Source organism: Erinaceus europaeus, chromosome 16 (genome assembly GCF_950295315.1).
Source record: "Erinaceus europaeus chromosome 16, mEriEur2.1, whole genome shotgun sequence".
NCBI classification, from domain to species: Eukaryota; Metazoa; Chordata; class Mammalia; order Eulipotyphla; family Erinaceidae; genus Erinaceus; species Erinaceus europaeus.
In genome coordinates, this window is record NC_080177.1 from 23292490 (window position 1) to 23580847 (window position 288358).

At 44.6% G+C, this 288358-nt stretch overlaps 2 protein-coding genes and 1 pseudogene across 10 annotated transcripts; 1 reads left to right on the top strand and 2 right to left on the bottom strand.

Moving 5' to 3' along the window:
* Positions 1-40614: 40614 nt before the first annotated feature.
* On the bottom strand, positions 40615-172843 carry GALNT16 (polypeptide N-acetylgalactosaminyltransferase 16). Of its 3 annotated transcripts, none has more exons than XM_007535322.3 (17): positions 172516-172843; positions 171928-172205; positions 83582-83739; positions 79859-79957; positions 78083-78150; positions 77335-77400; positions 75859-75980; positions 73630-73717; positions 66569-66653; positions 66192-66295; positions 59826-59952; positions 57887-57979; positions 54893-54976; positions 46627-46768; positions 45430-45558; positions 42399-42538; positions 40615-41108 (listed from the first exon to the last, which is right to left on the bottom strand). In XM_007535322.3, the coding sequence occupies exons 2-16, from the start codon at positions 172102-172104 to the stop codon at positions 42401-42403; spliced, it is 1680 nt and encodes a 559-aa protein (XP_007535384.1). In that variant the 5' UTR covers positions 172105-172205; positions 172516-172843; the 3' UTR covers positions 40615-41108; positions 42399-42400. The 3 variants fall into 3 exon arrangements, with proteins under 3 accessions (XP_007535384.1, XP_060030736.1, XP_060030737.1); XM_060174753.1 differs by having other exon boundaries at positions 40615-41265; XM_060174754.1 differs by lacking the exon at positions 172516-172843 and having other exon boundaries at positions 171928-172468.
* A 16443-nt stretch (positions 172844-189286) lies between these two features.
* On the bottom strand, positions 189287-255748 carry EXD2 (exonuclease 3'-5' domain containing 2). 7 transcript variants are annotated; one of them, XR_009545287.1, is made up of 12 exons: positions 255237-255408; positions 237590-237678; positions 231062-231441; positions 221419-221675; positions 212706-212832; positions 207037-207368; positions 205581-205687; positions 205040-205175; positions 203381-203737; positions 199755-199997; positions 192337-192429; positions 189287-189604 (listed from the first exon to the last, which is right to left on the bottom strand). XR_009545287.1 is itself a non-coding variant. In XM_060174750.1 (11 exons), the coding sequence occupies exons 3-10, from the start codon at positions 231389-231391 to the stop codon at positions 199781-199783; spliced, it is 1863 nt and encodes a 620-aa protein (XP_060030733.1). In that variant the 5' UTR covers positions 231392-231441; positions 237590-237678; positions 255237-255408; the 3' UTR covers positions 189287-189604; positions 199755-199780. The 7 variants fall into 7 exon arrangements, 6 of the variants coding, with proteins under 6 accessions (XP_060030733.1, XP_060030730.1, XP_060030731.1 ...); XM_060174750.1 differs by lacking the exon at positions 192337-192429; XM_060174747.1 differs by lacking the exons at positions 189287-189604; positions 192337-192429 and adding an exon at positions 255618-255704 and having other exon boundaries at positions 199668-199997; positions 255237-255305.
* A 22156-nt stretch (positions 255749-277904) lies between these two features.
* LOC103124593 (aldo-keto reductase family 1 member B10-like) lies at positions 277905-279411 on the top strand (annotated as a pseudogene).
* Positions 279412-288358: the final 8947 nt, after the last annotated feature.

Consider the following 288358-nt stretch of genomic DNA (forward strand, 5'->3'; position numbering starts at 1 on the left):
TTGGCATAACCATTATGCTAGCTCCCCAGCCCAATTCTGAAATATTTTCTATTTGGTATGGTGTTTGTATATCAAATGCCACCTTTTAGCATTTGATCTAATAGCCAGGATTATTGAAAACTAATAATAACTATCTTACCTACAGTTTTCTGACAAAATATAGTAACTCATTAAATCCCAAAACAAGTCATACATATATATAATTTGTTTACCCAAAGCACTGATCAGCTCTGGCTTGTGATGAGGGTTGAATTTGGGACATTTGATGCCTCAGGCATGAGCGTCTTTCTGCATAACCAGTATGCTATGCCCAGCCCGTATCTTCTGTTTAAAGTGGAAATGGTAAGCTCTTTTGCTCTTAGAAAAGGATGAGCTGAACTTTTTTATTATTATTATTGCCTTGAAAGCAAGCAGACTCTAAGATGGTGAAAAGAGGACAAGCAGTTCATAATATGGCATCTTATTAGAGGATGACCCACCCCCTCCTTTATCAATTATTTACCACCAGAGCCCTGCTTGACCCTGACTTATCGGTGGGGAGATAAGGAGAAGATTGAAGTTGGGGCCTCAAGCTTGAAAGTCTTGCATAACCATTATGCTATCTCCCCATTAGAATGAGAGCCAGAGTTTAAGCCACCAAGACCTGTGAGTATCTTGCCTTATCACAGCTCAGGCTAAAGCCCAGGCACCATGTAAGAGGTCCCCTGGTATAAGAAGCAGCTCGGGTGCTGTATTAATCTCATTCTCCGTCTCTAAATAAAAAAAGGTGTATATGTAAGGCCCTGACTATGCAAAACAAAAATATTTTTGGGGAGTCGGGCGCAAAGCGCAAGGACCGACATAAGGATCCCGGTTTGAACCCCCGGCACCCCACCTGTACAGGAGTCGCGTCACAAGTGGTGAAGCAGGTCTGCAGGTGTCTATCTTCCTCTCCCCCTCTCTGTCTTCCTCTCCTCTCTCCCTTTCTCTCTGTCCTATCTGACAACGATGACATCAAAAACAATAATAACTACAACAATAAAACAAGGGCAACAAAAGGGAATAAATAAATATTTTAAAAAAAGAAAAATATTTTTTAAAGTATATATAGAAGACTAATGGTAAAGAGGCCAGTAAGCTAGATTGGAGTGCTTTGAATATTAAGCTACAGTTTAATTTCATAGCCTGCAGAGATTTTTAGGGCATGTCAAACCTTCACATTTAGCAAGATTAAACTCACTGCTCCATGAAATTTGCATTTGAAAGCCAGAGAATATCCTAGAAGCCAAGTCGGAGGGTTTTTTTTTTTTTTTATCTTTGTTTTTATTGGATAGAGACAGCCAGAAATTGAGAGGAATGGGGAGATAGGGAGAGAGACACCTGCAGTCCTGCTTCACCACTCATGAAGCTTTCCCTCTGCAGGTGGGAGCTGGGGCCTCGAACCTGGATCCTTGCACACTGTAACATGTGCTCAACCAGGTGCACCACCACCCAGCCCCTCAGAAGGTTTTTCAGTCAAACAGGTATGAGGAATTATAAAAAAGCTTTGCATGTGGGATGTTTAGCAATCTTTTCCAGTAATGTACTATGAAGACAAAAAACGAATTTATGGAAAAAGTAAACAAAGTTGTGAAATCGGCAGGGAAAGCAGCTTGTGAAAACTGAAAAGAATAGTAATAAATAATAAATTGAAAGGACGGGTTTTTATTCTTAGTAAAGACAATTCATGTATGTATGTGCCCATAGTATAAAGTGCAAGGACCCACGCAAGGATCCCAGTTCAAGCCCCTGGTTTCCCACCTGTGGGGGGGGGGGGTGGCTTCATAAGCGGTGAAGCAGGTCTGCAGGTGTCTATCTTTCTCTCCCCGTCTGTCTCCCCCTCCTCTCAATTTTTATCCTATCCTATTAAAAAAAAATAAAGAAAAAAAAAAAAAACGGAGAAAAACAGCCTCTAGGAACAGTGGATTCATAGTGCAGGCACCAAGCCCCAGCAATAACTGGTGGCAAAAAACAACTTCAGGGACACGTGAGGAAATAACAGTTGTCTAATATATATAGTTGGAGTCTCAGGAAAAATATGAGAAGGTAGAACAAAAAAGAATGTTGAAGAGATAACGCCCAAGAATTTTCATTGCGCATTCCAGGACTTGAACCCAGGGCCTTATACATGAGAAGCACCCTATCACTGAGCCTCAGTGTGGCTCAGTACTTCAAGGTGAGCTACCACTTGGTCCCTAAAAAGTTTCTCTTTAGCCCTAGCAACATTCCTTATTACAAGGGAAAGTCTGTTGTGCCTGATACTAAGTATAACCACTTGAGCATCTTGTGCTTAGTGTTTGCCTGACTTATCTTTTTCCCCATTTCTTTTACTTCAGCCCCTGTCTCTGTGTCAAAAGTTGGTTTACAATATATGGTTGTGCCTTGCTTTATTGATCCAGTCGGAGAAATCTGTCTTCTAATGGTAGTGTTTAGACCATTACTATTTAATGCAGTTATCAACACGACTGTCTAAATATGTCACCTTGCTATTTGTTATCTACTTACCTGATGATTCTTCATTCTGAGGAGTCTTAAAACAGAGTAGGCATTAGTCGGGCAGTAGCACAGCGAGTTAAGCGCACGTGGCGCGTGGTGCAAAGCGTAAGGACCGGCTGGAGCCCTCGGCTCCCCACCTGCAGGGGAGTTGCTTCACAAGTGGTGAAGCAGGTCTGCAGGTGTCTGTCTTTCTCTCCCCCTCTATCTTCCCCTCCTCTCTCCATTTCTGTCTGTCCTATCCAAAACAACGACATCAATAACTGCAACAATAAAACAACAAGGGCAACAAAAGGAAATAAATAAATAAAAATAAATAAATGTTAAAAAAAAAAAAAACAGAGCAGGCACTTCTTAACAAACACCTGTAGGAGAAGCCAGGAGAGGGAGCATGTTACCAGCAACCTCTCTAACCTTGAGGCTGTAAATTATCTTGCCTTCTTTTGAATTGAGTTTTTGCATATATATATATATATAAATTTTTATTTTATTTTGTCTGTCAGAACTTCTCCACTCTGGGCTGGCCTTTCAGCCAATGACAGATAGGGGAGAGAGAGACACTGCAGCACTGAAGCTGGAATCGTAAGCTGCATTAATAGCAAAGCAGGCACCCTCCTGAGTGAGCTATCTTGCTGGCCCAAGTGGGTTTTTTGTTTTTTTTTCACTACATGCCACTAGTCTAAGGTTTATAAATAGCTATCTTTAGCTTTAAAAAGTATTTATTTAGGGCTAGAGAGATATCCTGTGGACATCCAATTAAAAGACAAGCAGCTGTGCAAGAGATTTTCATGCCTGAGGCTCTGGGGTCCCAGGTTCAATCTCCAGCACTACCATAAACTAGAGTTAAGCAGTGCTCTGATGTCTCTTATCTTTATCTTTCATTAAAGGCAAATAAAATAGGGCTGGGTGGTGGTGCGCCTGGTTGAGTGCACACGTTACTATGCCCAAGGACCCAGGTTCGAGCTCCTGGTCCCCACCTGCAGGGGCAAAGCTTTGCAAATGGTGAAAGCAGTGTTGCAGGTGTCTCTGGCTCTCTTCTCTATCTCCCCGTTCTCAATTTCTGGCTGTCTGTCCAAAAAAAATTAAATAAAGATAATTTTTAAATAAATAAAATATTTAAAAAATAGATTTTTATAAGAAGAGAGAACCAAAAGATCACTCTGGCGTGTGTTCCCGGGGATTGAACATAGGACCTCATGACTCAGGGTCCAACTCTTTATTTATTTATTTATTGCATAGAGACAGCCAGAAATTGAGAGGAAAGGGGGTGATAGAGAGGGAGAGAGACACTTACAAACCTGCTTTACCACTCATGAAGCTTTCCCCCTACAAGTGGGGATCAGGGCTCGAACCTGGGTCCTTGCACATTATAATGTGTGTACTCAACCAGGTGAACCACCGCCCAACCCCAGGGTCCAACTCTTTATCCATTATACCATCTCTCAGATCACTGAATCTTTAACTTAAAAAAAAAAAAATCTATAATGAGAGAAATCTATATTGTTCAACTCTGGCATAAGGTGATAGCACTTTAATGGTAGCCATTGAGACCTCACACATGAAAGTTCTGTTTGTTTTTGTTTGCTTGTTTAAAAGTCCTGGTTTTTTTTTAATATTTTATTTTATTAATGAGGAAGATAGGAGGAGAGACAGAAAAGTTCTGTTTTTCATAGGTTGACTTGTCTCCCCAACTTGCTATCTAGCTTTTTGCAGTCGATCTTCAAATGATATGGATACTACTTCATGTCAGTATTAAAAATGCTTCAGCTGGGACTGGGAGACAGCATAGTGGTTCTGCAAGAGACGTCCGTGCTTGTGGCTTTGAGTTCCCGGATTCAATCCCCAGCACCACTTTATCAAGCTGGACCTGAGCAGTGCTCTGGTGTGTGTCTCTCTCTCTCTCATTAATAAAAATGCTTCAGCCTTGCATTTCCATTTCCTCCACTGTCCTTTGCAGAGCCGTCATACATTCTAGATATTATACAAATCCCACAGTACATTTTTTATTTCAAACAGCAAATTATTTGTTAAAGAAATTTTAAACTGAGAAAAAAAAAAGTCTTGTATTTGCCCACATATTTTCCTTCTTTCTTTCTTTCTTTTTTTTTTTTTTTTTTTTGTGATTTTCATGTATTTGTGTAGCTTCAAGCTTCCATCTGTTTTTATTTTTCTTTTACCAGTGGAATTTAACATTTCTTGGAGTCAAGATTTATAGCAACCAATTTTCTCAGCTTGTTTGTCTGAAGAATCTTTTGTTTTTATTCTAAAATATTGCTCAGTGGATAAAGTTTAGGCTGACAGGTTTTTTTTCTTCGGCATTTAAAATGCCCTCCTATTATTTTGCTTTTTATAATTTTGGATTAGAAGTTTGCTACCATTCTTATATTTGTTCTCTGTACTAAAATGTGAATTTTCTGGCTATGTTATGCTATGTGTGTTTGTTTGTTTTTAATGCTGTATTTATCACATTTTGGAGGTAGTTTAGTTTCACCGATCTGAGTTTATACTTTTCATCATTGGAAAACATGAGGACTGGGGCTATACCTCAGTGATAGCATACATTATATGTAGGAGGCCCTGTGTTTAAGTCTCAGGACCCCCAGTGAAAAATTGGGGCAGTATCTCCTCAACATTCTTTTTTGTTCTCTTCCTTATCTCATTTTTTTTCCCCTGAGACTCCAATTACACATAGTAGGTAACTGCTATTTTCCTGCATGTCACTGAAGTTTTTGTTTGTTTGTTTTCCTCATCATTCTATGTCTTAGCTTCCTTCCTCCCTCCTTCCTAAGCTGTGGCCTTTCAAAGGATGATTTTACTGCTCCTGGGAGGCTTTTTTTTCATTCAGGCAGAGAAGTGACAATCAGTATCAGAGCTGACCACCTGGCACCCCCTGTGGGTCTGGGGTTCAGACCTGGGTTGTGTGCATGGCAAGGGCTGTGCCCCACCCAGGCAGCGGGTTTTGGCCACTCATACATTTCTTCTGCAGTTTCTACCAGTCTCATTTTGCCTGTCACTGTCTTGCCTTCATGTCTAGCTCAGGGCTCCCTTGGTCAACCTTTAACTGTTATGTGTTTACATATGATTCCTTGCCATTTTTTTAAGGTCTCTGAACTTTCCCTTTATTATTATTTTTTAATATTTATTTATTCCCTTTTGTTGCCCTTGTTTTATTGTTGTAGTTATTATTGTTGTTATTGATGTCGTCATTGTTGGATAGGGCAGAGAGAAATGGAGAGAGAAGGGGAAGACAGAGGGGGGAAGAGAAAGACAGACACCTGCAGACCTGCTTCACCACTTGTGAAGTGACTCCCCTGCAGGTGGGGAGCCGGGGGCTCAAACTGGGATCCTTGCTCCGGTCCTTGTGCTTTGCTCCACCTGCGCTTAACCCGCTGCGCTACTGCCCGACTCCCTCCCATAATTATTTTTTAATTAATTTATTTATAAAATGGAAACACTGACAAGACCATAGGATAAGAGGGTAGGAGTCCCACCACCAAAACTCCATATCCATTTTTAACACTCCTCACCCCTGGCATGTTCTCCCGTGACAAGTCTGTATTGCTCCTTGCACTGAAGCAGTGCTCTTCTCCACTCTCTACTAGATCCTGAGATCCTTCATGCTTGAGGTCAGACTTGGTTCATTTTTAATTTAGTTTAATTTAATTTAATTTTGGTGGTACTGGGGTCTCGCGAAGGCTCAATCTCACTGCTCTGGACGACTTTTTTTCATTCAGAGGCAGTGATGGTGGAGTTGTGAGTGTTAATGAGGGTCTGACACTCATGAGAACTTTTGGTAGATGGAGAAAGTAGAAGGCAGCAGTTTAAGGGGAGGAGTGACAACAATAAAAATGTTAGAGTAGGAGACTTTAATATTTTATTTATTTGTTATCGGATAGAGACAAAGAAATTGAGAAAGGAGTGGGAGATAGAAAGGGGAAGAGACAGAGAGACACCTGCAGCCCTGCTTCACCACTTGTGAAGCTTCCCACATACAGGTGAGGACCAGGGGCTTGAACCTGGGTCCTTGTGTACGCTAATATGTGTGTTTAACCGGGTGCACTACTGTCTGGCCCCTGAGAGGGAGGCTTTTTTTCTTTTTCATAGAGTTCCATAGTCATTTTATTAAGATTGATTCATTAATGAGAAAGAACCAGGACATCAGTCTGGCATATTAATTTTACTTATGTTTATTTTTCTTATATATGATAGGATAGAGAGAAATTGGGAGGGGGAGGGGAAGATGAGGAAAGAGACACACTCGAGCACTGCCTGACTGCTCACGAAGCTTGGCCCCATCATGTTAGGACCAGGGGCTTGAACCCAGGTCCTTGCACATGGTAGCCACTACCTGGTGCCTCACTCTAGCCATTGTATACCAGGGTCAAACTCAAGCCCTATGTTTGCAAGTCCAGAGGTCTACTACAAGTTTCCAGGCCACAAGAGGATACAATTTCTGTTTCCTTCTTTAATTTGGATAGAGACAGAAAAATTGAGAGGGAAGAGGAAGGCAGAAAGGGAGGGCTAGATGGTAGCACAGTGGGTTAACCGCACATAGGGAAAAGCACAGGGACTGTGCAAGGATCCTGGTTCGGGCCCCCAGCTCCCCACCTGCAGGGGGTTCACCTCAAAAGCAGTGAAGCTGGTCTGCAGGTGTCTATCTTTCTCCTTTATTTCCCCTCCTCTCAATTTCTTTCTGTTCTACCCAGTAATATATTTTTTTAGAAAAATGGAAGGAAACTGGCCTCCAGGAGCAGTGGACTTGTAGTGCTGGCACTGAGCCCCAGCAACAACCCTGAAGGCAAAAAAAAAAAAAAAAAGAAGAAGATTCCTATTAGTACTGTTTCACCACTAGTGAGTGACGTATTCCCCCCTGCAAGTGGGGACCGGGGACTTGAACCTGGGCCCTTGGACACTATAATGTGTTCATTCCATCAGATGCACCACCACCCAACCCCCCTCCCTTTCTCTCTCTCTCTCTCTGTTTCTTCCTTTTATACTACATATGAGAGATTCATATGAAGCAAAGATTAGGAGAAAGAGAAACCAGAGCGTCACTCCAGAGCATGGAGTACCAGGAACCTGAGGCATGAAAGCCCAGTGCTCTACCAGTTGTGCTATTTCCCAGCCTCTCTAGGAAGACACTCTGACAAGTGAAGACAGTGATTTCCTTTCCTGTCCCTTCCACACAGTTTAATTTGTAAGCCTGATCTAAGAAAGGCATTTCAGTTTGAAAGACAATCATAATCCCTCCAGCTACTCTGTCAATTTATCTAGTACATGCCTTTATTTTTGGTAATTACATGCTTCGACTGGAAGTTCAATTTGAGGCATATTGTGAAGACGTTGGTTTCAAAGCCTCTGCTGTGCCAAAGGTAATTTTCTTTATACTTTTCAAGAGAGTAGGGAAAAGGCTAACGAGGACTGATTACATCACTTAACTGAGACAGGCCCTGTGTCCTTGTCAGCAGATGTTTGGATTTAAGAGCCCTGGACTATAATTTAAGTGAAATGGGATAGATCATGATATCTTGCTGGGAAGTCTGAGGTTGGAGCAGTTGCCATAGTGATGCTCACTCCTACCTTCACCTCCAGGCATTTGTACCAACTCTATTTCAGGACTTCCCAGGCCTTAGCAACTATATTGACCCTCTAGTCTTTGCGGAGGAAAAAGTACAATGAGTTCTTTACCTACACCACGAACAGTTTAAAGAGTCCTTGACAAGGCTGGGCCCTTTCTCCCCAATGACCCTCACTCTTGTAAAGATTGATTGGCCTTTCATGCAGTCACTGAGCCCCCGTGCCTGCTAGAAGCACAATCCCTCATTCCATCTACCCCTGACTCAGTTCCAGAAGGGATTGCCTGACCAGCCTAACCATCTTCCGAGCTGAGGAAGTCGAGGTTGGAGTGACAGAGCAGGAGCCAGTGTCAGACTCCCTTTAGAGAAGTGCTGCGAAAGAACTTAAAGACAAAGGTATCTAAAGACTGTTGAGGGTGCAGGTTCACTCACTGGCATGAAGTGCTGTAACAGCTGGAAGGGACTGAAGCCTGGAGAGCCTGGTGCTCCAGTATTTGGTGGCTTCTCTGAGCCAGGCTCTCTGCGTCTATTCAGGCATTTTGATTGAGAGAACATATCTCTCTTCTTCTTGTGAAAAGTTAATGATCACAATTTAGATGTTGGATACTATCGAAATTGAATACTAGAGGCTTATGTGACTTGTATATAAACAATGAACATCTCTGTGATTTCTGCAACTGGGCAGCCCAAACACTGGGAGAAAATCCTACATAGCAGCCCAAGATGTAGTGTAGTGGATTAAGCACTGGACTAGCAAGTATGTGGTCCATCCTAAATTTGATACCCAGCACTGAAAATGCCAGAGGGAGAAGTTGAAAAACAAGATCAGAAGAGAAAACATAAGTAGAACCTGAACTGGAGTCGGTGTAGTACACCAAAGTAAAAGACCCTGGGATGGGTGAGGAAGAGAGTACAGGTCCTGGAAAAGGATGACAGAGGACCTAGTGGGGGTTGTATTGTTATGTGGAAAACTGAGAAATGTTATGCATGTACAAACTATTGTATTTACTGTCGAATGTAAAACAGTAATCCCCCAATAAAGAAATAAAAAAAGAAAGAAGGAAAATGCCAGAGGGATACTCTGGTTCTTTCTTCCTCTCTCCCTCTCATTAATAACAAGTTGTAGGAGTCGGGCGATAGAGCAGCGGGTTAAGCGCATGTGGCGCAAAGCACAAGGACCGGCATAAGGATCCCAGTTTGAGCCCCCAGCTCCCCACTTGCACAAGTGGTGAAGCAGGTCTGCAGGTGTCTGTCTTTCTCTCCCCTCTCTGTCTTCCCCTCCTCTTTCCATTTCTCTCTGTCCTATCTAACAACGATGACATCAATAATAACAACAATAATAACTACAACAATAAAAAACAACAAGGGCAACAAAAGGGGAAATAAATAAATATAAAAATTAATAATAATAATAAGTTGCTTATTTCTCCCGTCCCCCTCCTCCTTTTCCTCCCCCCTTCTTCTTCTCCTTCTTCTTCAAAGATCATGGGCTAGGGAGATAGCATAATGGTTATACAAAAAAGACTTCCATGCCTGAGGCACCAAAGATTCAAAGTTTTTTTGTTTTTAAATATTTTACTTATACCAAATCAAATAGATGGGTTTTACAGTCAACAATATTTATATCCCTTTCCCATATTTGGGAGCTACTCTCTTCCCTGATCCAGCTTTCTGTTCCTTTTCCAGCCATGACATCATCTCCCCAGGCAATAACTTGGATCCACCTGCATAGCAGATTTCAGGCTCAGGGAAAAACAAAACTAAAACAAACAAAACCAGCATAGCCACAAGCCCTTTGGAATATAACTAAAACATGCCTACTAGCTATCTACACAATGGAGGACCCCCCAACTCTTCATCTGCACTATTCCAGCCTTTAGGTCCATGATTGGTCAACAATTTGTTTGGCTTTGTATGTTAACTCTCTTTTCAGCCACCAGGTTCCAGATGCTAGCATGATGCTGACCAGACTTCCCTGGACAGACAGCCCCACCATTGTGTCCTGGTGCTCTGCTTCCCCAGAGCCCCACCCTCCTAGGGAAAGAGAGAGGCAGGCTGAGAGAATGGATTGACTTGTCAATGCCCATGTTCAGCGGGGAAGCAATTACAGAAGCCAGACCTTCCACCTTCTGCATCCCACAATGACCCTGGGTCCATACTCCCAGAGTGATAAAGAATAGGAAAGCTATCAGGGGAGGGGATGGGATACGGAGTTCTGGTGGTAGGAATTGTGTGGAGTTGTACCTCTCTTATCTTATGGTTTTGTCAATGTTTCCTTTTTATAAATAAAAAATAAATAAAATAAGAATATTTTATTTATTTATGGAAAAGATAGGCAGAGAGAGAAAGAGAACCAGACATCACTTTGGTACATGTGCTGCCTGGGATTGAATTTGGGACCTCATGCTTGAGAGTCCAGTGCTTTATCCACTGCACCACCTCCCAGACTACAAGATTCAAGGTGTAGTCATCATCACCACCATAAGCCAAAGCTGAGTGATATTCTAGAAAAAAAAAATTCTGTATAACTACTTGGATGGACTAATAGTATTGGTGCTCAAAATGGTACATGCTGTCCAGAGGCAGGGCCATGAGTGTGGCCCAGGGTTTCTAACTGCCAGGCTTTGCCACGTGGACTTGACACCTCCATTTTCTGATAGGCATCTCTCCTCTCTTTACTTGGTCCTCTGGTTCCCCACCCCAAGCCACTCATGAAGACACTCTTCTCATTCATAAAAATGATCTCACATAACTAAAAGAAAAAGCATACGTGACCAGATGTCCTAATAGTAGCTGTGCTGTTTATATCATTGTTTTAGTGTTTTGAGTTAATCCTTAAGAGAAATATAGGGACACCTCTGCACTAGACCAGAAAATCTACATTACTTGGGCCCCAGCGTGCCCAGGCTCAATCCCTAATGCTACCATATGCTAGAGAAGAGCATTGTCCTGGTGTGTGTGTAACTTTTTAATGTTACAAAAAAAAGAAAAGAAAAAGAAAAAAAGGTGATGAGCAAGGATTGCTGATCCAGAAATGGCTCAGTGTGTGATATGACTAATGTATAAGGATGAGGCCCTCGTCTGATTCCCCAGCACTGCATATGCCAGAGCAATGTTCTGGTTCTCTCTCCCTCCATCCTCTCTCTCTTATTAATGAGTAAGTCTTTAAAAAATAGAGAAATGTAGAGCTCAGAAAGTGATGCCTGTTATAACTACATTATGACTATTATTACCAGATAATTAAATCCCCATAGCTTTATGTACTTTATTTAAAAAAATTTTTTTTTTTTATTAATGAGAAAGGTAGGAGAGTGAGAAAGAGCCAGACATCACTCTGGCACATGTGCTGCCAGGGATTGAACTGAGGACCTCAGGTTTGAGAGTCCAATGCTTTATCCACTGCGCCATCTCCCGGACCACATGTACTTTCTTTTTAAAGTTTGTTTTATTACAGTGGCCCAGAAGGTGGGCACAGTGGATGAAGCTCTGGATTGTCAGCATAAGCTCTCTCAACTTAATCCCTAGTTTCTAAATATTCCAGAGTAGGGGAAGTCAGGTGGTATCGCAGTGGGTTAAGCGCAGGTGGCTTAAAGCACAAGGACCAGCATAAGTATCCCGGTTCGAGCCCCCAGCTCCCCACCTGCAGGGGAGTTGCTTCTATCTTTCTCTCCTCCTCTCTGTCTTACCCTCTTCTCTCCATTTCTATCCAACAATGACAACATCAATAACAACAGTAATAACTACAACAATAAAACAAGGGCAACAAAAGGGAATAAATATTAATATATATATATATATGTACATATATATATATATATTCCAGAGTGATGTTCTGCTGTCATCTCTCTCAAACAAAAATAAATATTTTTAAATAAGAAATTTATTTTTAAAAAATATTGATTTTTATGACATATGAGAGAAAGCATTTCACATGAAGCAGAGAGAGAGAGAGAGAGATGCCAGAGCTCCCCTCTGGCATAAGTGACATCAGGCTAAGCTATTTCCCCAGTCGCTGTGCTTTTCAATATATGAGCTATACTTGAATACAGTGAATTCCCCCTAAAATACTTAGCAGTTATTAAAACAGCACTGCCAGAAAGGCATCTAAAAAGTCATGTGACCATGAAGTTGTCCCCTATCTTGGCAGAGGCCTGGGTCCCTGAGACAGTGCAGCCATAGCTGACGAAATAAGGATTCTTAGTCACTTTCTTGATCTCTGCTGGACACACCATTATGAGGGAGTGTCAGAAGTCTGACAAAAACTGAGGCTTACTGACTTAAAAAACAAAAACAAAAACGGGGGTGTCAAGTGATGGCACACCCAGTAGCATGCACAGTAGTGTGTATTACAGTATGCAAAGACCTGGGTTCAAGCCCCTGATTCCCACCTACAGGGGACAAGGGGAGCTACACAATTGATGAAGCACTGCAGCAGGCATCTATCCCCCCCGCCTTCTCAATTTCTCTGTTCAGCCATAAAGAAATACTTTTTAGGGAGTCGGGCAACAGCACAGCGAGTTAAGTGCATGTGGCGCGAAGCAAGGACCGGCGTAAGGATCCCGGTTCAAGCCCCCAGCTCCCCACCTGCAGGGGAGTCACTTCACAGGCGGTGAAGCAGGTCTGCAGGTGTCTGTCTTTCTCTCCTCCTCTCTGTCTTCCCCTCCTCTATCCATTTCTCTCTGTCCTATCCAACAACAATGATATCAGTAATAACAACAGTAATAACTACAACAATAAAACAACAAGGGCAACAAAAGGGAATAAATAAGTATTAAAAAAAAAAACAAGGATTGGTGGGCTGGTGAAATAGCTCACGTGGATAGTGTGCTACTTTGCCACATGTGCCATCCAGGTTCAAGCCCAGCCCCCACTGTATTGAAGGAAGTTTTGGTGCCATGGCCTTTTTCACTCTCTGCCATCTGAAAGAGAGGAAAAAGGAAAAAAAGGAGGGGGGCAGGTGGGCATTGACACATTGACATATGAACGTGACCAGGAAGTTATGGGGGGGTTAGGGATCATCTTAGAAGCTGCTATCACAGAGATCCCGATGTTGCTTCCTTAGGGCTGATAACCTAAGCTGGACCTGTCAGAACTTCACCTGGGGATTGGTGACTTCAACTAGAGAAAAAGAATCCTTCTAATGTGGTGAAGCCTGCAATCTCTCTGTACTCCAATGTTCCCCACTTAGGTGGAAGAAGCAGGCCCATGGGAAGAATGACGCTGAGCAGGAAAGAATAGCAGGGACATGGGTTGACAACGTGCCTGACTCCTACGTTTCTGGTGCCATTGGATCCTGAGATTCACCTGTGCTCGGGTCACTCCTGTGTTTTGGTGATATGAGTCAACAAACAACATGCCTCCTGTTAAGCTAAGTCAAGGTGTCATTTGTAAGAGGAGGATGAGAATCCCCTTAAGGCAGACAAGTCAGCCAGTCAGGAGAGTGTTGGCAGTCCTTTAAACGAAAATGGATGAGGGCCTGAACTACAGCGCTGGTCATGGCTACAGGGAGACCATCTTAGACTTGAAGGCAGGTGTCACTGTGTCTCCAGAGATAAATATTGTGTTTTGCCTATACTCTGTACTTAGTACATATCTGTGGAAATAAATGAAGGCAGGCAGACAAAAGTGAAAAAGAGGGAGGCTGAGAAAGAGGGAAAAATAAAAACCCTAGCTGGGTCTCAGGCTTGATCCATGGCTGACTGGCTGGCCTATCCAAGATGACAAGCGCTACTTTAAGTGGAGTTGTTACTGGGGAGGGTAATGAGCTTGGTTTGGAACTGCAGGTATGTTTTCTTGTCTTTCTCTCTCTTAAAAAAAAATATTTATTGGGAGTCAGGCGGTAGCGCAGCAGGTTGAGCGCACGTGGCGCAAGGCCCAGAATAAGGATCTAGGTTTGAGCTTGGCTTCCCACCTGCATGGGAGTCACTTCACAAGCGGTGAAGCAGGTCTGCAGGTGTCTATCTTTCTCCCCCTCCTCTCTCCATTTCTCTCTGTCCTATCCAATAGCAATGACATCAATAACAACAATAATGACTACAGCAATAAAAAAAAAAAACCCAACAAGGGCAACAAAAGGGAATATATAAATAAAAAAATATTTATTTAATGAGAGAGATACATACAGAAAGCTAAAGAAAGAAAAAGAGAGACCAGAGCACTGCTCAGCTCTGGCTTATGGTGGTGCTGGTGATTGAACCTAAGGCCTCAGAGCCTCAGGCATGAATGTGCTTTGCATAACCATCAAGTTGTCTTTCCAGCCCACTTCTTTCTTTTCCCTCTTTCTTTCTTTCTTTCTTTCTTTCTTTCTTTCTTTCTTTCTTTCTCTTCTCTTCCTTCCTTTTTTTCTTTCTTTCTTCTTTAAAGATAGGTTTAAAAAGGCAGAGAGAGAAACAGAGAGTGAAAAAGACCACAGCACCAAAGCTTTTTTCAATGCAGTGGGAGCTGGACTCAAACCCAGATCATGCACATGGCAAAGTTGTGTACTAAGTGAACTATTTTACCAGCCCAAAAATGTTTTCACTGGTTGGTCTTTTTTTTTTTTTTTTGCCTCCAGGGTTATTGCTGGGGCTCAGTGCCTGCACCATGAATCCACTGCTCCTGGAGGCCATTCCCCCCAACCTTTGTTGCCCTTGTTGTTGTAGCCTTGTTGTGGTTATTATTGTTGTTGGTGATGTCATTCGTTGTTGGATAAGAAAGAGAGAAATGGAGAGAGGAGGGGAAGACAGAGAGGGGGAGAGAAAGATAACCTTCTTCACCGCCTGTGAAGCGACCTCCCCTCCTTGTGCTTTGAGCTATATGCAGGTAACCTGCTGCGCTCCACTTGACCCCTCACTGGTTGGTCTTAAGGAGCAGCATGTCACTGGCTTCCTTGGCTCTGATCAAGTAGCCAGATGACACAAACGCAGGGACTCAGTATCTTTACTCACTAGAGAAAGACCTATAGCTGCCAGTGATCACAGCTACTACCTAGGGAAGTGGTGGTCCTTGATTAAACACAGTTCAATGTTAGCATGACAAAGTCAGCTGTCAAGTGCCAGCCTAAGAGTCTTCCTGTCCTCCAGTACAGTTCTCTGGGAAAATAGCTCACTTCCCAGCCAGAAAAGGGAAGATTATGGAGACGAGCTGAGACTTTGAAACAGAGTATTCAGGAAACCAGTCTGTTCTTCTCCTTTGGGGATGGCTGAGGCTTGGCATAGCTGGCAGCATTATGAAAACTGACATTGTAAAGCTGTCAGAGGTGGGAAGTGGCTCCCCCCACACACACACCCTTTGTACTGGCACTCTGTGTCCAGACAGAAGCAGTCTAGGGAGATGGTTAAGCAACGGTTGTTAAATTCCACCAGAATTTAATTTGGAACTAGGGCTGTGTTGGCATCCCTGGGGGCAGCTCATTAGCATGTGTCATAAATGCAGATATAGTGGCTCCAAAGCATCCCCTGCTGCTCCCAGGCTCCCAGAATGCTGGCCTGACACAGCACAATCAACTTAGCTTCCTTGCAAAGTTCCTCCAATCCCCAGTGGCCAAGCAGTCCAGAGCACAGGCTTATTTTGTGACCCAAATATGTCTGTTTTTAGAATTGGTATTCTTCTTACTGAGCTCAAGTTGAGGAGAGGGAGCTGGGCAGGGGAACCCAGCTGGCATGGAAGAATAAACATGAAGGGCGTACAGTATAAAGCACAAAGACCTGCACAAGGATCTGGGTTCAAGGCCCGGCTCCCCGACTGCAGGGGGAAAGCCTCACAAGTGGTAAAGCAGGTCTGCAGGTGTCTTTCTCTCTCCCTCTGTTTTCCTCTCCCCTCTCAATTTCTCTCTGTTTTAGCTAATAAAATGGTAGGAAAAAAATGGCTACCAGAAGCAGTGGATTCATAGTGCAGGCACCAAGCCCCAGCAATAACCCTGAAGGCAAATAAATAAACATAAGCATGAAGGTACTATGAAGAACCAAGTACTTTGAGAGATAAGAGATCCGTATCCCTCTATGAATCAACCTGCCAATGTCCTTTGTCTAGAAGAAAAGCAATTATGGGGAGTCGGGCTGTAGCACAGCAGGTTAAGCGCAGGTGGTGCAAAGTGCAAGGACTGGTGTAAGGATCCCGGTTCAAGCCCCCGGTCCCCCACCTGCAGGGGAGTCGCTTCACAAGCGGTGAAGCAGGTCTGCAGGTGTCTATCTTTCTCTCCCCTTCTCTGTCTTCCCATCCTCTCTCCATTTCTCTCTGTCCTATCCAACAATGATGATATCAATAATAACTACAATAATAAAACAACAAGGGCAACAAAAGGGACGAAATAAATATTAAAAAAAAAGAAAGAAAAGCAATTACGAAAGCCAGACCTTCCACCTTCTGCACCCTTAAACAGCTTTGGTCCATACTCCCAGAAGGATAAAGAATAGGGAATATTCCAATGGAGGGGATGGGACACAGAACTCTGGTGGTGGGAACTGTAGGGAATTGTGCCTCTGTTATCTTGCAATTTTGTCAATCACTATTAAATCACTAATAAAAATAATCATAAAGAGATGAGTACCCTTCATCAGTGTCAGAAGCAATCACTTTAGTGCTGCAGCCATGCAGTACTCAAAACAGGCTTGCAGCTGTGTTATTGTTATCATTACATTTTTATTTATTTTATTTTATTTCCCTTACATTTAATAAGACAGAAAAAGAAATTGAGATGGGTGGGGGAGATAAAGATGGAGAGATTCTGAAAGATACCTGCAGCACTGTTTTTACCACTTGTGAAGCTTCCTCCTTTACAAGTGGAGAGTTGGGGCTTGACCCTGGGTCTTTCCTTGCACATAGTAATGTGTGTGTTCAACCAGCTGTACCACTGCCTGGCCCCTTAAGCTTTTCAGTGTGGAAAATTCAACCATGCAAAAAAGCAAAGAGTAATACTCACCACCTAGTCTCAACATCATCAATTTATGGCAAATCTTATTTCATTTACTTATTAGATTTTTAAAACTTATGGACTCATTTATTTCATTTACTGGATTATGTATTGATTGGCTCACCAGGATTTTGTGCCTGTGTGAATCCACTGTCCTGACAGATTTTTTTTTTCTTTTATTTTTCTTTCTTCTAATTTAAGATGGGGGGGAGGGGTTGGGTTAAGCACTCACAGTGTGAAGCATAAGGACTGGTGCAAAGATTCTGGTTGGAGCTCTGGGCTCCCCACCTGCAGTGGAGCTGCTTCACAAGTGGTCTATCTTTCTCTCCCCCTCTCTACTCCACTTCTTTCATTTCTCTCTGTTCTATCCAACAACAGCAGCAGCAACAACAACAACAACAACAATGGAAAAAGACCTCCAGAACCAGTGGATGTGTAGTGCAGGCACTGAGCCCCAGCGATAACCCTGGAAGGAGAGAGAGAGAGGGAGAGAGAGAGAGAGAGAAGAGCTGTCATGGCACCTGTCATGCATGCTGCTCCCATGTGGTGCTGGAGGGAGCTCAGACCCATTTCCTTGAGTATGGAAAGTGTGTGCTCCACAGGGAGAGCTATCTTCAGGCCCACATCTATTATCTTTTAAACAAACCCCAATTATCATGCCACTTTATCTGTAAACATTTCAGTACCTACTCTAACAGATAACACCTTTAAAAAAAAATAACCGCAATGCCACTGTCAAACCTGAAAAGTATAATGGTTCTTTCACACTGACGGAATCTTAACTCCTGGTACTGCCTTTACCCTCTTTCTTTAGTGCAGGCTGATAAGCAAGGCAGAGGGTGAAGGCAAGAGCATGCCTGGTCGTTGCTAATGTGCCTAGCAACTGTAGTCATTTAAAAACATTTCTCAAAATAACTTCATTGAGAAGTTCGGACAATCTTGGGAGCTGGGTGGTGGTGTACCCAGGCGAGTACACACATCACTATGCAGGTTCAAGCCCCCTGCCCCCACTTGCAGAGGGGAAGCTTTACAAATTATAGAGCTGGTGAAGCAGTGCTGCAGATGTCTCTCTCTTTCCTTCTCTCTCGCTTTTTTTTTTAATATTTATTTATTCCTTTTTGTTGCCCTTGTTGTTTTTATCATTGTAGTTATTATTGTTGTCATTGTTGTTGGATAGGACAGAGAGAAATGGAGAGAGATGGGGAAGACAGAGAGGGGAAGAGAAAGATAGATACCTGCAGACCTGCTCCTGCAGACCTGCTTCACCGCTTGTGAAGTGACTCCCCTGCAGGTGGTGAGCCGGGGCCTTGAACCTGGATCCTTACGCCGGTCCTTGCCCTTTGTGCCACCTGCGCTTAACCCACTGCGCTACCATCTGACTCCTGACAAGTAATTTTAATTGGATGTCATTTACAGCAATCTTTATTTTTTCTTTTTGCCTCCAACGTTATTGCTGGGGCTCAGTGCCTGCACCATGAATCCACTGCTCCTGGAGCCCTTCCCCCCCACTTTTGTTGCCCTTGTTGTTGCAGCCTTGTTGTGGATATTATTATTGTTGGTGATGTCGTTCACTATTGGATAGGACAGAGAGAAATGGAGGGAGGAGGGGAAGACAGAGAGGGGGAGAGAAAGACACCTGCAGACCGGCTTCACTGCCTGTGAAGTGACTCCCCTGCAGGTGGGGAATGGGGGGGGGGCTCGAACGGGGTTCTTTACACCGGTCCTTGCCCTTTGCGCCAGTGCGCCTTAACCCGCTGCACTACCGCCTGACTCACTTGAAAAAAAATTTTTTACATTTATATTAGGTGTCTTTCTCTCTTCCTCTCTGTCTTCCACTCCTCTCTCCATTTCTATCTGTCCTATCCAACAACAATGACAACAATAATAACTACAACAATAAAACAACAAAGGCAACAAAAGGGAATAAATGAATAAGTGTCTTTTAAAATAATAAAATTACTTGTCAAGGCAAAAAATAAGGAGTTATGCAGGGCATGTATTCTTTTGCAAAAGGGCGTGCCACCTGCAGTGGTTCTCAGGAAGCAGCGGGCACCCTCAGCCTTTTCCGATCGTTTATACATAGTGCAGAACTATCTCCTCTACCCCTCGCCTCTACCCCTGGGCTGGGCTTCAGAGCTCCCAACCCCCCCCCCCCATTGCCTAATTAAGGAAAGGAGGAAGAGAGCCTGAGGGTCTTTGCTGGAGCAAGTACTGCAATTAGCTGACCTAAAAAATACAAAACTACTGGCCACAGGTGGTCATAGATAACAATTTATAAAAAGAATTTTTGTACTAAACAGTTGTTCTGCTCCATGTTCTTTTGAAGAGAAGACCTAACCACCTCTCACAAGATAATTGCAAACTTGTGAAAGTTCCTGAGCCAGAGCCACCCAGCTAGCCTATTCCTGAGTCCCTTGCCCACAGAAACTATGAGATAAGAAACAAGTGTTTCCAGCCACAATGAGAAACAAGTGTTTCTCATTTCAACAGGTATGCCATGTTGTCTTTAAACAAAATCTTTGCTATCTTTTTATACATGTGCTAAATTTAGTCCATGCTGTGAAGACAGTGGTGGGATTCTTCATTTTTAAGATCCATTCATGGAGTACTACATTCATGGAGTAGTTTGTTAACAAGTTTGTTACACGGCAACAGATCATTAATATAGTGTGTAACAAAAGAGCATTTCTATTTCAAACCACCAAACAAAGCATTTTTTAGGAAGAGGAGGAGATAGGTCTATTGGTGAAAAATTAGGTAACCACTGCTATTCTCTTGCAGTTTATTCTCTTCCTTGCTTTGGAAGACTTTTTTTTCCCACCGGAGCACTTTCAGTTCAGGTTTATGGTAGGGCGGGAGATTGAACCTGGGACTTTGGAGCCTCAGGCGTAAGAGTCTCGTTGCATAAACTTTATGCTACCTACTCCCACCCTTGAAGACATTTTTTCTTTTTTTTTAATGATGTTTTTATTTTATTTTTTATTATTTCATTTATTTTTATTGATGAGCAGGAGAGGAGGGGAGGGAAAGAACCAGATATTATTCTGGTATATGTGCTGCCAGGGATAGAACTCAGGTCTCATGCTTGTGAGTCCAGCACCTTATCCACTGCACCACCTTACGCATCACAAGACATTTTTCTATAATGAGAGCTCTGTCACTTTTGGGTTTAAGTAACATAATTTGGTAATTTTTATTGTTAGTACTTTAACAATGATTTGCAAAACTCTTAAGATTTTAGGGTTGCGGCCCAGGAGATGGTGCAGTGGATAAAGGTTTAGACTCTCAAGCAGGAGGTCCTGAGTTTGATCCTCTGGCATAACATGTGCCAGAGTGATGCCCTAGTTCTCTCCCCCACTACTGTTAATTAATTAATAAATTATTTTTATTTATTTTTACCAGAGCACTGCTCAGTTCTGGCTTATGGTGATGCTGGGGATTGAACCTGGGAGCTCAGATCCTCAGGCATAGAGGTCATTTGCATAACCAGTGTGCTAGCTCCCCAGCACCTAAATATATATATATATATGGCTGGGTGGTGGTGCACCTGGTTGAATACACTCATTACTGTGCACGAGGATCTGGGTTGAAGCTCACAGTCCCCACCTTCGAGAAGGAGTAGTGAAGCATGTCTATAGGTGTTGCTATTTCTCTCTCCTCTACCTTCCCTTCCCCTCTCAGCTTCTCTCTGTCCTATCAAATAAAGTAAATGTATTTTTTTAAATAGTGGAACTGAAAAAAAATATTTAGAGTTATATTTTCACACCTGTGTGTAAGTCACACACTTTAAAAAATGTGTATTTTTAATGTGAGAAAGATAAAGAGAGGGGGTCGGGCGGTGGCGCAGTGGGTTAAGCGCATGTGGTGCAAAGCGCAGGGACCGGCGTAAGGATCCCGGTTCGAGCCCCCGGCTCCCCACCTGCAGGGGAGTCTCTTCACAGGCGGTGAAGCAGGTCTGCAGGTGTCTATCTTTCTCTCCCCTTCTCTGTCTTCCTCTCCTCTCTCCATTTCTCTCTGTCCTATCCAACAACGAATTGCGTCAACAAGGGCAATAATAATAGCCACAACGAAGCTACAACAAGGGCAACAAAAGGGGGGGGAAAATGGCCTCCAGGAGCGGTGGATTCATGGTGCAGGCACCGAGCCCAGCAATAACCCTGGAGGAGGAAAAAAAAAAAAAGATAAAGAGAGACTATAAAAGCCCTCTTTAGCTCTGACTTATGGTGGTGCCAGGGATTGAATCTGAGACCTCTGGCCTCAATATGAAAGTCCAGTCCACAACCATTTTCCTATCTTCTCAGCCACTTAAATTTATTCTTCTCCTCTCCCCGCCTCTTTTTTTTTAACCAGATCATTGTTCAGCTTAGTCTTATAGTAGGGCTGGAAATTGAACCTGGAACCTTGGGTATGAATGTTTGGCCTAACTGGTTCTCTATCACTCTCTTGCCTTAATTTTTTATTATCTTTATTTTGGATAGACAGTCAGAAATTGAGAGGGAAGGGTGAAAGAGAGAGCGAGAGAGAAAGAGAGACACCTGCACCCTTGATTCACCGCTCATGAAGCTTTCTCCCTTCAGGTGGGGACCAGGAGACTGACCCTTGGTCCTTGCACACTGTAATGTGTAATGTGTGTGCTTAACCAGGTGCGCCACCACCCGGCACCCTCTCTATCACTCTCAAAAGAACTTTACCTTGATACTCAAGGCCCTTCATGACTAGCACCTGCCCACAAGTCAACCCCAGCTCCCATCGACTTGCTCCCTTCCAGCACACTTCTAACAGTTCCACAAGTCTGATGCTATACGGTCTCTGTGCATTTGCACAGGCCCTTCTTGCTATAAGCATGTCTAGTTCTTCAAGTTCATACACTCTGACCTTTAATCATGGGCTGAGGTTCAACTCAGGCATCACCACCTCCAGGAATCCTTCCCTCACCCTCTGACCCCCACATTTCGAGAGAGAGAGAGAGAGAGAGAGAGAGAGAGAGAGAGAGAGGATCAATCTGGCACAAGGGAAGCCTGGGATCAAAGTCAAGACCCTTAACACTTCCAAGTCCTACTCACTGTGCCACCTTCTGGGCCTCTGATTTTTACTGTTTGTTTTTATTGACACCAGGGTTATTGCTAGGGCTTGGTGCCAGCACTATGAATCCACCACTCCTGGTGGTTATTCTTTCCTTTATTTTTATTTTTTATTTCATAGGACAGAGAAATGTTGAGAGAGGAGGGAGAGATAGGGAGAGAAAAAGACAGACACCTGCAGACCTGCTTCATCACTTGTGAAGCTTCCATCCTGCAGGTGGGGAGAGGAGGCTTTAACCCAGGTCTTTGCTCAGTTGGGTACACCACCACCCAACTCCCTGAGCCCCTAGTTTTTAGTTCTGACTAAAAGCACTATACGGGTATTTTGGATGGAAGGCAATATCTTCTATTATGGCTTTTACTATGGGTGTGGTGTGATTATTTACTTCCCTCATCTCTGATTTTTGAAGGAAGAATTAAATACTTCACATTGGTATCCTTAGTACACTCAAAATGATAAAAAATGTCTCAATATGTGTTTTTGGTCACTCAATAAATTCATTAACTTTGAGTTACTGTGTCGAGAAGTTCTCCTCATCTGTTTTAGTCTGTCAATATTGGTCCTATTATAGTGTTGGTGAGGGAAACCTCAGTTTTTATTACCTCAATTTAAGCTCATAAATGAATGAGACAGGCATGACCTCACATCCAAGATACCATTATGGTGCTTTTAGTCAAAACTAAAAACTAGGGGTTCGGGAGTCAGGTGGTAGTGCAGCAAGATAAGCGCACACTGGTCCTTGCCTGCAGGGGAAAAGCTTTGCAAGTGGTAAAGAAGTGTTACAGGTGTCTCTCTGTCTCTCTCTGTCTCACCCCCTTCCTTCTGGATTTCTGTCTCTATCCAATAAAGATGATACAAAAATTTTAAAAAAGAAAAAAATTACCACCAGGAAGGGTGGATTCATAGTGTTGGCACCAAACCCTAGCAATAACCCTGGTGTCAATAAACACAAGCAAACAAACAATAAAAACCAGGGGCCCAGAAGGTGACACAGTGAGTCATGGTTATGCAAACAGACTCTCATGTCTGGGCTCCAAAGTCCCAGGTTCAATCCCCCACACCACCATAAGCCAGAACTTAGCAATGCTCTGGTAAAAGCAAACAAACAAACAAAAACAACAACAACAAATAAAGGTTGCTGCAACTGACAGGCACAGTGACTGAAAGAAAGAGGAATACAGGGAGTCGGGCGGTGGCACAGTGGGTTAAGCGCACGTGGCACAAAGCGCAGGGACCGGCGTAAGGATCCCGGTTCGAGCCCCCGGCTCCCCACCTGCAGGGGAGTCGCTTCACGGGCGGTGAAGCAGGTCTGCAGGTGTCTATCTTTCTCTCCCCTCTCTCTCTGTCTTCCCCTCCTCTCTCCATTTCTCTCTGTCCTATCCAACAACAAAGCAACGTCAACAATGGCAATAATAACCGCAACGAGGCTGCAACAACTAGGGCAACAAAAAGGGGAAAAAATGGCCTCCAGGAGCGGTGGATTCATGGTGCAGGCACCGAGCCCAGCAATAACCCTGGAGGAAAAAAAAAAAAAGAGGAACACAAAATGAGATTGGACAGGTAGGCAGGAGGGCATTATGGATGCTATGGTGTCTCTCCTTCTCTTTCTTTCTCTGTGTCTATTTGAAAGAAAAAAAAAATCCCAGAACTATGAAACCCCATAGATAAACAAAGAGTGAGAAGAGAAGAAAAACAAACAAACAAAAGACACTTAGCTCAGGTGCTGTCTTCAAAAATGAGTTTGATTACCCTAACAGCACCTCCCTTTTTTGCTCTCCCTTCCGTTGTCTCCTTCCAGTCTCCCAAACTCTGCTGACTTGGAAAATCTGGGTCAATGTGAGTGACTGCTAAGTGAGAAGAATATTGAGGAGGAAAACCAAGGAATTGTAGCCTTCAGGGAAGTAATAACATTTTAGTTAAAAATTGCTTGAGCGTAGACTTTGTAGATGGTTGCAATTTGTATGCAAATTATCGGAAGATTCCTCTGGTTGGAGCTGAGACATGGCCTTGGGTGAAAGCTTCAAGAACTCAGTCCAGACCAGAGAAGCCTCTGCTGATTTCTGTTGGCTGCCTGATTAAACTAAACTTGCATACTCCCCAGCCTCCTGGTTCTTCTGACTTTCTCCTCTAATGAGATCATTAATATGGGAGGCTGTAGCCTGACAAGTGGGTGCATCCCCATCTGTATTTGTGGCATTGTCTCTGTTCTATGAATCTCCTTGTTCTATTTGTCTGTTTAGTCAGGTGCTGGTTTGATATTAACTTGCAAATGCTGGCTCTCCTGATAGCTGATGAGAAGGCATTTATACTGGTCAGACCTTTCTGGATTCCTTGAAAGCCCAAACCAATGGCCAAATTAGAAGAGAAAGGTGAGGAGGACAGTCTCTTGCTCCCCCACCCACTCACCCACCCATTCCCAAACCTTGCCTTCCAGACAGACATTCTTTACACAGGGGGAGGACAGTGATCTAGTGTTCTTATTCATTCATTCAACAAACGTTTCGTCTATCATCTACCAGGTACTGGGCACAGTCTTGGGTTTTGTGGACAAGTCCTTTATTTTAAATTTTGTGTTATCTTTATTTATTTATTAGATAGAGACAGTTAGAAATTGAGATGGAAGGGGGCAATAGAGAGGGAAAGAGGGGGCCAGGCAGTGGCACAGTGGGTTAAGTGCACATAGTACGAAGTGTAAGGACTCATGCAAGGATCCTGGTTCAAGCCTCCGGCTCCACCCCCCCTTGCAGAGGGATCAACTACCAAGCGGTGAAACAGGTCTGCAGGTGTCTGTCTGTCTTTCTCTCTCCCTTGCTATCTCCTCATACCTCTCAACTTCTCTATTTTATCCAATAAAATGGGGAAAAATGGATTCGTAGTGTAGGCACTGAGCCCCAGCAATAACCCTGGAAGCAATAATAATAATAATAATGAGAGAGACACCTGCAACACTGCTTTACACTAGCAAAGATTTCTCCCTGCAGGTGGGGACCCAGATCCTTGCACACTGTGCACTCAACCAGGTGCACCACCACCTGGCCCCAACAAATTCTTTTCTTCATGCAGATTGCAACTGAGTGGGGATATAGGATAATGCAAACAGGGACTGGGATGGGGCACACCCTGTTGAGCACGAACATCACCATGAACAAGCACCCTGGTTCAAGTCCCTAGCCCCCACCTGCAGGAAGCTTCATAAGTGGTGAAACAGTGCTGCAGGTCTCTCTCTATCTATCTATCTATCTCTCCCTTTCTATGCTCACCTTCCCTCTCATTTTTTCTCTGTCGTATCAAATAAAATAAGGGGGGCAGGGAGAAAAAAATGCAAGCAATGTCAATATAACTCTGCCTCCAGGAAGAAATGGGACCCTCAGGGAACTTCTAGGAAGGCCTTCCACCAGTGAGTAATATGGAGGTAAAGCTCAGGGAAGCGCCCAGCTTTCTTACTCACGAGCTGTCTAGTTTGTCCATCTCTCATGTCCACTGGCACCTTACACAGTGGCCCCAAAGGGAGTTTGGTACAATTAGCATATGAATGACATCAGCCTGAGGTGGGGATACACAAGGGAATGTATAAAAGCATAGACTTGGAGCAGGTCGGGCGTTGGGGCTGCTGCTGCTTCTCCTTCTCCTCGGTGGTGGCTGTTCCAGGTGTCCACCATGGCTACTTCTCCTGGGAACTCAACACATGTGACTCTGCTAGCCTGTAAACTCTCAAGACTCCCCTACAGCCATGAGCAACCTATACCTCAGCTGATAATTGTTTATCTTATGGGACTGAACTTTTGATAACTATTCAGACTTTATGGACCTAGCATACTCTTAACTCCTGATGATAATTGCTTATTTTGCGTATCTAAAATATATGTCCCATACTTTTGTACTGTCCTAATAAACCTCTCTTTTGTTTTACCTTAAATGGAGCCACTTATTTACAGCATCTTGATATTAGCCCAAATAAAGCCTCTATTGTTTAAACCTGTCCTCAGCTCCCCGCTGTGAATCATTTTACCTGCCCCAAAGCCCCTTTTAAGTTAAAGTTCCAACACCTTCTGTAAAGATAATAGGTCAGCCAGGTCTGAAGACTTGCCTCCTTTGGAAGTTTTGAGGATCTTGAGCCAGGGTTGGGCTTGGGGGTGGAGCCAGAATCAAGCTCTTACCAGGGCTGAGGAGAAAGCATAATAGTTGCAAAAAGACTTTCATGCCTGAGCCTTCAATGTCCCCAGTACCACCATAAGCCAGAGCTGAGAAGTTCTCTGGGAAAATAAAATAAAATAAAGTCTTCCTGGAGAGGTGTGCTTACCTCACATGGAACTAAAGCCGTTTATTTAGACCCTAGCAAACAGCTACTGCCCACACTCTCTCTGTCCAACTCTGCTAATCTAACTGCTGACAGTACAAATACTTACCCCTCAAGAGTTGGGGTACTCCTTTGGGAAACCACACCTCCTTTATTTATCCCAGCCTATTTTTAAATTTTTAAAAATATATATATTTGTTTATTTATTTTCCCTTTTGTTGCCTTTGTTGTTTTTCATTGTTGTTGTAGTTATTGATGTCGTTCTTAGATAGGACAGAGAGAAATGGAGAGACGAGGGGAGGACATAGAGGAAGAGAGAAAGACAGACACCTGTAGACTTGCTTCATTGCCTGTGAAGCAACTCCCCTGCAGGTGGGGAGCCTGGGGCTTGATCTAGGATCCTTGCGCTTTGCGCCACATGTGCGTAACTCACTGTGCTACCACCCAACACCCTATCCCAGCCTATTTAAGTGTGGCACCTGATTGAATTTTTTATTATTATTTTAAAACAAAAATTTAAGATTTATTTACCTATAAACATGTTAGAGAAAAGGAGAGAGGGGGCTTTGAGGTGGCACACCAGGTTGAATGCACATGTTACAGTGTTCAAGGACTTGGGTTTGAGCTCCCAGTTCTCAACTACAGGGAGAAAGCTTTTTTAAAAAATTATTTATTTATTTATTTACTTCCTTTTGTTGCCCTTATTTTATTGTTTTTTTTAAAAATTATTTTCTTTTGTTGCCCTTGTTTTATTATTGTTGTAGTTATTGTTGTCATTGATGTCATCGTTATTGGATAGGACAGAGAGAAGTGGAGAGAGGAGGGGAAGACAGAGATGGAGAAAGATAGACACCTACAGACCTGCTTCACAGCCTGTGAAGTGACTCTCCTGAAGGTGGGGAGCTGGGGGAGGGGGCTCGAACTGGGATCCTTACGCCGGTCCTTGCACTTGTTTTACTGTTGTAGTTATTATTGTTGTTATTGATGTCGTTGTTGTTGGATAGGACAGAGAGAAATGGAGAGAGGAGGGGAAGACAGAGGGGGAGAGAAAGATAGACACCTGCAGACCTGCTTCACCGCTTGTGAAGCGACTCCCCTGCAGGTGTGGAGCCAGGGGCTCGGACTGAGAACCTTACACCGGTCCTTGCATTTTGCGCCATGTACACTTAACCCGCTGTGCTACTGCCTGACTCCCTGGGGGAAAGCTTTGTGAGTGGTGAAGCAGGTCTGTGGGTATCTCTCATTCGATCTCTATCTCTATCTTTCCCTTCCCTCTTGATTTCTGGTTGTCTCTATCCAATAAATAAAGATAATAAAAGATTAAAGAGAGAGAGAGAACCAGAGCACCAATCTGGCAATGTGATGCTGGGGGAGTCTAACTTGGGACATCATGACTTTAGGTCAAACACTCAAGCCACTGAACCACCCACCTCCCAGGCAGCACCTGGTTCAAATCTTATCCCATTCCTGGGGAGACGTCTCATTATCCCTTTTTGACCTTTGGATGACTGGGGTTTAGCAAAGTAAAGAAACTTGCCTCAAATTGCCCACTTCATAAGAAATAGCCCACTGCAATTCTGGATGTGGTTCTGTATCCTTTATGGGGGGTGGGGGGGACAGACTGAATTCTGTGGCAGGAAGGAGTTTCTGGGTGGCTGCAGCTTTCTCTGTGTCAATAACAACTATCTGTGGTTCCGTCTGACAGCCTGACATTGGCATTGCCTGAGGTCGATAGTGTAGGACTACCATAGCAGCCACCACCTTGTGAAGCGACTCCTCTGTAGGTGGGGAACCGGGGGCTCGAACCTGGATCCTTACACTGGTCCTTGTGCTTTGCACCACGTGTGCATAACCCGATGTGCTACCGCCCAACTCCCTTTTTTTTTTCCTGTGCCACATGGCCCCCAAATGCTTGACTCCAGTAGGTGGTAGAAAGTGGTAGCATGTGGTGAGGTATCACCAGTGAGTTGACCCGCAGGAGGGCTTTTCCTGTGACCCAGGGTCTAACTGTCTGCCCAGCCTGTGGGCAGGGTGCAGCACTGAGTTCTTGATTAATGAATCCTCTCAGGTGGAAGCACTTCTATAATGAAGTCAGCCACACGTGGCTGGTGTTGGGGAGGAAACTCATAAATCACACAGAGCAAGGTTGGCATATGGCATCTGGCCCAGCCTGGTGCCCACCTTACCCTTGACCCAAGAGAACCATCCCAGCCCAGAGCTCTGCAGGGATCAGGCTTCTCAGCAGAGGCCAAGCTGTGGCAGAGTACCCACTCCTGGAGCCCCTGTGCCAGGAGACCAGCTAGACCCCTCTCTCAGGTACCTAATCACGGGCTCTCAGACTTGCGTGTGCATGATCATCCCTGAGGGCCTCGTTAAGCTTAGATGACTGAATTCCACCCCTGGCGTGTCTGACTCAGTACGTCTGGGTGAGCTCCTGGAGTCTGCATTTCTAGCAAGTTTCCAGATTATGCTGAAGCTGCTATTTCATGGGGTCATGCTGAGAAACACCTGCGCTGAAACTTGGCCTTGGGCAAGTTTCCTCTCCTGAGACCACCCCTCTCCTCGCCCATGAAGGAGGCGGGCAGACCGTGCCTTGTGGGGGTGTAGGGGGAAGATAAGACCATGCACAGGGCAGTGGTGTCCAGTTCTGAGGCAAGCCTTGCTTTCTGTCAGCACTCAGCTTAAACAATTTTTTTCCATATCATTTTATTGGGGGAAAATGATGATTTAAAATATAATTATTGATGCTCAAGATACTCAAGTATGGTTCCTTCCTTTCTTCCTTCCTTCCTTCCTTCCTTCCTTTTTTTTCTCCAGGGTCATCGCTGGGGCTTGGTGTCTGCTCCATGAATCACTGCTTCTGGAAGCCATATTTTTTTTCCCATTACATCACTGTTGTTGTTGTTGCTGATGCTGTTATTTTTGTTGGACAGGACAGAGAAATTAAGAGAGGAGGGGAGGACAGAGGGGGAGAGAAAGACAGACCCCTGCAGACCTGCTTCTATGTCCATTTGACCTGGTGTGCCACCGCCTGGCCCCCTCAGGTAGAGTTTCTTATCTCTCTGTGATAGGCGTCTACACACCAATCCCACCCCAGGCCAAGCCCCTCTTCATCATCATGTCCTAGGTACCAGACAGCCTCTCCCTATCCCCTCCCATCTCCCTGCAGTCCAGAGTCTTTTGCTTTGCTGCAATATACCTCACCTAGTCCAAGCTGTGCCCCTTTTCTTGCCTTGCTTCTTTAGCACCTTCTTGGAACTTGAAGGAACTGTGTTAAGTGAGATAACTCAGAAGGATGAATAGCAGGTGATCTCAATTAGAGCAGCACACTGCTGAGTGCTGCGAGGCAACCAGTGAGAAGGAGCGGTGTAGCTTTGAAGACTTTTGAGGCATAGTCAGAGGAAAAATCAACAAATACAAACCACGTGTTTTCTAAAAGCAATATATTCTTTATTTTTTACTTTTTAAAAATATTTTTACTTATTTATTTATTCCCTTTTGTTGCCCTTGTTTCTTTTTATTGTTGGTTATTATTGTTGTCATCGTTGTTGGATAGGACAGAGAAATGGAGAGATGAGGGGAAGACAGAGAGAGGGGGAGAGAAAGCTAGACACCTGCAGACCTGCTTCACTGCTTGTGAAGCGACTCCCCTGCAGGTGGGGAGCCAGGGGCTTTAACCGGGATCCTTATGCTGGTCCTTGTGCTTTGTGCCATCTGTGCTTAATCCGCTGCGCTACTGCCCGACTCCCTATTTTTACTTTTAAATGAGAGAAAGAGAGACAGAAAGAGAAAATATGTGGTGATCCTGGAGATTGAACCTGGGGCTTCTAGAATGCAAATCTTGTGCTCTGAGATGTCTCTCCTGCCCCAATATATAATTATATAAAAAATATTTGTGAGATGAGAGAGAGAACCAGAGTATCACTCTGGCATATGGAATGTCAGGGATCAAACCTGGGACCTTATGCTTGAAGAGTCCAATCTCTCAAATCCAAGGTACTACCTCCTGGATCACTACCCATCCCCCACCTTTTGCACTCAATTCCTTTTTTTCCCCTACCCAATGTACAATTCTTTAAATGTAAAAATTTTTTCTCACTAAAGGATTAAAAAAAATTAGCTAGACTCTTTGAGTTGATTTCCTTTCCAAGCCAACATCTGAGGATCTGGCTCTGTGCTGAGGTTGTGGTAAGTGTGGGCAGGAGCAGATGTAGGTCTTGATCTCAAGAAGTTAGTTTAGCAGACAGGAACAGTCTGCCTCCACTCAAGAAGAAAGGTGATCACAGCAGCTTAGAAGGGCCAGGTGGTCGTGCACCCAGTTCAATGTACATGTTACCGTGCACAAGAACTAGGGTTCAAGTCCCCAGTCCCCACCTACAGGGGAGAAAGCTTCATGAGCAGGGCTTCAGGTGTTTCTCTCTCTCTCTCTCCCTATATCCCCCTACCCCTCAATTTTTCTCAGTTCTATCAAGAAATAAAGGGAAAAAGTAGCCACTGCCAGGAATAGGGAATTCATTGTGCAGGCACAGAGCCCCTGCAATAACCCTGGTGACAATAATAATAACAAGGATAAAATAAAACTTCACAGGTGGGGGAAGGTAGCATAATGGTTATCCAAAAAGACTCTCCTGCCCGAGGTTCCAAGGTCCAGATTTAATCCCATGCACTACTATATGCCAGAGCTGAGTAGTGCTCTGGAAAAAAGAAAAGGAAAGGAAAACTTCACCGTTCATTTTAAAAGAAACAAGCCAGAGAGATGTTTTTCACACAAGTGGGCTAAAGGAAAGGCCTCCTCCCCCACACACAAAATGTTCAAGATAGCTTTTTACCAAGAGGTCCACAGCATACTTTTTCCATTATCAGTCTTCTTGTTCCATAGAACTAAGATCGATAATGACTGCAGGTCTCAAGAGAAACAGCTACCATTACCTTTTTTTTTTTTTAAGTGGGAATTGTGTGGAATTATACCCCTTCTTATCCTACGGTCTACAATCTTTTTTTTTTTTTAAAGGCCTAGATTTAGTCCTTCCCAGAAAATAAAAATATTTTTATCAGAAAATCTGCTTTTAAGCAGGGTTAATATATGTATATGTGTATGTGTATGTGTACACACACACACACACACACACACACACACACGAGAGAGAGAGAGAGACTGGTTTGTCATACAAACTCATTCCCTCTTCATCAGAGATCCCCTTCTCTTGTCTTGACACTCCAGACTCTGGTTATTATCTCAGGATACAACCCCTCCCCCAGTCTGTCCTTTTAATACTGCAATTTACAACTATATAAAAATCTCTATAATTGTGTGTAAGGCGAGGCCTCTCTGGGTGATGTCCTCTAGATGAATCTATGAGCGATTCACAGAGCACTCAGCCTCCCATCAAGGTTGCTATGTTTATGAGTTAATTGGAGGACTTGCTTTGTTCCCAGAGCCCAGCTGCGGGCACTCCATTCCCACACCTGGTTTATGTATGTAGCACTCCTGCCTTTTCTGTCTGTATACATATCCCCCCTTCTCTAGAGTTCAGAGCTCTCTTGAAGAGGAAATGGAAAGTGTGTGTGTGTGTGTGTGTGTGTTGGGGTGGGGTAGGGGGAGACTAGATGACCTAAAAATTCTGTGAGATTATCCAGAGGTAAAGAATACAATCTGTAGGAACATCTACAATCTGAAGGAAACAGTTTCTGAGAAGATGAGGCAGTGTCATGGTAATGCAAAACGCCTTCATGTCCGAGGCTCCAATGTCCCAGGTTCAGTCCCCCACACCACCATAAGATAAGAGCTGAGCAGTGCTCTGGTTTAAATAAAAAAATATACTTGGGGCTGGGTGGTGGCATACCTACTTAAGCACACAGGCTACCATACACAGGGCCTGGGTTCAGGCTCCTAGTCCTGCAGGGGGGAACTTCACAATTAGTGAAGCAGGTCTGTAGGCATCGTCTCTCTGTTCTCTCTCTCTATCCCCATCCCTCTCAGTTTCTCTGTTCTGTCAAATAAAACAAAGAAAAAATTAAAAAATGGTCGCCAGGAATGGTGGCTTCGTAGTGCCAGCACTGAGCTTCAACAATAACCCTGGTGACAATAAATAAAAAATAAAGGAAAAAAAAAGAGAAAAGAAGAAAAATCGAGTTTCCTTTTCCTCCCTGGCTCAGGCTTTATCTGATGAACGCCCTCATGCCATCTGAAGAATAAGCTTATCTGTCAACAATTTGTTTTTCCAGTGTTTCTCAAGGTGCGTGGTAACTAGCTGGAATCACGCACACCTGCCTGCATGCGTGCCCAGGTGTCCAGGCTTCTCCTTAACCTGCTGACTCAGGGCCTCCAGCTGTATGGTGAGTGGTCTATGTTCAGTGGGTATATGCTCAGATCAACAGCCCTCTGAGCTGGAGAAGAAGAAGGGGGAGTGGTTTGCTGGGGAGGTGAGCCTGCTAGCCTCCAAGCTAGTCCACATCCCCAACCCAGAGGAAGGCTGGGAGCCTTTGAGCCCTTTACTGTGCTTTCCCTGGAGAGATCAGCGACAGTCAGAACTCACACCCAAAGACAACAATGAAGTGAGCTGGGAAACTTGCAGCCAAATAAGACTCCAGGGCTGATGGGGAAGTCTGCAGTTTGGGGTCAAGAAGCAGGAGGGTCAAAGAGGTGTGTGTGTGTGTGTGTGTGTGTGTGTGTATGTGTGTGTGTGTGTGTGTGTGTGGTGTGTGTGTGGTGTGTGTGTGGTGTGTGTTGAAGTCTGGCTGGTCCATAGGCCCACAGCCCTCGTGGACCTCTGCAGGCCAAAACACCAGAGCTTGGGCTACGGCTTGCCCAGAAGGAGGCTGCTCTTTAGGGTTTTGCTCTCCTTGGAATGGGGCTGCAAAGACTAAATCACCTCATGGGGATCAGTGGTGGGCAGGCTGCTGTTGGGACAGCAGAGCAGGGACTCAGACCCTGAGAAGCCAGTTGCCTTCTTGTTTATGTCAAAAAGAAAGTTTTATGGGGGGGGGAGGTGGTGGCATACCTGGTTAAATGCATACACTATAGGGCACAAGGACTGGGGTTCAAACCCCACATCCCCACCTGCAAGGGGAAAGCTTCACAAGTGGTTAAGTAGCGCTGCAGGTGTCTCTCCCATTCCCCTTCTCAATTTCTGTGTCTATCCAATAATAAATAAAATACAAAGATTTCAAAAAAAGTTTCATGGGGGGCCAGACAGTGGTGCACCCAGCAGAGAGCATGGGTAGCTGCTATGTGTGAGGACCCAGGTTCAAGCCCCTGCTCCCACCTGCAGGAGAAGCTTCATGAGTGGTGAAGCAGGGCCGAAGGTCTTTCTCTCTCTCCATCTCTTTCAATTTCTGTCACTATAATAAATAAATCAATAAATACGACTGGGCAGAGGTGCATACAGTTAAGGCCACATACTACCTTGCACCCAGGTTTGAGTCCTTGCTCCCCACTGATCTATTTCCTCTCTCAATTTGTATTTGTCCAATCAAATGAAAATTTAAAAAAAGAAGGAAAGAAAAGGAAAAGTGGTGTAGAGCATTCTTCCTCATGCGCACGCTATGAGCTCTAGCGATAACTCTGGTAGCAATAAAAATAAAAGTTTCCCGGGCTCTTTTTTGCTGCCTGGGTCTCCTCTCCTTCCCTTCCCTCCCCTTTCTTCCCCTCCCTCCCCTTCCCTCCCCTTCCCTCTCCTTCCCTCTCCTTCCCTTCTCTTCCTCCCCTCCCCTCCTCTTCCTCCCCTCCCCTTCCTCCCCTTCCCTCCCCTCCCCTTCCCTCCCTCCCCTTCCTTCCCTCCCCTTCCTCCCTCCCCTTCCTTCCCTCCCCTTCCTCCCCTTCCCTCCCTCCCCTTCCCTCCCTCTCCTTCCTCCCCTTCCCCTTCCTCCCCTTCCTTCCCTCCCCTTCCTCCCCTTCCCTCCCTCCCCTTCCCTCCCTCTCCTTCCTCCCCTTCCCCTTCCTCCCCTTCCTCCCCTTCCCCTTCCTCCCCTTCCCCTTCCTCCCCTTCCCCTTCCTCCCCTTCCCTCCTTCCCCTTCCTCCCCTTCCCCCCTTCCCCTTCCTCTTCCTCCCTTCCCCTTCCTCCCCTTTCCCTTCCTCCCCTTCCCCTTCCCCTTCCCCTTCCCCTTCCCCTTCCTTCCCCTTCCCCTTCCTTCCCCTTCCTTCCCCTTCCTTCCCCTTCCTCTCCTCCCCTTCCCTCCCCTTCCCTCCCCTTCCCCTTCCCCTTCCTCCCCTTCCCCTTCCTCCCCTTCCCCTTCCTCCCCTTCCCCTTCCTCCCCTTCCCCTTCCTCCCCTTCCTCTTCCTCCCCTTCCCTTTCCTCCTTCCTCCTTTTATTGGGGGTGGAGTGGGATGGGTTCATGGTTTGCAGCTGAGACTGGTTACAATTTCTCATCTCCTCCTGATAGCTGTCTACAAAACACTCTCACACTCAACTTAGATCCTTTTCTGCCAGCAGGCACCAGAACTTTAACTTCTTCATCTCCTCTTTCAAGTCTTTCCCCAGGGTCCTTTGCTTTGGTGTAATATACCCCATCCAGCTCAAGTTTCACTTTGTTTCCCCTTTCTGTCCGTGTTTCTCAACTTCTACTAAGAGTGAAATTATCTGGTATTCATCCTTTTCTTTTTGGTTTATCTCAATATGAGTCCAAGTTTCATCCAAGTTGAGGCAAAAGAGATGATTTCATCATTTTTGACGGTTGTGTAATATTCTATTACATATGTATATGTAAATATATACAACTTTCTTAACTATTCTGGGGTTTCCGCTACACTTTACATCTGCATGGACTACAACCTCTCTGCCTTTTTTCTGTCTTTGCCTCCAGGGTTACTGCTGGGGGCTCAACCTGACGCTGTTGACTGGCTACGGAAGAAGGGCAAATGCTAGAAGAAGAAGTGCCTTCACTGATCCTGGAGGCCATTTTCCCCTTTTGTTGCCCTTGTTATTGTTGTTGTTATTATTACTGTTGTCATTGCTGTCATAGTTGTTGGATAGGACAGAGGGAAATTGAGAGAGGAGGGGAAGACAGAGAGGGGTATAGAAAGACAGACACCTGCAGACCTGCTGCACTGCCTGTGAAGCAACCCCCCTACAGGTGGGGAGCTGGGGCTCAAACTGGGATCCTTACACGGGTCCCTATGCTTTGCATGTGTGGACTTAACCCTCTGTGCTACTGCCCGTCATGCACCTTTTTTCTTTCTTTTTTTAACATTTATTTATTTAGTCCCTTTTGTTGCCCTTGTTGTTTTATTATTGTAGTTATTATTATTGTTGATGATGTCATCATTGTTTGATAGGACAGAGAAATGGAGAGAGGAGGGGAAGACAGAGAGGGGGAGAGAAAGACAGACACCTGCAGACCTGCTTCACCGCTTGTGAAACGACTTCCCTGAAGGTGGGGAATCGGGGGCTTAAACCTGTATCCTTATGCCAGTCCTTGCACTTAACCCGCTGCTCTACCGCTCGACTCCCACCTTTTTTCTTTTTTTAAGAAAGAAATTGCAAGACAGAAAGAGAGACAATATAGTACTGTTCCACTGCTCATGAAGCGACCCTATGCAGGTGCTCTCAGGTGGTGACTGGGGACTCAAACCCTGATCTTCACACATGATAAAGTGTGTGCTCTGCCGGGTGAACCGTCTCCCACCTACTTACCACTCAATGAAAACTATCAGTGATTTAAAGGAACTTTATTAAATAAATAGGTGGCACACCTGGTTGGGCGCACACATTACAGTGCACAGGGTCCTGAGTTCAGTCCCCCAGTCTCTACCTGCAAAGGAGAAGCTTCTCAAACAGTAGAGCAGCACTGTAGGTCTCTATTTTCCTGTCTCTCTCTCTCTCTTCTTCTTTCTCAGCTTCTCTGTCTTGTGTCTATCCAAAATAAATAAAGAAAATATTTAAATAAATGCAGGTGAGGAGAGGTGGAGTTAAACGGAAGGGCAAACAAAACTGCATCCCAGAAGGGTCGGGGTGGGCAGGTCCTCAGGTAAAAACTGGCTGCCTCTCACTCCATCAGAGGCTGGGATGCAGGAATGTAGGCAAGCGAGTGGGCCCTGGGAATTAGGAGGCCTCTAGGGGATCACGCATCCCGTCAACCTGTGGCCTCATTAGCTATAGTGTTGCTCAAGTGCTTGGCTTGCAAAGGATATGCAGTGAAGCCTGGAAGTCACCACTGGTCAAGGCCACCACCTGACCTCACCAGCCTCTAGTGTCCTTTCAAGGTCTCCTGGGAGAAACAGCTCCAGAGACGCCATCAGAGAGGTCCAGCCTACCCCACATGCACGACTTTGGGAAGCATCAGCAGTGAAGACTTCTTAAGACGAGGAAAGCTGCACAGCTGAGGAAACAGCTCAACTGCTAGTGCATCAGGCCTGTGTGCCTGGGGTTCCCCGGTTCAATCCCTGGTACTGCATGTAGCAATATGTTGTTCTGGTTTCTCTCTCACTCTCTCTCTTTCTCTCTCTCTGGGTGTCTCTCATGTGAAACTCTTGCTCCTATGCAACATGTACAATAAATCGTAAGAAAGAAAAGCTGAGGGGGCCAAATCCCGGTTAGAACCCCCAGCTCCCCACCTGCGGGGGTTACTTCACAAGCTGTGAAACAGGTCTACAGGTGTCTACCTTGATCTCCCCCTCTCTGCCTTCCCCTCCTCTCTTGATTTCTCACTGTCCTATCAAACAACAAGGGCAACAAAATGGAAAAAATGGCTTCCAGGAGCAATGGACCTACAATGCAGGCACCAAGCCCCAGCGATAACCCTAGAAGAAAAAAAAAAAAAAAGAAAGAAAGAAGGAAAGAAAAGCTGCCTTGCTGGCCCTCTCTCTATCTAAAGAACTCAGCCATCACAGGGGACACTCACAAACACCAAAGGAGCAGGGAGCCTTGTCAAGACTGCAGACGGGCCTGTTCTAAACTCCAGCCTTCCCTTCCAGCTGTCCCCTTCTGTGTCCCTGCTGGGTGAAGCCCACTCTCCACTCGGTGCCTCAAAACCTTTTCTGCAAGTCTGGAGTATCCGATGCCATAGAGGGCAGGGCTGGAGTTTGGGGTGGGAGGGGTCTCTGGGAAGACTGAAGGCAGGTCACTGCAGCCCAGAGGTGGAGGAAGCCTTCCCGTCTGGATACATGGGAGGCCTCCCGCAGCTGTCCCTCCAGCACCCTACCCATGCAGAACACTGATGTCTCTATCCTCTGCCCAATTATGTCAGGTCTGTTGTTAGCAGCCAGCTTGGGGGCTTTTGCTGACTCCTCTAGAGACTGGCTGGGGAAAAAAAAAAAAGGCTCTGTCATGGCTCCCAGGACAAAAGGTGAGAAGAGAGAAAAGGGACCTGCCAAGATACATATGGAGAAAGAAAAGGCAGGAGCAACAGTGGGAGGGAAAATAGAGACATTGGACAGTGTTCCTTGAATGGACAGATGGGTGGACAGAGACTGCTACCCTGGCATATTTTTTACTTTGTTTACTTATTTAGATCCAAAGCCTCACTCATGTGCAATTCCATCACTCAGGCCCACTTTTTAAAATTCTATGTTATTGGGGGTCGGGCAGTGGCGCAGTGGGTTAAGCGCATGTGGCGCAAAGCGCAGGGACCGGCGTAAGGATCCCGGTTCGAGCCCCCGGCTCCCCACCTGCAGGGGAGTCGCTTCACAGGCGGTGAAGCAGGTCTGCAGGTGTCTATCTTTCTCTCCCCTCTCTCTCTGTCTTCCCCTCCTCTCTCCATTTCTCTCTGTCCTATCCAACAACGAATTGTGTCAACAAGGGCAATAATAATAACCATAATGAAGCTACAACAAGGGCAACAAAAAGGGGAAAAAAATGGCCTCCAGGAGCGGTGGATTCATGGTGCAGGCACCGAGCCCAGCAATAACCCTGGAGGAGGAAAAAAAAAATTCTATGTTATTATTGGACAGGGACAGAAATTGAGGGAGGAGGGGAAGATGGGAGAGGGAGACGCCTGCAGTTCTGTTCACCACTCAAGAAGCTTCCCCCCTGCAAGTGGGGGTAGGGGTCATGAATTAGGTCCTTGTACATGGTAACAGATATGATCACTTGAACACACTGCTGCCCAGTCCCCTCCAGGGGCTCTTTTTCTTAAAAAAAAAAAAAATTTATTTATTTTCCCTTTTGTTGCCCTTTTTTATTGTGTAGTTATTATTGCTGTTGTTGTCATTGTTGTTGGATAGGGCAGAGAGAAAGATAAAAGACACCTGGAGATCTGCTTCACAGCCTGTGAAGTGACTTCCCTGCAGGTAGGGAGCTGGGGCTCGAACCAGGATCCTTATGCTGGTCTTTACGCTTCGTGCCATGTGCGTTCAACCTACTGCTCTACCGCCCGACTCCCCAGGGGCTCATTTTCATTCTTATTTCAAAAACAGAAGGAGAGACACCACAGCACCAGAGCTTCCCCCAGTTCCAAGGCACTCCCATGTGGTATTAGGCCTGGAACCTGGGCCACACATACTGGGGGGGAGGGGGGGCATGGGGCATGTGCCCTTTCTGGGTGAGCTATCTTCCCTCCCCACCACACTTCTGCAGTCAATTTTCCTCAGCAGCCTCACTCACTGTGTGCTCAGAAGTGCCACCAGGGGCTTCCTTCTCAGCCGCTCTAGTCTGGTAGTCCCAAGTTCTGGGGAGCCCTAGCTGAGCCAAGCTGGAGGCTGGGAGGTTGGATGGAGTTTGGAAAACGATGCATCCAGGAGAGGTTTATGTGCATGGAAGCAACAATTTTTACCATGGGAGGTTCAGCTTCTGATCACAGAAGTGGTGGGGGTTTTCCACGGGTTTCCATGGAAACACAGGCAGAGCATCTGCTCCCTGATACAACCAGACTAGGCTGGTGGGACTCTTGCTGGAGTTGTTTTGCTATTGCTCTGCAGGAGACTGTCCCATCTGTATTTTCACCACTGCTTCCTCATCCTCCTCCTCTTTTGTTTATTAAAAGATTTTATTTATTTATTAATGAGAAAGATAGGAGAGAGAAAGAACCAGACATCACTCTGGCACGTGTGCTGCCGGGGATCGAACTTGGGACCTCATACTTGAGAGTCCAAAGCTTTTACCACTGCGCCACCTCCCGGACCACTCTTTTTTTTTTTTTTTAAATAGTGATTTAATAATGATTAACAAGACTGTAAGGTAACAGGGGTACAGTTCTATATAGTTCCCACCACCAGAGTTCTGTGTCCCATTCTCTCCATTGGAAGGTTCCCTATTCTTTCTTCCTCTGGGAGTGTGGATCTACATTTGTTGATGTCGTCGTTGTTAGATAGGACAGAGAGAAATGGAGAGAGATGGGGAAGGCAGAGGGGGGGGAGAAAGACAGACACCTGCAGACCTACTTCACCGCCTGTGATTCCCCTGCAGGTGGGGAGCCGGGGGCTCAAACCGGCATCCTTAACGCTGGTTCTTGCGCTTTGTGCCACCTGTGCTTAACCTGCTGCACTGCAGCCCGACTCCCTTTTTAATTTTTTTTTAATTTGCTAATGAGAAAGATATGAGGAGAGAAAGAACCAGTCATTATTCTGGTACATGTGTGCTGGGGATTGAACTCAGGACCTCATGCTTGAGAGTCCAGTGCTTTATCCGCTGTGCCACCTCCCAGACCACAGGACCTATTTTCTTTATGGGGTGCAGAAGGTGGAAGTTCAGGCTTCTGTAATTGCTTCTCTGCTGGGTATGGACATTGGCAGGTTGATCCATACCCACAGCCTGTTTCTATCTTTCCCTTACCACTGCCTTCTTAAATGACAGGAGAGGGGAAGGGGAGAGACTTGGCCAAAGACAAGTATTCAGAGGAACTTTCCATTTCCAAGCTCCATGTAGGCTCCTGAGATGAGGTCACAGGATTATGGGCTCTGGTTCCCACCTGCTCCAGCAGCAGAGGCCCCTGTTGGCTCTCCCCAGTACAACCAACCTGTGGGCTCACAGCCCGTAGTCCCATGGGGCAGACAGTGTGAGGAACAAGTTCTCAAGTGCACAAGAGAATCCCATCTGAGCATATGTAGCCTTACAGTTAAATTTTTTTTTAAATATTTTATTTTATTGTTTTACCAGCTCAGCTCTGGTTTATGGTGGTCCCGGTGATTGAACCTGGGACCTATGTTGCCTCAGTCATAAAAGTCTTTTTTGCACAGCCATCACAGTCTCTCCCCAGTACTCTCGCCACACTCTTCCAGAACACTCATTCTTCCATGCCCTGACTTCCCCCAGGAGACCTGGGAGGATGCATGCAAGGCTGGCACTGCAGTCAGAAAGAAAGACAGGCTGTTGGGCATGAGAATATGTGAGAAGTGGTTTTATTCCAGGTGTATTGTCAAAAAACATGAGGTCCTGAGGGACAGCTAGTGGCACATGCTTTGGTTGAGAAGAGGAAAAGCAAAAACACAAAAGGGCTGAGTCCCACAAAGGACGGCCAAGTCTGACCATGTCTGACCGTAGGGCTCCCCCAGCAGCCGTCCCCTTACATTCAACAAGAGAAGCACACGCCCAAAGGTCCACACAGCCTGCTGGGCAGACAGGCACATGGAGCACTGTAGAAGTGGGGGGCCTGGGGGTGCACTGGGGCCCAGGAGCCGAGAGGATGCTGGTGAGAGCAGGTGGGAGAGGAAACCACTGAAGAACTCTCTGGCAACAGATTCGGCTCCTGACCCCAAGGCCCACACAGAGGAGCAGGAGGATGGCAGGCTGGGCACACCAGGGAGGGAGGTGGGCATGGCAGCTTCAGTCCAGAGCAGAGGTTCAGGCCCTTTGGGGATCCGGGGCCTCTGTCAGAAGCTGGGGAACCCCAAGGACCAATGCTCAGGATAATGCATATACACACACATACCCAAACACTACCTGGGGGACAATTTCAGAAGCTTCCTAAGTCTTCTAGAATCCAGCTTCGGGGGGCGGGTGTCCAAAGGACTGGGGGCTTCCGGGGTAGGTATGCCTATCACAGGACAGTTTGCTTTGGGGGGGGGGGCTGGTGCCCCACAGCCTTTTGTCTAAGACCACACTGCCTGAGCTGGGTGGGGAAGGTGGTTGGGAAATGGAAGAAGCAGTCTCAAGACACAGCCATGGGGTAGGAGGAAGGGGTCCAGTGACTGAGAAGAGAAACTGGGAGCTGTGTACATAGCTAGGAGCCATCTGCCAGCCATTGCCTGGGGCCAAGACCTTCCTTCTGTAGGGTTAGGGGGGTGAGGGGGAAGGGAGTGTGGATCTGGGAGATGTTTACATTCCAGAAAGGATTTCTCATTCTTATAGGCTATCCAGATGGCCCCTTTCCTCCCTGTGTTGTGTTTATTTACATAGGCAAAGATGTTTGAGAAGCAGGAATCAAAAATTATTGATATAAAGGAGGATGGGGACAGGGCACCCACCTTTGGGTCATTATGGCCCAGGGGAGCTAAGTGAGGGCCTGACTCTGGGCCAAGCAGAGATGGGATTGGTTTAGTTAACTGTGTCCCAGGGCTGTCTCAAAGATTCCTCAGTAGCTTTGTGCTAGGAAAGTGGGGACCAGAGGTGGGGAGACAGAGCCTAGAGCTGGGGCAGCTTGGGAGCAATGAGGTTCCCCAGGAAGAGACCTACTCTTGGGGCACTTTGCTGGTCTTTTGCTCATGGCCTTCTCAAGTCACCAGTTTTTGGCCCCTGAGCCCATCACTTGGCTGTGAGATTTTCACCTCCTTCCTGACCCCACCTGCTCCTCAGGCTGCCCCCTCCTGCTGTCCCCCAGTCTTCCCATCCAGGCTGCTCACTTTGTGTGGACTTCTGTCCTCTCTTCAGCCAACAAAGGGAGGTGTGCTCAAACCAGAGTCTGTTTCCACCCCCACCCCCCACAACCGCAGAGGACATGGAAGAAGGGAGGGACCAGGGCAGTGACAGTCCACAGCCTAGCCTTCTCCTGCTTCTGGGCAAGGCGTGGATGGCCTTTCCCACACAGGCTGCAGAAAAGGGTGAGGGTGTTTGTTGATGATTCCAGCAGAAATGTGAGAAGATGGAAAAGGCCCTCTTGACACACCCCCACCCTAACCCATTCGGGTCCCCAAGTTCTCATGCAAAAGGTACAGGAGGCCCCGGGGCTACCATCATGTGTGCGGCAGCAGCTGCCACTGCTGGGCTGGGGCATCGGCCTGGCACTTGTTGGTCACCAGCTGGTCAGGCCTTGTCTCCAGACAGAGGCCACTGACGGAATGCTGGAGGAAGGAGGCTTTCCTCCGCCATCTCTGCCGGGTTGGAGGAAAAGTTGGGGGTAGGGTGAGGAGAAAAGTTAGGCTTGTTGCACCTTCATTGCCAGGAAGCAAACAGCCCTGCAAATGGCTGAGATACCCCCCCCCCCTTTCCTGCCCCAGCAGACCAGTCTGTGTGCTTCTTACTCAGGGGCCCCACTCCAAACAGCTTTCACCTCCTCCTGGTGTGTTCTCTCAGCTGCAGCTTGGCATTAGGTCACTGTCTATATCAGTGAGACTGCATCTGACCCAGAGCTGGACTCTGTGTACACTGCACAGCACTGGTTTAGACCTGTACTGTAAAAGGCTATGTGCCCCCCGCCCCCCATGTTCACAGCTGCACTGCTTGAAATAGCCAAGTTTTGGAAGTAACCTAAATGTCCCTCAACAGAGGACAACATAAAGATGTAATGGGAAATATGTTATCACTGGAGCACTACTCTGCAAGGAAAAAGAGAGGAGATTGTAACATTTGAAACAAAATGGATGGAACTAGAGGTGACAATGAAGGGCTGGGAAGAGAGCATAACGGTTATGCAAAAAAGATTTTCATGACTGAAGTTTAGTGGTTCAATCCCCAGTAAAAACATAAGCCAGAATTGAACAATGCTCCAGTAAAATAATAATAATAATTTAAAAATAATTAAGTTATATTAAATAATTAACACCAAAGTAAAGGACTCTAGGGTGTCGGGGAGTGTTCAGGTCCTGGAACTTGGTGGAGGAGGACCTATGAGGGTTGGTGTTGAGGAAGAGAAGGACCACTCAGAGATGGGAGTGGTTACAGGTGTGGCTGGAATGTTGCAGGAAGGACCACTCAGAGATGGGAGTGGTTACAGGTGTGGTTTGGGAGGTGTAGGCAGGGTTTTGAGTTTATAACCCAGAAACAGAGTGCGCTCAGGCTCTCTTTGGCCCAGACAGCATCATGTAAGTCTTTCTCTACCCTTATTCTCTCTCTCTCTCTCTCTCGACCACCACGTGATCACCATCTAGCCTGTAAGTGGTCGGTCTGCTTCTTTCTCTCTCCTTTTATCTCTCTCTCTCTCCTAACATGGTTTTTTGTACAATAAAGTTTAAAATTACCTGGATAATCATGCTTTCCATCAATTCTTTGTGGAGATTGGCATGATGGACTCTCAGAATGGGGAGCAGATGCTGCCCCCCCCCACTCCTTTAACACTGGGTTAGACTGATATGTGGAAAACTGAGAAACATACATGTACTAACTACTATATCTTACTGTCAACTGTAAACCAGTGATTTCCCCCCCCCCCCAGATATGGAATATAGATAACTAAAGCAAAAGAACTTGCCAAAAGCAAAAAAAAAAAAAAAAAAAAAAAAAAGAACATAAAGAAGAAAAAGAAAGGTAACTGAACTGTCTCTTGAGCTTTGTGGGAACTCTGGTGGTTAATGGAAGGAGGGACACTGGACAGGACTTCAGTGAAAGGTGTAGTGATTCATGTGATAATCATATCCCTGACATCTTAGAGGTTGTAAAATACTTAAATTACTAAGAAAAAAAAAGACTAAAACAACAAAAGTCTTATTCTACCCTTCACCAAAAAGCAAACAAATAAAATAAAATCAGATTCCACTGACACATGCACTGTGTGTCTAGCCTCCCCTTGGACATGGCCAGTGTCTTCTATAGCATCTCAGGTTGGGCCCAGGATCTGGCCCCCCCCAAAAAAATATGTATATATTTTGCCACCAGGGTTATCACTGGTGCTTGGTGCCAGCTCTACAAATCCACCACTCCTGGTGGCCATTCCCCCTCCCCTTCTTCCATTTCTGTTATACTTGATAGGACAGAGAAATTGAGAGGGGAGAGGGAGGGAGAGAGGGAGAGAAAAAGATAGCCACCTGCAGACCTGCTTCACCACTTGTGAAGCACCTCCCTGCAGGTGGGGAGTAGGAGCTTGAACTAGGGTCCTTGCACATAGCACTATATACACTTAACCAGGTACGCCATCATCCAGCCCCCTAGCTGAATCTTTTATGTCTTCAAACAAGATTTCTCCTCCCTGTAACTCTAAGCTTCTGACCTGGCTTATAACTGCACAGCTGGAGACCCACCCCTTTTAGGGCACTGGTGCCATCTCTGCAGAAGGACAGCGAGGCCAGCAAGTGGAGGGGCACTCAAGTTCCCTACTAGGAACAGCAGGCAGGACAACTGACCTTGTAGAACACATTGGCATGCTGGGAGACTGCCTTCCCCATGTGTCACAGCCCCATCCACACCACTCTGCTAATCTCAGGACATGGGTCCACCTGGGCAGAAAGTAATACTCTGGCTCTCTCTCTCTCTCCCTCTCTCTTTCTCTCTCTCTCATAAATAAATAAAATACATATTTAAAATAAAAAATAAATAGATAAAAAGATGATGTGGGCTTAGAAATCTCATGTAACCGGGTGCATATACCAGCTTCACCCCTTATCAGCTGTGTGGCCTGACCTAGGTTTCTCAGATCCAGCAAACCTTGGTTTGCTCACCAGCAAAACACAGATAGCACCAGGCCTGAGTGTCTGGTTTTGGGGAAGAGTCCATAAAGCCACCTGTTTCAATCTCCTAGCACAGGCTCTGGAGAAAGCTAACACTCACTGTGGCTATGTTGGCTGCCAGGGGCTGGAGACACAAAGTCAGCAAGACCAGCAGTCCCTGCACTCATGGAGCTCACAGGGTGTAGGGACAGATACTTCACAGATATTTCCCCCAAGAAGTATATCCTTAGGAGCAAAAGGACAGGCTGGTCCAAGACTGGGCTGAGGCCCCCACAGGTCCTCTCTCTGGAGGTCTTCTTGAGTGGGTCTCAACCTAAGCTCCTCTGCCACACACCCCCCCCCAGCAGTGTACCCCTGGGGCTCCTGCATCCTGGGAGGCTTACCTGGCGGCCTTCTCTTGGGTTGCAGGGCTGCAGCACCACTGGGGCCCCAGGGGAAGCAGAGGTGGAGGCCGAGGTGGCAGTCAGGCACTTGCCCTGCTGCTGAATGAGATGGTCACTGAAGAGCCAAGCCTGTGAGACAGAGAGAGAGAGAGAGGTCAAAAGGTTCTGCTAGGGGTGGGGAGGGGGAAATAAGTGGGGCAATGAACTGCATTTGGGTAGAACTGACTATAAAACACAGGGGTGCTCGCTATACAATTCTGATTTTTCCACATGTTAGAAATACTTCAATAATCAGGAATTGCAGCAGGGAGTTCAGCTGAAGCAGAATGGAAAGCAGAGGATATGCCAGGCAATGCCAGCAGGGAGGCCACAGGACATGGGACCAGGACAGCCAGTGAGGAAGTCTCTGATGTGGGGCTCCAGGACCTGTTTTGATTGTTAAAATAAATACTGTTTTATTATTATTATTTTATTTTTCTAGGACTGCAGGAAATTGAGAAAGAAGGGGAAGACTGAGAGGGAGAGAGAAAGAGAGACACTTGCAGAACTACTCCACACTGCTTTCCTCCCCCTGCAGGTGGGAACCAGGGGACTTGGAACTGGATCCTCGCACAAAGTATGTGTGCATTCAACTGAGTGAACCTCCACCAGGCCCCTGTTTTGTTTTAGTTAATAAACTGGGGGCTTATTAACATTTTTAAAGCAGAGCATGCTCAGCCCTGGCTTATGGTGGTGCCAAGAATTGAAACTGGGATCAGGGAGACTCGGGCAAGAAAGTCTTTTGCTATTTCCACAGTCCCTATAGGACCTGCTGTTTTGATGTGAGTGCAGACATTCACATGTTACACACATATGCACACACATTCAGGGACCCCAGCTCTTGTCATATAAGACACCCACAGCTGCATCCCAGGAGAGCCCTGGGTACTGGACACTGGGCAGTACCCCTGCCTCTGCAAGGAGAGAGTGGGGGTACAGAGGGCAGCTATGTGACAGTTTGGAAAGGTGGCAGAGATGTGGCAAGAGCAGACAGACCCAAGGAGCAGCATGTGAGGTTCCCAAGGCCTGGGAAAGAGGGTTTGTGGGAGGTACAGACAGAGGATGAGTGTGAGCAGAGGTTAGCCCTTACCCTGTCGGGACCATGACCCAGTCTACCCTCCCACTCCCATGTGGACCTGGAGGTCCACAGCAGCTTACCTGGGGAGCTGGGGGGTTCTTGGCAGACCCTCTGCAAGTCCCCATTCCAAGCAGAAAGTTGCCAGCCATGTCCTGGCCCTGGAATTCTAAGCAGTTAGCCCCCTGCTTAATGATTCCAGGGAGCACTTCCTTCACGGGGACACTGAGGGAAAAGACAGGGGTCAAGCCTGTTCCCAGCTTCCTTCACCCCATATTACCCACACCCTCAGCCTCAGCACAGTGTCTAGGGTCCAAAGAAAGATGAATCTAGCCAGTAGGCCAAATGGGTAGGAGGGGTGGTGGTGGTGGGACGGTAACTTTCTAGCAAGACTGGGATTTTCCACTGGATTTAGGAGCACTGGGGAGAATCCTGGAGGCTAGTTGTGAGAGGATCCCAGAGAGAGAGCTGAGGCCAGAAGCCCAGAACTCCCTCCTGAAAGAGGCAGATCTGGGGATGGGAGCATGGAAACATGGGCTTAATAAGCAATTTCAAAATGACTGGAGTGGTAGTGTGGAGAGGCACAAACACAAATATATGGAAATGTATTCTATTTCATTAATGATTAAAGAAATTTATATTAGAGCTACAATTATTTATTTACTCTGTGTTTTAATTATTATTATTTATTTAATAGAAAGCAACAGAGAAGAGGGAGAGGGAGATACCCGCAGTATTGCTTCACTACTCGGGAAGCCTTCCCCCTGCAGCTAAGGACTGGGGGCTTGAACCCTGCTCCTTGCACATTGCAGCATGTGTATTCTGCCAGGTGTGCCACCTCTCAGCCAGAGGCTTGCTTTGAAATGACAACACCCATTGCTGTTGGCATTAACTTTGAACGGAATCTTCTCACATCTCCTATCTATGAGAAACAAAAACTTGTCCAACACTTTTGGAGGGGGATGGGATATTCAGTATCAAAGCCCTTAAAAAAAATGAGTGGGAGTTGGGCACAGCGGGTTAAGCGCAGGTGGCACAAAGCACAAGGACCAGCGTTAAGGATCCTAGTTCGAGCCTACAGCTCCCCACCTGCAGGGGAACCGATTCACAGAGGAACCGATTTAACCAATTCTCCCTCTCGGTCTTCCCCTCCTCTCTCCATTTCTCTCTGTCCTATCCAACAACGACAACATCAATAACAACAACAGTAATAACTACAACAATAAAACAACAAGGGCAACAAAAGGGAATAAATAAATAAATATTTTAAAAAATGAGCATACCTCTAACCGAACAATAACATCCTAAAGGGTTAAGTACAGTTGTGGGTAGAGATGTGGTTTAAAAGATCATTCATCTCAGAGAGTCTGCTTACAGCAAAAGCACTGGAAATTTCTACTACTTAACAATAGAGAGCAAATGAAATAAGTTCTGATTCACCTGTAGGAGGTAAAAGCCTATATAGTCGCTCGAAGTGTCTCTGTAAAGTAGTGTGTGTGAGGTGGTATGTGGAAAAGTGTTCACACTGCTAAGTCCAACAGGCACATGTCAAACTATTACATTATAAAGATGCTTTAGACACACAGGAAAACATGCTCAGACATGTATATGACAGATGACGCACTCCCTTACCCCAAGAGTAATGCATGTGAGGCAGTTTCTGGGTGGATTCTGATTTAGCAGGTTACATACACCCTTGGATAATGGAACCATGATTGCTGGACTAGCTTTGTGGGCGGGAGACAGACGACCAGGGACTCATGGCTGAGCTGGGAAGCAGTATCTCTTTATTCATGTGGAACGCAGCACAATCTAAGCCATCTAAACTATCTATAATCACAATCCTGTCCTTATAGATATACTCGTCAAGTAGGGTGGAAACAGGATGTGACGTAGAGAGGGTGGAGCGAAAAGAGATTGGTGCAAATCAGGGTGTACTACGAGAGGGGGTGGAGCAAAAAGACATCATGAACCAGTGAGGATTAAACCAATGCCCTGCAGGCAGGGTGGTGCTTAGTTAACAGTGGTTATGTAAATAGAATACAGTGGTCAGCAGGGGGGATTAAACCAATGAAACAGAAGGGGTCTTAGAAGCAGAATTAGAAGCATACTAACACATGATGGGGTGATAGGGAGCTGGGAGGAACTTGCCTAACTTCATCCATCTCCTATAACCTCTGCTGGGAAGAAAGTTTAAGGGCCTTGAAGGGAGAGCGATAAGAGAAAGGAAGGAAAGGAAGAGCAGCAGAGGAAGGGAAGAAGGAGCAAGGAAGATAAAAGAAAAGGAATACTAAGAAAGTAGGAGAGGGAGGAAGAAAAATATATGACGATCAGGACACATTGTGCTACATCCTCTGGTTCAGATTTTTGCCCTCAGCTTCCCACACTCTCTCAACTACCTATTGTTGGATTTTTATTTTTATTTTTTCTGCCACCAGGGTTACTGCTGCATCTCAGTGCCTGCAAATCCATTACTCCTGGTGACTTTTTTTTTGGGGGGGGGTGAGGGGATTAGGAAAGAGAAAAGGAGGAAATAAAGGCGAGAGAAAGAAAGCCACCTACAGCAATGGTTCACTACTCTTGAAGCTTCCTCCCTGCAGGTGGTGACTGGGGTTTGAACCTGGGTCCTTGTGCATGGTAACATGTACACTCTACTGGGTGTACCACCATCCGGCCCCCAACTGCCCCTTGTCTTCTCCCACATATTTGCCTTATTTACATTTCCTGTCTGATCCCCAAGACTTGCGTTTGCAACCCTTGCTAGTTACAATGCAACTCAGAGGCCAATTGCTTCTCATCTTCTACTTCAGGAATGACTGCACTATGTCATGAATTATTGTAATAAATGTACACTATCTATCACCCTCCCAAGTGTGGCATACTGAATCAACACACAGCCCACACACCATTCCTAACACGCTCCTAAAAGTAATGAACTGGCAGTTACTGAGGTCAGCTGCAGAAATGTGATCTGGCTAAGAGGGCGGGGCCAGGGCAGGACTGCAGGCCCGCCTAGTCTGCCTCAGTTTTCCCATGAGCCCGCTTCAAGTGTGGATCGGCTAGCGGGGTCTCTTATCTGGAGGAAATTATGTATTGTTGGGGCTCCCACTTTTCTCTGAGCCAGCAAATCTGGTTCACTTCTGGCCTCTCATCCTGAGAACTAAGGCTGAACTCAAAGGGGCGGACAGGCAATGAGTAATCTGGGTAGCTATGAGATGTGCAATTTCTCTTAACAACAAAAATCTTTTTTTTTTTTTTTTTAAATCTTTCATCCAGTGACACAAGGAACAGAAGATGACTTTGCCCTTCACTGAGCACAGCTGGACTCGTCTGCTGATCTGTGATGGACCCAGGGTCTCTGATAACTATAGAACACTTCTTCCCCTGGGTCCTGGGGGAGGATGTAGACACTGTGTGAGGATGAGGGTTTGGGGGTGAAGGGCATGTTCTGGACCTTTAGCCTGAAGCCTGGAGTCATGGCTCCATCTGAATGCTGTATGAACATGTGAACTATGACGGAATGTCAAGAAATGACTTTTCTTCTCATATGTGATGTGATTAAGATTGTCCCTTAAAAGTAGTCACTGCCAAAAAAAAAAAAAAAAAAAAAAAAAAGTAGTCACTGGAATAAATTATTCATGTATTCATTTTTTTTTTTTTTTTTTTGGTACCAGCATATTGGTCAGTTCTGGTTTATGGTGGCGCTAGGAGTTGAACCTGGGACCTTGGAGCCTTAGGCATGAAAGGCATCTTTCTTCCTCTCTTTTCCTTTTTTCCTTCCTTCTTTTCTCCTTTTAATTTTTAAAATTATCTTTATTTAATAGAGACAGCCAGAAATAGAGAGGAAGGGTGGGATATAGAGAGGGAGAGAGACAGACGCTTGCATCACTGCTTCAAGTTTTCCTCCTGCGGGTGGACTGAGGGCTTGAACCCAGGCCCTTGAAATAGTAACATGCACTCAACCAGGTACAACACCCCCACCCTCTTTCTTTCCTTCTTTCTTATTTCTCTCTTTTCTTTTATTCTTTTTTTTCCTTTCTCTCTTTCCTTCCTTCCTTTCTTTTGCAACCAGGATTATGGATGGGGTTTGGTGCTTGCACAGTGCATCCACTGCCTTTGGAAACTGGTAAAGGGAAATTGAGAGGGAAGGGGGAGAAAGAGAGACACCTGCAGCACTACTTAACTGCATGTGAAGCTCCCCCCCACCTGCAGGTGGGAACTGGGGACTTGAGCCAGGGTTCTTGTTCACAGTAACAGGCATGCTTTACCAGGTGTACCACCACCTGGCCCATTATCACACTTTCAACCTCCTTCCCATCACAGCTGTCATCTGGGGAACTGGGGTTATCCAGGAGGCCATCTATCTTTCAAGGATTCTGTCATGGCTCACACTGCATTAGAATTCTTTAAAAATTGCTTCCAGACTAGTCTTATTACTTGCTACAGCCCTATTTATTTATTTATTTATTTAGGATAAAAACAGAAATTGAGAGTAAGGGGGAGGTAGAGAGAGAGAGCGAAAGAGAGACCTGCAGATCTGCTTCACCACTTGTGAAGCGTTCCCCCATTAGTGGGGACTAGGAGCTTGAGCCTGGGTCATTGTAGTCTATGTTTTTCAAAATTTAGTTTAATTAATTCATTTTTTATTTTAATGAGAAAGGTACAGACAGAAAGACCAGAGCGCAGCTCAGCTCTGGCTTCTAGTGGTGCTGGGGATTGAACCTGGGATCTCAGAGCCTCAGGTATGAAGTCTTTTGCATAACCATTATGCTGTCTCCCCAGCCCAAACTTGGGTTCTCTTATTTTTTTAAATATTTATTTCCTTTTTGTTGCCCTTGTTGTTTTTATTGTTGTTGTAGTTATTGTTGTTGATGTCGTTGTTAGATAGGACAGAGAGAAATGGAGAGAGGAGGGGAAGGCAGAGAGTGGGAGAAAAAGACAGACACCTGCAGACCTGCTTCAGTGCTTGCAAAGCGACTCCCCTGCAGGTGGGGAGCCGGGGCTCTAACCGGCATCCTTACACTGGTCCTTGCGCTTGTGCCACGTGCGCTTAACCCGCTGCGCTACTGCCCGACTCCCCAAACCTGGCTTCTTACGCCTGGAAACAAATGTGCTCTACTGAATGTGCCACCGCCTGGCCTCTGCTTCAGTCCATTTTATTATTTTTATTTTTTTATTACCAGTAGGGTTATGACTGGGTCTTGCTCGCACGATGAATCCACCACTCCAGACAGCCATTTTTGCCCGCCTTTCTTTCTCTCTTTTATTCTTTTTTCCTTCCTTCTTTCTTTCCTTCCTTCCTCCCTTCCTTTCCTTTCCTTTCCTTTCCTTTCCTTTCCTTTCCTTTCCTTTCCTTTCCTTTCTTTTCCTCTTTTTGATAGAGAAAGGGAGGGGAAATAGAGGAAGAGAGACACCTGTAGCACTGAGTTTGATCCTCATATGGTAGCTCATTCTCTCAATCAGGTGTGCCATACCCAGCCCTTCTTTTTTAAAAAATATTTTTAAAGTATTTATTTTCCTTTTGTTGCCCTTGTTTTTTTTGTTTTGTTTTGTTGTTGTAATGATTATTGTTGTTGTTATTGATGTCGTCATTGTTGGATAGGACAGAGAGAAATGGAGAGAGGAGGGGAAGACAGAGAGGGGAAGAGAAAGACAGACACCTGCAGACCTGCTTCACCGTCTGTGACTCCGTTGCAGGTGGGGAGCTGGGGCTCGACTCAGCCCTTCATTTTTTTTTTTCATCACTTTTTTAATTTTTAAGGAAGACCTATATATTTTCATGAGAGAGAGACCAGAGTGTTACAGCAGATAATAGTAAAAGCATCCCCAGGATGAAAGGACCCATGGCAGCCACCCAGTGGGAGTGAGGTCTGTAGCTAGCAGCTAAGCATGGCCACTCAGCACCTGAGCTGGATCCCCAGTTCCCAGCTACCCAGCCTGCACATATTTCAGTCACTCACAAGCAAGGGAAAGGGAGGGCCTGGAGGGAGAAAAGTTCATAAAAACCCAAAAGAGCACCAGACTTTGGGACAGAACCTCACTCTCAGGACTACCCACTTCCGTCCTTATCACGTTTCCACTATAGAGCCTATATTTCCCCCAGTCCTGGAACCTTAGGGTGGGGTGCACTTTCCTGCATGCCTCTCTCAATTCACACCCGTCCTTGTCTTCTTTTGCTTGCTTTTGCTCCTAACCACCCCCCCCCACACACACACACCCACTTCTACCCAACAAACTGCTGATGGAGTTTGCATCCTGAAATTCTCTTCTGAACTGCAAACAAGAACAGAGCCAGGGGGGCCGGGTGGTGGCGCACCTAGTTGAACGCACATGTTACAATGCCTAAGGACCCAGGTTCAAGCCCCTGGCCCCCACTTGCAGGGAGGAGGCTTCACAAATGATGAAGCAGGTCTGAAGGTGTCTCTCTGTCTGTCTGTCTCTCTCTAATATCCACTTCCCTCTTGGTTTCTGACGGTCTCTATCCAATAAATAAAGATAATAAATAAGTTAATTAATAAATAATTACAGAGCCAGGGGTCAATAATATAGCTCTCTTGGATAATGCTCTGCTTTGCCATGTGCATGACCCAGGTTTGAGCCCGGCCCCTGCCGCACTGAAAGAAGCTTCACTGCTGTGGTCTCTTCCAGTTTTTCTCTCTGCCTCTATCTCGACCTAATTTTTTTTTTATGCCAGCTTTTCAGGGTCTGAGTTCCCCAGCAACAAGAGTACTGTTCAGCTCCCCTATATGTGATGCCAGGGGTCAAACCAGTGGGTTCTCACACACAAGACCTGTGTTCTACTACTCGGCTGTCTCCCCAGCCTATGGCCTCAGTCTAGCTCTGCTGTATTTGGGACCCAGTTTTTTTTAAATCAGAGTTAATCATCTAGCTTGTCCATTAGGCTTAACTCCAATTTAACTGTGGCTGTGAAAAAAAAAAAATCAGGAGTTTGGCGGTAGCACATCAGGTTAAGCACACATGGCACAAAGCGCAAGGACCAGGTAAGGAACCTGGTTTGAGCCCCCGGCTCCCCACCTGCAGGGGAGTCGCTTCACAGGTGGTGAAGCAGGTCTGCAGGTGTCTGTCTTTCTCTCCTCCTCTCTGTCTTCCCCTCCTCTCTCCATTTCTCTCTGTCCTATCCAACAATGACGACAACAATAATAACTACAACAATAAAACAACAAGGGTAACAAAAGGGTATACATAAATAAATAAATATTTTTTTAAAAATAAAACCTTCTTCAAAAGACAAAGATCTACTTCATTTGAAGATATGGGGCTGGAGAGGGGTGGGTGAGGGCACTGCTGTAGGAAGCCACAAAGCGTCCTTGGGAGAACGCTGGCAGCAGCGGGCCACCCTGTTCCCCAGGGTGGCACTTAGAGAAAGAAGGAAGAATGCCAATTTGGAAGTTACTATTGAGGCTTATTGACTATACAATTTATTTGGTCAGAAATATTGAGCGCCTGTAGGTGCTGGAGATAAAGCAGTGAGCAAAGCAGATAAAGTCATCCACCCTGGCAGGGAGATGACAACACGTGTGCTGGACGGTGAAGAGGTCAACAAAGGAGAATCAGAGATGCTGGGGACGCAGGCAGCTGCCAGTGTCATATTTGGGGGCAGGGAATCTTCCTGATAAAGCCGTCTTTGAGTCGGGACATGTAGGAGGTGAGGACATGAGCCCAATGGATGGAGCCAAGAGAGTGAAGAGAGTTTAGAAAGAAGGCAGGCAGTCACCCCCTGTGCCCCACCCCACTTGGTACCCACAGTCCTCTTGGTGCATATGGCAGTCAGGTGCAATGGCAGCTCTCTGGACACACCACTTGCATTCTGCATCCTCACATGGTAGAACAAACACTTCCTCACTCCAGTCTTTGCAGTGAGTATATTAATGAACTCATATAATATCTGCTTAGATGGCTGTGTCTTGATTCACTTACCGTTTGCTGGCTCTCCCTTTTTTCAGACAGTGAGGAGCCCCCAGACATGCCCACATGGCCCCATCGTTCTGCTTGGGCTGCTTACTTCCTGAGGATAAACTCCCTCAAGGGAGGAATCGGGGTACAGTGGGGGGAGGGGGGAAAGCATTTCTGTGGTCTTTGCTACGCATGCAGTGTTGTTTTCCTAAGGGGGCAAAGTCCATTTACTAGCTCTGCAATCCAGTCAGTTAAAAATCTGGTTCCCCCACCACACTGCTCAGTCAGCTACACGGAGCACAAGAGCAGCCCCCACAGTTGTCCCAGGAAGATGAGCTCTGCCAGTCAGGAGCTAGGTGGTATGGGATGGAGGGAGGAGTACTCAGGAGGGGGGAGGGCAAGCTGCAGAGGCCTGAGCCGGAAGGTCATACTCACGTGAGCTCGGGATAGACGTTTTCCAGGTACCAGCGGAAGGACTTGCAGTTCATCTTCTTCCTCTGTTCAATCCGAGTGGCCACACTGGTGGAAGAAGCAAGGTTCAGACCTGGGACCGGAGTAGGGTGCAAAGGGGTACAAACCCCAGGGAGGATAGCAGAGGCCCCTTCCCCAGGTCCCAGGATGTGTAGACCTTTCCTTTCTCCCTAACTGAGGTGAGGACATCCAAGCTTAGTCCATCCAACCTGGCTTTTAAGTCACCCTCAGTTCTGCAAGTCTGGTCTCCAGACCAATTCTCGTTCCTCTTCTCAGCTTCCTGTTACAAGCTCAGCTTTCTGAATCATTCAGCTGCCAGGAGCCAGCTATACTGTGGGCTTCTCACTCTCTGAGACCTCAGTGAATGTGTACTAACTGCTTATTTTTATTGGCCCCATAGCCGTAATGAACTCACAAGTTTTCCTTTCCTATTTTCCAACTTGGGAGAAAGGCCTCCTTGAGTGACAAGGAGGGAAGACTTTAAACATCTCTTAGGAATGCTGGGAAATATACATCTGATGTGTCTGTGGGACACTGCAAATTGCTTCCCTCACTGTCTTCAGTGCTACTGACCATCATGGCCACTGACAGATGACCCCACTGTACCTTTGCCCCTCACTTTCTTCTCCAGAAACCCTGAGGCACAGGGTGAGTCTTCAGGAAATGTTAGTTCTCTCCTAAAATGGTGACATAACTATGATTAAGGTATGACATAAAAATCCAGGTTCAGGGTCCCATTTCAGCCATTTTTTGTACCTAATAGCCCAGCAAGGCTCTTTTTTCCCCCAGAAAACTGTTTAAGCTTTGACTTGTGGTAGTGCAGGGACTGAACCTGGAACTCTGGAGCTTCAGTCATGGGAGTCTGTTTGCATAAACATTATGCTATGTACCCTTCACCCTGATACAGAATTTAATTTGATAATCACCAAAAATGAATTTTCCATGGGAGATAGTCCACCAAAATGCAACAAAAATAAGCCAGTACTGGGGCCAGGTGGTTTATGCACCTGGCTGAGCATGTACAAGGACCTGGGTTCAAAGCCCCAGCCCCCCTGCAGGGGAGTAAGCTTCAGGAGTAGTGAAGTAGTGCCACAGGTGTCTTTCTCCCTCTGTGTCTCCTCTACTCTCTCAATTCGTGTCTCTGGGAGCCGGGCAGTGGCTCAGCAGGTTAAGCACACATGGCACAAAGCGCAAGGACCGGAGTAAGGATCCCGGTTCGAGCCCCCTGGCTCCCCACCTGCAGGGGGTTTGCTTCACAGGCAGTGAAGCAGGTCTACAGGTGTCTATCTGTCTCTCCTTCTCTGTCTTCCCCTCCTCTCTCCATTTCACTCTGTCCTATCCAACAACAATGACAGCAATAACAACAACAACAAGGGCAACAAAAGGGGAAAATTCCTGTCTCTGTGTAAAATAAAATAACTAAATAAAATTATATTACTCTTCATATAAATCTAATTCTACTACCTAATTTTTGCTATGCTTCAAAATTTTGAACCTGTTAAATGTGAATCTAAAATTCTTTCTTGGCAAAACTATTATAGTTGCATGCCCCAGGAACATGCCTAAAATGGTTCTCCTAGCTTTCTCTACCCTAGAATCCCTAATCTCATCTGCTCTGATTCTACTTTCTGGTTCCTGTTCATTAACCATCTTGTCTCAACTTAGGTCATGCCACCTTCCAGACACCAGGCTGTAGATGCTACCCTGACTCCACCCTGACTTCTCTGGGCAGACAACCTCACCAATGGGTCCTGGACCTTCACATCTCTAGAGCTCTGGTCCACTAAGAAAAGAAAGAAACAGGCTGGGGGTATGGGTTAACCTGTCAATGCCCACGATCAGCAAAGAAGCAGCTACAGAAGCCAGAACTCCTACCTTCTGCTCCCCATAAACAACCTTGATCCATACTCCCTGCAGGGAAGAAATGATAGGAGGAAGAGAATAAAAGGGCTCTGCACTCCAGCTCCATCAGCACCCAGAGAGAGAGAAGGAAAAGGAGAGGGACATCTGGAGGCATGGACATATGGTGTGGTTTAGAGGGAAAGAGGAGTGAATCAGAAAAAGAAGGGGAAACTATGTATAAATGTGGACAGACAGTTGTAGAGGAGATGGTTGGCCTATGTCTACAACCTTAGGGGAATTGTGGTGGATTGCAGTGGGGGGATTGAAAATTCAGAACTCTGGTTGTGGGAATGGTGTGGATTCAAATCCCTGTTGACATGTAATTCTGTAATATAAAAATATAAAAAATTAAAAAATAAAAATGAAATAAATACATAAAAAAATAAAATGCTTGCTTGGGACTGTCAAAAAATAAAAATAAAAATAAAAATAAAAAAGGAAGGCAGACTCACTGTACTGATCACTAAAGCTGCCTGTAAAACTTTCCTGACCACAAGCCGACTCAGGAATGAATAGCTCTCGCCTCTGGCCATGTACCCCTCCTCATATACATATAGGTACACACACCTGACTGAAATGAGTTATTTACCCCCCACTGTAACCAGCTGTTATTTTCTATTCTGTGTGACACTGTAGCATTCTAGTTCTTTCTGCTCTCTTTTTCACAATGTTAGTCATGACTCAATTGACTCCAATTCCAGTCTGCATCTTGAAAATGCTTATCTGGACCACAATCACAACAGTCCAGGAAAACAGGCTTAAAAGATTACAGTCAGATTTTGACCAAGGCGGGCGGGGGGGGGGGGGGGGGGGAGACGAGGCAAAGCCCTGAATGATTTCTACAGACCGTTCAGCCCTAACAACTCCCACATGTTCCTCTCCCTGCAGCACTTTCTCCTGGGCACATCTTCCCTGGTCTCCCCAGGGGCCACATGCCCCTCCAGGACCCCTGCCTAGTGTCCCCCTTGCACACCCTCCCAGACCTCAGTGGGCCCACAGGAGACTGTTTCCCTGGCAGCCACACACCGTTTGGCACTTGGCTCAGCTTGGACTCACCTGCCAAAAGCCTTGCCAATGGCTGAGGGCCGGGCCTCGTAGTAATACTGCTTGTATTCATCCATCCACACCTCTGCAGTGCGTTTGGTATTCCTACAAGGAAAGGAAGGAGCAAAGTTAGGGTCACTAGGTATAAGGTAGATGAAGTTGGTCAGGGCTTCCTGCCTAGGATCAGGTGTATCTCGTTAGATAATAATGAGTAAACATGTTATATAAAGGCCTAGGATCAGATGCATCTTGTCAGATAATCACCATGTCTGTGCAATGACCGGTTTGTAGCCAGCTGTGATCTCCCTGGGTATAAAAGTTGGGGGGAGGTGTGAAAAGCCACTGAGTGAGGTTGTGTTTCCACTGGAACAAAGGCATGTTTCTGCCTCTGTGTCTTGTAGCTCCTTCCAGCTCCCACCGCTGCTTGGAAAATAGACAAAGCTTTTTGGCAGAAACTAGGGCAGCTCTGGAGTTGGGATCAGGATTGTGCTAGGCTCTGAGTGATACAAGGCAATGAGTAAACAACATCAGTTGGGGTGACAGAAATGGGCACAACCATTCCGCAGACTGATTTGTCAATTTTCATCACTTTTGGAGAGGGATGAAGGCCTGGTGGTGTTGCACCCCGTAGAGTGCACACACTATCATGGCACAAGGACCATGGTTCAAACCCCCAACTCCCACCTACAGGGAGGAAGCTTCATGAGTGAAGCCGTACTACAGGTATATCTATTTCTCTCATCTGTACTAACCTTTCCTCCTCTCAATTTTTCTCCATCAAGAAAGAAAACAAAGTGACCACTAGGAGTGGTATATTCATCATGCAGGCACCAAGCCCCTGTGATAATCCTGGGGACAATCAAAAAAGCAAAATGTCTGGGAGTCGGCGGTAGCACAGCGGTTTATGCGCACATGACACAAAGCACAAGGACCAGCTTAAGGATCCGGGTTCGAGCCCCTGGCTCCCCACCTGTGGGGAGTCGCTTCACAAGCGGTGAAGCATGTCTGCAGGTGTCTTATCTTTCTCTCCCCGTCTTTCCCTCCTCTCTCCATTTCTCTCTGTCCTATCCAACAATGATGACATCAATAACAACAACAATAATAACTACAACAAGGGCAACAGAAGGAAATATAAATAAATAAATATTTTTAAAAAAGCAAAATGTCTTGGAAGGATATGTATATTCGGGCACTCTATTTGAGAATTCTCTTCTACTGAAATACCTAGCGTGGGCAAAAAAAGGAAATGGGAGAGAATATTGGTTTCCTAAAACACTGATGATGACCTAAATTTCCCATCAGAAAAAGCTTGTGAACTATGTCCACAGGATGGAGTATTAAGCAGCCTTGAAACCCATGGCTGGGATATACTGACACAGAAGGGACATCTGTCATCCAGTGCTGAGTAACAGAAAAGCATTCTATGGACAGCAGACACAGTGTGATCCCATTTATTTATTTATTTATTTGACAGAACATTGCTCAGTTCTGGCTTATGGTGCTGCTGGGGGTTGAATCTGGGACCTCAGAGGCTTAGGTGTGAAATTCATTTGCAGAACCATTATGATGTCTCTCCAGCCTGACTTCATTTATCCTATTAATGCAAGCATGAGAGTAAGCCTGGTGCATGTCTGTACAGAAAATGTATACTGGAAAATGAATTTCCATCCACATAAGAGCAGGAGCCTCTCACATGAGTGAGGGAGAGACAGGCAGCTCCCAGGCACTCGGCTAGTTTTTCTAGACCCTTGAGGACAAAGATGGTTGAGGCAAGAGAGGCCTGGTAGTCACCCTCCTGATTCATCCTTATTCTACTTGAAAGTACCTAGAATTCCCCAAGGGAGGTCTGGGAGGGAGCAAATGAGGAACCTAGGGTTCAGATTAGAGGAGGCAGGGCTTTAGCACAGGGTCCAGTGTGCAGGAATTCTGGCTTGTAGTACTTAGCACCTACCTGATGTAGGTGAGGGCATTGCCCTCGGGGAAGTTGTAGGGGTGCCGTTTCCTGAAGACGTGGCCTACCCGGCTGCAGGGCACAATCTCCAGGCTCCCACCGCACATCCACACCCTGAAGGAGAGCTCTGCAGGAGAGGGAGGCAGCAGCAGTCAGCCTAAGGAGAGCAGAGTGCCTCGGCAGGTCTTACCCAGTGAAGGGGGGGCTGGCTTCCTGCCCCTGGGGGTCTCCTTGGAGGCACAGACCTGCTCAGAGCTTGTGGGCCTGTCTCCTGGGCTGTACCCACTTTTTGCACTTGCTCCCAGATGCTCACCTGGGTATGATATGAACACGTACATCATACCTGCTCATCCACACGCATGCCCTCGGTATATACACACACACTCCACAACTCTCAACACATGCACGCCACACTATACATTTACACCCTGGACACACACCATGCACAGACACACACTCCTACTTGCATGTGCATGTGAGCCACACACACAGCCACCCACATCTGAACCCGGGGAAAAAGCCTCCAGGAAACAGAAGGAACACCACACAGTCTGGGAGATGACACAAGGTGGACCTGCACAAAGTCCTCAGTTCAATCCCCAGTCCCACATGTGCTGGAGTGCTACTCTGACCTCTGTCTGCTGCTTTCTATCCCACGAAATACATTAAGTAAATCTCTGACATAAAAACTTATGTAAGCAGAAGGAACACCTACTGAGACCAGGAGGGAGGAACGCTGACTCAGGCGGCAGCTTTGTTTCTAGGCTCACCCAGAAAACCCTGGCAGACAACAGCTCGAGACATCTGGGAACCAGCGCAATAGCTCACTTGGGTAGTGCTCTGCATTCCCATGTGATTCTGGTTCCAGCCCAACCTCTCTTGCATTGAAGGAAGCTTCAGTGCTGTGGTCTCCCACTCTCTCTGCCTTTCTGTCTCGATGTTAAAAAATGAAAAAATCTGGGAGTTGGGCAGTAGTGCAGCGGGTTAAGTGCAGGTGGCGCAAAGTGCAAGGACCAGCGTAAGGATCCCGGTTCGAGCCCCAGCTCCCCACCTGCAGGGGAGTCACTTCACAAGCAGTGAAGCAGGTCTTCAGGTATCTATCTTCCCCTCCTTTCTCCATTTCTCTCTGTCCTATCCAATGACAACAACATCAATAATAACTACACAAATAAAACAAGGGCAACAAAAGGGAATAAATAAAACAATATAAATAAATAAATAAATAAATAAATAAATAAATAAAATCTGCTTCCAAAAGTTTCTTTCTGACTGACTCAGACCTCCCTCCCTTGGCCCTGGCGTTCTCCCTCTTTAGGCTACGTGAGCCTTCTGAGCACATGCTTTTTTGGGATGTTGACAGTGGAGCGGATCCAGATGCCTGTGGTCCCTAATGGTCTCAGGAGATGCAGCCATCACTGTGCCGCCCACAGGAAGAATCATCAGATGCCACTCTGCTCTGCACTGGGAAAGACACCAAAGCTGCTCTGCACCATCCAAGCATCTCCCTCTGCTTTGGTCCTCGGTGCTCTCACGTGGTGCCAGGGACTGAAAACAGGGTCTCCCACGTGGAAGGCAAGTGCTCTCCCCACTGAGCCACCGCCCGGGCCTCTGAACTACATGCTTGAATTCATCCAGCACAATTGCATTAGGGGCCTATTGACTGTATGTCACACTGTACTAGAAGCCCTTGCACTCTACTGGGGGAGACAGGAACTCCATGAAATAAGAAACAGACATACAGGTAGACAAGAGAGTGAGAAGAATGTTGGTTTAATCACATGGAAATAAGCTCTGCAGAAAAACAAAACAGGTTACCCGGCATGTGGCACAGTGGATAAGGTGTTGGACTCTGAAGCGTGAGGTCCTGAGTTTGATCCCAGGTGCTACATGTGCCAGAGTGATGTTCTGATTCTCTCACTCTCTCCTCCACCTCTCTTGGATAAACCCACAAATCTTGCGAGCCAAGTGGTGGTGCAACCAGTAAAGTGCATAAGTTACCAAACATGAGGACCAGAGTTCAAGCCCCTGATCCCCCACCTGTGGAGGGGGTAGTGCTGCAGCCATCTCACTTTCACTTCTTTGCTCTCATCCTTATTTCTCTCTCTCCATTTTTTTTTTTTTTTTTGCCACTGGGGTTATTGCTGGGGCTTCATGCTAGCACTATGAATCCACTTCTCCTAGTGGCCATTTTTCCCCTTTTTATTGGATAGGACAGAGAGAAATTGAGAGAGCAGGGGAAATGGAGAAAGACACCTGCAGACCTGCTTCACCGCTTATGAAGTGACCCCCTGCAGGTGGGAGTCGGGGGCTCAAACTGGGATCCTTGCGCAGGTCCTTGCACTTTGTACTATGTGCACTTCATCCCATGCGCCACTGCCCAGCCCCTCTCTGTCTCTATCATACTTAAAAACAAATCTTTCAGAATAATGAAGCAGTTTGGGATTGAAGTGCATGAAGGGAACTGTCACCTCAATTAGGCTGATAGAGAAGTTCTTGATAAAGGGAGCATTTCAGCAAGGACCTGAAGGAAGTGGGGAAGCCAGTCCTGTGGCTCTTAGGAGGGGGGAGCCTTCTGGACAGAGAGGGCCCTTGAAGGGCACGGCCTGCAAGTTCAAGGTTCTGGAGGGTGAGAAGCAGGTGCTGAGAGCAGAGCTGGCAGTGAGTACTTGAGAGGAAGGGCCCTGGGGTTTGTGCTGAGAGATGAGGGGCCACGCAGGTACCCTGAGCAGAGGTTCTGATGTGATCTGACAACATTTTAACAGGGTTAAATGTGAATCCTAAAGTGTTTATGTTTGCCTCCCATTCGAGGGAGCCCCTGGGCTCTCTGGGGGTGGGTATGGGGAGGGGCATGCACAGGAAAGAGTCTTTTTAGAAATCTCCCTTTCTTCAAGAAAAGAATAAAATGAAAGGTTCACACCACCATGGGCAAGAATCTCCAAGCTCCAAACTGGCTCCAGCAGCTGAATGTCTGAGCACCATGGTTAGCTTAGAAATGTCTTTGAAATTCTCCTAAGAAACAAAACCCTCTCCAGAACCACTCCACAGTTCACCTTTCAAGTTCCCAAGCACTGAGCACTTGCCTCAGGCAGAGTTTGAAGTTAGCTATTTGATCATTCACTTGTTTCTCTGTCAGTCCCCAGCCTTAAGAGAGAAAGAGAGAAAGGGGCCCAGGATACAGGAAAGACCTTCAGTTTCCCAGTCCTCCAACAGCTCTACAGGAAACAGACTTTGCCAGAGCTCCCTTTAGGCCAAGACCCAGTAGACAAAGGAAATCACTTAGCATGCCCCCCCCCCCCCCCGCCCACTCCCCATAAAAGGAGGTCAGCATGGAAGGGTCACTGCACCTTGGTTCCCAGAACTTACTGCTCCAAATACCTGTCTGGAAACCTTTCAAAAACTTTTGTTAAAAGAGGAACAAAACCCACACCTGCTTCCAGGCCCACTGTTTTGTTTTGTTTTGTTTTTGCTAGAGTATTGCACAGCTCTGGTTTTTTTTTTTTTTTTTTTTTTTTTTCACCGTTTTCAGCCGATCTTGGATGGACCTTGAAAAAATCATGTTGAGTGAAATAAGTCAGAAACTGAAGGATGAATATGGGATGATCTCACTCTCAGGCCGAAATTGAAAAACAGCTCTGGTTTATAGTATTGCAGGGGATTGAAACTATGATTTTGGAGCCTCGGGCTTGAAAGTCTTTTGCCAGGACCATGATGCTGTCTACCCCACCTATCAGGTCTGCTGGTTTTGAAGAATCAAACCCGGGTCTCTTTGAAGTCCCACTGCCCATCTATTTCCTATCAGGGAGAGAAAAAAAAAAAGCAAGAACATCTTCCTACCATCTGGGAAACACAGACTTTGACCCTGAGAACACCTCAGAACTGTCCCAGAGGCTCTGCTAAGGTTGCCCCCCTCACCCCACCTACACTTGTGAGATCTGAAGCTTCCCAGCTGAAATCTAGAAAGCAGTTTCCACCTCAGTTTACTCACCCATCAAAAAGGTGAGATGCCACTAGTCCTATTTACATTTTAAGATTCTTGGTGGGACGAAAAATGAAAGCTGGGTTGGAGAGAGAGCCCACAGGGTGTAGGGTGCATGCCTAGCCACACACACGGTCTAGGTTCGAGCCCCAGCACCATATGGGAAGAGTTATGTCTCCAGGGGAGACTCCAATGCTGTGGGATCTCTCTATTTAGCTGAAAAAGCTGGCCTGTAATGGTGAAATCGAGCTAATACGAGGCCGTAACAGCACCAAAACATAATAAAAACAAACAAAATGAAACAGTGGTGTTGTGATTAAACTAAGAAGCCTGGGAGGCGGAGCTACGAGCAGCAGATCGCTTTCTCTCCTCTCCTCTCCTCTCCCGGATCAACTAGGAATACCAAAGGAGACCACCCGGACCGAAACAAGACAGGACTAGAATGACCACAGAAACCCAGTAAATCACCCGTGAGTACAAACACGCGTGGCTGGTGACAGAGAGGAGAGAGGGGCCTAAGGAGAGATTAAGTGACTGCTAACAGTTCAACAGTTTGTCAGTGGAGACACCACCTCCAGTCTGCTCCACCAACAAGGGGACAGCTGAAGGGAGGAAAGGACTCCCCAGAGACTCACCAAGTGCAACTCTGAGTCTCCATTGCTACTACCCTCAGAATCTGGAGCAGCAACAGGGAGGGACACCAGGGTACAGAGATCTAACCGGGAAACTCAGGAGAAGACCTATACCTCGGTGGCATAGCTGAGGGGCTGTGAAAGTCTCTTTGCATAACCACTGGATTATCTCTGCCACACCCTGCTTTATCTCTTGGTCAGGAGTCAGTGATTAAGCTAAGAAGCCTATTGATAGTTTAAAAGCCCTCAGGCTCCCATAGCCTACAGGGGAAAAAAAAAAAGGCTTTTACACCACTGAACTCCAACTCAGGGATTGAAAAAACTGTTAACTTATATAAAATGGTTAAAACAACAAGAAAAAATATTGGAGACTCAAACCAGGACAAGAGTCCAGCTAAAAGTCCTCCAGAGGGTGAAGCACAAAACAACGAGTTCAACATCCAAACATTAGCCAAGGAAACAGTGGTGTCCTGGTTGTGGATACTGTGGTGGACCCTGAGCCCCAGGACTGAGCCAGATGAACAAGGATTTGCAGGGACCAGGAAAAGTTCAAGTATCACTAGCTTCTCAGCACCCAGCACACACACACACACACACACACACACACACACACACACCCTCTGAGTGGCTTGGTCAGTTTTCTGACCCTCATATGCAAAGCAGGAAGCTTAGAGCCCAGTGCAGCCCCCAGGCTCACTACTGAGAGCTGGGAAGGCCCAGTGCACGGACACAAGAGAATTTTGGGGGGGTATCTTTGTAGGGCTGTGCACTAGGGGAAAGGGTAGGTCCAGGATACACTGCTTGAATTGTGGGTGCCCCTGATGGGAACTGCAGTCTCAGATACCTATGGCAGACTGCACTTGGGGAGGATAAGCATCTTCCCCACTCTCCTTGCCTCACCTGAAGGTGTAAGGAGAAAGTACTTGATCAGGGTCTGTCTTTTATTTTTATTTTTTTGCCTCCAGGGTTATTGCTGGGGCTTGGTGCCTGCACCATGAATCCATTGCTCCTGGAGACTACTTTTTTTTTTCCTTTTTGTTGCCCTTGTTTTATCATTGTTGTGGTTATTATTATTATTGTTGTTGTTGTTATTGATGTTGTTGCTGGATAGGACAGAGAGAAATGGGGGGATGACAAAGGGGGAAGAATGGAGAGAAAGACACCCGCAGACCTGCTTCACCACTTGTGAGGTGACTCTCTTGCAGGTGGGAAGCCAGGGGCTCGAACCGGGATCCTTATATCAGTCCTTGCACTTTGCGCCATATGCGCTTAACCTGCTACACTACCACCCAGCCCCCTCCCCCCCCAAGATCTGTCTTTTATTAGTGCTGCTGCCTCCTCACCTCTGTCTCTTGGGTGGAAAGGAGGCTTAATGAAGTTATAACTTGCCTGGAGCCAAATAGCTATAGCCCCCCAGGCCATCTGACCCCTCTGCGCCAGCCCAGACCCATCCTTTCCTATAGGAGGCAATGTTGAAGCTATAAACCGAGTCCAGATCTGCTCTGTGAACCCTTCCATATAGGCCCAGCCATGTGACCACACTCCCCTGGCCACCTTGCCTTTTTATGTGAAGCTGGAACAGTTACTTCGTCTCTCTCTGCAGCACATTCTGTATCAGTAAGAGAGAGAAGAGACTCTCTCATAGAGTCTCTGAGGAATGACTAAGTGATGGTATATGGAGGCTTCAGCATGGAGATTGCACACCGAGGTTTATCTGCTGTCAGCACTGCTGAAGCTGCTGTGTTTTTCCCAACTTACCAAAATTCTCTCCCCCCCAGATGTCCATTTGGGCATCGTACTTTCCCAGGTGGTTAAACCAGGACTTGTCAATCACGAAAATTCCTCCAGCTATGACAGGTGTCCTGGGGGCAGGGAGAGAGAGAAGAGGCCAGGTATGAGCTGCTGGAGAAGCTTGGGATCCCTCTAGCTGGTGTCAGCACCCCAACGTTATTTGCCCAGTGCCACCTGATAGCTGGGACACTGGAGCAAAAAGTCTGGCCAGTTCCCTGTGCTCTCTGTCTCCTGGTCCCAGAACAAAGTCAGCACTTATGCACCCTCAGAAACCCAGGAAACTGAGACAGGCACCTCCCAGACCCCCAGTCCAAGGAAAGAAGAGAGTTCAGCCTGGTCCTGACCTGATGGGCTTGGTGGGATCTGTCCGGGATATCTTCTGCTCCAGGGGGATCTGTTCCCATTTGAAGTGTAGGCTCCAGTCAAAACCTAAGGGAAGTTGAATTACCTTGTAATACAGCAATACCACTCTTGGTATTTATCAAAGGACATCTAAACACTAATTCCAAGAGACATATGCACCCCTATGTTCATAGTTCCATTGTTCAAAATAGTCAAGAATGGAAGCAGCCTAAATGCACATTGACAGATGACTGGCTAAAGAAGTTATGGGATATATATTCCATAGAATACTACTCTGCCATCAAAAGATGATATTGCTTCTTTTGGAACAAAATGGATGGAACTGGAGGTGATTATGCTTATCAAGATGGTTTCACTCATATGTGAAATTTACCTGATACACATGAACTTGCAAAAGAAGAAGAAAAGGAGGAAGAAGAAGAAGAGGAGGAAGAAGAGGAAGAAGAAAACAAACTTTGTAAGATGTGAGAACTATGGTGATTATCATTGGGAGGCAGGGGCACAGAACTTTGGTGTGTGTGGTGTGGGAACTACACTTCTGATTTTACAATCTTGTAACTTACTACTAATCACAAATAACAACAACAATGATAATAATAACAATACCTTAAAGGATCAAAGCATGGTGAGCATGGGGCATCGCCTTCTGGGAGCTACTGACACCTCACTCTGCCACCTCTAGGTCTCCCTTGGCTGGTGCCCAGATCATGGAGACCCCACCACCCCCCATTCTGAATGAGCTGGGTCATTGCCCTGTGAAGTTCCATCCAGCCTGAGGGGTAAGATGGAGGCCGCAGGCTGCACCCTGCTCTGAATTCTAGGATGTGCGTTGCTTCCTCTGTCTAAGAAACACTGGTTGTCCCCTCCCTTGGGAACAGCCTACCCCACATTGCTTCAGGGTATACATTCTGTAACAAGTAAATCTGTACTTCCTTTATCTTGTTTTAAAAAATATTGCCTCCAGGGTTATCTCTGGGGCTCATGCCTGCATGGCAAATCCATTGCTTTCAGTGCCTTTTTTTTTTTAAGTCTTGCTTGATTTTTAAATTATAATTTTTGTTTTTCTTCTATTTGATAGGACAGAGAGAAACTGAGAGGTGATTAGGGAGATCGGGAGACAGGGAGGGAGGGAGCGGGGAGGAGGAGGTGGAGGGGGTTGGGAGAGACCTATACATCTGCTATACATCTGCTTCACCATTTGTGAAGGGTCCCACCTGCAGGTGGAAACTGGGGGCTTGAACCCAGGTCCTCATACATGGTAATGTGTGCAGTCAACCAAGTATGCCACCACCCAGGCTCTCTTTTACATTTTGGTAGAACAGAGAGAAATTGAGAAGGGGAAGATAAAGGGAATAGACATCTACAGCACTGTTTCACCACTCATGCAACTGGGGCTGGGGACTTGCACAGGTCAACACGTGAGCTCAACGGGGTGCACCACCTCATGGTCACATAAGTGTGCATTTTCAATTCAGCAAAAACTCTTGGAGTGGGAGAGATAGATAGACAGACAGACAGACAGGTGATAGATAGACAAACAGACCCCAAAGATCAGTCCAAAAAGGAATGTCATTGGGAGGGTGAAGAGTGATTTTAAAGAGAAAAGAAACTAATTCTTCTTCTTCTAGCGTTTGCCCTTCTTCTGTAGCCAGTCAACAGCATCAGGTTGAGCCTGATGTAAAGTTTCGAGACCTCCTTTGAATCTGGAGAGGTGGCAGTCGTTGACTATGTGGGTCATAGTCTGTCTGGAGCCGCAGGGGCAGTTCGGGTCGTCTCTGGCTCCCCAGCGATGGAACATAGCGGCGCACCGGCCATGGCCTGTTCGATAGCGATTGAGGAGGGCCCAATCATAACGTGCTAGGTCAAAACCGGGTTGACGCTTGCAGGGGTCTGTGATGAGGTGTTTGTTCTTTACCTCAGCTGACTGCCAACTCTGTTTCCAAGAGACTGGAACAGAGAAGTTCAGTGTAGGTGTAGGGGACCAGATTGGGTGACGAGACGTCAAGCGTTGAACAGGGTGGGCGAAGATATCCGCGTATATTGGCAGGTCCGGTCGAGCGTAGACATGGGAAATGAACTTAGATGACGCCGCATCCCGACGAATATCTGGCGGGGCGATGTTGCTAAGAACTGGCAGCCATGGAATCGGGGTGGAACAGATGGTTCCAGAAATTATCCTCATGGAGGAATATAATTTGGAATCGACCAAGTGGACATGGGGGCTACGGAACCATACTGGGGCACAGTATTCTGCAGTGGAATAGCATAATGCCAGAGATGATGATCGTAGTGTGGAAGCTCTTGCGCCCCATGAGGAGCTGGCCAGTCTTGCAATGATGTTATTCCTCGTGCCCACCTTTGCTGCAGTTTTTATGAGATGTTTGTGAAATGACAGAGTGCGATCGAGAGTAACGCCAAGATAGACTGGCTGGGCTTCATGCCGGATTCTCGTATCACCAAGCTGCACATTAAGCTCACGCGAGGCCGAGGCATGGTGTAGATGGAAAACAGATGATACTGTTTTTGCAGTGCTAGGGATTAGTCACAATTTTTTACAGTAATCAGATATCAGAGATGTGTCTTTCATGAGTGTTTCCTCGAGGATGTCGAACTTGGATGCCTGAGTTGCACAGCAGATGTCATCGGCGTAGATGAACTAATAAAGAAACTAATAAAGAGTCCATACTTTTATTTTATTTATTTATTCCCTTTTTGTTGCCCTTGTTGTTTTTATTGTTGTTGTTATTGATGTCGTCATTGTTGGATAGGACAGAGAGAAATGGAGAGAAGAGGGGAAGACAGAGAGGGGGAGAGAAAGACACCTGCAGACCTGCTTCACTGCCTGTGAAGCGACTCCCCTGCAGGTGGGGAGCCGGGGGCTCGAACCAGATGCTCACGCTGGTTCTTGCACTTCGCGCCACGTGCACTTAACTCGCTGGCTACCGCCCGACTCCTGATTCCATACTTTTCTAGTCTAGTAACGATCACTAGGCGCGGCTCTCAGATAAGGATCTTTGCTTTACTGGAGTAAAGACCTAAATGAAGGTTTGAGCCATACAGTTGCCAGGGGAATAGAGCTCCAGGTAAGGGGTAACAGCAAATGGAAAGACCCTGTGGTGACTTCAAAAGGAGAAATGATTGACTTCCTTCAGAACCACCCCCACCTCCACTGCTCCAAGGTTGGCTGTGTCCATTTATTGAGAAACTGGGTTCCAAAGAGGAATCTCAGTCTGCTCACTAGCCCCCAGCAGTAAATTATCTGGAGCAGCCCAGCCAGTAGAACTTTCTGCAGTAATGGGGATGTTCTAGCTGCTTCTTCCCTAACAAGAGGGTGGGGGGGGGGCAGTGTGCTTAGTTAGCATTACCAAGGATCCACTTTTTTAAAAAAACTTTTTAGATTTATTTTCCCTTTTGTTGCCCGTGTTTTTTTATTGTTGTAGTAGTTATTATTGTTATTGATGTCATTGTTGTTAGATAGGACAGAGAGAAATGGAGAGAGGACGAAAAGACAGACACCTGTAGACTTGCTTCACCACCTATGAAGTGATTCCCCTGCAGGTGGGGAGCCGGGGGCTCTACTCGGGATCCTTACGCCGGTCCTTGTGCTACCACCTGACTCCCTGGATCCACATTTTAAATCATACGTATTTTTAATTCATTTAAGCTAAAGTCATCAAATGCAACTGTTGTCTTTTATGTTGGACGACACAACCTTATAAGTTCTACAGCAGAATGGTCCCTATGAAATAGAATGGAGGCTTGAAACACAAGACACAGATGTATAATGTGTTTTTTTTTTTTTTAACCAGAGCACTACTCTGACTTATGGTGGTGTGCTGAAGCTTGATCTTGGGACTTTGGAGCCTCAGGCATGAAAGTCGGATTCAGGTCAGTGTAACAGCTCACTTGGGTAGTGCACTGCTTTGCTGTGTGTGAGATCCAGGTTCAAGTCCAGCCCCCACTGCACTGAAGGAAGCTTCAGTGCTATGGTCTCTTTCATTCTCTCTACCTAAAAAAAAAAAAAAAAGTTTCTTGCATAACTACTATACCTTATCCCTGCCCCTAGTTAAAATCTTTTTATCTAGCAGTCATAAAAAAGTAAGAACATATGAAATTTATTTGAGGGAGTTGGTTGGTAGCACAGTGGGTTAAGCGCACGTGGTGCAAAGCACAAGGGCCAGTATAAGGATCCCAGTTCGAGTCCCTGTCTCCCTACCTGCAGGGGAGTCGCTTCACAGGCGGTGAAGCAGGTCTGCAAGTGTCTATCTTTCTCTCCCCCTCTCTCTTCCCCATTCTCTCCATTTCTCTCTGTCCTATGCAACAACGATGGCATCAGTAACTAACAATAATAACTACAACAATAAAACAAGGGCAACAAAAGGGAATAAATACATAAATAAATATTAAAAAAGAAATTTATTTGAATGATGTATCTTAGTCAGTATATCTGAAATGTTATCATTTCAGCATTTCATTAATATAAAAATGACTAGGGGTAAGATAGCATAATGGTCATGCAAAGAGACTCATGCCTGAGGCTCTGAAGTCCCAGGTTCAGTCCCCCACACCACCATAAACCAGAGCTGAGCAGTGCTCTCATAAAAATAAATAAACGAATAAAAATGACTAGGCAGGGAGTCCTTGGACTCCCACATAAATATGATAGGCCTAGACCTCTAACAGATCCCTGTCTCTACCATCACTAATCACCAATCCACCAGGAACATCATCATAAGCCCTTTCAAGGGCCTCTCCAGGACCTCGCCCTCACTATAAAGTATCAACGGTAGGGACTGTCCTATTCTCTGAAGGGAGGCTGGGTCATCCTACTCTGCCACTTGAATGAATGCTCCCAGCTGTAACCATGAAATGTAAGCCCAAACTGACAGGGATTCAGAGGTTATATCGGCTCCTGTGTTAAATATGAATATATGAATAAAAATCTGGCCCTGGGTCAGATTGAAGGGGTAAACAGTTAATTGTATTTATATATTTTTCTTCAAGTTTGGGAGCTACTCTTTGCCCTTAGCCAGCTTTCTAGTCCTACTCTCAACTCTGATACCATCTTCCCAAACAATATTATTTTTTAAAATATTTGTTTATTTTCCCTTTTGTTGCCCTTGTTGTTTTTCATTGTTGTTGTATTTATTGTTGTTGTTATTGATGTTGTTGTCATTAGATAGGACAGAGAGAAATGGAGAGAGGAGGGGAAGACAGAGAGAGGGAGAGAAAGATAGACACCTGCAGACCTGCTTCACTGCCTGCGAAGCAACCCCCCTGCAGGTGGGGAGCTGGGGGCTTGAACCGGGATCCTTATGCAGGCCCTTGTGCTTTGCATAACCTGCGCTTAACCCACTGCGCTACTGCTCGATTCCCACAGACAATATTCTTAGGTCACGTTCATGTTAGCTATCAAGCTCAAACAAAAATTACTAAAGTCACAGGACCCTAGTAACATCCCTAAAATAGACTCCCTAGCTTCTTTCCACCCTAAGATCCCTCTTGTCACCTGTGTTAGTCCTACTTTTGGCTCCTATTTATTAAACATTTTGTTCTTTTTAAATTTTTTAAAAATTATCTTTATTTATTGGATAGAGACAGCCAGAAATCAAGAGGGTAGGGAGATACAGAGGGAGAGAGAAAGAGAGACACCTGCATCACTGCTTTACCACTCGTGAAGCTTTCCTCCTGCAGTTGGGGACCAGGGACTTGAGCATGGGTCCTTGCACACTGTAGTATGTGTGCTTAACCAGATGCACCACCACCTGGGTCCCTTGTCCTTCTTTCTGTCTTACTGCCTTTCAGCTTCCAAGTTGCAGATGCTACTATGATTCCATCCTGACCTCCCTGGTCAGAAGACCTCACCAATGTGCCCTGGAATCTCTCCTCTCTAGAGCCTTACCCCACTATAGAAAGACAGAAACAGGATGGGGATACGGATCGACCTGCCAACATCCATGTCCAGTGGAGAAGCAATTACAGAAGCCAGAACTCCCACCTTCTGCACCCCATAAAGAATTTTGGTCCATACTCCCAGAGTGGGAGAAATATTAGGGTAAGATGACCAGAAGGCTTTGAACTCCAATTCTGTTAGGACCCAGAGAGAGAAAAAGATAAAAAGGAAAGACATTCAGATGTAGTAACAGGTGTAGGTGTGACTTAGGAAACAAGGGAATGCAGGGCCTTCCTAGGAAATAGGAAATAGGAAAAAGATGGACAACACATATAAAAATAGTGATTGACATAGTAATCAACCCATATCTCTGACCTTGGGAGAACCACCGAAGTTTCCAGTGGAGGGGATGGGGACACAGAACTCTGGTGTTGGGAACGGTGTGAAATTATACCCCAAATTTATAAATCAATAGTAAATCACTAATAAAAATAAAAATGACTAGGGAGATCTTTGCATTCTTTCACGCTAAGCCTTATGGAACCTGGTGTGCATTTTTGGACTCACAGCAAGGATTGGACAGTGCTGCACCTGGTTGAGTGCCCATGTCACCATGTGCAAGGATCCAGATTCAAGCCATGGGCCTCACCTGCGGGGGGGGGGGGGGGAAGCTTTATGAACAGTGAAGCAGTTTCTCTCTCTCTACTCTCTCTCTCTCTCCTGCCCCTTTCGCCTCTCACTTTCTCTCTGTCCTATCAAATTGATTAATTAAACTAAAATAGCTTGAGGCAGGGCAGGTCTAGACCATTTTCAAGAGTGCAGGTCGGGAACCTGTACAAGCCGGCAAGCTCCACCCCCCCCCCCACCCCCAACACCCTCAAGGCAGCTGTCCCATGAGGTCCTTCTCCCAGCACTTGGCTGTGGCTGCTGGGCTGGGGAGACTGTGCCAGCCCACAGTGGGAGTGGGAGACTAGCTTGGCTCTGTCACTGGGGGTACCCAGAGTGTTCGGCTCTAGTCCTTTGTCCGTGCTCCCAGGGGTCCACCCAAGATCGACATATGAGGCACTCTGGCACAGCTGGGAAGGAGACAGCACTCCTCACTTGCTCCCTTTTAAGTCTACAACCCCCTTCCTCTGGAGCAGGCCCCACCTCCGCGCAGGTCAGCAGACGCAGCAAGGTAGGCAAAATTATCCAGGCTGATGACATCAATGATGGGGCTCACCACACGGGTGTGGTCCTGCAAGAGCAAAGGCAAGAGGGTGTGAGGTCAGGGATGCCAAGGAGGGAACAAGGGCACCTGCCAGCTCTGAGAGGAAAGTCTCCTTGAGTCAGCGGACACCCAGCAATTTCTGCAAGTCCTGTCAAGTTTCCTCGAGCTATCCTGCAGGACCACAGCCGGGTTCCAAACCAGTCCCAGCAGTAGGAGAGGGATCACCCACCTAGGGGTCTCCCAGTCTCTTCTTCTCACATTCAGTGGAGCTTCTCAGTGAAATCCTCCCTGACTGCTACAGGCTGAATGAAGAGCTTCTTCCTCTCCTAAGCTGCTGTCACAATTACAGTCTAGACAACTCCTGGGACAGTGAATCCTGTGCTGTCAGGGTGCTCCTTCTGTGGTTGTATTCACGGCCATTAACCCTTGTGCATGTCTGGGCTGTCTTCCCAACTGGAACTACTGGCAGAGACCCATGGTCCTTGTGGTCTCTGGATGTCAGGATTCCCATATCATGTCCACTTTAAGATCAGACTCCCTAGTCCCTTCTTTACTTCCCAGACATAAGTCCATCTCAAAACATTGGAGAATAAATGCTGATTTTCACCGAGTTTTCTTTTCTTTGCTTTCTTTCTTTCTTCTTTTTTTTTTTTTTTGGAAGGATATGAATTATATTATATACCACATACAAAACATAGTTACCTATCATCATTTTTTTTCTTCTCTTTCCATGGGGTGACATGAACAAAGTCTCTCTTTTCATTCTTCTCCCAAACTCTACACTGAGCCTCAAAGCCCCCTTTCCTGCAGCCTGGGATCCTGTTCTGCTTCCCACATTTTAACCCCATCTCTGGACCACAGAAACCTGGTAAAGGGCAGGCTGACAGAGAACACCTGTAGGTTCTTGGCACCATGGAGGCCTCCCCTGATACTTTTTAGGGCCTTGTTTTGTACCCAGATAGAATTCTCAGTTTTGTGACAAATTCATTAGGTAAAACTGACATGCCATAAAATTCACCATTTTAAAGGCTACGACTCAGTAGTTTGCAATACATTCACAACGCTGTGCAGCAGCTGCCCCAAGCTACTTTCAAAACATTTTTTAAAACTATTATTTATTTTATTTTAATGAGAGAGAGAGAGGGAGGGGGGGAGAGACCCCTCATAGCACTGCTTAGCTCTGGCTTATGGTGGTGCTGGGGATTGAACCCTGGACCTCTGAGCTTCAAGCATGAGTCTTTTGTATAATAATTATCTGTCTCCCTAGCCCTCAGAACATTTAAAAATATTTATTGAATAGAGACAGAAATAAAAAAGTAAGGAAGAAACAGAGGAGAGACACCTGCACATTGTTCCCAGGGGCCATTCCTCAACTTCCCCTGCCCCTTTGTTTGTTTTTTCTTTTCACTTGATAGGACAAAGAGGAATTGAGAGGGGAGGGGGAGATAGAGAATGAGAGAGACAGAGAGACGTCTATAGCCCTACCTCACAGCTCATGGAGATTCCCTTCTTGTGGAGATTTGCCCTGCAGGTGTGGACCAGAGGCTTGAACCTAGGTCCTTGTACATGATAACATGTACTTTACTAGTGTACCACTACCTGCTTTATTTTTATGTATTTATTTATTTATTTGTTTGTTTGTTTTTGCCACCAGGGTATTCACTAGGGCTCAGTGTCTACATGACAAATCAGTCTCATGTTTTCCTTCCTTCTTTCTTCCCTTCCCTCCTTATTTCATTTGTTCCTTCCTTTCCTTTTCTCCCTCCCATTCTTTTTTCTTTCTTTCTTTTGATAGGACACAGAGAAATCAAGAGGTGAGCGGGAGATAGAGAGAAGGAGAGAGACATCTGTCTGCAGCCTTGCTTCACTGCTTGTGAAGCTTTCCTCCTGCCGGTGGGGACTGGGCACTTGAATCCGGGTCTCTGTGCTTGGGAACACTGTCCAGCCTTCACCCACACTTCCAGCTGATTTCATTCTCCCAACAACCCACTGGGATAAATGGTACAAGCACCCTATCTCCAGATAAGAAAGCTCTGTGAGGTGAGACCACTGAGGAGAAGCGGGCTGTTTATGTTCCCCACACTGCCTGCCCAGTGTCAGAGATGGCTCCCTGTGTCCCCATGCAGAAGCGTCCCCAGGGACACAGGTCCCAGCAATGGCAGGCTTACCTCCTTCACTCTCTGCAGCATGGGCTGTAGCCACTCGGTGTTGACTTCGCAGTGGCTGTCCAGAAAGGTCAGCACAGCGGCCACCGCCACGTCAGCCCCTCGCACTCGGGACCGGATCAGCCCTGCGGTGGGAGTGACAAGAGGGCATTGGTGCCAGGACTGAGCTCATCTGCTTGTCGTACCCCCAGAGTCTCAGGGCTCTCCATCCCCTCAGGGGCTGCGGTTTCCTGAGTTCCTACCGTTAGTGTGATCTTGCCTTTGCTTATTGCCTCCTTCCTTCCCTCTCTTTCACTCATCATCCAACCATCATTACCTCAAGGTCATTCTTGGAGTACCCCCTATGTGCCAGACACTGTTCTGGGTACCAGGGACACACACAGGAACAGCCATGGTACAATGACCACAAGCTGTAGCACAATGCTGTTTAGAAGCAGAGGAGAGGAAGCCAGGCAGTGGTACACCCAAGTGAGTGTGCAAAGGACCTGGGTTCAAGCCCCTGGTCCCCACCTGTAAGGGAGAAGCTTCATGAGCAGTGAAGCCGTGCTACAGATGTCTCTCTTTCTTTCTATCTCCCCCCTACTCTCTCAATTTCTCTCTGTCCTAGCAAACACAATTTAAAAACAGGAAAATGTGGCTACTAGGAGTGGTGGATTCATCATGTAGGCATCAAGGCCCAATGATAACCCTGATGGCAAAAAAAAAAAAAAAGAAGCAAAGAGAAAAGAAGCAAAACTCCCCTCTGGGAAATTCAGGGTGGTGCTCTCCAATTGGGCAGAGAGAATCTTCTAGACTAAGGCAGGTATGAGCTAGTTGGTCAGCCCCTCCTCTCACCTTAAGCATGTTTTTTTGCCTCTTCCAGCCTCAGTTTGTTGTTTTTTTTTTAAATCTAGATGCTTCCAAGAATCATCCCTGCCCACTGAGAAGAGGTATGGGGGAGCTGGGAGGTAACACACTATAGATTCCCTTTCCTTTTTTTTTTTTTTTCCTTGTCATCACCAGAGTTTCACCACTTTCCTCTCTGAGGTAACTTTTTCATATAAAGACAGAAGCAGAAAGAGAGAGACTGAAGGAGAACCCAGTAGTGATCACTGCAATGGGGAGCTGGGCTCAAACCTGGGCCCCACACATGGCCAAGCAGCGCACTATACAAGTGAGTTATTCCGCCACTCCTCACTTAATTCTTACTATAACTATGCGTGGCAGAAAGGGTGCTATTAGTCTCTCCACTTTTCAGAAGAGAAAGCCAGGCAGCCCAAAGAGGAGCCCCCTGCCTGAAGTCATGCTGTGACAAGGGGAGGGGGCAGCAGGGGTGTGAGGGTGGTTCTCACAGACCTGGATCCTCACCACCAGGTACATAGTAAGACCAACCATCCAGGTCAGACATGGCTCCCAAAGGGAATGTGTGTGTGTGTATGTGTGTGTGGGGGTGGTGGTGCAGAGGGTTCAATCAGTACAAGTCAGGGTCCCAGAACTCACCTTCCCGCCGGTCATTGCGTAGGCACTTGACCTTGGGTATCCTGGTCAACAGCAGACAGTCTTCAGCTGGAAGCAGAAAGAAGAAAACATGCTTGTTCAGATACAGGCATCAGAGACCACCAGTGGCTTGTCTGTCACCAGAAATGACCGGAAGTGGTTGTAGACCAAGTCCAGGAGAGGGAAGCACGGAGCAGCGAGGTCCTCCCTGCGGGACAGAGGACTGCCAGGCCAGACTGAGAAATGTCTGCACCTCCAGCCTCACCCCCAGGGGGAGCCAGAGAACACCAGCCAGGAGCCAGCGGGACCATCTTTTGTGTGTGGAAGCTACTACTGGTGGCCTCACATTTATTTTATTAGTTTAGTTTAGTTTAGTTTAGTTTAGTTTAGTTATTAGACAAAGACAGAAACTGAAAGGGGATGGGGAGATAGAGAAGGAGAGACAGAGAGAGACACCTGCAGCCCTGCCTCACCACTTGTGAAGCTTCCCCCCTGCAGGGGACTCTAACCCTTGAGCATTGTAACACGTGCATTCAGCCAGATACACCACCACCACCCAGCCACCCTACCCCAGTCCCACTTTTTAAAAAACTATCATCTCACTAGGGAACAAGAAGCCAGGGAGCACATCTAGAAAAGAAAAAGGATCTCGGTGCTGGTGGACAGAGAGCTCATTTTGTGCCTCTGATACTGACCTCATGGTCCCAGGGAAAAGGGGATTTGGAACAGCGGGGGAAAGGTGAATACTTACGATCTGAACTGAAGTCGTCCACTAAAATGATCTCCTGGATGAGGCTGGAAGGAGTTCGGTTCAAGACACTGGAGCAGTGGTAGCGACAGAAAGAGTCTGAATTGAGAGACTATCTTCCAGTAAGCCTCCCCCTGCCATGGGGTTGCCCTGCCCTCTGCTCAGGGGCAGCATGCCAGTCACAGGCAGCTTCTTGCACACCTTCTGGGCCCTGAGCAGTGACTGAGAAGCAGTATGTTCCTCAGGCTGTCCCCAGGACCCCACTTACTCTGATGCATGGAACCTTAGGTACCTGAGACTCACCCCAGATAGAGACAAAAACCTCACCCGCCTATTTGTCTTAGTTGAATTTCAAATATAGAAGCTGAGGTTTGACTTGCCCTGTTTTGGGGGCCAGATGATGGCATACCTGGTTGAGTGCATACACTACCATGTACAAGGACCCAGGTCCCCACCTGCAGAGGGCAAGGTCTGCAGGTGTCTATCTATCCCCACTCCTTTCCATCCAATCAAATAAAAGAAAGGAAGAAAGAGAGAAAGAAAGAAAGAAAGAAAGAGAGAGAGAAAGAAAGAAAGAGAGAAAGAAAGAACAAAGGCCACTACAGGGAGTCGGGCAGCAGTGCAGCGGGTTAAGTGCAGGTGGTGCAAAGCGCAAGGACCAGCATAAAGAACCCGGTTCAAGCCCTTGGCTCCCCACCTGCAGGGAAGTCACTTTACAGGTGGTGAAGCAGGTCTGCAGGTGTCTATCTTTCTCTCCCCCTCTCTGTCTTCCCCTCCTTTCTCCATTTCTCTCTGTCCTATCTCACAATGACGACATCAATAACAACAACAATAATAACTACAACAACAATAAAAAAACAACAAGGGCAACAAAAGGGAAAATAATTTTTTTTTAAAAAAAGGCCACTAGAAATGTTGGATTCAACATGCAGACACTGAACCCCAGCAATGATCCTGGTGGCAATATATATTTTTTAAATTAAAATAAGAGTAGCTGGGCAGTGGCACACTTTGTAGAGTGCACACCTTAACATGCAGAAGGACCTGGGTTCAAGTCCCTGGTCCCCACCTGCAAGAGGGAAGCTTCAGAAGTGAAAAAGTACTATAGGTCTCTCTCTCTCTCTCTCTCTCTCTCTCTCTCTCCCTCCCTCTCTATATTTCCCTTTCTTCTCACTTTCTCATCATCTCTATTCATAAATAAATATAAAAAACAAAGAAAAAAAACAACCTATTTAAAAAGGGAAATGATACCCTGCTTGAGGGCAGCCCCAGCTGCCTGCCCAGAAGACTAGTGAAGCTGGGTGTTCTCCAAAAGCCCTTCCACTCCTTCCCTCACATCCTCTCCTATTCTCTGCCCTGGGAAACCCAGACGTCCTTGGTCCCAAGAATACTCCCACTGGGCTGTACTTTCTGAATCTTAGCCTTCCTTTAGCTCATTGAGGAGACAGGGTGAGTAGGTGTCCAACTTCTCCATGGGGCTAAGAGTAGGAGGAGAGGAGTGGTACTATTCTCTGAGTAGTGACAGCTGGTGGCCACTGCCTGGGGCCTCCCATGCCTCCCAGCCTCCCTGGGCTCCTGCATTTCAGTCTGAGAACCTGATCTCAAATAACAACTGACTTTTTTGGGACTCTCCCTTGCCTTGATCCACCAGCATCTCACAAGGCAGAACTCCCCCTTTTGGTGCCCACTGACTATAGTGCCCAGACTCAATGTCTCCCACTACCCCCCACCCCTCCCATGGCTCAGCAGATGGGATGAGAGATCCAGGGCAAGGTTTACCTCTTCACTGTGCGCAGGAGGGTGGAGCGGGCCTCGTTGTGGAAGGTGATGATGACGCTGGTGGCTGGCAGGTCCAAGGAGTAGGACACGGAAGGGCAGCTAAGGAGGGAGCAAAGAGGTCAGAAGGCAGCTGTGTGAACGTCCTGGGGGGCAGGCTCGAGGCTTCTCTCCTGCTGGTCAGCTGCCCCTAAGAACAGCTCTGTGGGACCAAGAAGGGAGCCAGATGCCTGGGTGCAGGCCACCTCCATACCCATGCTCTGTCTGCGCAGGCCACCCAGCCTGGGGGCAGAGAGCACAAGCTGTAGGTTGGGCACCTCTCTAGGGCTTGGGAGCCTTGACCTTGAGTGCTGAGAGCCCCAGAGACAGTAAAGAGTTTGGTAGAGGATCCTGTCCTAGCACATGTGACCACCCCAAGTCCCAAGACCTGCTGTCCCCTGCCTTTAAGACAGTTAAGAGAGACAAGCTGGGAGACTGGACAGTGGTGCACCCTGCTGAACACACACATTACTATGCACAAGGACCCCTTTTCAACCACTGGACACCACAAGCAGGGAAGCAGGGTTGCAGGTGACTCTCTCTCTCTCTTTCTCTCTCTCTGCCTGTCTGTCTCCCTCTTTCAATCTCTCCCTATCAAACAAAAATATGATAAAATAAAATAAAAGGAAAAAATGACTACCAGGAGTAGTGGATTCGGAGTACAGACACTGAGCCTCAGCGATAACCCTAGAGGCAATAAATAAATAAGTAAGTAAATAAATAAATAAATGGTCTGGTGAACTAGCTCACTTGGATACTGTACTGCTCTGCCATGTGTATACAAGCCAGGTTTGAGCCTGGTCCACACTGCATTGACGGAAACTTGGATGCTGTGATATCTCTCTCTCTCTCTGTCTTCTCTGTCTCTATCTTTAAAAAGAATAAGACAAATTGGGGTGGGAGGGTGGCCCCCAGGAAAGCAGTCTCTCTTTGTCTCTGGCATTCTGCTCTCTTCTCTCCCAGCTCATGACAATGCCCCAACCCTGCAGATCTATGAGTCCTTCTCACTCACGGCCCATCAAGAGCCTAGACACCAGACGGGGCAGCCACCCACGGATGGCTGGGACTCCTGGAGGAAACTGAAGCCTTGGAGAAGACACTGGAGGCATTTCCCTCTCTCTCATCCTTTCCCTCCCCCAGTTGCCTCCATCCACAGACACCACATTTTGGGCCCTTGAGTCCCTCCTACACACACACACACACACACACACACACACACACACACACACACACACACGCCCACCTCAGGAAAAGAAATTAAAACAATCCGTTCCTGCCAGCTTTGCTCCTTCTCTCTCTTTCCCACCCCCCCCCCCACAAGTGCATTTAGTCGGCTCCTGGGGCTCCAGGCAGACAGCTGCTGCTGGTTTTCACAGCAATCTCCTTTATTACAGTCGCTCTTGACTTCTCCGCCAATGACTCCTTTTCCATGGCAGCATCCATCCAACTGACAGCAGCTCACAGCTGACTCCCAGGCCCATTTCCTGCCCTCCAGCAGACGGGGTCAGACAAGCAGGAGTCCCGACAGCCTGGGACCCCTATGGGAGACATTTTGGGAGGCTTTAAAGATTCCTCCTGCAGATAAGGTGTGTATGTGTGTGTGTGTGGGGGGGGAGGAGCATCAAGAACCATAAGGAGATACCCTATCCCCCAAAAGCTAGGTTTCTAAGTGCCCATGTGGGTTTGAGGATTATGGAGGCTTGGTCACCTAAAATGGGGGAGATACTGAGTACCCACCCAGATCTGTGACTTTTGAGTTTTCTTTCCTCTCTCTCTCTCCTTTCTTTCTTTCTTTCTCTTTTTCTTTCTTTCTTTCTTTCTTTCTTTCTTTCTTTCTTTCTTTCTTTCTTTCTTTCTTTCTTTACCAGAGCACACTGCTCAGCTCTAGCTTATGGTGGTGAGGGGGGTTGAACCTGGGACTTTGGAGCCTCATGCATGAAAATCTCTTTGCATAACCATTATGCTATCTACCTCCACCTTTTCTTTCTTTTTAGGTGTATTTCTTGTGTGAGAGAGAGAATGAGAGAAGAGGCAGAGAGAGAGGGCCAGAGAGTACTGCTCTGCTATAGTCCAAGGTGGTGCTAAGTATTGAACCTGTTGCCTCTGGGACCCCAGGCACACAAGCTGGTGCTCTGCTAGTCTGAGCTATCTCCTCAACCACCATATGTCTCTATCTGTGAGCCCCAACCATCTGGTGCCCGGGATAGAGGCAGTGCAGCAAACAATACCCATTCTCCATCTGAAGGTATCCAATCTCCCCACCTCTCATCTGGAAGGTGAACTTGACCTCCTTTGCCCCCTCCAAGCCTCTCCATCCTGTACATCTCTGGACTTAGGTCTGGGACAGTGGGCACTGATCTGGCTCACAGGGTCAGGCACCTCCGAAGAGCTCTGTGCCCTGACTGCGACCTGAGGTTTTCTCTGTGAATGCTATCTTAAGTGGTTTAGGTTTGCTTTCCTGGGGTTCCTAGAGCAAGGACTGGACCAAGATCTAGCCTTGCAGTCTGCAGTTCAGCAGAAGATAAGGGGCCTCAGAGGAAAGGATGGCTCATGCCAGCTTCCCTGTCCCACAATGGGAGGCACACTCACCAAAGCTAGCGCCTCCTTTCATTCCCCTACATTCATGTACACTCAAGGACATACACACGAACGAATGCATGCCCTGTCAGCCTCAGGCTTCTGAGCTGGCCAGACAATAGCAGTGGGACAGGGGACAGGCCTACTTCACCTGCCCACCACTGCCTTGAACTTAAGAGTCACTCAAAAATGTGTGTGGAAGCAACAAAACAGGAAATGACAGGTGTTAGTGAAGTTGCAGAGAAAAAAGGACTTTGTTACACTCACTGTTGGTGGGAATGCAAACTGGTACAGCCCCTCTAGAAGACTGTATGGACAGTCCTTAAACAAATACGCAACCACCTTACGATCCAGCAATACTGCTCTTAAGGCATGTATCCAAAGGACTCAAACCCTGATTCACAGGGACATATGCACCCATGTGCCCATAGCAGCTTATGCGCAATAGACGGAGATTAGAAGCAGCCTAAGATCCCCATCAACAGATGGTGGAGTAGAAGATATGGGATATGTACTCCATGGAATAATACTCTACAATCAAAAAAGGGATGCTATTGTGTCCTTTGGGAGAAAAAGGATGGAACTGAAAATGATTATGCTTAGTGGGATAAGAGATGAAAGATAACTACCAGGTGGTTTAACTCATGTGGAATCTAGAGAACTGATATACATGAACTTGTAAAAACAAACAAACAAACAAACAAAGAGAAGCAAACAGTTTCTAAAGTTTTATGAGAACTATGGTTGTTATTGTTGAAGGTTGGGGCACAGAATTTGGTGGTGGATGTTTACCCTATAATCTTAAGATCTTGTAAAGCATTATTAATCACAATTTTTTTTTAAATGGCTTGGAAAAATAAGTAAAATGTGTTTAGGGCTGGAGAGATAGCTCAACAGATAGGGCATGTGTCTCACCAAGATTTGGCTAGAGAGAGAAGGAAAGAGAGTTTTACAGCTCTACTTCAACACTTGTGAAGCTTCACCCCATGCAGGTAGGGACTGGGGGCTTGAACCTTGGTCCTTACACATATTAACATGCACACTCAATCAAGTGTGCCACCGCCCAGCCCATCTGCCTTTCTTTCTGGGCCAGGAGAAGGAAGACCATACCTGTAATGGCGAGTGTCCCGGATGGGCCGGTCTGGGCTGAGCTTGTCGCTCTCCAGCTGGTTGAAGGCATGCTGCCTGTAGGGGTCCTCTCCGGCCTTCAGCCGCTTGGCTGCCAGGTATGCTTTCTCATCAAAGCCTTTCGAAGGTGTCCCTGTCACCTGAGACAAAGGTTGGCATTAGAGGGGCCTCAGTAGTCACTACAGCAGCCCACTGCATCCCCCTAGCTCTTGCTTTCTGCTCATGTTCACTGTGAACCTACATCTGCTCTAAATACAGTTCACTGTGGACAGAGGAGCCAGCATTATGGTTATGCAAACGACTTTCATGCCTGAGACTCAGGTGTGCCAGATTCAATGCCCAGCACCACCCTAAGTCAGAGCTGTGCAGTGCTCTGGTTAAAAACAAAGAAATAAGGGTCTCTTGAAGGGTCTTCTTGGGTAGATAGCACAATGATTATGCAAAGAGACTCAGGCCTGAGGCTCCAAAGCCCCTAGGTTCAATCCTCTGCACCACCATAAGCTAGAGCTGAGCAGTGCTCTGATAAAAAGGTTGGAGGGGGGGACCCACAGTTAAAGCTATTAAGTCACTATTTCTAGATTCAGACTGTTTCTGACTCTGGATTCATTAATTAATTAATTAATAATGATATTATAATTTTATCAGAGCACTGCTCAGCTCTGGCTTGTGGTGCTGGGGATTGAACCTGGGACTTCAGAGTCTCAGGCATGAAAATCTTTAGCATAACCATTAAGCTGTCTCCACAGCCCAGGAGCCATATATCTTGATCTATGCATGCTCGAGGGCAAGTCAAAAAGCGCTAAGAGTGGCACAAACCAGGCCGACAGCCAAAAACCAGCATAATGGCAGTCCCTTGAAGGGTCATCTCGGGTCTGAAACTGGGCCAGGTAAGAAGGTGCCTGAACAATAAAAGCCCCCAGCCCCACCCACCCCCGGTGTGAACAAACCACTGCAGAGACCCGCTCATACGGAACACATAGGCCATCACAGGTGAGTATCAGAGCTGCTGGAACTGAACCCTCAGACAATGATACATTTTCTCTGGGACTCATGCTAGCTGCTGAAAAGGCCCTGTGTCAGACCTAGTGACCCCCTAGTGCTAAGTGCTGGGGAGTGATGGATGACAAGTGCCACTGCTTGGCCTCCCTCCTCTAAGCCACATCCTCCGTGGTGCTCCCTTGATGAAAGTCCCCAGATGAAAGACACCGGGGAAGGACACATCAAAGATAAATGGATGGATAGATGGAGGCTGACAGCTCATTATTTGAACCAAACTGCTGGTTGGATGTTCCCCAGAGCTCCTTGAAACCTCATTAACTGTGAGTGTACACCCAGCTCTCGCACTTGCACCTGCCAGGCTGGTGCTATGTGCCCAGAGACAGTGGAAAGGTAGCTGAGATACTTTGCCTGGGGACTCCGTCACAGGCCTGGTCCCAACAGGGTTGGTCCCAGAAACCAAATGGACCAGCAGAAGGGGGCTGACATGAGGGCTGATACTGGGAATTCACTAAAAGCCCAGAACCACCATGGGCCGGTCCCCTGAAAGCCTCTCTCAGACCTTCCTGAGTCTCTCTCAGTGTTGAAGGTCCCAGGGAACACATCTCTGTTTTATAATCCTAGGATTTATTTAATCATTAAGAAAGAGAAACAGAGCATCTCTCTGGCATATGTGATGCTGAGGACTAAACTCAGGACCTCAGGTATGCATTGGGCATGCCACTCGCTGTGCCCCTCTCCCTGGCCAATAGCATTTATATGCTGCCATTCTATACAGCTCCCACCTCCTAGATTGCCTCCTGACCTAAGAGCCCATCCCCGAGCTCTAGGCCCAGCCCTACGATACACATGTTCAAGATGCTATTCACAGTGCTATTCACAGTGCTATTCAGAGCTGGTATCAGGCCAGGGACAAGACAGATGTGCAAACCTACCTCGACCCAAAATCCAGTTCAGGAAAGACAGAAGGGTTGAGAAAAAGGAGGGAAAGGACTTCTGTCTTGAACCCTGGATTGCTAGAAAGCCAAGATGAGAGCCTGGCACTGGGTTAAGTACACATTGTACTAAGAACAAGGACCCACACGAGGATCCTGGTTTGAGCCCCCGGCTCCCCACTTGTGTGTGTGGGGGGTGTCATGTCACAAGTGGTGAAGCAGGTCTGCAGGTGTCTATCTTTCCCTCTCCCTCTCCCTCCCTCTCTCAATTTTTCTCTGTCCTATCCAATAAAATGGAAAAAAATGGCTGCCAGGAGCAGTGGATTCATAGTGCTGGCACCAAGTCCCAGCAATAACCCTGGAGGAAAAGAAAAGAAAAGAAAAGAAAAGAAAAGAAAAGAAAAGAAAAGAAAAGAAAAGAAAAGAAAAGAAATCTAAGATGCCCGGTTCGGTTCTGAGAGTATGTATGGGAGATCCTTTGTGTTCTTCCCTTCAGGAGAGAGTGGGTGCTAACTCTGCCCTTCCCCAGCCTCTGGCCAGGAGCATGAGAGGGAGTCTCCAACTGAAGGCAGAGGAACTACAGTTAACAGCTGTAGAGGGTGATGTTTTTTATTTTTTCTTTGAAGCTCCCAATGGGAGAGTATGTATGTCGTTTAATTATCCTACAAGTCAGCTGAGGGAAATAATCGTGTTTATTTATTTAGGACTTATGGTTACTCTGTGGGCTCAGGAAACCTCAGAGCCCTTATCCACATCACCTGAATATTCATCCATCCGTTCACAAGTGCTCTAGTTCATTCACTTTATTCAAACACATAGCCATTCAGCCAAGCTCTGAGGAGCACTACCCCTGTCTCCATGTTTCCAGAAGTGGGAGGAATGCTTCTGGAATCATTCCCCTGCCCCCCCACTGCTGCCTGCCGACTTCTTATACCCTCATGCAAAACTTCCTTAGCACCACAGAGAATGCTGTCTGCTCAGGCCAAGGCTCTTTTCAGAAATTTCTCTCAGAATGTGGAAACTGAATTAGACATCTTCAAAGGTGCCAGACAGGGGGTGGTGGTAGCGTAGTGGTTTAAAAGCACATGGCGAGAAACGCAGGAACCAGTGTAAGGATCCCGGTTCGAGACCTCTGCTTCCCACCTGCAGGGGGTCGCTTCACAAGCAGTGAAGCAGGTCTGCAGGTGTCTGTCTTTCTCTTCCCCACTCTGTCTAACCCTTCTCTCTCAATTTATCTCTGTCCTATCCAACAACAGCAGCAGCAATGGCAACAATAATAATAACAACAACAAGGGCAACACAAGGGCAACAAAATGGGAAAAAATAGCCTCCAGGAGCAGTGGGTTCGTAGTGTAGGCACTGATTCCCAGCGATAACCCTGGAGGCACAAAAAAAAAAAAAAGAAAAGAAAAGGTGCCAGCCAAGTCCAGAGCTTGCTCCCACAGACTCATCCCCTCTTCTGGTCTAACCCTCCTCCCAGGTAGGGTATTTCCTCTAGGAGGGCTAGTGAAGATGGGTGTCATGGAAACGCCAGGCCTGCTCCCTCCTGAAGGTCCCGTGTCTGCTTTCATGCTGACCTCTATAGTCCCCAGGGTCTGAAGCTGGAACCCCAGCCATGTTACTGAGGAAGCGGACGATGTCGGCCCTAAGGGGCTCTCCTCTCCTATTTAGCCTCTCCCTGGTCTCTCCCCCATCATCACCCAGAGCTCTCTGGCCTCTGATAACTAACCCCAATTCACAAGTCCCCACCACAGCCTATGTCCTCTCAGCCTTCCCTTGAGCCCTGCTCGCTGCTGGAAGAATCCAAGATGTCCCACTATGAGAATACAGGTGAGAGATCTTTGCGACCCTGCTACTCAGGCACACCTCCCTGAGAGGCAAGGAAAGTGCTTTATTTATTTATTTATTTATTTTTGCCTGAAACAGTTTGAGTTGGCTGTCTTCTAATAACCAAAAGTTCTGAGATGTCAAGAAGACCATGCAGAAAAAGTCTTTAAAAGCTATAAATGGGATCTAAAACAGAAACCAACAAGGGAGTCCCCGTAGCCAGTGACACAAAGTAGGTGGCAGCCATCCATCCCAAGTGCCAGGCTGGCCTCTGGTCTTAGGCCCAGGGTTTAAGGGGCCTGGTGTTGCCATGGTGAGGAACAAGTTTGGGGAGCCTGTGAGCCACAGCCCAGTGGCCTCCCTCAGCCTTCATTTTCCTGCAGACACTTCCTGGTACACAGTCAGTCTGTGCCTCCTCCCCAGCCCTTGTCTATTTGGGAAGTGCCAAGTACAGCACTTCTGTCTCCAGTAAGGTTGGCCACATCTGCAATTGTTTTCACTCAAGTAAAGTCTCTGCTCTTTCAAACGGGGAGAACAATTTCTCAGCTTGGAGTCATATGTTCAGCCTATCGCTTCTATTAGACTTTGAAATTTGCTTTCAAATAAAGCTTCAGTCTTTATTTATTTATATTTTTTATTCCCCCCAGCTAGATCTGCTCAGTTCTTCTAGACTGCTAAATTTAGGAAACATATAGCAAAGGGGTGAAGATTAAAATAAGAAAGGGAAATATTTCCTATGTCACTTTTATCAAAAGCAGTTCAACCTCAATTCCTGTGCCTTGTAAACATTCTTTTACAATATACACGTACCCCTAAAATTTAGACTTAAACAGCCCCAGCTCCTCTTAATGACTGCTGCCCAATTTTCTCTTCACTGCCAGTAAAACAGCTACCTACTGGGTTTGCCTTTTGCTAAATTTCAATAAAATTCCAAATAAAAAGACACTGGTTCTATTTTATGGATAACTCCTGACTTTTTTTTTTTTTTTTTGCTACAAATCCCAAATGCTTAGTGGGCAAAAAACATGATTCTCAATCAGTCCAATAAAACAAAATCATCTTGGATGCTGTGTCCCTTTCAAAAGACTATTTTCCAGTATGAGAGCTAGGAAACTCAGCCCAGGCTTCCCCAGCTCTGTTCAAATTCCACTTTTCCCAAATGAAAAGGCACATCCCTGCAGCCAGGAGGTGGTGCACCTGGCTGAGCACAGAAAGACCTGGGTTCAACCCCTGGGCTCCTCACCTGCAGTGAAGCAGGGCTGCAGGTGTCTCTCTGTCTCTATCTTTCTCTATTTCCCTCCCTTCTCTTTCCACTTTCTCTCTGTCCTAGTAAATAAAATAGAAAAGAGAAAGATGGGGTGGAGGTATTGGGAAATGGCCACTGGGAGCAGTGGATTCATAGTGCCAGCACCAAGCCCCAACAATAACCCTGGTGGAAATAAAAAAGTAACGTAAAGTAAAATGAAATAAGTGGGGGAAGATAGCACAATGATTTTGTAAAGAGACTCATGCCTGAGGTTCCAAAGTCCCAGGTCGATCCCCCACACCAATATAAATCAGAGATGAACAGTACTCTGGTAAAGAAAGTATACCGGAGCCGGGTATACAGTGGGTTAAGTTCACATGGTGCAAAGTGCAAGGACCAGTATAAGTTAGGATCCCAGTTCAAGCCCCTAGCTCCTCACCTGCGGGGGGTCACTTTACAAGAGGTGAAGCAGATCTGCAGATGTCTTTCTCTCCCCCTCTTTGCCTTCCCCTGCTCTCTTGATTTCTCTCTGTCCTATCCAACAACAATGACAGCAATAACAACAACAAGGATAAACAACAAGGGCAATAAAAGGGGAAAAATGGCCTCTAGGAGCAGTGGATTCATAGTGTAGGCACCGAGCCCCAGTGATAACCCTTGAGGCACAAAAGGGGGAGGGGGAAGAAAATAAAGAAAAGGCAGGTCCTAGAGGGCTTCCCCACTAGTTTTTGGATTGTGGGGGAAGTAGCTGATAATACCTGACCTGCCAATGCTCCTGCCCTGCCAGACAATATCCTGGGGGAGGCACAGGGGCAGGAGCATCAGTCTGGGTACAGGGGAGCTTTGCCAAGGGTTTTGAAGGTCCCCGAGGGTCCTACATCTGAGAAGTGAAGTCATAGCCCTAAGGTCACACAGCTGCCGCCATAACTGTTATGACTGGGACTGTGGCTGCCAGGCTGCAGAGTCTAAGACTTCTCTTTGTGACTTCAGACATAGATACCTTTATTGTTTTTCAATGACAGAAATATAGAAGGGGAACAGCTCTGGCATTATGGTGGTGCTGGGGATTGAATCTGGGACCTCAGAGCCTCAGAGCATGAATCTTTAGTATAACCATTATGCTACCACCCCAGCAATCTCTTTGTACCTTCAGACTACTTTTGAGTCCAAATGTGCTTAATGGCCTCAATTCTGACACTTAAAGACACTTGCAGGCCCTACCAGTGCAGGCTTGGAGGCTGCATTGCTCCTACAGTCAGAGCATCAGATCAGAGCATCGACTCATGGCTCCATGGCTCTGATGGGGACTAGCCCTAGGCTGTCATCCCTTCGCCCAACTCAGACATGGAAACATTTCTCTGCTCATGGCTAGAAAGGACATGGAAAAAATGATGAGTTCAAGCATTTGGTTACTCAGATCCAAACAACACATAACAAGCAGGTCTCCTTGGGGAAGCCTAGGTCCCCCTCCATCTTCTCTGCCAGAAGCACCTGTAGGGTCCTTGATTGTTGGTCTGCTTCTAATTCTGCTTCTAAGACCCCTTCTGTTGCATTGCTTAACGCTGTGGTCTATTTACATAATCACTGTTTTACCTGAGACCCGTCCTGCCTGTAGGGCATTGGTTTAATCCCACTGGTTCGCACTCTCTTTTCGCTCCGCCCCCTCTCCTAGTCACACCCTGTTTTTACACCCTACCACTTCCTTCCTGGAGAGTATAAATGCAGATGAATAAAGCCAGCATGGCAATGCATTGCATCCCAGCTCAGCCATGAGTCCCTGGTCATCTGTCTTCCGCCAGCAAAGCTAGCCCGGCACTTGATGGCCTTGGCAGCAAAGGGAAGGTTCTTACCTGCTTCATCCTGACACTCCTCTCAACAGCATTCCCTTGCTCTGTGACACAGGAGGCAGACTGAAACAACTGCAGTGGCAGAACTCCAGGGCTCCTCAGACCCCAACAAGTACCCTCCCATCCAATAAGCAGGGTGGGCCACCATCCTGTCCTGCTTTAATGCCTCTTAGATGCTGGTGATTGTAAGATAGCCTTGCATTTCAAGTGGTTCCTATTCAGGACCTACTGATTATTATTATTATTATAATTATTATTTTTAGGATCTGCTTAATTTAGCCTGTCAGTAACTGGAATAATAAAACAATAAAAGGGTCATGTATCAGATAAAATGCATGCAGTGTTCCAAGGAGACAAATTGGGCCAGGGTCAGAATCAACTCATCAGAATTCAGGACGACCCCAACTGCAGGCTTTGCAACAGCCTATAACTCTTTCCACAGCCAAGAGTCAAATTATCAATAGAAGACATTGTGGGAGCCCCACACCTATGGACATTTAATCATTGACAAAGGGGCTCAGACTATTAAATGGGGAAAGCAGAGTCTCTTCAACAAATGGTGTTGGAAACAATGGGTTGAAACATGCAGAAGAATGAAACTGTATTTCACCAAATACAAAAGTAAATTCCAAGTGGATCAAGGACTTGGATGTTAGACCACAAACTATCAGATACTTAGAAGAAAATATTGGCAGAACTCTTTTCCGCATAAATTTCAAAGACATCTTCAATGAAACGAATCCAATTACAAAGAAGACTAAGGCAAGTATAAACCTATGGGACTACATCAAATTAAAAAGCTTCTTCAGAGCAAAAGAAACCACTACCCAAACCAAGAGACCCCTCACACAATGGGAGAAGATCTTTACATGTCATACGTCAGACAAGAGTTTAATAACCAAAATATATAAAGAGCTTGCCAAACTCAACAACAAGACAACAAATAAACCCATCCAAAAATGGGAAATGGGGAGAGGACATGGACAGAATATTCACCACAGAAAGATCCAAAAGGCCGAGAAACACATGAAAAAATCCTCCAAGTCTCTGATTGTCAGAGAAATGAAAATAAAGACAACAATGAGATATCACTTCACTCCTGTGAGAATGTCATACATCAAAACAGGTAACAGCAGCAATGCTGGAGAGGGTGTGGGGTCAAAGGAACCCTCCTGCACTGCTGGTGGGAATGTCAATTGGTCCAACCTCTGTGGAGAACAGTCTGGAGAACTCTCAGAAGAAGAAATGGGCCTACCCTATGACCCTGCAATTCCTCTCCTGGGGATATATCCTAGGGAACCCAACATATCCATCCCAAAAGATCTGTGTACACATATGTTCTTGGCAGCACAATTTGTAATAGCCAAAACCTGGAAGCAACCCAGGTGTCCAACAACAGATGAGTGGCTGAGCAAGTTGTGGTATATATACACAATGGAATACTACTCAGCTGTAAAAAATGGTGACTTCACCGTTTTCAGCCGATCTTGGATGGACCTTGAAAAAATCATGTTGAGTGAAATAAGTCAGAAACAGAAGGATGAATATGGGATGATCTCACTCTCAGGCCGAAGTTGAAAAACAAGATTAGAAAAGAAAACACAAGTCGAACCTAAAATGGAATTGGAGTATTACACCAAAGTAAAAGACTCTGGGATGGGAGAATACAGGTCCATGAAAAATGACGAATGAAATAGTGGGGGTTGTATTGCTAAATGGGAATCTGGGGAATGTTATGCATGTAAAAAAAAAAAAAAAGGAAGAAGAAGTAGAAACGCAAAGCAGAAATTGACTGAGTTTGGAGTATGGCACCAAAGTAAGAAAGCAGAAGTATACTAGAGTTTGCAGTGAGTACCTCCCTAATACTTCCTCTCCACTTTTCCAAGCTTTGGGTCCATGATTGCTCAACAATTTGTTTGGCTTTGTATGTTAACTCTCTTTTCAGTCACCAGGTTCCAGGTGTCATCAGGATGCCAGCCAGACTTCCCTGGATTGAAGACACCACCAATGTGTCCTGGAGCTCAGCTTCCCCAGAGACCCATCCTACTAGGGAAAGAGAGAGGCAGACTGGGAGTGTGGACCGACCAGTCAACGCCCATGTTCAGCGAGGAAGCAATTACAGAAGCCAGACCTTCTACCTTCTGCAACCCTCAATGACCCTGGGTCCATGCTCCCAGAGGGATAGAGAATGGGAAAGCTATCGGGGGAGGGGGTGGGATATGGAGATTGGGCGGTGGGAATTGTGTGGAGTTGTACCCCTCCTACCCTATGGTTTTGTTAATTAATCCTTTCTTAAATAAAAAAAAAAATAAAAAATAAAAAAATAAAAAAAAAATCTGAGGACAGGGACAAAAATATTATTATTATTATTTTAAACAGAAGACCCTTTTGTTGACTTCTAGGATACGTTAAAGGCACAGTTTTATTCAATGAGGAATCAGACAAACCAGCTGGTCGCAGCATCTCACAGATGTACACACTGGGATCAATGGAAATGCGGCAATAATGCAGCACATTGTGGGCGTTCTGCTTAGCGTGCTGAAGCAGTGTTAAGGAACAGCGACAGGAACACTACACTGTGCACTGTAATATAATAGCAATAAACTCCTCATTGCATATGTTTGCTCACATTTTCCTGGATGGCCACCCGCACTTAAAACAGAACTTGAAAGAGAAGTCTTCTTCCTGAATAGAACTGGTGATATAAAGCCATAAATCCACCCAGACTTAATCTACAATCTCAATGCAATCCTGATTAAATAATGACTGAGTTTGGGCGGGGGGAGCTTGAGACTGGGGGAGGGCTCAGCTGGAAAAGTTTAAACATATGCAAACAATCAAGGAAAATCTGAACAAAAGTAAAGCTAGGGAAATTGACAATTCAGACATTAATATATATTAAAGGCTGCAGACTTTATATAGCAAGATACTACTGGCATATAGCCAAACAGATCAATAGAAAAAATAGAGAGGTCAGAAATAGACTGGAGTGCAGATGGAGGGTTGGCAGAAGACATAGTTGCACTTCAGTTGGCAGGGGAAGGGACAGATGCACTAATCAGAGAATGCTATTAGGAAAGTGACTTAGACAATGCAGAAGGAAAGCTGAATTCATGTCCTCAAGCCCAGTAGATTCTAGGTGGTTCAAAATGTTAAATCTTTGGCAGGATAGACAGCATAATGGTTATGCAAAAGACTTTCATGCCTGAGGCTCTGAAGGTCCCAGGTTCAGTCCCTAGCACCATCAGAAACCAGAGCTGAGCAGTATTCTGGTCTCTCTGTTTCTTTCTCTCTCACTCACTTAAAAAAAAAAAAAGAATAAATATTTTAAATTAAAAAAAGTTAAATCTTAAAAAGAAACTAAAATGTATAAAGAAAAAACTGCTTACTTTTTTTGGACATAGAATCTCAATGTCATAAGAAAAAAAAAACTGACAAAAAGCTTCAACATTTTTGTAAGTCTAACGATATCACAAATAGACAATGTTAGCCACAATAATAAATGGAAAAAATGATCAACATTATTGACTACTGAACAGAATGTAAGTTGAAATAAGGTATAACTTCTTGTTAATTTGGTAAGTTCAAGAATAATTATTAGTGCAATCCTCAGTATTTGAAAATGTTGAAAAACGACATTTTCTGTGTTGGTGGGTTACAAATTGGTATGGCAAAGGTTGCTGTCTACAGGTGTCTGGCTTTCTCTCTCCCTCCCTATCTTCTCCCAGCTCTCAATTTCTCTCTGTCCTGTAAAATAAAATGGAGGGAAAAAGAAAAATGTAGAACAAAACAAAACAAAAAAACGCTACTAGGAACGATGGGTTTTTGTGCAGGTACCTAGCCCTCAGCAATAACCCCGCTGGAAAAAACAGGTGACGGAAACAACAAATTCTCATTAGTAGCAGAATGATTAAATACATTCTGATGCATTCCTACAGTCAAATTCTAAACAAATGTTAAAAAGAAAAATTTCCACATTTATCATGTGATTTATTTTCTATAATCAATTCACAAATTAATGTGCATATATGAATGCATAGTTATGTCTGGAAAAATGCCTGGCAAACCTGTGGTCGTTCCCAGAAAGTAGGTGGGAATGAGCTAGAAGATTGAAGAATTTTACTTTTTTATTTTACACAGTTCTGGATTTTTATAAATAAACATTATTCTTTTTTTAGGTTTTATTTTTTGAATTTTATTATTGATTTAATATTGATTTACAAAATTACATGTCAACTGGGGTATAATTCCACACCATCCCCACAACCAGAGTTCTGAATCTCCAGTCCCTCATTGTAAGCCACAGCAGTTCTCCCAAGACTGCAGACATGCGTTAACCATCAACTATATCTGTCTACATTTGTACATAATTGCCCCCTTTTTCTCACAGGTTCAGTCCTCTTTTTCCCTCCAAGCCACTCATGACCCTATTACTACAGCCAAATGTCCCTCCCTTTTTCCTTCTCTCTCTCCCCCAGGTCCTGATGGAGCTGGAGTTCAAAGCCCTCTTATCCTCTTCCTCCTGTCACTTTTCCCCAACTGGGAGTATGGATCAAAATGGTTTTTGGGGTGCAGAAGGTAGGGGTTCTGGCTTCTGTAATTGCTTCTCTGCTGGACATGGCTGTTGGCAGGTAGATCCATACCCTCAACCTGATAAACATTATTCTTTCCAGTGAGTTTCTTCTTATTTATTTATTTATTTGCTTATTTTTAAATATTTATTTATTCCCTTTTGTTGCCCTTGGTTTTTTTTTATTGTTGTAGTTATTATTGTTGTTGTTGTTGATGTCGTTGTTACTGGATAGGACAGAGAGAAATGGAGAGAGGAGGGAAAGACAGAGAGGGGGAGAGAAAGTCAGACCTGCTTCGCCGCCTGTGAAGTGACTACCCTGTGGGTGGGGACCCGAGGAGTCAGAACAGAGATCCTTAACACCAGTCCTTGCACTTTACACCACCTGCGCTTAACCCGTTGCACTACTGCCTGACTCCCTGTTTATTTATTTAAGCCAAGGATTAAACCCAGGGCCTTGTATATATGAACTTTGCACTCTACCACTGAGTTACATCCCTGACTCTACAATTAAATCCTTAAAATAATACTTGAAAATAAAAGATGAATCTCAATTCTTCACTCCCTAAGATAAAAGGGATGAGCTAATTACTGTCATCATCAGCCATATTCAGAGTGAATCTCAGGGATAAATAAACTGATGAAAAGCAGGCTCTTGCTCAGCTCTCACACTGGGGTAGCAGAGGAACCAGCCAGGGTTACTGACCCTGAAAGAGGAGAGGAGGAAGATTATTTCTCTCTGACCCCTCTGTTTTCAGCTGAGACCCCTGTAATGAAAGACAGACTAAGATGAGAAAAGAAAACAAATATTTTTTGACATATATACCTCTTGTGTATATGGGAGGTAGCTAAGAATTCAGGATGAAATACCCTCTTAATAGGACGGAGGAGGAGGAGGAAGAGGAGGAGGAAGCCTTCAGAGAGGAGAGTAAAAGGTCTTAGGGAAAGATGGGTGGGTCTTAGAGGACAGAATAGAGGTACAAAGTGTGTCAACTTCTTTTTTTTTAAATATTTATTTATTTGCTTTTGTTGTTTTATTGTTGTAGTTATTATTATTGTTGTTACTGATGTTGTTGTTGGATAGGACAGAGAGAAATGGAGAGAGGAGGGGAAGACAGAAAGGGGGAGAGAAAGATAGACACCTGCAGACCTGCTTCACCGCCTGTGAAGCAACTCCCCTGCAGGTGGGGAGCCGGGGGCTCAAACTGGGTTCCTTATGCTGGTCCTTGAGCTTCGCGCCATGTGCACTTGTGTGTTAACTTCTATGCTCCAATGATGAGTCTGGCTTCACTAATGTGCACTTGTGTGTTAACTTCTATGCTCCAATGATGAGTCTGGCTTCCCTGGTTGGTGCAACTCTTAGGATTAGGATGGTACATTCCTTCTGGAGGACCTATTTTTAGGCAGGCAAAGGGAGTTCAGAGAAAGCCTCTGCCTGCATTTGTTGTTTTTTTCAAATGCTTATAGCACAAAATAATCAGTATAAGAGATTTTTGGGGGGAGGAGGAGTAGCAGTAGCCACCTTTCCAGGTGAAGGGAGGGAAAGAGTTTGTGGGGGCTGAGCCCTAGGATGAGTGGGATTGTGGGATGCTGTCACAGGTGAACTTATTCCTGTGATGCTGGAAGACCCAGTACCATTTATACCCAAAGTACAATCCTAATAATTAAAAATGGGGTGTGAAAAGGCAAGCAATCACTAGTTTGAAGGAACATATCCATCCCTATGTTCATAGCTGCATTCTTCACAATAGCCAAAGAGTGGAAACAGCCTAAAATGCCCACGAACAGATGAGTGGATAAAGTTATGGGATATATACTACATGGACTACTACTCTGCAATAAAAAAAATGATATTGTGTCCTTTGGGACAAAATGGATGACACTGGAGATGACTATGCTTAGCACAAAGAGAGAGAGAGAGAGAGAGGGAGAGAGAAATAAGTAAGAAAGAGATGAAAGACAATTACAAGATATCTTCACTAATAAGTGGCATCTACAGAACTGAAATACACGAACTTGCAAGATAAATAAAATAAAACCTGTTTCTAAGACTTTGTGAGAACTATGGTTGCTATCTGTTATCTCTCGGAGGTGAGAGGGTGAGGACACAGAAGTTTGGTGGGTGTGGTATGAATCTATAACCTATAATACATATTATTATTAATTATATGTATTATTATATATTATATAAACTACAATCTTACAATCTTGTAACCTAATATTAACCACACATCTTAAAAGATTAAAAAAAAAAAAAAAAGGAGTGTGTGTGTGTGGCCCAGGAGGTAGCACAGTGGATACGGGCTGGGCTCTCAGGCACGAGGTCCCAAGTTTGGTTGCTGGCATCACATTAGCCAGAGTGATGCTCTGGGTGTCTCTCTCTCTCTCTCTCTCTCTCTCTCTCATCCCCCATCCCAACCCCACTTTCTCATAATCATTTAAGCAAATCATTTTTAATTTGGTGTGTGTTGAAGTTAGGGGCTAAAAAATCCAAACTCTGGGAGTCGGGCGGTAGCGCAGCGTGTTAAGCTCACGTGGTGCAAACAGCAAGGACTGGCATAAGGATCCCCATTCGAGCCCCAGGCTCCCCACCTACAGGAGAGTCACTTCACAGGTGGTGAAACAAGTCTGCAGGTGTCTATCCTTCTCTCCCCCTTTGTCTTCCCCTCCTCTCTCCATTTCTCTCTGTCCTATCCAACAATGACAACATCAATAACAACAACAATAATAACAACAATAAAACAACAAGGTGCAACAAAAGGGAAGAAAGAAATATATATATATATAAAGAAGACTATTTTTTAAAAAATCCAAGCCCTTGCCTTGGGTCATTAATCTCACTTGTACTGTGCACATCAACTTGGAGACACTCCAGAGAGTCTGGTACTCAGACACAGGCTGAGTGGTAGGTACCATGCCCCTTTATATTTTGTTATTTTTTAAACTGACTTTTAAACTCTTTTGTTTTTTGTTCCTGTTGTTTGTTTGTTTTCATTTTTCATCACTGGGACTTCACTGATCCAGGATGACTTTTTCAGATAGAGACAGAGACAGACAGAGAGAGAGAGAGAGAGAGATCACAATGCTAAAGTTCCCTCAAATGCAGTGGGGCCAGGCTCGAACTTAGGTCACACACACACAGCAAAGCAGCACACTGTGCAAGTGAACCGTTTCACTGGCCCTTTTTAAGCCTGTTCATAAGTACCTGATGTTGAGTGCTTCACTTAGTAACTTCAATGGACTAGCAGGGGCAGGTCAGCTGGAGGGGCTGTCAGTTAAGTCCCTCGGGCTGCACAGCACTTAGAACTAAGCAGAGCCAGCACCACAAGTGCAAGAAGGAGGCACAACACCGCTCAACATCAGGTAAAAGCACTGCCCCTCCCTCGTCCATGCAACACTGTCACTAAATACTGAGTCAAAGTAGGAATCCGGCTAGATCTCTGAATTCCTTCAGTCTTGACCATTACATAACCTACAGCTCCATCCACCCACCCCATCAACATTCAGTACATAACTAGGCAGGAAGAACTGGGCCCTGGATAAAGTCACTCTGCAGCTAAGAGCTTCTTCATATGGGATGCATGCTGCCGCTGTGCTTGCTACACAGTAGGTGCTCACTTGCCACACGGAGGAGGTGGGTTAGTCCCCCAGAGACCCCAGCTCCACGGGAGGTGGTGGAATGGTTGCCAGTTCGGATTGCCACCAAAGTGAAATCTGTTCTCACTGGGGCCTTGGGCTTTGAACTAGAGGCAAGAATGCAAAGAATCTGGGCTGGCTGGTACAGCACACATATTACCATGTGCAAGGACCAGGACTCAAGCCCCCAGACCCCACCTGCAGGGGAGAAACTGCTGTTGGTGAGGTAGTGCTGCAGGTGGCTCTCTCCCTATTTCCTCCTCTCCTTTCAATTTTTTTTTTCTCTAATCAAGTGAAAAGAAAAGAAAGGGAGTTGGGCGGTAGCGCAACGGGTTAAGTGCAGGTGGTGGAAAGCACAGGGACCGGCATAAGGATCCCGGTTCAAGCCCCCGGCTCCCCACCTGCAGGGGAGTCGCTTCACAAGCGGTGAAGCAGGTCTGCAGGTGTCTATCTTTCTCTCCCCCTCTCTGTCTTCCCCTCCTCTCTCCATTTCTCTCTGTCCTATCCAACAACAGCAACAACAATAACTACAACAACAATAAAACAACAAGGGCAACAAAAGGGAATGAATAAATAAATAAATAAATATTAAATAAATAAATAAGTATTAAGAAGAAGAATGCAAAGAATGTGTAGAACAGGGAAGCTGCAGGAACTGGGGTAACCTGGGAACCTTTCTGGTGGCTTCTGCCAAGTTCATGAGCTAGGCAGACAGGCATGCTGACTTGGGGATGGTTTGGCAGAAATGGCTGTTTTATTGTGACTGAAAAGTCCTTCATGGGGAAATGACATGTGGGTTAATGGTGAGTAATGCTCTTTTCTTCCTTGTCTGATATGTTTGAATATTACATTAACTTGTTTTTAAGTCACTGGAATGGTTATTAAATTAGTACCTTTTTGGAAACAGTCTGGCAGTATATAACCCGTGTTGTAGCCTTTGGCACGTGGCCTTTTCTGTTTTACCCTGCCCATTACCTTCTTTTAACCTGGCAGTGGGCCAGTTGAAGCCCAACTCTCCCACAGACCAAAATTTTTTTTGATTTAACAGTTGGAAAGAGGGCCTGCCATTTATATATTTATAACTTTGCCCTCTTACTACAATTTTGGTTTTGATCATATAACTATCGAGAGATATTAGGCATAAAGATGTTCACAGCAGTTTTTCTTATGAGAAGAAAAAAAATCATAAATAAACCAAATGTTAACAGATGGGACAAGAGGAGGTAGATTATACTCCATCTGTTGAAGAGAATATTTGACAACTATTTAAAATAATTTATTTTTCCTTTTTAATTGCCCTAGGGTGATCACTGGTGTTTGGTCCCTGCACAATAAATTCACAGCTATGAGAGGCCATCCCCCCTGCTTTTTCTTTTTTTTAATTTGGTAAGACAGAGATTGAGAGGGAAAGGACATATATGTATGGAGAGAGAAAGATGCACCTGCAGTTCTGCTTCACCACTTGTGGAACTTGTGGGGAGTTGGGGGTCTGGACCCAGGTCCTTGTGTGAGGTGCCATGCACACTTGAGCTCCCAGTTGACTGGGAGCAGCACCACTTGGCTCCTACAATGGGTAGGAGGGTAGTGGGGAAGTAAGTATGCTTGTGTAAGTATGCTGTTTATTATAGGGAGTATAAACTAGAATAAGTCTTTTTAAATATTTTTAATTTATTTTTTGTCTTTAGTTATTTATTAGAGACAGCCAGAAATCAAGAGGGAAGGGGGTGATAGAGAGGGAAAGAGACAGAGAGGCACCTGCAGCCCTGCTTTATCACTCGTGAAGCTTGTCCCCTGAGGGTCCTTGTGCATTGTAATATGTGCGCTCAACCAAGTGCACCATCACCTGGCTCCTAGAATAAGTCTGCTAGAGGTAAATTTAAGTGTATTTGTATCAAAACTCTAAAAAAAAGTGTACGTATTAGTCAGTTTTAGGAATTTGTTCTAGGGAAATTATTAAAAATGGGATCTGTTAGTAGCAAAATACAGTGGAAGGAAAAATATAGTCATCTTAAGTGATTGTGATTTCCAGCAATAGAAAAGTATTCAGTAAGTTATGTTGGACCTTTCAATAAAATACATTGCAATTATTTAAAAGGAAGCAGAAATGCATTTTTAACATACAAACGGGAAAGGATTTCAGTTAAGTGAGAAAAAAAAGGCTACAAATTACTGTGTGTTGTGATTCTATTTTTGCTTATCTGGATGCATTAATTTATCTTAATGAATAATCATTACCTGTAGAATCAAGAAAATTGTATTAATATGAGTCAGGAATGCTCTGTTGTAACCCAGGCAAATGCTGCACAATGATGAGAGCAAAGAGCAAGACAAAATGTATTGACTCCTCTGGGACTGCAGCTGTGGAAGAATCATGGAACTCGCACTAGGGAAAGACAGAAAGAGGCTGGGAGTATGGATCAACCTGCCAACCTCCATGTCTAGTGGAGAAGCAATTACAGAAGCCAGAACTCCCACATTCTGCACCCTGTAAAGAATTTTGGTCCAGGGGGTTGTGCGGTATCACAGTGGGTTAAGCACACATGGCACAAAGTGCAAGGACCAGCATAAGGACCCAGTTCCAGCCCCGGCTCCCCACCTGCAGGGAGGTCGCTTCACAGGCAGCGAAGCAGGTCTGCAGGTGTCTATCTTCCTCTCCCCCTCTCTGTCTTCCCCTCCTCTCTCCATTTCTGTCTGTCCTATCCAACAACTATGACATCAATAACAACAACAATAATAACTACAACAACGAATAAAAAGAAAACAAGGGCAACAAAAAGAGGGGAAAAAAGCAAAAAAACACCACAAACTTTGTCCAGAGGGGCTGGGTGATGGCGCACCTGGTTGAGTGCACGCATTACAATGTGCAAGGACCCGTGTTCAAACCCCCCAGTCCCCACCTGCAAGGGGAAAGCTTTGCAAGTGGTGAAGCCCCACACCACCATCCAGGGAGCTTTTCCAGTGACATCCATGGTGCTTCCCTGTAGTGTTGGGGATCGAACCCCAAACCTCATGACTGAAAGGTGTGTGCTAACTCCCAGCACTGAATGTTTTTAGTATAAGCATTGCATTGGGTGACACTTATTTTAAAAATGCTTTCATTGTTCATCAAAAATTCAAATTGAAACATAGTTACATGAAAAAAATAGTGTTTATCTGAAATTTTTATCAGAAATATATATATATATATATATATAATTTGCAATATTAGGACCTTATACAGGCATGATTTCACTGCTCCCTCAATGACTTTTTCCATTGAGAGAGAGGGAGGGAGGAAGGGAGAGAAAGAGATCACAGTACTAGAGTGCTTCTCAGGGCCACACCACCTCCTGAGTTGAACCTGGGTCATATGCATAGCATAGCAAAAAACACACTCTACTCAGTAAGCCCATCCTCTTACTTTCTGGTTTGCTAAATATCACCACTCTGTAGATAAATAGTAGGCATATTTTAGTTATATTCCAAAGGGCCTGTGGCTATACTAATTTTTTTTTTCCTGAGCCTAAAATCTGATATGCAGGTGGATACAAGTTATTGTCTGGGGAAATGATGTCATGGCTGGCAAAAGGACCAGAAAGCTGGATCAAAGGAAAGAGTAGCTCCCAAATGTGGGAAAGATGTATAAATATTGTTGACTGTAAACCGCATCAATTTGATGTGATCTGGGGCCCATATTCAGCTTAGGAGCATATGTGACCTCTGCATCCCTGTAGATCTGAGCTCACATTCTGTGGTCATCAGTAGTAACGTTCCAAGCTGCCCCAACATCAGGACCCATCTTCCTCAGGTGTAGCACAGAGTATATTGTCCAGCCTCCCTTTGGAGAATGGAACATTCTCTACCATTGTTGATCCAAATTGAGGGCAAGGTCCTATGGGGGCCCACAAAGGAGTCTATTTTGTTGTTCCTGATAGAGATGACCAGTAACAATGGAGAGAGGAAACTAAAATATGCCTACTAGCTATCTACAAAATAGAGAACCCCCCCCCAACTCTTCATCTGCACTACTCAGCCTTTAGGTTCATGATTAGTCAACAACTTGTTTGGCTTTATATGTTAACTCTATTTTCAGCCACCAGGTTCCAGATGCTACCAGGATGCCAACCAGACTTCCCTGGACAGATAACCCCACCAATGTGTCCTGGAGCTCTGATTCCCCAGAACCCCACCCCATGAGGGAAAAAGAGAGGCAGGCTGGGTGTATGGATCGACCTGTCAATGCCCATGTTCAATGGGAAAGCAATTACAGAAGCCAGACCTTCAACCTTCTGTATCCCACAATGACCTTGGGTCCATACTCCCATGGGGTTAAAGAATAGGAAAGCTATCAGGGGATGGGATGGGATACAGAGTTCTGGTAATGGGAATTATGTGGAGTTGAGTGGAGTTGTACCCCCTCTTATCCTATGGTTTTGTTATTGTTTCATATATATATATATATATATTGTTTCATATATATATATATTGTTTCATATATATATATATATGAAATACTCTGATCATCTATATAACAGAATATCATGTAGACACCAAAACTCATATTTTAATAACAGTAGCTTTCAAATTGCTTTTCTTCTTGCTCCATGCTCCAGCTAGAATTTCTCATCTTATGTCTATTTTAAATCTTAGATTTCTGTGTAAGAATTTGTTTGAAAGTCAGGACTCCAGTACTAAAAGAAAAATCTGGGAAAAAAATGTTTTATAACACTATTTTGCAACAAGAGACAGTGCTGATAAAGTGACAGTAGCAAAAATCATGTTAAAAATCAGTATACAACCAACCAGATAACACAACAGTAGTCCAAAGGCTTGGTTTGCAAGTGCCCCCACCCCAACCCACCCCCAGTTTCATCCCCGGCACCACCAATAAACAGAATTAAGTGATGCTCTTATCAAAAAAATAAAAATCAGTGCGATTCTAGGTTTGCTCACACACCGTGTGTATACACGCACACACACACACACACACACACACACACACACACACACACACTCTTAAGGAAGGAGAAGAGAATGAGAGAAAAAGACACCAGACAGGATGGTTTAAAAAAAAAAGAAGGAAGTCGGGCTGTAGCGCAGCGGGTTAAGCGCAGGTGGCACCAAACGCAGGGACCGACGAAAGGATCCCAGTTTGAGCCCCGGCTCCCCACCTGCAGGGGAGTCGCTTCACAGGCGGTGAAGCAGGTCTGCAGGTGTCTATCTTTCTCTCCTCTTCTTCCCCTCCTCTCTCCATTTTTCTCTGTCCTATCCAACAATGACACTGATAATAACTACAACAATAAAACAACAAGGGCAACAAAAGGGAATAAATAAGTAAATACAAAAAAAAATTTTTTTTTTAAAAAGGGGAGTCGGGCATTAGCACAGAGGGTTAAGCGCAGGTGGTGCAAAGTGCAAAGACCAGCGTTAAGGATCCTCGTTCAAGCCCCCAGTTCCCCACCTGCAGGGGAATCGCTTCAGAAGTGGTGAAGCAGGTTTGCAGGTGTCTATCTTTCTCTCCCCCTCTGTCTTCCCCTCCTCTCTCTGTTTCTCTCTGTCCTACCCAACAATGACAATAACAATAATAACTACAACAATAAAACAACAAGGGCAACAAAAGAGAAGAAAGAAAGAAAAAGAAAGAAAAAGAAAAAAGAAAATTATTATCTCTGATACTGTGAAACCATGGCCCCAAAGGGACAGGGCTACTCAACATGGCCCTAGAGGGACCAGGTGACCTGAAATTAATAAACTGGGTTAAGCAAAAGACAACAACTCTTTCAAATTCTGTTTAGAAGGAACTGTTTTTTGCAAAAGCAGCCAATATCTCATAACTGTGTTGCTGGAAGGAACAAGAAGCAGAAATCCACACCCCACTCCTGCTTTTCATTTTAACCTTAAAATATAATCAGAAGAGTTATAGCCTGTTGCAAGTCAGGTTTTAGGAGGAAACACAACAGCAGCACATCATTATCCTGGAAGCCCTAAGAGCTGAGAACCTTGTTATCTTTTTAAAATTTATTTAATTACCTACACAGCCAAGGAGGTACATACAGGATAATTCTTGCAGCATTTCAAGCAATACAAAGTCATCTCAATCATTTTATTTTATTAGTCTTTTTATGTCAATATTCTTTTATTTATGAGAGAGTGGGAACCAAACCGCTACTCCAGCACATGAGACACTGAGGACATGAGCTCAACACCTCATGCTTTTGAGTCCTGCACTCTACCCAATGTGTCAATTCCCAGGCCTCACCGTTATATATTTGAAGCCAAAATCCAACTGCCAAGCCCTATAAGTATAATAGAATGCTGTGTCTTTCCCCAGGAGAAAATGCAATACTAGTCTGTAAAGTCTGAAGTTCAGGCTAAAACTGCCTTTACGGTTTTCTCATCTCATTTCTGCACACTGGAATGGTCACAGGGCCCATGGGTGGCCAAGACACTCACATGCAGTGACAAGAGTGAGGGCTTCCAGAGGGCTGGGTGATGGCACACCTGGTGGAGTGCACACATTACCATGCACAAAGATTTGGGTTCAAGCCCCTACTCTCCAACCAGGAGCAGTGGATTCAAAATGCCAGCAGAGAACCCCAATGATAACCCTGGTGGCAAGAAAAAATAAACTAATTAAATAAAAATTTAGAAAAATGGAGGCTTTCCAGACTTGGCTAAGGCTATCTATCACATGACTCCCTTCCACTGGGTGACACCTGCTACTGTCAGTTTCTCCTCATCTTGAAGGCAATATTTTAAAGTTCATTTGGAAGAACAATATCTGAAAAGAGCCTTGACCCCTTGATCAATTCCCTCCCTCTTCCTTACAGCCCCCTCCCACCCCCCCAAAAAAAAAGCAAAAATCAGTACAAGGTACTTTCCTTTGCAGTTATTAAAATGAATTCTACAGCCACTACAATCCAAACAATATGCTTCAGACAGAGGGAAAGATAAACAGATCAGTAGAACAGGCTATAATCTAGAAATAATACATACAAGAAGTTAATATGTCTAATTCAGGCAGGAAAAGATAATTTGCCAGTGTTACCACATATGACAAGTCACAGAGAAGAAAATAAAACTAGGCCCTCACAACAGATATTAGAATAAAACCCAATATGAATTTAAACTATAAAAAAGCAATAAAAGGAGGGTATACCTCACCCCCTAGAGCACACATGCTGCCCTGTGTAAGGACCCTGGTTCAAGCCCCCAGGCCCAACCTGCAGGGGAGAAAGTTTCACAACTTATGAAGCAGTGCTGCAGGTGTGTCTGTCTCTCTGTATCTACCTCCTTATTTCTTTCTCTCCCTACCTCTCTCTGTATCTCACCTTCTATCAAAGAAATTAAAGGAAAATTAAATCATTATTATTTTTTAAAAGATAAAAATTTAAACAATGGTTTCCATCCTCCAAAGGGGGGTTGGATAGCATACTCTATCTACCACCTGAAGAAGATGGGTCCTGAAATTGGTACAACTCGGAATGTTCCTACTGATGACCACAGAATGCAAATTCAGACCTATAGGGATGTAGAGGTTACATAGGCTCCTATGCTGAATATGGGTCCCAAATCAAATCGATGGGGTTTACAGCCAACAATATTTATACACTTTTCCCATATTTGAGAGCTACTCTCTTCCCTGATCCAGCGCTCTAGCCCTTTTTCCAGCCATGACATCATCTCCCCAGACAGTAACTTGGGTCCACCTGCATATCAGATGTCAGGCTCAGGCAAAGACTAATAAAGTCATGAGCCCTTTGGAATATACCTAAAATAGACCTACTAGTTATTTCCAAAACGGAGACACCAAATCTTCATCTGTAATATTCCAGCCTTTAGGGCCATGACTAGTCAACAATTTATATGGCTTTATATGTTAACTCTTTTTCAGCCACCAGGTTCCAGATGCTATCATGATGCCAATCGGACTTCCCCAGACAGATGACCCCACCAATGTGTCCTGGAGCTCCACTTCCTCAGAGCCCTTTTCCACTAGGGAAAGAGAGAGAGAGGCTGGGAGCATGGATTGACCTGTCAATGCCCATGTTTAGCAGGGAAGCAATTACAGAAGCCAGACCTTCCACCTTCTACACCCCATGGTGACCCTGGGTCCATACTCCCATGGGGTTAAAGAATAGGAAAGCTATCAGGGGAGGGGATGGAATATGGAGCTCTGGTGGTGGGAACTGTACCCCTCTTATCCTATGATTTTGTCAGTGTTTCCATTTTATAAATAAATTAATTAATTTTTTTTAAATGATAAGAATTTAAACAAGAAGTGAAGAAGATCCTTAAGGAGGTCAGGAAACTCATAAACCATTACAGAAAAACTAGACTATAATAATCTAAGAATTTTCCTTTGGCAAAAACATGGTCAACAAATTTGCAAGGCAAATAAAATCCTATTATTCAGAAACTCAGTATTTATACCACATTTGTCAGATTTGAAGTATGCTAAGAATTCCTCCAAACTGAGAAATCAGACAATAAACAGACAAAGGACATAAACGATTCACTACAGAGGAAAATGCAAATTCCTAATAACCATGATTCAACCAATAGACAGAAAATCCAAATAAACCAAGATGCCATTTTCATTTATCAGATGGAAAAACATTTCAAAGAATAATAATGTCCCTGCTGGTGAAGCTACAGGAAACACAACCAGCAGAGGAATTTATTTCCGTCACCTCTGGGAAAAGTAATTTGGCAAGTTGCATTAAATTTTAAAATAGACAGCATGCTGGCCAGTGATCCCCGTATGAAGGCTCCATCCAACAGAAATAAGAGCCCAAGTATGTAATGTCTGATGTATGAGAGTGTTTAGATTGCACTGCATACATTGGCAAAGACTTGAAAAACTTTGGCTATCCATTAGTGGGGAATGCTTAGGCAGACTGTGGCAGGGCCAGTGTACACAGTGAGTTAGGTCTAAGCACTGTGTCCCTGAGTCTCTAAGACCATCATTTACAAAAGGTACTATTCCACTTCTGTCTACAGAGAGAGCAAGGTAAAGCTGTGTATGTGTGTGTACATGGTGTATAAACATTTCTGTGATCACAGAGAAAAGAACAGACATTACATGACACGCTATTTATGTTCAGTCCGGGGGCTTGGGGTTCAACTGGGATAGGTAGGTAGAAAGAAATTGGGTTTGGTGTATTGCACCAAAGCAAAGGACTCTGGGGAAGGAGGCAGGGAGAGGGGGCCGGGGAGACTCTAGGGTCCTGGTGCATGATGGTTAGAAAAGGACCTGTGAGTTGGAGGTGAGAGCATTTTATAGACACCTACCACAGGGGAATGAGATATTATATCCATGTGTCAATAACTGTATTGTAAACCATTAAATCTCTCCCCAATAAAATGCTAAAAGTAGAGGCAGAAAAAAAAAAAAAAAACTTCTTACTATAGACAGCTCTCTTGGTTACTGTATCTGCCCAAAAAGACATACTCTTGTGAATTTTAAAAATCAAATAATCTTTTTTATTCATTTTTTGGTTACTATTCTAGATAGAGATGAAAGAGACCAGACCAACACTTCCAGACAAAGTAGTCACTAGGTTGGGTTACACACATGGCAAAGCTGCCACTATCCAAGTGAACCCTAATCATCATCATCATCATCATCATCATCATCATCATCATCACCATCTCTCTCTCCTCTCTCTCTCTCTCTCTCTTCTTTTCTTTCATCCCTTCCTTCCTTTATAAAGTACACAGAATATGAGCTGTCATTCCTGGTTCCACTCTTAAGTGTGGTCTAACCTGACGTTCTGGCTGCAAAATGGGGACAATGTCTGCCACTACCTCAGGGTCTAGGAGGGATTAAGTCAGCAATTGTGTACAAAGAGCTGCCCCAGAAGCCAGCAGAGGAAAATGAAGCCCAGGAGTGGGAGTGGGAGTGGGAGTTGGGTGCTGCATCTGCGGCCACGAATGCTCTGGGTGGGGGTTAGAAGACCTGAACTGCCAGAGCACCCCAATTCTCAAGTGGGTTACCCCCACCACGACCCCCCATTGCACCCATGTGGCTCTTATTTCCTTGGAGAGTTTGCTATGAGATGTTCTGCAGAGCCAGACCTCACACGTGCATGACACCACGGCTCCCTACCTCCATTCTCTGCTTCTCTCTCTCTTTTTTTTTTCTTTTCTTCTTTCCTTCCTTCCTTCCTTCCCTCATTTATAGAGACAGAGAGAAATGGAGAGGGAAGGGGAAAAGAGAGAGAGAGAAGGAGAGAGAGACCAGTAGCACTCTTTCACTGCTTATGAAACTTCCCCCAAGCAGGTAGAAACCAGGGACTTGAACCCAAGTCCTCACACATTGTAATATGTACACTCTATCAGGTTCATCAACACCTAGCCCACCATTTCTTCCTTTCTTTTGCCACAGTGTTATCACTGGGATTCAGTGCCTGCACTATGAATCCACCGCTCCCAGCAGCCATTCCCTGTCCATCCATCTATCTATCTACCTATCTATCTATCTATCTATCTATCTATCTATATATCTATCTATCTATTGGAAGAGGGGGAAAGGGAGAGGGAGGCTGTTAGAAATGTGAGAAACACAATGAGAAATAGACAAGTCAGGTGAGCTGACAAAGGAATGTTTAATCAAGCAGATTACGAGAGGTGACTCTCCCTGGCTGTAGTAGCCAGGGGGAAAGTGTGAGAGCCTACCTCAGGGTGAGCTGAAAGAATTTTTATAGGGTCTTGGTTCAGGGCTATTTTTGGCAGCATGGGAAGACTGGTGGTCTTGAGGCAGTCTCTCAGATGTGTGTCTGATGCAGGCAAGAACAAGATAAATTCTTCCTGTGTGGGTGAGGGGTCTGCCTGGTCTTGAGCACATCTCTCTCAGTCTGTTTGAGCAAGGTAAGTTCTTTCCATGTGGGAGGGGGAGTCCAGGCCTCAGCATATTTCCTTCAGAGACACCTACAGTGCTGCTTCCCTGCTCATGAAGCTTCCCCCCACTGCAGGCGGAGACTAGGGGCTTGAACTGGGGTCCTTGCACATGGTAACATGTGTGCTCAACTGGGTGTACCACTGTCTGGACCCCTAGCTGTCTTTTTAATCATTTTATTTAAAAAAGAGAAAGACAGAGGATCTGAGTGGAGGCGCACCTGGTTGAGCACACACGTTATCATGTGCAAGGACCTGGGTTCAAGCCCCCAGTCCCCACCTGTAGGGGACATCTTTGCAAGTGGTAAAACAGTGCTACAGATGTCTCTCTGTCCATCTTCCTTTCACCCTTCTCTCTCGATCTCTGGCTGTCTCTAACCAATAAGTAAATAAAGATAATTTAAAAAAAAATTTTAAAAGACAGACAGAGAAGAGAGGCTCCCTAGCAAAGCTCCACCATCTCTGAAGAATCCCCTGATGCAGTCCATGGTGCTCCCGTGTGGTGCCAGAGCTCAAACAAGGCATGCACTCTACCAGGTGAGCTACCTCCCAACCACTGTCAGATATCTGAAAGCTTCTTGGAACCTCTAACAGAACCTCTAACACAATGCTGCCTACCAAGAAACCAGGGCTCAGCCCTCCTGTCAGGGTCCCAGGCTGACACCCAAATCTTCAAAAGTCAGGGAAACCCAGAAGGCTCTCCTGAAACCAGCCTCCCCTGCACTCTCTAGCCCCAGGGTGGGTTTGGTGAAAAATTCTGCAGCTGCCTCCATGGTCATGCCCCAAATATACACTTGAAGTCTCCCTGTAGGCTTCACACATTGGCCAGCCACGGAACACATAGAAGCACGAGTGGTTTTCAGAGAAATCACAGTGCCTCACATCAGAGGATGTGACATTCCCTAGGGAGCAGCAGCACCGAGAGGGGGGTGGCCCTGGCAGCCCCAGCAGCACTGATGGAGGTGGCCCCAGCACCGGCAAAGGTAGGCAGGGCTGTACTCCAGTCTTTGGCTGGCAGCATTTCCAGTGTTCACAGGCCTGTAAGAATCCAGAGCACACTGGGCATGCTGACATATGTACATGGTCGTGTTTGCATGTTTTTGGAGCAAACATGTCTGTGAGTGCAGGTATGTGTGTGTGTGTGTGTGTGTGTGTGTGTGTGTGTATGGCACATGCTTCAGCAGGCCAGAGAAGTCAGCTTTGCTAGAGTTTTGTTGTTAGCCTATTTTGATGTCAGTGTTGTTTTATTTATTTGCTTTTTCCTTCAAATTCCAGAACCATTCATGGCATATATCCGAAGTATAAGAAAAGTCCCTTCCAAAGGTCTGCACCCCAGGAGGCATGAAAGGAACCACTAGGGAAATAGCAGTCGTGCCTTCATCTGATGCTGGGGCTGAGTCAACTCTTTTGGCTTCTGAGAGCAGCTCTGCCAAACCCAGGCACAAAGTGATGCCTTGGTGACTTAGGAGGAGAGAGGGACAGAATCTAGTGGTGGTCCCTCTGGCACTGCTGTCCACTCCCCCTCTACCTCACCCCGCCCCACACACACATACATACAACTTACAGTGAAGATGGAGCTCTTTGCAAACCACCTGGGATGGGAGTCAGGCACAGAAGGAAAGAAAACAGTGCACTCACAGGGGGTAGCTGCTCAGGTCTAGTGATGAAAGGAAAGGCCCCTTGTCTACTAGATAAAGGGGGGGGATCTATGCATTAAAGGAAGGTCCCTGACCCTCAAGGACAGGAGCTAATCCATCCTGGGATGTGCAAATACACAAGACAGTCCTGTGTAGGATATAAGACATTGTTTCTGTCTTCAGTGAGAAAGTACAAACTTCTCATGCATCGTCACAGAAAACTGTAGGTCCCTACAGCTTTGTTGGTCTCTGGCCTTGCTCCAGACTCCTGGAGGAATGTGTTCCCTCTCCTCAGCAGGGTGAGGTGCACTAGGGACAGATCAGAGAAGCCCCGTGGAAGTGGCACAGAAGGTCAGGCAAGGGCTGAGTTCAGGGTCTGCTAGAATGGAGAGGAAGAGCTAGAGAGACCCCACAGGATCCCCAAGAAAGCTTGTCCAGAAGTTCCCTCAGTGAGCTTTATAGAGGCTTCATGAAACAGAAATGAGGCTGAGGTTGCAGGAGATGAGCCGGACTAGATCTGAGCTCTAGTTCCTCAGACTGGGTAAGTCTACCCAGACTCAACTCTGCACCTGCAAAATGGGCACAAAGGCAAGATCTCCCCTGCAAGGGCTTGAGGGGGGTTCGGTGAGATCATTCCTGCAAGGGACAGCTCCTAGTGCTACCCAAAGGACCACCCTCCCCAGCTAAAACTTCTACACAAGCATCCCAGCTCAACTTCTCCCCAGCCACACCCTCAAACCTGGAGCTTCTTAGAGGGTTCATCCCAAGGCACTGCCAGGAATCCTGTGCATGCAAACCTCTGACTCAAAGCTGGTTTCCCGGGAGCCTAAATCTCAAGTTGATTCCTTAGGGAGTGTGCAAAGCTAGAGCAAACGAGAGGACTAAGTCTGAGGCCTTGGCCTCCACTACTCCGTCAGTGTTGGGGCAAAAGGATGAGGGCCAGGGGTTAATGGCGGGATTTAGTTACACGGTGACCTTGACAAGACCATTTTGGAGGCACTGGAGTGAAGGGAGGAGGAAGAGGAGAGAAGCATGACAGTGGGAGTAGATAGTGTTATGCCCCCTCTCGCTGATGTGCAGACACAGAGATAGAAATAGCATGAATCCCTCAGGGCTACTGCTCGTGCTGGAAGGGGTCTTTCAGGGTGGACACCTGTGTCGTCCACCTCAGTCAGACACGCTCCACGCTCTGTCCACAACATTTGCAGTTGGAGGGCTGCTCTGACACAACAAAGCTGGAGGTGGGAGTAAAAGCCTCAGCCTCTGGGGAGACCACAGGTTCAGTCTCAGTACCTCTGAGGACACAGGACATTCTCCCCTCACAGGCCTCCTGCCCTCCTGCATTCCATGAGAATATGTCCCCTAACACCTCCGCCAGATCTCCGCCCTGGGCCCACCAATTTGCTTTATTAAATTGTCTTCCACCACAAGGACCACTTTCTTCCAACAGCTGTTGCCATGGCAACCGAGCAGCCAGCCTGCTGTTCTAGCTAACAGCCTCTTGCTGGGTGTGTGACTTGGCAATCCCAGGCAAAGTTACCCCCAGAAAGTGTCTGAGGGAACAGGGAGCATTTGGGAAGGGTGTGTGTGTGGGGGGGGTTTTGGTAAAGCACAGAGCTCAGGGCTCAGTGAGTGGTCCAGCAATTTTTCCAGGATGTTTCAGTGGAGTGGGGCTGGGAGAGTGTTGAAATCACTCGTCCAGAGAAGGTCCCACTTATGATCTAGGCCACTTCTCCCAGTCTAGAGACAATGAGAAAGCCAAGTGGAGGGTGCTGAGTCATAGGTAGTCTGGCCCCAAGATAAAGGTACTACTTGGGAGCTACTGCTGGGGTGTGTGTGTGTGTTGGGGGGGTGTTGTGGGCACAGTGTTGCTCTTGAAGATCTGCCTCCCTGTATCTCTCAGTAAATAAAAGCTAAGAGTTTGGGAGTCGGGCAGTAGCGCAGCGGGCTAAGCATAGGTGGTACAAAGTGCAAGGACCAGCATTAAGGATCCCCGTTCGAGACCCTGGCTCTCCACCTGCAGAGAAGTCGCTTCACAAGTGGTGAAGCAGGTCTTCAGGTGTCTGTCTTTCTCTCCTCCTCTCTGTCTTCCCCTCCTCTCTCCATTTCTCTCTGTCCTATCCAACAACAACGACATCACTAATAGCAACAACAATAAAACAACAAGGGCAACAAAAGAGAATAAATACATAAATAAATAAGGTAAGAGTTCAAATCTTGGCCCCTTCAAAGAAACTATATTTACTTATTAATGATAAAGAGGGAAAAAAAAACAAGAAAGAAACAGAGCACCACTCTGGCACATGTAATGGTGAGGATCAAACTCAGGACTTCAAGTCTGAGGGTCCAATGCTTTATCCATTGCATCACCTCCCTCTTTTAATGCAGCATGGGAGAGTCAGTTCAGGACCTCGAGCATGCATCTGCTAACTGAGCCTTAGTTCTTTAACTGTAAAGTGAAGATGAGTCTAGTAAAGCTACCATCATATTATTTCAAGGACTAATTGAATCTAAAAGGCGTGCAATGGACACTACTCAGCACACACCAAGCCCTCAATAATTAAGTGGGTAGCACTATTATTGCTACTGCTAATGACTTAAAAGGTGAAAGGCATAAGTAAGTGACTTAACACAGCAAACCTCAGCATAAGCTATGCATTATCATTTTGGGGCAGTTCTTTTTTTTTTCCTCCTTTTACTTCTTCAGTTATTTGATAAGTAGGGCAGAGAAATTGAGGAGGCAGAGGGAAATAAAGAAAGAGAAAGAGAGATACCTGCAGCTTTGCTTCACCACTCCTGAAGCTTCCCCTCCTGCAGATGGGAACCAGGGGCTTGAACCCGGGTCTCAGTAGGTGGTAACGAGTGCACTCAACTATGAGTGCCACCACCTGGCCTCCTCACGCATCATCATTTTTGTTTACAAAGTTGCTAGTGGTGGTTATCTTAGGGGATGGCACTTGGTGTTTTTTGTTTGTTTGCTTGTTTTGTTTTGTTTTCCTAAGTTTTCTGAACTGAAGATGTATTGTGTCTGCAATTATAAAAGACACTTTAGAAAAGAGGCTAGAAGTACATATTATAAATCAACTCAGACCAAAGACTGTTGAATGGTATAATTTCAATGGATGAATCATTTGGCATGTGAATTATATCTCAAAAGAGCTACTAACAAACAAACAAAAAGTCTTAAAAGTGACTCAAGATGTACATGTAATAGCAACCCATTGAGGATTCTTATCATAGACAACGCATTATAAAATAAAACGGGGGGGTGGAGAAAATAGGGCTAAAACTGCAAAACAAAACAATTACGTAAAATTCAAAAAGCTGGATAACTTACTGGCCCTCTGGGTGAAGTGATGGGGACCATAGTTCTTGCATATGTTGGTCACAGGGATGCAGAACAGAACCACTGCCGGAGAGAGAGGAATCGGGGGAAACCACAAATGCTGTGAATGCATACACACTCTAACCTTGCAATGTCTTTTTTGTAAGTTTACCCTATAGACAACTCGGTATAGGTGAATTGTGTAGGCACAAGTTACAAAACAAAAAAAAAAGAAAGAAAGAAAGAAAGAAAGAAAGAAAGAAAGAAAGAAAGAAAGAAAAGATTAGTGGGCACTTATGTCTAGCACAGGTAATTGGTTAGCTAAGTGGTGGCTCATACAATAGAGTTGTGTGGAGTTGTAGAAACAATAAAACGTTAGTCTGGCATGGTGAAGCCCCAGAGTCAACCAAAAGAAAGACAAAAAGGAAAGAAAGGAAGGGAAAGAGGGAGGGAGGGAGGAAGGAAGGGAGGGAGGGAGGAAGGAAGGAAGGAAGGAAGGAAGAGAGAAAGAAGAGACATTGTTTTCTGATATAAAAGGATTTCTAAGAGAAAACATAAGATGAACTGGGTGTGGTATACTACACCACAGCAAAGGACTCTGGGGAAGGAGGGAGTGGGATGAAACGGAGGGCTCCGGAATCCTGGTGTATGATGGTAGAAAGGCTCTAGGTTGGGGGACTGTCTTGTAGACACCTATTATGGCGAGATGAGAGGTTGTAAATATGTGTCAGCAACTTTGCTGTCCATTAACCCCCAATAAAGTGGGAAAAATTTTTTCAAGTTATACCAAGTAGAAAAAAAATAAAAGTACAAACACAGACACACACATATGTGTGGTGTGTGTGTGTGTGTGTGTAAAAAATATGGGCAAAGTCTACATCATCATATATTCTTATGTGTATATCATTTTATTTTATTATTTATTCATTCATGTATTATCTATTTATTTTTGCCTCCAGGGTTATTGCTGGGGCTCAGTGCCTGCACTGTGAATCCACTGCTCCTGAAGGCCATTTTTTCCCTTTTTGTTGCCCTTGTTTATCATTGTTGTTGTTGCTATTGTTGTTGTTATTGCTGTCATTGTTGGATAGGACAGAGAGAAATGGAGGAGGGGAAGACGGGGGGGGGGGGAGAAAGACACCTGTAGACCTGCTTCACCAATGGTGAAGCGACCCCTCTGTAGGTGGGGAGCCGGGGCTCGAACCAGAATCCTTACGCTGGTCCTTGCACTTAACCCACTGCGCTACCACCTGGCTCCCTCTTAGATGTATATTCTAAGAGAATGTATTAAAACAATAATGGATAATAATGATTGGAAGGCACTGAATGAAAACTTATCAGATGGAGATAGTTTCCAGAATAAAACTTTTCACAATTTATCTCTTTATATTTTTTGGACTTAGAATCTTTAGAATATATTGCCTGTTAGAATTCATAAGTTATGGGGCCAGGCAGTAGCACAGCAGGTTAAGTGCCCATGGCACTAGGCGCAAGGACAGGAGTAAGGATCCTGTCCAGCCCCCGGCTCCCCACCAGCAGGACGTTTGCTTCACAAGCCTTGAAGCAGGTCTGCATGTGTCTTTCTCTCCTCCTCCTTCCTCTCCTTTCCTCTCTCTCCCTCTCCCTCTCCCTCTCCCTCTCCCTCTCCCTCTCCCTCTCCCTCTCCCTCTTTAATTTCTTTATTGGGGAATTAATGTTTTACATTCAACAGTAAATACAATAATTTGTCCATGCATAACATTTCTCAGTTTTCCACATACAACCCCCACTAAGTCTCTGTCATCCTTTTTAAACTTGTATTCTTTCCCCCACCCACCCCAGAGTTTTTTATTTTGGTGCAATATGCCAATTCCAGTTCAGGTTCTACTTGTGTTTTCTCTTCTGATCTTGTTTTTCAACTTCTGCCTATGAGTACCTCTCCTCTCTTGATTTCTCTCTGTCCTATCCAACAACAATGACAGCAATGACAACAATAATAACAACAAGGGCAACAAAAATGGCAAGAATGGCCTCCAGGAGCAGTGGATTCTAGTGCAGGCACCAAGCCCCAGTGATAAACCTGGAGGCAAACAAAAAAAAAAGAATTCATATGCTTAAAGATAGAGATCCACATAAACTGACTGAGAGGAGTCTAGAAGGAAAGATAATTGTGGCAGCTGTTAATGCTGAAGTCAGTGATGGTGACCGTAGAGGAGGGGGGATGTCAGTGTCTGAAACTTTCTAATTAGAATAATGTTTTGAATATCCATCCAGAAAGATCTGTGTACACATATGTTCTTGGCAGCACAATTTGTAATAGCCAAAACCTGGAATCAACCCAGGTGTCCAACAACAGATGAGTGGCTGATAAAGTCGTGGTATATATACACAATGGAATACTACTCAGCTGTAAAAAATGGTGACTTCACCATTTTCAGCCGATCTTGGATGGACCTTGAAAAATTCATGATAAGTGAAATAAGTCAGAAACAGAAGGATGAATATGGGATGATCTTACTCTCAGGCAGAAGTTGAAAAACAAGATCAGAAAAAAGAAAAAAAAACCACAAGTAGAACCTGAATTGGAATTGGTGTAGCGCACCAAAGTAAAAGACTCTGGGGTGGGGACGGGTGGGTGGGGAGAATACAGGTCTAAGAAGGATGACAGAGGACCTAGTGGGGGTTGTATTGTTATATGGGAAACTGGCGAATGTTATGCATGTACAAACTATTGTATTTACTGTTGAATGTAAAACATTAATTCCCCAATAAAGAAATAAAAAAAGAAGAAAAAAAGAATAATATTTTGAAGGGTGGGCAATAGCACGACCAGTAAAGCACACAAGTTACCACGCACAAAGACCCTGGTTCAAGCCCCCACCTGCCAGCTGCTGGGGGGAAGCCTCACAAGCTGTAGGGAGCAGGCTGTAGGTATCTCTCTTTAGTTCTCTCTCTCCTCACCTCCCTGTTTCTTTCTGTCTCTATCATAATTAAAAATAAATTAAATTTAAAAAAGAAAAATTGACTAAATCATTGCGTATCAAAAGGTAGGGATTCAGGCGGTAGCGCAGCGGTTAGTTAAGCACACATGGCACAAAGCGCAAGGACCAGCTTAAGGATCCCGGTTCAAGCCCCTGGCTCCCCACCTGCAGGGAAATCGCTTCACAGGCGGTGAAGCAGGTCTGCAGGTGTCTATCTTTCTCTCCCCTTTTATGTCTCCCCCTCCTTTCTCCATTTCTCTCTGTCCTATCCAACAATGACAACATCAATAACAACAACACAATAATAATAACTACAACAATAAAACAACAAGGGCAACAAAGGGAATAAATAAATCAATATTTAAAAAGAAAAGAAGAAGGGAAGAAGGTATGCATAATATTCAAAAAAGGTGGAAATAATTTAGACATCTATCAGTATGTGGGTGAGTAAAACATGATGTATCCATGCAAAGGAAAGGTGTACACTCACCATTAAAAGGGAAGAGACTGCTGATAAACAGCACAGCAGGGAAGGGCCTCAGATGCGTCCCAGCCAAGGGAGAGCAGCCAGCATATGGCCACATAACGTGTGCTTCTACTTATGTCAAATGTCTCAAGAAAAGAAAAGAATTGAATAGAGATTAGTGATCGTCTAGGGTTGGGGTTGGGAAGAAGTGGTGATGAGAAATGGGCCAGAGGGAACTTTCAGGAATGATACAAATATTCTGAATTTGATTATGGTGATGGCTGCACAACTTGGTAAATTTCATAAAAGGCACTGAACTGTACACTAAAAATGAGTGAATTTTATGATGTGTGAAATACACCTCAATAAAGTGGTTTATTAAAAAAAAAAAAAAAAGTTAAAGAGCAGCCCAGGAGGTGGTGCAATGCGGTTAGACTGAGTGACTTAAATACCTGAGGACCCAAGTTCAATCCTCAGCATCGAATATGCCAGAGTAATGTTTTTGAATAAATCATTTTTAAAACTAAAGGAACTGGAGAATCCTAAGAGGCATTTGTGGTTAAAGCATGAGTCCTGGAATTAGACTAATTGGATTAAAATGTCAGTGCTCACAGTTTAGCTGGGCAAGCTATTTCACCTTCCAAACACTCTTATCTGTTAACTAGTCCTGGAGTAACTAATACTTACTCTAATGCTAGGCACTGTCACAAGTACTCTACATATAGTATCGATCAAGTCAGCAGGTAGAGTACACACATTACAACTCTCCTATGAAGATCCTCATTCAGCAAATGAGGAAACTGGACACATAGGCTGAGTGACTTGCCTGTGGCCAGGTCACACACAGCTAACAAGTGGTAGAGCAGGTAGCCTGATTTTTAAGGGGCAGATACATAATCATCACACTGCTCTATGTCACAAAAACCTTACCTGAACTGTGAGAGAAAGTCATTATGAGAATTAAAATGATTAATATACAGTCCTGACATACATTCAGTATTTGATAAGTGCAAGTCAGAAGAGACCACGATCCACTGAATTAGTCACTCAAATGACTAGGGTTTACTTAGTTATATTTCTTAATGTTCAGGGGATGAAGTCAAAGCTTCAAGGTATAGAAAACACTCTGCTAACACCTAGATATGAACCAGGGCCCAAGAGGCAGAGCATATGTATCCATAAGTCAGGGGAAAATATATAACTTTAAAAAACATTTTGTATTTATTTATTTTCCCTTTTGTTGCCCTTTTTTATTGTTGTTGTAGTTATTATTGTTGTTATTGATGTCGTCGTTGTTAGATAGGACAGAGAGAAATGGAGAGAGGAGGGGAAGACAGAGAGGGGGAGAAAAAGACAAGACACCTGCAGACCTGCTTCACCACTTGTGAAGCGACTCCCTTGCAAGTGGGGAGCCGGGGGCTCAAACCGGGTCCTTGAACTTTGCACTACGTGCGCTTATCCCACTGCACTACCACCCAACTCCTGAAAATATATATCTTAAAGCAAAAGTACACAATAAGTGCAGCAAGCAAGCAGAAAGATCTAAAAATGACAACATGAAGTACTTAATTAAATAGTTTCAACTTAGACCTAAGTACTCGCCTCACCTACCTCCTATTTCATCTCCTTCAGTCACTCCAAAGCTAACCTTGTCAAAGTATGGACTACAAAAGCTGGATAAGGGCAAGAGATTGGAATACTTGAATGGTTTATGCAAACAGACTCTCATGCCTGAGGCTCCAAAGTCCCAGGTTCAATCCCCCGCACCACCATAAGCCAGAGCTGACAGTGCTCTGGTTAAAAAAAAAAAAAAAATCATTAGCAGAGGGTAGATAACATAATGAAATACTTGAATGATGGCTTTTTGGCTTACTACCAGGCCACCTCATCTCTCAGGGCCCTAGTCAGGGAATCCTGGGATTGCCACATAGATGTGATGGTCCTAGATCTCTTAACAGATCCCTCTCGCCACTGTCACTGGTCATCTCCATCAGGAACAACGTAATGAACCCCTATGTGGGAGCCTACAGGACCCTGCCCTCAATGTGGGTCCACAATGGTAGGGACTGTCCCATTCTCCAAAAGGAGGTTGAATTAAAAACCTCTACCACTGGAGGAAAGTGGATCTGGCAATGGATGCAGCCTAGAACGTTCCTAGCCATGACCCCAGAATGTGAGCTCAGACCTACAGGGATGCAGAGGTTACACAGGCTCCTGCACTGAACATAGGCCCCAGATCAAATTGATGGAGTTTACAGTTAGTGGTATTTATATACTTTTCCCAGATTTGGGAGCTACTTTCTTCTCTGACCCAGCTTTCTAGTCCTATTTCCAACCCTGATACCATCTCCCCAGATAATACCATCAAGCCACCTGCATGTTAGCTGTCAGGCTCAGAAAAAAAATTAGTAAAGTTAGGGAGTTGGGTGGTAGCGCAGAGGGTTAAGCACATGTGACGCAAAGTGCAAGGACCAGTCAGAATCCCAGTTCAAGGTCCCGGCTCCCCACCTGCAGAGGAGTCGCTTCACAGGTGGTGAAGCAGGTCTGTAGGTATCTCTCTGTCTCTCTTCCTCTCTATCTCCCGCTTCTCTCTAAATTTCTCTCTGTCTCTATCCAATAACAATAAAAAAAAAAAGTAAAAAAAATTAGTAAAGTCGTGGACTATACCTCAAATAGACCTACTACCTACCCCTACAAGAACTGTTTCTTTGTAATGCAATGAGACTGAGCACTGAGTTCAGTACCCAGGCTCTAGGCAGGAGAGAATGGGGCATCACTCCAATTTCTTTATTTGTTTGACCAGTAATAAGATATTGAAAGTTATAAGATATTATACCTCTGTTAAGACTCAATTCCCTCTTCTGTGATATGGGCAGAAAATAAAAATGCAATAGCTTGGTGCTTGTGAAGATTAAGTAGTGTAACATATGCAGAGTGGTCATCCTGGGCTCACAGCACATACCCAGGGATAATGAGCAGAATGGATTGCATTACTTAGTTTTGTCAACTATGAGTACACCTCTCACTACAAAACATTACAGAAACACTGCATTTCATACATAAAGATTAACCACAGGGCCAGGAAATGGCTTGGCATGTAAAGGATACACTATACCAAACTTGGTCCACTGGCTTAGAACCCAAGCACCATAGATAGTATTAAGGGAGCACTGCAGATGGTGGAGAAGAAATGGTGTCTCTCCATCTCTTTTCTCTCTATCTCTTCATCTCTCTGACACGATATATATATATATATTAAATAAAATTGGGAAAGGAAGACTACCAGATGACTAGAGCTCAACCTTTCCTTGGCAAAACAAAACAAAAAAAAAAAAATGAAGAAGAAGAGGGTGTAAAATCTGGTGCACCTGGTAGAGCACTCATATTACCAGCCTCACAGGCTGAGAATACAGCCTCTGGGCCCCAACTGCAGGGAAGGCACTTCACAAGTGAAGCAGTGCAGTGGGTATCTCTATTCCAACCCCTACCCCTACCCCTACCCCACCCCTACCCAAACCCTACCTCTACCCTACCCCTACCCTACCCCTACCCTACCCGTACCCTACCCCGTACCCTACCCTACCCCTACCCTACCCCTACCCTACCCCTACCCTACCCCTACCCTACCCCTACCCTACCCCTACTCTACCCCTACCCTACCCCTACCCTACCCCGTACCCTACCCCGTACCCTACCCTACCCCTACCCTACCCGTACCCTACCCTACCCGTACCCTACCCCTACCCTACCCCTACTCTACCCCTACCCTACCCTACCCTACCCCGTACCCTACCCTACCCCTACCCTACCCGTACCCTACCCTACCCTACCCTACCCCTACCCTACCCCTACCCTACCCTACCCTACCCCTACCCTACCCGTACCCTACCCTACCCGTACCCTACCCCTACCCTACCCCTACCCTACCCCTACTCTACCCCTACCCTACCCTACCCCGTACCCTACCCTACCCCTACCCTACCCGTACCCTACCCTACCCTACCCTACCCCTACCCTACCCCGTACCCTACCCCGTACCCTACCCTACCCTACCCTACCCCTACCCTACCCCGTACCCTACCCTACCCTACCCTACCCCTACCCTACCCCTACCCTACCCCTACCCCTACCCCTACCCCTACCCTACCCCTACCCCTACCCCTACCCCGTACCCTACCCTTATCCCTATCCCCATCCCTATCTTGATCTCGATCTCTGTCTCTATCACCCCTTCCCTTCTCAATTTCTCTCTGTCCTATTAAAATAAGAGAAAGGGAGATGGGAAATGGCCATGAGGAGCAGGGGATTTGTCATGCAGTCATGTGTGAAAAGCCGAGTTCAAACAAACACCAGACACCAGACGGGAAGACCATCCAAGGCAGTTCCATGAATCGGACAGCAATCCTGCAGTCTCTTGCTTTCCTCCTCCCTCCTTCTCTAGCTAAAATTAAAAGGTTACAAGAGGTTCCTGGGAGCAGTGAAATCATAGGCATGAAGTCCCAGTGCCCTCCACCAAAAAAAAAAAAAAAAAAAAGAAGAAGAAGAAAGAAAGAAAGAAAGAAAGGAAGGAAGAAAGAAAGAATAATATCAGCCCTTCCAAAAAGAATTACCCTTGGGCAGGAGTGCTAGCATAATGGTTATACAAAAAAATTTTGAGGGGGCCGGGTGGTGGCACACGTGGTTGAATGTACATGTTACAATGTGCAAGGACCCATGTTCGAGCTCTCAGTCCCCACCTGCAGGAGGGAAGCTTTGCAAGTAGTGAAGCAGTGTTGCAGGTGTCTCTCTCTTTCTCCCTCTCTATCACCCCCCTTCCCTCTCGATTTCTAGCCGTCTCTATCCAATAAATAAATAAAAATAATAAAAATTATTTAAAAAAAAGATTTTAATGTCTGAAGCAAAGTCCCAGGTTCAATCCCCAGTACCACCATAAACCACAGCTGAGTAGTGCTATGGTTTCTCTCTTTCCTTTCTGTATCTTTATCTCTCAACAAAAAATAAATAATTACCCTTATCCCCTAATCATAGGTAAAGACTACTGAAGATGAGAATTTATTTTATTTTACTTATAAAAAGGAAACACTGACAAAACCATAGGATAAGAGGGGTAAAACTACACACAATTCCCACCACCAGAACTCTGTATCCCACCCCCTCCCTTGATAGCTATCAAAGAAGTTGAGGATTTAAATGCAAAAAGTGGGTCACTGAGCTCCTGAGGGTCTAGGAGCCTTTAATCCTTCTGTCCTGCCCTGTGTATCTCAATATACCCCTGTGCTCCCCAGAATCTGGGTGTCCAGGGAGCTCTGGAAGCTTCAAAAAGCCTACCCAGGTGACTTTTTGCCTGCTCTGATACAACTCAACTGTCATCAGTGATTGAACTGGGAGGGAGAGTTGAGGCGTGCAATTCTCTCCAGTCTGGGCTGAAATAGCAGTTTCATTCTCCACCCTCATTTTCAAGAGCTGGTAATTTTTTTTTTATTTAAGAAAGGATTAATTGGGGAAGCAATTACAGAAGCCAGACCTTCTACCTTCTGCAACCCACAATGACCCTGGGTCCATGCTCCCAGAGGGATAGAGAATGGGAAAGCTATCAGGGGAGGGGGTGGGATATGGAGATTGGGTGGTGGGAATTGTGTGGAACTGTACCCCTCCTACCCTATGGTTTTGTTAATTAATCCTTTTTTTTCCTTTTTTAAAAAATTTTTATTTAAGAAAGGATTAATCAACAAAACCATAGGGTAGGAGGGGTACAACTCCACACAATTCCCACCACCCAATCTCCATATCCCACCCCCTCCCCTGATAGCTTTCCCATTCTCCATCCCTCTGGGAGCATGGACCCAGGGTCATTGTGGGTTGCAGAAGGTAGAAGGTCTGGCTTCTGTAATTGCTTCCCCACTGAACATGGGCATTGACTGGTCGGTCCATACTCCCAGTCTGCCTCTCTCTTTCCCTAGTAGGGTGGGTCTCTGGGGAAGCGGAGCTCCAGGACACATTGGTGGGGTGTTCAGTCTAGGGAAGCCTGGCCGGCATCCTGATGACATCTGGAACCTGGTGACTGAAAAGAGAGTTAACATACGAAGCCAAACAAATTGTTGAGCAAGGGCTGGTAATTTTTTAAGCCCATTACCATTTAGGCTGGGATTCTGCTCCGAGCCCAGAGGTGAAGTGTACGGGGAATTTCCCCATGCAGGTCTCCATGCTGGAAGGTGCCCTCAAGAGTCACATTCTTAATGTGATTCCTTCAATCACTCCCCACCATCCTGTCTTGGGGTCAGTGAAAGCCCTGCTATTTTTATAACCTTTTCATTTGTGGCTGTCAGTTTGGAATCACCAGCAGTGAAACCAAAGGAGAAAGACACCCAGGCTGATGTCTTATCTGGGATCCTCTGGGGAGGCACCAAGGACAGAAGGCTCTAGGCATCTGTCTCTGCTTGGCTGCTCCCAGTCACAGACCACCTGGGTTTAATTCCCATGTCTCTGGACAGCATTCACTTCCTCCGCCTTCCTGTGGGCCTGCAAAGCCAGCCAAGATGTTGGCTTCCTGAGGCCAAAGATTCCTTCTGGAAGCCCCGAATTCAGTAAAAAAAAAAAAAAAAAAAAAAACAGGGATGGGTTGACAGGTGATAGCACAGACCTGGGAGCACCTGAGCCCCAGTCCTAATGAATTAAATGCACATATGAGTGATCAGTGCCTAGCACTGCAGGGTGGCTCTTGCTTTTAAGAAGTTTACCCACAAGATCGCTGGCATTGGCTAACAAAGCATATGTTCACATTAAATTCATTAACAAAAGTGACTCAGAACACTGGGCCTGGAGGACAGCTTTTGTGGTAGGGAAGCCCAGCAAAGGGCACCTGGATTTCCTTTTAAGGAACAGCCTTATATCTCTCAGGGGACATAAAGCCATAGTTCTTCTACACGCCCTCCCTGCCCCCACCCCACCCTGGCCAGCTAACATCACTAAGAAAACCAGAGGGGTCTCTAAAGTACCCTCTGGAGATGTCTGACCTCACCAAACACATGGAAGTTAAGCTGGTCAACTAAGTTTTGTCAGGCCTTGGGCTTAAGACAACAAACAGAAAATTGGGGGGGGGGGGGCTGGGAGGTGGTATGCCCAGTAGAATTCATACATTATCAAGTGCAAGGATCTGGGTTCAAGCCCCCCATTCCCATCTGCAGGGAGGCTTCTTTCCCTTTCTGTCTCCCCCTTCCCTCTCAATTTCTCTGTGTCTCTATCCAGAGAAAGGAAGGAAGGAAGGAAGGAAGGAAGGAAGGAAGGAAGGAAGGAAGGGAGGAAGGGAGGAAGGGAGGGAGGGAGGGAGGGAAGGAAGCAGGAAGGGAGGAAGGAAGGAAAGAAGGAAGGAAGGAAGGAAGGAAAAGGAAAAGGAAAGCAAAGAAGACCCACCAGAGCTGGGTTGGGGCACACCTGACTGTGCTCACATGTTACCATGTGCAAAGACCAGAGTTCAAGCCCCACCTCCAAGGAGGAAGCTTTGCAAGTGGTGACACAATGCTGGAGGTGTCTCTCTTACCCTCTTTATTTCCCTCTTCCCTCTAGATTACTTTCAGTCTATATCCAACAAAAAAAAATGAAATATTAGGAGGGAAGGAAGCCAGGTGGTTGTACATCTGGTTGAGTGCACAAGGTATAATGTGCAAGGACCCAGGTTCAAGTCCTCAGTCCTACAGGAGGAAAGCTTTGAGAGTGGTGAAGCAGTGCTACAACTATTGCTTTTTTAAAAAATTTCTTTATTGGGGAATTAATGTTTTATACAACAGTAAACACAATAGTTTGTACATGCATAACATTTCTCAGTTTTCCATATAACAATGCAACCCCCACTAGGTCCTCTGTCATCCTTCTTGGACCTGTATTCTCCCCCCACCCACCCCAGAGTCTTTTACTTTGGTGCAATATGCTAATTACATTTCAGGTTCTACTTGTGTTTTCTCTTCTGATCTTGTTTTTCAACTTCTGCCTGAGAGTGAGATCATCCCATATTCATCCTTCTGTTTCTGACTTATTTCACTTATCATGAATTTTTCAAGGTCCATCTAAGATCAGCTGAAAATGGTGAAGTCACCATTTTTTACAGCTGAGTGGTATTCCATTGTGCATATATACCATAACTTGCTCAGCCACTCATTTGTTGCTGGACACCTGGGTTGCTTCCAGGTTTTGGCTATTACAAATTGTGCTGCCAAGAACATATGTGTACACAGATCTTTTTGGAATGGGTGTGTTGCGTTCCTTAGGATATATCCCCAGGAGAGGAATTGCAGGGTCATAGGGTAGGCCCATTTCTAGCCTTCTGAGAGTTCTCCAGACTGTTCTCCACAGAGGTTGGACCAATTGACATTCCCACCAGCAGTGTAGGAGGGTTCCTTTGACCCCACACCCTCTCCAGCATTTGCTGCTGTTACCTTTTCTGATGTATCACATTCTCACAGGAGTGAAGTGGTATCTCATTGTTGTCTTGATTTGCATTTCTCTGACAATCAGAGACTTGGAGCATTTTTTCATGTGTTTCTCGGCCTTTTGGATCTCTTCTGTGGTGAATATTCTGTCCATGTCCTCCCCCCATTTTTGGATGGGATTATTTGTTGTCTTGTTGTTGAGTTTGGCAAGCTCTTTATATATTTTGGTTATTAAACTCTTGTCTGATGCATGGCATGTAAAGATCTCCTATTCTGTGAGGGGTCTCTTGGTTTGGGTAGTGGTTTCTTTTGCTGTGAAGAAGCTTTTTAATTTGATGTAGTCCCATAGGTTTATACTTGCCTTAGTCTTCTTTGTAATTGGATTCGTTTCACTGAAGATGTCTTTAAAATTTATGCGGAAAAGAGTTCTGCCAATATTTTCCTCTAAGTATCTGATAGTTTCTAGCCTAACATCCAAGTCCTTGATCCACGTGGAATTTACTTTTGTATTTAGTGAAAAATAGTGATTCAGTTTCATTCTTCTGCATGTTTCAACCCATTTTTTCCAACATCATTTGTTGAAGAGACTCTGCTTTCCCCATTTAATACTCTGGGCACCTTTGTCAAAGATTAGATGTTCATAGGTGTGGGGGCTTATTTTCGGGCTCTCAATTCTATTCCACTGGTCAGTGTGTCTATTCATGTTCCAGTACCAATCAATTTTGATGACAATGGACCTATAACACAATTTGAGGTCTGGGAGTGTGATGCCACCAGTTCTGTTCTTTCTTCTCAAGATTGTTTTGGCAATTCTAGGTCTTTTCTGGTTCCAGATAGACATTTGTAGCATTTTTTCTTTTCTCCTAAAAAATGTGCTTGGGATCTTGATGGGGATAGCATTAAATTTGTAGATGGCTCTGGGTAGTATATTCATTTTAATGATGTTAATTCTTCCAACCCATGTACATGGAGTATCTTTCCACTTCTTTGTGTCTTTTTCAATTTCCTTGAGTAAGTGACTCATAATTTTCAATATATGTCTTTCACTTCTTTGGCTAGGTTTATTCCTAGATATTTTATTGTTTTTGTTGATATAGTAAAAGGAATTGATTTCTGGATTTCAACTTCTTCTAACTTAGTGTTTGCATAGAGGAATGCCACTGACTTTTGAATGTTAATTTTGTAGCCTGACACCTTACTATATTGCCTGATGATTTCTAAAAGCTTCTGGCTGGATTCCTTAGGTTTTTCTATGCATACTATCATGTCATCTGCAAATAGTGAGAGTTTGACTTCTTCTCTTCTAATCTGTATCCCTTTAATTCCTTGCTCCTGCCTGATTGCTATGGCAAGAACTTCCAACACTATGTTGAATAGTAATGGTGATAGTGGGCAGCCCTGTCTAGTACCTGATCTGAGTGGAAATGCTTCCAGTTTTTCACCATTGAGTAATGATGCTGGCTGTAGGTTTGCTATATATAGACTCCACTATCTTCAGGAATTTTCTACCCCTGTTTTTTGTAGTGTTTTGATCATAAAGGGATGTTGTATATTGTCAAAGGCTTTCTCTGTATCTACTGATATGACCATGTGGTTTTTGGTCTTGCTTTTATTGATGTGGTGGATCACGTTGATTGATTTACGTATATTAAACCAACCTTGCATCCCTGGGATAAACCCCACCTGGTCATGATGAACAATCTTTTTGATATACTGCTGTATCCAGTTGGCTAGAATTTTGTTCAATATTTTAGCATCTGTGTTCATCAGAGATATTGGTCTATAGTTTTCTTTTTTGGTTGTGTCCCTGTCTGCTTTTGGTATCAAAGTGATGGTGGCTTCACAGAAGCTGGAAGGGAGTATTCCAGTGTCTTCAATCTTCTGGAAGACTTTTAAAAGTAGAGGTATTACTTCTTCTTTGAAGGTTTCGTAGAATTCATTTGTAAAGCCATCTGGTCCAGGATTTTTATTCTTGGGAAGGTTTTTAATAACTGTTTCAATTTCATTAGCTGTGATGGGCCTGTTCACGTTATGTAGTTCCTCTTAATTTTGGAAGTTCATAGGTATCTAGGAAATCATCTATTCCTTCTAGGTTCTCTAGCTTGGTGGAATAGAGTTGTTCATAGAAGTCTCGCATGATATGCTGTATTTCTGTGGTGTCTGTTGTGATATCTCCTCTTATATTTATGATCTCATTTGGGTCTTCTCCTTTTTTTGTTTTGTGAGTCTGACTAAAGGTTTGTTGATTTTGTTCACTCTTTCAAAGAACCAACATTTACTTTCGTTGATCTTTTGTATGGTTTTTCTTTTCTTTTTTTTTTTAATTTTTTTAATATTTATTTAATTTATTTATTCCCTTTTGTTGCCCTTGTTGTTTTATTGTTGTTGTTGTTGGATAGGACAGAGAGAAATGGAGAGAGGAGGGGAAGACAGAGAGGAGTAGAGAAAGACAGACACCTGCAGACCTGCTTCACCGCCTGTGAAGTGACTCCCCTGCAGGTGGGGAGCCGGGGTTCGAACTGGGATCCTTATGCCGGTCCTTGTGCTTTGCGCCACCTGGGTTTTCTTTTTTTTCAATGTTATTTATTTCTGCCCTAACTTATTTCTGTCCTTCTGGTTGCTCTAGGGTTCTTTTGTTCTTCTTCTTCTAGGTCTTTAAGATGTGCAATCAGGCTGTTTATTTGTGCTTTTTCTTGTTTCCTAATGTGTGCTTGTATGTCTATGAACTTCCCTCTCAGTACTGCCTTAGCTGTGTCCCAAAAATTTTGATAGCTTGTGTCTTCATTTTCATTGAATTCTCGAAACATTTTGATTTCTTCCTTTATTTCCTCTTTGACCCAGTAGTTCTTAAGGAGTGTACTGTTGAGCTTCCACATTTTGGGACTATTACTAATCTTTTGTTGATTGTTAAGTGTTAGTTTAATTCCACTGTGGTCTAAGAAGATGCCTGGGATGATTTCAATGCTCTTGAATTTGCTGATGCTGTCTTTGTGGCCTAATATATGGTCTATCCTTGAGAATGACCCATGTGGACTTGAGTAGAATGTGTATTCCAGTTACTTGGGATGAATGACTTGAAAATGTCTAATAGTTCTAATTTATCTATCTCCTCATTTAGCTCCCTCATGTCTTTATTGATTTTCTGCCTGGATGATCTGTCAAGTTGAGAGAATGGGGTGTTGAAGACACCTACTATGACTGTGTTGCTGTTAATATATTGCTGTAGCTCTTTCAGTAGATGTTTGAAATATTTAGATGGCTTCTCATTGGGTACATAGACGTTAATAACTGTTAAGTCCTCTTGATTGACTGATCTTCTGAGAATTAAGTAGTGTCCATCCCTACCTTTTCTAATTTTATTTATTTTAAAGTCTATCATGTTAGATATGAGAATAGCTATTCCTTCCCTTTTTTGTGGGCCATTGGCTTGTATGATAGTTTTCCATCCTTTCACTTTGAGTCTGTGTTTGTCTTGTTGAGTTAGGTGGGTTTCCTGTAGACAGCATATTGTTGGGTTGTGTTTTCTGATCCATCTTCCTACTCTTTGCCTTTTAATAGGTGAATTCAGGCCACTGACATTTATTGATATCAAAGATTGAAGATATTTTAAGGCCATTCTTGTAGAGTTTTAGAGTGTTCTGATATATGGCCTATTTATGGTGGTCTGACTGTTTATAGGAGACATTTCAGAACTTCTTTCAGGGCAGGCTTGGTGATAGTTGATTCCTTCAACTGTTGCTTGTCTAAGAAGGTTTTCATGCCTCCATCTAGTCTGAATGACAATCTAGCAGGATACAGTAGCCTTGATTGAAAGCCTTTCTCATTGAGCACTCGATAGATATCTTGCCATTCTCTTCTGGCCTGTAGTGTTTGTGTGGAGAAGTCTGTTGCTAATCTTATGGGTTTTTCTCTGTAGGTGACTGTTTTTCTCTTGCAGCCTTCAGGATCCTTTCTTTATCCTTATTCCTTTCCATTCTATATATGATGTGTCTTGGTGTCTTTAAGTCTGGGTTAATTCTGTTTGGGACCCTCTGGGCTTCTTGAACCTTTAGGTCTTTGATGTTGTCTAGACTAGAGAAGTTTTCATCTATTATGTCCTCAAGAATGCTTTCTTCTCCTCCCTCTCTTTCTTCCTCTGGTAAGCCAATAATGCATATATGATTTCTTTTGAAGTCATCCCATAGGTCTCTGTTGTTGTTTTCAGCATCTCTTAAACTCTTATTGAAATCTCTTACTTCTTTTTTAGTCATTTCTAATTAGTCCTCAATTTTGCTAATTCTGTCTTCAGCCTTTTTTATTCTCTCTCCCCTCTACTGTTTTCTGTAGTTCATCTATTTTGTTACCCTGTTCTGATACTGTTTTAGCTTGTTCGGTTAGTTGTGTTCTTAGCTCAGCTATTTCAGCTCTCTAATAACCTTGAGATAATTAGTGTTTTCTTCCAGAGTCTCATTTGTTGTTTCTGTATTTCTGATGACAAATTTCTGATTCTTTCAAACTCTTTACTCACTCTTGCGATTATTTCCTTCACTAGTGTTTGGATGTTGACCTGATTATTTTGTGCTTCAACCTTTAGCTGGACTCTTGTCCTGGTTCATTTCTCCAATATTTCTTCTTGTTGGTTTAACCATTTTATATATTATGTTATGAGGTCCCTCTCTCAGTACTTTTCAAATTACTGAACACTCTTACCTGGATTGACTTGTGTTTATGTAAGGTAATTAAAGAGTTTATACTTGTGGAAATTTACAGTTATTTCAATATTATTTTAATCCCTGAGTTGGAGCTCAGTGGCTTAAAAACCTCTTTTGTGCTTTTTCTTCCCTGTAGGCTATGGGAGCCTGAGGGATTTTAAACTATAAGTAGACTTCTTAGCTTAATCACTGACTCCTGACCAAGAGATAAAGCAGGATGGGGCAGAGACAATCCAGTGGTTATGCAAAAAGACTCTCACAGCCCCAGGGCTGGCCACCGAGGTATAGATCTTCTCCTGATTTTCCTGGTTAGTTCTCTGTCCCTTGGTGTCAGCACAGGGCCTCCCCACCGCTGCTCCAGATTCTGAGAGCAGTAGCAATGGAGACTCACAGTTGCATTTGGTGAGTCTTAAGGGAGTCCTCTCCTCCCTTCAGTCTTTTTGTTGGTGAAACAGACTGGAGATGGTATCTCAACTGATAAACTGCCAGACTGTTACCAGCCACTTAATCTCTCCCTAGGCTCCTCTCTGTCCACGCACCACATGTGTTTGCACTCCCCGGTGATTTGGTGGGTTCCTGAAGTTGTTCTAGTCCTGTTTTGTTGCAGTACCAATTGGTCTCCTTTGGTATTCCTAGTTGACCCGGGAGAGGAGCAGAGAGGAACACAGCTGCTGCTGCTCCATAGCTCCACCTCCAGAAGTCTAACTATCCCTTTTTCTATCTTCCCCTTCCTTCTTGATTTCTAGCTGTCTCTATCCAATAAATAAATAAAGGTTAAAAATTTTTAAAAAGGCACAGCGGGATAAGCGCAGGTGGTGCAAAGTGCAAGGACCGGCATAAGAATCCTGGTTCGAGCCCCTGGCTCCCCACCTGCAGGGGAGTCGCTTCACAGGTGGTGAAGCAGGTCTGCAGGTGTCTATCTTTCTCTCCCCCTCTCTGTCTTCCCCTCCTCTCTCCATTTATCTCTGTCCTATCCAACAACGACGACATCAATAACAACAACAATAATGACTACAACCACAATAAAAACCAACATGGGGAACAAAAGAGAAAAGAATAAATAAATATGAAAAAAAAACATTAAAAATAAATAAATAAATAAGGGAGTTGGGTAGTAGCGCAGTGGGTTAAGCGCACGTGGCGCAAAGCACAAGGACGGGTGTAAGCAGTTCGAGCCTGAGGCTCCCCACCTGCAGAGGAGTCTTTTTTTTTTTTTTTATTTATTCCCTTTTGTTGCCCTTGTTGTTTTATTGTTGTAGTTATTATTGTTGTTGTTGTTGGATAGGACAGAGAGAAATGGAGAGAGGGAGGGGAAGACAGAGAGGAGGAGAGAAAGATAGACACCTGCAGACCTGCTTCACCGCCTGTGAAGCGAGTCCCCTGCAGGTGGGGAGCCGGGGTTCGAACTGGGATCCTTATGCCGGTCCTTGTGCTTTGCGCCACCTGCGCTTAGCCCGCTGCACTACAGCCCGACTTCCCAGAGGAGTCTTTTTAATTAAAATTAAAAAGAGAAAGAAAGGCAGGGAAACTACCAGAAGTGGTGGATTTGTCATGCAGGCACAAAGCTCCCTTGATATCCCTGGGGGCAATGGAAGGAAGGAAGGAAGGAAGGAAGGAAGGAAGGAAGGAAGGAAGGGAGGGAGGAAAATTGTAGAATCTGAGTCCTCTAGCAAGGTGAAGCCTCAGAGGTACTGACCAACTGGGGTGCTGGTCTCCAGTCTTCCCAGTATGCTAGCAATCCTTTACCCCAGCATGTAAACTACCCATCATACTAACGAGAGACTCCAGAAAAGATTGTTCGAGCAAAGTCACAAATTCCACCAAACTTGATCACTCTCAGCTTGCCTGCAGCCTCCAGCACCTCAGTCTCACTCAGAGAACAACCCCGAAAGGAAAAGCAGGGAAAGACTTCTACCCCCAGGACAAAAGCCCACTACCAACACTGCCACTCTGGGAGCCTGGGCCTTGTATACTCTCTCTCTTTCTATCTTTCTAGCTGTTGATTTCTCCCCCAGTCGTGGATTGAGATGTTAAGTTCCTGATGCTGTAGACACTATTTTCTTTCTTCCAAATCATGTCATTGGTACAGCTGTTGACACATGGGTAAAATTTCTCATCTGCCCGTGATCAGTGTCTGCAAAATATTCTCATCTCCAACTTTGGTCTTTTTCCACCATTGTGTGTTTTCTAATCTGTAGAGTTCTAGGTTGATGGAAACCTATTGGAACCCTCCTTACAGATGTACCCGCTGAGTCATCCTGACTCTGAGTGATTCCAGGTAGTAATCTAGTGAAGGCAGGGGCTGCAATTTAAGGGACCAGGTGAGAGGCTCACTCAATACAGAAAAAAAGAAGGCAATGCCATGCACTCCCACTGGACCTCGAGGGTAGGAGGCATCGGTGCTGGGATTACTGGCAGAAGTGCTGTGATTCCGTGGGCCTAGCATGTCAGTGCAAGGCAGGTTTGATAGCATCACTACTAGAATTTATTCACCACCAACTGCATCTTTTTCAGCTGAATGTCAGCCCTTTCCGACTGCCTTCCGGTTTGCTGTAATGCAGAACAAATGTCCTGTGGTTTTCTAAAGAGGCAGTGTGGTGGACTGGGGAGAGCTATGTCCTGGACGCTGCAATGCCTGGCTGCCTGCCCCTATATGGCCGCACAAGCTGTGTGACTTTAACCAAGGAACACTCTGGCTCATCCTTCTCTTCCTCCTGTGGCTTTGCAGGTTACTTTCTCAGATTTATTTATTTATTGCCACCAGGGTTATTGCTGGAGCTCAGTGCCTGCATGACAAAGTCACTGCTTCCAGCTTTCATTTTTTTTCTTTTTCCTTTTATTTGCTAAGACAGAGAAAAATTGAGAGAAGTGGGGGAGATAGGGAGAGAGACAGAGAGATACCCACAGCATTGCCTCATCGCTCATGAAGCTTTCCCCCTACAGGTGTGGAGTGGGGATTTGAACCCACATCATTGAACATGGTAGCATGTGCACTTAACCAGGTGTGCCACCGCCCAGACCCATTTGCTCGGACTCTACTGGCCCTTCTTAAAAGCAGAGTGTGGGGGCTTGAGAGAAGCATCTGTTTGCTAGGGCCGTGATAGATCAGTGAACACAAGAAGCACTTTTGGTTTCTTTCTCTTTTTTTGTCTCCAGGGTTATTACTGGGTCTTGGTGCCTGCACTATGAATCCACTGCTCCTGGAGGCCATTTTTCCCATTTTCTGGCCCTTGTTGTTTCCTTGTTGTCATTGTTGCTGTTGTTGTTGGATAGAACAGAGAAGAGAAATGGAGAGAGGAAGGGAAGACAGAGAGGGGGAGAGAAAGACACCTGCAGACCTGCTTCACCACTTGTGAAGCGACTCTCCTGCAGGTGGGGAGCTGGGGCTCGAACTGGGATCCTTATGCTGGTCCTTGCACTTTGCGTCACGTGCACTTAACCCTCGCACTACCGCCCGACCCCCACAGTTTTGCTTTCTTATGCCTGAGTCTTTCTGGCCTTAGGTAGCTGCAGGAACAATTCAAAGCTCCTGCTCTCACAAGAAGGGCTTTCTCAAAGTCCTCAGAATTAGTCATTCAATGTACAGATGAGGATTTTCATTGGTATTCAGGGCCCATAGTTAGGATACTCAGTTAACATAGCTGACTTAGAGGCAGCTGCATATTTTCCTGAGATGTGGCTTCAACCCAGACCTGGATATCAGGTGCAGGAAAAAAAAAAACTGGAGATGGGGGCAAGGGAAGGTGGGGAGAGGAAAGCTGGGGTCTGAGTTGGTTCTGCTGGCCAGGAGATCAATGTTCATCTTTGGGCAAGTCTCCTAACCTCTCTGAATCATTTTCCTCAAGAACAAAATCAAAGTATTGAACTTAACTTCTATTCATCTATTCATCATCTATCTGTAGCATCAAACACAGAAAGAAGAAGAAAAAAAAATCCAGAAGGAAGAGTGTGCATGCCTCCACTCCCAGTGAGGGGGTCCAAGCTACCAAAGCGGGTACTTGCTATATTGAATTTCTAGCTGCATTAAAGGGAAAGCGCCACATACTGCCTAGTTCTCACTACCTGCTAACAGAAAGCTTACCCACCAGTTGGGAGAGAGAAGCTTCTTTCCAGCAGCAATGGCTACAACTCACACCTCCCTGCAGTGAGCAGGTAGATATTAACTGAGCATCTGGGAGAGACACGCTCTGCTGGTCCTACAATAAAAGCAGGCATGAGGCCCAGAACCTCAGGGAGTCCAGGGGATTGTGTCACTGGGACTCACAATGGAGATGCAATGATGCTGATGGGGATGTGCAAAAAACACTGAAAAGGACTTTGTACAGAGAAGACGGGATGTGGGGTTGTTATTCTATCAACAGTGAGCACAGTCATGATCACAGACAAGCAAGTCACTTGATGTCAGGAGTAAGATTCACCTTATACAAGCAATTATTCATCCTCTCACCTCAGTTTTTGATGACAGCTAGATACTGGTCAAGAGATGCTGAGGCTCAGGGACGCAGGTTCAAGACCCCAGTCCTCACCTTCAGGGGGGAAAGCTTTGCAAGTGGTGGAGCAGTGTCTGCGGGTGTCTCTCTGTCTCTCTCCCTCTCTATCATCCCCTTCCCTCTCGATTTCTAGCTGTCTCTATCCAACAAATAAACATTATTTAAAAAAAAATTTTTTTTTAAGAGAGATGTTGAAAGGCTAGAAAAACAGCTCTATCAGCTGGGCACATGCCTTGCCATGTCCACACACAGCCCAGGTTGGTGCCTCAGGTACCAGAGGAAGCTCTGATGCTATGGTCTCCCTGTCTCTGTCTCTCTGTCTCTCTACCTACATGAAAAAGTCATCCCAGAGGCACAAATGTGAGATCTCACTCTGCAAAATGAGAGTGGCTAAGCATTCTGCAGCTGGCCTGGGGTCTAAGAGTTCTGTGATTTTGACAGGAGAAACAGCAAACTCGTGTGAAGATACCAGTCAGTGCCTGTGTACTCACACCCACTTTTTTTCTTAATTAAAACGTTCACACTTTATTGCAGAAATGCTTGAATGTGCAGAAAAGTTGAAAGTTGAGTGCTCCTATACTCACTCAGATAGAGTGAACACTCACACCACCAGTTAGACTCTGCATTTTGCTTTATTTGCTTTAGGGTCTATCTGTCCTTCTAGCCACCTTTTCATTTATCAGTCAATCTACTTTAATCTCTCTCTCTCTCTCTCTCTCTGGTATTTTCTTCCTTCCTTCCTTCCTTTCTTCCTTCCTTCCTTCCTTCCTTCCTTCCTTTTTTCCTTTCTTTTTTGCTTCCAGGGTTATTGCTGGGGCTTGGTGCCTGCACTACGGTGCCTGCACTATGAATCCACTGCTCCTGGGCACCATTTTTTCAGTTTTTTCTTTTCTAGATAGGACAGAAAGAAATTGAGAGAGGAGGGGAAGAGAGAGATGAGGAAGAAAGACAGACACCTGCAGACCTGCCCCCACTGAGCACAGGAGCTGCTTGCTCATCATCAGGATTTACGACCTCATCATATCACAAGCTCTGGACTGCTGTCCTACTGTAAACTTGGGCAAATGACATCTATTCTGTGTCTGTTCCCTGCACTGCAAACTATTAAGAGGCTGAATGTGAAGGTGGCATACACACCATCCTGGGCAACCCCAGATATTGATGGTGCAGCATGAAAGGCCATGCTGTGAGCAGAGCAACAAGGGCCAGCTTCTTTCAAAATCACTCATCACTGACTACAGGCCTACTAGGTGCTCAGTACTGCCTGGGTACTGATACCAAACAGATGAGCAGATGAGTTCTTTGCTTTAAAAAAAAACACAAAAAACAGAAGTCTGTGACCCGGGAGGTGGTGCAGTGGGTAAAGCACTGGACTCTCAAGCATAAGGTCCTGAGTTCAATCCCTGGCAGCACATGTACCAGAGTGATATCTGGTTCTTTCTCTCCTATCTTTCTCACGAACAAATAAATAAAATCTTTAAAAAAAAAAACAAAAACACCAGAAGTCTCTTAGACATTTACCCAAATATCATGCAATCGTTCATTCCAATGGACATATGCACACCTATGTTCATAGCTACATTATTCACAATAGCCAAAAAATGGAAGCAGCCTAAATACTCATAGACAGATCACTGGGTTATGGAAAGTTATGGGATATACATACTCTGTGGAAAACTACTCTGCAATAAAAAAGGTTATATTGTGTCCTTTGGAATAAAATGGATGGAACTGGAGGTGATTGTGCATATTGATATAAGATGACATAAGTAAAGTGAAAGACAGTCACTAAATGGTTTCACCTCTATGTGGAATCTATTGAAACACATAGCCTTGCAAAGGAAAAGGAAGAAGAGGAGGAAGAGGAGGGGGGAAGAGGAGACTGTCTATCTTTTAAAACTGTGAGAATTATGGTGGTCACTGTTGGGAGGGTAGGAACACAGAGCTTTGGTGATGCATATGGTGTGGAAGTATACCCTGTAGTCTTTTTTAAAAAAATATTTTATCTATTTATTTTTTTATTGGCTAGAGACAGAGAGAAATTGAGAGGGGAGGGTGAGAGAAAGGGAAAGAGAGAGAGAGACCTGCAGCCCTCTTTCACTACTCATGAAGCTTTTCCTGCAGGTGGGGACCAGGGACTTGCGCACTGTAATGTGTGCACTTAACCAGATGCGCCACCACCTGGCCCCCTTCTGTAGTCTTACAGTTTTGTAAACTACTACTAAATCACTAATTTTAAAAAGTGGGGGAGAGAGCATAATGGTTATGCAAAGAGATGCTCATGTCTGAGGCTCCAAAGTCTCAGGATCCATCACTCCACATGACCATAAACCAGAGTTAAGCAGTGCTCTGGTTAACTCTGGTTAAATAAAGTAAAATAGTGGTCCGGGAGGTGGTGCAGTGGATAAAGCATTGGATTCTCAAGCATGAGGTCCTGAGTTCAATCCCTGGCAGCACATATACCAGAGTGATGTCTGGTTCTTTCTCTCTCCTCCTATCTTTCTCATCAATAAATTATTAAAAAAATAAAAATAAAGTATTATCAGGTCAGGCAGTTAAGCACATACACTATCTTGTGCAAGGACCTGGGTTCAAGCCCCCATTCCTTACCCACGGGGGAAGCCTCATCAGCAGTGAATCAAGTTCTGCAAGTGTCTCTCCCTCTAGCCCCCCCTCCCCTATCAATTTCTCTTTGTCCTATCAAACAAGTAGAAGAAAGGGGTGAGGGAAGAATTTTTTAAAAATGATCTTTATTTATTGGATAGAGACAGCCAGATATTGAGAGAGGAGGGGGAGACAGAGAGAAAGAGAAGCAGAGCGACATCTGCAGACCTCCTTCACCACTGTGAAGCTTTCCCCCTGAAGGCGGGGACTGGGGACTTGAATGCAGGTCCTTGCACATTGCAACTGGTGCACGCAACCAAATGTGCCACCACCTAGTCCCTCCAAAAAAGAAATTTTTTTGATGTGTTCATTTACTTTAATAAAACTACATTTGCCATGTATCACCATGGAATGTAAATTCAGGTTCGAAAATTTCATAGCTGTAATAAACATTTTTAGCATATTTAGATGTGTATAATGTCTGACCAAACCAACTCACTCATAAAGCACCCATCAATGTTTAAGAAAAACCTGGGGTGGGGTAGATAGCATAATGGTTATGCAAAGAGACTCATGCCTGAGGCTCTGAAGTCCCAGGTTCAGTCCCCTACCCCACCATAAGCCAGAGCTGAGCAGTGCTTAATGATGAAATCATTAAAAAAAAAAAAAAATTAAGAAAACCCCAGTGAGTGACATTAGTAGTCCTGGGTGTGTGGTCCTGGATGTGGGTGGGGTTCAACTACTCTGAACCACACTCTATGTGTGACTGGTCTCTTCCCATGTAACCCTCATGACTAAGTATACCCACTGTCCTGATTAAATCAACAAAAATAAGAGGTAGAGAGAGCTGGAGAGGTCAGGTTACTTGCCTCACCATAACTCCAAATGACTGGCCCTATTCCAATGGCACCAAAGTTGCCACCACACGGTCTTGTCTCTCCTGCCTGTGCGTGGGGAAGGATGAAGGCAGAGCAGTGAAGATCCCAGGAACAAGCTCACTCTGGGTACAGGGAGAGTGGGGAAACAGCAAAGCAAGGGAAGGGCTGGTTTGGTATGGGATGGGGGCATCAGACAAAAGGCTGGACAACTTGGCCTGCTCACAAAAAGAAAGGAGAGCAATGTGACTGGAGCCCAGTGGACAAGAGACAACGAGAGATCAGGTAAGCAAGAGATTCAAAACCCAGCTGGCTGACCCCAAGCCTGTGCACCCTCATGCCTGCATCCAGGCAGGCAGTGTGCAAAGAACCACTTCACAGGGCAAGTCTGGGCTCCTGGTTCCCAGGCTCCAAGCCCAGACCTGGAAAGTGTGTGTTGCTTGCATGTAAAAAAAAAAAAAAAAAAGAAAGAAAGAAAGAAAGAAAAAAGAAAAAGAAAGTCCAGGGTTGGAGAGAGAACTCACTGGGTCAGATGCCTGCATTGCCATGCACATGACCCAGGTTCAGGCCCCAGCAGCATATGGAAAGAGTAACCGCAACAGGAAAGTCCCAATGTAGCAGTGTCTCTCTGTCTCTCTGTTAAAACAGAAAAAGTGGGGAGTCAGGTGGTAGCACAGCGGGTTAAGTACACGTGGCGCAAAGCGCAAGAACCAGCTTAAGGTTCCTGGTTCGAGCCCCGGCTCCCCACCTGCAGGGGAGTCGCTTCACAAGCTTTCTCTCCCCCTCTCTATCTTCCCCTCCTCTCCCCATTTGTCTCTGTCCTATCCAACAATGACAATATCAATAACAACAACAATAAAAAAAAAAAGGGCAACAAAAGGGAATAAAAAAAATTTTTTTTTGATTTGCAGTAAAATAGACAAAGTGGTCTGGAGCAGTAAAATTGTGTCCACACAAGGCCACAGTTCCAAAAAAGGAAAGCAAGAAAGAGAAAAAGGAAAAAAAATAAAAAAACAGAGCAGACATAATCTTTCTAAATGCTGATGCCTCTCAAAGGGCTCTGAAGTAAAACCTACCACATAACTCAGGAAGATGAATAATCCTAACAGTTGGTATTTGATGTCTTCTGTGTATGCAAGTACTCACTAGCAGGAAGTAAATTACAGCAAGCAAATCATTTCTCTAATGACCATCACAGGGACCTGGGACTTAGCAGGGCTCTAGATTGATGTATTGCACTAAAGTAAAGGACTCCGGGGCAGGGGGGAATGTTCAGGTCCTGGAACATGATGGTGGAGGAGGACCTAGGAGGGGGGATAGAGTGTTATTTGGAAAACCAAGAAATGTTACATATGTACCAACTACTGTGTTTTACTATTGATTATAAACCATTCATCCTTGAAAGAAGAAAGAAAGAAAGAAAGAAAGAAAGAAAGAAAGAAAGAAAGAAAGGATGAATAATGATGGTAGAGGAGGACTTAGGTGGGGGGTTATATTGTTATGTGGAAAACAGAAATGTTACACATGTACAAACTACTGTATTTTACTTAGTTCCCCCAATAAAGAAAAGAAAGAGAGAGAGAGAGAGAAAGGAAGGAAAGAAGGGAGAAAGAAAGAAAGAAAGAAAGAAAGAAAGAAAGAAAGAAAGGAAGGAAGGAAGGAAGGGATCTGTGGACAGATTCAGCTCCTTCCTAGCACCCCCACACTTGGGCAGAGAACTGTGTATGAAGTGGCAGGCACCCTGCTGGGCTCCCCAGACTTGTGGAATATCAGGTCTCAAACGCCTGTGTCCTGGGGAGAAGAGAGCAGTGCCATGTTTTCCAGCACGTCACCTATCCCCAGAGGTCATGTGAGCACATGGAGCCCAGGGGGACAGAGGAGTTGGCTGCAGTCGTGGGTACACAGCCCTTTGGCAGGGAAGGAGAAACACTGCCATGGCAAGGGCTCACGGAGCATGCCAAGGAAGCAGGAGAGACATGAAGGCTGGGGGCCTCCAGCTACGCCATGCCTAACTTCTCCTCTCATCCCTTTCCTCTTTCCTGCTCCAGGGATTCAACTGACCACCTCAAGTGGGTGAAACTGAATTGGGCTCCCCTTTCCTCACAGGGTTGTGTGGTGAGAGCCCAGATGCCTGGTTTTGTTTGTTTCTGGGTTTTGTTTGTTTGTTTTTGATAGCGACAGAGAGGTAAAAAGGCGCAGAGAGAGAAAGAGAGAGAGAGAGAGAGAAAGAGAGAGAGGAGCCACAACACTGAAGCTTCCTTCAATGCAGTGGGAGCCTGGCTCAAACCTGGGTTGCAGACATGACAAAGCAGCACACTATTCAAATGAACTATGGGTATTTTTTTTTTTTTTGGTGGGGGGAGTCATCATCAAGGCATCACTGCTCTGGATTGATGTTTTCAGTTAGAGACAGAGAAACAGAGAAGCAGAGAAAGAGTAAAGCAAAAAGAAGCCACGCTGGAACCTGGGGTGTGCACATGGCACAGCAGCACGCCACCCCGGGGAGCTATTCTGCTGACCCCCAGAGAGCTGTCTCCTAGCCCAGCTCTGTGTGTGATGACTGACATATTAAGCACATTCCTGACTCTCTGAACCTCAGCGTTAATTCATCTGTCACATGGAGGAGATGGCAAGTCCTCACTCACAGATCAGAGCACATGTGTGCCACTCTTCACCCAGCCTGGCACACAGCATCTGTCACAGAGTCACTGAGTGCTTGTTACCAACCAACAATGACAGCTGTCCTGGTGCCTGGAACATGGTGCAGGGGTGTGGTTTTCAACAGGCTGATGCTTCTCTGCTGGCTTTGGGTGACTGAAGCTGGACCTGCTGTCATTGGCAATATTTGCATCAGATTACTTCAAAAGGAGTGGGGGGGGGCAGGGAGTCAGGCGGTAGCGCAGCGGGTTAAGCACACATGGCGCAAAGCACAAGGACCTGAGTAAGGATCCCGGTTCGAGCCCTTGGGTCTCCACCTGCAGGGGAGTCACTTCACAGGCTGTGAAGCAGGTCTGCAGGTGTCTCTCTCTCTCTCTCTCTCCCCATCTCTGTTTTCCCCTCCTCTCTCCATTTCTCTCTGTCCTATCCAACAACGACAACAATAACTACAACAAGGGCAACAAAAGGGAATAAATAAATAAATACTTAAAAAAAAAAAAAAAGGAGTGTGGTAGTGGGGTAGGGGATCCTCTAAGAGCTCAGTTCTCAGTTTTTGCCCCAAAGAGAAGGGAGGGAAAGGTATAGGTGAGGCTTCTCCCAGGACCTCTCAGAGTCCCTGCAGCCCAGAGATTTAAAAAAAAAAAAAAAAACTCTGGACCTGGGGACTCCCTCTCCTCCTGCCTCCAGCTGTGGGTCTTCATCAACAACCTTCCTTTTTAAAAATTTATTTCTTTATTAGGGAATTAATGTTTTACATCCAACAGTAAATACAATAGTTTGTACATGCATAACATTCCCCAGTTTCCCATTTAACAATACAACCCCCACTATGTCATTTATCATCCTTCATGGACCTGTATTCTACCCACCCACCCACCCACCCCAGAGTCTTTTACTTGGGTGCAATACGCCAATTCCATTTCAGGTTCTATTTGTGTTTTCTCTTCTGATCTTCTTTTTCAACTTCTGCCTGAGAGTGAGATCATCCCATATTCATCCTTCTGTTTCTGACTTATTTCACTCAACATGATTTTTTCAAGGTCCATCCAAGATCGGCTGAAAACGGTGAAGTCACCATTTTTTACAGCTGAGTAGTATTCCATTGTGTATATAGACCACAACTTGCTCAGCCACTCATCTGTTGTTGGACACCTGGGTTGCTTCCAGGTTTTGGCTATTACAAATTGTGCTGCCAAGAACATATGTGTACATATATCTTTTTGGATGGATGTGTTGGGTTCCTTAGGATATATCCCCAGGAGAGGAATTGCAGGGTCATAGGGTAGGTCCATTTCTAGCCTTCGGAGAGTTCTCCAGACTGCTCTCCACAGAGGTTGGACCAATTGACATTCCCACCAGCAGTGTAGGAGGGTTCCTTTGACCCCACACCCTCTCCAGCATTAGGAGCAACAACCTTCTGTGAGCTCATTCAATCAACCCTCTCTGCACACTGGGGCAGTGTGGGACAGACATGGTGCTGGGTACTTCAGTTCCCTTACCTAGTAAAACTGAGGAGAGAAGCAGTTCTTCTAAATATATTTAAAAAAAAAAATTAACTGCACCAAAGTAAAGGACTGTGGGTGGGTATGGAGGGAGTAGGGTTTCAGGTCCTGGTGCATAATGGTGGTGGAAGAGGACCTAGGCTGGGGGTGAGAATGTTTTGCAGAAAAAAATGAGAATTTGGGGGCTAGATAGCATAATGGTTATGCAAAGAGACTCTCATGCCTGAGGCTCCAAGATCATAGGCTCAGTCCCCTGCACCACCATAAACCAGTGTTGATCAGTGCTCTGGTTAAAAAAAAAAAAAAAAGCAAAAATTTTGGCTGGGTGGTGATGATGTACCTGGTTGCGCATACATCACAATGTGCAAGGACCTGGGTTCAAGCCCCCAGTCCCTACCTGCATGGGGAAAGCTTTGCGAATGGTAAAGGACTGTTGCAGGTGTCTCTCTCTCCTTCTCGACTACCACTATCCCTCTTGATTTCTGGCTGTCTCTCCAATAAATAAATAAATAAGGATAATATTGAAAATTGAAAAAAAATTAATTTCTTTATTGGGGAAAACTGAAAAAATTTACGCATGTATCAACCACTGTACTTACTGTAAACCATCAATTCCTCCAATCAAAAAAGACAGAATTACCAGGGTAAAGGTAGATAACATAAGGGGGCTGGGCAGTAGCACAGCAGGCTAAGTGCACATGGTACGAAATGCACATGGCACAAAGTGCAGGGACTGGCATAAGGATCCTGGTTTGAGCCACTGGCTCTCCACCTATAGGAGGTCGATTCACAAGTGGTAAAGTAGTTCTGCAGGTGTCTATCTTTCTCTCCCCCCTCTCTTGATTTCTCTCTGTCCTATCCAACAACCACAGCAATAACAACAACAACAACAACAACAAGGACAACAGATGGGAGGGGGGATGGCCTCCAAGAGCAGTGGATTCATAGTGCAGGCACCATGCCCAGCAATAACCCTGGAAGCAAAAAAAAAAAAAAAAAGTAGATAGCATAATCATTATACAAAGAAGTTCTGATGCCTGAGGCTATAAAGTTCTAAGTTCGATTCTCCACATCACCATAAACTGAACAGTGCTCTAGTAAAATAATAAATAAATAAATAAATAAATAAATAAATAAATAAATAAATAAATAGTTTTTAAAAAGCAAAATACATTTTAAAAATAGGATCACCGGGAGTCGGGTGGTAGTATAGCGGGTTAAGCGCATGTGGCACAAAGCACAAGGACCGGCGTGAGGATCCCATTTCGAGCCCCCAGCTCCCCACCTGCAGAAGAGTCACTTCACAAGCGGTGAAGCAGGTCTGCAGGTGTCTCTCTTTCTCTCCCCCTTTCTGTCTTCCCCTCCTCTCTCCATTTCTTTCTGTCCTATCCAACAATGACGACATCAATAACAACAATAATAATTACAATAATAAAACAACAAGGGCAACAAAAGGGAATAAATAAATATTGAAAAAAGGCCAGCTAGCTAGCTGGCCCACGAGGTTGGCTGCTTTGCCATGTGTAGGACCAGGCCCAGCTTCCACCACACTGCAAGGAACCATACTGCTACGATGTCTTTCTCTCTGTACTTTTTTCACTTTATCTGAAAAAGTTTGCCCAAAAGAACCCCCAGAGACAACAACAGTAACGACAAAATTAAATGACATTGTGGTCCAGAATTCCACTTATGAGTATTCCCCCCAAAAATCCAAAGCAGGATCTCAAAAAGATATTGATAGTGCTCCCATTCATGGCTGCATTATTCACAGCCACCAAAAGTTGGAAGCAACCCAGATGTCGTCCACTGATGAAGGAATGGAAGTGCATGATGTGGAGCACACGAGCCGCGGACTACTACTCAGCTTTAAAAAGGAAGGGGATCCTGGCATATGCCATGGCAGGAACAAAACCTTGAAGACGTTAAGTGAAATAGGCTGGTCAGAAAAAGCTAAACAAAATGTAATTCCACTTCTAAGAGGTATTCAGAATTGGGAGAGTCAGAGAGACAGAAAGTAAAATGGTGACTCCTAAAGGCTGGGAGAAGGAGGGAATGAGAAGTAAGGGGTTAAAGAATTTGAGTTTTATGTTGGGATGATGGGGGATCATTCTGGAAATAGAGAGTGGTGACAGCTGCACAACAGCACGGATCTACTTGATGCCACATGAAAATGGCTAAGAAGGGATTCGGGCTGTAGTGCAGTGGGTTAAGCGCAAGGATCCCAGTTTGAGGCCTGGCTCCCCATCTGCAGGGGAGTCACTTCACAAGCGGTCTGCAGGTGTCTATCTTTCTCTCCCTGTCTCTGTCCTCCCCTCCTTTCTCCATTTCTCTCTATCTATCCGACAGCAATAATGACTACAACAATAAAAAACAAGAAGGGCAACAAAAGGAAATAAATATTTTTTAAAAAATACTTTAAAAAATGGCTAAGAGGCCAGGGAATAGCCCAACTGGCAGAGCACAGGACTTGCATGCCTGAAGCTTCCAGTTCTATCTCCCACATCACTGTAGCTGGGTGGTGCTCTGGCTTTTCTCTCCCTCCTTCTCTCAAGTGAGACTCTATCTCATATGAAACAAATGAAATAAATGAGTCATTATTTCCCTAATAGAACAATTTTTAAAAGTTTGCCTTTAGTTAGATGTTTAGTTCAACAACTTCACTTCCAGGTATTTATCTAAGGAATTAATCAAGACTGAGTCTAAAGATGAACCTCTGAGGATTATTTTGTTGCTGTGCTATTTATAAAAATGAAAAACCTAAAAGTCAAATTTGGCTGAACCATATAAAACTGTCAATATGTAACTTAAGTGACTGCAGATTGTTCAAACTAATCTCAATATCCAGCACTTACACAGACAGCAAAGGTTAGAAAATCTATAGACTTACAGTGCAAGGACCAACACAAAGATCCCTGTTCAAGCCCCCAGCTATCCACCTGCAGGGGGGTCGCTTCACATGCGATAAAGCAGGTCTGCAGGAGTCTGTCTTTCTCCCTCTCTAGCTTCCCTCCTCTCTCCATTTTTCTCTGTCCTATTCAACAACAATAACAATAACAGCAACAGCAACAATAACTATGGGAAAAAAATGGCCTCCAGGAGCAGTGGACTGGGTACCAGTCCCCAGCGATAACCCTGGAGGCAAAAAAAAAACTATAGACTATTCACTCAACAGAACACTAGACAGTTATTAAAAATGGCTTGGAAAAAAAGCCAATAAAAGCATGCATAATATAGTGTTTAAATAAAAAACAATTTACAAAACAACATATGATCTATGATTTTTTTCATTGTTTTTAAAAAGCAACCAACACACATATATAGAACTACATTCCTAAAAACTTAAGAGTTCTCTTACCCAATGTTAAATCATTAAATATATTTATATAAAAATATACATTTATATATTTATTTTAATAAGCAACCAAAAAAAGAGAGCTGAAACAACTGTTCACCAAGATATTAGTGATGGTTAGCCTAAACAGTAGAATATGGGTGGATTTTCATTTCCTTCTGTTTGATTGCCTGTCCTCTGTATATTAATCATGTGCTACCTCTAAAGGGGGGAAGAAAAGAATACGGAGGGAAAGTGTCACGGCTGGTCAGTGGTGGAACACAGGACTTGCAGGTATCAGTCCTCAGATCTCCAACACTGATTATGCCAGAATGATACTGTGATTATCTAGCTAGCTATCATCTATCTTCTGTTAATAAATAAATCTTTAAAAAGGAAGAACCTCTTTATCTTCGATCTTGCCAAAAGACTTGCCAGTCCCTCATCCCTGAGACAGGTAGAGAGGTATCTATTGTCACCACGTACGCCCTGTCACAGATGGAACACCCAGCCCTTGCTCTCAGTCCTCTTTCCCTGAGTTCCCCTACAGCCAAACCTTTCCTGTCTTTTCGTCCAGCCTTCCTGCCTTCCTAACAGAGGAAGTGCTTTCTCCGACAGCATCCCTTCACAGCCAGCATTAGGACAGAGAATCTTAGCTGCCTGTTAAGAAAGAAAGCCCTCAGCCTTTGGGTGGGGCGACAGAAAGCTTGCCTTCCTAAATCTACCCTCTGCCCTTCACTGTACCCTCCTCTCCATCTGCCTGCATCTGAGACCCAGCAACCTGGGCCACCAGCTCTTTCTCTCTTCTATTTTGAAGATGTTTCCAGATTTGAGGTTAATTTTTAATTCCAAAAAAAGTATAAAGGTCACCAGCAACTTGCTAACATTTTGTCAGATTGGTTTCAAGCCTCTATCACAAAGAAAGACAGAAAGAGAGAAAAAAGAAAGAAGGAAAAATACAGTGATGTAAATAAACTAAAGAAAATGCACATGTTCTGTAGTGCAATGAGCTAATTTCTCTGAATTGAATTCTGTTCATAAGAAGGAGAAGGATGAGAGTCAGGCGGTAGCGCAGCGGGTTAAGCGCATGTGGCGCAAAGCGCAAGGACCGGCGTAAGGATCCCGGTTCAAGCCCCCAGCTCCCCACCTGCAGGGGAGTCACTTCACAGGCGGTGAAGCAGGTCTGCAGGTGTCTATCTTTCTCTCCCCCTCTCTGTCTTCCCCTCGCTCCCTCCATTTCTCTCTGTCCTATCCAACAATAACATCATCAATAACAACAACAACTACAACAATAAAAAAAAAGGAGAAGGATGCATACAGGGTGATCTCAAGAAGTTTCCACTTAAGCAAAGCAAGAAAAGGCAAACACAGTGTTAAGTCTGGACTAAGTACAGTGTGTTGCAGCAAAGCTAAGGACTCTGGACTAGTCTGGGGAAGAGTGCTGGGTATCCTGCATATACTGGTATAGAAGGACTCGGACATTGGCAGGAGTGGTGTGCAGACACCTCTCATGGAGAAATGGGAAACTGTGCTGATGTTTCAATAACTGTTCTGTAAATCATTGTCTCCTCAAATAATATTTAAAAAAAGAAAGAGGGGGGGAGGAGGGAAGGAGGAAGAAAAAAGGAAGGGAAGGAGAAGGCTCTACAAAGTCAAACTCCTTATTGTTCACACCCCCGTCCCCCCATGAACACTCACTGTCCTAAGTGTGCTATGATACCATTTGGCTCATTGCGTACACCACACACACACACACACACACACACACACACTTTTTTGCCCGTTATTTGAGTCTGTATAAATGTATCATACTAAACCATCTGCATTGGGTTTTTTGTTCCTGTGATATCATGTTCCAAAATTCCACTTGTACTGATACATAGAGCATAGTTTATGTCTAATTCATAGTACAGCCTTTGCTCTAGTTCCAGTACATTACTGTAAGACCCCATCCCAGGCAGGATGCCCCTGGGGCATAGGTAATGCCAAGGCTTCTCCTAACTGCAGAAATTCTGCTAACTTTGGAGAGTCTAAGCCAATGCCAGGCAGGACTTCTCCCACATCATTTGTTTGTTTGTTTGTTTGTCTTACTCCAGAGCATTGCTCAGCTCTGGCTTTTGGTGGTGCTGGGCCTGAAAGTTTTCTTGCATAATCATTCTGCTATTTCCCCATCCCCCTAGTTCTTAAAACTCTCCAAACCCCATTCCAGCCCTTGGGTCTCCCCACAGCTCTAGCACCTGCTATGACCACCCTTCCTTTCCCCATACCTTTATCTGACCTGTGACTACTTCTTGGCCCTATCATTTCCTGTAGTAACTTCAAGAGGTAGGGAATTAAGTAGGGCCTCTACAATAATCTGTTTTCTTCTTGAAAGTCAGGCCAGCAGGTGGTGGTGGGCAACCAGAGAAGTCACATCTTTTCAGAACCAGGTAGAACCGGGTGACTCTGTTGGCAAACAACCTGCCCTGGGTATGTTAGGTTCTTTCTCTGCACATTGGGAGTGATAATACTCAGTTCCCAGGTTCCTGTGACCCTTCCAGGAGACAGTGTACGGGGCAGAATGGAGAGGCCCCTGCACACACCAGACAGTCAGAAAGTGCCTTTGCCCCTGCCCTTCTTTGACCTCTTCTCAAAGCAGCCACAGTGTTGTCTCAAAAGATATGTCAGCCCACACACCCAGCCTGTGCCAAGACAGCTTTACTCTGTCTGAAAAGTCCCCTGGCTTGCTTGTCCTGGAGGAAAGCAGCCACCATGAAGGTAGCAAGCCCATGGAGACAACCAAGTGGTAAAGGACTGAGGCCTCTGGCATATAGTCTGCACCACTTGCCACGTGAGAAAGCTGCCTTCCATCCTCTGGATGCCTGGAGCCTCAGCTGACCCTGAGCCGCCACCACCCAGTTCAGCCACCACAGACACGTCATGTCTTCCAGGTGGAGGGAAATCACTCAAAGAAGACACCTTGGTGTAGTGCGCTTGGTTGGGCACACACGCTACAATGGACAAGGACGCAGGTTCAAATCCCCAGTCCCAACCTGCAGTGGAGAAGCTTCATGAGTGGTGAACTAGTGCTGCAGGTGACTCTCTTTCACTCTCTAGCTCCCCATCCCCTTTAAATTTCCCTCTATGCTATCAAATATAATATATATACATATATATTATACAAAGCATTGAAGTAATATATTTTTTAAAAGATTGTATTTATTTATTAATGAGAGAGATAGGAGGAGAGAGAGAAAGAACCAGACATCACTCTGGTACATGTGCTTCCAGGGATTGAACTCAAGACCTCATGCTTGACAGTCTAGTTCCTTAGCCACTGCACCACCTCCCGGACCACTGAAGTAATATTTTTTTAAAGAAGACACCTCATGGGTGCAGGATCAGCAAATATCAAGCACAGACTTTATGATCCAGCCTGTGCCCTTTACAGACATGACTAATCTATCACCTCTCTCCACCACACACACAGTCTGGATGTAGCTTCAGAATCCTAAGCACAGTGCTCCATGCTGCCACTTGCACAGGTTCTGAGTTGGCAGTGGAGCTGAGACCTATTTGTCATTCTGGCTCTAACACAATAAAGACAGAACACCAAAAGCAACAGACTGGAACTAATCTTTCTATTTTCCAAGGGAGTAAAAGGCTCCCCCACCTCCTCTGACCTCACCCCTCCTCCAAAACCCATTTCCATCATGGCAAGCTTAAGAAGGGATTTAAGAAAGTGAAGACGCTGCAAGGAAACACCGACCTTGGTTATATTATAATGAAGATGTGAGGACCAGGGTCTATGCTGGCAGGTGTCCCATGCCCATAGATGATGGTAATTAGGAACTGATGGTTCAGTGACAACTAGACCAGAAAGGACTTGTCCTGAAGGTAAACTAGGAACATTGTTATATTCTCTCTATATAACCTTCTGCTAACAACCTCGTAGTACTTTAAAGAGGGTCATGAACACATGGGAGGACCAGTCCAAGTAGAATATAATTTTTCTTCTAGCGTTTGCCCTTCTTCCGTAGCCAGTCAACAGCGTCAGGTTGAGCCTGATGTAAAGTTTCGAGACCTCCTTTGAATCTGGAGAGGTGGCAGTCGTTGACTATGTGGGTCATAGTCTGTCTGGAGCCGCAGGGGCAGTTCGGGTTGTCTCTGGCTCCCCAGCGATGGAACATAGCGGCGCACCGGCCATGGCCTGTTCGATAGCGACTGAGGAGGGCCCAATCATAACGTGCTAGGTCAAAGCCGGGTTAACGCTTGCAGGGGTCTGTATAATATAATATAATATAATATAATATAATATAATATAATATAATATAATATAATATAACCCATGTACATGACTCAAAATTTTCTAGTAGCCACATAAAGTAATAAAGTAATAAAAAATAAATGGGAGGAGAGCAGGTGGTGGCACACTTGGTTAAGTGCACACATTACAGAGAACAAGGACCTGGGTTCAAGCCCCAGGTCCCCACATGCAGGGGAGAAGCTTTACAAGTGGTGAAGCAGGGCTACAGATATCTGTCTCTCTTCCTATCTCCCCCCTCCTCTCAATTTCTCCCTGGGGAGCTGAGCGGTAGGTAGCACACCCAGTTAAGCGCACATAGTACAAAGCTCAAGGACTGGTGCAAGGATCCTAGTTTGAGCCCCCTACTCCCCACCTACAGGGGGGTTGCTTCACAAGCAGTGCAGCAGGTCTGTAGGTGTCTATCTTTCTCTCCCCCTCTCTGTCTTCCCCTCCTCTCTCAGTTTCCCTCTGTCCTATTCGACAACAATAGCAGCAGCAGCAACAATAATGGAAAAGGGATGACCACCAGGAGCAGTGGATTTTGTAGTGCACCGAGCAATAACCAGTAGTACATTATTGTAGTTATTGTAGTGCATCCAGCAATAACCCTGCTGGGAAGAAAAAAGTCTGTAACCAATAATAAATAAATAAATAAAATCTTTAAATGATAAATAATAATAAACAGGTAAAAATTAAGTTGATATGGGAGTCGGGCGGTAGCGCAGTGGGTGAAGCGCAGGTGGTACAAATCGCAAGGACCAGCATAAGGATCCCAACTCAAGCCCCCAGCTCCCCACCTGCAGGGAGTTGCTTCACAAGCGGTGAAGCAGGTCTGCAGGTGTCAATCTTTCTCTCCCCCTCTCTGTCTTCCCCTCCTCTCTCCATTTCTCTCTGTCCTATCTTACAACGACATCAATAACAGCAACAATAATAACTACAACAATAAAACAAGGACAACAAAAGGGAATAAATAAATATAAAAAAATTAAGTTGATATATTTCCTTTGACCCAACAGCTACAATATCACATTTCAGAATATAACCAATATAAAAATATTAGTGAGGATGACCTTTTTTCCCCCCTTATGTAGTACTAGAGAATGAATCCAGGACCTCATGTATGCAAGATACTAGGATTTGGGTGATAATATAGTGGTTATGAAATAAGACTTTCATGCCCAGGCACTAGAGATCCCAGGCTCAGTCCCCAGTACCACCACAACACTGCTCCACAATCTGAGGACCTCTCATTGGCAGCCAGGACTTGAACCCAGGACCTCATGCATAGATGGTGGGCTTTACTGGCTGAGCTATCTCTTATTTTTAGTGTGGTACTTTCATTCTTTCTTTGGTTTGGAATCCAGTGTGTATTTCACATGTAAGGCAAGTTTCAAGTTAGATGCTAAAATTTCACCAGAAATACTTGATCTGTATTGAGATTTCGTAACATTCATAGTTGAAACTGTAAGAGTCTACATATTGGAGTTCCTCCAAAGACTTCTAAAAGTTATCCAATAACTGAAGTGAAACTCTGCTTTTAAATTTAAATCAATTAAAAAGAAATACTTTTTAAAAAATCCTTTGTAGGCTCGGGAAGACAAGATAATGATTAGGCAAAAAGACTTAACACTGGAGACACCATTGTCCCCGGTTCAATCCCCAGCATTACCACAAAAGCAGAGCTAAGCAGTGCTCTGGTTACAATGAGAGAGAGAGAAGAAAATACCAAGTGTCTCTACTGCACTGGTCACACATAGCTGGTAGCTGCCATGTCGGCCAATACAGGTCTGGAGAGTTCTGGGCTCTGCCCATGCCTGGGAAGATGCCAATCAAGGCTTGAACCCATCAGTGTCCCCCTGGCTGTGCTCAGGCTTCAGGAGGGGAACTCTCTTGTTCAGGCCAGTCGACTCACAACTGGTTTTTCTCTCTGGCCAGGCCCTTCTGACTCTCCTGCTCAGCTTGCCCTCAGCTTTTCCCCAGCACATCTCCCAGGCTTTCAGATCCACCAGGCTCCATGGGGGACAGGGGTCCTGCTAGCCCACCCCCACCCTTAATCCCTTCTCTAGATGCAGTTGCCATGTTTTTTGTTGTGTGTTGAGGGGAGAAGGTAGGAGAAAATAAATTCCAGGGGTTCAAAAATCCCGTGTTTTTTTTGTTTGTTTGTTTGTTTTTTAAACCAGAGCACTGATCGGTTCTGGCTTCTGGTGGTGTGGGGGATTGAATCTGGGACTTTAGAGCCTTGGGCATGAAAGTCTCTTTGCACAAACATTATATTGTCAACCCACCCAGTCGCAAATCTTAGGTATTTCTAAAGTTGAATCCTTTCCTTTTTGTGTTTTGGAAGCAGACACTGTTGTTCTCTTTCTCTTTTTTATCTATTTGCTACCAGGGTTATTGCTGGGGCTCAGTGCCTGCACAACCCCACTATTCCCAGTACCTTCCTTTTTGAGAGAAAGAGAGTGAGAGAGATATATCTACAACACTGTTCCACCACTCATGAAGCATCCCCTCTGCAGGTATGGACCAGGGACTTGAATTTGCAAATGGTAACATGCACATTCTACCTGGTGTGCTACCAATAACCTTGACCTTGCTGTTTTCATGCCCCAGCAAGGGGAGGTGGCACCGAGACAGACGGTACTACATCACATCACGTGGGTGAGCTCTGCTTTCTCCATGATGAGTCCCAGAGGACCTTCCATCACTCTCTCTGCTACCTGCAGTGCATATGCTCTATCCCTCAGTTTTTCTTTTTTTCTTTATTTATTCCCTTTTGTTTTTTATTGTTGTAGTTATTATTGTTGTTGTTATTTGATGTCATCGTTACTGGATAGAACAGAGAAAAATAGAGAGAGGAGGGGAAGACAGAGGGGGAGAGAAAGGCAGACACCTGTAGACCTGCGTCACCGCCCGTGAAGTGACTCTCTTGCAGGTGGGGAACCGGGGGCTCGAACCAGGATCCTTAGCTGGTCCTTGCACTTTGTGCCACATGCACTTAACCCCGCTGCGGTACCGCCCGACTCCCTGTCCCTCAGTTTTTCTTCCTCTGGCCTCTGGGGTTGGTGAGCTGCTTGCAACATGAACCGCAGACCTGCCCTATCACAGCAAGCATCACTACCTGATCACAGACCTTCCTCCCTGAGTTCAGGCTACAATCTACTTCCGGGCCTGGAACAACGGCCCCAGCGTCCCGCACTCCCTGTCACTCACCCTCATAAGGAACTGCACAGCTAGGAAAGGACAGCTTCCAAGCAAAAGAATTTGGTTACAAACTTAGCAGCTCAGCTCTCCCTCCCCCCCAGAACCGATCACAGACTTGACGAATTTAGAAAGCGACGTGAGTGCCTTGCCCTGGCGCCCGGCCCACCTGGTCATGGCACTCCACCCCCACGTCAGACAGACCCCCTTGAAATGAAAGACCTTGAAATGTCAGTAGCTTTTCCTGGTAGTTGTTTAAAAGAGCTGTTGTGAGAAGATAAAGGGATTGAAACATGAACTCTGAAAAGCATTCTCTGAAAGAGAAGGGCTGACCAGAGTTGGCGACTGAGCACGTGTGACTTGGACCAAATATACAAGAGTACGGGCAGCCTGCTGGGGGCACAGAGAGCCTATGGCACCAGTCACCTGGGCCCTGGAGAAACCAGCTGAGAGGGCACGACCTCACACAGGCTGGAGCAGAGCTATCTCCCCCTAATGGCAGCCCTTTCCACCCACCACCTGCCTAAGTGTGGGGTGTGAAGTCCCCCTAGGCCTCAGAGGTCCACAGAAGCACAGGGAAACTGCCTCCCTAGCTTCAGGTCCAGAAGAAACCTGAGGTCAAGACAGGAAAGGGCAGGAATTCCAAGTTCCTGTATACGAGAAAGCAGCCTTTCCAGAGTCTCAAATGTACCATATGAAATGATGAGGGGCCAGACAGAGCACCTGGCTCCAGCCCTAGCTACATGTAGGGGGTGCGAGGGCACCCAAGAAGGCTCCAGTGCTGTAGTGTTTCTGCCTCTCTCTCTATCTGAAAAGCAGTCTGGAGTAGCCCAGGAGGTGGCACAGTGGGTAAAACACTAGCCTCTCAAGCATGAGGTCCCACTGAGCTCACACATTACCATGCACAAAGACTGGGTTCAGGCCTCGGGTCCCCACCTGCAGGGGGAAAGTTTCACATGAAGTGCCACAGGTGTCTCTTTCCCTCTGTCTCTCCTCTCCAGGAGGTGGCACAGTGGGTAAAGCGCTGGACTCTTGAGCATGAGGTCCTGAGTTCAATCCCTGGCAGCACATATATTAGAGTGATGTCTGGTTCTTCCTCTCTCCTCATTTCTCATTAATAAATAAAATCTTCTTTAAAAATGGAGAGAAGGAAGGAAGGAAAGAAGGAAGGAAGGAAGCCAGGTGGTGGAGCACCTGGTTGAGTGCACATGTTACAATGCACAAGGACCAGGGTTCAAGCCGGACCAGGTTTTGAGCCCCTGGTCCCCACCTGCAGGAGGAAAATTTTGCAAGTGGTGAAGCAGGGCTGCAGATGTCTCTCACTCAACTTTCTGAACCAGAGCACTTCCCCTTCCTGCCTACTCCAATATTTCAGTAAGGGCTTATTATCTTCTGTCTTCTCAATCTTTTCAGACACACTCCTCTCCCCCTTACCAGTTTCACACCACACACACACACACACACACACACACACACACACACACACACACACACCACTGATCTTATAAAGAAATGAAGTGTTCCAACCATAGAACATTTTTCAAAGAAAATGTTTGCCTCTTTTTTTTTTTTTTTTGCCTTCAGGGTTATTGCTGGGGCTCAGTGCCTGCATTACAAATCCACTGCTCCTGGAGGCTATTTTTCCCTTTTGTTTCCCTTGTTGTTTATCATTGTCATTGTTATTGTTTTGTTATTGCTGTTGTTGTTGTTGGATAGGACAGAAAGAAATGGAGAGAGGAGGGGAAGACAGAGAGGAGGAGAGAAAGATATAAACACCTGCAGACCTGCTTCACCGCCTGTGAAGCAACCCCCCTGCAGGTGGGGAGCCAGGGGCTTGAACCGGGATCCTTACGCCGGTCCTTGTGTTTTGCACTGTGTGCACGTAACCTGCTATGCTACTGCCCAGCCCCTTTACTACTTTTTAAAATTATCTTTATTTATTGATTGGACAAAGACAGCCAGAAATTGAGAGGGAAGGGGGTGATAAGAGAAGAAGAGAGACAGAGACACCTGCGACACTGTTGTACCACTCGTGAAGCTTTCCCTCTGCAGGTGAGGGCCGGGGGCTCGAACCCAGGTCCTTGCACGTTGTAGCATGTGCACTCAACCAAGTGTGCCACCACCCAGTCCCAACATTTGCCTCTTTAAGAACAAAGTGCTTACTAATACATTTAATGACATGGCTGTAAATTTTTCTGAAGTGAATGCCATAGTTTCCTTAATTCCCAAGCCTTACACACTGAATGTAATTTATCATTTCCTGATGATTCAGGGATGGCAGCAGGTTTCTGAGTCTGTATTTACTGGGGCCTATCAGGTCTAAAGATCTGGTCTTCCAGCTTGGACGAAGGTTTTTACCTTGGCTCAGGTTTCCCCATTCAAGTTTACAGAACACAACCCCACAGAGATACTGCCCTGGGCTGTGGCTATCTAGATCACTATTCTAGATAGTTACGTGGCTCACTCTTTTCTCTCTCTCTCTCTCTCTCTCTCTCTCTCTTTTCTTTCTCTCTCTCTTTTATTTTTTTAAACAGAGCACTGCCCAGCTCTGGCTTAAGGTGGTGCTGGGGATTGAACCTGGGACCTTGAAGCCTTAGGCATGAAAGTCTCTTTGTATAACCACTATGCTCCCCAGCATATTATTATGTTATTTTAATATAATTAAAATATATTTTTAATTGTTTATTTATTTGACAGAGACAGAAAGTGAGAAGGAAGGGGTAGACCGAAAGAAGGAGAGAGAGAGAGATGGCTAGTAAAGTTTCCTCCCTGCGGGTGGGTTCTGGGGGAGTGAATGGGGGTCCTTGTGCATGTGCCCCTATTCTTATCAGAGAGCTCTTTCCTGGTCATCCCTCTCGGATCTCCATGCCTCTTTTATTCCTGCTCTATTTTCTTGGCATAGTATTTCCCACTCCCCAAACACTGTGAACTTGTCTGTTGTGGTCTATCTCTCCTCCTCCCCTAAGATGTGAGTTCCTTCCTTGAGAGCAGGGGTTTTACTAGTTCTTGTCATCTCTGGCATCTGTTAACAGTGCTAGCACATAGCAATTACCCAGTAAGGAAAAATATAAATGAACAGTGTATGCCTGGGGGGCAGAATGGCCCTTCCTCGTTGGCCCTTCACTGCCAAGTGTCACTTCTCAGTGTGTCAGAGGCTCCAAGCAACTCCTTCTTGCTCTGGCCAGCCTGCTGCACTTGTAACCTAGGAAAAATTGGAAGGTTGCCAGGAAATCCCCAGCCTCCTGAGCTCACTGACCTGAATTTCACTTGCAAGGTTAACCTCCCGGCTATGACATGAGAGTCATTCTGTGTCTGTCTCCCCCAGACAATCCAAGGGTGTGTGCCTATAGGTACTCCGCGCCTGGGGTTTCTAGCTTCCTCCTAATCTTCCCCAATGGCTGAACTGTCTAAAGGCCACCCACATCACTCTACCATATGCAGCTGCAGCCCGGCACCCCCACAATACCTTAGGCTCCTCTGTCATCAGGTCAGCACCCACCCCTCCCCTGACCAGGGAGGGTTTCAGCAGAAGAGAGTTGAAAAGGGTAGACCCTATTTATCCTTATGAGGACTTCAAGGCCAAACGCTAGAAGAAGAAGGACTTCAAGGCTTCTTTGTAATCTGAACACAGGAGGTTTGGGTCTTTGTTTACTTCACCCTCTGTTCTGATTCTCCTTGCTTGATTTGAGCTGTTTTCAGACCTTAAGTTCTGGCTTGGGGACACTTTGCAGGAACAATTGAACATACAAAAAGATGATTTGAGGGGTCAGGCAGTGGCACACCTAGTTGAATCACACATTACCATGGCACAAGGATCTGAATTCAAGCCCTTAATCCCCACCCCACAGGGGGAAAGCTTCACGAGCAGTGGAGTAGAACTACAGGTCTCTTTGTCTCTTTCTGTCTATTTCCCCTCCCCTCTCAATTTCTCTCTGTCCTATAAAATAAAATAAATGGATAAAAAAAAAATTTTTTTAAATGGCAATTTGAGCTTGGAAGTCTCTCAGACTATAGTTCAACCACTGACAAGTGAGGAAAGTAATGCCCAAGGGGGGGAGGGTGTCAGTAGTACACCAGGTTACATGCACACAGTTCAAAGCACAAGGACCTGTGTAAGTATTATGGTTCAAGCCCCTGGTTCAAGCCCCCAGTTCCCTACCTGCAGGGAGGTCACTTCACAAATGGTGAAGTAACACCTGCAGGTGTCTATCTTCCCCTCCCCTCTCAATTTCTGTCCTATTCAATTAAGAAAAGAAATTCAATTCCTATTCAATTAAGAAAAGAAAACAAGTGGTCCAGGAGGTGTCGCAGTGGATAAAGCATTGGATTCTCAACCATGAGGTCCCGAGTTCGGTTCCTGGCAGCACATGTACCAGAGTGATGTCTGGTTCTTTCTCTCTTCCTCTCTCATGAATAAATAAATAAATAAATAAATAAATAAATAAATAAATAAATAAATAACAGAAAGAAAAAAATGGCCTCTAGGAGCAGTAGATTCATAGTGCAGGCACCAAGCCCCAGCAATAACCCTGGGGGGGGGGGGGATAATGCCCAGAGAGTGATGTCTGGTTCTTTCTCTCTCTCCTCCTATCTTTCTCATGAATAAATATTTATTTGTTTATTTAATTTTTGATGCCCTTGTTTTTTTATTGTTATTATAGTTATTATTGTTGTTGTTAATATTGATGTCATCGTTGTTGGATAGGACTAAGAGAAATGGAGAGAGGAGGGGAAGACAGAGAGGGGGAGAGAAAGACAGACACCTACAGACCTGCTTCACCACCTGTGAAGCTACTCCCCTGCAGGTAGGGAGCCGGGGGCTGGAACCGGGGTCTTCACACTGGTCCTTGTGCTTTGCGCCTCATGCGCTTAACCCACTGTGCTACCGCCCAACTCCCTCTCATGAATAAATAAATAAATAAAATCTTAAAAAAAAAAAAAAAAGCAATTCCTTGGGGACAAGGGTGCGCCTTGAAGTAGAGTCACTTGTTTTTCTCCATCCCGACAGCCACGTTCTCTATTCGACAGTCAACATCTGTCTGCCCCCTGGGCCACCCTTCTGCCCAGCCATGGTGCAGGGAAACCCCTTACAGGTAGGCCGCACTATCCTAAGCATGTTAAGAGCTGTTTTCCACCTCTGAACTAAGAGTGCAAGAGACACGAGTGCACCCTTAAAATAAACTTAAAGCCCTGCCTAATGGGTTCGGAAAAGTGGAAAGAAAGGCTAGCTTCCTGGGTAGATTTGCCCCAATGCCTCCCCAAATGTGACCTGGATTTTTTCTTGCGTACAGTCAAAATGATTCTCTCATTTGCCACCTCTCCTCACCCCCACCCCATTGGCCCCAGCCCCAAAATACTCCAGTCTGCCACTCCTACCTGGTCTGATCACAAAAGTCTTGCTGTCTCTAACCAGATTCTATTAAAGGGTATGGAGAGAGACAGAGACAGAGCACACCTGGGTTCCAGACTTCTTCCCAAACACACAGCTCATGTGCACAGCCAGACAGTGACGCCACCCTGGAATGCAATGGACAGGGAAGGCTCTGGGACACAAGTCAGGCTACTTAAGAACTCTCCCCAGGTCCGATTGAAAAGCAGAAGCTGAAGATAGGGGAAAGGAACCCAAGGAGCCTCAGGCAGGCAGGAAAACCTTTGCAGGTAGAAATTTCCCAACAGAAAAGAGGTTGAAGTTCAGCACTTTCCACCCTGTGGATCTACCTTTGTCCATGCCCGACTGGCAGCTCCAAAGGAAAAAAAGGAGAGGGAAAGCACAGCATTGGGAGAGTTTTGGATTTCTTTAGTCACCTCCTCTCTGGCCTCAGTGTGTTCAGCCAGCCCTGCTCCCTGGGGTGCCAGTCAGGTGGTACAATAATTGGATCCAGCTTCAAACTCTGTGCCAGAGCCTCCTGGCCCCTTAGGAGGTAGGGAGAGGTGGCTTTTTCTTCCCATCACTCTGTTAGGAGGAAGGGCTGACCTGTTCACAGGGAAGCTGAAGAGAAACCCTGGCCAGCAGTTGATCATCCCACTGACTGAGGGATCAGCAAGATAGTTCTCCAGCTGGAAAGGAATCTCTCTCCCTGCAACTGCGTCCTGCCTGTCTAGTTCTAACTCAGGTGTCTCTACAGAATAATTCAAAAGAAGTCTCACCTTTTCTGTTGGCCCAGTGTGAAGCACTGGTGTGGATCCAGACGTAAAGCAGTTAAGCAGTTTATACTTTTAAAATATATTTTAGGTGGTCGGGTAGTAACGCAATGGGTTAAGCACATATGGGGCGAAACACAAGGACCGGCGTAAGAATCCTGGTTCAAGCTTTCGGCTCCCCACCTGCAAGGGAGTCGCTTCACAGGAGATGAAGCAGGTTTGCAGGTGTCTGTCTTCCCCCCATCTTCCCCTCCTGTCTCCATTTCTCTCTGACCTATCCAACAATGACAACATCAATAATAACAACAATAACTATAACAACAATAAAACAAGGGCAACAAAAGGGGGTGTAAGCAATATATATATATTTATTTATTTATTTATTGAGGGTCGTGCAGTAGCGTAGCAGATTAAGTACACAAGAGGTGAAACACAAGGAACAACCAGTGCAAGGATCCCAGTTTGAGCCCCCAGCTCCTCATCTACAGGGAGTCAGTCACTTGGTGCCTGCACTATGAATCCACTACTTGGAGGCTATTTTTTCCCTTTTTGTTGCCTTTGTTGTTTATCAGTGTTCTTGTTATTATTGTTGTCATTGCTGTCATTGTTGCTGAATAGGACAGAGAGAAATGAAGAGAGGTGGGGAAGACAGAGAGGGGGAGAGAAAGACAGACATTTGCAGACCTGCTTCACCATCTGTGAAGCAACCCCCCACAGGTGGGGAGCTGGTGGCTCAAACCAGGATCCTTCAGCCAGACTTTGAGCTTTGTGCCATGTGCGCTTAATCTGCTGAGCTACCGCCTGTCCCCCCTCCCCCAGTTTACATTTTAACTGAAGAGTCAAGAGTGATCTTATGGGCCCCTATAGGGCTTTGCCCTCAATGTGGATCAACAATGGTAGAGACTGCCCCATTCTCCAAAGGGAGGTTGGACCAAAATCCTCTACCACTCGAGGAAGGTGGATCTGGCAATGGGTGCAGCCTAGAACATTCCTAGCTATGACCACAGAATACAAGCTCAGGGATGCAGAGGTTACACAGGCTCCTGCACTGAATATAGGCCCCAGATCAAATCGATGGGGTTTACAGTTAGAGATATTTATATACATTTCCCAGATTTGGGAGCTACTCTCTTCTCTGACCCAGCTTTCTAGTCCTGTTTCCAACCCTGATACCATCTCCCGAGATAATACCTTTGGCCCACCTGCACATTAGCTGTCAGGCTCAGGCAAAAATTAGTAAAGTCGTGGGCCCCTTGGGAGATACCTAAAATAGACCTACTAGCTTTTTCCACAGTGGAAACCCCAAATCTCATCTGTTATAGTCTTGCCTTTAGGTTCCAGATTATTAAGCAATTTGTTCTGCTTTGTATCTTAATACTTTTTCAGACACCAAGTTGTAGATGGAGAGATGTTTTCAGAAACCAAGTTGCAGATGATGCCAACCTGACCCCCCACCCCAGGAAGATGACCTCACCAATGTACCCTGGAACCCCATCTCTCAGGAGCCCTGCCCCTGTAGAGAAAGACAGAAACAGGTTGGGAGTATGGATCGACCTGCCAATGCCCATGTTCAGCAAAGAAGCAATTATAGAAGTCAGACCTTCCACCTTCTGCACCCCATAATGATCCTGGGTACATGCTCCCAGAGGGATAAAGAATAGGAAAACTTCCAGTGAAGGGAATGGAATATGGAAATCCGGTGGTGGGTCATGTGTGGAATTTTACCCCTTTTATCCTATGGTTTTGTCAATATTTTCTATTTTTATTTTATAAATAAAGGAATGAGTTTACTCAATCACAACACCACTAAAAATAACTATTATCCTGATTGATTTTTACCATTGTAATGTTAATATGTGCTCATTATTGGAAGCTGTTGGAGAATGGCAAAAGATAGGAAGGACATTACCCATGATTTTACTTTTCTCCTGCTAGCATTTTGTTTAGTACAGTGTTTGCATTTTCTTCTCAGTTAATTATTAATGGTTCTGTTTGATTTTTACCAGAGCACTATTCAGCTCTGGCTTATGGTAGCTTATGGGGATTGAAACTGGGTCTTTGAAGCCTCAGGCATGAGAGTCTGTTTGCATAACCATTGTGCTATCTCTCCCACCACTCAGTTAATTGTTTATGAATTAAACAGTAAGCTGGGTGCTGGCCTGGGTACTCTCAGGAGAACACACTGTTGGAGCAGACTTGGGTCTACACCTGAAGATACTTCTGGGGAAAGCAGACCCCTACATAGGCTTCAGTAGGCTTCAGAGGCAGAGAAGCACCTGATTGATTGATTGATTGATTGATTGACTGACTGACTGACTGACTGGACAGGACAAAGAGACACTGAGAGGAAAAGGGGAGAAAGAGGTTAACTGCAGCACGGGTTCACCACTCATGAAGCTTCTCCTCTACAGGTGGGGACCAGAGACTTGAACCTGATCCCTTTGCATGATAATATGTATACTCAATCAGATGTGCCATTTCCCAGCCCTTGAAACACCTAGTTTCAGATGCACTTACTCGATACCAGGCCCTGGGTGCATCAAGTGTCTCCAAGCCTCAGTTTACACATCTGTTAACTAGACCCAATAGCAGTACCTGCCTCATTCATTCACAGGAGTCCAAGTTTGTACAATGCTTATCACAGCACTGAAAAAATCCAATGATTACAGCCATTAGAGGTCTGATTCAAGGCTGGAGAGATAGCATAATGGTTCTGCAAAAGGACTTCCATGCCTGGCCCCAGATGTCCCAGGTTCAATCCCTAGCATTACCATAAGGCAGAGCTGAACAGTTCTTTTATTAAAAAAGAAGAAAATGGGGGGGTGGTTTGGGCAGTAGCGCATCGGGTTAAGTGCACACAGCGCTAAGTGCAAGGACCAGCCTAAGGATCCTGGTTCGCCCTAAGCTCCCTACCTGCAAGGGAGTTGCCTCACAAGCAGTGAAGCAGGTCTGCAGGTGTCTATCTTCCCCTCCTTTCTTGATTTCTCTCTGTCCTAGCCAACAACAACAGCATTAACAACAACAACAAGGGCAACAAAAATGGGGAAAATCTCCAGGAGCAGTGAGCAGTGGATTTGTAGTTCAGGAACCAATTTCCAGCAATAACCCTGGAGGCAAAAAAAAAAAAAAGTTTAATTTAGAGGTAAGAGAGATGGGAGCAGACCAAAGACCACAAGCACCCAGAAAAGAAAGGCTATCCCTCTCGAAACCATTTCCAGTGCAGCCTTAGAGGTGGTCTCAGTGGACAAAGTTTTAAATGCTTGGGCAGAAGGTCTGAATTCAATCCCCAGCATTGTATGTGCTAGAGTAATGCTCTAGTTCACTCACTCTTCCACCCTCTCATAAATAAATAAATCTTCAAAAGACTCATTCTGAACCAACTTACTACTAGAATGAAATCATATTTGAAAGTTCTACCCCCCTGCTCCTTTCTGGAAGCCTGGGTATCTTGCCTATTTAACCTCTGTGTCTTTGCCCTGCTCTTCATGAGGAAGGTGTGTCAGGTTTTCTCGAGAAGCAGACCAGGGATCAATCTTCAATCTTCTAACTTAATGAGCTGCTCAGCTTCAGGCTCACCTCTGCTCCACAGCTGCTTCCTCCACTTCAGCAAGACAGTCTTCTGGGCAATCCGGCCTGGCCTGGCTGTCACCCCTTGCCCCGTCTAGTTACATGACCCTTCCAGGCATGTGGGCTTCCTCAGCTCACACTAATAACCACCATCAGAGAAGAAAGTCAGGCCCCAAAGGCCTGGAGTGGCCAGTGGGGGAACTGCTGTAACAGTCCAGAAATAAAGGACCACCAGGAGAATTAGTACCCTACACACAACTCACGCTTTGCCCTTGGGCCACAGGCCTCCACAGGAGGTGGCTGTCGGGATGTCAGGACCTTTCTCACTCTGGGTACCACTATAGTGCCCCCAACTTGTATTGGTGGGTCTCAACAAAACTCAGGAGGGGACCCCTGATGGAAAATGAGGTCCTTTCAATCTGAACATTGTAGCAAAGGGAATTGAGAATGTCAGTGCTTCTCCCTCTCCACTCTCTTTCTTATTTGTAGATATAATATGGTTTTTGTTTTTATCAGAGCACTGCTCAACTTTGGCTTATGGTGGTGCTAGGAATTGAACCTAAGACCTTTGATGCCTCAGACATGAAAGGTGTGTTTGCATAACCATTATGCTATCTCCCCAGCCCCAATATAATTTTTTTATTATCTTTATTTATTTATTGAATAGAGACAGTCAAATCAAGAGGGTAGGGAGGGATAGAAGGTGAGAGACAGAGAGACACCTGCAGCACTGCTTCACCACTTGTGAAGCTTTCACCCTGCAGGTGGGGACTGAGGACTCGAACCTGGGTCTTTGCATATTGTAACATGTGCACTCAACCAGGTGCGCCACCAGCTGGCCCCCAATATAATTTTTTCATTTGCTTATTTATTTTGCCTCCAGGGTTATCACTGGAGCTCAGTGCCAACACTATGAACCCACTGCTCTTGGTGGCCATTTCTTCCATTTAATTGGATAGGGCAGAGAAATTGAGAGGGGAGAAAGATGGGACACCTGCAGACCTGCTTCAGAGTTCATGAAGTGAACCCCCTGCAAATGGAGAGCTGGAGACTTGAACTTGGATCCTTGAATGGGTCCTTATACTTAGGACTATTTGTGCTTAACTGGTTACACCACCACCTGCCCCCTAACTTTTTTTTAACTTTTTTTTTTAAGATTTTATTTACGAGAAAGATAGGAGGAGAGAGAAAGAACCAGACATCACTCTGGCACATGTGCTTCCAGAGATCAAACTTGGGACCTCATGCTTGAGAGTCCAAAGCTTTACTACTGCAACACTTCTCGGATCATGCCCCCTAATTTTTTTATTATTTAAACAAATTAAGTATAAAATCATCTTTTATCACTGAGGGCAAGTCATAATCCTGTGATTCTGAAAGGCACATACTAGAAATAGAATAGAAGCCCATTCAGATCTGGATGAAGCCTCTTCTCTCAAAGAACAGAACTGGATAAGCCTTCATCTCTGTCCCCCTTAGTTAGTGGGGAGCTCTCTGAGCATTCCGGCAGCACCTTCTCCAGAAAGGGAACATGTGTTCCTCCAGAAGCAATAAACCTCGTCACCACACCCTCCAGGAGAAGCCAGGTATTCACCTCTAGCAGCGAAGCTATCATCTGCTGCTTGAAGGATCAACAAAGCTTACAAATCACTTAACACATACAAGGAACAAGACCCAAAGACGCTAAGGATTTTTATCTACAACCACTGAGCAGTATTCTACTTGTAGATTAAGAAACCCTAGTTTGGCACATGACTACCTATAATTTTCATGGTTCAAAATACAGGACTAGACACAAATAAATATACCTATCCTGAAAAAACCCATAGTGGACTGTCATTTTTTTTTTTTTTTAGTCTGTAGAGAGACCAGTTTAAGTGTATATATTACCCTGCAGGTTCAAGCCTCCAGTCCCCACCTGCAAGAGAGAAGCTTCACAAGTGGAGAAGCAGTGCAACAAGTGTCTCTTCCTCTCCCTTTATGTCTCCCCTTTCCTTCTCAATTTCTTTTTTTAAAAAAATTTTAGGGAGTCGGGCAGTAGCACAATGGGTTAAGCGCAGGTGGCGCAAAGCACAAGGACCAGTGTAAGAATCCTAGTTCGAGCCCCCAGCTCCCCACCTGCAGGAGAGTCACTTCACAAGCAGTGAAACAAGTCTGCGGGTGTCTATCTTTCTTTCCCCCTCTCTGTCTTCCCCTCATCTCTCCATTTCTCTCTGTCCTATCCAACAACAATGACATCAATAACAACAATAATAACTACAACAATAAGACAAGGGCAACAAAAGGAAATAAATAAACAGTGACAAAGCAAAAAATTAAATTTAGGGAGTCGGGCAGTAGCACAACGGGTTAAGCGCACATGGCACGAAGCACAAGGACCGCATAAGAATCCCGGTTCGAGCCCCAGGCTCCCCACCTGCAGGGGAGTCGCTTCACAAGCGGTGAAGCAGGTCAGCAGGTGTCTATCTTTCTCTCCCTCTCTCTGTCTTCCCCTTCTATCTCCATTTCTCTCTGTCCTATCCAACAACAATGACAGCAGGAATTACAACAATAAAAAACAGCAAGGACAACAAAAGGGAATAAATAAATCATTTTTAAAATTTAATACCTTTATTTATTTATTGGGTAGAGACAGTCAGAAATCGAGAGGGAAGGGGGAGGTAGAGAGGAAGAGAGACAGAGAGACACCTGCAGCACTGCTTCACCACTCACAAAGCTTTCCCCTGCCTGCAGGTGGGGACTGGGAGTTTGAGCCCAGGTCCTTGTGCTTTGTAACATGTGCACTTAACCAGCTGCCCACCACCCGGCCCCCCTCAACTTCTCTCTTTATCCAATAAGTATATTAAGCATTTAAAAAATGTCTGTAGAGTGAAATTTTATCTAACATCTTAACATTCCACTCATGCCAGTTAGAACATTAGCACAGGACTGGCAAAATAGCTTAATTGGGTAGTGAGCTACTTTGCAATGTGCGTGACCCAGGTTCAAGTTTTGGTGCTGTGGCTTTGCTTTTGTTTGTTTTATTTTGATTGCCACCAGAGTTACTGGTTGGGCTCAGTACTCACACGACAAATCTACTGCTCCTGGTGGTCATTTCCCAACCACCACCACCACCCTTTTTTTCTTTCTTTTTTTATTTGATAAGACAGAGAGAGATTGCAAGGGAAGGGGGAGATAGAGAGAGAAAATGATGGAGAGACGCCTGCAACACTGCTTAACCTCTCGTGAAGCTTCCCCCTTACAGGTGCGGAGCAAGGGCTTGAACCAAGGCTCTATATATCACGTGTGTGCGTAGTGGGTATGCTACCATCTATCTTCTGATAATCATGAAAAATATATATCTGTAGAGCAAAATTCCATCTAACACCTTAGTATCTTACTCATGCCATTTAGGGAATTAGCATATGAAGGTGGTAAAACAGCTCACTTGGTGTGCGTTGCTTTGCCAAGTGCACAGCCCAAGTTCAAATCCTGCCCTCACCTTGCTGAAGGAAGCTTCAGTGCTGTGGTCTTTTTCACTCTCTCCCTCTCTACTTCTCTGTCAAGACTGGTAATAATAATAATAATAATAATAATAATAATAATAATAATAATAGTGAATTAGCATATGGATATATCTGTTCACCAAATCAATCACAGATATTCTTCCAGACTGAAGACCAAGACCAAAGGCCACAGTGCGCACACCATCTCCTGCTTTAGCCACTGCCAGTGCCAGTGTCCATCAGTGCAGACTTAGTCTATATCCTCAGATCCATTACCTTGACCATAAAGTACAGCATGAAAAAAAAAAAAAAAAGCAACACAGGGTGGAGGTAGAAAGCATACTGGTTATACAAAGAGACTCTCATGCCTGAAGCTCTGAAGTCCCAGGTTCAATCCTCCATACCACCATAAGCCAGAGGTGAGCAGTGCTCTGGTCTAAAAAAAAAAAAAATGCTACAGCAGGGTCTGGAGTGAGGGTTCCCCTTTAGTTTTTTACACATCCCATAACCAAATTTTTTTCACATCAAAATGTGCCACACATGGGCTGACAGCAGAACAGAACATGAAAAAAAAAAAAAAAAAAAGGGACCTGAGAAATGTGAGGCCCTACGGTTGCCATACCAACACTCTACAATGCCAAACAAGCGTCTCCAAGGTCCAGAAGCAAGTTGGCTGGCTTGAATAGGCCAGACACTGTGAAGGCAGAGCTGCCTCCTGGCCCAGGCTCCTGCACAGACCTTCCCTTGCACAGTCCAGCTCTCTGGTTTCCTCCAGGGAGTGGTGATGATGCCTGTCTGAATGTTCTCAGTCTCTGTCAGCAGGCCTGGCCACATCATTGCTGAAGAATCTGGAAATCCACATGCAGCGTCCCAGCCCAAGGAGACAGAGATGTGTTTTTGGAAACAGTCAGAAGACCAGTTAGAGGTTAAGCACAGATTTTAAAAGACAAAGCAGATCCTCAGTGAGACCTGCCCCTTTCAAGTTCAACAATAGTTCCAGCTCTTGGAGAAGTGAATACACACTTGCCTACCACCTTCCTTTCCAGTCAAGTTGATAGTGGGAATAAAAGATGAGGGGGATGTAAAGCTTGGACTACTAACTGCTGTCAGAGATGGAGAAAAAAATTATGAAGTGTTGCTCGGAGCCTCAATATGAAGCTGGAAGAAGCCTCTAACATAGTCCTTGCAGACAGATAACATTCAGCTGAAAAAGCAGGGCATGTGGCTGAGAATCTCATTAACATGAAATATCAGGAAGCTACAAATGTAAGGTAAGGGGATGTGCAGAGTGCTTTATGTGACTGCAGGCTATGGAACAGAGGCCCAGGGCTAACCCTGAAAAACAGAGAGGGGTCTGACTGCTGAGTGGCTGAGAAAACCCTGTGGTCTTCATCACTGGAACGTCCACTCTCTCTCATCCACCTCCAACCCCTGACTCCCTGTTATCTCAGATATTTCTAGCACTGAAGCTATCATCTGCTCCTTAAAGAATCAACAAGCTTTATAGATGTCTAGCACATAAAGTAACCAAGACTTAATCAGACTTAGCTTCTAGTTCACAGTATTTTCTTTTCTTTAGAGAGAGAGAGAGAAAGAGAGAGAGAGCACAGCACCAGAAACTTCCGTCAATATGGAGGGGCTCTAACCTGGATTACACATAGGGCAAAACAACACACTATCCAAGTGAGCTATCTTACCAGCCCTCACAGCCATTTCTAATTGGCAGCAGGCCACACCTTATAGCAACAAGGAAAGGACTTTCCAGCCCCCCCCCCATGAACTTCAACTTCCACCACCCCTCCAAAATGAGTGAATGTCCCAGGCTCAGGAGATGGTGACTGTAAGTAGAGCGTGAGGCCCAAGGTTCCATCCCTGCCATCAAGTGACAGAGTGATACTCTGGTTCTGTCTCCCTCAAACAAATAAATGGAAAAAATGGCCTCCAAGAGCAGTGGATTTGTAGTGCAGGCACAGAGCCCCAGTGATAACCCTGGAGGCAAAAGAGAAAAAAAGAAAAAAGAAAAGAAAAAGAAAGGTTTCCCTAAATTTCAAATGTTAAACTTAAAAATGTATTATATGGGGCTGGGCGGTAGTGCAGTGGGTTAAGTGCACATGGCACAAAGTGCAAGGACCAGAGTAAGGATCCCAGTTCGAGCCCCCTCTACAGGAGGGTCACTTCACAAGCAGTGAAGCAGATCTGCAGGTGTCTATCTTTCTCTCCCCCTCTCTGTCTTCCCCTCCTCTCTCCATTTCTCTCTGCCCTATCCAACAACAACATTAATAACAACAAAAATAATAATCACAAAAATTTTAAAAAGGACAACAAAAGGGGGAAAATGGCCTCCAGGAGCAGTAGATTTGTGGTACAGGCACTGAGTCCCAGCAATAACCCTGGAGGCATAAAAAAGTAATATATATATATTACTTTATATATATTTGAATATATATATATATATATATATATATATATATATATATATACACATATCAGCTCTGGCTTATGTTGGTGTCAGGAGTTGAATCTGGGACCTTGGAGTCTCAGGCAGAAAAATCTGGTGCATAAACAGCTTCCCAGATCAGTAAATAAGTTGTTATTCTTAAAGTTTTTTTTAATTAGGTGCTTATTAAAAAATGAGTGCCCCAGACACCCAGTCATACCCCCCTCCACAGCACTAGTGGGGCTGGGAAGCTCTCAGCCTTAGAGTAGCCTTCCTAGCTTCTTTGAGAAGCAGAAGGGAGGCTCTCGAGCAAAGTCAGGGTGTAAAAGTCTAAAACCAGTCTAAAACAGAAGCAAATGTGGATCCAGACAAAGCTGGGAGCAGCAGTTTCCTTGTGTTCTCTTTCCCTCCCATCTCCTCCTCTCACACCCCCATTCCACCTCTGGGGCCCCTCCCCTTCCAGCTCAGACCTCCCTCCCATCGCGTTACCCACAGAGAAGGACAGAACATCTGGCCAGCCTGCCTCTCCCCTGCAGATTCCAAGCTGGCCTAAGCTGAACAGTGCGGGTGTTCTCAGGGTGTAAGACAGGGCAGCTCTGAGAAGCTCCTGGTGTGGACGCTCCCTGAGGTCTGGGCCAATACTGGTTTGGCCAGTCTCGCTCCTGTTTGTCAGTCCAACCAGCTCCCAGCACTCAGTCTTTACACTGGAGGCTTTTCCCTCTGTGATATTCTAATAGCCACATATGCTTTGGAAACGGTGTCCTAGTGACAGGGTACCTCAGCCCAGAAAAGAGCTCTTCTAAGCTGGTTCTGGTCCCAGAGTTCAAGCAGGTAGAGGTCTGGAAAAGGGGGCGCAGTGGACTGGAAGAGGGGTGGGGGTGGGCACAGACGCCAGGGTCGCCTCAAACAAAGCTGAAAACTACTATTCCTTTGCTGTGGGCTTCACTTCTTCCCAAGGGGGAAAGAAGACTGGATTTTGGCGCAAGCTGGTAACATGAGAGCACCTCCACACTGGCAACTCCCCGCCCCCCACCCCATATTCCTGGGACTCAGCTGCCTTTGCAGGAAGACCTCAGATTTCACACCACGCAAGCCTCTGCTCTCCTGACCCTGCGCCTCCCCCCAGGAGCTCCTGTCCCTTCCTTCCCTGGCCTAGATCTTCTCAAATTAGAACAAACACCCACCCTGGCCCCTCAGGGCCCCCGCGCGTTGACCAGGGCACCGCCACCGAAGCGCGCCGGACGGGGCCCAGAGCCTTCCACCCGCCTCAACAGGTGTCCCGGCCACACCGAGCTGTCACCAGGGGCCAGCGGAGGCGGCCACAGGGACGCCCCCTGCAGGACAGCGGGGGCTCCGCAGCGGGAGCCCAGGACCCAGTTCAGCCGAGGGGCCCCTACAGCTGCGCCGAGGCCCCGGGAAGCTTCCTCGCCTTTGTTTCTCCGCTCGCTCGGACCCGGCGCAGCTGAGTCGGTGAAGATGCATCTCCCAGCCCGGGCGGGGTGGGAGCCGCGCACCGGACAGGACCTTGTCCCGACGCGGAGAACCCCGAGCTGGGGGTAGGGAGCTCGTAGGAAGTCCTCGGTGCCGACGAAGCTTCAAGTTGGCACGGGCTTAAACGGGGGCGGGAAGCCTGGCACAGTCCCAGGAACCGTGCCTTACCCGGTACCCCCATTCCCTGTCCTCAGTCCCCAGGAAACTGGAGAGGGATGCGCCCCGCCGCCACGAGCTCAGCCACGCGCCGCTCCCACTGCCGGCGGCCCAGAAAGGACAGCTCCCGACCTCCGACCCCGTCTCGGACCCCCTGGCCCCCAGCCTCCGGACCCTGCACCCCTGACCCCCACGTCTGACACCCGACCCCTGCCCCGGACCCAGATCCCCTGTCCCGGACCCCAGACCCCAGACCCCGGATCCTGCCCCCATATCCCGGTCCTCGGTCCCCCGATCCGGTCCCTCGGCCCCACCAACCCCAGGACCTTCGTAACTCCGCACCTCGGCCCCCAGCCTCGGCCATGGTGCTCTGAGCCGCCAAGATCCCGGTGGAGCGCGCACGGCGGGCCCCCCAAACTTGCAACACTTTCTCCCAGCCCCCACCCCGCTGTCACCCTCCCTTCGCCAGGCGCCCGGGCCCCGCGCGCCCGCCCGCCCGCCGAGGTTCCCATAACAACGGGCAGGAATGCTCCCCGCGGATACAAAGCCGGCCGGGGCGTCGCGGCGAGCGGTCTTGGAGCCCCCCGGGCCGGGCCCGGCACCCCGCACCCCGCACCCCGCACCCGGCGGGGCTGGACGCAGCGGCTCCCCCGCCCGCAGGGCGCACTCACTATGAGCGGGATGGTGCGGTCCTCGCGTGGCGACTCCGGTCTCCCGCCGGCCCGCTGGGCGCCCCGGGCGCCGGGGGATGCTGCGTGGGCTCGGTTGTCCTGCCATAAGTAGTAGAAAGTGCCCAGGATCCAGGCGACCGTCAGGATGGCGATGGCATTCGCGCGGATCTTCCTCATGGCGGCCCCGCGGGGGTGCGGGGAGCGGGCTGCGGGGAGCGGGGCGGGGGGCTCGGCCCCGGCAGTGCGCTCGCCTCGCCGGCGGCTCGGTCCTGCGGAGACTGGAGAGGGGTGGGGGCTGGGGCGGCGGGAGACGGCGGCGCCGAGCGGTCCTCACGGTCCTAATGCCCTTCAGCCCCGAGCGCGCGTCCTTCGGGCGCCCATTCATTCCCCTCCGAGCGCGCCCGGCCCGGCCCAGGAGAAAGAGCCGCTGGGGGGTGGTGGAGGGCGCGGGCCGAGGCCTGGAGGGGCCCGCGCCCACGGCGAAATGGCGCCAGGCCAGCGCCGCCCTGGGCCCGCAGCGCAGCGACCCCGCGCCCCGAGGCTGCTCCGCCGCCCCCGCCCGGCCCTGGCCCCGACTGACTCACTCACCCGGGACGCGCCGCCCGCCCGCAGCCGCAGCGCGGGGCTGATCTCAGCCGGCCGGGAGGTGCGCGGGCCGAGTCCTCGGCAGGGGTGAGGAGATGGGGGGACGGCAAGACGAGAGGAGGCTCTGAGTTCTCCCCGGAATCCTAAGCACCCCAGGGTTCCGAGCCGCCCCAAGGCCCACCCCCCAGGAGGGCCCGGCTGCAAGTTGGTGCACCTGACATTGAGGAGCGACACCGCCTCACCCTCAGTGAGAGGCAACGGGGGTACCCCCACCCCTCGGCTACCACTGGCCTAGGGCTCCCCGCTTTCACCATGCGCCCTTGACTCCCGCCTCCTGTCCCCTCCAACCCCCCCCCCCCCCCCGACAATCCTAAGGTGTCTGCGTTTGCACCCGAGAGGAGGGAGGTCAAAGAGGCCGCCAGCGCCACCCAAGGCCACGCGACCAATTAATTAGTGGGCAGAGCCCGCGCTAGAAGCCTTTTCTCCTCCTGACACTTTTTTGACAAAGTGCAAAGGATGGCAGTGGGAAATACATGGGGGCGGAGAGAGAGAGGGAGAGAGAGAGAGATCCCATCTGTAAAGGCACTGAGAATCCAGGGTGAACCACTCTCACTCGGCACGGAAGACAAAGGGTGGGGGCCCAAGTGAGTGCTGGGAGAATCGGACAGAGAACACCACTCAGTGGAAATCAGCACACCCAGTGGGGATCGCAAAGCTGCAGAGGGCCAGCCCTTTCCTCCAAGCCTCTCTGGTCTGGTATGGTCTGGTCTGGTCTGGTCTGGTCTGGTCTGGTCTGGTCTGCAGTAAAGGCAGGCAATGTTTGAACAGGTGGAGAAACCTACTGTCCAGCCAGGTTCCCTCAGTCCTGCACAGATCCCAACCAGTGGAAGAGCGGGGAATCTTGCTCAGTGGGAATCAAACCACAGCTGGCAGTCAGAATAATGAGTATGAAGTCAAGAATGGACACTTCTGAGCCCGGTGGTGATGTCCTTGGCAGAGCACACACCTTGGTAACGAGACCAGGTTCAAGAACCCAGTCCCCACCTGCAGAGGGTAGCTTTGTTAGTGCAGAAGCAGTGCTGCCGGTGTCTTTCTCCTTCTTACAAAGAAGGAAAAGGAGAAGGAGGAGGAGGAGGAGGAGGAGGAGGAGGAGGAGGAGGAGGAGGAGGAGGAGGAGGAGAAGAAGAAGAAGAAGAAGAAGAAGAAGAAGAAGAAGAAGAAGAAGAAGAAGAAGAAGAAGAAAGAAGAAAGATTGGACACTCCACAGAGGCTGAGCCTGCCTGGGGTCTGCTGCTTTTCACAGCACTGCTAACTAGTCCTCTGAACATTCCCTCAGGGCAGTACTTCTGGAAGTCCCCCTCACCACACAGGCCCTGAAAGGGTGGGCCTACTGGGTCCTGGAGTACTTACCGAGGCTGGATTTTACATGTTGAGTCTCGCCTTACCTTTCCCAAATATGCTACAGGTTAAGAGGGTTTTTTTTTACAATTGAAACAGGTCAAAAATGTAGTCATGTCACTTCCCTGATATGAGGCAGATGCAGCATTTGAATTCAGGTTGTCCAACTCTGGGGCCACATCCTCTCTCTCCCTTCTGCTATCCACCCCACCCCCAAAGCCCCTTCATCTGGTGCACAGTTGTAGAGTCCCCTAGGGACACAGCACCCTCTACCAGCTGCCCTGAGTGCTGGGCTCATGACTATATATATATATCTTTTGTTGCCGTTGTTTTTTATTGTTGTTGTTGTCATTGTTGGATAGGACAGAGAGAAGAGGGGAAGACAGAGAGGGGGAGAGAAAGACACCTGCAGATCTGCTTCACCACCTGTGAAGCGACTCCCCTACAGATGGGGAGCCTGGGGCTTGAACCAGGATCCTTACGCGGGTCCTTGCGCTGCGCTTTGCGCCACCTGTGCTTAAACCGCTGCGCTACTGCTACTCCCGGGTTCATGACTTTCTAAGGGAAGAGCCTGAGAACAATGGAGTCACCTTTTTGTTTCTCTCCTTTTACAGAAGAAATCACAGAGGCTCAGGCAGGGCTGTGAGGACCCTGCATACAGAACTCCGGACCTTCCTGAAGCCTGAGCTTGCATGGCCTGCACCCAGACACTAGCACTGAAAATAAACTTCAGTTTGGCCCCTCCCACCACCACCCCCTTACCTGCTGCGTGATTGGCAGATGGGCCAGACTCCAGATTGTGGCTGCTCTAGAGATAACGTGAGATGTGGCATGGCAGCTGGCACCTGTTAGGGGAACAGTGAACTGTGGCTATTATTATCACTCTTGTTGTTTGTGAAGTTCAGTGCATGTTAGGCAACACTGAGTCTCTGAGGTGTTACTTTATACTCTGGTTCTGTTGGAATCCATTCCTAGCTTTAGAGAAGAAACAATGCTTACTGTCATCTCTCAACACTGAAATCTTGGAGAAGGCTGAGGTTGTAGCTTTCCTCTAATTTGGATTTAGAATTGGGAAGAGGGAGTCGGGCGGTAGCATAGCGGATTAAGCGCAGGTCGTGCAAAGCGCAAGGACCCCGGTTCGAGCCCCCAGCACCCTACCTGCAGGGGAGTCGCTTCACAGGTGGTGAAGCAGGTCTGCAGGTGTCTATCTTTCTCTCCCCCTCTCTGTCTTCCCCTCCTCTCTCCATTTCTCTCTATCCAACGACGACATCAGTAACAACAATAATAACTGCAACAACAATAAGAAGACAACAGGGGCAACAAAAGGAAAAATAAATAAAATAAAATAAAATAAAAAAGAATTGGGAAGAAAGACCTTGAGCAGTGGAGCCTGGAGATCACATACTGGTCATTATGCAGATGACTTTCATGTCTGAAGCTCTAGGTGTCAGTTCTCCTTTGTTCTTTCTTTTGGAATATTTATTTATGTATGTATGTATTTACTAGAGCACTGCTCAACTCTGGCTTATGTTGATGCTGGAAATTTACCTCAGACCTGAAGCCCTTTTGCTGAACCACTGTGCTATCTCCCCCACCCAGGTCCCAAGTTCTCTCACTGCCTCTCACTGCCTCTGCCAGAGATGAACAATGATCTGGTTAAAAAATTAAATATTTTAATATTTATATTAAAATTTTAATATTTTAAATATTTTAATATTAAACATTTTAATATTTAATACATAGGCTATGCCTATGTATTAAAGGCTATACTGTAAACCAATATGTGGTCATGTTTTTGCATGTGCTGCTTCAATAAAGTGATTTATATACAATAAAAATAAATGAATTTTTTAAAAAGAAAAAAATTAAATATTGCAAAATAGATAGATAGTTATAGAAATAATAGTTAACCCATAGCTGTGACCTCAGGAGAACTATTGCAGTTTCCACTGGAGGAGATGGAACACAAAACTCTGGTGGTGGGAACAGTGTGAAATTATACCCCTGTTGTCTTATGGTTTTGTAAATCAATACTAAATCACTAATAAAAAAATAAAAATAGCTCTATTAATTTTTTTTAATTTAAAGACCAGGTAGCAACTGCTAGTTCCTGACTCTGCCAGTGTGCCTGTGACTTGAAGCATATCACTCACCAAACCACCACCCCTCCCCATGTCAAATTTCTGTCTGTCTGTCTGTCTGTCAAAGGAGCCTTGTGATCATCCATCCTGTCATCCCACCCAGACCCCCAAGGATGTTTATGGCAACTGGCTGTAAAGACTTAACACCATTCTGAGGACACACTCCTAGAGTAAGTGATTGTTGGGAGAGGTAGGGAAGCCTTTTGGGACAGAACTACCAGGGAGTGGTAATTTGGTGCGAGTGTGAAGCTTTTTAGCCCTGAGGAGTATGTGTTTGTGTGGGGGCAGACTGGTAGAAATACTGCTTAACCCAATTCCTCTGGCCCTCTGCTCATAGCACCACCTCTGTAGTCATCAAAAACATTCATTTATCCAGCCTCCTCCCTTCTGCCTAGTCCTGAGTTTGGAGTCTCCCACTAGTAGATTGAGATGATATCTTTGTAATTATTCTTATTATTTTGATAAAGAATTTGAGAAGGAAGGGGGGATAGAAAGGGAGTGAGAGGGGTGGGGAGACAGCACAATGGCTATGCAAAGAGACGTTCATGCCTGAGGCTCCAAGGTTCCAGGTTCAATCCTTAGCACCACCATAAGCCAGAGCTGAGCAGTGCTCTGGTCTCTCTCCCTTCTCTCTGTATCTCTCATTAAAATAAATAAAATATATATTTTTTAAAAAAGTATTCAGGGTGGACGGGCAGTAGTGCAGCGGGTTAAGCACACATGGCTCAAAGCACAAGGACCAGTGTAAGGATCCTGGTTTGAACTCCCGGCTCCCCACCTGCAGGGCGGTTGCTTCACAAGCAGCGAAGCAGGTCTGCAGGTGTCTGTCTTTCTCTCCCCTTCTCTATCTTCCTGTCCTCTCTCAATTTCTCTCTGTCCTATTCAACAACGACAGCAGTAACAACAATAACAACAACAAAAACAACAATAAACAGCAGAGGCAACAAAAGGGAAAAAATGGCCTCCAGGAGCAGTGGATTCATAGTCCAGGCACTGAGCCCAGCAATAACCCTGGAGACAAAAAAAAAAAAAAAAAAAAATTCAGTCCAGAATTGAAAAAAAAAATAGAAAAGGAATAAGAAAGAAAAACACCTGCAGGGAGTCAGGCGGTAGCGCAGCGGGTTAAGTGCACGTGGCGCAAAGCGCAAAGACTGGCGTAAGGATCCAGGTTTGAGCCCCCGGCTCCCCACCTGCAGGGGAGTTGCTTCACAGGTGGTGAAGCAGGTCTGCAGGTGTCTCTCTTGCTCTTTCCCTCTCTGTCTTCCCCTCCTTTCTCCATTTCTCTCTGTCCTATCCAAAAATGACATCAATAACAACTACAACAATAAACAACAAGAGCAACAAAAGGGAATAAATAAATTTAAAAAGAAAAAGAAAAAGAAAAACTCCTGCAGCACTGCTTCACCACTCATGAAAATTCCCAGAGCTGAGCAGTACTCTGAGAAAGAAAAAAAGAAAGAAGGGAAGAGAGAAATAAAGAGAGAAAGAAAGAGAGAGAGAGAGAGAAAGAAAGAAAGAAAGAAAGAAAGAAAGAAAGAAAGAAAGAAAGAAAGATGGTTTGGTGTATTGCACCAAAGCAAAGAACTATGGGAGTTGGGGTAGGGAAGTGAGTGTTCAGGTCCTGGAACATAAGGGCGGAGGAGGACCTAGAGGAGTTAAGAGTGTTAAGTGGAAAACTGAGAGATGTGACACATGTACCAACTACTGTATTTTACTGTTGACTGTCCCCTCAAGGGACACTAAAGGGAAACTAAATAAACAAATATTCTTAAAAAGTCAAACAATAAGACCTGGGGGAATTTCAATTGAGACCTGCAGTCCATTTCCATCGGGTACCCATAGGCAATGCCTATATTTTCCTTGAGAAGTGAACATTCCGTGTTCGGTATATATTTTGAAGCTCTCAGTAAGGGTGAAAAGTCTTCACTGACATGTCCTGAAATCTGAAATGCAATATCCTCTCCCTTACCACCCAAGATCACTGAAGAGGAAGAAAAGATTGTTAGGCAGCCTGGAAGGTGGTGAAGTGGATAGAGTGTTGGATTCTTAAGCATGAGGTCTCGAGCTCAATCCCCAGCATGGCCATGTGCTAAAGCGATGCTCTGGTTCTCTCTCTTTCATTATGAAATAAATGGGGGGAGGGGGTGTCCATGAGTAGTGGTGCACCTGGTTGAGCGAACATGTCACAAATTCCAATCTAGATTCAAATGTAGGGTCCCCACTAGTAGGGGGGAGGCTTCGCAAGCAGTGAAGTAGGACTGTAGGTATCTCTCTCGCCCTATCTCCCTCTTTCCTATGGATTTCTGTCTCTATCCAATTAAAAAAAAATTAAAGAAAAAGAAAACGCTGCTAATGCAGGAGGTGTATAACATCAGGTCTATGCTGCCTGGAAGCTTCTTGTCCCAAAGCACCTGAAGATTTTTACGGGCAGAATTTATAGTCTTCTGTGCCCCTTTTCACTGAAGCCACCCTCTGAAGCCATCAAAAAGCCCATCAATCTGACTTGAGCACTGAAATTGTTCACAATGTCTGGAGTTGATGGCAAAGCAGAGAGAAGAAATGAAATTATCCTGCCATTTTGCTAGCAAATAAATCTTGGGGGTGCGTCCTCCACTGGATGGTGTGAATAATCAGGGCCGCCAGTGCTCAGGAGACAGCGGCACAAAGTTCCCTGGTGATAGCCAGGTCTGCTCCACTTTCCTTAGTAAGGACACCTGCTCCATGACAAGCTGTCCTCTCCCTCCTGCCCTGTCTCTGTCTCCTGCTCACGACAGCAGGGCCTGTGGGGTGCAGGTTCTTCAGCAGAGGGAAGTACAAGTGCTGGCTCTTACAGCCTGTCTGGCTCAGCAGGACAGATGGACGACACACTCCAACTGCTGCTTCTGTCTTCTGCTGAGTGAGAGTGTGTGTGTGTGTGTGTGTGTGTGTGTGTGTGTGTGTGTGTTGAGCATGGGCACACATGCACATTAATTTCCTTTTTTCTTTCATTTTTATTTTACCCAAGCACTGCTCAGCTCTGGCTTATAGTGGTGTGGGGGATTGAACCTGAGAATCCTCAAGTATGAGGACCTCTTTGCATAATTCTTATGTGCTGTCTCTCTCTCAATATGTACATACATATATATCTATATTAAATATTTATTCTCTTTTGTTGTAGTTATTATTATTGTTAATGATGTCATCGTTGTTGGATAGGACAGAGAGAAATGGAGAGAGGAGGGAAAGATAGAGAGGGGGAGAGAGATATATACATCTGCAGACCTGCTTCACTGCTTGTGAAGCAACTCCCCTGCCAGTGGGGAGCTGGGAGCTTGAACCAGGATCCTTATGCCTGTCCTTGTGCTTAACCCGCTGCACTACCACCCGACATATATATTTTTTATTTTTATTTGTATTTTTTTTGAGAGGGCGACCAGAGCACTGCTCAGCTCCAGCTTATGTTGGTGATAGGAGCTGCACCTTGGAACCATGGAACCTCAGTCATGAAAGTCTTTTGTAGAACCACTATGCTGTCTCCCCAGCCCTTTTTTCTTATCATGATGAATTTCATTTTTAATAAACTAATGAGAGAGATATGAAGAAAGAAAGAGTATGAGAACCAGGGCATCACTCTGGCACATTCACTGCGTGGGATCAAACTCTGGACCTCACGCTTGAGAGTCCAGCACTTTATCCACTGTGCTACCTACCTCCCATTCACACACACTAATTAAAAAAAAAATTATTCATTTATTGGATAGGCCGCCAGAAATCAAGAAGAAGGAGGAGATAGAGAGGGAGAGAGACACACCTGTAGACCTGCTTTATCACTCAACAAGCTTTCGCCCTGCAGATGGTAACTGGGGACTTGAACCTGGATCCTTGAGCATTCTTTTTTTAAAAAATACTTATTTCCTTTTGTTGCTCTTGTTTTTTCATTGTTGTAGTTATTATTGTTGATGTCATCATTGTTGGATAGGACAGAGAGATGCAGAGAGGATGGGAAGATAGAGAGGGAGAAAGTTAGACACCTGTAGACTTGCTTCAATGTTTGTGAAGCGACTCACCTGCAGGTGGTGAGCTGGGGGCTCGAACCCGGATGCTTACACCAGTCCTTGCACTTGGAGCCACCTGCGCTTAACCCACTGTGCTACCGCCAGACTCCTGTCCTTAAGCGTTCTAACATCTGTTCAACCAGGTGTGCCGCCACCCAGCCCTCACAATAATTTTCAATTAGGATATGACTTCAGGTATTTTCCTGATCTCTTTGCCTATACTGCATCCAATGGAGTACGTTCTTAAATCTATGTAAAATTATTTGTCTTTCTTTCTAGCTCACAATCATGTCTTCACAGAGGTCACTAGGAACAGATGGAGCATTTGCTATGTTCTCGGACAACAGGGGCAATTAGGAAGTGGGAGAGAGATCTGGGTTTGAATCCCAGGTGTAACACTAGCTGGCTTGCTAACCTTTAAAAAGTCACTTCTTGGGAGTCGGGCAGTAGCGCTGCGGGTTAATCGCAGGTGGCGCAAGGACTGGTGTTAAGGATCCTGGTTCGAGCCCCCGGCTCCCCACCTGCAGGGGAGTCGCTTCACAAGCGGTGAAGCAGGTCTGCGGGTGTCTACCTTTCTCTCTCCCTCTCTATCGTCCCCTTTTCTCTCTGTCCTAACAACGACAACATCAATAACAACAACAATAACTACAACAATAAAACAAGGGCAACAAAAGGGAATAAATATTTTTTTAAAAAGTCACTTCTTTGGGCCTCTTTAAAAAATATATATGGGGGAGTCGGGCTGTAGCGCAGCGGGTTAAGCGCAGGTGGCGCAAAGCACAAGGACCGGCATAAGGATCCCGGTTCAAACCCCGGCTCCCCACCTGCAGGGGAGTCGCTTCACTGGTGGTGAAGCAGGTCTGCAGATGTCTATCTTTCTCTCCTCCTCTCTGTCTTCCCCTCCTCTCTCCATTTCTCTCTGTCCTATCCAACAACGACAACAATAGTAACTACAACAATAAAACAACAAGGGCAACAAAAGGGAATAAATAAACATTTTTTTAAAAATTCTATCTTTAAAAAAAAAATATATATATATATATATATATATGGGGCCAGGTGGTAGCGCAGCGGGTTAAACGCACATGGTGCAAAGTGCAAGGACCGGCTTAGGGATCCTGGTTCCCCATATGCAGGGTGGTCGCTTCACAAACAGTGAAGCAGGTCTGCAGGTGTCTTTCTCTCCCCCTCTGTCTTCCCCTCCTCTCTCAATTTCTCTCTGTCCTATCCAACAACAACAGCAATAACAATAATAACCACAACGATAAACAACAAGAGCAACAAAAGGGAATAAATGGCCTCCAGGAGCAGTGGATTTGTAGTGCAGGCACCGAGCCCCAGCAATAACCCTGGAGGCAAAAAAGATATATATATATATATATATATATATATATATATGTAATTTACTTATTCATTGCCTAAAGGTAGAGAAAAGTCTATCAAACAAGGGGAGATAGTGAGAAAGATACCTGTAGCACTGCTTCATTTCTTGCAAAGCTTTCCCCCTGTAGGTGGGGACTCTAATTGTTTTTTTTGGGGGGGTGCTGATTTTTTTAAAATCTTTATTTGATAAAGACAGCCAGAAATTGAGAGGAAGGGGGAGATAGAGAGAGGAGACAGAGAGACACCTGCAGCACTGCTTCACTACTTGTGAAGCTTTCCCCTTTCAGGTGGGGACCAGAGGCCTGAACCCGGGTCCTTGCGCACTATAACATGTGCATTCAACCAGGTACACTACCACCCAGCCCCAAGACTGTAGGTGTATTTTTTTAATATTTATTTATTTATTCCCTTTTGTTGTCCTTGTTTTTTATTGTTGTAGTTACTATTGTTGTAGCTATTGATGTCATCACTGTTGGATAGGACAGAGAGAAATGGAGAGAGGAGGGGAAGACAGAGAGGGGGAGAGAAAGATAGACACCTGCAGACCTGCTTCACCACCTGTGAAGCAACTACCCTACAGGTGGGGAGCTGGGGGCTTGAAGCGGGATCCTTACCCCGTCCTTGCGCTTCGCGCCACGTGCACTTAACCAGCTGCACTACTGTCCACTCCTGGGACTGTAGTTTTTAACCCAGGTCCTTGCACATAACTAAGTACACCACCACCTGGCCCCCTTTAAACTTTTTTTAAATTATTATTTTAATTTATTCCCTTTTGTTGCCCTCGTTGTTTTTTATTGTTGCAGTTATTATTGATGTCATTATTGTTGGATAGGACAGAGAAATGGAGAGAGGAGGGGAAGACAGAGAGGGGGAGAGAAAGACAGACACCTGCAGACCTGCTTCACCGCCTGTGAAGTGACTCCCCTGCAGGTGGGGAGCCGGGGGCTTGAACCAGGATCCTTACACTGGTCCTTGTGCTTAACCTACTGCGCTACTGCCCGACTCCCTAAACTTTTTTTTAAGTTTTATCAATAAAAGAGAGAAACAAAGCATCACTTTGACATGTGCAATGCTGGGGACTGAACACGGGAACTCACGCTTGAGAGTCCAACAACTCTATCCACCGTGCTCCTTCCCAGTCCCTGGACTCATGTTTAAAATGGAGACAGACTCTTCCTGCAGAGGGGAGGCTTCACAAGCAGCAAAGTAGCTCTACAAGTGTCTGTCTTTCTCCCTCTCTATCTCCACCTCTCTTCTCAATTTCTGTTCTATCAAATAAAATATAAATAAATAAAAAATAGAATAAAATGGGGCAGGAGACAGCTCACTCCTGGAAACTATGTCCCATGTGAGAGCCCCACAGATAGTGAAGTAATGCTGTGGCGTATTCTCTCTCTCTTCGTGTCTCTCTCCTTTCTCCCCTAAAGGAACTAAAGACTGAAAGCATTGGGCCCAGGAGGCTGCTCAGTTGTGGTATCACACATGCACGAGGCCCGGAGTGGCATACCTTAATGACATGTAGATAAAATATAAAATGAGGACTTGGGCACAAAAGGCCTTGGAAGGTCCGTTTCTGGTGCTTTCATTTTTAGGGTTAAACCATTCCCTATCCCAGTGACATAGACCAACATTTTTTAAAAGTTATTTCATTTCTGGCTAGTATTACATACATACATAAAATATACATATACATACAACTTTAAATATTCCATATGATCAGGAATCTAGAAATGACTCGATTATAGCACATAAGGAGGAGTTAGAAGAATGAATAATCAACGGGCCCAGCTCAGGATGCCTCCAAGGAGCGGAGCTGGAGGCCAGGCTGGGAGACTTCACTTGTGTCCTTTGGCCCCTTTTATATGTTTTACCAAATGTATTTATTGCCTCCTCAGTTACATACAGTTTTTTTTTCATGTGTTTTTGTTTTTATTGTTGATTTTCTTCATTTTTATTGCCACCAGGGCTATTGCTGGTGCTCGGTGCCTGCATCACAAATCCACTGCTCCCAAAGGTCATTATTTTCCTCTCTTTTCTTTTCTTCCTTTCTATTTTTTTCTTCTGTTTTTCATTGGACAGGACAGAGAAATTGAGAGAGATGGGGAAGATAGAGAGGGAGAGAGAGAGAGACCTGCAGACTTGCTTCACTGCTCATGAAGCTTCCCCCATGCAGGTGGGCGTGGGGGCTTGCACTTACCTAACCAAGGATGCCACCACACAGCCCCCCAGTTATACTTTTTTTAAAAATATGAGAATTTTCCTTTCCCTTCCTCCTACTGCAGGCCTCTATACAGCTCAATTCCTAGGGAGCTGGCACCATACACTCCAAGCCACCCCTCAGCTCAGGTCCTGCCATCTGCCTTGCTTCCCTGGCTCCCTGTGTGCTGGTAGGGGTCCTGTGGGTACACACTGCTCACTGCCCAGGCCACTAGCTCTCCTGCTGGGCTTATGCTGGGACTTCAGGGTGGTTCAGCAAGGGGCTGGCTCTCACGGCTCCAACAGCGAGAAGGGCAGAGAACCTCAGAACCCATTCAAGAGGTAAAGTCTTAAATTCTCCAGACTTTTCAGTACCACCACTCCCCTTTTTTAAAAGGTTTATTTTATGAGAGAGAGGCGGGAGGGGGGGGTGGGAGAACCAGAACATCATTCTGGTACCAACAGTGCTGGGCTCTGAACTCAGTATCTCATATGTGAGAGTCCACCACTTTATCTACTGCTTCACTTCCTGGGACGCTGCCATTCCCTTTTAAAAATAGACTTTTATTTTATTTTTCTTTAATATTTTATTTATTTTTATTTTATATTAAAGATACAGAGAGAAAGACCAAAGCACTGTTCATCTCTGGCTTTTGGTGGTGCTGGGGATTGAACCAGAGACTTTACAGCTTTAGTCAGGCATGAGTGTTTTATATAACTATTATGCTATCTCCCCAGGCCAAGACAAACTGCAAATATGAGGATGGGAATATTAGATAAAAGAGAATAAAGAGGGGGGCCAAGCAGTGGTGCACCTGGTTGAGTGAATATGTTACCATGTAGAAGGACCCGGGTTCAAGGCCCCAGCCCCCACCTACAGTGGTGAAGCTTCAGGAGCAGTGAAATAGTGCTGCAGGTATCTCTCTGTCTCTCTCCCTATCCTCTTTCAGTTTGTGTCTCTATAAAAATAAAATGGAAGAGAGTAAGAGGTGGGGAGAAAAGTCTTCAGGGCTCTCCCTTCTTCCTGCCCCACTTCCCATATGACTTGCCTCCACTCGGCAGGGAGGGCCTTGCAGCATCGCTGGTGGAGCCCCACTGCCCTGGATTTTGCTCCCAGTGCCAGCTCAGCAGCTTTCCCTCAGGGCATCTCACTTCCACCTGCTGTTTCTCTTCTACCTCCTTTTCTATCACCTTGGATGGGTGCCGCTAGCTTGTTTCCCTAACTCCTTGCCAGCCCTCTTGGGGTTCCAACCCCTCCTTGACCCTCCCCTGTACTGCCATGCTGCTCAGAAACAGTGCCAGCACTGGGCTCCACTTCCCACCTTGCCACCCCTCCCTCCCGCTGAAACCAGCATTGCTCAAGGCAGGTGCCTCCACTCTCCCTTTCCAGTCCCTGACACCCGCCTTCTTTCAGGTGGGGCCAAGGCTCCCCCCCCCCCGCAGGCTATGAGAAGGGGGTTGGGGAGGGCACAAGGACAACTGAGAGGCTGTGGCAGAACCAGGTAAGGAGCAGCAGATGGAGGTGAGCACTTGGTAGAGTGAACACAGACTCCAAGAGATGAAGAGACACAGAGCACAAGGAACAGCTTCAGGACAGGAAAACTGGGGGGTGGAGGGGAGAATAAGAGCAATAAATACTAAAACCAGAAAGGCCCAGAGTGAAATCATCCAAAAAGCATCAAAAGGACAACTAACATTAGTAGAATGAGTTCAGAGAGAACCAGGAGGGGCTGCAGTGGACAGTATCTGTTGGAGGTGCAACATAAATCTTTCAGCCAGGGTCACTCACCTTCCAAGCTGTTGGGCTTATTGGCTACAGCAAGTAGAATCTATTTAAAACACACCAGGAGTTTTGCTTCATTCTAGCTCCCTGCCCAGAAAAGCCTGGCGCCAAGAGTCCGGGAACCATTCCAGCCTCTGGACCCTGCACGGTTCACAGGGATGAAGCTATGAAGACCCATCCCCACCCCATCTGGGAAACGTTGCTCCCCAGACACACAGGTCACTAAACTCCCAGCAGATTGAGCACCACTCCAAGGTTGCTTGTAGTGCTCACTTCCACTAGGAATGACTCAAGGATTCTCTCCATTCTGTCTTCAAGCTTGTCAAAAAGCAGATGTTGTTCAAATATGACAGCTGCTCCAGAGACAGGCTCAAAGGGAACTCACTGAATGACCTTTTTAAAAAATATATACTTTACCCTTTATTTGATAGGACAGAAATTGAAAGATGTGGGGGGAAAAGAGAGACACCTGTCACACTGCTTGACTACTCCTGAAGCTTCCTCCTGCAGGTGGGGACCAGGGGCTTGAACCCGGGTTCTTGTGCCTGGTAGTATGTGTGCTCAACTGGGTAACCCTCCCCCCCACCATGAGAGTGGTTTTTTAAAATATTTATTCCCTTTTGTTGTCCTCGTTTTATTGTTGTAGTTATTGTTATTGATGCGCCACCTGCGCTTAAATCGCTGCGTTACCGCCCGATTCCCAAGAATGTTCTTAATAATGTATGTAGAGGGAGTCAGACAGTAGCGCAGTGGGTCAAGCCCACGTGGCGCAAAGCGCAAGGATCAGCTTAAGGATCCTGGTTTGAGCCCCGGCTCTCCACCTGCAGGGGAGTCAGTTCACAAGTGGTGAAGTAGGTCTGCAGGTGTCTTTCTCTCCCCCTCTGTCTTCCCCATCTCTCTCCATTTCTCTCTGTCCTACCCAACAACATCACTAATAACTACAACAATAAAACAGTAAGGGCAAGAAAAGGGAGTAAATATTTTTTTTTAAAAATAATGTATGGAGAGACCTTGAGTGATTAGATTATGCCAAAACAGGAGAGAACATGAAAGGACAGCAAGGATAAAATGGTCCTAGGGAATCCATATGGGACTTGAAGTGGAAAACACCAAGCAGCTCCCTTCTCCTGGACTGTGGATCTCTGAGAAGCTCAAAGCTGGATAAGACCCAAGTCTTCATTTACCTGTCAGAGAGGCGCGCACAGAATAAGGCTAGAGCTAGAAGTGGCCGTCCATATAAGCTTTGTCCCTCTGAGAGGGGCAGGAACAAGACCTTCTTTGGTCCCTAGCTCATAAACCCTTGGGTTGTATAAAATACTGTTCAAGACCGAATATAAGTTCTCTGTTCGGCATGAAATTTAGATTCCTGAAAAAGTGTGCAAAAATCAGGTCAGATTGCTTACCTGGATTTGTGAAGGTGTAGCAGGACTGTATAGACTCACGGAGTTTGCCTATAGTGCACAATTAAGCACATTTAAATGAATAAGTAGTGGGGGTCTGGCAGTGGTGTACCCGGTTAAGCACACAGGCTACCAAGAGCAAGGAGCCAGGTTCAAGCCCCTGTACCCTGCTTTCATGGATGGTGAAACAAGTTTGCAAGTGCCTCTCTCACCCTCTCTAGCCCCTTCCCAATTTCTCTCTGATCTAAAAAAAAAAAGGCTGCTGGGAGCAGTAGATTTGTATTACAGACACTGACCCAGCGATAACTGCAATTAAAAAAAAAAAAGTTTTTAAGTAGATGGGAGTATTGCAGGACCCACTGCTAAATATGTACTTTAAAAAGCAATTTTTTATTTTTAAAAAGATTTTATTTATTAATGAGAAAGATAGAAGAAGAGAGAGAAAGAACCAGACATCACTCTGGTACATGTGCTGCCAGGGATTGAACTCGGGACCTCATGCTTGAGAACCCAGCGCTTTGGGCGGCGGGGGGGGGGGGGGGGCAGATAGCATAATGGTTATACAAAAGAGACTCTCATGCCTGAGACTCCAAAGTCCCAGGTTCAATCCCCTGCACCACAATAAGCCAGAGCTGTGCAGTGCTCTGGTATTTGCCTGTGTCTTTCTCTCTCTGCATCTCTCTCAGAAATAAACTAAATAAAATACTTAACAAAAAAAAAAACAGAGCTTTATCCACTGCGCCATCTCCTGGACCACTAAAAAGCACTTTACTAAGGGACATTTAAAAATGACCCTTAATGTAAAACGGCCCAGCAATGATGATCAACTTGTGACCAGTCCACATTCATATGAGGGGTGACAGATTTTTGATCCAGAGGCTGAGAGACAAGGAGACTGAACTTTACAGTACAGGACAGATAGGATTAGTGCTAATAAGACTGCAGAATCCACTTCTGCATAAATGCTCCAAACTCATGCTGAGAGTGTGAGGGTGGAGAAACAGTCTTAACAATAGAAGAGGAAAAAAAAAAAAAGAATAGAAAAAACCTGGGACTTCAAACAAAAAGACTTTCTCTCTCTGAAGATGTGCAAGCACGAATAATTATAACTGGTATTCTTCAAGGAGAGATAGGACTATCCCCTTTTTTAAAAAAACTTTTAAAAAATTTTATTATATTTACTTACTTTCCCTTTTGTTCCCCTTGTTTTTATTGTTGCTGTTGTTATTGATGATGTTGTTGTTGGATAGGACAGAGAGAAATGGAGAGAGGAGGGGAAGACAGAGAGGGGGAGAGAAAGACAGACACCTACAGACCTGCTTCACTGTGAAGCGACTCCCCTTCAGGTGGGGAGCTGGGGGCTTGAACTGGGATCCTTACTCTGGTCCTTGCGCTTTGAGCCACGTGCGCTTAACCCACTGCACTACCACCTGACTCCCGAAGATCCCCTTTTAATACATTTATCTTTACATTATATGCACATATTACCTAATTTTTAATTTATTATTTTTATTTATTGGATAGCCAGAAATCAAGAGGGTAGGAGAGACAGAGAGGGAGAGAGAAAGAGAGACACCTGCAGATCTGCTTCACTACTTGTGAAGCTTTCCCTCTGCAGGTGGGGACTGGGGGCTCGAACCTGGGTCCTTGAGCACTGTAACATGTGTGCTCAACCAGGTGCACCACCACCCGGCCCATATTACCTAGTTTTAAAAGTAACTTGGAAAAAAAAAAAAATCATGACCAAGTCCACTAGCTGTAACAAAACCTGTTTGGACTCAGATAATCAAATGGTCATCCTATATTGAACTGACCTATATTTACTTTCTTAGAGAAATTTGCTCAGTGTGCAACTTTCTAACCCCAAGTTATATGCCATCAGCACAGATGTTTTGTGTGAGAGAGGAAAAGAGACACTAATATTCTCATGGAGGCACACATTTTTTTGAAATTCACCAAGATATATATATATATATGTGTGTGTGTGTGTGTATACATATATATATGATTTTATTTATGAGAGAAATGAGGAAAGAGAAGAGTAAGTCCAATATTTTACCACTTCTCAGACCACACAAGCCATATATATACATACATAAATATACCTCCAGGGTTAACGCTGGGGCTCAGTGCCTGCACTATGAATCCACTGCTCCTGGCGGCCATCTTTTGTTGTTGCGGCTGCTACTGTTATTGGATGGGACAAAGAGAAATTGAGAGAGAAAGGGAAGATAGAGGGAGAGATAGACATCTGCAGACCTGCTTTACCAATTGTGAGGCGACCCCCCTCACCCCCCACAGGTGGAGAGCCAAGAGTTCGAACTGAGATCCTTGAGCCAGTCCTTGTGCTTCGTGCTATGTGCACACAGCGCTTAACCTGCTGTGCTACTGCCTGGTCCCTTCAAGCTATATTCTTAAGATAGGTGCACTTTATGATGCTCATTACACTGCACTTTAATAAAGTATTATTAACAATTCCAGTCATTGTGCATAAATTAGCCAAAGAATCATCATATGAGGGTTTGCTGGGTTGCTGGTTCAGAGAAAGTGTTCTGAGAAAAGAACGCGATGACATTTTGCAAAGCCTTGTTCTTTGGAAACCATCACTATTGCATGTGCTTTTGGTTAAGCAGTCCATGGCTGAAAGGCAATTCTATGCTGAAATGTTGAGAGGATGAGGCAAAATCTTGGCCGAGGTCAGGCTCGGCTGAGGGTTTAAAAGGGGATGGCAGCCAACTCCTCTGCACTTGTGTAACACTGGGGAAAAAAAAAGAAAAACTTAATCCAGTGTCATCTTCTGTTCCTTTCCCGAGCCAACTTTGAGTCTGGCTCATTGTGTCCCAAGACCTCAGAAGAAGCAGTGTGTTATAGCAGCTATCACCCAGGCCCACCAACCCCCCAGGGCCAAGCATATATATCTTGATTTGAAAAAGAAAACTAAGCTAGCTAGCTGACTTGGACCCTAGTTGGCTCTGAGATTTAACACAAGATGTCAAATTTTGAGATAAAAGTTACACTTTATCTAGAGAGAGCAGAGAAATATGCTTTTGTCTTTCTTCTGGCTCTCTGTTCACTTTTTATGGGACAGTAACAAAATCACCTCCAGACAAAGGAGCTTGATGTCTAAGTGATTGTTGTGAACAATTTCCAGGTGAGTGTGCTTGGTGCAAATCAGTGCCATACAGCTCTCTTTGGAGCTAAAACCAAGCTCAAGTCAGGGTCATACAAGACCAGGCCCTACAGATTCCTGGTCCCTGATCTGCTGTGGACATTGCACTATTTACTTCTTCCTGCCCACCAGAAAGGCAGATGTGCAGAATGCAAAGTATGCATCTTGTCAGCTGCTGAAACTCATTTCCCCGTATGTCCACCCATTCCCTGTGATCGGGCAGAAGATACACTTTCCAGTCCATCCTCAGTGTAGACGATATGCTAGTGCTGTACGTACACCCCTCAGATTTCTTACAGTCATGACAATACACACACAGATATTTTTAAATATTTATTCCTGAGAGAGAGAAAGAGAGAGAGAATGAAAACCATAGTATCACTCTGTCATATGCAATGCTGGAGACTGAACTCAGGACCTCATGCTTTTAGGTCCAACACTACTTAAAATATTACAAGCCATCTCTTAGCTTATAATATTTTTAATGTAAAGGTTTAATAGGTTTTCTTTCAGAGTACCTAATTATATTCAATTATCTCTATAGTATTTCCTTAAGTTCTCCTACCCATCAAGTGAGTAGTCAATACTCACTCTTTTTCTTTTTCTTCTTCTTTAAATATTTATTTCCTTTTGTTGCCCTTGTTTTTTTATTGTTGTTGTAGTTATTATTGTTGTTTATGTCGTCATTGTTGGGTAGGACAGAGAGAAATGGAGAGAGGAGGGGAAGACAGAGAGGGAGAGAGAAAGACAGACACCTGTAGACCTGCTTCACCGCCTGTGAAGTGACTCCCCTGCAGGTGGGGAGCCGGGGGCTCAAACCGGGATCCGTATGCCGGTCCTTGCACTTTGTGCCATGTGCGCTTAACCCGCTGCGTTGCCGCCCGACTCCCCTTCTTCTTTTTTTTTAAATTCTATTCTTTCATATCTAACATTTGGCATTTCTACGACATGCTTACCTCTCATTAAACCCAATAAGCACTGGCAACATGCTTGAAGATAAGTATTTCCCTTTTTCTCTATGACTAAATAGCAGATTGAATAGAAGTGTGTATTCCCCCCAGGCCATCCACAGCACATCCCTTGTGAGAAGAGTTTTCTGACCGCAGGTGGAGTGCCAGATGGGAGGGAGCAGGCTTCTTCTAGTCAACAAGGCCAGGAGGAATGAGGTGCCTCCTGCTTCCTTCACACCCCCCCCCCTTCTTCCCAGTTTCCATTCCCAGGGCTGGAGGCAGGATGGAAGAGTGTAATGAAGCAGAAGGTACACAGCACCCAAGGGAAAGCACCACAGAAAGAAATGGTGGGATGTCCTACAGAGCGCTAAGCTAGGAGCATAATTAATTCAAACGTCTAATTTTAGAGGTGCAGAGGAGTCCAGGGGAGCTAAGTAACTGATCCCAAAACACAGTTGGTTGTCAGAATCAGAAGCCAGGTCACCAGCCCACTCCTTTGATCCAACCATGACAAAACTGAGTATAGAAAAAAACAAAACATAAAGTCTGTGGGCTGGAGAGACAGCATAGTAATTATGTAAATGACCTTTATGCTTGAGGCTCTGAGATCCCAGGTCCAATCCCCAGCACTATCATAAACCAGAGCTGAGAGTGCTGGTCACTCCCACCAAATTAACAAACACGCCTCTTTTAAAACTACTTATGTCTAGAGGACTGGGTGGTAGTGCAGTGGGTTAAACGCACACTGCATGAAGCACAAGGAATGGTGTAAGAATCCCAGTTCTAGCCCCTGGCTCCCCACCTGCAGGGGAGTCACTTCACAGGCTGTGAAGCAGGTCTGCAGGTGTCTAGCTTTCTCTCCCCCCTCTCATTTCCTCCTCTCTCAATTTCTCTCTGTCCTATCCAACAACAACAACAATGGCAATAGCAAAAAAAAAAAGGAAGAAAGAAAGAAAGAAAGAAAGAAAGAGGGGAAAATGGCCTCCAAAAGCAGTGGATTCATAGTGCAGGCACGGAGCACCAGCGATAACCCTCGAGGCAAAAACAAAACAAACAAGCAAAAAAAAAAAAACTACCTATGTCTCAATCTCATACTCAGGTTTAGCCCCAGCTATTAGCTTACTAAATTCAAATTTCTAATTCTTAGCCAAGATTTAATTATACACTGGTGACCTGGGTATTAAGAATCCCAGCTCTACTCCAGTGTGTTATAACCAGGGCAGGTACATACCGGGGAAATAGGGGTAGAATAAGAGTAGCATTCTCAACTCAAAAAAGATTCTGGACCAGGGGGCCAGGCAGTGGCACACCTGGTTAAGCGCACACAGTACAGTGCACCAAGGATGCAGGTTCAAGGCCTTGGTACTAACCTGCAGGGGGAAAGCTTCACGAGTGGCGGAGCAGGGTTGCAGGTGTCTCTCTGACGCTCTCCCTCTCCACTCTCAATTTCTGGCTGTGTCTATCTAATAGTAAAATAAAATTAAAAAAAGATTCTGGACCACACATCATGCTTTCTTTCTTTTCTTTCCTTTCTTTCTATCTTTCTTTTTCTTTCTCTTTCTCTCTTTCTTTCTTTTTTTGCTTCCAGGGTTATTGCTGGGGCTTGAAATCCACTGCTCCTGGAAGCTTTTTGTTCCCCTTTTGTTGCCCTTGTTGTTTTTTATTGTTGTGGTTGTTACTGTTATTGATGTCGTTGTTGTTGGATAGGACAGGAGAATTTGAGAGAGGAGGGGAAAATAGAGAGGGGGAGAGAAAGATAGACACCTGCCGACCTGCTTCACCACTTGTGAAGCAACCCCCCTGCAATGTGGGAAGCTGGGTGCTCGAACCGGGATCCTTACACTAGTCTTTGCACTTTATGCCATGTGCGCTTAACCCGCTGCACTACTGCCCGACCCCCCCACATCATGCCCGTAATGCTGTCTCTAAACTTAATAGTTTTTGAAGCTTATGCTGTCAAAAGGTAACCTATTTAGCAAAAGAGAAAAATCTGGGGGCCAGGTGGTGGCACACCTGGTTAAGCACTCATATTACAGTGTTCAAGGACCCAAGTTTGAGCCCCCAGTCCTCACCTGCAGGGGGAAAGCGTCAAAAGTGGTGGATCAGGGCTGCAGGTGTCTTTCTCTCTCTGTCTCTATTTTCCCTTTCCCTCTCAATTATTTGTCTCTACCCAGTAATAAATAAAAATATTTTTTCAAAAAAGAAAAAAATCTGAGAATAGCAAAGAAGGAAAGCAGAAGGAGAGCAGATTTTTAAAAAATTAATATTTATTTCCTTTTGTTGCCCTTGTTGTTTTTATTGTCGTAGTTACTGATGTCATTGTTGTTGTTAGATAGGACAGAGAGAAATGGAGAGAGATGGGGAAGACAGAGATGGGGAGAGAAAGACAGACACCTGCAGACCTGCTTCACTGCCTGTGAAGCGACTTCCCTGCAGGTGGGGAGGTGGGAGCTCGAACCGGGATCCTTCCGCTGGTCCTCTTGCGCTTTGTGCCACGTGCGCTTAACCCGCTGCGCTACCACCCAACTCCCAGAGTAAATGTTTTGAATTGAGTCGGGATGGTATGAAACTGTAACTGATTTCCAGATCAGAAAATGGCCTTGTACAACAGTGCACACATTAGAAGGAGGGACAGCCTAGGATGTGTGAACTGGGTCCTTCGACATTCCCTCCACCTATATAAAGGGCATCAGTTCCTGATTCTCCCTAAATGATGACTCATTTAGTCCAGTTACCCACAGTGCCTAGAGTTGGCCACAAACAAAGCAAGTCTGAAGGAAATAATGACCCCTATGTTCATAGCTACATTATACACAGTAGCCAAAGAGTGAAAGTAGCTTAAATGTCCATCAACAGATGACTGGCTAGAGAAGTTATGAGGTATATATACTAGGAAACACTAGTCTGCAATCACAAAAGATAATCTTGTGTCTTTTGGAATAAAAGGGATGGAACTGGAGGTGATTGTGCTTAGCAAAATTAATAAAGAGATGAAAGATGGTTTCACTCATACATGGAAGCTAAAGAACTGATGATACACATGAACATAAAACAAAACAAAAAAAGGGAGGAAAATAAGATGGAAGATTTGCGAAAACTATGGTGGTTTTCTTTGGGAGGTGGGAGGGTAGTGTGGAATTATAATCTTATAGTCTGGCACAGCTCTATACAAATAATGTCAACGGATATAAATTATGGTGATGTAGGGGGTCGGGTGATGGCGAAGTGGGTTAAGCGCATGTGGCGCCAGGTGCAGGGACCCGTGTAAGGATCCCGGTTTGAGCCCCCGGCTCCCCACCTGCAGTCGCTTCACAGGTGGTGAAGGAGGTCTGCAGGTGTCTATCTTTCTCTCCCTCTCTGTCTTCCCCTCCTCTCTCCATTTCTCGCTGTCCTATCCAAAAACGAACATCAACAATGGCAATAATAATAACCACAACGAGGCAAGGGCAACAAAAGAGTAGAAAGCATGCAAAGGTGAACCAGTAAACTGAGAAACTGTCTCCTTTAAAAAAGGAAAAAAGTGGGGAGTCGGGCTGTAGCGCAGCGGGTTAAGCGCAGGTGGCGCAAAGCACAAGGACCGGCATAAGGATCCCGGTTCGAACCCCGGCTCCCCACCTGCAAGGGAGTCGCTTCACAGGCGGTGAAGCAGGTCTGCAGGTGTCTATCTTTCTCTCCTCCTCTCTGTCTTCCCCTCCTCTCTCCATTTCTCTCTGTCCTATCCAACAACGATGACATCAATAATAACTACAACAATAAAAAAAACAAGGGCAACAAAAGGGAATAAATAAAATAAATATTAAAAAAAAAAAAAAATAATAATAAAGGAAAAAAGTGATGCTGCCTGTGAGGATGAGATGGTATGAAGATGAAAGTGAGAAAGAGTAAATCCATGAATGGGAAGTAAGGTCAACTAAAGAGTCGATAGTTGAATGTTAGAGCCTCAGGTTGACAGAATGAGTTGCTGCACACAAGCTCTTTCTGTCTGCTGGCTTCCTGTGAGTCTAAAGTGGGGAATTAAGTGGCTTTCTTTCAGCAGGACACATTTGGTCATCTGATCTTTATCCAGGAATGGGTAAAAATAAGTAACTTATGGCTGCATCAAGAGGCTACAAATCCCTGAACATTGTATCTTGTTCACTTTACTAGAACAAATCACTAATTCTTGGGGTGGGGAGAAAATTGTCATTATGCTATCTACCCCTACCCTATAAATAAATATTCTTTTAAAAATAAGTATTAAGGGAGTCGGGCTGCGCAGTGGGTTAAGCGCAGGTGGCGCAAAGCACAAGGACCGGCGTAAGGATCCCGGTTTGAACCCCGGCTCCCCACCTGCAGGGGAGTCGCTTCACAGGCGGTGAAGCAGGTCTGCAGGTGTCTAGCTTCCCCTCCTCTCTCCATTTCTCTCTGTCCTATCCAACAACGACAACAACAATAATAACTACAACAATAAAACAACAAGGGCAACAAAAGGGAATAAATAAATAAAATAAATATTAAAAAAAAAAGAATTTACAAAGATGTAAATCTACTAACAAAACAAAATCTACTTACAAAGATGTAAATATATAGGAAAAGTCTTGGGATACCATGTTAAGTGAGGACAAAACTTGGGACATGGGGTTGAATATACATGTGTGTAACTTCTGATTTCACTTATTACACATAGAGTAGATATATTTAAATATTGATAAGAAGTGCACTAATATGTCAAAGCAAAGGTTCTAAACAGAGGGACGATGGACGTTTTCTGTTTATTGTTTGCTAGACTCATCTCTAGTAAGTACACATTATTTTTCTAGCAGAGAAAAAAATGTGGCTGGGGAGATGGCATAACCGGTAAAGCATCAGCTGTGGATGCCTGAGGTTCTGAGTTCAATCCCTGGGGCCACATGAACCAGAGTGTTGCTCTGACTATCCTTTCTCATGTGAACTTCTCTGCTTTGTGTAATAAATTACACGAGCCTTTAAAATGAATATATATTAAGAAATGTATGTGTGTCTATATGTATGTTAATATGTCTACCCTAAAATCTTTTTTTTTAATTTAAGAAAGGATTAATTAACAAAACCATAGGGTAGGAGGGGTACAACTCCACACAGTTCCCACCACTCAATCTCCATATCCCACCCCATACCCTAAAATCTTATATATAACAGAATTACTAATTGTAGAGAGGCTACTGAAGTCCAGAGATAGCTCAGTGAATCAAGATTCAAGTTGGGGGTCAGGTGGTAGTGCAGCAGGTTAAGCTCAGGTGGCATGAAGTGCAAGGACCGGCGTAAGGATCCCAGTTCGAGACCCTGGCTCCCCACCTGCAGGGGGGTCGCTTCGCAGGTGGTGAAGCAGGTCTGCAGGTGTCTATCTTTCTCTCCCCCTCTCTCCATTTCTCTCTGTCCTATCCGACAACAACATCAATAACAACAATAACAGTAACCACAACAACAATAAAAACAACAAGGGCAAGAAAAAGAAAAATAAATAAATAAATAAATAAAAATATATAAAGAGATTCAAGTTTAGGGCAGAGGTAGATATCATAATGGTTACGCAAAAAAAAAAAAAAAAAAAAAACAACTCTCGTACCTGAGGCTCCCAAGTCCCAAAGTTCATCCCCCACACCACCATAAGGTAAAGCTGAGTAGTGTTCTGGTTTAAAAAAGAAAGAAAGAAACAAAGAAAATCAAGTGTATATAGCACCTCTCCTGAAAAGGATGAGGAGTTCAGTGTGTTACAGGCTAACTTCTTCTAATAACAGCCACGGCACCTTAAATGGCCTCAGGTAGCATGAAGAATAAAGGGACAGAGCAGGGGGAGACAGCATAGTGGTTATGCAAAGAGACTCTCATGCCTGAGGCTCCAAAGTCTAAGGTTCAGTCCTCCTGTATAAGCCAGAGCTGAGCAGTGCTCTGGTAAAAAGAAAAACTACAGGGACAGAAGAGCGAGCCTTACTCCTCTGTTTCAGAGGAAGAAATCTTTCTTAGAAAGTCACCAAAATGACTCCGAATTGGCTATACAATTTCTGTAACATAAAGCAGGAGTTTGGCAATCATCAGAAATACCTGATACTTCTCGAGAATGAACAGAAACCAAATTCTGAGTGCCATCTTGTGGTGAGTCTACTTCCCTGGCCACTCATTCAGCTCCATAGAGCTCCACGGAGCAGAGCCCTATAAAAACATGCTGCCTGCACATATCACCATCCACAAAATGGCAGGCACTAAGCATTTTCAAGGGTTTTTTGGTTTGTATCCACAGTGTGCCTGACTGAGGATAGTGGGAAGGAAGAAGCAGAGAAACAGGATGTGGAATGTTTACGTGCTGGGGCCAGGTATACCTAGTTAAGTGCATGCATTACCTTGCAAAAGAATCTGAATGCAAGCCCCTAGTCCCCACCTGCAGGGGGAGAGCTTCACAAGCAGTGAAGCAGGGATGCAGATGTCTCTCTATCTCTTTGTCCCTCCCTATCCACCTCCTCCTTAATTTCACTCTATTAAGGAAATATTTGAAAAGCATTTTTTTAAAAAAGGTTTTTATTGAAAAAAAAAATGTGTACATGTATTTGTGGCCTGCTGTGGAGGGACTGAAGGGGCGCCCTATATGGGGTACAACCATGCAAATGAGGCAGGGACCTCTAGAGTTAATATCTTTAATATCTTCCCCCCAAGAATATTTATCAACTTTATTAAAATACAAAGGGAAAAATTACATTTACAATCAGTGAGCTTTGTGCTTGTAAGTTTTATTTATTAATATTAGAAGAACAATCACCAACTTAGGCATGATTTCAAAACACAGCTCTTGTTGGATTTTCTGGTCATAAAATGCTTTTGTATGTTTATTAGGATTCTATTAAGTAATAAAATTTCCCTGATACTTCAAAAAATATATAAATCACTAATAAGCTGTTGAGTTAAAAGTAATGGCTTCACATTTTGAAAGATAAAACACTGAGGGCTGGGTGGTAGAGTACTGGTTTAAATATACACATTACCATGTGCAAGGACCCGGGTTCAAGCCTCCATTACCCACGTGCAGGGGGAATGACACTTCATAAGTGGTGAAGTAGGTCTACAGCTGGTATCTCTCTCTCTCTCCCCCACCCCTCTCAATTTCTCTTTGTCCTATCCAATAAAATAGAAGGAAGAAAAAAAAAAAAAAGGAAAAAATGGCAGCAAGGAGCAGTGGATTCATAGTGCTGGCACCAAGCCCCAGTAATAACCCTGGTGGCAGGGGGAAAAAAAAGATGAAGTGCCACTACTTGGAACATCTAAACGGAATACTTAGTTCTGGTTTCCTGTGCACGAGCGGAGGAGGAGGGGAGAGATCCTCACATGTAACCAGATCAAGTGACTCCAGCAGAGAATTAATTGCTTAAAAGAGGTCAGTCTTTGCAAATCTGATGGAGCCAGGAACACTGAAGAGACCTGGTAGTGATTCTCAGAAAAGATAATCCATCTTTTAGAAAGAGATTAAGCCAAAAAATCTTCCGGTTCTTGAGCAGGAAGATTCCGACAAGCAAACAACCATCAGCATGAACAAGAAAAGCTGAACAAATCATCAAAGTTCAGTTGGGAGCCTGTGCTTATGCTTCTCTCTGCTCCACCCACAGCGAAGGTCTAATCCAGAAAAGGGCGCCCCTTCAGGTGTTGAGTGGAGAGGAAGTATATGGCAGGAAGTTGCTGTTTTGGTCACAAGGTGTGTATGGGGGAATGCTTTCTTTTTATTTATATATTTATATACCAATGTATGGGGGTAGGGGGAGCTAATGTTTTACAGTACAGTTGTTGACACATGGGTAAAATTTCATCTCACCAAGACAGGTGTCCATAAAACACTCCCACCCTAAAAGGGAATATTTTCAAGTGTGTGAAATAAACAGAAGTGGCTGGGATGGGATGGATCCCAACCAAGTGCATTGTGAGAGCAGTTAAGTCAAAGAATTCTCTCTTGTAACTCAATTATGAGGCTGAGCTGGGAAAATTAATCTGGCTGTCTGTTTCCCTGTCTAGCCTCGGAAAGCTCCCCCCCCCCCCCTTCTAATCTGATGGGATGGAAACACTTGACTGCTCCTATTGAAGTAAGTCAACACAATGGACAGGGGAGAAGCATATAAAAAACCCGAGAGTCTTGACATGTTGCATGAGTGAGAATCCTTCATTTGCTGTCTGCACAGAGAAAGCAGAAGGTAAGTGAAGGTCAAGGCCCTCTTTGGCCTTTAATTTAAAAAGAAGGAGGGAGTTAAAGATACCTCACTTCTTCTTCTTCTTCTAGCGTTTGCCCTTCTTCCGTAGCCAGTCAACAGCGTCAGGTTGAGCCTGATGTAAAGTTTCGAGACCTCCTTTGAATACCTCACTGTGTCCAACTAAAACTCAAAACTAAAAGTTCCCTTTAAAACAACAGCCTTGAAGCTGAAGACAGTTCACCTGGTAGAGTACACACTTTACCATGCACAAGGACCTGGGTTCAAGCCTCAGACACCAACACGGGAGCACCATGCAAGGGGGTGAGGGCGGAAGCTTCACAAGTAGTGGAGCAGTCCTATGGCATCTCTCCTCTCTCTCTCTCTCTCTCTCCCACCTTCTGTCTAAAAGTTGTCCAGAAGTGATGGCATCATATAGGCATGAAGCCCCAGCAGAAAACCCTGGTGGGGAAAAATAATTAAGTAAAGCAAAACACTAGCCTTGCTCCACCAGAAGCAGCTGGGATCAGTATGGGTTAGTATTGAGTTGTATCACCCAGGCTCTGGCAATGAACAATGCATTGAAAGGGAAGAGGTGACTTTGCAACCTGGGCTCCAGCTGGGAGAGACGGCGTCATGACAGCTTGATGGGCAGGTCATCCCCGTACTTCCGGAGCAGCTTCTGATGGTTGTGGTCCACTGACCACTGCTGGGGCAGGTGCTTGGGCTGCATGGAGTCCAGGAAGTGCTGACGCCAGCGGCTCTCCAACTGCATGAGGGAGCGCAGCCCACCCTCTGTGTGACACTGCACCACCTTCAGCCCATGAGGAACGTAGTTTTCATTGGAAATTCTGCCAAGACACAAAGGTCAGAGGGTCTGAGAGAAACAAAATTGCAAGAGCCTTACAGGTGGCTTCCAGTGCTCTAGGCCAGCCAGCTTCCACTAGGGTATGGGAGGCTGCCGGACTGCTAACGGATTGGTTACTTTAATATTTTAGAACAGGGCGGGGGTAGATAGCATAATGGTTATGCAAAGAGACTCGAGGGGCCAGGCGGTGGTGCACCTGGTTGAGTGTACACATTACAGTGTACAAGGACCCCGGTTGGAGTCCCAGGTCCCCACCTGCAGGGGGGAAGCTTCACAAGTGGTAAAGCAGGGCTGCAAGTGTTTCTCTTTCTCCCTCTCTATCTCCCCCTTCCTCTTAACTTCTGGCTGTCTCTATCCAATAAACAAAAAAAAGATAATAAAAATATTTGTCATCTGGGAGGTGGCACAGTGGATAACACACTGTATTCTCAACCATGAGGTCTTGAGTTCAATCCCTGGCCGCACATGTGCCAGAGTGATGTCTGGTTCTTTCTCTCTCTCTCTCTCTCTGCCTAACTTTCAAATAAATAAATAAATGAGACTCTTTTTCCTGAGGCTCCAAAGTCCCAGGTTCAATCCCCCATATCACCATAAGCCAGAGTTGAGCAGTACTCTGGTAATAAATAATAATAATAATATTATTATTTTAGAACATCCTCTTTCCCACATATGTCCCCTTAAAAAGTCATTTGAACATATTAGACACAATTCAAGCTTCTGAGCTCTATTTTTCTGAACTGTACAAGCTCAATTGTCATTAGAGGAGGCCGTACTGTGGGGCTGAGGATGGGTGAAGGGTGCACGTCTCTTATTTATTCCACCAAAACTCAGTTACAAGTTCATGTGGAACCACACACTCTGTGTATAAGGTCACAAAGCAAACAAAAACCACTCCAGCCAGCCAGCGTAACTTACTTTGGTAAACACATCAGTTCAAGGATTCCGACCTCTACTACTATTGAAAAGGTGCCAACAGGGAACCGAGACTAAAGCAGGCATGCACCCCTGTGTTCACAGCTGCTTTATTCATGATTCCCAAGGAGTGGAAGCAATCTAAATGCCATCGACAGATGACTGGGTGAAGAAGCTATGGAACATATACTCAGTTGAATACCACTCTGCAATTAGGAAAAAGGTGATATTGTGTCCTCTGAGGCAGGGCGGAGGGGAACTGGATGGAACTGGAGGTGATCACGCTTAGTAAATCAATGAGGCAGCCTGACAAGCTTCATTCTCATGTGGAATAGAGAGAACTGAAACCCATAAACTTTCATACAAACAAACAAAAAAGTGACCAAACTGTCTCCAAGAAAAATATAAACAAGGGCGGGGGAGACAGCATAATGGTTATGCAAACAGACTCTCATGCCTGAGGCTCCTAAGCCCCAGGTTCAACCCCCCGCACCACCATAAGCCAGAGCTGAGCAGCGCTCTGGTGTTTCTGTGTGTGTGTCTCTCTCTCTGCAGATCTCTCAAAAATAAAATTAATAAAAAAAAATTTTTTAAAGAAGTCTTTTTAAAAAAAAGAAAAGAAAAATATAAACAAAACTATGGCAGGCAGCTCACTGTTTTTATCATCTGAGTCACATTATCTACTCGCTACTAGGAACCAAAAACTTTACTCTTATGAACAAAATGTGTTGGGAGGGGGAGAGAGAGCATAATGGTTATACAAAAAAAACAAAAACAGAAAAAACTTTCATGCCTGAGATTCTGATGTCCAGGTTCAATCCCCTACACCACCATAAGGTAGAACCGAAATATAATAAAATAATAAGAAATGTTAAGTCATGTGACTTCAATCATGTATTCATGGGCAAGGAGAATGAAAACGATGCAGGGGAAAGTAATTTAACCAGTAAAAGCAGTTCTGGCCAGTACCCCCTTCAGTGAGCCAGTATCCTGGAGTGCAGGTGAGATGGGACACAGGAATCCACTGTCTTAATTCCCATAGGCTTGAATACGGGACACCAAAACCAAACCAGTGTACCTCCTGAGCAGCTTCAGAGAGGAGAGGAGAGGGCTGAATGATCATTTTCTTTTTTTTTTTTTTTTTTACCAGAGCACTGATCAGCTCTGGTTTACGGTGGTGCAGGGGATTGAACCTGGGACTTAGCTTCGAAGCCTCAGGCATGACAGTCTGTTTGCATAACCATTATGCTATCTATCCCTGCCTTGAATGATCATTTTCATCTTAGCTGATAACTTTGGGATTTACTTTGCACACAATACAGAAGATACAACTCCACCTGCATTTGACCTCCCCTGATAATTATAAAAAAAAAATAAAAAAGACTAGACATGGGGCCTGGGCAGTGATGTTCCCAGTTCAGTGCATATGTTACCATGAGCAAGAAGCCAGGTTCAAACCTTCCCCACCAGGAGAGGGGAAGCTTCCTGAGTAGTAAAGCAAGGCTGCAGGTGTGTTTCTCCCTCTCCCTGTCTCTCTCCTTCCACTCTCAATATCTCTCTATCCTAACAAATTAAGAAAGGAAGGAAGGGGGGGTCGGGCAGTAGCGCAGTGAATTAAATGCACATGGCGCAAGAATCCTGGTTCGAGCCCCCTGGCTCCCCACCTGCAGGGGAGTCATTTCATAAGCCGTGAAGCAGGTCTCCAGGTGTCTGTCTCTCCCCCTCTGTCTTCCCCTCCTCTCTCCATTTCTCTCTGTCTTACCCAACAAGGACATCAATAACAACAATAATAATAATAACCACAACAACGATAAAACAAGGGCAACAAAAGGGAAAAAGATAGTCTCCAGAAACAGTGGATTTGTGATCTAGGCACTGAGCCCCAGCAATAACCCTGAAGGCAAAAAAAAAAAAAAGAAGAAAAAATGGCCACAGGAACAGTAGATTCGTTGTGCAGGCACTATGCCCTAGTGAAAACCCTGGTAGCAAAAAAAAAAAAAAAAAAAAGACGTAAGTATTTAACCTTAAAGGAGTAAGGACAGAAGCAAATCCTTTATATCAAGAAAATTTCCAAACAGGTTGTTCTTTCTTAGCTCCCCATGTGGGAGACTCAGTAGCAATTAGAAACTTAGTGTGTGTGTGTGGGGGTCCTATTATTTTCTATGTGCAAAGACCCAAGTTCAAGTCTCAGGTCCCCATCTGAAAATGGGAAGCTTCACAATTGGTGAGGCAATATTGCATGTCTCTCTCTCTCTCTCTCCCCTCCCTATTTCTGTCTCTGATAAATAAATAAATAAATAAATATTTAAAAAGAGAAAGTTAAGTAGGAGAAACCATCCTATGCATCGCACCTAGACAGCTAGTACCCCTCTTTGGAGAACATTTTCACTGAGTCATCAATACCGGTAACTAGGTTACTCCCCCAATCCTCTCTCTGATTATCGTGCATTGTACCTGGTCTCCAGGCTAGCAGCTTCTTGAAGCATCTCCTCTGTGACTGTGTCTGTGTTGTAAAACTCTCTGAGTGCTTGCAGCAGCTCCTCCTTGCGATGGATGGGCAGGCTGTCTGCATTGAGCAGGGCCCGGGCGCCAGAGCGCACCTGCCGCCGCTCAGGGTCTTCCAGCAGACGCAGGCCCTCCTCGGAGCCAATGGGGGCCTGGAACTCCTGGGCCAGCTGCTGCTTCAAGTGGTTGTCATAGTAGTTGGAGATGGCGTGGCATGAGGTGCAGAGCAGCAGCACATCGTGGGAATTGTGGTCCTTCATCTCGATGGGGAAGTGCTTCCGATACTCATGTGGAATCACGTTTTTCCTGAACAAGCCAAGCCAGAAGGCAGTACTCCTTAGCATATGATACAGAGTGTATGCAGAGCTAGCAGACAGGCCAGGATTCTGACCTAGGCCTAGACATCACTGAGAAACCTTGAGCAAGAGCTCAGCAGAGATTACATTAAAGCAACACTGCCTCATCTACTCTGGCCCACCTACCCACCTTCTTCCTGTAGGTAAGGGCAGACCTCCTGCTAGCAGGCTTTAATCTAAGACCCAGGGAGGGAGAGGCTAGTCACAATCTTTGAGGAAACTGTGCTCCCAGAAGGAAAAAATAACAGAGAAGTGAAAAGTAGGGTTTTTTTAAAAAATATATTTATTTTCCCTTTTGTTGCCCTTATTGTTTTTCGTTGTTATTGTAGTTATTATTGTTTTTGTTACTGATGTCGTCGTTGTTAGATAGGACAGAGAGAAATGGAGAGAGGAGGGGAAGACAGAAAGGGGGAGGAAACATAGATACCTGCAGACTTCACTTCACTTGTGAAGTGACTCCCCTGCAAGTGGCGAGCTGGGGGCTCAAACCGGGATCCTTACGCTGATCCCTGCACTTTGTACCACATGCGTTTAACCCGTTGTGCCACCGCCCAACTCCCAAAAGTAGTTTTAACACTAGAGTAACAACTTCCTTAAAGTGTATGGATTAAAATTTTGGAAGGTGGGTGACATAGGGAAAAACAAACAAACAAGCAAACATAATTTCCTTCACCTGAGAAATCCCTTATCCTGAAATTATTTTTCTGGTCCATCATTTTCTAATAAGGACTAAGCATTCAGGGAAAACTCTTGGAAACAAAAAACTGTTTGTCTCACTTTGCAAAGAAAGGAAAGTAAGTTCACAGAAGCAAAGGGCAACTCTGGTGTCTGGGCACCCAGGCTCTGTGGGCAACTTTATGGTGTGAGGACCATGATGTACAATATTCTTCCTAGAATATTCCAAAATGTGACTCTGTTGTTCAGAAAAGCTGTGAATCACCCAAAGGAAGAAAAGGACAAAGAGATAAAGGTAGCTTCTGAAGGGGATGGTCTTTTTTTTTAAAGCCAAAGAACCCTTCTCTTTTGGAAACTATTATGACATTCTTGAAAATAAGAACTGGTCTTGGAAGAGACAGGGTCCATTCTCAAAAAGCTAGCTTCAAAGCTAAGGGGACTGGGATGCCCCGCCCAGGGATGAGTTTCTCAGTCAAAGTGGGCCAAATGACCCAAGGCCTCTAAGTGCTCTGTGTGTAGCTAGAAAGGCAGTTTCCACTATAGGCAGACAGTCAGAGCAACCTAACCTCACACTCACCGAATGTAGGAGTCTTTCTTGCCACATACTACACACAAGTTCTCTTTAACCATCAGATAATAGTCTCCTGGGGACTCAGGTCTTCCGGCAGGTTCAAACTGTAGCTTGACCACAAAAGGCTCTTCACTCACGAGCTCTTAAGAGAAAAGCAGCAGCATTAGTACTTGGTCACCCTTTCCCCAGGAAAGAAACATCACCTTAGTTATTCTCTGCTGTATGCTGGCAAAGATCACTACTTCCAGATTAAAAAAAAAAAAAAATTATATTCATTGAATAGCCAGAGAAAAAGAATGAGAACCAGAGTATCACCTTGGCATATGGAGCACTGAGGCTCAAACTCGGGACCTGCTGCATCTAAATCCTGTGCTTTACCACTACATCACTTCTCCAGTAAGACAGTTTCTAGATTCTGAGTGGCCAATGCCACTTGTCCTAAGGTCTGCCTGCCTTCTATCCCTCCCTCCCCCAGATCCATCTCACCACTACTGCCAGTACTGACAAGCACCTGCTACAGATAAAATATGACAACAAACTCTCAAACCTCCAATGCCTTTGTCCAGATACCACTGGGCTTTTCTTCGATCACAAGTGCAGAGCGGCTGTCCGTCAGGAGCGTGGAGAAAGCAGTTATCATAGAGCGGTGATTTTCTGAAGGAAAAAAGGGGGAGAGAGGTTTAAAAATTGAGAACTAACCACTGATCAAAGTATCAGCTGCTGTTCTGTGTTTTATTCTTTTGGGTGACCCAAGCACCAGGGCCAAACATTGCACTGACAGGAAAAGAACAATCAGGGCAAGGAGCCATGCTCATTCTTCCATCTGTATTGGGCTAAGTAACAACTGAAAATGAATACATTTATACTTCTAAGTTTCTATAGTATGGGTTGGGATATGAGGGAGCTGAGTACTGTTTACAAAGCTCTATTGTGAGAGCAAACAGAAACAGAGAACCAAAACTGTCCTGTAGAGCAATAACTGGACTAAACAAAATTAAAGAATTCCAAGTTAAAGCAATGAGAACCACATGATTTTTTTTTCCCCTGGCTTATTAGCAATATGTTGTTAAAATTCGTAGGCTCCTGCTGGGCGTGCTTGCTTCACGGCGGGTAACAGAGACGACCAGAGACATACGGCTGGGCAGGGAAGCTGTATTTCTTTATTCAGGAACAACGATTCATAAACTAAGACAAACTAATCACTAAACAGAACTCTGCTGTCTCTTTGCGGTGGCGCAAGCACTCTCCCTTACTCTGCAATTCTGGAACCCAGGAACCCTCCAACTCTAGAACTCTCGAACTCTGGCGGGGGTCCCTAGGGGTGGGGCCAAGCGGGCCCGTGAAATTAACTGGACTGATCTAATTCTTTTGGCGGGGGAGAACTAGAACCCAATGTAAAGCATACAACAGCAATACATACTTCATTTTAATCATCAAATTCTGAAAGGCATTTTCACTCCAGAGTATTGGTTGCTTATCTTTCCTTAACAAAGGAATAAAATGGACAGGAAATTCTTGTTAGCTAGAGAATAACATTGGTTTACAGCTTTATGCCATTCTAAATAACCAAACACCAAGGAGACATGACTTTGGCTGATGGATTTCTCCGGGGGGGGAAAAAAAAAAGGATGAGACACTTGATTCTATCCATTTCCACAGCTGTCATGATGTGAGCAAAGAATAATAACCATCTTTTTTCCAGTTCTCTGTACTGTCAGAACTAGAAAAGTCACAGGTCAAAGGTCAGATAAGGATCAATAACAATGGCAGCTAAGCTCACCTCATTCCCCCACACAGTACAAAAGCTAAAAAGTGTAAAGAGGGAAAAAAGAAAAACATGTAAGTCAAAGATGGTCCTAAAGAAAACAAAAAACAAAATTCATCTCCAGAGAGCTCCTGCTACCTTCCCACTCTAGCCTTCTCCCTGGCCCAGAAGGGACACTGTGACTTTTGCAGGGGCCTGAGCCACTGACTCTTCTGTAGACAGGGGCCGCTTCTAGTACCTGGCAGAGTAGCCCACTCCCAGGGGCTTCCTTTTATGTCTTCTAGGGTCTCTCCCTTGGTGGCTGCCTGGCATCACTCCTTCGACTTTAGACTTCTTATTTCTTGACTTGTGCTGCGATTCTATTGTCTCTCCATGACCCTCTTCTCCCAGTCTACCAATGCCTTTGCTTCGGAATGGGACATCTACCATATCTTGGCACTTCTCTAAGGCTTTTTTCCACTCAGTATGATTGGTGTTTTCTTCTGGAGTTGAATTCCCAGAGAAGGGGTATCCAAGGAGATGGAGAAAGAGCGCCACTGAAATCTGGGCATCTCTGGCAGCATAAATTACCTTAAGAGAAAAGTCAGGGGTCAGTGACAACCAGAAGGCAAATCAGAGAGAACAACTTCAAAATCTACCACAAAGATATAGACAGCTTCTAAGATTCTAATGAAAAAAAAAAAAAAGTATGATTGAAGCTGGGAGATAACTCACATACACTCATACAAGTGGGACTTGTATCTTGTCAAGTGTGAGGTCCTGGGTTTGAGCACCTGCAGCATCACATGGAAGCACAATAAATACAAGAGTACTGAGGGGGCTCCGTGGATGTTGGAGTAGTAATGTGGTGTCTCTCTGTCTCTCCCATTCTCTCTAAAATAGAAGAATTAGAAGATTGGGCCAAAGAAGGCTGCTGACAGGTGAGATCATACAAGTGCAAAGACACAGCACATTTTAAAAAGTACAAAAATCTAGGTCATGTGTACTTGAAAAAAAATTTTTTTTTATAGAGACAGAAAGGTAGAGGAAGAGAGTGAAAGAGACTACGCCACATTGGTTCCTTTAATGAAGGACCAGCTCAAACCTGGGTTGTGCACATGGTAAAGAGGCACACTATCCAAGTGAGCTATTTCAGCAGCCCTTAACATGTTCTTGTTTAAAAAAAAAAAAAAACTGACAGTGTAGCACTGTTCCACTGCTCCTGAAACTTCCGGTGCATGCCTGGTGCTCCTATGTAGTGCTGGGAGTTCAGACTTAGGTCCTCTGCATGGTAAAGTGTACACTCTACTGTGAGCCATCTCCTAGCCCACTAAAGCCTTTTTATTAAAAATGTTAATAGAGGGGCCGGGTGGTGGCGGACCTGGTTGAAAGCAAACAATACAGTGTGCAAGGATCTGGGTTCAAGCTCCCAGTCCCCACCTGCAGGGAGGAAGTTTTATAGGCAGTCTCTCCTTCTCTCCCTCCCTGCCTCTGCCCAAAATAAAAATCAATAAGTAAATAAATAAATAAATAAATAAAATACTCAAACAAAACAGAGCGACTAAAGTTTAAACAAAACAGAGCAACTAAAGTTTGAACAAAAAAAGAAAGAGAAGGAAGGAAGGAAGGAAAAAGGAAAGGAAAGAAAAGGAAAGGAAAGGAAAGGAAAGGAAAGGAAAGGAAAGGAAAGGAAAGGAAAGGAAAGGAAAGAAAATGTTAACTGAAATGTAAGTGATACAGAAGTTAGACACTAAAACAAATCCTCAAAATCCCCACATGGCTGGCTGGCTGACATAGTCTCTCCAGGCCTTATTAATCCAGGACAAACTTCTTCAGATCAAGAAAAACAGAGAGGGAACCACAGCACCGGAGCTTCCCTTGTGCTTGTGGCTATCACACTCTCACATGGAATGTTGGGCTCAGCTGATGATGAATATCTCTCTCTCTCTCTCTCTCTCTCTCTCCTTCCCTGTCTATATTTTTAGCTACAATGACTTACTCTAAATGCTCAAAAATCCTAATCTATATAACTCAGTGAAATGCTTTTGTCTGTTACCAAACACACTGGACAGATTTTTCTTTTCTTCTCTTTTCTTTTTTTGCCTATAGGATTATTGCTAGGGCTTGGTGCCAGCACTACAAAATCCACTGTTCCTTGAGGCCAATTTCTCCATTTTATTGTTGTTGTTGTTGGATAGGACAGAGAGAAATCGAGAGAGGAGGGAAAGACAAAGAGGGGGAGAGAAAGATAGACATTTGCACACCTGCTTTCACTGCCTGTGAAGTGACCCCCCTTCAAGTGGGAAGCCAGGGACTCAAACCGGGGATCCTTACGCCAGTCCTTGCACCTCATGTCATGTGTGCTTAACCTGGTGCACTACTGCCCAGCCACTCACCCAGATTTTTCTAAAGTGTGGGGCAGGGCAGTGACTACAGGTCTAACAACTAGTAAACAATTCACTTTGGAGATGGTCATCCATTAGAAGAGCTGAAGCCAAAATTCCTAAAAGACGCGTGGGTCTGCTGCCTAGAAACTAACAGACCTGCCAGGTCTATTAGTAAGATGTGGGTAACAACCATTTCAAACATGGGCCTCAAATCAAGTCATAAGGGCACATTCCTGAAATGTATATAACTTAACAATGGTAAGTCTTGCTCCTAAGCAAACTGGTTGTAAATAAAAGTAATAAAAAAAAAGTATAATGGATAACTTTTCCTAACAAAGAGTACCAGGACTTTAAAATCCCTTTCACTCACACTCAATAAAAGTCTAGTAGAAGAGACTGTATGAGTAAAGACTTATTTATTTATTTTTATGAGAGAGATACAGAGATAAAAGATACAGAGACCAGAGCACTCACTGTTCAGCTCTGGGTTATGCTGGTACCGGGGATTGTAGCTGGGACCTTTGGTGCTTCAGGCATGAAAGACATTTTTGCATATTATGCTGTCTCCTCAGCCCATAAAGACCTTTTTTTATGCTTTTAGAATAGACAATGGTGGGTCAGCCAACAATCTACATCTCTATCAACAGGTTGCCTGCCTCTCTCATAGGAGAAGAGTTAAGTCTGAATGGAGAGTTCAGAAGGCTTTTATTTGGGAATCGGGCTGGAGCGCAGTGGGTTAAGTAACACAGCGGGGTTAGCACATGGCACGAAGCGCAAGAACCTGCGTAAGGATCCCTGTTCGAGCCCCCAGCTCCCCACCTGCAGGGGAGTCTCTTCACAAGTAGTGAAGCAGGTCTGCAGGTGTCTTTCTCTCCCCCTCTCTGTCTTCCCCTCCTCTCTCCATTTCTCTCTGTCCTATCCAACAACAACAGCAATGATAACTACAACAATTTAAAAAAGGGTAACAAAAGGGAAAATAAATATAAAAAATAAATATTAAAAAAAAGAATACTTTTTTTTTATTATTAAAAAGTACTTAATTTTCATGAGAAAGAATGAGAGAGACCAGAACACTGCTCAGCTCTGTATTATGGTGGTGCTGAGGAAGGTACCCGGGACCTTGGAAACTTAGACATGAAAGTCTTTTTGCATCTACCCACGCCTCAGTGTGCTTTTTTTTTTTTTAAAAAAAAGGAAGTCTTCCTCTTTTTTTTTTTTTTGCCTCTAGGGTTATTGCTGGGGCTTGGTCACCACAAATCCACTGCTCCTGGAGGCTTCCCCTCACCCCCTTTTGTTGCCCTTGTTGTTTTATTGTTGCTGTAGTTATTATTATTGTCGTTGTTATTGGACAGGACAGAGAGAAATGGAGAGGAGGGGAAGACAGAGAGGAGAGAAAGACAAACACCTGCAGACCTGCTTCGCAGCCTATGAAGCAACTCCTCCCTGTGTGGGGAGGGCCCTGAACCAGGATCCTTACACCAGTCCTTGCACCTTAACCCACTACGCTACCGCCTGGCTCCCTCTTTCTCTTTTTTTAAATTTTATTTATTATTAGATAGAGACAGAGAGAAACTGAGAGGGAAGGAGAGAGAGGGAGAGAGACACCTGCAGCCCTACTTCCCCACTCGTGAAGCTTTCCCTTGCAGGTGGTGACCAGGGCTTTGAACCCTCAGAGTGCTTTTTAACATACTTTTTTTTTTTTAAACCAGTGCACTGCTCAGTGCTGGCTTAATGTGATACTGGAGTTTAAGCTCCAGTATCTGGGAGACTCTCCAGACTCTGGGGCCTCAGAGTCTCGGGCATGAAAGCTGTGTGACCACGGTGCTATCTTCTCAACCACAGACTGTTTTCAAATGAGAAGGAAAACTGAGCATGTCCAACAAATCAATGTCTCCGTGCAAGAGAGGAAACCTGAACCCTACCTCACATCACACAGAATTTGACTTAGAGTTGGTCGTAATCCTAAACCTACGAGCTACAACAGAAGAGGAAAACAGGTGTAAATGTTCATGACCATGGGTTAGGTAATGATTTCTTAGATATAGTCCCAGCTGTGTAATAAGTAAGTTAAGAAAAAACAGATAACCGGACCACACTTTTTAATGTGCTTCAAATAACACAGATAATCACAAATACTGGCAGTGACACAGAAAATCAGAATCCTCATACATTGTTGGTAGGTGACAGGCTCAAGCCTGAGTTGTGTGCGTAATAAAGCAGGTGCACTATCCAGGTGAGCTATCTCAGAGAACTGAAAATATATCCACATAAAAATGTAGACAGAGAGTTACAGTGGCGTTCCTGATAACAGTCAAAACATAGAAACAACAGTCAAAAGACAAAACATAATATGTAAAATAAGAAAGAGTAAGATAAATAAAAATAAGATTAAAAAGCAATAAAAATGCAATGAATCACTAGAAGAAATAAAATTACCTTTGAGAAGAAGAAAGAACAATTAGGAATAGAAGAATGGAGGTAAGGCAAGACTGCCTTTTTGTTTCTTACATAACAAAAAACCCAAAAAGACCTCTTATAATCTTCCCATAAAGGAAAAAAAACAACAAAAAACTCTATTATTATAAACTTTGATTTTAAGTACGCACTTACATTCATGGTGAAAATACATTCTCTAAAATGAAACATATAAATGCTCAAAAAGTAAACAGAGGGTCAGCAAACTAGCTCACTGGGATAATGCACTGCTTAGCTCTAGCCTACGTTGGTGCTAGGGACTACGCCTGGGATCTCAGAGTCTCAGGCATGAAAGTCTTGTTGTATCAAAAAGAAAACAGAAAGGGGTCCCTTACCATTTGTTTACGTGGTACCTCCATTACTGCAGACCAGTTGTCTTGGGTATCGTCAGTCTGTTTTAGTCCGATTTAAGGCCTCTCTGCCCAATATTTCTATCATATATAATGACTAGATTTTTATTGTATTTTTGGTGTCTTGGAACATGTACAGTTTCACTACTTCCAGGCCCAGAGAAGGAGAGTGAGGGAACGGGGGAGGGGGAGGGAGAGAAAGGAAGAGAGAGACAGAGACTACAGCAATGGAATCTCCCCTGGTTCCACAGTATTTCCACCTATTGCCAGAGTTTGAACTTGGGCGGCAGACATGGCAAGGCTTGCAGTCTACCTGGTGAACTATCTTTCTGGCCTGAGGACTAGGGTTTTAAAAACAATTATACTTCACAAGCACTTAAACTCTCATTATTCTTTTTCTTTTCTTTTTTTAAGTGCCGCCAAGGGTATCACTGGGACTTGGTGTCTGCATAATGAATCCGCCACTCTTGGTGGCCATTATATTTTTTCTTTAATTTTTTTTTAATTTTGCATAAAAACAAAGAGAAATTGAGAGGCAAGGCGGGGAGAGAAAGAGATACCTGCAGCACTGCTTCACCCCTAGTGAAGCTTCTCCCCTACAAGTTAGGGCCAGCACTGGGCCAGGGTCCTTGTAGTTGGTAACATGTATGCTCTGCCAGGTGTACTATTACCTGGGCCCTAAGCTTCCATTCTTCAAAAACTCAAATAAGATGTACCTGGTCCTCAGTGAGATTCTCAGCATCCCAGTTGCTGCAACGAAGCAGGAGAGACTTGTCCAGGGGAAAGTTCAAAACGGTCTCAGCAAGTGATTTCAGGCTAAGCCCATTACAGAGCAAATTGTTTCTATAAGAAATAAATATAGTCTCAAAAAAAATAGGCAATGGACAACAAAAAACAAATGTAAAAGACCTATATATGAGAGTCGGGGTAGATAGTGTAATGGCTATGCAAAAGACTCTAATACCTGAAGCTCCAAAGTCCCAGGTTCAGTCTTCCCATCACAAACCAGAGCTAATAAGTGCTTTAGTAAAAGAATAAAAATTATATACATATAGCCAGTAAACAGATAACAATGTTCACTAGAAATAAAATTATACACTATTTTCTTTTTGATTATACTACACAGATCTTTGAAAAATATTTATTTCAAGTATTATTGTCAAATCTTATGAACAGCAGTTTAATAATAAAGAGCCATCAAAATTATAAGATTCTGATTTAATATTTCACTTCTAGAAACTTATCTAAAGGAAAATGTACATAAAGCAATCTTTAGGGAGTTGGGCGGTAGCGGAGCAGGTTAAGCACAAGTGGCACAAAGTGCAAGGACCAGAGGAGGGACCCTGGTTCGAACCCCGGCTCCCCACCTGCAGGGGAGTCGCTTCACAGGTGGTGAAGCAGTTCTGCAGGTATCTATCTTTCTCTCGCCCTCTCAGTCTTCCCCTCCTCTCTCCGTTTCTCTCTGTTCTATCTAACAACGTAACTACAACAACAATAAAAAACAGTAAGGGCAACAAAAAGGAAAATAAATAAATAAATATTTTTTAAAAAACCAAAAACAAGAAAAAAAAAAAAAAAAAAAACAAACAAAAACAATCTTTAGGTGGTCCAGGAGGTGGCACAGTGGATAATGCATTCTATTCTCAACCCATGAGGTACTGAGTTCGATCCCTGGCAGCACTTGTACCAGAGTGATGTCTGGTTCTTTCTCTCCTCCTCCTTCTATCTTTCTCATGAATAAATAAATAAATTCTAAAAAAAAAAAAAAACTTTAGTAGGAGCATTGGGTGGTAGCAGTGGGTTAAGCACACATGGTGCTAAGCACAAGGACCAGCTCAAGGATCCTGGTTCGAGCCCCCAGCTCCCCACCTGTGGGTGTGTGTGTGTGTGTTTCACTTCATGGGCGGTAAAGCAGGTCTGCAGGTGTCTTTCCCCTTTCTGTCTTCCTCCACTTCTCTCTGTCCTATCCGACAGAAATAACAACATCATTGATAAACAACAAGGGGAAAAATAGCCTCCAGGAGCAGTGGATTCCTAGTGCAGGCACCAAGCCCCAGTAATAACCCTGGAGGCAACAACAACAACAACAAAAAGCTGGTTAAATATCAACCAATGAAATCCCACACTACTTAAAATAAGGATGTGGCTCTCTCTACATTGTGGTAAAAATATGCCCATAAAAAGGAACTATGAAAGAAAAGCTGTGATGTGGTCCTCTATGACCAATACCTATACTAGAGAATGAATGTGATTCTGCCTGTAGATGCGACTCTAGGTATGTGACAGGGAAGAAGCAATTAAAAGATTATCAACCAGATGTTAGTAATGTTATTGGGGTGGAGGGTTGGGGTTTTAGATGATTATCTTCTTTCTATCATACTATATTTGAATGGGCTAGTGTTTGTATTTTTTTTCAACTTTGGGGGAAAAAAAAGATATAAACATTTTTGCTGACAGGAATGAAGATCAATAAAACCCCATAATATCCTTTATACGCTTCAAACACTTTCTGATGAAAACAGTTCAAGGGTGATGAAAAAAGGTTTTTTCATTCAAGGACTGGAGTAAGGGTTAAACGTGAGATTAAGAACATATTGGTCTATGAAATTGGGCTTCCTGGTTACTAAGTGAGAGACTAGGAGGTAGAGGTTTGTATCACTGCTGCAGCAGGCAGTAGCCCTAGGGAGGAAATGAAGTCATTATTATGACAAAGAAAGGGAGACTTCTGACTAAAACAAGAAGTTTGGGGATGCACTGTTTTCTGGCTTACTGGAGATTCCAAATGGCTTATTTGGAAGAAAGACGGTATCCTCTCCTAGATTTAGCCTTTTGACTACATTGGGATCTTATCTGTCATGATGTAAGTGAATTGTGGGGGCTGGGTGGTGGCACACCTGGTTGAGAGCACATCACCCCGTGCAAGGAAACTGGTTCGAGCCCCCAGTCCCCATCTGCAGGGGGAAAGCTTCACAGTGCTGCAGATGTCTCTCTCCCTCTCTATCTCCCCATTCCTCTCAAGCTCTCTCTGTCTCTATCTAATAAAAGACAAATGAATGAATAAATAAATAAAGTGAATTGTGAACTGTTTCTGCAAAATGAACGGGTATGTTCAGTTCCTTTTAAAAACTGAAGGTGAGTCAAGACGGTAATAGCTCACTGGTATAGAGTGCATGCCTTACATGAAAGGCATTAAGAGGGGAGACTCCCTCTATAGTTGGGCCATGGAACTGTGGGGTCTCACATGCATTTACTAACTAGAAAGCTGAGAACCTAGATGTGGTGTCTTATGTATCCATTTCAGAGGGCTGGGCACTGGCTCACCCAGTTGAGTGCAGTTCCTACCAGCTGGGAGGAAGCATCATGTGTAGTAAAAGTGTCTCTCTCTTCTCAATTTTTCTTTTTCTTTGCCTCCAGGGTTATTGCTGGAGCTCGGTGCCTGCACTACAAATCCTGCTCTTGTGGACATTTTTTCTTTTTTTTTTTTTTTGAAATTCACCCTCCTTTAAAGGGAAAAGTGAAGGGGGTCTGCATGATTGGGAGGGGGGGGTCTGCTTGTCCTTGCTAATTTATCTTTGGGGTAAAAGTCTCAAGGAGAACATTGCATTCTTATCTTCCAGGGAGGAAGCAAGCAGTGTTTACAGAAGCCAAATGGACAAGCTAACATATAGCTGAGAGAGCAGGGTTACAGGGTGCGCAGTTTTTAAGGCAAACATTCGTATCTGCCAGGTGCAGAGCTTAAGCAATTAGTGCATTAGTGTAATTTCATCTTATCTAGTTTTTCTTTCTTTTTTTAATTATCTTTATTTGTTAGAGGAAGGGGGAGACAGAGGGAGAGAGACAGAAAGACACTTGCAACCCTGCTTCACCACTCGCAAAGCTTTCCCCTGCAGGTGGGGACCGGGGGGGGGGGGGGTGCGTCACCACCTGGCCCCAGTTTCCTATTTTATTTATTTATTTATTTTTATTAATATTTATTTATTCCCTTTTGTTGCCCTTGTTGTTTTATTGTTGTAGTTATTATTGTGGTTGTTACTGATGTTGTCGTTGTTGGACAGGACAGAGAGAAATGGAGAGAGGAGGGGAAGACAGAGAGGGGGAGAGAAAGATAGACACCTGCAGACCTGCTTTACCTCCTGTGAAGCGACTCCCCTGCAGGTGGGGAGCCGGGGGCTCGAACCCGGATCCTTAGGCCAGTCCTTGTGCTTTGCCTTGTGGACATTTTTTCAATTTTTTTTTTTTTGGATAGGACAAATTGAGAGGGGAGGGGAAGATAGAAAGAGGGAGAGAAAGATAGACACCTGCAGACCTGCTTCATCACTTGTGAAGTGACCCCCTCTTACAGGTGGGGAGCTGGGGGCTTGAACCAAATCCTTGCATGTTGCCTTACACTTCATACTATGTGTGCTTAACTTGGTGTGCCACCATCTGGCCCCCTCCTTTCTCAATTTCTTTTTTTTTTTTTTCTCCTCCAGGGTTATTGCTGGGCTCGGTGCCTGCACCATGAATCCACTGCTCCTGGAGGCCATTTTTCCCCCTTTTTGTTGCTCTAGTTGTTGCAGCCTCCTTGCGGTTATTATTGCCATTGTTGACGTTGCTTTGTTGTTGGATAGAACAGAGAGAAACGGAGAGAGATGGGTAAGACAGAGAGAGAGGGGAGAGAAAGATAGACACCTGCAGACCTGCTTCACCGCCCGTGAAGCGATTCCCCTGCAGGTGGGGAGCCGGGGGCTCGAACCGGGATCCTTACGCGGGTCCCTGCGCTTTGCGCCATGTGCGCTTAACCCACTGCGCCACCGCCCGATCCCCCCTTTCTCAATTTCTATCAGCTTTTTAATTGTCCATTTCTAGTAAGTGGATTATAATAGAAATGAATATATTATGAAAAAAGATTAAAAGTAAACAGTCTGGTGGGGCTGGAGACAGCATAATGGTTATTTGAAGACACTCTTATGCCTGAGGCTCCAAAATCCCAGGTTCAATACCCCTGCACTACCATAAGCCAGAGATGAACAATGCTCTAGTAAAAATAAATAAATAAATAATAAAATAATATAAATCAAACAAGCAGTAAGTAGATAGATTTAGTCACTTCCCAAAAGGTAGCATTGACAAAAAGTATAAAAAGGGTCCAGATACACTTAGACGAAATACATACGGTCTTGTCTCATTTGATGGAAATGAAGGGAAGACATAAAACTTTCTTTTTGTTTTATTAAAATAGGAATGTGTTGTAGCCACAGTTACTGTAATCTTCTCACAATATGTATACATATCACTAAGTCGTATACCTATGACCAATACAACACTACATGTCAATTTTTTTTTAATTTTCCTTGTTGCCCTTGTTGTTTAATTGTTGTAGTTATTATTGTTAATTGTTATTGACGTCGTCGTTGTTGGATAAGACAGAGAAATGTAGAGAGGAGGGGAAGACATAGAGAGGGAGAGAAAGATAGATACCTGCAAACCTGCTTCACCACCTATGAAGCGACTCCCCTACAGGTTTCAAACAGGGATCCTTACGCCAGTCCTTGGGCTTTGCACCACGTGCGCTTAACCCACTGCCTGACTCCCACATGTCAATTTTTAAAAATAATATTTATTTATTCCCTTTTGTTGCCCTTGTTGTTTTATTGTTGTAGTTATTATTGCTGTTGTTATTGATGTCATCATTGTTGGGTAGGACAGAGAGAAATGGAGAGAGGAGGGGAAGACAGAGAGAGGGAGAGAAAGACAGACACCTGCAGACCTGTTTCACTGCCTGTGAAGCGACTCCCCTGCAGGTGGGGAGCTGGGGCTGGAGCCAGGGGCTCAAATGGGGATACTTACACCTGTCTTTGTGCTTTGCGCCACCTGCGCTTAACCCAATTCGCTACTGCCCAGCTCCCACTACGTGTCAATTTTATCTCCAAAATTATAAATGCTTAGTAAAAATCTAGACAATAGGACTGAGGAGACAGCATAGTGGTTATGTAGAAGACTTTCGTGCCTGAGGTCCTGTTCCTAGGTTCAGTCCTCAGCACCACCATAAACCGGAGCTGACTAGTGCTGGCATTTCTATCTCTGTGATTAAAAATAATTAACTAATTGATTAACTTGAAAGTTTATACAGTAAAGAAATAAGTTGGATGAAAACTGAAAATCCTAAATTCCACAATACTATTTCCCAACAGTAACTTTTTAAGTCTTTTTATTATTATTATTATCTTTATTTATTTATTGGATAGAGACAGCTAGAAGTTGAGAGGGTAAGGGGTGATAGGTAGAGAGACAGAGACACTGCTTCACTACTTTACCACCCACAAAGCTTTCCTCCTAGGGGTTGGGCGGTAGCACACTGGGTTAAGCATACTTAGTACAAAGCTTTCCGCCTACAGGTGGGGACCAGGGGCTTGAACCTGCGTCCTTGCGCATTGTGACAAGTGCGCTCAACCGGTGTGCCACCACCCGGACCCCCAATAGTAACTCTTAATAGCATGCTGTGGTCCACTACTGGCCTTTTATATGCACAAATAAACAAATGGGTAGGTGAAGGGATAAATACAATTTTTGATATTTATTTTGTATTTTGCTCTATTTGCTTTGCGACTTTATGTACTACGGACTTCATTGCCATTAAGTGAAGATGTACTCACTTCATTATTTTTAACAGCTGTGTTAACTTTTGAAACATGGAGATTCCATAATTCATGAGCTCATTAACTTCACTGAAGGATACATTCCATGGAGGTCATTATCTCCTGGCCCCCAAGCATAGATTTTAATCAGCCCTTCTTAGTTTATCAAATCCTCTGTACTTTAAATGTCATGGTTATTTTAGGCAAAGAAATAATTTCAACTCATGTTATTAAGAGGAAGATATGTAAGTGAAGGCAATTACAATCCCCTAAATAAAAGCTCAGAGAGAATTTCTATACAACTCGTATTTCCAAAGGAAAGGGAAACCTTTTTTTTTTTTCTCTCGCTAAAAGGCTAGGTCTACCATCATTTTGGGCCTAGAGCAGAATCTGAAAACACAAATGCTTGTTAAGACAAGTCAGGGATGGGTGGTACCTCACACATATTACCACTCCCAAGGACCCAGGTTTGAGTCCCCACTCCCAACACGCGGGGGGGGGGGGGGGGGGGGCGGGGGGGATGCTTCACGAGAGGCAAAACAGGTCTGCAGATGTGTTTCTTTCTCCCTCTTTATCTCCCTCTCCTCTTTCAATTTCCCTGTCCTTGCCCCCCCCCCAAAAAAAAGGAGGGGTAGCCGCTAGGAGCAGAGGATTTATAGCGCCAGCACTGAGCTCCAGCAATAATCTGGAGGCAAAAAAAAAAAAAAAAGGCAAGTCAGAGAGTAACAGTGGGAGACTCTGCTAATTGAGCACAGCATGCTGGGTTCATTAAGTGGGGAGTCACTACTTAGCTGTGGTTGCCATCTAGACTAATGATTTTGGGCTGGATGGATGGCATCCTGATTTTGCAAAAGACTTTCATGCCTAAGACTCTCAGGACCCAGGTTCAATCCCCAACATAACTATAAACCAGAGCTGAGTAGTGCTCTGGTCTCTCTGTATATTTCTTATTAAATATAATTATTTGGGGCTGGGGAGATAGATAATGTTTATGCAAAAAGATTTGCATGATTGAGGCACCGAAGTCCCAAGTTTAATCCCCAGCACCACCATAAGCCAGAGCTGAATAGTGCTCTGGTAAAACAAACAGAATAATAAATAAATAAATGTAGCTTTAAAAGATTATATAGACCTCTGTGCCACCATAAACCAGAACTGCTCAGTGCTCTGGTTAAAAAAAGAAAAACAGGGAGTCGGGCGGTAGTGCAGCGGGTTAAGCACAGGTGGCGCAAAGTGCAAGGACTGTGTAAGGATCAGGTTCAAGTCCCCGGCTCCCCACCTGCAGGGGAGTCGCTTCACAGGCGGTGAAGCAGGTCTGCAGGTGTCTATCTTTCTCTCCCCTTCTCTGTCTTCCCCTCCTCTCTCCATTTCTCTCTGTCCTATCCAACAACAAATTGCGTCAACAAGGGCAATAATAATGCCCACAACGAAGCTACAAGGGCAACAAATGAGGGAAAAAAAAATGGCCTCCAGGAGCGGTGGATTCATGGTGCAGGCACTGAGCCCAGCAATAACCCTGGAGGGAAAAAAAAAATTTTTCTTTCTTTCTTTCTTTTTTTTTTTTAATTTATAAAAAGGAAACACTGACAAAACCATAGGATAAGAGGAGTACAGCTCTACACAATTCCCATCACCAGAACTCCCTATCCCATTCCCTCCCCTGATAGCCTAACTATTCTTTATCCCTCTAGAGTATGGACCCAAGGTCATTGTAGGATGCAGAAGGTGGAAGGTCTGGCTTCTGCTTCCCTGCTGAACATGGGTGTTGACTGGTCGATCCATACTCCCAGCCTGCCTCTCTCTTTCCCTAGTGGGGCGGGGTTCTGTGGAATCAGAGCTCCAGGACACATTAATGGGGTTGTCTGTCCAGGGAAGTCTGGTTGGCATCATGCTAGTATCTGGAATCTGGTGGCTGAAAAGAGTTAATATATAAAGCCAAACAAATGGTTGACTAATCATGCACCTAAAGGCTGGAATAGTGCAGATGACGACTGGGGTGGGGGGTGTCTCCATTTTGTAGATAGCCAGTAGGCATATTTTAGTTATACTCCAAAGGGCCCGTGGCTATACTAGTTTTTTTGTTTGTTTGTTTGTTTTTCTTCCTGAGCCTGAAATCTGATATGCAGATGGATCCTAATTATTGTCTGGGGAGATGATGTCATGGCTGGACTGGATCAGGGAAGAGAGCAGCTCCCAAATATGGGAAAGGTGTATAAATATTGTTGACTGTAAACCTCATTGATTTGATGTGATCTGGGGCCCATATTCAGCTTAGGAGCCTATGTGACCTCTGCATCCCTGTAGATCTGAGCTCACCTTCTGTGGTCATGAGTAGGAATGTTCTAAGCTGCCCCAACATCAGGACCCATCTTCCTCAGGTGTAGCATAGAGCATGTTATCCATCTTCCCTTCAGAAGTTGGGGAACATTCTCTATCATTGTTGATCCAAGTTGAGGGCAAGGTCCTATGGGGGCCAACAAAGGGGTCTATGTGTTGTTCCTGATAGAAATGACTGGTAACAATGGAGAGAAGGATTTATTCAAGGTCTAGGCCCATCATGTCTGTTTGGGAATCTCAGGACTCCCTGACTAGGGCCCTAGCTGGTGGGGTGGCCTGATAGTGACTAAAGAGTCATCGTTAAAGTATGCCAGTTTCTTGGCCTTATTCAGCTTTTGCAGGTTGGACTACTTTCATACAAATTCAGTGTGCATCTCCAAAGCCTCAGACTTCTAATGAATTTGTTTCACTGTTGAATGTCAGATAAAATATCTGCCCACAGCCACAGAAATCCCAGCATTCATACAACCCATACCTCTGCCTCATGGCTAGATATCGGAGGTCCAGGTAGCCCTTAACAAGGAGGCCATAATCCTGTAGAAGTTTGCTGGCATCTTCTGAACAGCCTACTCCAACTTTTAAAATAGTGCCATCAGCCAAAATGTCCAATAACGTTTTGGGTAGTGTTTTTCCTCCACAGATCAGCTTGGGCAAACGAACCAAGACACAGAAGCCACTTGGGGAGGCCATTTGTAGAAGTGACAAAGGACTGATTTTGCCTTCTGAATTCACCTGTGACAGAAGAAAACAGGGTGACATTTCACACCCCAGCAAGACACCAAGTACTCTGTAAAGCCGTGGCAAAAAAAGTCTTCAGAGATGCATCCTTTACATCCCAAAGGGAGTAGCTGACCAGACTTCGGCTAACTTATGCTAACAAATACAGTGGGCTTTGTGAAACAGCAGCTTAGACAAAGATTACTAAGGGCCAAACTCCGGGGTCTAAAATATGAGCAGTTCAGAAATAGTGACCAGCTGACACAGGACACATACTTGGCAGGGTCATGTGAAGCACAGTGGTCTTAAAGGGCTAGGAGGGGAAAGGGTAAGAAGCATGATAAATACAAATAAATACACTATCTATATCCAAGCTAACGTACATGCCAATAACTTAACTCGTTTACCTGATTAGACAGTTTCATGACCTAATTTTTAGTAGCTGGGGAGGTGGCTCAGTAGGCAGTCTAGGATGACCCCAAGAGCAATGACCTGAATTCAACCCCTGGCAGCACATATGGCACAGTGATACACTCTCCCACTCAACTCCATCTCATACATTTTTTTCAAAATAAACAGAGTCAGTTTTTATTTTATTTTAATGTGACACCAGAGGTGGGGGGGGGATAATATAATGGTTATACAAAAAGACCCCCATGCCTGAGGCTCCAAAGTCCCAGGTTCAATCCTCCATACCACCAAAAATCAGAGCTGAGCAGTGCTCGGGTTAAAAAAAAAAAAAGTTTAAAAAATTAATGTGGCATCAGAGAATGAACTCAAAGGTATATGCTACTGCATATACCTTTTTACTCTATAAAGAGAGACGGCGAGGGGCCAGGTAGTGGTACACCTGGTTGAATGACCACATTACAATGCACAAGGACACAGGTTCAAGCCCCTGGTCCTCACCTGTAGGAGGATAGTGCTGCAAGTGCCTGCCTGTCTGTCTCCCCCTTCCCTTTTGCTTTCTCTGTCTCTACCCAAAATCAATTAATAAAAACTGAGAGAGAGAGAGAGAGAGAGAAAGCACACACCAGAAAGAATTGAGAGATGCACCAAAGCACTGCCCCATCATCCATGGTGGGTTTTTTGTTTGTCTGTTTTTGTTTTTAGTATTGTGCATCCTACAAAGGCTTCATGAACAGTTAAGGCATGCCCCCTCCTGCTGAGCCATCTCTGACAACCCCCATGATCTAACTTTTTTTAAAAAATATTTATTTTATTTATTTATTCCCTTTTGTTGCCCTTGTTGTTTTATTGTTGTAGTTATTATTGTTGTTGTTGGATAGGACAGAGAGAAACGGAGAGAGGAGGGGAAGACAGAGAGGAGGAGAGAAAGATAGACACCTGCAGACCTGCTTCACCACCTGTGAAGCGACTCCCCTGCAGGTGGGGAGCCGGGATTCGAACCGGGATCCTTACGCCGGTCCTTGTGCTTTGCGCCACCTGCGCTTAACCTGCTGCGCTACAGCCCGACTCCCATGATCTGACTTTTAACAAGAGGCAGGAAATGTAATGCCTCTAAATAATAAGTAGCATATAGCAAGTATATTTGTAATATATACTAATAGTATATATACTAATAAGTAGTAGCCTATCAATATAATAAATCCTAATAGCACAAAGGTTTTTTTGTTTGTTTGTTTAAAGCATTTTATGGTCACAAATGTTGTTCTAAGCAATCTCCTTTCCACACCATCATGTTGCTAGGTCTGGCACCAGCTGCCACTGTGGGTATGAAGTTATATATAAGATAGAACAGGCCTTAAGAGTTACAGGTAGAGTAATCCTTATAGACAGAGTGTTATACACATAGTTCACAGCACAGCAATTCCATGGTAAACACCAAAGCAGTGATCCAAACAAAGTACTACACATATCACCTAGTTGAGGCAACCAAGATCACAGAGAGGACAGTTAAGATCACAAAGTGTTGCTATTATAAAAACAGAATTTGGGAGAGGGCCTTCACTCCCAACTTCTACTTCAGTCCTAAGGAAAACATGGTTGGAGTCAGAAAAGCCTTAGTATTTAGATTTCCTTTCTTAGGCATTGCTTTATCAGTGAGGGTTATTTCCATATCCCCAGATGAAAGCATACCAGCTTGACCTCCAATGTGTTTATTTCTCAGGACTCAGTCAAAATAAAAAAGATGGATCGGAAACTTGACTGCTTGTTCCTGTTCTATAACAATTCACCTAGTTGTGGTCAAATTATTATTTTCTTTTAATGAGTAATCCCCTTTCTTAATGCCAGGTATGTCCAACAACAATCCATAACTCTATACTCCTACTATGTAATAAGAGTATAATGCTATCACTTCCTATGGCTAGATTTCTGGACATCTTTTCATCCAAGTTATTATTTTTTTCTTTCATTTCTTTACTGGGGGATTAATGGTTTACAGTTGATAGTAAAATACAATAGTTTGTACATGTGCAACATTTCTTAGTTTTCCATGTAACAATTCAACCCCCACTAGGTCCTCTGCCATCATGTTCCAAGACCTGAACCCTACTCCCCACCCCAGAATCTTTTTTTTTTAAATATTTTATTTATTTTAGTTTTCAGAGAGATGCAGAGACAGAGAGAGATACAGAGAGAAACACCAGAGCATTATTCAGCTCTGGCTTATGGTGTTACGGAGCATTTAACTTGGGACTTGGAGCCTCAGGCATGAGAGTATGTTTGCATAACCATTATGCTATCTCCCCAGCCCTCACAGAGTTTTTTACTTTGGTGCACATAGTCAAGTTATTTATTTTTTTAAATTTATTTTCCTTTTTGTTGCCCTTGTTGTTTAACATTGTTGTGGTTATTAATGTCGTTGTTGGATAGGAGAGAGAGAAATGGAGAGAGGAGGGGAAGACAGAGAGGAGGAGAGAAAGACAGACACCTGCAGACCTGCTTCACCACTTGTGAAGCAACTCCCCTGCAGGTGGGGAGCCAGGGCTCGAACTGGGATCCTTACGCGCAGGTCCTGGCGATTTGCGCCACGTGCGCTTAACCTGCTGCGCTACCGCCCAACTCCCACATAGTCAAGTTATTTTAATACAGTTCCGGGATTGTGTTCAAGATTCAGATGTATTTTTTTTAAAAAATTTTTTTAATATTTATTTATTCCCTTTAGCTGTCCTTGTTTTACTGTTGTGGTTATTATTGCTGCTGCTATTGATGTTGTTGTTGGATAGGACAGAGAGAAATGGAGAGAGGAAGGAAAGACAGGGGGGAGAGAAAGACAGATACCAGCAGACCTGCTTCACCGCTTGTGAAGGGACTCCCCTGCAGGTGGGGAGCCACGGGCTGGAACTGAGATCCTTACACTGGTCCTTGCACTTTGCGCCACCTACACTTACCCTACTGTGCTACCACTCGACTCCCGATCCAAATGTATTGTACTAAGTCTTTCCCACTGGGAATCCAAAAACTTAACAACTCTAATAAATACACAATTTGTACTGACTATGAAACTAGAAAAATAATGCTACTAGCAGTCAATCTGATTTAGATAATAAGATTCAGATCCTGGCACATGAGTATGGGAAAGGACCAAAGCTGGAGGTGAGAATAAACCTTTGTGCCAACCTTCACCTAAAAAAAAAAAAGACATCGTCTTTTTTTTTCTCATACCCCTCTTTTGATATCTAATGTCTTTTGCTTACTACTTATGCTCACTACTAATGACCCTTACTACTTATGGGAAATAACAAAGCACTTGGTTTACCAATGTTATATTTACTAGGAAAAATAAGGTCTACGGAAGTTTCAGTAGTATTATTTAATCCATTGTCTTTTTAATCCACAGTCTTTATTTTTGAGGGTAGTCAGTTCATATAAAATTTCTGGGTCATAAACAGTATACTTTCATATGTATTTACAATTATATACATGTAATACTAGTGTGTTATAAACATCAATGTACACACAAGGAAAAAAATTTAATGAATGCTATCAATTATTATAGACAAAATTTCAAACACTTTTCCCTGTATTTCAATCTTTCACTTAGAAAACACTTTTAGTGGTCCGGGAGGTGGCGCAGTGGATAAGGCATTAGACTCTCAGGCATGAGGTCCTAAATTTAATCCCCGGAAGCACATGTACCAGAGTGATGTCTGATTCTTTCTCTCTTTCCTATCATTTCTCATGAATCAATGAATAAAAATATTTTTTAAAAGAAAGAAAGAAAACACTTTTAGAGAGTGTTCTTCCTGAGGGTCAGTGGATAGGTTCAGAATTCTTAAAAGTCCAGCTCTGATGAAAGTCTTGTTATTCTTTAAGTGACCCAATGATGGCAACAGAGGACACAGAATGGTCTGTGTCTACTAGGGCAAAACAGGTTAGCCCTAATGAACATGCAGGGCTTATTCATCAAAACTAGACCACTAGGGTTTGAAAGAGGAATGAGCTGTCATGTTTATATGACAGAATAAAGACCCAATGGGACTGGATAATAATAAGGATATGAAAAGAGAATACCAGGAGACAAAATCTGAGATTCGAGAGACCAGAACATATAAGAGCTTAAGGACGTGTAATAAATAAATTAAGCTATCTGGGTTTTATTCAAAACAAGGGATGGAGTTTAAGCAGAGAAATGACCTGAGAATGTTAATGCTTTTAAAAAGATCATTTTGGTTACTATATGGAGAAGGGGTTACAGGCACGTAAGAATCCAGTCAGGGAGACCAGTCAGGAGGCTCAGGTCCAGATCAGAGGAATCTGCGGCTTGTGCTGGGGAGAAAGTAGAGGAGGCAGCGAGAAGCAAATAAATGCAAAAAAATCTATTTTTGGTGGGGAGAAGCATAATGGTTATGCAAAACCTATTCTGGAGACTGCACTGGTAATATTTCCCAACCAAACAGGGAGTAGTTTACGGTGAAGAAAAGAAAATAGACTTCTAACGCCTTGGGCTGCAGAAGGATTCCATTGGGGAAATGACCTCCACATCATTCAATCTTTAGGGCACCGTTATTTGTACCTATTAAGCAGAAACTCAAGGAGAGATTAGGGGCCAGAAAGATACCTAAGATCTCCACTCCTACCTCCCCAGAAGAAAGGTAACTGTCTCTAAAATAGAATAGAGGCAGCAAGACAGTTCATTTGGGAGGTGTGCCTGCTTTGCTATGCACATGACCCAGGTTTGAGTCCTGCGCCCACCATAATGGAGGAAGTTTTGGTGCTGTGGCTATCTTTCCCTCTCTCTCTCTTTTTTATATGGACAAAAAAATATATACAACTTTAAGCAGTGAAATTCTGGTTATAATAAAAAATAAATAATTAGGGGTTGGGTGGTAGCGCAGTGGGTTAAGCGCACGTGGCACAAAGTGCAAAGACCCACTTAAGGATCCCAGTGGGAGTCGGGCTGTAGCGCAGCGGGTGAAGCGCAGGTGGCGCAAAGCACAAGGACCGGCATAAGGATCCCGGTTCAAACCCCGGCTCCCCACCTGCAGGGGAGTCGCTTCACAGGCTTGGTGAAGCAGGTCTGCAGGTGTCTATCTTTCTCTCCTCCTCTCTGTCTTCCCCTCCTCTCTCCATTTCTCTCTGTCCTATCCAACAATGACAACAACAATAATAACTACAACAACAAAATAACAAGGGCAACAAAAGGGAATAAATAAATCAAATAAATATATAAAAAAAAAAAGGATCCCAGTTTGAGCCCCCAGCTCCCCACCTTCAGGGGAGTCACTTCATAAGCAGTGAAGCAGGTCTGCAAGTGTCTTTCTTTCCCTCTCTCTGTCTTCCCCTCCTCTCTCCATTTCTTTCTGTCCTATCCAACAATGATGACATCAATAACAACAACAATAATAACTACAACAATAAAACAAGGGTAATAAAAAGGGAAGAAAGGAAGAGAAAGAAAAGAAAGAGTTGTGCAAACATAAGGCCTCAATTGACAAATCCTGGTGGCAAAAAAGGAAAAAAAAGAGAGAGAGAGAGAGATCGATTTAAAGAAATTACGTGTAACAAATCCAGAGAGACTAACATTAAGTATAAGAAAAGATGTTCAGACATATAAAAAAAGAAACAAAAGAAAGGAAGGAGAGAGGGAGGGGGAAAGGGAGGGAGGAAGGGAAGGAGGAAGGAAGGATGAATACAATGGATTGGTCTGAGGAGATAGTGCCAGAGGTCTCATTTTCAACTTCCGGTATCACCACAAGCCAGAGCTGAGGAGTGTTCTCATTCTCCACAATCCCACCAATTTCTCACTGAAATAAATAAATCTTAAAAAAATTAAAGTTAAAAACACATAAAAGCATTGAAAAAAAAAACCCTAAAGATTCTAATTTAAATGAAAAAAGGGGGGGCCAGGTGGTGGTGCACCTGGTTGGGCACACATGTTACAGTGTGCAAAGACCTGGGTTCAAACCCCCTGGTCCCCACCTGCAGGGGGAAAGCTTTGCTGCAGGTGTCTCTCTGTCTCTTTCCCTTTCTATCACCCCCTTCCCTCTCAATTTCTGGTTGTCACTATCCAATAAATAAAGATAATAAAAAATATTAAAAGGGGAAAAAAAAAGTGTGCTGGGGAAACAGCATAGTGGTTATGTAAAAGACTTTCATGACTGAGACTCTAAGGTCCCAGGTTCAATCCCCAGCACCACCATAAGCCAGAGCTAAGAAATGCTCTGGTCTCTGTCTATATCTCTCTCATTAAGATAAATTAATAAAATATTCAAAAAAGAAGGGTAGGCAACTTTCAAAGAATGTCAAATTAATAACAGATACCAGCCCTCACATCCATATATCTCTGAATCCCTAACAGGAAGTATACGAGAAAATAGCAACTAGGTTCATCAGAATGACACATCAGAGTGATAAATTTAGAGAGAAGCTTCTTAATGGAGCCACCAAATATCAGACTACTTACAAACAAGCAACATTCACACTAGCACTTAATCCATTCTTGCTGGCTCAAGGTCACTGGTATAAACTACCACTACTACTACCACCATGATAGATGTAAAGAAATACATTAAACCCCCGAGACAGTTCACCTGGGAAGACACGCCTGCCTTGCTATAAGGGTGACCCAGGTTGGAGCTCCCACAGTAGGAGAAGCTCTGGTGCTGTGGCGGCTCTCTTTTGTCTTTTTTTTTTTTTTTATTGCCACCAGGATTATCTCTGGGGTTGGGGTGCCAGCACTATGAATCCACTGTTCCCGGCAGCCATTTTTCTTTCTTATTTTTTCTTTGGTAGGACAGACAGACATGGCAAGGAGAGGGGGAGATAGAAAGACAGAGAGGTGCCTGTAGACCTGTTTCATGAAGCCATTCCCCTGCAGGTGGGGAGCAACAGCTCGAACCCAGGTCCTTCTTCATGGTAACGTTGTGGACTCAACAAGGTTCGCCATCACCAGGCCCTCCCTTTTTTTTTTTTTTTTGGTCTCTCCATTTCTATCTGAAAAAGTCAGCTTGGAGCACTAAAACTCCAGTGACGACAAAAATGCCTCAGTAGCTAAGGTACAGGGCATGTGTGATGACCAAACTTTCCCCCACATTACCAAACTCTTGTTGGCTACCACCATGCCACTGCATTAGCATCTAAGTCTCTTACCAAACTATCATAATTTCGTAGCAACTATTCTGGCGTATGTCTCCTTTGATGACAGAAGACCAGACTCTTGACATGATCTTCAGCACATGGTGTGCTGAATTAGAGGTCCAAGAAGGATGACAGAGGACCTAGTGGGGGTTGTATTGTTTTAAGGAAAACTGGGAAATGTTATGCATGTACAAACTACTGTATTTACTGTTGAATGTAAAACATTCATTCCCCAATAAAGAAAATTTTTTAAAAATTATTTTTCTTACAAGACCACTACTCAGCTCTGGGTTACACTGGTTCTGGGGATTAGACCTGGGACCCATGGTGCCTCAGGCACGGAAGCCATTTTTGTTACCATTATGCTATCTCCCCTACCCTTTATTTAGACTTTTAAAATGTTTTTGTTTCAAGGGAGGCCAGTCGGGAGGTTGTTGGTAAGGCCCAGAGGAGTGAAACTTAGGGTTTACACTAAGGAAAAAACAGAAGAGATATACAGAGATAGACAAATTGGGGGCCGGGCAGTAGCGCACCAGGTTAAGCACACATAGTACAAAGCACAAGGACGCTAAAAAGAATTTTAGAGACTCACTGAAGGAATTAGGGAAGCTGTACCTCCCTTTTTTGTAAAGTTCTGGTCCATATTGACTGTTGTGCCGTGAAAATATGTAAGGTGATGCTTATTCTGGGCTATTATTAAAAAAAAAAAAAGCACAAGGACCCACACAGGGAAACTGGTTCGAGCCCCCGGCTCCCCACCTGCAGGGGAGTCACTGCACAAGCCATGAAGCAGGTCTGCAGGTGTCTTTCTCTCCCTCTCTTCTCAATTTTTCTCTGTCCTATCCAATAAAATTGAAAAAAATAGCCTGCCAGAAACACTGAATTTTAGTGCTAGCACTGAACCCTAGCAATAACCCTGGAGGCAAAAAAAAAAAAAAAAAGAGAGAGAGATGAATCCAAAATTTGGGAGGGTAAGGAGAGATTAATAGCAAAGAAAGGAGATGGGTGAAACTAATGTTATATTCAACATCAGTATGAAAGTCACAAGATAATGAAATACTATCTTGAAAATGACTGCACGACTAGAATCTATGAATCAGAGGACAGAAGATCAGGTGTACCCAATTATTCTCAGAACAATTATGTCCCAACTCCCCCAAAGCAATTAACTGTTAGAAAAATTAGGGAGTTGGGCGGTAGCGCAGTGGGTTAAGTGCACATGGTGCAAAGTGACCATGTGCACTTTTTTTTTCGAACCCCGGCTCCCCACGTGCAGAAGTTGCTTCACAAGCAGTGAAGCAGGTCTGCAGGTGTCTAATCTTTCTCTCCCCCTTTCTGTCTTCTCCTCCTCTCTCCATTTCTCTCTGTCCTATCTAACAATGACATCAATAACAACAATAACTACAACGATAAAACAAGGGTAACAAAAGGGAATAAATATTTTTTTAAAAATTTAAAAAAAGAAAAATTAACCATTTGGGAGGCTGGGGAGATAATACAAATTAGCACAGCAAACTTTTATACCTGATGCCCTAGAACTCACAGGTTTAATTCCTGGCATTGCCATATGCCAGAACCAAGCAATGGTCTTGTCTCTTTCTCATGAAAATAAATATCTTTAAAAGAGAAGAAAAATTAACCAGTTAAGAAAACACTGGGTTCAAACACTGGTTACTAAGCTCCTGGCCTTGGTTCAAGTATAAACCTGACCTATTCTAAGAAGCAGCTTGTCCATCTGCTAAAATCTATTTATAAGCTGAAAATAAGCCAGCTCTGTTAATTTTTTTTGTCTCTACTCTGTTCAAGGGCACACTTGAAAAAGGTTCATGTATTTTATTTTGGCCTTTTTAACTTACCCACTCACAGTCGATTCCAAGCACTGGAAAATCTTCTAACTGGCTCCTCAGCAATGGCTCGATCTGATGCCACTCTGCCTCCAGAGACACAGTCACCACCTTGGCTTCCAGGATCCTCTGCTCCCACGAGGCTCTGGGGGCAGTGCAGTGCAGCGGGTCTTCCGGAGGGGATGGCTCTGTCCCGCCCTGAGCTTTCTGCTGCTGTGGGGTGACGCCGCTGCTTTTACTCCTCCGCCTCCTCTGGCTCTGAATGCCTTTCCACAGCACAAACCCCCCCACTGCCATGCCCAGAAGGGCGGTTACTGTCAAAGCCACGAACTGTTTAGACATCTTCGATTTTTCTGCTGTTTAGGAAAGCATATCACTAACAATCCCTCAATCTGCAAAACAAATGGCAGCATATATTCATCCCGAGAATAAACCTGTGTGCAAGTGTCTGCAACCTATAAGCAAGATCCTCCCTAAGTGTTCCACTTAAAATCCATGTGCCCACGCACTTTAAAAAAAATAAAAATGAAACAAATCCCCACATGAGATGGTGATATTTTAATCTTTTCACTTTGTACATTCTGTATTCCAGTAGTTTCTCCATTCTCAACCAAGACACCCCTTCTACCAGTTCATCAGGATTTTTTTCATTTTTTTTATTTGTGATTAACAGTGGATGAGAATATTTTAAGATTACAATGTTTAGCTTAACGCCACACCCATCACCAAAGTTCCGTATCCCTACCCTCCTATTTCTCAAAGATAATCACCAGAGTTGTCAAAAGTCTTAGAAACAGTTGTTTGCCTCTGTGCTTATGTTGTTTTATTGTTGTTGTTTTTTTTAACTGGGGGATTACTGGTTTACAGTGAGTACAGTTGCTGGTATGTGTGTAACATTTCTGTTTCCTGCAAAACACCCTCACCCCCAGCCTAGATCCTCCTCCACGATCATGTCCCAGGACCTGAAAACCCCTCTCCCCTCCAGAGTCCTTTACTTTGGTGCAAGTCACCAACTCTTTTAATCTATCAATAAAATGATTTCAAAACGATTTTGGAACAGGGAACATAGAGCAGTGGGAAGTGGTAGCATAGTGGAAGACTTGCAGGCCTGAGGTCCCAGAGGTCCCAGGTTCAATCCTCAACACCACCATATGCTAGAACAGAGCAGTGCCCTGGCCTCTGTCCCTCGTCCGAAAACAAATACATCTTAAAAAAGAAAACAAAACAAAATAGAATAAACTAGGCTCTCACTCCACCCACACAAGTTCTAGTTAATGGGTCTTCTTAAAGGTGTTTCCAGACCAGACAGAACCTTCAGTTTGTAACAACTGAACAAAAACGTCTGACTTTCAATAAAAACGGAATCTTAGCAATTTGGTGGCAAGTTGTCTTGCTTTTTTATTTTATTTTAATGATTTTGGAAGGTGGAAGATGTGGGCAGTAGGGGTAGGCGGAGCAAACAGGCTTGAATAAACATGATTTTTGGTTGCTCCAGAAATCTCAGCACTTCTCCATGGAAACAGACTCGGTTATTTAGGGTAAGCTTGGGCAGTACAGAAGGGAAGATGGAGCTGAACTAAGAAAAAAAAAACAGAGATTCAAGATGTTCGGAAGGAGGTTGCAAGACAGAATGACATAAAAAGAGAAGCAAGTCAAATGCCAAGAAAACTGACAGATGCCCTGAAAAGCCTGAAAGAACTGCCTTTATTTCTACCAGAAAACAGGCTCTTTTACCTTTGCCTACTATATGGATTTCTCCATCTCTAGCTTTCCTATTTTTGACTGACAAACAGGTACATGGACATGGCACTGTTTCTGCCCTAATTTTAAAATGACAGTAAAAGGGCAACAGGGCCAGCAAAGCCACTCTCTGGGTAGTGCACTGCTTTGTCATGGACCCAGGTCAGGGCCCAGCCCCCGTAGCACTGAAGGTAACCTCAGTGCTGTGGTGTCTCTCTCTCCCTCTCTCTCTATTTATATCTTAAGAAAAATAAATGATGGTCTGGGAGGTGGCGCAGTGGATAAAGTATTGGATTCTCAAGCATGAGGTCCTGAGTTCAATCCCTGGCAGCATATGTACCAGAGTGATGTCTGGTTCTTTCTCTCTCTCTCTCTCTCACCTTCTATCTTCATGAATAAATAAATAAAATCTTTAAAGAAAATAATAAAATTTCATCCTGGAGTTGTGAAACCCTAGTAATGACAAAAAAAAATTAATTAGTTTAACTTAAAAAAAAAAGTATAACAGTAGGGAGTCGGGCGGAGCGCAGCGGGTTAAGCACATGTGGTGCGAAGCGCAAGGACCAGCGTAAGGGTTCCAGTTCAAGCCCCTGGCTCCCCACCTGCAGGGGAGTCGCTTCACAAGTGGTGAAGCAGGTCTGCAGGTGTCTATCTTTCTCTCCCCCTCTATGTCTTCCCCTCCTCTTTTCATTTCTCTCTGTCCTATCTAACAGCAATGACATCAATAACAACAACAATAATAACTACAACAATTTAAAAAAAGGGCAACAAAAAGGGAAAATAAATATAAAAAAAAGTATAACAGTAAGTGGTCAAGGATCCAGGTTCAAGCCCCCAGTCCCCACCTTCAGGGGGAAAGCTTTCCAAGTGGTGAAGCAGTGTTGCAAGTGCCTCTATGCCTCTCTCCCTATCTCCTCACACCCTCTCGATTTCTGAATGTCTCTATCCAATAAAGAAAAAAAAAAAAAAAAGAAGCAGTAAGTGGTGAGTGCTGGGGAGATATCATGATATCTATATACACAAAATGATATCTATATCTCCCCCCTCCTCTCCTCTCAATTTCTGGCTGTCTCTATCAAATAAATAAAGCTTTAAAAAAAGTGAGTATTTAAAAAAAATATTTATTTTGTCATCACTGGGGTTTCACCACTCCAGGTTGACTTTTTAAGACAGAAAAACAAATAGAGATAGAGAGCTTCAGAGAGGGAAAGAGAAAGAAGAGAACTAGAAAGAATGAGAAAGAGATCACAGCAGCAAGAGGCTTTCAATGTGGTGGGGGTGGATCTGAGGCCTGGGTCACCTGCAGGACAAAACAGGTGCATGGTCCAAGTGAGCTATCTTGCCAGCTTTCTTCATATGTCTTTTCCCCAGTATTTTTATTGAAAAGGGTGTTAAGGTTTATATAAGATTATTTTTTAAAATATATTTTAATATATTTTCCCTTTTGTTGCTCTTGTTTTTATTGTTGATATAGTTACTATTGTTGTTATTGACGTCATTGTTGGATAGTACAGAGAGAAATGGAGAGAGGAGGGAAAGACAGAGAGGGGGAGAGAAAGATAGACACCTGCAGACCTGCTTCACTGCCTGTGAAGCGACTCCCCTGCAGGTGAGGAGCCGGGGGCTCGAACCAGGATCCTTACACGGTCCTTGCACTTTGCGCCACCTGTGCTTAACCCGCTGCACTACCGCCCAACTCCCATAAGATTCTTTTTTTAAGAAGAGGGGGGTTCTTTGTGTGTTTTTTAAAAATATATATTTATTTATTATTGTATAGAGAAAGAGAGAAATTGAGATGGGAGGGGGAGAAAAAGAGGAGAAGAGATAAAGAGACACTTGCTGCCCTGCTTGACCACTTGTGAAACTTTCCCCCCTACAAATGAGGACCAGGAGTTTGAACCCAGGTCCTTGCACACTGTAATGCGTGTGCTTAACCAGGTGCACCACCACCTGACCCTAGGTTTATATAAGATTAAAAGACTGAGGGTGGGGGTAGATTGCATAATGGTTATGCAAAGAGACTCTCCTCTCATGACTGAGACTTCAAAGTCCCAGGCTCAATCCCCCACACCACAAGCCAGAGCTGAGCAGTGCTCTGGGGAAAAAAAAAAAAAAAAAAAAAAAAAAGGAAAGGAAAGGAAGAAAGGAAAGAGAAGAAAAAAACTTAGCTAAGGGGATTGGGTGGTGTTACACTTGGTTGAGCACACACGTTACCATGCACAAGGACCCAGGTATAAGCCCCTGGTTCTCACCTACAGAAGGGAAGATCCCTGAGCACTTCTTCTAGCGTTTGCCCTTCTTCCGTAGCCAGTCTCCTGAGCACTAAAGCAGTGCTACAGGTGTCTCTCTCCCTATCTTCCCTTCCCCTCTCAATTTCTCTGTCTCTATTCAATAAAAAAAAAAAAAACCTCTCCCCTTTCCAATTTTAACCAATACAAATGTGGGAGAAAATATAGAACTTAAAAAAAAATGGGGGGGGGGGGTCAGGAGGTAGTGCAGTGGGTTAAGTGCACGTGGCACAAAGCGCAAGGACCGGTGTAAGGATCCCGGTTTGAGCCCCCGGTTCCCCACCTGCAGGGGGGTGGTTTTACAGGCGGTGAAGCAGGTCTGCAGGTGTCTATCTTTCTCTCCCCCTCTGTCTTCCCCTCCTCTCTGTCTTCCTCCCCTCTCTGGATTTCTCTCTGTCCTATTCAACAACAATGACATCAGTAACAATAATAATAACCACAACAAGGGCAACAAAAGGGGAAAAAATAGCCTCCAGGAGCAGTGGATCCATGGTGCAGGCACTAAGCCCCAGTGATAATCCTGGAGGCAAAAAACAAACAAACATTTATTTATTTATTTATTTATTTATTTATTTGTTTATGAAAGAGGAGAAAGAGAAGGAGAACCAAACTTCACTCTGGCACATGCACATGCAGGACTTCAGGCTTGAGAGTCTAAAACTTTATATACTGTGCCACCTCCCAGTCCATAAAAGAGATAAGAACTTTATTACATAATGAAAATTCAGAATGAAAAGAGGAAATCATCAGATACAAGAAATAAAAGAGGGGGATTCAATAGTGGGAAAAGAAGTGAGTAGAGACCAGAAGTCCTACCAGCCCATCCTGGGCACACTGTCAGTCACAGGTGAAACTTAGGCCCACAGGCCTGAGGCACAGCAGGAAGTCACAGGAGTCCTGCCTTGGGATGAAAGTGTTAGCCCACCAAGGCCTGGACAAACCATCTGCCCATGGCTAGGCTGAGAGTAAGAGAGTGCACTCTTTCAAGAGAGGACAGACCCTCAAGCCTAGACACTGGATGGGCCTACATTCATACTATATTCAAAAAGAAGAATCTCAGGTCAAGAACCTAAATCCTAGGGTTGGGAGTTGGCTCAGAGGGTCAAGAACATACAACTGACTATATGTGAGGCCCTGGGTTCAAGCGCTGGCAACAATAGGAAACATCATGGATAGCACTGCAGTAGCTCCATGAGTGATAGATGTATGGTATGTGTGTACACACACACACACATTCACTAAAAATAATGAGAAAAAAAACAGGCTAGGAAGGTTGCTCAGCACATACATAAGGCCCTGGCTCATTCCTAGGCACTGCATTTTAAAAAAATAATTTTAATTTTAATAATTTTAATGCTTTTTATTTATAGGCAATACAGATATCACATCTAGAGCATAGTGCAAAACTATACCCTTATATATAGTCTTCTAAACCACTACTATATCACCAGTAAGAATTTTTTTTTTTTTTTGCCTCTAGGGTTATTGCTGGGGCTGTACTATGAATCCACTACTCCTGGAGGTTATTTTTTCCTTTTGTTACCCTTGTTGTTTATTGTTGTTGCTACTGCTGGGTAGGACAGAGAGAAATGGAGAGAGGAGGGTGAGACAGAGAGGGGGAGAAAGATAGACACCTGCAGACCTGCTTCACCACCTGTGAAGCAACCCCCTGCAGGTGGGAAGCCGGGGGCTTGAACCTGGATCCTTACGCTGGTCCTTGCACTTCGTGCCATGTGCGCTTAACCCGCTGTGCTACCACCCGACCCCCACTAGTAAGAATTTTTAATAAATTTAATATAAAATAAACACCCCACTTGACATGTATGATGATATTCCTGAAATAAGTCACATATTAAATAAAAAATTAAACAAAATGGTAACATACCCAGAGAGTAGCATGAGACAGAGAGAATCACATAGGCCCTAGAGCCCAGTAACCTGGTATTGAATTCAGCCTCTATTATGTGTCATCTACATTGTCATAGGCAAGTTTCCTCGTCTATAAAATGAAACAGCTCCTGCTATGTAGGATTACTGTGAGGTTTAAGTAAGACTACTAGTATACTTCACTTAACATCATGACTAATGCGTTAACGTACAGTAAATAATTGGGATCACCTGTACCTGGGGTTTGTGAAACTCAGAAACCTTGTAAATGAAAAACAAAGAATCAGAGTTATAATTTTAGGGGGCAAATTCAGATCCTGCCCACTAAAAACAAAAACAAAAAAATCCTTTTTAAAGTTAATTTTATTGATGAGAAAGAGAATCAAGAGTATCATTCTAACCTGTGCGCTTAACCAGGTGCGCCGCCGCCCAGCCCCTCAGAGTATCATTCTAGCACATGCCATGCAGGGGATCGAACTCCAGCCCTAATGCTCGGGAGGGAGTTCACTACTTTACCCACTATGCTACTTCCTGGGCACTAAAAAAAGTCTTCACAACTGGAAAGTAATCCTGCCAGATCACAACTCAATCTCCACCTGAATCTCACAGAAACTGAGTTCATTACCTGAAGAGGCAGTTGCTGTTGAAAAGTCTTTGCATTCTGTTAACGGTCCCTGCATAGAAATCACTCTCTTTTGATGTTCAGTCTGGCTTCTGAAATGACAAAAACATTTATTCCCTCTTCAGAGTTTTGCCAAATATGCAAAAGAACTCTTATAACTTCAACTCTTATAACTTCCCTTGGTACTTTCTTTACACACCCAGTCTTCCTAGTTTATAAAAGTCACACTCCGTTGCCAAGGCTCCAAGTTACATCAGTCTCTCGCTTTGTCAATCTCTCGCTGCAAATGTGGCACCCAAGTCTGCATTCAATAAGTTCTTAGAGGTGCAGATGATATTTGCACCATTGCTTCCCAGATTTTAGACCCTTTATTGTACACAGACGCTGTTTAAAATGATAAGTTTTGGAGTTGGGGAGACAGCTCAGTGTTTTAGAGCACCAGATTTGCAAGCCAGAGGTTCAATCCATAACACCACCTTAAGATAAAGCTGAACAGTGCTTTGGTCTTTGGTGTGTGTGTGTGTGTCTATCTTTTTCTCTTATCTCCCTATTTCTATATCTGTCACTCCTTAAAATAAATTAAAAAATTAAAAATATATTCATATAAAAAATGTTAACTAGAATGAGCTGATATAGGTCAAGTTGTGAGGATCTTACAGTAGTACCCTGTAATTTAAAACCTAATAGACTGTGAAGAATTAATAACAGGCTTAAAAAAGGGAGTGACCAAACCAGAGTGATATATCAAAGAACACTATGGCAGCAGAATGGATGCCAGATTAGAGAACTAATTACAAATTTCACAACAGGGCTTTTACGACTAGTTAGAAGTTTCACAAGAGGGAGCTAGGCAGTAGAACAGCGAGTTAAGTGCAGTGGCGCAAAGCGCAAGGAACAGTGGAAGGATCCCGGTTCGAGCCCCCAGCTCCCAAATTGCAGGGGAGCCGCTTCATAGGTAGTGAAGCAGGCCTGCAGGTGTCTGTCTTTCTCTCCCGCCTCTGTCTTCCCTTCCTCTCTCCATTTCTCTCTGTCCTATCTAACAATGACAACATCAATAACAACAATAATAAAAAAACAACAAGGGCAATGAAAGGGAAAAAAAAAGTCTCAGAAGAAAACCAGGGAGATCGCATAACGGTTATACAAACAGTTTTCACGCCCGAAGTTTCAAGATCCCAGATCCAGTTCCTGGCAGGAACATAAGCCAGAGCTGAAGAATGGTCTTATTAAAAAAAAAAAAAAAAAAAAAATCAGAAGGAAAAAAGTCTCACAGCAGTAAGAGAGGGGACAAAGATCCAAACTAGAGCAGAAGGTGGCAAACGGGGAAAGAACTATCGTTCTTTTCAAAACAGCAATATCAAAAAAAAAAAAAAAAACAGCAATATCAGAATCGCTTGGATAAGTATAGGCATGTAACTTTAACAAACTGTACATTTTGAAAGTTTGATAGCATAATGATTATACAAGACTCTCATGCCTGAGGCTCCAAAATCCCAGGTTCAATCCCCCCAAACCACCAAAAGCCAGAGCTGAACAGTGTTTTGGAAAAGAAAGAAAGAAAGAAAGAAAGAAAGAAAGAAAGAAAGAAAGAAAGAAAGAAAGAAAGAAAGAAAGAAAGAAAGAAAGAAAGAAAGGAAAAGAAAAGAAAGAAAAGAAAGAAAGAAAGAAAGAAAGAAAGAAAGAAAGAAAGAAAGAAAGAAAGGAAACCCAGGTTTGAGTCCCTGGCTCCCCACCAGTAGGAGGACACTTCACAAGTGGTAAAGCAGGTCTCCCAAGTGTCTTTTTCTCTCTCTCCCTCCCTCTCTTTCTTTCTTCACTTCTTTTTTAATCTTTTTATTTGTTTTTAGACAGAGATAGAGAAATTGAGATGAGAGGGTGAGACAGAGAGTAAAAGAGACACCTGCAGCCCTGCTTCAACATTCGTCAAGTTTTCCCCCTGCAGGTCAGGACCAGGGGCTCGAACTCGGGTCCTTGAGCACTGTGATGTGTGTGCTTAACCAGGTGTGCCACCACCTGGCCCTTTCTCTCTCCATCTTCTTTTTTTCTCTCTCTCTCCCTCTTTATCTCCCTTCCTCCTCTCAATTTCTCTCTGTCCTACCAAATAAAATGATGGGGAAAAATAATATAAATAAAATTAGCAGTTTTCCAAATCCTTTTACTTGAATGTAAAGAAAATCCCATTCACACCAACATACACTATTTCATTTTTTTTTATAGAGACAGATAAATGGAGAAGGAAGGGTAAGAGAGAGAGAGACAGAGAGACAAGCACTTGCAGCATTGTTTCACTGTTTATGAAGTGTCTCCCCTGCAGATGAGGGCTTGAACCCGGATCCCTGTGCACTGTAACATGTATGGTCTACCAGGTATGCTACCACCCTGCCCCCACATACACTATTATTTAAACTCCAATAAAGTAGTCATACACAAAACACACATGCACACACACACTAGCAAGTATAAATGCAACAAATAAAGAGTAAAATCATTATGAAGAAAAGCAAAAACTCTACTCAAAGTACAGACAACTGGAACAGTATAGCTATAATAAATCCCCAGAGGGGCCGGGTGGTGGTGCACCTGGTTGAGCGCACACGTTACAGTGCACAAGGACCCAGGTTCATGCCCCTGGTCCTGACAGGGGGAAGTTTCACGAGTGGTGAAGCAGAGCTGCAGGTATCTTTCTCTCTCTCTCTCTCTCTATCTATCTATCTATCTATCTCTATCTCTATCTCTATCTCTATCTTTCTATCTATCTATCTCCTTCTTCCCTCTTGATCTCTGGCTGTCTCTATCAAACAAATAAATAAATATTTTTTTAAAACTTCCTTTAAAAAAAATTAGGGAGGGGCTGGGGAGACAGCATAATGGTTATGCAAAAGCCTTTCAAGCCTGAGGCTCTGAAGTCCCAGGGTCAATCCCCAGCATCCACCATAAACCAGAGCTGAGCAGTGTTCTGGTTAAAAAAAAAATAATAAAAATAAAATTTTTTTTAAAAAAAGGGTGTCAGGTGGTAGCGCAGCAGGTTAAGCACAGGTGGTGCAAAGCACAAGGACCGGCATAAGGACCCTGGTTCTAGCCGCCAGCTCCCCACCTGCAGGGGAGTCGCTTCACAGCCCGTGAAGCGGGTCTGCAGGTGTCCATCTTTTTCTCCCCCTCTATCTTCCCCTCCTCTCTCCATTTTTCTCTGTCCTAACCTACAACAACGGTATCAATAACAACAACAACAATAACTACAACAATAAAACAACAAGGGCAAAAAAAAGGAATATATAAATATTTTTAAAATATTAAATAAATCCCCAGCACAATATGCCAAAGCTGAGCAGTCCTCTGATACCTCTTTGGTTTTTGTTTGTTTGTTTGTTTGTTTGTTTTTAAAGGATTTATTTATGAGAAAGGCAGGTGGAGAGAGACAAGACATCACCCTGGTACATGTGCTGCCGGGGATTAGACGATTAGACTCAGAACCTCATGCTTGAGAGTCCTACGCTTTATCCACTGCACCACCTCCCAGACCACCTCTGATACCTCTCTCTCCCTCTCCTCCCCCTCCCTGAAAAATAAATACATCCTATAAAAAAAATAAATTAAAAAGCAGTCATATTCTAGCAGCTACCACAGAGCACATAGCATGTCAAGCACTCATATGAACATATGCTCTTGCCTACATTACTCATTTAATCCTTTCAGCACCCTTTTTTTTCTTTTTTTTTTCCCAATAATCTTCTAAGGAAAGCACTATGATCACTTTATTATTTTTTTTATAAAGAAGGAAAGAATGTTTTACAGAGATACTAAGAAATAATATATATAAACTCAGGAACAGGGAGACAGCATAATGGTTATGCAAACAACTTTCAAGCCTGAGGCTCCTAAGTCTCAGGTTTAATCCCCAACACCACCATAAGCAAGAGCTAAGCAATGGTCTGATAAAACAAACATACACAATGCAAACTTTAAGTTTTTTTCTTTATGCTTAGTTTTTTTTTTTTTTCCTTGACTCCAGGGTTATCACTGGGGCTCACTGCCTGTACTATGAGTCCACTGCTCCTGGAGGCCTTTTTTTTTTTTTCCCCATTTTACTGGATAGAACAGAGAGAAATTGAGAGGGGAGGGGAAGATGAAGGAGACAGAGAGAAACCTGCAGCCAATTGTGAAGTGACCCCCTGCAGGTGGAGAGCCAGGGGCTTGAACCAGGATCCTTGCACTTTACTAAGTGAACTTAATCCGTGCACCACCGCCAGCCCCAGTTTTTTGGTTTTTTTGTTTTTTTTTTTTTACTTAACTGGCCACCATTGTGAAATATAGACACCACAGGAAGCTTCAGTACTGTGTCTCTTTCTCTCCGAGCCCCCCACCCCATCCCATCCTACTCCCTCTGCCTCTATGTCTCTATCAGAAAGAGAGAAAGAGAGAAAGGAGACAACTTAAAGGAAGGAAGGAAATACTGCAAATCCTGTATATGGTAAGAAGATGTACTTAGAATAGATAAAGAATGCCTACAACAAAATGAGAGATTAAAAATATCAGGGAGTCAGGCGGTGGTGCAGCAAGTTAAGGTATAAGGATCCCTGCAGGGAAGTTGCTTCACAGTCGGTGAAAAAGGTCTGCAGGTGTTTATTTTTCTCTCCCCCTCTCCACCTTCCCTTCCTCTCTCCATTTCTCTCTGTCCTATCCAACAACAATGACAGCAATAACAACAATAATAACTACAACAATAAAAAACAAGGGCAACAAAAGGGAAAATAAATAAAATAAATAAATAAAAATATATATTAAAAAATCTAATGTAAAACATTAACTCCCCAATAAAGAAATTTAAAAAAACTTCACCACAAATATATATATATATATATATATATATATACATATATACATACTCGGGAGTCAGGCGGTAGCACAGTGAGTTAATCCCATGTGGCACAAAGCGCAAGGACCAGCATAAGGATCCCAGTTCGAGCCCCCAGCTCCCCACCTGCAGAGGAGTCGCTTCACAAGCAGAGAAGCAGGGCTGCAGGTGTCTTTCTCTCTCCCTCTCTGTTCCCCCCTCCTCTCACCATTTCTCTCTGTCCTATCCAACAATGACGACATCAAGAACAACAACAAAAACAAGGGCAACAAAAGGGAAAATAAATTTTTTTTAAAAAAATCAACTCTGACAGGTAAGCATCTGAACAGGCAATTTCAAAGACAGTCTGTAAGTGGCCAGTAAGCATATGAAAAGCTGCCCTACATCATTAGCAATTAGGAGAATGCAAACCAAAGCACAGTAAGATGCCACTTCACACACATTAGGATAGCGCTAAGCATGCAGACAGGTAAGAGCTGGCAATTATACAGCCATGCCTCTTTTTATTGCGCTTCACTTTACTGCACCTGTCTGAGAGCAAGGTGGTTTTTTTCTTTTTTTTAAATTTCTTTATTGGGGAATCAATGTTTTACATTCACAAGTAAATACAATAGGTTGTACATGCATAACATTCCCCAGTTTCCCATTTAACAATACAACCCCCACTAGGTTCTCTGTCGTCCTTCTTGGACCTGTATTCTCCCCACCCACCCACCCCAGAGTCTTTTACTTTGCTGCGATACACCAATTCCTGTTCAGGTTCTACTTGTGTTTTGTTTTTGATTTTTTTTCTGATCTTGTTTTTCAACTTCTGCCTGAGAGTGAGATCATCCCATATTCATCCTTCTGTTTCTGACTTATTTCACTCAACATGATTTTTTCAAGGTCCATCCAAGATCGGCTGAAAACGGTGAAGTCACCATTTTTTACAGCTGAGTAGTATTCCATTGTGTATATAGACCACAACTTGCTCAGCCACTCATCTGTTGTTGGACACCTGGGTTGCTTCCAGGTTTTGGCTATTACAAATTGTGCTGCCAAGAACATATGTGTACACAGATCTTTTTGGATGGATGTGTTGGGTTCCTTAGGATATATCCCCAGGAGGGGAATTGCAGGGTCATAGGGTAGGTCCATTTCTAGCCTTCTGAGAGTTCTCCAGACTGTTCTCCACAGAGGTTGGACCAATTGACATTCCCACCAGCAGTGCAGGAGGGTTCCTTTGACCCCACACTCTCTCCAGCATTTGCTGCTGTTACCTTTTCTGATGTATGACATTCTCACATATAGTATCTCATTGTTGTCTTGATTTGCATTTCTCTGACAATCAGAGACTTGGAGCATTTTTTCATGTGTTTCTCGGCCTTCTGGATCTCTTCTGTGGTGAATATTCTGTCCATGTCCTCCCCCCATTTTTGGATGGGGTTATTTGTTATCTTGTTGTTGAGTTTGGCAAGCTCTTTATATATGTTGGTTATTAAACTCTTATCTCATGTATGGCATGTAAAGATCTCCCATTCTGTGAGGGGTCTCTTGGTTTGGGTAGTGGTTTCTTTTGCTGTGAAGAAGCTTTTTAATTTGATGTAGTCCCATAGGTTTATACTTGCCTTAGTCTTCTTTGTAATTGGATTCGTTTCATTGAAGATGTCTTTAAAATTTATGCGGAAAAGAGTTCTGCCAATATTTTCCTCTAAGTATTTGATAGTTTGTGGTCTAACATCCAAGTCCTTGATCCACTTGGAATTTACTTTTGTATTTGGTGAAATACAGTGATTCAGTTTCATTCTTCTGCATGTTTCAACCCATTGTTTCCAACACCATTTGTTGAAGAGACTCTGCTTTCCCCATTTAATAGTCTGGGCCCCTTTGTCAAAGATTAGATGTCCATAGGTGTGGGGGCTAGGTTTTCTTTTTTTAAAAAAAAAAAAATTGGGGTGGGGAGAATACAGGTCCATGAAGGATGATAAATGACATAGCGGGGGTTGTATTGTTAAATGGGAAACTGGGGAATGTTATGCATGTACAAACTATTGTATTTACTGTTGAATGTAAAACATTAATTCCCCAATAAAGAAATAATTTTTTTTTTAATTATGTTTATTTTCCCTTTTGTTGCCCTTGTTTTTTTTTTTTGTTTGTTTGTTTGTTTTGTTCTTGTTTTTAACCAGAGCACTGTTCAGCTCTGGCTTATGGTAGTGCAGGAGATTAAACCTGAGACTTTGGAGCCTCAGGCATGAGAGTCTGTTTGCATAACCATTATGCTATCTACCCTCCGCCCTGCCCTTGTTTTTTATTGTTGTTGCAGTTATTATTGTTGTTGTTGTTCCTGATGTCATCATTGTTAGATAGGACAGAGGGAAATGGGAGAGAGGAAGGGAAGACAGAGAGGGGGAGAGAAAAATAGACACCTGCAGACCTGCTTCACTGCCTGTGAAGCGACTCCCCTGCAGGTGGGGAGCCGGAGCTCGAAATGGGATCCTTATGATGATGGTCCTTGCACCTCGCACCACCTGCCTGCGCTTAACCTGCTATGCTACTGCCCAACTCCCCAAGTTTTTCTTTTTACAAATATAGTCTTGTGGGATAGAACACATCTATGGGCAACATTAAAAACACATTTATTGGGGGCAAGGCAGTTGCACAGTGGGTGAAGTGCACAGAGTGTGAAGCACAAGGACCGGCATAAGGATCCCAGTTTGACTCCCCGGCTCCCCACCTGCTGGGGGGGTTGCTTCACAAGTGGTGAAGCAGGTCTGCAGGTGTCTGTCTTCCCCTCCTCTCTCCATTTCTCTCTGTCCTATCCAACAACAATAATAGCAATAATAATGATAACAGCAACAAGGGCAACAAAAATGGGGGAAAATGGCCTCCAGGAACAATGGATTCGTAGTGCAAGCACCCAGCCTCAGCGAAAACTCTAGAGGCAAAAAAAAAAAAAAAAATATATATATATATATATATATATATATATATATAGTTACTAAAGATGTTTTCAGGGCTTCACTGCTCTGGGTTAACTTTTCCAGACAGAGACAGAGAGAGAGCAAGACAACACAACACCAAAGTTTCTTTCAATGCAGTGGGGGCCAGGCTCGAACCTGTGTGCATAGCAAAGCAGGCTTTCAACAGTCTAGGTGAGCTGCTATGCTGGCCCACAGGAAAGACCTTTAGTTCAATAGAAGTGGCGACCCAAGATGAAAGAGGGACAGAGACAGATGCATGCGGATAGGATTATGATATGAAGACAGACAACTAGTGAGGGGCAGAGGCAGTTACATAGTTGCAAACCAAGGAATGCCAGGAGGCATTGCCAAGAGGCAACAGCATATTGTCCCTGAAGCCTTCAGAGAAGGCACATGGGTGGCATCTAAGTTTTTGAGCTGTGCAGAGAGAACTGGAAGAGAGTACACTGACGTCATCTTAAGCTACCTAGTTTGTTCTTTTGAGTAACCCTAAGAAATAAACACACCATAGGGTGGAATTTAAGTCAGCAAAATACAAAGGAACAAAGTTTACCTATATCCTACAACTTGGATGGACCTTGAAAACTTGATCTGGGGGCCAGGTGGTGGCACACCCGGATGAGCGCACATGTTAAAGTGCACAAGGACCCAGGTTCAAGCCCCCAGTCCCCACCTGCAGAGGGAAAGATTTTTTTTTTTTTAAATAAAATAGAAACACTGACAATACCATAGGATAAGAGGGGTACAATTCCCACCACCAGAGCTCCATATCCCATCCCCTCCCCTAGTAGCTTTCCTTTCCTATTCTTTAACCCCGTGTAAGTATGGACCCAGGGTCATTATGGGATGCAGAAGGGGGAAGGTCTGGCTTCTGTAATTGCTTCCCTGCTGAACATGGGCATTGACAGGTCGATCCATACTCAGGGGGAAAGCTTTGCAGTGATGAAGCAGGACTACAGGTGTCTCTCTGTCTCTCTCCCTCTCTGGCTCCTCCTTCCCTCTCGCTGTCTCTATCCAATAAGTACAAAAAAGATAATGAAAAAAAATTTTGAAAAAATAAAACTTGACTTGATCTAAGAAGCCGATTATAAACAGCACACATTGCATGATTTTACTTATTATGAAGTATTCAGACCTATAAGGGCAGAAAGAATAGTGTTTCCTAGGGCTGGGGTGCTGAGGAATGAGATAGGTTTCTTTGGGGGAAAAAAATTAAAAGGTTCCACAATTTGACTGCACTAGTCATACAAGCCTGAGTATGCTAGAGCTCAACCGAGTGCACACTTTGTCCGTCTTTACTCTTTTTCACCACAGCACCACTCAGTATAGTTGGTGTGCCAGCACTCAGCCCCCACTTTTTAAATTTAAAGTACAAGTCTGATTTTTAAAAAGAAAAGATGAGGATCGGAGATATGCACTGGGTTGCACTGCATGCCTTGGCATGTGTGTGGCCCTAGCAAAGCTTAAGAAGTGCTGTGGTGGGAGTTAGGCAGTAGCACAGCGGGTTAAGCGTAGGTGGTGCAAAGCGCAAGGACCGGCATAAGGATCCAGGTTCGAGCCCCCAGCTCCCCACCTGCAGGGGAGTCGCTTCACAGGCGGTGAAACAGGTCTGCAGGTGTCTTTCTCTCCCCGTCTTCCCCTCCTCTCTCCATTTCTCTCTGTCCTATCCAACAACAACGACATCAACAACAACAACAAAACAACAAGGGCAACAAAAGGGAATAAATAAATTAATTTTAAAAAAAGAAGAAGTGCTGTGGCACCAGGGGAAGGTCTGCTGCCGCGTTGTCTCTGCCTCTCTGTCTCACTATTTTAATGAAAACACAGAGCATCATGGAGTGGTGAAAGGCCCTGGCTCTGCAAAAAGAAACAAAAAGGTTTATTTATCTAAAAAGTGTAATATAGGGCATCGGGCGTAGCAGAGTGGGTTAAGCACACATGGCGCAGAGTAAGGATCCTGGTTCAAGCCCCAGCCTCCCCACCTGCAGGGGGGGGTCACTTCACAAGCAGTGAAGCAGATCTGCAGGTATCTTTCGCTGCCCCCTCTCTTCCCCACCTCTCTCGATTTCTCTCTGTCCCATCCACCAACAACAACAGCAATGGCAACAATAACATTAACAACAACAGTTAACAACAAGGGCAACACAATGGGAAAAATGGCGTCCAGGAGCAGTGGATTCGTAGTGCAGGCACTGACCCCCACCTATGACCCTGGAGGCAATAAATAAATATATATATATATATATATATATATATATATATATATATATATCATATGATGTTGTGTGTGGTATTGGTTCAGCAGAATAGAACATTACGCCACAGTATAGAAGAGAGTCCGGGAGAGACTAAGCGCGAGAGAAATTAGTACATGACGAAAGCAGCATTTTTGATGAATGGGCCAAGAATAGACTGACCCTGCACCGAAGCAAAGGACTCTGGGGGGAGCGAGGGGGTGGGCGGAAGTGGAGAAGGTGTCAGGATCCTGGTGCATGGTGGTGGAAAATATCTAAATTAGTTGTTGGCAGTGAGGAGTGTCACAGGGAGATGAGTAACTGTACCCACGTTTCAACAACTCTACTGTAAGCCATTAACCCACCAATAAAATAACTTGGGAAAAGAAAATTTAAGTTTTTTAAATAATGGGCTGACTATTTAGAGTAGCACAGTTTAGAAAACAGTGATAAGGCACAGATGGGGAGAGAATTAAGGGGAAAAAATATACAAAGGAAAATATAAGAGAAAACTCTGTTTATCTCAGGGTAGAACAGGGTTCTTCAGTCTCTGCAATACTGACATTCTAGGCCAGAAATGGCTTTTGTTGGGGAGTTGGGGCGGGGAGGGGGCTGACCAGTGCACTGTAGGATGTTCAGCAGTATCTCTGCTGCTACCCACTGTCAGTAGTGCCACCACCCCAGTAGGGCAACCAAAATTCCTCCCAGCATTGCCAAAACCACCTGGACAGCGAGACAGATACCAACTGAGAAGCACTGGGGTAGAAAACAATAGCCTCTCCAGAGCCCTGCCCTACTAGAGGAAGATAGAAACAGGCTGGGGGTATGGGTCAACTTGCCAATGTCTATGTCCAGCGAGAAGCAATTAACAGAAGCCAGACCTTCCACTTTCCACACCCTTTAACGATCCTGGGTCCATGCTCCCAGAGGGATAAAGAACAGGAAAGCTACAAAAGTAACTGGTGGTGTTCCTTTATAAGATACAGCTATAAGTAAATAGCACAAAAAGACAAATTATAGTGAGGTCTTGTATGCTACAGCAAATCCTAACAATGGGATTTTCAAAATTAACCCAATTATCAAAGGATTTGGTTATAGCTACAACTATCTATTGCCTTCTTAAACCCTAAGACAGCAGGAACCTTCCCTTCCTCTATAGAGCCCTTATTTCTCCCAGTCCTGAAACCTCTAGGGTAAGGTTTCCTGCATGCTTCTCCCAATTCATACCAACAGATACTGCACCTGCTGATACCAACCTAATCAATGCAACCAGTACTACATCAGCATGTTTCATTTCAGAATGCGTACAGAGATGTGAGGCATGGAATGTGAACCTACCAGCTTCATTACTCTGCCACCAGATGCTACCAGGATGCCAACCTGACTTCCCTGGGCAGACGACCCCAACAATGTGTCCTGGAGCTCCACCTCCCCAGACCCCTGCCCCGCAAGGGAAAGAGAGAGGCTGGGAGTATGGATTGACCTGTCAATGCCAATGTTCAGCGGGGAAGCAATTAAAGATGCCAGACCTTCCACCTTCTGCACCCCATAATGACCCTAGATCCATTCTCCCAGAGGGTTAAACAATAGGAAAGCAGTAGCGCAGCATGTTAAGTGCACGTGGCACAAAGCACAAGGACAGACGTAAAGATCCTGGTTTGAGCCCCCGGCTCCCCACCTGCAGGAGTCCCTTCACAGGCAGTGAAGCAGGTCTGCAGGTATCTATCTTTCTCTCCCCCTCCTCTCTCCACTTCTCTCTGTCCTATCTAACAACAAAGACATCAATAACAACAACAATAATAACTACAACAACAATAAAAAGACAAGGGCAACAAAAGGGAAAATAAATAAAATTTTTAAAAATTTTTCTAAAAAATAGGAAAGCTATCAGAGGAGGGGATGGGATACAGAGTTCTGGTGGTGGGAATTGTGTGCAATTGTACCCCTCTTATAATATTTTATTTATTTATTAACGAGAGGGATAGAAGGAGGAGGAGAGAGAGAATGAACCAGATATCACTCTGGTACATGTGCTGTCAGGGATTGAACTCAGGACCTTATGCTTGACAGTCCAACACTTTATCTACTGCACCACCTCCCAGACTCAACTGTACCCCTCTTATCCTATGGTCTTGTCAGTGTTTCCATTTTATAAATAAAAACTTTAAAAAGAAAAAAAGACTAGGGAAGCTTCCAAGGGAAGTGATGGGATACGGAACTCTGGTGGTGGCAATTGTGTGGAATTTTATCCCTCTTATCCTATGGTCTTGTCAATATTTTTATTTTACAAATAAATTTAGAAAAGAAAAAGAAAAAAAATAGCTATCAAAACCAAAGGCGCCACAAAGTTGCCATATAGTTAGACTAGCAACTTGTGTCACAACTGTATTGTAAACCATTAACTCCTTCCTAATAAAATAAAGTAAGATTTGCAACTTTTATTTATTATTATTATTATTGTCTCCAGGGTTATTACTGGGGATCAGTGCCTGCACTGTGAATCACTGCTCCTGTGGCCATTTTTTCGTGGATAGGACAGAGAGAAATTGAGAGGGGGAGAGAAGAGGAAGATAGGGAGACAGACACAATGACAACTGCAGACCTGCTTCACTGCTCGAACCACGATCCTTGTGCGGGTCCTTGGCGCTTCATACTCTCTGTGACTTAACCCAGTGCGCCACCACCAGGCCCCCAACTTGCAACTTTTTAAAAACACTAAATTGGAAATAAGTCAAAACTTTAAACTATATAGGGATACATGGCCAACAACAAAAGACCAATATCCAGAATATATTTAAAAATTTGGGGATTGGGCGGTAGCGCAGCGGGTTAAGTGCACATGGCGCAAAGTGCAAGAACCCATGTAAGGATCCCGGTTTGAGACCCCGGCTCCCCACCTGCAGGGGAGGTTGCTTCACAGGCGATGAAGCAGGTCTGCAGGTGTCTCTCTTTCTCTCTCCCTTTGTCTTGCCCTCCTCTCTCCATTTCTCTCTGTCCTATCCAACAATGACAGTAATAACAACAATAATAACAAGGACAATAATAATAATAATATAAACAAGGACAACAAAAGGGGAAAGAAACAGCCTCCAGGAGCAGTGGATTTGTAGTGCAGGCACTGAGTCCCAGCAATAACCCTGGAGGCAAAAAAAGAAAAATGCTACTGTTATTTAAAAGGCAATGGAATAGAAATAGGAAACACTGTTCAAATGAGAAGTTACAATAGCCAGCTATCACGAAGCAGATGTCCAATCTCAGTCATCACCAAGGAAATACAAACCAAATAGCCAGTGAGAATCATTTCTTAACCCATAGGATGGGCAAAAAATGTTGATACCATCAAATGTTCAAAACAGCACAGGAAAGTGGGCATTATTATATCCTGTTGTAGGCAACTTGACACTGCCTGTCTATACCCTTCTCCCCAGCAATTCAACCTGCAGCTTCTACCCCTGAGAAAGCTCACGTGGGCACGGATGGAAGGATGTTCTCTGCCACACGGTGTATGGCATACTTGAAGGAACTACTGGAACCATACGTATCGTAGGGTTAAGATGGGATGCATTGGATCGACCTTCCTGTGGTGCATCCCATGAGTACCCGTTCATTGGGGAAACTGACTATCCTTCCTAGCCGACTGAATCCACATGGATCCCAGTCACTTTCAAAGCCAGCAACAAGCAGACGCTGTTGACTGGCTACGGAAGAAGGGCAAACGCTAGAAGAAGAAGAACTATGAAATTTAGGGGGTCAGGCGGTAGCACAATGGGTTAAGCAAACATGGCGCAAAGCGCAAGGACCACCTCAAAGATCCCGGTTCCAGCCCCTGGCTCTCCACCTGCAGGGGGAGGGGGGGGGTCTCTTCACAAGCGGTGAAGCAGGTCTGCAAGTATCTTTCTCTCTCCCCTCTGTCTTCCCTTCCTCTCTCAGTTTCTCTGTCCTATCCAACAACGACAGCAATGACAACAATAACAAGCACACAATTACGCTAAAACAACAAGAACAACAAAAGGGGAAAAACAGCCTCCAGGAGCAGTGGCACCAAGCCCCAGCGACAACCCTGGAAGCAAAATGAATAAAATAAATTAAAAAAGAAAAAAGAAACTATGAAATTTACAGAACATGTACAAATAGGAAAGGTTTCAGTACTGAAAAAAACAAGTCACTTTCAAAACTGCTGAACACAATATGCCACATTTATAATTTTTGTTTTCCTGAACCACAGCCTTGGACATCAGTTTTCCTACTCTCCGCCAACTTTTTCATTGGGGAGGGGGGAGATGGAGAGACACTAGTAAAGGAGCTTCTCCTCATGTAATGTCAGGGCTTAAACCTGCGTTGCACATACAGCAAGGTATGTACCCTACCCAATGAGCTATCTCTGCAGTCTGTAAAATACACATTTTGTAAAAAATTTAACACAACTGTTTTAATTTTTTTTACTCTTTATTGGATAGAGACAGCTAGAGATGGAGAGGGAAGGGAGAAGACAGGGAGACAGAGAGACACCTGTAGCACTGCTGCACCATTTGCAAAGCTTTCCCCCTGCAGGTTGGGGCTGGGGCTTGATCTGGGTCCTTGCGCACTGTAACACTTGTGCTCAACCAGGTGTGCCACAACACAGTCCCCATGATTTTTTTTTAATTTAAAATTTTTGCCAGTGCCTGGGTCTTACAAATACACATTTTTACTGCCAACTTTTCCATATTCAAGACAATGCGTACATCCTGCCAGATGAACCATCTTCAAACTCCCATAAAAATCTTTTTAAAAAATAACTGAGAATTGGGCGGTAGTGTAGCGGGTTAAGTGTAAGTGACGTAAAGCATAAGGACCGGTGTAAGGAACCCAGTTCGAGACCCCGGCTACCCACCTGGGGTGAGGGGATCGCTTCACAAGCGGTGAAGGTCTGCAGGTGTCTATCTTTCTCTCCCCCTCTGTCTTCCCCTCCTCTCTCCATTTCTCCCTGTCCTATCCAGCAATGACGACATCAACAACAATAACTACAAGAATAAAACAAGAAGGGCAACAAAAGGGAATAAATAAATATTAAAAAAATAATAATTTTTTTTTTTACAAGAGAGCAGTGCTCTAGTTAAAAAGAATGAGAAGCAGTGGTTATGAAAGAAGATCTATTTAAAATGTTTTATGTGAGGAGAAAGAAGACACACCAGAGCATTGCTTTGGTACATGTGATGCTAGGGACAGAACCTAGGGCCTCATTTCTGAAAGTTCAACACCTTATCCACTGGACCACAAAATAACACATTGTTAAAGCAACTCAAGTTGACCAAAATTAATCAGTCAGCCTTGCCCACATTAAATGTCTTTTCTCCCACACTTACTTCAAGTAAGTATTGTTTTTAAGATTTTATTTATTTATTCATGAGAAATGACAGGAGAGAGAAAAAGAGAGAAAGAACCAGACATCACTCTGGTACATGTGCTGCCAGAGACTGAACTCAGGACCTCATGCTTGAGAGTCCAAAGCCTTATCCAGTGCGCCATCTCGCAGACCACAATAACAACAATAATAGTAATTATTATTATTATTTATTAAAACTATTTAAACCAGAGTACTGCTCAGCTCGTTTACGATGGTACCTGGGCTTAAATCTGGGATCTGATTTTTGTATAGTCACTATACTTTCTCCCTGATTCTCCTGCACTTTGTAATTCTGACACTTAACTGAAGTTTTCTGTGGTCTGGGAGGTGGCGCAAGGGATAAAGTATTGTACTCTCAAGCGTGAGGTTCCCAGTTTCAATCCCTGGCAGCATATTTACCAAAGTGATATCTGTTTTTTTTCTCTGCCTATCATTCTTCATGAATAAATAAATAAAATCTTTTAAAATTTTTTTTATTATCTTTATTGGATAAAGACAGTCAGAAATCGAGCGGAAGGGAGAGACAGAGGGAAAGAGACAGAGAGACACCTGCAACCCTGCTTTACCATTAGCAAAGCTTTCCCCCTGCAGGTGGGGACGGGGGCTTGAACCTGGGTCCTTCAGCACTGCAACACGTGTGCTCAACCAGGTGCGCCACCACCCGGCCCCAAATATAACCTTTTTTTTTTTTTAAAGAAAAGGGCAGGGGGTAGTCGGGCGGTAGCGCAGCGGGCAGCGGGTTAAGCACACAAGGTGCAAAGCGCAAGGACCAGCGTAAGGATACGGGTTCGAGCTCCCGGCTCCCCACCTGCAGGGGCGTAACTTCACAGGCGGTGAGGCAGGTCTGCAGGTGTCTATCTTTCTCTCCCCCTCCTCTCTCCATTTCTCTCTGTCCTAACCAACAACGACGACATCAATAACAACAGCAACAATAAAAACAAGGGCAACAAAAGGAGAAAAAAAAAAAAAAGGGCAGGGGAGGTAGCATAATGGTTATGCAAAGAGACACACGCCTGAAGCTCCAAAGTCCCAGGTCCAATCCCCCAGCACCACCATAAACTATATTGTTGAGCATTGCTCTGGATAAAGATATTACTTTAAAAAATAATAAACCCATCTGCACAAGCTGTCTTAAACAATAAAAAGTCTTGGGCCGGGTGGCGGCGCACCTGGTGGAGCGCACAGGTTCCAGCCCCCAGTTCCCTGCAGGGGGAAAGCTTCACGAGTGGTGAAGTAGTGCTGCAGGTGTCTCTGTCTCTCTCCCTCTCTATCACTCCCATGCCTCTAGATTTCTGGCTGTCTCTACCCAAGAAATAGATAGTTTTTTCAAAAATTATATATTTATCTATTTATTTTCCCTTTTGTTGCCCTTGTTGTTTAACATTGTCGTTGTTGGATAAGATAGAAATGGAGAGAGGAGGGGAAGACAGAGAGGGGGAGAGAAAGACACCTGCAGACCTGCTTCACCGCCCGTGAAGCGACTCCCCTGCAGGTGGGGAGCCGGGGGCTCGAACAGGGATCTTTATGCCGGTCCCTGCGCTCTGTGCCACGTGCGCTTAACCCGCTGTGCTACCACCCGACCCCCTAATTCTTTTTTTAACCTTAAAAAGTTCCCGTGCTGTTCCTTCTAGCCTTGTGATATAATTAAAAACTAACAAAAGATCTAAATGTGTCTCCAAAACGTGTACAATAAGAAAGTTTGCGTCCAATAGTATATACCTAAACCTTATAAAGTTCTGAGTTGTGGTCCGGGAGGTGGTGCAGTGGATAAAGCATTGGACTCTCAAGCATGAGGTTCTGAGTTCAATCCCCGGCAGCACATGTACCAGAGTGATGGCTGGTTCTTTCTCTCTCTCCTCCTATCTTTCTCATAAACAAATAAAATAAATAAATAAATAAATAAAACAAATCTTAAAAAATAATAATAAAGTTCTGAGTCTGTCTATACTGTAATGAGCAGGTGTTAATTTTGTAAAAATAAAAATAATAAAATAAAAAAGGAAGGAAGAAAAGGAAAGAAAAGAGAAGAAAAGTAAAAGGAAAAAGAGATAAAAGAGGAGAGATTCGGGTCCGCAAGGATGCGAGCAGAGGGTGTGGTCTGGGAGGGGTGGTGACAATGGCGGGGGCGGCCGGGGGCGGGTCCCCAAGAATCCGGAGGAGGCACCGTAACTGGGAGGGGAGGACATAGGACAACACTCGACGCCCCAACAGTTACCAGGTGCTGCCGGCGGTGCTTCCTCTGAGAGCCGATGGATCAAGGAGCCATGAAGCTTTGGCAGGTCTCCTAAAGAGGAGCAGGGGGTCCGCGGGGGAGCCGGGGCTGCGCGGCCGGAACACGCTCCCCGCCACCTGGGTGCAGAGCCGCCCCCGCCGCCGGCGTCAGGATTACGCGGCCGGCGGGGCGGGGCGGGGCGGGGCGGGGCGGGGCGGGGCGCGGCGCCAGGTCACTAGGCGATGGCGGGGTCCGCCCCCGGAATGGCCCCCACCCCGTACCCCACACCCGGTGCCAGCGGCCCCTCTCCTCAGCCCGCCCTGGATGGCTCCCGTCGCCCCCGCGCACCAGCCCGGGGAAAGTCCTGACGAAGGCCGCTCTCACCTTCCCTTACCGGCCGCCCCCGGCCCGACGTGACCACCTGCGGCGCCTCACTCCTGGAGAAGCTGGAAGCTCCGCTGCCACCTGCGCACACCTACCGGATCCACTAGGGTCGGAACCACTTCCGGTTCTAAAGCGGGGCTACGAGGACGCCATCCGCCTAGGAGCGGCCATGGGGGCCGCCATCTTGTACGGAAGCTGCAGGGGCGGCTGGCTGTGCGGCGCCCGCGTCCCCACCTCCCTCCCAACAAAGGGAGTGTCAGCCCAGTTCCAGGCTCCAGGTCGCTCTAGAAGAAGCAGGATTTTCCGCGGGTTTTGTTTGTTTCTAGAGCTGTATGTTGCCTTGGCTTTTACAGGAGGAAACCTGGAACCCTCAAAATGCGATATAGAATAGCTGATTGCTAATTAGCTCTAAAGCTGTCGATCCACTCTAATCTTTTTTTATTTTTATTCCTTTTTTTTCCCCCGTGGGTATCTCGCGCGTGAGCTATTTCACCCTCCAGTGCTGACTTTTTCATTCAGAGAGAGAAGAGGCACTGACTTAGTTTTAAAGTTTCACTTTGAATTTTAGAGACAAAGAGGTAGAAAGAGTGCCAGGGGAGGTGGCGCAGTGGATAAAGCCTTGGACTCTGAAGGGTGAGGTCCCGAGTTCAGTCCTTGGCGCACATGTACCAGAGTGATGTCTGGTTCTTTCGCTTTTTCTCTATCTTCTTCATAAATAAAATCTTTAAAAAAAAAAAAAAGTGAAAGAGACCACAACACTGAATTTCCTTCAATACAGTGGGGACCAGGCTCAAACCTAACCTAGGTCACACATGGCAAAGAAGCGCACTATCAAAAATGGCGCATTATAGTGAGTATATATATATATATATATATTTCTCTCAAGGCATAATGGTATGTAAAGAGCCTCTCCTGTCTGAGGCTCTGAAGCCCCAGGTTCAATCTCCTGTACCACCATAAGCCAGATAAGTGCTCTGGTGGTAGTAATAATAGTAATAATGTACCTCAACTTCCGCAGTTTTTATCCTATGCCATTATATTTTTAAATAGCCACAATACCATTTTTAAAAGATTTATGTATTATTATAGAGGAAAGAGAACCAGAGCACCACCTCCCAGGCCACTTTTTTTTCCCTCCCAAATCAGAACACTGCTCAGCTCTGGCTTATGGTAGTGCTGGGGATTGAACCTGGGACCATGAACCTCAGGCATGAAAGTCTACTGTGTAATTGACATGCAATCTCTATGACTCCACAATGCCATTTACATGTGACCAGTCATCCAACCACTCTATAAGCAAACTTTTTATACATGTTATACTGGAAGTCTGTTATATATGATGTAACTACAAGTGTTATATGCTGTTCTTTTGTCATAAAACAAAAAGAAATTAGATATATTAGGGAGTCGGGCAGTAGCGCAGCAGGTTAAGCACACATGGCGCAAAGCTTAAGGACCCGCGTAATGATCCGGGTTGGAGCCCCCAGACCCCCACCTGCGGGGGAGTCGCTTCACAGGCGGTGAAGCAGATCTGCAGGTGTCTAGTCTATCTTTCTCTCTCCCTCTCTGTCTTCCCCTCCTCTCTCCATTTCTCTGTGTCCTGTCCAACAACAACGACGACAATAATAACCACAACAATGGTAAAACAGCAAGGACAACAAAAGAGAATAAATAAACAAATTAGATATACTGAAATAACTAATATAAGGTGTAATAGTAGCTACCATATGATGATTATATACTCAGTGTGCTAGGAACTTTTTTTTTTTTTTAAACAGGATTCTTCAGCTCTGGCTTATGGTGGTACAGGGGATTGAACCTGGGACTTTGGAGTTTCAGGCATGAGAGTCTGTTTGCATGAACATTATTCTATCTGCCCTCCACTCAGTGTGCCAGGAACTTTACAAGGCATTTGACATGTGGTTCGGAGGTGGTGCAATGGATAAAACCTTGGACTCTAGAGCATAATGTCCTGTCATCCCTGGCAATACATGTACCAGAGTGATGTCTTGTTCTTTCACTCCTCCTTTCTCATAAATAAATAAATAAATAAAATCTGTAAAAAAAAAAAAAAAAAAAAGGTCATTTGACATTTTAATTTATCCTTGGGGAAAAAAAAAATTCTGAGCTCCATAGATAAGCATACTTAGAAAATTTACAGCAAATGTAGAGAATTAAATCGTTTGCATCTTTATCTGCTAGTTTCTGAAACATCTACAAAACAAACCCCAAAAGGAAAGAGAAAGTGCACATTAGAACCACAAGGTGATGCCATAACAACCAAAGTGGCGAAAATGGGAGAGAAAGCAAATACCAATTATTGGCAAAATTGTAAAGCAATCATGAAACACATGCTGCTCAGGAGAACATAAGCTGGTAGTTACTTTGTTCAACTCACTGATAGTATCAACCAAAGCTGAATATATACATAGGCTATATTTATCTCACCAGTTTCATTCCCAATTACATTCCCAGCATAAATGTGTGCATGTGTTCACTAAAAGGACACATACACTCATTTGAACACCCCTCAGCTGGAAATTACCCAAATATCTATGCATTTAGAAGTCAAGGTGTCAAGGTAGTGATTATGATTACTAATCTGGAGAGTAACGTCTCTAGAAGATGACATGAGAGGCTCGTATGTTCATAATACCCTTAATACTCTTAAGTCTTCACCTAAGCACTGGTTTACATGCTACTGAGTTTATTTATGGAAACTTGTCTGAATGCATATATACTTTAATGGGAAGTTTTTTAAGTCAGATGAGGAAAAAAAATATATATATATATATATATAAACAGAACAAAAGAAAAAGGCAAACAAAAACGGAACACACTTGTGGTCTGGGAGGTGGCACAGTGGACAAGGCTGTGGACTCTTAAGCATGAAGTCCCGAGTTCAATCCCCGTCAACACATGTACCAGAGTGATATCTGGTTCTTTCTCCCTTTCCTTTCATTGTTCATGAATAAATAAATAAAATCTTTAAAAAAAAAAAAAAAAGGAACACAGGAGGCTGGGTGGTGATACACCAACCAGGTTAGCAGCACATAGTATGAAGAATACAATCCTAGCAAGGATCCCGGTTCCAGCCCCCGGCTCCCCACCTGCAACGGTGTCACTTCACAAGTGGTTAAGCAGGTCTGCAGGTGTCTATCTTTCTCTCTCCCTCTTTAGCTCCCCTCCCCTCTCAATTTCTCTCCTATCCCCCCCAAAAAAAAAAATGGTCACAGGAGCATTGGACTCATAGTACAGGCACTATAAACCCCAGTGATAACCCTGGAAGCAAAACAAACCAAAAACACAATTCACTACATGACAATAACCTTGCAGGAATGAAGTTGTATTCAGACAGTGATGACATCTAAGAATAGGTAGTGACTGAATTTAGTGTCCCTAGTAAAATGGGCAACTTTAGTAAAAATAATACTGGAAGGGCCAGCAAGATAGCTGAGATGAGTACTGCACCTACACTTCCTTGCACATGACCCAGGTTTGAGTCTGCTCCTCACCACACTGGAGGACATTTCAGTGCTGAGGTAGATTTTCTCTCTCTTAATTTGTCTTTTTGTTTCTTTCTTTCCTTTTATTTATTATTGGTTAGAGACAGTGAGAGGGGGGAGGGGAGATAGGGAGAGACCTGCAACCCTGCTTCACAACTGCAACCCTGCTTCACCACTCATGAAGCATTCCCCTTGCATATGGGGACCAGGGGTTTGAACCTGAGTCCATGTGCACTGTAATTTGATCTCTCTCTTTTTTATTTTTCCCCTCCAGGGTTATTGCTGGGCCCAGTGCCTGCACCATGAATCCACCGCTCCTGGAGGCCATTTTTCCCCCTCTTGTTGCCCTTGTTGTTGTAGCCTCGTTGTGGTTATTATTATTACCATCGTTGACATTGTTCATTGTTGGATAGGACAGAGAGAAATGGAGAGAGGAGGGGAAGACAGAGAGGGGGAGAGAAAGATAGACACCTGCAGACCTGCTTCACCGCCTGTGAAGCGACTCCCCTGCAGGTGGGGAGCGAGGGCTCCAACCGGGATCCTTTCACAGGTCCTTGCACTTTGTGCCACATGCTCTTAACCCACTACGCCACCGCCCGACCCCCTGTAATTAGATCTCTTAACCAGGTGCACCACTGCCTGGCCCCTGTCTTTTTGTTTCTACAGTCAGGTTGGAGCAGTGAAGCCCTGGCAATGAGAAATAAGATTACATAAAGTAGTATTGGAATCCCTCTTGTGGTTAGGTCATAGTAAGTTCCTGTGCTGGGCCAGGGGAAACAAAAGACACTGGACAGCAAGAGAGGAATTCAAGAAAAGAAAATCAGAGGGAGGGAGCCACATAATTTATGTTTAAACACTGTTGGACTTTTGGTGAATTCCTGAATTATAAAGAGAAGCTCAACCAAAGAACAACTAAAATTTGTGACAACCCCAAATCAGTTACCAGTGTGAAATCATGCAAAGTAACAGCATGCTAAAATAAACTACCACCACCAAATCAACCTCTTTAAGCAAAATTAAACATTCTGGTCTCCACAACATAACATTCACAGTGTCTAGGAAGCAACTCAAAACTACTTGATGTATGATGAAGAACAGGACCTGTGTATCACATCTTCTCAAAAGAAAAGACAGACACTATGACACAAATATGACATGGATACTACCTTTTAAGACTACCTAGTGACAAAAAAATAATAGTAATAAACTTATTCACTGGATAAGCTCAACAAAATAACAGAGATGACAAAGGAAAGAGTTTAACTTAGAAATTGTTTTATGGGGGTTGAGTGGTCGCTCACTGGGTACAGTGAGCACCTTTCCATGTTTAAGTCCCTGCACTATAGGAAAGCTCCACAGATGATGGTGCAGTGCTGTGGCATTTCTCGCCCACTCCTGTCTCTCCCCCTCTATTGGAAAGAAAGAGAATGAAAAAGTTGCTCCAGGAACAGAGAAACTGTACAAGGACCCAAAGCTACAAGTAAAGAAAAGATTAATCATGGGGAACTAGTACACTGGACTAATATGTGAGAAATCCTAGCTTTGATCACTGGCAATATCAATAGCCAAAACTAAGCAGTGCTCAAGCAAAATAAACAAATAAATAAGTCAATATTAAAAGCAGACAATGAAAAACTATTGGGAAGAGAGCATTGAGAGACTAGAACCTGAAAATCATAGACAATGTCAAAATGACACATGTATGTCAAACAGGTGCCTTTGAAGAAGAGAATGAAAAGGAACAAATGGGAGTCAGGCAGTAGCGCAGTGGGTTAAGCGCAGGTGGCGCAAAGTGCAGGGACCAGCATAAGGATTCTGGTTCGAGCCCCCAGCTCTCTTCCTGCAGGGGAGTCCTTTCACAAGCAGTGAAGCAGGCCTGCAGACGTCTATCTTTCTCTGCCCCTCTCTGTCTTCCCCTCCTTGCTCCATTATTCTCTGTCCTATCCAACAACAATAATAACTACAATAATAAAACAACAAGGGCAACAAAACGGAATAAATAAATAAATATTTTTTTTAAAAAAGGGAAGGAAAAAATACCTGAAGATACAACGATCAAATGATCAAAAAGCTAGAGCTGAGCAGTGCTTGAGTCTCTTTTTCTATCTCAAATAAATACAACTGTATTTTATTTTACTTTTAAGGAAAACGGCAGTGGCTTCTCATTCTTACACCAGATAATCAGTTTCAAGGCATTTGTTTATCTCTGTGATATTCAGCTCTATGGGATTGGAATTACTGGTTCCAAAGGGGAGGGTGTGCCTCAGCCATGAAGTACAACAGTAGTTTCATTGACTGGGAAGCTGAGATGCCATCTAGCCATTTTGAACTGTCATGTTATGGAACCCACCAAGAAAAGATTTACTCAACTAATCAAGGGTTTGATCCCAACTACAGGGACAAGAGAAGGAGCAGATGAAGTCTGTTACACAATGAGGGCAGGTAGCCAAGTGCTTCTCTAGAAGCCAACAAACTATGAGTACTTTTGCACCTTTTTTTCCCTTTCTTTCTTCCTTTTTTTTTTTTTTTTTTTTTTTAGCACTTTCATGTCTAATAGAAGACACTAAAGGAAAATTAAGACAACCAGAAAAAGAACACTGAAAGGGAGTTAGAACTCTCAGGGATAAAAGTTGGGTTTCCTTCACCATGTAAAGAAGTCAAACTAGGAAAAAACACCAACATAGTTTTGGTGTTGAATAGACAATTGAATAGACAATGAAAGACAACAGTTCTAAAGGTCAACCATGACCTTGTGATCATTTACAGAAATAAGCACAGTAATAACTCTGTATATTTCCCAGCTTTTCTTTAATAAGAGAGACCAAAGAGTCACTTTACCATTTTGACTGTTCTATTTTGGTTTTGTCTTTTTTGATTTTTCTTATGCAATCTCAGGGGATCAAAGCCAAAACCACATACATGCAAGGCACTCTCTCTATTGTTGAGCTACCTCTTCAGCCCTTCTTTTAACTTTTATTTTATATTTATTTTATTTTACTTTTTAGAGATGTAAAGAAAGATACACACAGAGAGAGAAACATCAGAGCACTGCTCAGCTCTGGCTTATGGTGGTGCAGGCTATTGAACCTGGGACTTTGGGGCCTCAGGCATGAGAGTCTGTTTGCATAACCATTATGCTATCTCCCCCGCCCTTCTTTTAACTTTTAAATGTAGGTACATACAAAGAATCTCCCTTCTGAGTCCCTTATTGTTTTATATAAAGGTTGCTAGTTAGTAGTTAACTTTACAATTGAATATTTTAGTTTCAAGATTTTCAAATAGAACCTTGACTGATTTTAGAGGTAACATATTAAACTCAACCTCAGTGACAAGCAATACTGTAACTATAGCTCAATAGCAAGCATTTTCCTACCTCTGGACCTTTGCACTTGCTATTTCTGCTACTTGGAACACTTTCCCCACAAATATCCACAAAAGTTTCTCCAACAATTTTTAAATTTCTTTATTGGGGGATTAATGCTTTACATTCAACAGTAAAAACAATAGTTTCTACATACATAACATTCTCAGATTTCCACATAACAATACAACCCCCACTAGGTCCTCTGTCATCCTTTTTGGACCTGTACTCTCCCCCCGACCCCCCACCCACCCCAGAGACTTTTAGTTGGTACAATACACCAATTCCAGTTCAAGTTCTACTTGTAGTTTCTCTTCTGATCTTGTTTTTCAACTTCTGCCTGAGAGTGAGATCATCCCATATTCATCCTTCTGTTTCTGATTTATTTCACTCAACATAATTTCTTCAAGCTCCAGCCAAGATGGGCTGAAAATGGTGAAGTCACCATTTTTAATAGCTGAGTAGTATTCCATTGTGTATATATACCACAACTTGTTCAGCCACTCATCTGTTGTTGGACACCTGGGTTGCTTCCAGGTTTTGGCTATTACAAATTGTGCTGCCAAGAACATAGCTATACACAAATCTTTTTGGATGGGTGTTGGGTTCCTTAGGATATATTCTCAGGAGAGGAATTGCAGGATCATAGGGTAGGTCCATTTCTAGCCTTTTTTTTTTTAAATTTATTTCTTTATTGGGGAATTAATGTTTTACATTCAACAGTAAATACAATAGGTTGTACATGCATAACATTCCCCAGTTTCCCATTTAACAATACAACCCCCACTATGTCATTTATCATCCTTCATGGACCTGTATTCTGCCCACCCACCCACCCCAGAGTCTTTTACTTGGGTGCAATACGCCAATGCCATTTCAGGCTCTACTTGTGTTTTCTCTTCTGATCTTGTTTTTCAACTTTTGCCTGAGAGTGAGATCATCCCATATTCATCCTTCTGTTTCTGACTGATTTCACTCAACATGATTTTTTCAAGGTCCATCCAAGATCGGCTGAAAACGGTGAAGTCACCATTTTTTACAGCTGAGTAGTATTCCATTGTGTATATAGACCACAACTTGCTCAGCCACTCATCTGTTGTTGGACACCTGGGTTGCTTCCAGGTTTTGGCTATTACAAATTGTGCTGCCAGGAACATAGCCATACACAAATCTTTTTGGATGGGTGTTGGGTTCCTTAGGATATATTCTCAGGAGAGGAATTGCAGGATCATAGCGTAGGTCCATTTCTAGCCTTCTGAGAGTTCTCCAGACTGTTCTCCACAGAGGTTGGACCAATTGACATTCCCACCAGCAGTGCAGGAGGGTTCCTTTGACCCCACACCCTCTCCAGCATTTGCTGCTGTTACCTTTTCTGATGTGTGACATTCTCACAGGAGTGAAGTGATATCTCATTGTTGTCTTTATTTGAATTTCTCTGACAATCAGAGACTTGGAGCATTTTTTCATGTGTTTCTCAGCCTTTTGGATCTCTTCTGTGGTGAATATTCTGTCCAAGTCCTCCCCCCATTTTGGGATGGGGTTATTTTCTTGTTGTTGAGTTTGGTAAGCTCTTTATATATTTTGGTTATTAGCTTCTTTTCTGATGTATAGCATGTAAAGATCTTCTCCCATTCTGTGAGGATCTCTTTGTTTGGGTAGTGGTTTCTTTTGCTGTGCAGAAGATTTTTAATTTGATATAGTCCCATAGGTTTATACTTGCCTTAGTGTTCTTTGTAACTGGATTTGTTTCATTGAAGACGTCTTTAAAATTTATGCGGATTTTGTTAATTAATCCTTTCTTTAATTAAAAAAAAAAACTGTAAAAAAAATATGCGGAAAAGAGTTCTGCCAATATTTTCCTCTAAGTATCTGATAGTTTGTGGTCTAACATCCAAGTCCTTGATCCACTTGGAATTTACTTTTGTGTTTGGTGAAATATAGTGGTTCAGTTTCATTCTTCTGCATGTTTCAGCCCATTTTTTCCAACATCATTTGTTGAAGAGACTCCCCTTTCTCCATTTAATAATCTGGGCACCAAAGAGGGTGTGGCATCAAAGGAACCCTCCTGCACTACTGGTAGGAATGTAAATTGGTCCAACCTCTGTGGAGAACAGTCTGGAGAACTCTCAGAAGGCTAAAAATGCACCTACCCTATGATCCTGCAATTCTTCTCCTGGGGATATATCCTAAGGAACCCAACACATCCATCCAAAAAGGTCTGTGTACACATATGTTCTTAGCAGCACAATTTGTAATAGCCAAAACCTGGAAGCAACCCAGGTGTCCAACAACAGATTAGTGGCTGAGCAAGTTGTGGTATATATACACAATGGAATACTACTCAGCTGTAAAACATGGTGACTTCACCGTTTTCAGCCGATCTTGGATGGACCTTGACAAATTCATGTTGAGTGAAATAAGTCAGAAACAGAAGGATGAATATGGGATGATCTCACTCTCAGGCAGAAGTTGAAAACAAGATCAGAAGAAAAAAAAAAAAAACACAAGTAGAACCTGAAATGGATTTGGTGTATCGAAACAAAGTAAAAGACTCTGGGGTGTGGGTGGGTGGGTGAGGAAAATAGAGGTCCAAAAAGGATGACAGAGGGGGTTGTATTGTTATATGGGAAACTGGGGACTGTTATGCATTTACAAACTACTGTACTTACTGTTGAATGTAAAACATTAATTTCCCAATAAAGAAATAAAAAATAATAAAAAATTTAAAAATAAATAAATAAAATAAAAAATAATAATCTGGGCACCTTTGTTAAAGATTAGATGTCCATAGATGTGGGGGCTTACTTCTGGGCTCTCAATTCTATTCCACTGGTCAGTGTATCTATTCATGTTCTAGTACCAAGCAGTTTTCATGACAATGGCCCTATAATATAATTTGAGATATGGGAATGTGATGCCTCCAGTTCTGTTCTTTCTTCTCAAGACTGTTTTGGCAATTCTAGGTCTTTTCTGGCTCCAGATAAACATTTGTAGCATTTATTCTATTCTCCTTAAAAATATGGTTGAGGGGGTTGGGTGGCACAGTGGGTTAAGCGCATGTGGCGCAAAGCGCAGGGACCGGCGTAAGGATCCCCGTTCGAGCCCCCAGCTCCCCACCTGCAGGGGAGTTGCTTCACAGGTGGTGAAGCAGGTCTGCAGGTGTCTATCTTTCTCTCCCCCTCTCTGTCTTCCCCTCCTCTCTCCATTTCTCTCTGTCCTATCCAACAACGAATAGCGTCAACAATGGCAATAATAATAACCACAATGAGGCTACAACAAGGGCAACAAAAGGGGAAAAATGGCCTCCAGGAGCGGTGGATTCATGGTGCAGGCACCGAGCCCAGCAATAACCCTGGAGGGAAAAAAAAATATATATATATATATATATATATATATATATATATATATGATTGGGATCTTGACGGGGATAGCATTAAATTTGTATATGGCTTTGGGTAGTATATTCATTTTAATGATGTTAATTCTTCCAACCCATGAACATGGAATATCTTTCCACTTCTTTGTATCTTTTTCTATTTCCTCGAGTAGTGACTCATTATTTTCAATATAAAAGTTTTGCATTTCTTTGGTTAGGTTTATTTCTAGATATATATTTTAATTATTTTTATTTATTTCCTTTTGTTGCCCTTGTTGTAGTTATTATTGTTGTTGTTGTTGATGTCATCATTGTTGGATAGGACAGAGAGAAATGGAGAAGAGGGAAAGACAGAGAGGGGTAGAGAAAGACAGACACCTGCAGACCTCTTTCACCACCTCTGAAGCCACTTCCCTAGAGGTGGGGAACCGGGGGTTCAAACCAGGATCCTTATGCCGGTCCTTCGCTTTGTACCACCTGCACTTAACCCACTGTGCTACTGCTCAACTCCCTATTCCTAGATATTTTATTGTTTATGTTGGTATAGTAAAAGGAATTGATTTCTGGATTTCATCTTCTTCTAACTTAGTGTTTGTATAGAGGAATGCCACTAACTTTTCAGTGTCAATTTTGTAGCTTGACACCTTATTGTATTGCTTGATGATTTCCAAAAGCTTCTTGTTGGATTGTTTAGGTTTTTTCTATGCATACTATCATGTCATCTGCAAATAAAGTTTGACTTCTTCTCTTCTAATCTGTGTCCCTTTAGTTCCTTGCTCCTGCCTGATTGCTATGGCAAGAACTTCCAACACTATGTTGAATAGTATTTATTTTTGTTGCAACCAGAGTTATCACTGGGGCTCAGTGACTGCACAACAAATCAGCTATTCTCAACGGCCATTATTTCTTTTTTCTATTTTATTTGATATGACAGAGAGAAATTGAGAGGGGAGGGCATGGTAGAGCGAGAAAGAGAAAGATACACCTGCAGACTTGCTTCACCACTCATGAAGTGTGCTCCCTGCTAGCCCCCAACCTGTTTTTATTTCTTAAGGTTTCTATTAGCCAAAATGTTTGGAGAGTGTGTCCTGAGAAATGGTACAGTGGATAAAACATTATCCTCTCGGCACAAAGTCTCAAGTTCAAGCATCGGCCTTGCATTATGCCAGAGTGATGCTTGGTTTTCCTCCCTCTTCACTTCCTCATTAATGAAGCTTAAATATAATTTTGGAGGGGCAGGAGGTAGCTCGCTCAATGGAGATCACAGCTTTACATCCCTGAAGTCTTGGATTAGAGCCCCAGGCCCACACAGGAACACCATGGATGACACAAGAAAGCAGTATAAGTAGTGTTATGGTTTCTCCCCTCTGTCTCTTCTTTCTTCCTGTTTCTCCTGCTCCATGACTACAAGAATGGAGAATAGAATTGGGGGAGCCACTCAGTGGCAGTAGATTTCACATATACACAAGACCCAGGTTTCATTCTCTGGTGCAGCATTAAATAATAATAATAAAATTTTAAAAATGATTTGACTGGGAAGTCTTACTTATTGCACTCTTACTCATCTATTTGCTGCCATAGCTTTGCTGGGACTTCCCTTGGGCATGATTCCCATGTTCTTGGCAGACATTCCCCACCCAGATAGAGGAAGAGTACAGAGAGGAGACAACACAGAACTGCTCTACTGCTTATAAAATTTCCCCATTTATGTGGCACTTCTTTTTTTTGTAATCTTAAAAAATTTTTTTTTACTATCTTTATATATTAGATAGAGACAGCAGCCAGAAATCAAGAGTGGAAAGAGTGATGGGGGGGGGTGGACAGAGAGCCACCTGCAGTACTACCTCACCATTCTCAAAGTTTTCCCCTTGCAGGTGGAACCAGGGACTCGAACCTGGGCCTTGTGCATTATAATGTGTGCACCCAACCAGGTGTGCCACCACATGGGCCCCTGTGTGGCACTTCTATGTGGTCATTTGAAATTTGGAACAAGTTATTCTCACATGATCAAGTGTCTGGAAATTGTGAGGAGCCTCACAAAGCACCTCACATTTTTCTGCCTCCAGGAGCCTGGCATTCCTTAAAACATTAAGCCAGCTCCTCCTGCTCCACCCTGCATTCCTGATACTATGGCCTATCTACATAATCATTGTTTTGCCTGAAAGATCCCCACCCATTCCATTCCTTTGATCTATCTTCTTTCTACCCTCAAGACCCTCCCTGCCTGCAGGGTATTATTGATCCTACCAGTTAAAACCCTCCCAACAGTTGCTAAGGAAGTTCCTACCTTTCCAGCCCCTTTTGCCTTCCTCCACCTCTTTCCTAGCCATTTCCGTTTCCAACTTGCCACTTCCGGGTCTGCCCTTTAAAAGTCTTGGCTCTCTGATCAATAAAGAATCAACTGTCTGGGGCCAGGCCGTGACGCACCTGGTTAAACACACACACTTCAGTGTGCAAGGACCCGGGTTCAAGCCCCTGATCCCCACTTGCAGGGGGAAAGCTTCAGAGTAGTGAAAGAGGGCTGCAGGTGTCTCTCTGTCTTTCTCCATCTCTATCTCCCCCCTCAATTCTCTGTCTCTATCTAATAAAAATAAATTAATATATATATATTTTTAAAAAAAATAATCGAATTGTCTCTCCACCAGGAGTCTGTTCCTGAGTCATCTCTCTCGAGTTGCTGAGTGAATAGCAGCCCAGGCTGGCTCCAGTCACGTTCTCTCCAATCCAGAGAGTACGCACAGGGGAAGAGACACCCCACGCTAGCCCGGCAATCAAGTACATGCACGCTCTAACATTATAATATAAGCAGAAGGTTGTATTATAGCTCACCTCTCCTATACAGTTAAAGTCAGATGGGCTGGAGCTGAAATAGCAAAAAGCAGTAGTAGTTGGACTTGACTGGGCTTCTTTACAGCTTGGCAGCTTCTGAGCATTCAGACTGCATCTCCCAGACAGCAGTGAATCAACTCAAGTATCTACTGGGGTCCTAAATGTACATTTTGCTGTTACAGATGGGTTCACTAGCAAAATGGTGGCACCCATAGTAACAATGTTTGTGAACAAACCGAGCCATAAAAAGTACAGAGCCGGAGTCTATATATAGCAAACCTACAGCCAACATCATACTCAATGGTGAAAAACTGGAAGCATTTCCCCTCAGATCAGGTACTAGACAGGGCTGCCCACTATCACCATTACTATTCAACATAGTGTTGGAAGTTCTTGCCATAGCAATCAGGCAGGAGCAAGGAATTAAAGGAATACAGATTGGAAGAGAAGAAGTCAAACTCTCCTTATTTGCAGATGACATGATAGTATACATGGAAAAACCTAAGGAATCTAGCAAGAAACTTTTGGAAATCATCAGGCAATACAGTAAGGTGTCAGGCTATAAAATTAACATTCAAAAGTCAGTGGCATTCCTCTATGCAAACACTAAGTTAGAAGAAATTGAAATCCAGAAATCAGTTCCTTTTTCTATAGCAACAAAAACAATAAAATATCTAGGAATAAACCTAACCAAAGAAGTGAAAGACTTGTATACTGAAAATTATGAGTCACTACTCAAAGAAATTGAAAAAGACACAAAGAAGTGGAAAGATATTCCATGCTCATGGGTTGGAAGAATTAACATCATCAAAATGAATATATTACCCAGAGCCATCTACAAATTTAATGCTATCCCCATCAAGGTCCCAAGCACATTTTTTAGGAGAATAGAACAAATGCTACAAATGTTTATCTGGAACCAGAAAAGACCTAGAATTGCCAAAACAATCTTGAGAAAAAATAACAGAACCGGAGGCATCACACTGCCAGATCTCAAACTATATTATAGGGCCATTGTCATCAAAACTGCTTGGTACTGGAACATGAACAGACACACTGACCAGTGGAATAGAATTGAGAGCCCAGAAATGAGGCCCCACACCTATGGACATCTAATCTTTGACAAAGGGGCCCAGACTATTACATGGGGAAAGCAGAGTCTCTTCAACAAATGGTGTTGGAAACAATGGGTTGAAACATGCAGAAGAATGAAACTGAATCACTGTATTTCACCAAATACAAAAGTAAATTCCAAGTGGATCAAGGACTTGGATGTTAGACCACAAACTATCAGATACTTAGAGGAAAATATTGGAAGAACTTTTTTCTGCATAAATTTTAAAGACATTTTCAATGAAACGAATCCAATTACAAGGAAGACTAAGGCAAGTATAAACCTATGGGACTACATCAAATTAAAAGCTTCTTCACAGCAAAAGAAACCACTACCCAAATCAAGAGACCCCTCACAGAATGGGAGAAGATCTTTACATGCCATACATCAGATAAGAGTTTAATAACCAACATATATAAAGAGCTTACCAGACTCAACAACAAGACAACAAATAACCCCATCCAAAAATGGGGAGAGGAATTGGACAGAATATTCACCACAGAAGAGATCCAAAAGGCCGAGAAACACATGAAAAAATGCTCCAAGTCTCTGATTGTCAGAGAAATGCAAATCAAGACAACAATGAGATATCACTTCACTCCTGTGAGAATGTCACACATCAGAAAAGGTAACAGCAGCAAATGCTGGAGAGAGTGTGGGGTCAAAGGAACCCTCCTGCACTGCTGGTGGGAATGTCAATTGGTCCAACCTCTGTGGAGAACAGTCTGGAGAACTCTCAGAAGGCTAGAAATGGACCTACCCTATGACCCTGCAATTCCCCTCCTGGGGATATATCCTAAGGAACCCAACACATCCATCCAAAAAGATCTGTGTACACATATGTTCTTGGCAGCACAATTTGTAATAGCCAAAACCTGGAAGCAACCCAGGTGTCCAACAACAGATGAGTGGCTGAGCAAGTTGTGGTCTATATACACAATGGAATACTACTCAGCTGTAAAAAATGGTGACTTCACCGTTTTCAGCCGATCTTGGATGGACCTTGAAAAAATCATGTTGAGTGAAATCAGTCAGAAACAGAAGGATGAATATGGGATGATCTCACTCTCAGGCCGAAGTTGAAAAACAAGATTAGAAAAGAAAACACAAGTCGAACCTGAAATGGAATTGGAGTATTAGACCAAAGTAAAAGACTCTGGGGTGGGTGGGTGGGTGGGGAGAATACAGGTCCATGAAAAATGATGAATGAAATAGTGGGGGTTGTATTGCTAAATGGGAATCTGGGGAATGTTATGCATGTAAAAAAAAAAAAAAAGAAGTAGAAACGCAAAGCAGAAATTGACTGAGTTTGGAGTATGGCACCAAAGTAAGAAAGCAGAAGTATACTAGAGTTTGCAGTGAGTACCTCCCTAATACTTCCTCTCCACTTTTCCAAGCTTTGGGTCCATGATTGCTCAACAATTTGTTTGGCTTTGTATGTTAACTCTCTTTTCAGTCACCAGGTTCCAGGTGTCATCAGGATGCCGGCCAGACTTCCCTGGATTGAAAACACCACCAATGTGTCCTGGAGCTCAGCTTCCCCAGAGACCCATCCTACTAGGGAAAGAGAGAGGCAGACTGGGAGTATGGACCGACCAGTCAACGCCCATGTTCAGGGAGGAAGCAATTACAGAAGCCAGACCTTCTACCTTCTGCAACCCTCAATGACCCTGGGTCCATGCTCCCAGAGGGATAGAGAATGGGAAAGCTATCGGGGAGGGGGTGGGATATGGAGATTGGGCGGTGGGAATTGTGTGTACCCCTCCTACCCTATGGTTTTGTTAATAAAAAAAAAAAAAGTACAGAGCCGGGAGTCGGGCGGTATCACAGTGGGTTAAGCGTACATGGCGCAGGGCGTAAGGATCCTGGTTCCAGCCCCTGGCTCCCCACCTGCAGGGGAGTCGCTTCACAGCCGGTGAAGCAGGTCTGCAGGTGTCTGTCATTCTCTTCTCCTCTCTGCCTTCCCCTCCTCTCTCCATTTCTCTCTGTCCTATCCAACAACAACAACAGCTATGACAGCAATAACAACTACAACAAGCACAACAACAAGGGCAACAAAATGTGAAAAATGGCCTTCAGTAGCAGTGGATTCATAGTGCAGGCACCAAGCCCCAGCAATAACCCTGGAGGCAAAAAAAAAAAAAAAAGGCACAGGGCCACTCTGAAAAGGGAGAAAAGAAGGAAGCATCAGCAGCAATTTGTTGAACTGAGAAACTCAGAACTCTCACAGGAGGAGGTCGAGGAGAGAGATGGGCTTCATGAAGAAAAACACCTGCAAAAAGAGAAGCTATGGCAGACAGACAAAAGCTGAGGAGTGGTTACTGTGGGAACAAAAGGCACATGAATAATTCTGAGTAAGAAAGGAAAAGGAAGAAGCATATAGAAATAGACAGGAAGAACAAGAGATAAACATGAAAGAAGAATGGGAAGAACAACAGAGAAAACAGCAAGAAGGGAAGAAATTGCAGGATAAGTAAGAAAGAGATGGTACAAAGTGCAAGGGCCGGCATAAGGATCCTGGTTCTGGCGCCCCAGCTCCCCACCTACAGGGGGGTTGCTTCATAAGCGGTGAAGCAGGTCTGCAGGTGTCTATCTTTCTCTCCTCCTGTCTGTCTTCCCCTCCTCTCTCCATTTCTCTCTGTCCTATCCAACAGAACAGCTATGACAACAATAACAATAATAACTACAAGTGCAACAACAAGGGCAACAAAAAAATGGGGAAAAAATGGCCTCCAGAAGCAGTGGATTCTTGTGCAGGCACCAAGTCCCAGCAATAATGCTGGAGGCAAAAAAAAAAAAAAAAAAAAGAGCAGTGCTGAAGATACTATGGCAAGCAGGAAATAAGTGGAAACAGTACCAGGTGGCAAAACTCAGAGCCAACCCTGTACTTAAGAATGCTGAAGGGGGTCGGGTGGTAGCACAGTGGGTTAAGCGCATATGGCTCAAAGCACAAGGACCGGCTTAAGGATCCCATTTTGAGCCCCTGTCTCCCCACCTGGGGTGAGGGGATCGCTTCACAAGTGGTGAAGTTCTGCAGGTGTCTATCTTTTTCTCCTCCTCTCTGTCTTCCCCTCCTCTCCCCATTTCTCTCTGTCCTACACAACAATAACAACAATAATAACAACAACAATGATCAACAACAAGGGTAACAAAAAAGGAAAATAAATTAAAAAATTTAAAAAGATAAAAAACTTAAAAAAAAAAAGAATACTGAAGAGTGAGCTGTCCATTCTGCAGCAAAACAGAAGCCTGCCAAATTGCAGAGGGGTGTTCAAAGAAACAGAACTGCCCTGTCTTGAATCCCACCCTTCTTTTTAAAAGTATATTCAGGGTGGGGTAGATAGCATAATGATTATGCAAAGAGACTCTCATGCCTGAGGCTCTGATACCAGGTTCAATCCCCTGCACCCCCCAAAAAAACAGTGCTCTAGTAAAAAAAGGAAAAAAAAGTATATTCAGGGTAGAGGGTAGATAGCATAAGGGTTATGCAAAGAGACTCTCATGCCTAAGGCTCCAAAGTCCCAGGTTCAATCCCCCACAATGCCATGAGCCAGAGCTGAACAGAGCTCTAGTAAATAAATAAATAAATTTTAAGTCCGGGAGATAGCTCAGTGGCTAAGGCACTAGATTCTCAATAAATAATTTTAAAAATTTTTTATATATATTTTTAATATTTATTTTATTTATTTATTCCCTTTTGTTGCCCTTGTTGTTTTATTGTTGTAGTTATTATTGTTGTTGTCATTGTTGGATAGGACAGAGAGAAACGGAGAGAGGAGGGGAAGACAGAGAGGAGGAGAGAAAGATAGACACCTGCAGACCTGCTTCACTGCCTGTGAAGCGACTCCCCTGCAGGTGGGGAGCCGGGGTTCGAACCGGGATCCTTACGCCGGTCCTTGTGCTTTGCACCACCTGCACTTAACCCGCTGCGCTACAGCCCGACTCCCAATAAATTTTTAAAAAGATAAAAGTATAGTCCTAACATTTGCAGAAGGGTATGATGCTGGTCCGGAACACAGTGAAGAGGAAACCTACCAGCAGTTCCTGGACTTTTGTGGTGACATTGTCCCCAAGTTCAAGAAAATCAGGAGAGGGAGAGTTATCCAGTTCAAGGTCAGCTGCAATTTGGAACCTTACCTGAGGGGCAGTGTGTATGTCCAGTATCAGGCAGAAAAAATGGGATGAGGGTAGATAGCAAAATGGTTAAGTAAACAGACTCTCATGCTTGAGGCTCCATAGTCCCAGGTTCAATCCCCCACAGCACCATAAACCAGAGCTGAGCAGTGCTCATGCTGAGTGTCACAACATGCAAGAACCCAGGTTCGAGCACTCGGTCCCCACCTGCAGGGGGAAAGCTTTGCAAGTGGTGAAGCCGTGTTGCAGGTGTCTCTCTGTCTCTCTTTCTCTGTATCACCCCTTCCATCTCAATTTCTGACAGTCTCTAGCCAATAAATAAATGGATAATAAAAAAAAAGGAAGGAAGGAAGAGAGATAGAGAAAGGTAGAAAGAAAGAAAAAGAAAAAGTACCAAGTAGTTCTTTGAATGGTACACAGGACCACAGCTTTATTCTGCCCAGTGACAGGATAGGAAATGATGATTTGTAGTTGATTTTAATCCCAGCATTATCCAAGGGGTAAACACTGCAACTTGCTTCATGTGTTCAGAAATCCCAACAATGAGTTTGGGAAGCTCATCAAGACATCTTCCTCTCTCCAGGTCAGGCTGGTCCCTCTAGGAAGATTTCAGAAAGCAGGTGAAGACTGGGATAATACATCTTAAGCACATAGCAAAAAGTCATTAAAAGTATGATTCGCCAAGTAGGATGAGTGAGTAGTGAGGGCCCTGGCCTGAGATAGAACACAAACCATCAGAGGTGGATCCAAAACCAAGGTACCTCAGGGCCTAGTAGAGGCAGCAGGAACCAGCCACATAGTAGTGACTGAACTCTTCATAACCTCAAATCCAAACACCTCAAAACCCAAGCTACTTTATTCTTTAACTAAAAATGAGGGTTGGGGAGACATCATACAGGTTAGGAAGAGGACTTTCATGCCTGCGGCTCTGAGGTCCCAGATTCAATCCCCAGTACCACCAAAAGCCAGAACTAAGCTGTGATCTTACTCTCTCTCACCAAAAAATAGGTTAATGTTAAAAAATAAACAAACAAATAAACCCCCCTAAAAATGTGTTCACAAATCTCCCCAGGTACAAGCGGAGGTAACACTAACTCTATGGGGGTTCTGGAAAAGCACACGGTGCATGTTTTCTTAAAGACTGGTCACTAAAACAATGGGACGTGTATACAGAATACTTAGGATAAGAAAAACACCATCGGGAGTTGGGTGGTAGCACACTGGCTTAAGCGCAGGTGGCACAAAGCTCAAGGACCAGTGTAAGGATTCTGGTTCCAGCCCCCGGCTCCCCACCTGCAGGGGAGTCTCTTCATAGGCAGTGAAGCAGGTCTGCAGGTGTCTATCTTTCTCTCCCTATCTCTGTCTTCCCCTCCTCTCCATTTCTCTCTGCCCTACCTAACAATGATGACAACAACAATAATAACTACAACAATAAAACAACAAGGTCAACAAAAGGGAATCAATAAATAAATATTTAAAAAAAAAAAAGCAAAGGAAAGAAAAACACCATCAACCAATGACCTGTAAATGGTTTGGCCTAGAAAGGACTCATTTCTCTGATCACTGGCTTTACACATGGTTCCTTCCAATGTACTTCTAGATACTCAGAAAGATAAGAACTCAAAGTATTGCTGAACAACAATCTACCATAAATAAGGATGATGGATTCTTCCAGTCTTTATAATCTTTCATGTTATTAATCTGTAATTTTCTTTTTCTTTTCTTTTTTTAAAGATTTTATTTATGAGAAAGATAGGAGAAGAGAGAAAGAACCAGACATCACTCTGGTACATGTGCTGCCAGGGATTGAACTCAGGACCTCATGCTTAAGAGTCTGATGCTTTATCTACTGTGCCACCCCCCCCCCGACCTTAATCTATAATTTTCTGAAAGTACTAGTAATCTTATGGAAAGTATTAATGGACTATAGGCGGTGGCACGCTCAGTATAGTGCATGTTAGCATGTCCAATGACCCAGGTTCAAGCCCCCATCCCCAGCTACAGAGGAAATGCTTCATGAACAGTGAAACAGTGCTGCAGGTGTCTCTCTTGCTTCCTATCTTTCGCTTCTCTCTCAATTTCTCTATAAAAATTAATAAATAGCTTTTTAAGGAGAGTATTGATAATCCAAGGCTGCAAATATCACAATTTCTTTAATATTTAAAGAAAATGTAGACACTCAAGAAAAGTCAACCTGCGTGTACTAATCAGACTGATATTCTTGGTTTCCTACCAATAGCCGGGGCACATTGTGAGAGGATAACAGCTTTGGTGGTAGGTATGGTGAACTATATGTACTTATGTTGGTAAAGCTATATGACATTTTTTTCCTATTTTTTATTTTTCATTTTTATCGGGGGATAAACAATTATTATTAATAAAATAATAAATGTTATTAATAAAATAATAAAGTCAACAGTAAATACAGTTGTTGGTACATGTGTAAAATTTCTTCAGTGTTCTGCAAAACACTCTTAATCGCCACTTAGGCTCTTCTCTACCATCATGCACTGAACTATTATTAACTAGATCACTGCTCACCTCTGGCTTAGGGTAGTGCTGAGGAGGGAACCTGGAATGTTAGAGCCTCAGGCACTGAAATCGTAATTTTACATGATTATTGTACTGTTTCCCCAGCCCTTCCATATAAAACTTCAACAGTACTGTAAACTAATGTTACATTAATATTAAAAAGAGGAAAGAGAAATAGAAGGAGTAGTTAATAAAGATTTTAATTTAATTCCTAAGCTTAAGTTTATTATTATTATTATTTTATCCATGTTGGGAGACAAATAGATTCCATGGGAAAAGGTCAGTAGCATTGGAACAGTTTAATAAACACAACAAAGAAGGGTAACTGATGATGCAATATGGTCTATGAGTTGATGACCAGAAACAGACCCAGGGCACAGTGAAAGCACTGAGTTGTTTTGCTGTGGGAAGACCTGAAATCAAAGCCTGATGGCCCCCCCAGTGATGGGCAGGTTTAAAGGCTGAGGATAGCAGCTTATGAGGCAAACGCTAGTAGTAGTAGCAGCTTATGAAGGGACGTTTGCTAGATTTGTGAAGGCTTAGCAAAAATGTTACAGTTCTGTCAACCAACTTTTTTTTTTCCACCAGGATTATCACTGGGGCTCAGTGCTTGCACTACAAATCCACCACTCATGGTGGGCTTTTTTCCTGTTTTCTAATTTTTATTAGATAGCACAGAGAGAAATGGAGTGGGTGGAGATAGAGAAAGGAAGAGAAAGACACCTGCAGACCTGTTTCACCCCTATGTGAACCAGCCCCCCACCCCCGCTGTGGGGAACAGGGGGCTGGAACCCAGGTCCTTGTGCTTGGCAATATGTGTGCTTAATCTGGTATGCCACCACCCTGCCCCCAAACTTACTTTTTTTTCTTTTCTTTTTTCAGCTCTGGTTTATAGTGATGGGATGGGGCAAGGGGGGCTTGAACCTGGGACTTTGGAGCCTCAAGCCTGAGAGTCTCTTTGTATAACCATTATGCTATCTACCGCCACCCAAACTTAACTTTTTGATTAATCAGTTCCATGAGATATCTACACTTTTTTATTATTTTTTTATTGTAGTTATTATTGTTGTAGTCATTATTGTTGTTGTTGTTGTTGAATAGGACAGAAAGAAATGGAGAGAGGAGGGGAAGACAGAGAGGGGGAGAGAAAGATAGATACCTGCAGACCTGCTTCACCACCTGCGAATCGACTCCCCTGCAGGTGGGGGAGATATCTCCACTTTGTAGTATTTCATTTAACAAATGCAGAAACAGAAGTATAATAATCGTGTAAGTGCACAAGATGTACAGTGGTGCAGTGATAAAGCTTTGAACTCTCAAGCATGAGGTCCCGAGTTTGATCTCTAGCAGCACACGTGCCGCAGTGATGTCTGGTTCTTTCTCTCTCCTCCTACCTTTCTCATAAAAAAAAAAAAAAAAAAAAGCTGCTCAGAACCCTGCACCACGGCCACCTTCGTGGAGCTCAGCACCGAGCCAACATGCCCACTGTGGGCTTGGGCACCTGGAAGTCTCCTCCAGGCAAAGTCAAAGACGCTGTGAAGGTGGCCATTGATGCAGGGTATCGACACATCGACTGTGCCTATGTCTGTGACAGTGAGGAAGAAGTGGGGGAAGCCATCCAAGAAAAGATCCAAGAGAAGGTTGTGAAGAGGGAGGACCTCTTCATTGTCAGCAAGCTATGGCCCACCTTCTTTGAGAAACCCCATGTGAAGACGGTTTGTCAGAAGACCCTCCACGATCTGAAACTAGACTATCTGGACATCTATCTTATTCACTTTCCTCAGGGATTACAGTATGCACCAGGTGGAAATGAAAAGTTGCCCAAAGATCCTGAAGGCAATATTCTTGTCGGTAAGGCAACATTTCTGGATGCATGGGAGGCCATGGAAGAGCTAGTGGATGAGGGTCTAGTGAAAACCATCGGGATCTCCAACTTCTTTTTTTTTTCAATATTTATTTATTTTCCCTTTTGTTGCCCTTGTTGTTTAACATTGTTGTGGTTATTGATGTCGTTATTGTTAGATAGGGCAGAGAGAAATGGAGAGAGGAGGGGAAGACAGAGAGGGGGAGAGAAAGATACACACCTGCAGACCGGCTTCACCGCTTGTGAAACGGGAGCCGGGCTCGAACTGGGATCCTTACGCAGGTCTTTGCACTTTGCACCACGTGCGCTTAACCCACTGCGCACTCCCGGGTTAAGATCCCGACTCTCGGGATCTCCAACTTCTACCACCTTCTGATTGAAAGGCTGTTAAACAAACCTGGACTGAAACAAAGACCAGTGACTAACCAGGTTGAATGCCACCCATACCTCTCACAGGAGAAATTGATCCAGTACTGTCACTCCAGGGGCATCTCTGTCACTGCTTACAGCCCTCTGGGATCTCCAGTGAGACTTTGGGCCAAGCCAGATGACCCCTGTCTACTGGAGGATTCCAAGATTAGGGCAATAGCTGCTAAGCACAACCAATCCACAGCTCAGGTTTTGATCCGGTTCCAAATCCAGAGGAATGTGGCTGTGATCCCCAAGTCAGCGACCCCAGCACGCATCAGAGAGAATTTTGATGTATTTGACTTTAATCTGAGTGATGAGGAGATGAACACCATTTCCAGCTTTAATAGAAACTGGAGCGCCTTCAGTACAAAATACGTCTCAATTCAAGGACTATCCCTTCCATGAGGAATATTGAAATTGAGTCTCTGGAAATGAAAAACCCTAGGATGACCTCACTTTGAAGTGTAACTCCACTACAGTCTTACTTAGCCAAGTTTACTAAAGACCATAGATTTTGTAAGCAATGTTGGATCTAGATATGAATTCTCAACTGAGAACTGACTATCACAGGGAGATAGGACTAGACAAGCAGTGGTCCAGGAGGTGGTGCAGTGGTAAAGCTTTGGACTCTCAAGCATGAGGTCCCGAGTTTGATTACATGTGCCAGAGTAATGTCTGGTTCTTTCTCTCCTCCTCCTATCTTTCTCATAAATAAATAAAATCTTAAAAAAAAAAAAAAACAGGACTAGACAAGCAAATTCACTTATTTACTTATGTGATCTAATCATACGCAAGTTTGCTAGTGCTAATCATACAAAAGTAAAAAGAGTAAAGAAAAATAACAAAAAAAAAAAGAAGAAAGAAAAATCTTAAATATTTTGAAAAAATGTTATTTAGAAGTTTCTATTTTGGTATTTTCTTACTTTTTGCCAAAAGTATAGGTGTGTGTTGCTGTTGTGGCCAGGTGTCAGGCTGCACCGCGGAGAAGAGAGAGAGAGGAGGTCTGGAACAAGTGGGGTACACAAATCTTTATTATAGGATGGGGGGGGTGGCTCAGGCCACATGGAGTCGCCAACAATGGCCGTCCCCACTGCCTCACCATGGGGCGAGAGAAGGAAGAGAGAGAGCCGAAGGAGCCCAGAGAGAGAGAGGAGGGGGAGCTGAGGGCCCAGAAAGAGAGAGAGAGAGAGAGAGAGAGAGAGAGCCGAGGGCCCAGAGGGGGAGGGGAGTGAGGGGCCTTTTATTGGGCAATTAACCAGGGGTGCCGTGTGGGGGCAGGATTGGCTGAAGGGGGCACTGCGTGGCGTGGTAAAACCTAGGGGCGGAGACTGCATCAGAATAATTCCTCAGCAGGTGTGGGGCTGGGTGGTGGTGCACTTGATTGAGCACACATGTAACAATGTGCAAGGACACACATTCAAGCCCCTGGTCCCCACCTGCAGGGGAAAGCTTCACAAGTGGTGGAGCAGGGCTGCAGGTGTCTCTCTGTCTCTCTCCCTCTCTATCTCCCCCTTCCTTTTCTATTTCTGGCTGTTTCTATCCAAAAATAAATAAAGATAATAAAAACTAAATAAAAATAAATATGTATGTGTGTGTATATCATTTGTAAGAACACTCATATTTACACACATAAAACCCTGTAAAATGGGGCCAGGTAATGGTGCAACTGGTTAAGCGTATACATTACAGTGCGCAAGGACCTGGGTTTGAGCCCCTGGTTCCCACCTTCAGAGAGAAAGCTTTGTGAGTGGTGAAATAGGTCTGTTGGTGTCTGTTTCTCTCCCTCTCTATCTCCCCCTACCCTCTTGATTTCTAGCTATCTCTATTCAATAAATAAGATAATTTTAAAAAATTAAACAAACAAAGAGCCTTGAAAGGAGTTTTCTACCGTGTTTAAGAATCTTGCTAAGAGGGGACAGGTGGCCCAGGTCGGGGCATACCTGGGAGAGTATACATGTTACATGAAAGGACCTGGGTTCAAGTTCCTGGTTCCCACCCAGCAAGCACAGAGCTTCACTACTCCTGAAACTTTCCTCCTGCAGGTGGGGACCAGGAGCTTGAACCTGGCTCCTTGTGTATAGTAATGCGTGCACTTAGCCAGGTGTGACACCACCCAGTCTCAGAAATAAACTTTCACAGAAGTACACTAGAGTTTGCAGTGAGTACCTCCCTAATACTTCCTCTCCACTTTTCCAAGCTTTGGGTCCATGATTGCTCAACAATTTGTTTGGCTTTGTATGTTAACTCTCTTTTCAGTCACCAGGTTCCAGGTGTCATCAGGATGCCGGCCAGACTTCCCTGGATTGAAGACCCCACCAATATGTCCTGGAGCTCAGCTTCTCCAGAGACCCACCCTACTAGGGAAAGAGAGAGGCAGACTGGGAGTATGGACCGACCAGTCAACGCCCATGTTCAGCGGGGAAGCAATTACAGAAGCCAGACCTTCTACCTTCTGCAATCCACAATGACCCTGGGTCCATGCTCCCAGAGGGATAGAGAATGGGAAAGCTATCGGGATATGGAGATTGGGCGGTGGGAATTGTGTGGAGTTGTATCCCTCCTACCCTATGGTTTTGTTAATTAATCCTTTCTTAAATAAAAAAAAAAAACTAAAAAAAAAAAAATTAAAATAAATGAAAAAAAAAAGAAATAAACTTTTGAAGTCATAATATCATAGTGTGCTAAGTCAACACTTCAGAAATAAAGCAATTTAACGTTATTCGTCCCTGGAAAAAACTTGTGAGACTCTGGCAGGTGGTCTGGCAAGCAGAGCACATACCATAGCATAAAACTAGGTTGGATCCCCAGCATTACATGAAAGCAACAAGGACAGCACCATAAAAACTCCATTAATGGGAGTCGGGCGGTAGCGAGCGCAGTGGGTTAAGCGCACGTGGCGCAAAGCACAAGGATCGGAGTAAGGATTCTGGCTTGAGCCTCGGCTCCCCACCTACAGGGACGTTGCTTCACACGCGATGAAGCAGGTCTGCAGGTGTCTTTCGCTCTCCCTCTCTGTTTCCCCCTCCTCTCTCCATTTCTCGCTGTCCTATCTAACAAGGACAACATCAATAAAAAGCAAGGGAGGGAGTCGGGCAATAGCGCAGCAGGTTAAGCTCACGTGGCTCAAAGCACAAGGACCCCACCTGTAGGGGATTCGCTTCACAGGCGGTGAAGCAAGTCTGCGGGTGTCTTTCTCTCCCCGTCTGTCTTCCCCTCCTCTCTACATTTCTCTGTCCTATACAACAATGACAATAATAACAACAATAATAACTATAACAACAATGAAAAAGAACAAGGGGGAGCAGGGCAGTGGCGCAGCAGGTTAAGTTGCACATGGCGCTAAGCACAACAGCTGGCATAAAGATCCCGGTTCAAGCCCCCGGCTCCCCACCTGCAGGGGAGTCGCTTCACAGGAGGTGAAGCAGGTCTTCAGGTGTCTTTCTCTCCTCCTCTCTGTCTTCCCCTTGTCTCTCCATTTCTTTCTGTCCTATCCAACAACAACGATAGCAGTAACAATAATAACTATAACAATGACGATAAACAACAAAGGCAACAAAAGGGGAAAAATAAAATTTAAAAAAGCATTTAAAAAAAAAAGAAAAAGAGAACTGGGGCCAGGTGGTGGCGCGCCTGGTTGAGTGCACATGTTACAATGCGCAAGGACCCAGGTTCGATCCCCTGGTCCCCACCTGCAGGGGGAAAGCTTCACAAGTGGTGAAGCAGGGCTGCAGGTGTCTCTGTCTCTCTCCCTCTCTATCACCCCATTCTCTCTCGATTTCTACCTGTCTCTATCCAATAAATAAATAAAGATAATTAAAAAAAAAAAAAGAGAGGGTCGGGCGGTGGCGCAGTGGGTTAAGCGCACGTGGCGCAAAGTGCAAGGACGGCGTAAGAATCCCGGTTCGAGCCCTCGGGTCCCCACATGCAGGGGAGTCCCTTCACAGGCGGTGAAGCAGGTCTGCAGGTGTCTTTCTCTCCCCTTCTGTTTTCCCCTCCTCTCTCCATTCCTCTCTGTCCTATCCAACAACGAACAACATCAACAATGGTAATAATGATAACCACAACGAGGCTACAACAAGGGCAACAAAAAAAAAGGGGGGGAATGGCCTCCAGGAGCCGTGGATTCATGGTGCAGGCACCGAGCCCAGCAATAACCCTGGAGGGAAAAAAAGAAAAGAAAAACAACAATGGTAAATAATTTTTTTAAAAAAAAAAGAGCAACAAAAGGGAAAATAAATAAATAAATAAATAAAAAGAAAAACTCCATTAGTGATGAACTGCTTTTTTGGTTTCTTTTTATTATTATTATTTTTAATTACTTATTGGATAGAGATACCCAGAAATTGAGAAGGGGGGGAGAGAGAGAGAGAGAGAACTACAGCACTGCTTCACTACTTGCAAAGCTTTCCTCTTCAGATGGAGACCAAGGTTTGAATCCGGGTTCTTGTACATCGTAATGTGTGCTCAACCAGGTGTGTCACCACCCACCAGGACCTCTGTTTTTGGTTTCTCATCGACTCTCTCCCTCTGTGTGTGTCTCTCTGTCCCTCAAAATAAGAAATAAAAATTGGGGAGTTGGGAGTCTGGCGGTAGCCCAGCGGATTAAGCGCAAGTGGCACAAAACGCCAAGGACCAGCATAAGGATCCCAGTTCAAGCCCCGGGGTCCCCACCTGCAGGGGAGTCGCTTTACAGGAGGATAAGCAGGTCTGTAGGTGTTTATCTTTCTCTCCCCGTCTGTCTTCCGCTCCTCTCTCCATTTCTCTCTGTCCTATCCAACAACAAAGACATCAATAACAACAACAATAATAACTACAACAATAAAAAAAAAAAAGTGGCCCAGGAGGTGGCGCAGTGGATAAAGCATCGGACTCTCAAGCATAAAGTCCTGAGTTCAATCCCAGGCAGCACATGTACCAGAGTGATGTCTGGTTCTTTCTCTCTCTCTGCCTATGTTTCTAGTCATAAATAAATAAATAAATTCTAAAAAATATATATTATTAAAAAAACAAACAAGAACAACAAAAGGGAATAAGTAAATACTAAAAAAAAAAAAAAAAAATTGGAGGGTCAACTTGTGGCATCATGCCTAAGACCTGGCTTCATTCCCCAGCACTGCATACAAAAATAGTTTGTGGGAACACAACTATGTTCTCATACAGATGATACATTTTTTGTTTTGTTTTATTTTAATTTACCAGAGCACTGCTCAGTTTTGGCTTATTGTGGTGCTGAGGATTGGACCTGTGATTTTAGTATATTTAGAGGGCAGAGAGATAGCTCAACTGGTAGGGTGCATGCCTTGCTGAGTTCACATTTTGGATTTTAGTCTCAGCAGTACTCAGGAGGTTCTATGGAACCAAAGGACGCATCAGGGCTGCACTGTATCTCCTTTTCTCTGACTCTCACTGTCTATCTGAATGAAAAAATGACCCAGAAAGGTCGAATCATGCATATATGAGACAACAGCTCCATGAAAAAAATTTTTTGGGCCAGGGTGATAGCAGCAGCAATAGCACAACAGTCTTTCATGCCTGAGGCACCAGAGGTTCTAAGTTCAATTCTCTCATCCAAGTACTAAGTACTAACCAGGCCTGACCCTGCTTAGCTTCGGAGATCACGAGATCGGGCATGTTCAGGGTGGTGTGGCTGTTCAATTCTCATACCACCGTAAGCCAGAGCTGAGCAGTGCTCTGGTAACAACAATAACAAAAGTTCTGTATTTCAGCTTCATTTTATCATTTATTATTTTTGCTATTTATTTAAAGTGAGACAAAAAGATAGAATTTAAAAGAGCCACAGTACCAAGGCTTCCTCAGTGTGGTAGAGATTGGGCTTGAACCTGAGTCATGTACATGGCAGAGCAAAACACTATCCAAATGAACTGTCTTATTATCCCCTTTATTTTTATTATTATTTTTTAAATATTTATTTATTTATTCCCTTTTGTTGCCCTTGTTTTATTGTTGTAGTTATTATTGTTGTAGTCTTTGTTGGATTGGACAGAGAGAAGTGGAGAGAGGAGGGGAAGATAGAAAGAAGGAAAGATAGACACCTGCAGACCTGCTTCACCGCTTGTGAAGCGGCTCCTCTGCAGGCAGGGAGCCAGGGGCTTGAAACGGGATCCTTCCGCTGGTCCTTGCACTTTGCGCCACCTGCACTTAACCTGCACTACCACCCGACTCCTTATCCCCTTTATTTATGGGTGGGGGAGATAGCATAATGGTTATACAAATCAACTCTCAGACCTGCGGACCCACCATAAGCCAGAGCTGGTCAGTGCTCTGGAGAAAAACCAGAGAGAGAACCAGACTATCACTCTGGCACATGCCATGTTGGGGATTAAATTCAGAGCTTCATGCTTGAGAGTCAAAAGCTTCATCCACTACACTGCCTCCCAAGTTGCTATCCTTTACTACTTTATTTTTTTTAAGATTTTTTTTGAAGTTTTACTTAATTATTCATGAGAAAGATAGAAGGAAAGAGGGAAAGAACCAGATATCACTCAGGTACATGTGCTGCCGGGGATTGAACTCCAGACCTCACGCTTGAGAGCCCAATGTTTTATCCAGTGCACCACCTCCCAAACCACTAGTACTTTATTTTAAATGTTGATTTTAACATGTACATAAAGAGCAGGGAAGATGGCATAGTGGTTATGCAAGCAAAAAGACCTGAGGCTCCAGAGTACCAGGTTCAATTCCTAGCACCACCATAAGCAAGAACTGTGCTCTGCTCTCTTTCTCTCTCTCTTGCTTTCTTTTTTTTTTATTTTCCAATTTTTTTTAATTTTTAATTTATTTCTTTATGGGGGAATTAATGTTTTACATTCAACAGTAAATACAATAGTTCGTACATGCATAACATTCCCCAGTTTCCCATTTAACAATACAACCCCCACTATGTCATTTTATCTCTTGCTTTCATTAAAATAAAAAAATACAATTTTTAAAAAGTATATTGTATATTAGAACATTACTGTTTTATGTACATAAGTGCATTTTTTCTTCTTCAAGGAAGAAAAAGGAGCTTCAAGGCTACTTTATCCAATAGGATTCCCCCACTCCCTAGCCCATCACCAAACTATCTTTACATCTACTTCTGTCCAACTCTTGTTTCACTATTGTTGTCTAAGTTACTATCTTCTCTCTCCTGTTCTGTAAACACTTCCTAATTAGAAACTCATAACCCATTCTAAGCAACTCTGATACATTCTTTTGATAGTAGTGAAAATAATAGTATTAAATGCATGGTGAGCTACCAGTTTAAAACTTTTCCTTTTTTGCCTCCAGAGTTATAGCTGCTCTTGGAGGCCTTTTTTCCCATTTTGTTGCCCTTGTCATTATAGCTATTGTTGGATGGGACACAGAGAAATTAAAAAAGGAGGGGAAGACAGAGAGGGGAAGAGAAAGACACCTGTAGACATGCTTCACCGCCTGTGAAGGGACCTCCCTGCAGATGAGGAACCAGGGGGCTTGAACCAGGATCCTTATGCTGGTCCTTGTGCTTTGTACCATATGCACTTTAACACACTGTGCTACCGCTAAAACTCTTTAGTGACTCTGAAAAACTAAGATCTTGAACAGGGTCAGACTCCTGTAGAATCTAGCAGTTATCTACCTGCATCTTTATCTGATATCATGCTCCCCCCCCCTTTTTTTTTACTAAAGCACTGCTCAGGTTTATGGTGATGCTAGGGATTGAACCTGGGACCTTGAGCAACAGGCATGACAGTCTGTTTGCATAAGCATTATGCTATCTCCCTCATGCCTCCCCACCCTTTTGTGTTTTGTTCACACTGGGCTTTTGTGGTGTCTCCTCCCAGACAGCCTTGGCAAGTGTTTAGGGAACCCCCACGCAACTACCAACTTGGTCTCATTCATAACTTTCCCTCGAGTCCTTAACTGATTCTTTTATTCTAATTTCTCACAAGTGTCATCATCAAATTAGTGCTCAGATATATTTAGTACAGGGAGTTGGGCGGTAGCACATCAGGTTAAGCGCAGGTGGCACAAAGCTCAAGGACCAGCATAAGGATCCCAGTTCAAGCCCACGGCTGCCCACCTGAAGGAGGGTTGTTTTACAAGCAGTGAAGCAGGTCTGCAGGTGTCTGTCTTTCTCTCCCCCTCTCTGTCTTCCCCTCCTCTCTCCATTTCTCTCTGTCCTATCCAACAACGACTGCAGTGACAACAACAATAATAATAACTACAACAATAAAAAAAAGATCAACAGATATGTTTAGTACAATTTAGGTACTGATCTGAGACTCTCCAAAATAATTCACTTATCAGAAATATATATATATATATATATATATATTTCCATATGTATTTATATATATTGCTTTTATGTATCATAGGTTCTTTTTTTTAAGATTTTATTTATTTATTTATTAATGAGAAAGATAGGAGGAGAGAGAAAGAACCAGATACCACTGTGGTACATGTACTGCCGGGCCTTGAACTCAGGACCTCATGCTTGAGAGTCCAGTGCTTTATCCATTGAGCCACTTCCCAGACCACCTACAACTTATTTTTCACAAGTTGAATATGGAGTAATTCTTTTTTTTTTTGAATATGGGGTAATTCTTTCTTCATAGGATCATTAAAAACATTAGAAGGGTGCCAGGTTTTGGCACACCTGCTTGAGCACACATGTTACAATGTGCAAAGATTTGGGTTCAAGCCCCTGGTCCCCACCTACGGGGAAAAGCTTCATGAGTGGTAAAGCAGTGTTGCAGGCATCACTCTGTCTCTTTCCCTCTTTATCTCCCCCTTTCTCTGAATTTCTGGCTTTCTCTATCAAATAAATAAAGATAATAATTTTAAAAAAACCAGCACATTAGGTTGGGGATGCAACTCAGTGAGAGAGTGTATGCAGGTGGCTCTGAGTTCAATCCCTGGCACCTCCTAAAAAAAAAAGTAAATAAAATAAAATAAAATAAATCCTACTTTGAAGGCTGAGAGGTAGTTCACCCAGTAGAACATGTGCAAAGACCTAGGATTGGGTCCCCAGCTTCCCTAAGGAAGCATCATTATGCAAAAGAGAAACTTCACAACTGGTGGATTAGTGCTGTGATGTTGTGTCTCCTCTCTATGCCTCCCTCCCCTCTCTGTCTTTCACCCTGTCTGGAAAGAAAAGAGTCAGCTGGGAGCAGCAGTATCACACATGCACAAAGCCCCAGTGAGCAAAAAAAAAAAGACATTTAATATAAATGCATCTACTTGGGCACATTTTACTTTAGGTAGGAGACATTGTCCAGTTTTATTTTATACTTGATGTTTTGCACGTGAAAGTTGTTTAATGGGAGTGGGACGTAGCTCAGCGGGTTAAGCGCACGTGGCACAAACTGCAAGAGCTGGCGTAAGGATCCGGGTTCAAACCCCCGACTCCCTACCTGCCGGGGAGTTGCTTCACAGGTGGTGAAGCAGGTCTGAAGGTGTCTATCTTTCTCTCCCCCTCTCTGTCTTCCCCTCCTCTCTCCACTTCCCTCTGTCCTATCGAACAACGACCACATCAATAACAACCACAATAATAACTACGACAGTAAAACAAGGGCAACAAAAGGGAATTAAAAAAAAAGTTGTTTAATGTGGGCCAGAAAGTTGACTTAACC

Bases quoted from the DNA above. Each gene is read 5' to 3' on its own strand.
- EXD2 (XM_060174750.1), bottom strand. From the start codon at position 231,391: ATGTCTAAACAGTTCGTGGCTTTGACAGTAACCGCCCTTCTGGGCATG. The intron at 207,369-212,705 runs GTACATCTTATT...TTTTCTCTTAAG, and splicing joins AGAATCTCACTGAGGACCAG to GTAATTTATGCTGCCAGAGA. The intron at 199,998-203,380 runs GTACAATGCACG...GTGTCTTGGCAG, and splicing joins GCTGCTAGCCTGGAGACCAG to AATTTCCAATGAAAACTACG.
- GALNT16 (XM_007535322.3), bottom strand. From the start codon at position 172,104: ATGAGGAAGATCCGCGCGAATGCCATCGCCATCCTGACGGTCGCCTGG. The intron at 66,654-73,629 runs GTGGGGCCTGCT...AACTTCCCTTAG, and splicing joins GTCTGCTGACCTGCGCGGAG to GTTTTGACTGGAGCCTACAC. The intron at 45,559-46,626 runs GTAAGCTGCTGT...TCTGTCTCACAG, and splicing joins AGAACCCCCCAGCTCCCCAG to GCTTGGCTCTTCAGTGACCA.